Source organism: Poecilia mexicana, unplaced genomic scaffold (genome assembly GCF_051168715.1).
Source record: "Poecilia mexicana isolate PSO_F unplaced genomic scaffold, ASM5116871v1 scaffold_22, whole genome shotgun sequence".
Taxonomy (NCBI): domain Eukaryota; kingdom Metazoa; phylum Chordata; class Actinopteri; order Cyprinodontiformes; family Poeciliidae; genus Poecilia; species Poecilia mexicana.
In genome coordinates this window covers 4,604,538-4,842,681 of record NW_028263391.1, presented here as the reverse complement: position 1 = coordinate 4,842,681, position 238,144 = coordinate 4,604,538, and the positions used below count along the sequence as shown (strand labels likewise).

The 238,144-nt window shown below is 39.4% G+C and overlaps 15 protein-coding genes, 1 long non-coding RNA gene and 1 pseudogene across 32 annotated transcripts; 11 read left to right on the top strand and 6 right to left on the bottom strand.

Annotated features, from left to right (window-relative positions):
• Positions 1-723: 723 nt before the first annotated feature.
• LOC106919155 (RING finger protein 145) lies at positions 724-13,335 on the top strand. Of its 2 annotated transcripts, none has more exons than XM_088002780.1 (11): positions 724-973; positions 1,176-1,459; positions 2,247-2,355; positions 2,783-2,874; positions 3,694-3,935; positions 4,584-4,759; positions 4,858-4,998; positions 6,332-6,514; positions 6,626-6,770; positions 7,920-8,276; positions 11,965-13,335. In XM_088002780.1, exons 2-11 carry the CDS (start codon positions 1,291-1,293, stop codon positions 12,739-12,741), a joined length of 2,391 nt encoding a protein of 796 aa, XP_087858906.1. In that variant the 5' UTR covers positions 724-973; positions 1,176-1,290; the 3' UTR covers positions 12,742-13,335. The 2 variants fall into 2 exon arrangements, with proteins under 2 accessions (XP_087858906.1, XP_014844822.2); XM_014989336.2 differs by having other exon boundaries at positions 6,623-6,770.
• Positions 13,336-13,620: 285 nt separating this feature from the next.
• LOC106919162 (ubiquitin-conjugating enzyme E2 D2-like) lies at positions 13,621-19,694 on the top strand. The gene is made up of 7 exons (XM_014989356.2): positions 13,621-14,024; positions 15,033-15,096; positions 15,639-15,670; positions 15,851-15,928; positions 16,210-16,315; positions 16,702-16,795; positions 18,507-19,694. Exons 1-7 carry the CDS (start codon positions 14,001-14,003, stop codon positions 18,550-18,552), a joined length of 444 nt encoding a protein of 147 aa, XP_014844842.1. The 5' UTR covers positions 13,621-14,000; the 3' UTR covers positions 18,553-19,694.
• A 612-nt stretch (positions 19,695-20,306) lies between these two features.
• manba (mannosidase, beta A, lysosomal) lies at positions 20,307-33,605 on the top strand. The gene is made up of 17 exons (XM_014989372.2): positions 20,307-20,595; positions 22,425-22,519; positions 22,590-22,695; positions 22,783-22,956; positions 23,917-24,040; positions 24,195-24,364; positions 24,477-24,587; positions 25,214-25,365; positions 25,465-25,582; positions 26,018-26,104; positions 26,244-26,411; positions 27,568-27,786; positions 28,781-28,945; positions 29,643-29,787; positions 29,945-30,090; positions 31,268-31,528; positions 32,539-33,605. Exons 1-17 carry the CDS (start codon positions 20,389-20,391, stop codon positions 32,761-32,763), a joined length of 2,673 nt encoding a protein of 890 aa, XP_014844858.2. The 5' UTR covers positions 20,307-20,388; the 3' UTR covers positions 32,764-33,605.
• A 1,669-nt stretch (positions 33,606-35,274) lies between these two features.
• On the top strand, positions 35,275-46,952 carry slc39a8 (solute carrier family 39 member 8). The gene is made up of 8 exons (XM_014989381.2): positions 35,275-35,753; positions 36,875-37,037; positions 38,494-38,663; positions 38,822-38,944; positions 41,201-41,350; positions 42,889-43,096; positions 44,687-44,871; positions 46,155-46,952. Exons 1-8 carry the CDS (start codon positions 35,529-35,531, stop codon positions 46,299-46,301), a joined length of 1,371 nt encoding a protein of 456 aa, XP_014844867.2. The 5' UTR covers positions 35,275-35,528; the 3' UTR covers positions 46,302-46,952.
• Positions 46,953-47,406: 454 nt separating this feature from the next.
• Positions 47,407-50,212, top strand: LOC106919301 (putative N-acetyltransferase camello). 3 transcript variants are annotated; one of them, XM_014989547.2, is made up of 2 exons: positions 47,407-47,558; positions 49,155-50,212. In XM_014989547.2, the coding sequence occupies exon 2, from the start codon at positions 49,162-49,164 to the stop codon at positions 49,825-49,827; it is 666 nt and encodes a 221-aa protein (XP_014845033.1). In that variant the 5' UTR covers positions 47,407-47,558; positions 49,155-49,161; the 3' UTR covers positions 49,828-50,212. The 3 variants fall into 3 exon arrangements, with proteins under 3 accessions (XP_014845033.1, XP_087858698.1, XP_087858697.1); XM_088002572.1 differs by lacking the exon at positions 47,407-47,558 and adding an exon at positions 47,579-47,855; XM_088002571.1 differs by lacking the exon at positions 47,407-47,558 and adding an exon at positions 47,884-48,518.
• Positions 50,213-50,403: 191 nt separating this feature from the next.
• On the top strand, positions 50,404-54,354 carry LOC106919286 (putative N-acetyltransferase camello). 2 transcript variants are annotated; one of them, XM_014989528.2, is made up of 2 exons: positions 50,404-50,876; positions 52,705-54,354. In XM_014989528.2, exon 2 carries the CDS (start codon positions 52,709-52,711, stop codon positions 53,381-53,383), a length of 675 nt encoding a protein of 224 aa, XP_014845014.1. In that variant the 5' UTR covers positions 50,404-50,876; positions 52,705-52,708; the 3' UTR covers positions 53,384-54,354. The 2 variants fall into 2 exon arrangements, with proteins under 2 accessions (XP_014845014.1, XP_014845023.1); XM_014989537.2 differs by having other exon boundaries at positions 52,702-54,354.
• A 5,028-nt stretch (positions 54,355-59,382) lies between these two features.
• dctn1b (dynactin 1b) lies at positions 59,383-95,926 on the top strand. Of its 2 annotated transcripts, XM_088002355.1 has the most exons (28): positions 59,383-60,408; positions 65,081-65,332; positions 66,741-66,816; positions 68,146-68,177; positions 78,587-78,607; positions 80,295-80,471; positions 82,052-82,249; positions 82,736-82,940; positions 83,607-83,685; positions 83,800-83,959; positions 84,042-84,146; positions 84,878-85,069; positions 85,178-85,294; positions 85,379-85,531; positions 86,332-86,492; positions 86,664-86,832; positions 86,971-87,039; positions 87,207-87,419; positions 87,692-87,853; positions 89,063-89,194; positions 89,346-89,474; positions 89,936-90,078; positions 90,167-90,333; positions 91,821-91,948; positions 92,033-92,216; positions 93,225-93,298; positions 93,389-93,478; positions 93,949-95,926. In XM_088002355.1, exons 1-28 carry the CDS (start codon positions 60,376-60,378, stop codon positions 94,084-94,086), a joined length of 3,759 nt encoding a protein of 1,252 aa, XP_087858481.1. In that variant the 5' UTR covers positions 59,383-60,375; the 3' UTR covers positions 94,087-95,926. The 2 variants fall into 2 exon arrangements, with proteins under 2 accessions (XP_087858481.1, XP_087858482.1); XM_088002356.1 differs by lacking the exon at positions 78,587-78,607 and having other exon boundaries at positions 59,384-60,408.
• Positions 95,927-95,964: 38 nt separating this feature from the next.
• Positions 95,965-109,709, bottom strand: alms1 (ALMS1 centrosome and basal body associated protein). 3 transcript variants are annotated; one of them, XM_014989391.2, is made up of 18 exons: positions 109,625-109,709; positions 108,750-108,921; positions 108,415-108,535; positions 105,771-107,385; positions 105,477-105,636; positions 103,800-104,819; positions 103,334-103,449; positions 101,874-102,735; positions 101,619-101,738; positions 100,931-101,086; positions 99,604-100,385; positions 99,349-99,466; positions 98,283-98,495; positions 97,466-97,665; positions 97,187-97,340; positions 97,036-97,093; positions 96,360-96,459; positions 95,965-96,224 (listed from the first exon to the last, which is right to left on the bottom strand). In XM_014989391.2, exons 1-18 carry the CDS (start codon positions 109,637-109,639, stop codon positions 96,180-96,182), a joined length of 6,027 nt encoding a protein of 2,008 aa, XP_014844877.2. In that variant the 5' UTR covers positions 109,640-109,709; the 3' UTR covers positions 95,965-96,179. The 3 variants fall into 3 exon arrangements, with proteins under 3 accessions (XP_014844877.2, XP_014844891.2, XP_014844884.2); XM_014989405.2 differs by having other exon boundaries at positions 99,604-100,382; XM_014989398.2 differs by having other exon boundaries at positions 101,619-101,735.
• A 651-nt stretch (positions 109,710-110,360) lies between these two features.
• On the top strand, positions 110,361-121,838 carry LOC106919264 (uncharacterized). Of its 7 annotated transcripts, none has more exons than XM_088002520.1 (18): positions 110,361-110,578; positions 110,846-110,898; positions 113,111-113,180; positions 114,121-114,272; positions 114,481-114,564; positions 114,651-114,707; positions 115,962-116,159; positions 116,254-116,454; positions 116,577-116,631; positions 116,742-116,832; positions 116,929-117,070; positions 117,486-117,590; positions 117,965-118,073; positions 118,150-118,357; positions 118,479-118,553; positions 119,176-119,278; positions 120,980-121,065; positions 121,159-121,838. In XM_088002520.1, the coding sequence occupies exons 1-18, from the start codon at positions 110,551-110,553 to the stop codon at positions 121,301-121,303; spliced, it is 1,962 nt and encodes a 653-aa protein (XP_087858646.1). In that variant the 5' UTR covers positions 110,361-110,550; the 3' UTR covers positions 121,304-121,838. The 7 variants fall into 7 exon arrangements, with proteins under 7 accessions (XP_087858646.1, XP_014845002.1, XP_014844995.1 ...); XM_014989516.2 differs by having other exon boundaries at positions 116,574-116,631; XM_014989509.2 differs by having other exon boundaries at positions 114,118-114,272.
• A 27,974-nt stretch (positions 121,839-149,812) lies between these two features.
• LOC106919320 (nanos homolog 1 pseudogene) lies at positions 149,813-151,415 on the top strand (annotated as a pseudogene).
• Positions 151,416-155,455: 4,040 nt separating this feature from the next.
• Positions 155,456-158,285, top strand: neff2 (neuronal intermediate filament family member 2). The gene is made up of 3 exons (XM_014989660.2): positions 155,456-156,945; positions 157,037-157,161; positions 157,255-158,285. Exons 1-3 carry the CDS (start codon positions 155,938-155,940, stop codon positions 157,313-157,315), a joined length of 1,194 nt encoding a protein of 397 aa, XP_014845146.2. The 5' UTR covers positions 155,456-155,937; the 3' UTR covers positions 157,316-158,285.
• Positions 158,286-159,404: 1,119 nt separating this feature from the next.
• Positions 159,405-161,289, top strand: mrps26 (mitochondrial ribosomal protein S26). Its single transcript, XM_014989673.2, has 4 exons — positions 159,405-159,769; positions 160,492-160,638; positions 160,723-160,846; positions 160,981-161,289. The coding sequence occupies exons 1-4, from the start codon at positions 159,549-159,551 to the stop codon at positions 161,110-161,112; spliced, it is 624 nt and encodes a 207-aa protein (XP_014845159.1). The 5' UTR covers positions 159,405-159,548; the 3' UTR covers positions 161,113-161,289.
• Positions 161,290-162,175: 886 nt separating this feature from the next.
• On the bottom strand, positions 162,176-189,762 carry loxl3b (lysyl oxidase-like 3b). Of its 3 annotated transcripts, XM_014989590.2 has the most exons (16): positions 189,383-189,762; positions 183,887-184,219; positions 183,113-183,276; positions 180,632-180,849; positions 177,117-177,176; positions 175,009-175,065; positions 174,589-174,796; positions 173,513-173,693; positions 170,614-170,768; positions 169,337-169,507; positions 166,215-166,374; positions 165,385-165,628; positions 164,774-164,889; positions 164,101-164,237; positions 163,309-163,420; positions 162,176-163,219 (listed from the first exon to the last, which is right to left on the bottom strand). In XM_014989590.2, exons 2-16 carry the CDS (start codon positions 184,212-184,214, stop codon positions 163,146-163,148), a joined length of 2,385 nt encoding a protein of 794 aa, XP_014845076.2. In that variant the 5' UTR covers positions 184,215-184,219; positions 189,383-189,762; the 3' UTR covers positions 162,176-163,145. The 3 variants fall into 3 exon arrangements, with proteins under 3 accessions (XP_014845076.2, XP_087858556.1, XP_014845092.2); XM_088002430.1 differs by lacking the exons at positions 169,337-169,507; positions 175,009-175,065; positions 177,117-177,176 and adding an exon at positions 167,745-167,900 and having other exon boundaries at positions 189,383-189,761; XM_014989606.2 differs by lacking the exons at positions 175,009-175,065; positions 177,117-177,176 and having other exon boundaries at positions 189,383-189,756.
• A 1,762-nt stretch (positions 189,763-191,524) lies between these two features.
• Positions 191,525-199,445, bottom strand: pank2 (pantothenate kinase 2). Of its 2 annotated transcripts, none has more exons than XM_014989642.2 (7): positions 199,052-199,445; positions 198,237-198,589; positions 197,375-197,628; positions 194,506-194,682; positions 194,211-194,334; positions 193,065-193,190; positions 191,525-192,961 (listed from the first exon to the last, which is right to left on the bottom strand). In XM_014989642.2, the coding sequence occupies exons 1-7, from the start codon at positions 199,260-199,262 to the stop codon at positions 192,911-192,913; spliced, it is 1,296 nt and encodes a 431-aa protein (XP_014845128.1). In that variant the 5' UTR covers positions 199,263-199,445; the 3' UTR covers positions 191,525-192,910. The 2 variants fall into 2 exon arrangements, with proteins under 2 accessions (XP_014845128.1, XP_014845135.1); XM_014989649.2 differs by having other exon boundaries at positions 194,539-194,682.
• A 1,059-nt stretch (positions 199,446-200,504) lies between these two features.
• Positions 200,505-208,991, bottom strand: mavs (mitochondrial antiviral signaling protein). The gene is made up of 5 exons (XM_014989628.2): positions 208,853-208,991; positions 206,381-206,503; positions 205,164-205,344; positions 203,836-204,515; positions 200,505-203,557 (listed from the first exon to the last, which is right to left on the bottom strand). The coding sequence occupies exons 2-5, from the start codon at positions 206,501-206,503 to the stop codon at positions 202,865-202,867; spliced, it is 1,677 nt and encodes a 558-aa protein (XP_014845114.2). The 5' UTR covers positions 208,853-208,991; the 3' UTR covers positions 200,505-202,864.
• A 9,033-nt stretch (positions 208,992-218,024) lies between these two features.
• Positions 218,025-219,779, bottom strand: LOC106918957 (G protein-coupled receptor 151). Its single transcript, XM_014989064.2, has one exon. It carries the CDS (start codon positions 219,649-219,651, stop codon positions 218,515-218,517), a length of 1,137 nt encoding a protein of 378 aa, XP_014844550.2. The 5' UTR covers positions 219,652-219,779; the 3' UTR covers positions 218,025-218,514.
• A 10,740-nt stretch (positions 219,780-230,519) lies between these two features.
• On the bottom strand, positions 230,520-235,794 carry LOC106918965 (uncharacterized). The gene is made up of 2 exons (XR_001418508.2): positions 235,262-235,794; positions 230,520-231,609 (listed from the first exon to the last, which is right to left on the bottom strand). It is a non-coding gene; the product is annotated as an uncharacterized LOC106918965 (long non-coding RNA).
• Positions 235,795-238,144: the final 2,350 nt, after the last annotated feature.

The window sequence follows — 238,144 nt, the reverse complement described above, 5'->3', positions numbered from 1 at the left end:
AAGTAAAGAACCATGATTTAATTCATTTTTCCAGGTTTTAAAACAAAGGAAAACATAAAACTTTTGGAAAAAGAGAATAGATATGTTTTCTTCTTTAAAATATCGACAAGAAAAATGGTAATAAAATAAAAAAATATATAAAAGCGTAAGCATATGTTTCCTTGTACTTTTACTGACGTTTTGTTGTGGAAATTCAATGCAATTTTCGGTCCATTGTCTAGACCACCATGACAAAGATGGACTCCATAATGAGTTTTGGTCCTCATGAGGGAGGACCAAAACTGACATAATTAAAAATACAAAGCAGAAATGTTTTGTTTTGCCTTTTCCTTATACATACATTTCGTCAATAAATGCACATACAGTGATACCAACAACCACATTTAAAGAAATACTTCTAAAACTTGCATGTTACTACATCTATATTTTAATAATATTGGTCATTACGTATAACGTGAAAAATAAGAATAAGTTCAAAGACTATACATTCTTCTTCAGCAAAGTACAATATTAGTTTCTTTCTTTTCTTTTCTTTTTTTACAACGTCAGACATTATACAACCATTTTACACATTAAAACTGAACAAAAACGACTGTAATAAGTGAGTATTCATGTCATTCCTCTTGACACAGCTCGTGGCCCAAGACACTCAGTTTTACTTTGAAACGTAAAATACCTCAACCTGATTGGCTCTTGTTTTCTTCTGACGTGTACACGTCAAATTTGCCACGCAGGCGCACTAAATCATAACACTGCATATGAAGTCACTTTACTCATCCTCATGTCGCGCGGGTCTTACCGCCTTATTTATCGGTTCCAGTGACAGGTGTAACTATAGTTCGCTAGAGGCCGAAGTTAGGGGATGAACAGCTGGGCACGGCTGTGAAAATATGGTCGCTGCGAGGGCTGACCAGCTGGAGTTAGCTTTGGCTAGCAAATGGCTGCTCGGCTGGGATGTCTGCCACTGTGAGAAGTAAGTGAACCAGCGCTACTTTTAGCTGCTTTACCACAAACATCCGCTTTATCACCTACCTCAGCCTCTCATACTGTACAACTTCAAACAATAAAGCAAGACTTTGCCTTTGTTTTAGGGGGTTAAAACGCAGAGTTGTAGGCTCTGGGTCCTTCCTCTTCTAGCTTAAATTCTGTTTGTTTGGTTGTTGATTATTTTTTAGATGATAAGACACGGAAAAGTGTATTGAAGCACAGGGAAACCTGAGCCTCCCCCCTCCCCAAACAAGCATGTGACAAACGGACTCCAGTGTGACCAAAGACTTGGTTGCAGCCAAAATGCCTCGTCTGGATGAAGTGGCCAACATTGCCCTCAGGGTGCCCAGCATTCTGGTTCTGGACCTGCTGTATAAATGTGACATTGAGGGTCTGACTGAAAACCTCAAGGCTAAAAACGAGGACATGCTCTTCAAATACAAATATGTCATCTGGAACATGTTCTATCTTGGTAAGTATGGCTTTATAAATCACTTTTAACAAATTGTGCTGTCCGTACTGAACGAAAGCATCCCTGTGGCATCATGCCGCCACCACCGTGTTTCACCGTGGAAGCGGTACGCTCTCATGAATGCACGTTGAACAGAAAGTTTGATTCTGAGCTCATCTCTAGAGCATCTTTTTCAACATGTGTGCTGGAAGTCAGTCATTTAAACCCAGCCATAATTAGGGCTGAAGTGATTAATCGTGATTAATCGATTGTTGAAATAATTGTCAACTAATTTAGTAATGGATTAATGGTTAACTGGAGTATGCAGATTCGAAAAGAGACCGTTTGCTGAAAGAATAACATATTCAGAACAGCAATTAAGCCAAAACTGTACAAAAAATATATAAATATTTTGCTTTTAAGACAAATAAAAAAAAATTAAAGTCAATTAGATCAAATACTCTGGAAATACATGAAAACTAAACAGAAAACGATTTTAAAAGTTGTCTATCTCGTTACCGTAGCACTTAGCAGATGGAAATAATTTTAGTAATCTTAGCTCACCTACCACAGGAAAGGTTTATCCTGATAAAATGTCACAATAAAAGGGCCTGAATCAAATTTAACTGTGAAAATAAAATGGCAAACCACATATTTCCTTCTGTTTCAGATTTATGGGTTACGTGTGATATGACTTTTTTTTATTTGTTTTGGAGGCGCTGTACCTGAAGGTTTCAGCCTCTCTGTCCTCGGTTTTAGTGAATCTATTGAAACTTGACTTCTGTGCCCGTCTCTGTCCTCCATCCAGCTCACCTGACAAACCTGGTTGTGTTGATCATGCCGCTGAGGCACATTGTTACGCTCTACCTTCATGTCCTCGTTGCCCTCCTTCTGTACATGGGGCATCAGATTTCCAAGTGAGTCTTTACATCCTGTTTTCTCTAAAATGTCAGGATATCAGGAACCACTCTCATTACCAAAAAAAAGAGTTTATTTGTACAGTTTTTCACTATGAACCTCTTCAGACTGTAGATAAAGTATTTTCCCTAAACTGAATAAGGTCATACTCTGAATTAGCCAAAACTTTGTTCAGCTAATTGTGGCTATGCTACATTATGTATTATCTTAATTGCTCTGCTTCACGTTTTTACTTTAATACGAATACAGATTCAGTCCAGAAGTGGAAAAATAAAATTGTTTTATGAAGATTTAAAGCAGACGTTGATGTAGCATTAGATTGGCCATCACTCATTTGTTAGCTAAGCTTTTAGTTAACACCAGTGAGATATCCTGTAATACGATCATGCTATTTCTTCATCTCTTTGTTTCCCATTTCTTTTCCAGGGATTATGTTCGAGAGGAGGTGCAGCTGGGATATGAAGGGGCGGTCTATCTCAGTTCTTTGGCCTTTAATAGATTCGTCTCTGCCATGACCAGTGAGTATCTGAGCCAAGTTGACTCTAAATGTGAACTTTGAAAGAAAGTATTTTCTCACACAGACTCCTGTTGCTTTTTACTGCGGCAGGAAAAGTTCTGTTCTTTAATTCTTCTTTGTCAACTGGGACTGAAGCGATTAATCGGATTAATCATGAAGAATTGATTATTGAAATCGTCAACAAATTTAGTAACTGATTAATTGTTGGTGAAAGAATATCATCATCAGACAATAGTCAGCAGATTAGCAATACACTATACTGATGCGTCCAGCAGAAAGATTTGAGGTTTTCACATGTTGATGTTAGACGTACTTTCTTTAGCTGCAGATGCATTCTTCACTACAAATGATCAAGAAAATGCTACAGGAAGGCTGTGTTATTTATTTTTTTATTTATTTTTTATTGAATCTCTAATATTATATTAAAATAAGTCTTAGGCAGTTAAATGAAATATCTGCAGAATGTAACAATTTGTTCTCGATTAATCGTCCGAATGATCGATTCATAAAATAATCGTTAGGTGCAGCCCTGCTTTCAACTTTTTCTTGTTTTTGTGCATAATGAGCCTAGGAAAACTTTTTTTTATGTCCTTCAGGTCTTATGATAAACTTAATTTTGTTTTTAGTTTTATTTCTTTAACAAGGAGTTGATGTGTTTGTCTGAAAAAGGCGATTGGAGCAGATTTCTCTCAGTAGTTAAAATGTTAAGACGGAAGAACCGAGGGGGAAACGATTTTACTACAGCTACTTAAAAAAAACAAAAACAAGAACAACATAAACCAAAATAAGTAGTCTGATCTTTCTGTTTCTCCAACGACAGGTCAGATCATCCTCAGCACGCTCTGTGCCTTCCTGATGAAGACCAGAAAGGTGTGGCTGTTCTCCACTCACATGCTCCCCCTGCTGGCCCGACTCTTGACCGTCCCTAATGCCACGCTGCTGACCGTCAACACTTTCTCCATGGGCCTGACGGTGGCAGGGATTGGCCTGTTTCTCCTCGCCAACCTGTTCGTGCCATATCGCCTGGCGAGGGCCGCCTACTCAGAGCTGCTTCACCTGGAGGTATTCACGCCCCGAAGCCGTGGAGACGCAAAAACCTCGGCCCGAATGGTTATTTCGCATCTTTCTATATGCAATACCTTGCTAAACTAAAACACCGGTTGTTTTTGCAGACCTTTTCTTTTGTTTTATAACATTTTTTATGTATTAATTCACCAATTAGCGTGTGCAAGACAAGCATTACAGACCGACAAACAAGAGGTATGAGCTTCCATTGACTAAATAATTACACAATTTAACAAGTCGAAAATAAATTAGCGCCATGGAAACATTTTTTTTTGTTTGTTTGTTTGTTTGATTTTTGGCTGTATCAAAATTGGTTTATTTTGCGAAACACTTTTTTCACATCATGCTAGTCACGTGATCCACAACCAGATGCTGCAGCTGGCGGAAACTACGAGCAAAAAGAAAACAGGAACTAGCTGAAGTATCATATTTTTTAACTTATGACATGACACGTGATTTTTATCCATTTCTTATTTAATGGAAACACCACAACTGTAAATTTAATTACATTCTTTTTTTTTACATAAGAGGAATATCAACAACGTTTTGCGCACGTTTCCAATGGAAACACAGCTACTTGAAAGCATTTCAGGTGTCTTTTCATGCTCCGCCCCCCGTCATCACCTGGGGCCTCCCGTCTCCTAGGTGATGGAGCTGTACAGACTCCTGGCGTTGGGGATCTCTCTGTGGAACCAGTTCGCTGTTCCAGCCCTCTTCAGTGTCTTCTGGTTCGTTCTGTTCGCCGTCCAGCTGTGCTCGAACGTCATGTCCTCCAGCGTCTCTGCGACTTTTCAGGGAATCATGTTCTTTTTGCTCACTAGGTGCGTTTATTCCTTGATTTTTTTGCACTCTTTTTTGTGTGTGTGTATTTTCTCCTGAATTTATAGTCTTGTTGTTGTGTGTTTGCTGAACCGCGCAGCGTGTCAGAATGTTGCGCTACGCCGTACTCTCTGCTGGGTCTCACCTTCGTGGTGTCCTATCTGGCTCTGGGACTTCTCAACCTGTGCAAGTTTTACCTGGGAGGTTTCGCTGCGGTGCAGAACGAGAACGTCATGCACAGGTGAGACGCTGTCCACCGACTTCCTGATTGTTTCTGCTTTCAGTTCGCATCAAACAGCTTGAATTGTTTGAAACGTCGTGGGCGCTGGACCGTGTGTCAAACGTTAGCGTTTATTTCACCAGGTGTTTTTTGACCTGACTCAGTTGCAGTCAGACACAAGAATTTGTGATTGTTTTTGTAATTTTTTTTTGTAGTAAAAATCACTAACTTTGTTGCTATTTTAGAAACATTCGCAAGGAATTTTGCTATGTTCTCCTTATTAAACCCCTTTGAAAAAATCTACATATTAAAGAAAAAAGTAAGGCTGAGGCAGCAGTACAGTAGAATTAAGAAATACTGCCACCTGCAGGTGGGAGCTAGCAGTCAGTAAACCCAATGTTTTTAATAATTTTTGCTGGTAAATTTGCAATAAACTCGCAGTTTTGTGATGCTGTGATAAAATCCACAGATTTCTTGAATTTGGGTGAAAATTTTTTCATTCGTGGGACTGATTAGGCTGTTATTAAAATCCATGCAGAGTCATCAGGCCAAATTCTTTAGCTCAATATGGAAATAAACGTAAAACAAAAATCACATTGAGAAACAAATTTTGTCCTTTGAAAGTAGAATGCAACGTTGAGCAGTCAGACAGCAGGGAAAACATCCCAACATGTTGGCTTTGTTGCCTGCAGCTGAATCACGTGTTTTTTTCTCACTGTCTAAAGTTGAAACTAAACAAAGTTTTCTTGTTTTAGTTTAGTTAGAATTACTAAAGTTATTTGTATTTGTTAGATGTCAGAAAACCTGGTGAAAACGTTTTTTTGTTTGTTTTTGTTTTTTGTAACTTTCCTCGAATTTAAAAGTTTACATATATTGGTCAATATTAGGGATAATTGTGTTTTACAATGTATGACTTGTGTCAAACCTTTTGGGTGTCCATCCCGGATACTCACCAAATGTATGTAAACTTTTGAATTTGAGGAAATGTGCAAAAAAATTCTTAGAAAAAAATAAAAAAATGTTCTTGCCAAGTTATTTGGCATTTAACAAGCAGAAATAATTTTGGTATGTCCAACAAGGCGAAAACCAGAAATGTTTGATCTAATTTATCTTGAAACAGTGAGGAGAAAATACTTGTTGACTTTCTTTTTGTGTCCTCGCATCAACTATCAATCACTTACAAAACGCCCCGCGACCTCATTTGATTTTGACCTTTGTTCCATAACATCTTGTGCAAAACTCTGTTCACCTAAGAAGATTTCTTCACAAAATTTGTTTCTCAATTAAAAAAACAAAAAAAAACAAATTAAACCAAAAATATGTCCTTAACTTCTCCTTGTGCTGGTTTTGTCAGGGGCGTGACAGAGGGAGTCACTCTGCTGCTGCTCGCCCTGCAGACGGGTCTGCTAGACATGCAGGCGCTGCAGCGCACCTTCCTCCTCAGCATCATCCTCTTCATTGTGCTGACTTCAACCTTGCAGTCCATGATAGAAATAACAGATCCCATCATTCTAGCCCTGGGCGCGTCACGCAACAGGTACCAATCACTCAGCGAATTTCACGTCTCCTCAAGCGAGTCAGAGCTGAGAAAAAGTTGTAAAAATATATATATATTTTTTTTCTTTCTGCTGTTCTTTGGTTTTAGAAGTTTGTGGAAGCACTTCCGTGGCCTCAGCATGTGTCTGCTTCTGCTGGTTTTCCCGGTGTTCATGGCTTATAAAATCTCCCAGTTTTTCCACATGGACTTCTGGCTCCTCATACTGGTTTCCAGCTGCATGCTAACCTCCCTCCAGGTCTGTTTGTCGTCATGTCGTATAAAAATAATTGAGACGCATTTCTTTAAATCATGTCTAGGATGGAATTTCTTGAAACATGGTCCCTCCGTAGTACGTAGGATAATAACATCTTCCTTTCAGTTTGCACCCTGTATTTTCTTTTAAAGTTACAAAATTTGACATTCCTGCACAAATATTACTCACTAAGATACAGCTGGCATGGAGGCTGGATACAAACTGTTAATCCATGGATAGGTTCATGTTTCCCTCTTTCCTCGTTTGTTTTTGCTTTCTTTGGCAGCAGCCCAACATCAGTAACCTGAACCCCTGCTGGATGAATCTCCATATTTTTTCCTTTTTCTGTTTTTGGGTTCAGGTTTACAGCTCACATTAGTTATATTCAGTTCCATGTACTTGATGAAATGATCAAAGTGTTATTTTATAGACACCTGCTGTTACGCCACGAGTCACTTCAAGCTAATAGGATGGCAGCTGCCCTCAAATACTCTCACCTTCATTTGGCTCAGACAGTGGGAGAAAAATGTGCTGTTTATTATCATGGCTAAGCGTAGTAACCACTGATTTAATAATGAATCTGACTCTCAGATACCAGCGTCTGATTAAACTGACAGAAAGCACAACAGTGAAAAAAGGAACTTGGTTAAAGAACACATGTTCTTCCTTGAGAAAACTTAGGTTCACGAACAACAGCACTGACTTTCTGCTAGAGCTTGTTTTGGTTTTCTGGCTAAGTCAGACTCCTCAACGTGTCAAAACCCAGAAAATAAACAACTCTACCACTTTGAGTTAACAGTAATATTTAATTTTTAAAAATGCTTGAAATGCCAGACTTTGACTCTTCTTAAACCCTTGTGAACCTTGAATAAACAAAGTGGAATGGGATTTGGATAGACGTAGTACTAAAAGCCTGTCCTAGATTGGGTCGCGGTACCAATATTTATAAGCGCATTCTTGTTTGACTGCCGTCAGTTGCTAATGAGAAAATACACACACAAACATTCACACATCCAATGCATGCTTCTCATTCCTGCAGAATTTGAAAGCACAACAAATATTTAAAATGAAAAAAAGAAAGGAGTAAAAAACGCCAAGTCTCCCGTGTATTAATAGTTCCTAGAAACAATGACGATGACGATTCTTGTCCAGGTCACAGGCACCATGCTGATCTACTGCCTCTTCATGGTGGAGCTATTCCGCAGTGACCCGATCGAGAGCCTGGACGAGGTCATCTACTGGGTGAATGCCATCAGCAGGGTGCTGGAGTTCCTGGTGGCGCTGTGCGTGGTGGCCTACGGCACCTGGGAGTCGCTGTTTGGCGAGTGGAGCTGGATGGGCGCCTCTGTCATCATCATCCACTCATACTTCAACGTGTGGCTCCGAGCCCAGTCCGGCTGGAAGAGCTTCCTGCTCCGGCGGGAAGCGGCGAAAAAGATCAACTCCCTGCCCAGAGCCACGGCGGAGCAGCTGGACCAGCACAACGACGTCTGCTCCATCTGCTTTCAGGTGCGTCACTCGTTCCACAAGGGGTGATCTCTGCAGAGCCGGTAAAATGGGATTTTAAACAATAATATGTACTGTAATAAGCTGTGACCTCAGTTAGCCGTGGATCCTTATTTTAAAGATCATAGCTTGCGTTAGTGGAGCGATAAAAAGTAAATTGGAGGCATCAGTAGTTGGTGCAGCGAAACATGTTCTTTCTTGTGAATTTAATTTGTTTTTGGCTTTGAAAGAAAAACCTTCAAAGGTCTTAAATTCGTCGATGTAAAGTTAAGGTCTTAAAATGTCTTAAATCCGTTAAAAAAACTGTAAGTTGGCCTTTGAATACATTAATCTCGAGTCTTAAATTTTGTTGCGGCCATGTAGGTTTTGTTCTTAATCGGGTCTCAAAGTTTGAGTTTCATCATCACTCACAGCATTCTGTGTCTCGAGGCAGTTAAAGCTATTGGTTACAAGTTGCTAATAATTGCTACCCAGCTAGCGTTTTATGAGTATAAACTTATATGCAGTTGGCTGGACAACATTCACAAAAAAATTTAAAAAAAAATCTCAAAACAGCGAGCTAACAAAAAGACCACAGAAAATTCACACTGTTGGTCCCCTGAAAAAAAAAAGAAAAGTGCATTTCTTTTGTACATTTCTGTCATAATATAGGTCTTAAATGGTCTTAAAAAGTCTTAAATTTGGTTAAACCTGCAGAAACCCTACCAATGGTATGATTTTATGGCCATTCTAAAGATCGTAAAACCATCATAAGATGCCAACAAATACAAGAAACACAGTTTTCTCTGAATCTCCCTGCAGTGATTTCTCGCATAGCAAACAGGCTTACACTGTCGTCTTTAAAAGACTGAAATTTTCACTGGGAAAATAAGAACACATGTAATGTATGTAATGCAATATAGTTGCTTCCCAGAAGTTGTGTTATCTACAGAAAAGTCTGTTTCTCACCTGATAAGGGACTTTTGTAGAAACATATGAAATATTGTGCTTGTGAAAACATTCATCCAATGAAAAAATAGAAATGAGTACAATTCTGATGCATACACATGTTTTGGACCTTTCTAAATTCTGGCCCAGACAGAGATTTCCAAAGTACAGATAATGCTTTTAAAACCACAGTGTTATCCCAAAGTGCTTTACAAATAATAATTGAAACATTACAAGCAATATACAACAATGACATATTTATAGTTTCCCACAATGTATTATAAGCCTGGCGGGCCTCCATAACCAGTTAAGTCAGCAGTGAATTTCTTAGTTTACCTCTAAAAACTAATATACTCGTTCATTTCTGATTATTTTTTATTTACCAGTTTAATGCAATTTTGGAGATTTTAAACTGAGTAAATAATTCAGAGATTAAAATTGGTCACTTATGTTTTCACAAAACAGCTGCACTGATTGAACTGGATGAAAACGATGTTTAATAAAAAAAATCCCAAGCAGACAAAGGATTTAAAACGTCAATAAATTGTGTTTGCAGGAGCGTAGTGTAGAACTGGAGTCTGGAGCCGTTCTGGTCCGTTCTGGCTTCAGGTCCACTCTGTAAACAAACAACAGTAGTACAAAATGCTTCACGCCGAGTGGGGCTTTTGAGACGTGTTCTTCCTGTTTTTCCAGCTTGACACCTTCTTTAGTTCACGCTTTTGTTTTGTTTGAAACACTGTAAATGCAGATGGAAATCTCATAATATTAATTAGGGAAAAGATGACAAAACAAAGCTAATTTAAAATTGGAGGCGATTCTCTATAGAGAACCGCAATTCTGAACCAATTTAACAAAAATACTCAATCAGTTTTAAAATGAGTTGAAGTTGTACGTTTTTGACGCTCATATTTGCGATTGTACTGCATGTCCCACTGTATATATTTTGAATAATTCTTTGATATTTAAGAAAAAAACAGGCAGCTAAGCTAGCATAACAACTGTTAGGTTAGCAAAAACAGGTTTTTGTTGAAATATAAATTGATGAAACGTTAGAGAATTGCTTTAAATAATAAATGTTTTATTTGTTTACAGCGTCTTTTCCTCTGGTCATATAATTTAAACAACATTTCTAGACCGTTTGAATAGAAAAACTGGTTGCTGAATTAAAAATCGCTTTTGAATGAAATAGTTTCTGAATTAAATCGTGACCCTAAAAATCTGAGTCAAATCGCCACACACTGAAAGATTTGCATCTTTATTCAAAATATAAAAGAGAGCATGAGTTTACTCTAGGGCTGAAACGATTCCTCGAATGATTCGAGTACCTCGATTACTAAAATTCCTCGAGGAAAATTTACCTGCCTCGAAGCTTCGTTAATTTATGTTTTATTAGTTAGCGCACCTTGTTCCGGCCGGGACTTCATTTGCGTTGCGCGGAGCTCTCACTTCCGCCTCTGAGTTGTTGACAAAAGCTAAGTCTCAGCGGCATAAAGTCCAATCTTCAAGACTGGCCCGTGGGGATTTTATTGATTGATGATAATGCCCGACTTTTTATCGTTTTTGGGGAACCAATAAGCATCCTTAAAATGACTGGGGGATGCCTGGAGTACGGCAGCATTTCTCCTCCGGGGCTGCTGGTTGAAAGCGAACGGCGGGAAGAGCGCTGAGGTGAGCGGATAGCCTGAACAGGGCGGGCGGCTGAGTAGCTGATGCTTACCGTGTAAATGTAGCTTTACCGACGAACCGCACAATAAATTTCATATCCCGGTCTGAAGAAACGGGTGGCGGAGCGCATCGTACATGGGTGGTAGATGAGTTTCTGAGTGTGACCAGTGAAGGTGTCGTAAATATCCCGTATTGCTTCCCCCCGTGTTCGTCCCCCGGTCTAACGGTTCGTCAGTCCGCTGGTCTATTTCCTCCCCTCCACCCCATCTTACTTCCGTTCATTCGCCCTCTCCTCCCACTCCAGGCGGCATTTCCCGTATTTTCAAACCCAAAGTGTGACAGGTTAGGTGGCAAGGTGAGTTTAATTAATCTATTAAACTCACTGAAGATGAATACATAAACTAAAAGCTGGATTGTAGACATTTTTTATAAGCATATTTGTGAGCCTGCCTCTTTGTTATTAAATTCAATATAATTTCAGATTTTTCTATAACTTTTCTTCTGGTTAACTTAGAAAGTGAGCTATTATTGTTACAGGTTAGTTTTCTAAACTACAAAAAAGCAACTGTTAGGGATGCTCAAATATGAAAAATTGGACTGATATTGATATCTGATAGTAACACCGGTATTATGCCAGATTTACCAATATTTCATTTTATAATTTTTTTAAATCCGATTACTCGATTAATCGTAAGAATAATCGATAGATTACTCGATTACTAAAATATTCGTTTACAACAGCCCTAGTTTACTCTACTGCAAATTAGCAGAGGCAATGGATTTGATTACTTAAACCGTGTTCAATGATGGCAACAAAATTATCAGAAAAACTTTATTGACAGTGGATGAGAGCGAGCTGGCTCACATGTTGTAAAATAAAAAAATAAATAAAAATACAATTATGGAACACCCCATCTTGGAAAAACGGTGTCTTTAGTCAGAAGCTACTTCAAATTGCAGACTGCTACAGGTGTCGGCATGTATCACCTTCCACACCAACTCTGAAGAATTAATATAGGTTACAACATTTAATTTCCCTTTGGGAATCAATAAAGTATTTTTGAATTTGTTTTAAAACTAGATTCGTCTTTATCTACAGGAAATGAGCTCTGCCGTCATCACGTACTGCGGCCATTTCTTCCATGGCAACTGTCTCCGCAAGTGGCTGTATGTGCAGGAAACGTGTCCCATGTGCCACCAGACGGTCCGACCGACACCGGCCAGTCAGAGCCCAGCTCCGGGCAACGAAGCCCCAGCCTCCCAGGAGGACCCGGGGCCAGATCCAGCCCCACAAGAAGGAGAGCAGGACCTGGAAACACCAAGCGACGAGGGAAACCCAGATCTCGCCCAGCAACAGTTGGAGGAGAGTGAGAGTGAAGATCGGCTGTCTGAACCTGAAAGCGTAGTCGTCCGAGATCTCGCGTTCGGATCCGATGGCGAACTGGACATTAGGTTTAGTTCCCAGAACCAACTGGGAAGAACTTCTGAGAAGTGTCGCAGCCAGTTTGAGGTGAACGGCACAGACTCATCTTCGCAGATAGATCTTGGAGCCGTGAGCGAGAACCAAACGGCCTCCGAGTTAACGGGACTCCGCGGTTTTGCGTTCCATCCCAACCATGACAGGACGTCTAAATCGAGCCACAGCCTTCATTCACACGAGGGAAACGTTGGTGATGATAATCAGAAGCTGGTCTCGGGTGATGCGAGTTCTGTCGGCGCCCAAACATCTCTCGAATCATATAATCAAAACTCTGCCGACTCCTTGAACAGTCGTCACGGTTTCAGCACGCATTCAGATGTGATCCTCAAGGCGCCGTCCTCGGGTGCCGCAGATTCCCAAACGACGGTGGCTGACTGTGCTCCATCTGTGCCTTGATGGGTTTGAAATCCAATTTTCCTTATTGGGTTTGATCATCAAACACATCTGCCTTCTGTATGTGAATCAATTATATAAAGAGACTCAAATATCTCTTGTATGGAATGTTCTTCACACTAGCAAAAAAATACGAGTATTGGACCTATTTGTGTAGACTTACCGTGCAATTGTAAAGCAGGAAATCGTTAGAATAACTATCATGGGCTATAAAAAAAATCATCTTGAAATTATATTTTGTCTTTACTATTCATTCCACTTTTATCACCCATTGTCAATTGATCTATTTTTCAGTTGGTCTAAACATTGCATCATGCAGTTTACAAACTCACTTTGACCAACTTTTTTTTTTCCTAAAATGTGAACTATTTAGAACACGTATGTCTCAATACATTAAAATGTGATTTAAAAATTATAACAGTAATTAATACAAAAGGTAAAACTCAACAGATTCATGAAACAGTTATTAGTTTTATGTCTCAACCTCGAGGAGCAATGAATTTTAATGAGGGGTTTTATGTGATAGTTACTAAATAGTGGTTGGAAGGAAAATGTGACATTGAGATTTTTTCCTTAAATAAAAAATGTGTTATTTAAGGAGCATTATTAACTGCAACTGACTAAAACTTTGCTCTGCTATTGTCAAACACCTTTATTACAACGTTTATGCTTTTCTTTTTCTTACAAATAGCGACTCAGAAAACCCAAACACGAAGCATCACATGTCAATTGATATTTTTGGTGTGTTTATAAAGGATTAGATTTCACGACTGGCCTGACTAGTTTAGTTTTACTGTGGGCTTGCACCCAATTTGCCATCATATCCGCTGCGTCACCCGCGGTTAGGACCGCCTCCCATCGTCATAAAGCTTCACATATATGTAGACAGCCGCTAGTTACCTAACAGCGTCGACCGAAACCAAAACGAGAGGAGCGCAGTCGACTAACGACTTTTTTTTTATCGATACAGGCACTTATTTAGTTTCAAACGTGGATACCAAGAGTCTTGTATAAGTAACTACCGCTGTGCGAAAAAGAGCAGTTTATCAGAAGAGAGCGTAACATCTGGTGCTTGAACTCCGCGCATACGTAGTTTTAGCACGCTAGCTAGCCAGCTAACTGCGCTAGCTAAAGAAGAAAGGCCGCCGAGTTGACCCAGCGTCAGTTATTCCAACTGAACGAATCGCCCTGGCAGATTACAGCTGACATTCAGTAGCTGGATCGAAAAACCTTCACCGTAAAGACGAGAACACCGAAAAAGGATGGCTCTGAAAAGGATTCACAAGGTAAGACACCGTCGTTAAAATGTTAGCTAGTCGCGTTAGCCGGGCTAGCCACCCACAATGCAGCCGTATTCTGTGAAAGCAGGCGGTGATGCGTGTTCGAGGAAGCGTCAAGTTCACAGTTCTTTCACGTACGCCACTTTGATGAATTTTGAGTTTAGTTGGTCACCGGTTTGTGTGTTTCTTATAAACTTCGTTCTTACCGGCTAGGGCTGACATACGTCGGTTAAGGTTTATTCGCTAAACACCAGGCGGCTCGTTGGCTATTGTTAGCAGTTCCAGTTACAGGCTAACTTTGTTCATCGAGACGGGTTGACAACAAGATGTCGCATAGTTGTCACAGTTCTTCATACCTTCACACACAACGCGCGGTTTCGGGCCTTCTGGTCGCCCAGAGCTCGTGCTGAATACGGCAGTTGCGAACATTTCCAGTCGCAATACTCGGACTCCATGACTCATTTTCTTTTTTCTTTTTTTTTTTTTTTACTTTCTGAATCCGTCTTTGTACTCCAGGCCGGGTGAAATGATACATTTCCTGGGAAATTGCTCGTACTCATTTACCTATATTTACATTTACGTCGAGCTGTGAAATGGACACTAACACTAAAAGTGTTGACAGGTCAGCTTTATTTCTTCACTCTAGAATATTCCTTCACGGAAATCCCTTAACTTGTTTGTGAAATGGTGTCTGAAGGCCGGGGTGGGGCAATTCTTCCACCTCACTCCAAAATAGCTGTATACCCATAAATAACAGGGTGGCTTTTTACGGCGCGTACATGGGGTGAATTTTCCAGTTTACAGTGTAAAATGATGGTAGGTGGTCCACAGATGCAACTGGAGAATAGAAAGGGGGTCAACAGGGTCAGTGGATATTGGGGAAAGGAAATTATTTTGACACTTAAACTCAGGGTTTTAAAAGCTCAGTTCCTTACACCACTTTTAAATAGTAACATTGACCTTTTATTGTCAGCTAATTGGTTGTTTTATCTATTTTTTAAATTATTATTATAGGAACTTAATGACCTGGCTCGTGACCCTCCAGCACAGTGCTCAGCTGGCCCAGTGGGTGATGACAGTAAGTTTTTACCTTTCATTTCAGCCACATTATTTTTCAAAAATAACCTGTTAATTTACTAATGTAATATAATTTGTAAAGATGTACAGCTCTGGCTTATCCTGACATACCAGTTTAAGTTTTGATCTTTGTTGTTGTTGCTCCTCTGCTGTATTAATTGTTTTAATAAAAAAAAAATGCGGTAGTGATTTTTGTTTTGAATTTGAAAGAAACTGGAGGGGGGGGGGAACTCAAAATCAAAAGAAAGTGGATCAGAAAACATGGCTATTGGATTTAATAATTGACTAAAATGCCCAAACTGTCTTCTCATGTCAAATTTAAAAACTGGGGGGAATCACCGTTTTGATTGGTTGACGAAAGCAGAATGTGCAGATTCTAGTCTTCTGTCTATAAAATCTATTTTACATAGTTGCACAGCCAGAGGGAACACAAACATTTACTGTCGAGAAGCTATTAGAAATCTCCGGCTGAATACTTCCCGTCAGATCACATACCTGTGACCTTTCACCATTTTCTAACGCTTTGCTTTCTGTTCTCTGCAGTGTTTCACTGGCAGGCCACAATCATGGGACCAGTAAGTATTTTATGACATAATAGTTGTGCACCTACATAAACCGGAATGGCGTTCTTGGCTGCCTTTGAATGCGTCCGTAAGATAAAAGGTCAAAATTTGACTTGATAATGTTGGAGAGTTGCGTTCAGGAAGTGTTCATGAATCTTTTCTAAAGCAAAAACTGTGTCCATGTTGTTTCAGAGCGACAGTCCATATCAGGGAGGAGTTTTCTTCTTGACAATTCATTTTCCAACAGACTACCCCTTCAAACCACCCAAGGTAAGCTGACACACCACATGGTTGTGGTGAAAACAATTTTTGTGGAAAGTTACTGTCCTTTTTTTTTTTTTTTTTTTTTTTTATTAAATCTTTTCATCAAATGCAGCTCTTGTAAATCAAACTGGTTTTTGGAACCCATTTGTTGTTTCGGAAACCTGTCATTCCAGAAGCAGACTGTCACCGCTCTGGAAAAAGGAATTTGAAATATGTAATAAACGTGTGCAGCTTTGCTTTATCTAACGTTGTATATGCTTTTGTTCTTTTTTCCTCTTTCCCTTCAGGTTGCATTCACAACAAGAATTTACCACCCAAATATTAACAGTAACGGCAGTATCTGTCTGGATATTCTCAGATCACAGTGGTCTCCAGCACTTACTATTTCTAAAGGTACTAGTATTCATGTGACTCAAGTGGTGAGATTTAGATTTTTTTTCATCATTTTATTTTTTATATACACATGTATGAAGTCTTAAGTTTATGTTTTGAGATGATTGTCTTATGTGGTCAGGTTAAATGACAATGCTAGATACAAAAGACACTGACAGAAATGCTAAATGGTTTTGTACTTTATCAACACCAGAGGACCCAAAACGTTTCACATTAGTCAGTCACTCACACACTGATGGTGGCTAGCTACTGGACAGTAGCCACAGCTGCCCTGGGGCAGTCTGACAAGAGCAAGGCCGTGATGACAACATTTAAGTCAAAAATACAGAAAATGACATTGAATATCTAGAATGGCTTATTTGTAAAGTTTTTTATTTTTCTTTCAGTTCTTCTCTCCATTTGCTCACTCCTATGTGACCCAAACCCCGACGACCCACTAGTGCCAGAGATTGCACGAATCTACAAAACAGATAGTCAGAAGTAAGTACACATTTCGAATAAACTTGAAAATGAGCCAGTTGTGTATCTGGGTAACAGTCATTTAAACTATATATATATATTTATGGTGTGTTAGAAACGATATTTGACTTTTTTGTATATATAGTTGTAACTTTAAAATGGTTGGGATCTGTTATGTAATCTGGTTTCACTTTGTTAGGTACAATAAACTAGCTCAGGAGTGGACAACAAAATATGCCATGCTTTAGGGTAAGGTGAAGGGCTGGAGCTGCATCTTGGCTGCTGCTATGAGACTGGATGTGCTGCCATGCTCTGACCTCACTGGCCTAACCAGAGGCTTGTGTCTGTGTTTATAAAAGGGGAAAAAACTTATTAGTCAAATTGTTCCATAAGATATACAGGAACCTATTTGTTGTTCTTTTGATTTATGCTTACAAATTTTACCCATTTTTATTTTGACACTTAGACACAAGATCATTCTGTGCAAAATGAAATTCAGATTTTTTTTTTGTATTTTTTTTTTTTTGGTAGAGACGCACTAGTGCTGGACAATAAAACAATTAATATATTGCTACGGATACATGGTCAATCTCAATACCTAAAGCATCTGATAGAATATCCAATCATTTCACCAAACTCTGATCCGGAACGGCAGATCCAGATCAGAGGAAAGACTTTAGCCATTGGTGAATGATGTCAACTAACTCACTCTTTTGTTACCTAGCAACAATGTGCTGGGTAATTTGCCCAGCAGCAGTAGTTTAAGTTTCCTCTCAGAAGCACTTAAAAAATAAAAAAAGCATGGAGTGAAAACTGTGGCTAAAAGAAGAAATGTTATACCACCATTTCATACATTTAGAACAAAAAACCTAATCAATAAACTGATATGAAATGCTTGTATCATGATATGTTTTTCAGCCATATTGTTCACCTCAAATATGCACCAATTAAAATGTTTTTGGGCCAATTTTTGCTGACACTAATATTGGCTGATTTTTTTTTTTATTATTGATCTTATCTGTAATATAAGAAAGGCATTCAAACTTGTTTATAGCAGTTGGTATAAAACTCATTTTGAAGCAAAGACAAGAGATTAACATCTGTAAACAGTCTTTGATATCTTCTAATAATGATTGACAAAGCCAGTAGCAGTGTATATATATTTTTTCTTTAAGATTTCCAAAAGGCATCCAGCATGTTGTAACTCGGACATGTTGGACATTAAAAAGGATAAATCTGATAGTAGAAAGCTGTCTTCTTTATTTAATGTCACCCAAACTAAAGTGTCTTGTGTATCAGTGTTGCCTGGTAGCAATTGCTAGGGTGCATTCAATGATCAGGAAAAAAGATCCAATTTTTGAGTTTCCAAACAGGTGGCAGCTGAATCGTTGGTGCATCTCTATTTATCTGTGAAACGTACAAAAAATACCAACATCTTCTTCCATATATGGATGAAAAGTGTTCTAAAATGGTCTTCCATCATAAGGATTTGTATTTTAACAAATCAGAACAGGGTATGTGTGCATGTGAAAGATTACTAACTTCAGCATGAAGATAATTTCTCAAGTCTCCATTTATGGAAATGGAGACAATCCCTGACATGCGAGTGAATAATGTAGGACATGTTTTTGACCTGAAGGTGCATGTGTTTTAAAGAAGTCTAAAGCTAGACAACCTCCCCGCTGAATCTGAAATATTGGTATTAACAATTAACGACTCTTTCTCCCCACAGATACGTCAAAATGGCAAAAGAATGGACACAGAAGTATGCAATGTGATGACATCGTTTGAAGAGCAGGTGGAAATTGTTGCTGGTTCAAACTTAAAATTACGGGATTCAGTTTTGTTTTTTTGTTTTTTTCACTGTATTTTTGGTTAATCAATGCATTTTACCTCTTTTTTTTCCCCCACCTGCACGCTCATAAGAAGATAGTGTTTTCTCTGTAGGTTACATGCCAGTTTCTGTCAAATTGTGACTCCTTTTTGAGTTGAACAGAAGGTTAAAAAAAATCATAGATCTCAACACCCATGTGAGTGCGCTCGACACATTGTAATAATTTCCACACTTCAAAACTCTTGACGCAGCTGTTCTCCTGAAACTGCTGAAAAATCAATCCCACAATGCTCTCTCCAAATTGTCATCCGGCTGGATTTTTGTCTTGGATCGCTGCATTTCTCTTCTGGAAGCCAGGTTTCCAAAAAAAAAATTATTATTTTTTCCCCTGCTTTTTTTGAGCTTGCAGTATCTTGAAAATTTCAAGTTTTTCCCCTAATTGGTATAATTCTGCATTTTATCAGATAGCAGAATTTGAGCTTGAGGAAACTGGTTGCTGGTTGCATCTCATGAACTGAGGTGACATCAGTTCGTTTCTCTGATCAGTAGTGTAGGAATCTGTTATCTGATAAGTGTATCTTATTCCACTGTCAAAGTGTGTACAGAGAAGCAGAGCAGCATATATCAATGTTAAGGAAACAAATATAAGAACTTCAATGTTGTATTTTATGCATGTTAATAAAGGTAGGCTATTATATCTGATGTTTCTGCAAATTAAGTGAATTGTAAGGTTGAACAGTTGGGGAGAAAAAAATTGGTTCTTCACAAATGCTTTCCATTTCTTTTTTTCTGTTATTTAGAAGCCAGTAGATGAGCATTTTTCTTTACTTTTCATTTTTATGCCCACTCAAACACTGTCTTCTTGTAGCCCTGAAATATTGATGCAAAGCTGAAGGGTTGATAATCAACTCATGGCTCTGTTTCTTTTTAGTTTTCCCTTCAATAAAGTTTCTCCAAACTATATTCTTTTGATGCCGTTTTTCATCAATGAGAAATGACAAAAAAATGTAATCTTTGCTCAGTTTGATGCTGTGGGTAAAAATCTGTGGAACTAACTGCAATAAAGTGGTTTGATTACAAATGGGATTGAATACATTGTGATCAGTCTCTGAACGATTCCATAGAAAACACTCAAGTTCTGAATAAAAGCATATATTTGCACCTGCATCTAGTGCTGAAAGTACCAATTTCATTGGGTTGGAAAAATGATTTAATATATTCATAAACTGAAAAAATGTAGACTTAGACAGCTGTCTTTTAAATGGCCACAATGACTTGTCTGAAAATACTGGCTTCTTATTGGTTGATTTGTCTACCAAGCCTTTAGCCCCGCCCATTCCCATTTAAGGCTGAGAAAAATGTCCTTCGCAAACGAAATTTAACTGAAATGGCTAATTTTTCAAGTCCTTGCATACAATTTTTTGGAACTCCTGTTTCTAATTTTAAATGAAAAATGTAATTGTTGCTGTGGAATTATAAAATTTGGTTTTGCACCAGTTTCACTCAACCTACCTAATGCTTTAAATACTGGCAAAATGCTACTTTAAAAAATGTGCGACATTAGTATTTTTATATATATATATATATATATATATATATATATATATATTTTAACAGAATACCAGTGTGACGGCCTTTTTTGTGTGTGCTTAAAAGAAAACTCGTTTTCGCGCTACTAATATTCATCCGCCGTCAGCTGACCGTCACAGGTTTTGTCACGTGACCAACACGGAAGTGCTCTTCATATATCAAACCAGTCATGGGCATGTAAACTACCTCCATGGCGCAGGTTTGGACTCCTTTAAACTGGGGTTTGCTGTGGCTAGTTGTCGGAGTTCTTCCGGCCTTCTCTTCAGGAGAGGAGCAGCGACTGCAGCTGAGTCTGAACGGAAAATGGAGGCTGTCAAACTCCAACGGGTCGCTGCATCTGCCTGCGGAGGTACCTGGCTGCGTTCACTCCGCCCTGCAACGGCAGCAGTACATCCAGGTAGGAAGGAAAATTTTATTTTTATGTACCATGAACTCAAGAGTTAACAGAAAAGCTGTCAGGTCTCCGGCGGAGCGACATCCGTAAACATTTTTGCTAATTTACTAAGCATACGGCTTGTATAGAAAGTTCCGCAGGAATAAAAATCGTTGCTGGTGTTTCCTGATGCAATGCAGAATAGTCCCTAAGCTTTAGAGGCAGTATTTACAGTACTTTCCCATATTAGTAATTTAAATTTTTTAAATTATGTTGAGTTATTGGGATCTCGTTGACCATCATTTTAAATAAATGTGAAAAAGGGGTTTTCATTTAAGTCGATTTAAATTCAATTCATTAAAAAATACTTTACCAATCCCAGAGGGAAGTTAAGTATAACTTGTATCTTCAAAGAGCCATTTTGAAATATTGATACAGGAAGGATTCATGTAGCAGTCAGCCTTGGCAGCAATCTGTGGAGGCCTCAGACTGAAGAATTATAATCTCTTCAATGTCATGACATGCTAGCAACTCATTATCTGGGCAGCAAAGATGATAACATGTTCTGGGTGCTGGTGAGGTGGCAAAGCACTACTAATCCATGTTGTTTGCTTTTGCTGCCCCTCTTTAAACCTCTGTCTGACCGTATTGTTAGAAAGCCAAACAGAGATACAAACATCATTAGACTTAATAGTAATTTCTAATTAGTAATCCATGACTTTTTGTTGCCTTGATGAGACACGGATACCAAATTATCCCTTGAGAGTTTATACAAAAAAATGTAGCAACCTCTGGTAGAAAACTGAAAATGGATTATTGGTGGTTCTTTTGATTGACTTTCTACACCCAGTTCAATCCCCAGACTATAGAAAATCAGTGAGTTGAGCTGAAGAGAAGAGAGCATGAGATAGAGCACAGGACTCTGGACGATACAGAGGGAAGAGGAACGCTAAAACAAAGAAATCTTGACATGACCTTTGATTAAAAGTTCATCCATAGTCTATACCTGCTAAACCTTGGAGAATCACAAGGGGCCATTTTATGGTGTCAAATTTACACCAGAAGTTGTGGTTTTAATTCACCACAAGCCTGTATTGACTGTCCCCATGCATACATGCACAATTCAGTGACCAGGAGCGCATTGGACACTCAATGCACGTGTGGAGTGTATTAGTTCACCAGGTAGTCTTACAAAATGTGAATGGATTTTTGCTGTATTTTATGGCATTCTAAGCCATAAACAACTGGTGGGGGGTTTTACGTGACATGCTGTAAATATACCGATTTATGGCCCATGTGGCTTTCCATACAATGCCCTTGTGGTCACTGAGTTACACCCTCATTGCACATTCAATATGTTACACACACTTTATGATTTAAAAGCAGTGCTCCCTTTGGTGTAAATTTTACGCCATATAGTTTAGACAAACTAATGAACTTAATACTCATGTTTTTGGACTTTGGGAGAGAACCGCAGTACCAGGCCGGGAATTCAACCAGGGTCCGTCCTTCTATTTTTTTTTTCTGTGTAATTGTGAGAATATGATGTTGCTTTATAAGCTGAAAATAATTTATTCAGTTCTAGACATAAATACCATTAAACTTAATGTACTAAAGCAGGCATGTGCAATTATTACATCCAAAAAAGCCATTTTTGCTCTCAGTTGGACTAAACAAAACTTATTTAGAGCTCCAAATGTTAAATTACCTTTTAGAAAAATGGCATTGTATAATTTGTCTTACACATATTCTAATTTTGTGCGTGAGTTGCCGAGAAAAATGTTGTTTAAGTTGTAAAATAGTTTTTTGATTGGTGATGTCCAATTAATTCATGTTTTGCTTTTTAATTCTAGGACCCATATTTCAGGTTTAACGATGTTATGTACCGATGGATCGCCCTTGACAACTGGACATATACGACCACATTCACTGCGTCTCCTCAGATACGGTCAGTGTTCTCGTTTGTAATATTGTTGGTTGATTTTTATGACCCGTTTATTTATTCTCCGCTACATCAGGGTCAAGCAGAAGGCGCTCCTTATCTTCGATGGCGTGGACACAGTCGCGTCCGTCTCTCTTAACGGGATCGTCCTGGGGAAGACAGACAACATGTTTCGCAGATATGTGAGTTCGGCTCGAAAGCGGGTCCGGTGTTGATCTGTACCAGTGTACCGTCTCTTTAAAACTCTCTCTCGTTTGTTTGGAGAGCAGGACTTCTCCGTCAGAGATCTGCTGAAAGACGGCGAGAACGTTTTGGAAGTGGCTTTCCTTTCTCCGGTCCTGTACGCCGCGGAGCGGAGGAACGCTCACTCTTCCTACGCCGTCCCTCCTGAATGTCCGCCAGACGTCCAGAAAGGCGAATGTCACGTCAATTTCATTCGAAAAGTAAGAAGGAAATATGGTTTTGCCTTGAATACAAAACGACAAAATTTTGTTTGTAGACAAAAAATTTCAGCCCGTACTTTGTTTTCCTTTCTGTCTGATTGTCTTGAGATTCTCCGTCCGATGTGGGTCTGGACTTCTGACCGGATCATTCTCACACATGCATCTTTGATGTCGGGCTGCAACTAATGGTTATTTAAGTAATCAGCTATTCTGACGATTAATCAGATAAAAAGTTAGTGATACAAGATAAGAATACATTAGAAAAAAATCAAATGAAAAAATAATTCCATTCCTTTTTAAAATAAGAGAATAAAAAGATGAAGCTAAAGCTACAAAAAAAGTACTTCAAACATTAGCACGGTGTAGCTGTACTGTGTAGTTGGTTGGTAAATTTTTTGTACCAGGTGAACCTAAAACTGTGCGTCTTCACTGATAAGTTACGTTTTTTTTCTATCAAGTCCAAAATATATCTTTTGCACAGTTTTAGCTTAGTTATTGTCTTGTTTTGTTATTTCAGAAAAATGTCAATTTTTTTCCTGTCTGAAAACTCAAGTTGATTAAGCGATTACTAAATTGCTCGACGAATATCTCAATCATCAATTGATCACGATTAATCGTTTAAGCCCTGCTTTGTTGTTTTAATCGTTCCGTTGTATGTTTTCGCTCGTCGTGCGAAACCAGTTTCAAGTCAACTTTTACCAGCTTTCCTGTTCCTGTGAATAAACATCCCAACAGCATGATGCTGCCACCACCGTATTTCACCGTATTCATGCTCTGTTCAAACTGTGTTTATTTCTTTTATCTAAACTTCTTCAATCCACAAGTCGATGCATCGCTGCCTGTTGGTTTATCACCAAAAAAAAAGGATCCTAAGAATTTCCCTTAAAGTTTGTAGCTCTCACGTGAAAACGTCTCTATTTTCTTTAAAGCTGATCTTCATCTCTGTCTTTTTTAACGCAGGAGCAGAGCTCCTTCAGCTGGGACTGGGGCCCTTCCTTTCCCACCATGGGCCTTTGGAAAGGAGTCCGACTGGAGGCGTTCGACATCCTGCAGCTTGTCCAGCTTTCCTCTCTTCCTCTGTACAGTAAGTTCCATCTGATATCCATCACCGACTCATTTTCTTGCTCAGAACTACAAATAAAAAAAGAGGAAACACGCTTTCAGACATGGGCTGAATCTTAAAGGAATCTCAGAGGACATTAAATGGTCCTGTTTGTTTCTGTGTTCTGCTGGTCCAGATCGCAGCTCGTCTCAGTGGAGGCTGCAGGTGGAGCTTCTGGTTGACGCAGTTCAGTCGTTCCACGGCAAAGTAGAAATCTCCGTATCTGAGCTGAACTCAAAACGAGTTGCCCCGACAACGTTCCTCCAGGGAAAGTTCAACTACAGCTTCACCTTAAACATCAACCAGGTGCCCCCTCTACAGCGCTGTTGAAGTTTTTAGATTTAAATAATCCCTTTTCCTATCTTTTTTTTTTTTTTTTAATCCTCTTTTGGGGTTTTTTGTTTCTTGTTTTGTCCAGATCAGAGAGGTGAAGCTCTGGTGGCCCAGTGGACTCGGCGATCAGCCTGCTTACCTGCTCACTGTCAGGGCTTTTCAGGGGACGTTTCTGGTCCTGCACAAAGAATCCAGGGTCAGGCTCTTCCTCTGGTTTTCAGTTTTGCTTGCAGTGCAGCAGGCTGGCATTTACGATCAAACTACCGTCGTGAAAATTTTAGTATGATTACAGGAATTTGGATTTATTGTTACAGTGATAAATTACAATTAATGATGTTTGAAAATGGTTATTATTCCATTTTCTCCTCTGTTTCCTGAAAGCATCAATAAATCCATAAATCTTATTAAATACGTTTACTATGTGCAGTTTAGTCATAAAAAACATTTCTTTGTGTAACTAGTGTCCCAGCGAAGCCTATTTAGTGTTTTTATGAGCAGTGTTTGTGCTTTAGGGACTATTTTTTATTAACAAGCAGTCTCATCCATACATTTGCCGAAAAAAAGACTGTAAAGAAGTTTTAAATCCTTTTTTATGTCACTTTTATTATCATCACAATAAATATCACAAAATATAAACTTTTAAGTCTGTACCGCCCACCCTTACCTCACACACCCTTCAGGCTTCAAAATCTTAAGTAAATTTCTCACCACAGGTTTATGTTAGAATCAAAGGAAACTTGGCTGCTGGAAGTTATTAGACTTGCAGAATTAAACTTAAAATAATAAAAAATGTAATGTCTTCAATTACGATCTCTGTTGCAGGTGTTTTTTCGCACTGTGGAACTCATCCAGGAGCCGGTCGCCGGTTCTCTGGGCTTGAGCTTCTATTTCCGCATCAACGGCCGACCCGTTTTCCTTAAAGGATCCAATTGGATCCCAGCTCACTCCTTCCAGGACCAAGTGACACCGGCGAGGTCAGCCGCTCCTTTTCAGAGTTCTACTTAAATAAACTCCTTTTTTTTTTTTTTTTTACATCACATTCTTCCTAAGATCTCGCTCCGTTCGCCCTGCAGCTTGAGAAACCTGCTGCAGTCGGCTGTCGACGCTAACATGAACGCGCTGCGGGTCTGGGGAGGAGGCGTGTATGAACAGGACCTGTTCTATGACATCTGCGATGAGCTGGGAGTCATGGTAACGTCTACCGACTGCACAGATTCATCACATCCAGTTAGTAATGAGAAGATGACGTTCAGAAACTGCAGTGTTCAACATCAGAAACAAGAAGCGCAAAACTGAAGCTCAGAAATGAGCTTCAGTTTTGCTATAATTATATAGCAAAACTTATTTTATAATTATAAAAATTATGTCTATAATTATGTAACTGTTTTAAAAACACATCTTAAGTTTTAAATGTACGTAAAATAGCGTGTTAATATTACATAATGTGGGTTTAACCATGACCTAAAAGTTCCCAAAAAACTTCTTAAAGGGGCAGTACTGTGTGTTTTCCACTCACAAAGTGTCATTTTATTGCTCAATCAAGAAACCCGTTTACTATAAAAATGGGTTTATATATAAACTACACAAATTTCTAAATATTTATAGCATTAAACCATGTGTGTTTAGGTCTGGCAGGACTTCATGTTCGCCTGTGCCATGTATCCCACCGAGGACGACTTCATTCAGACGGTGAGAGAAGAGGTGGTCCAGCAGGTGAGGCAACACGGCGACACGATCCACTTTCCGTTTGTTTCCCGTCTGTAAACGGGAACGTTTGCACGTGGAAATGCAAAGCTGATCAGAGAAACATCCACGCTGTGGACTGGTGGCGCTCACTGTTTTTGCTTTTCAGGTGCAGCGCCTGAAGTCGCACCCTTCCATTATTATTTGGAGCGGGAACAATGAAAATGAAGCTGCCTTGGCGACGAACTGGTTCAACATCCCGGCTTCCCTAAAGCCGACATACGTGAAGGATTATGTGACTCTTTATGTGAACAACATCCGGCGGATCGTCCAGCAGGTCAGAGTTTGAGGGGTTTTATTTAAGGCCAAATCAAGATAATGAATATTCTTAAAGGGACGGCCGTGCCAGAACATATTGATAAAACCCAGTAACAGACTGTTAAAATAAAAATAAAAAAGGAGCTCTGTCTTCTTAAAATTAAATCATTTTGAATAACTTACTACACTGATCCGTCCCTCAAATATTTCACAATGATTTTTATGATGCTGTGCTGTTAATTTAGAAATATTTTAGCAATATTTGAGCTTGTGTATGGTGGTAGATTTATGGAGCCGAATTGGGGCCATAAAGTTTGTTCACAAGAAAAAAAAAAGATAGAAAAAGATTTGAAAGTGGAAAAAAAACTTTAAACTGAAACAAAAATCTACTTTGAATCTTAAGTGTAGTTTATTTTTTAGTTTAAAAACTTTTTTCAGTTTCAAATATTTATTTTTATTTCATTTTTTTTTTTTTTTTTTAATTTATGACCTCAATTTAGCTCTATATAATGTGACTTTTTGCTATGCTATCGATCACAGACTATAACTTAACATCAATTAGTAGATATAAGAAACACTGCCACCTGCAGGTGGGAGTTGACATCAAATAAACCCGATGTTTTTGAAAAATTTTGCTGAAAATTTGCAATAAACACAATTATGAATTGGCACAAAATATGTGGAGATTTGTTGATTTTGCATGAATTTTCCACGATCACAGAATTATGAAAAACTTGGACTGTGGATTTCCTTCATAAAACCTGCTAAGCGTTAACTACGAACCTAGCTTAATCTGTCTTTACTGTGACTGTTAGTTGTGTATACAAAACCCTATTTAAAAAAAAAAAGATGTTTAGCCTGGTGGCCCACCAGGCTTATAATACACTAGGAGAAACGTTCGACTGATTGATGTGATTTGGTAGCAAACTTATCAAAATTGTTGAACATCAATGTGACTTGATTGATATTATTTAAGCACACAACTCTTTTCTTGAAGGATTAATTTATGGGTCCCACTGAAATGTAGAGGGCCAGATAAAAAGCTAAGGCGACCTGGTTTTGGTCCCTGAACCTTGAGTTTGACACATGGTTGAGATTTGAAAGTGTTAATAGGGGGATTTTTTTTTTTTTTAAACTTTGAGAAAATCATATTTAACAACATATATCCACTCCAGGAGGACCCAAGTCGTCCGTTTCTCGTCTCCAGTCCAACCAACGGGGCTGAATCGGAGCAGGAGGGCTGGGTGGCCGCGAACCCGTATGACCCCCACTACGGAGACGTTCACTTCTACAGCTACTTCCTGGACTGCTGGGACTGGAAAACGTTCCCACGTACGCGCTTTGCCTCCGAGTACGGCTTCCAGTCCTGGCCGTCTTTCTCCACGCTGCAGCCGGTAATTCAACAGAAGTGTTTTGTTCAACGTTTTCAGAAAATTTAATGGGTTTTTTGAGGATTTTTTGCTAGACCAATTCAAACCAGCACATAATTGTGGATTGGAAAGAAACTGTATGCACTATTTTCAAAAATCTGTCAGGCTTGTTGTTTCTTTTGTGCATTCCATAAATTTAGCCTTTAATGGAAATAAAGTCATCGTTGATAGTTAACCATAAAAATTCCTATTTTATTTAGAGATAAAAGGGTATACGAGGCTAAATACAAATACAGGCCACACTTTTCATATCATTTGTAAAAAGATTTGAAATGTATGTATCAGTGTTTGTCCTCTGCAACATTGTGTGCTATTTTGTCGTGGTTTTCCACATCGTATCTAACTAAAATATGTTGGAGTGGTTGTAACGGGGCGAAATGTTTTCTAATTCCACCTGAATATAAGATACAAAGTTAAAGATATAAATCTGACCACAGGGAGAGGAAGGAGGCGTAGAAATGATCAGATCTGAACTTGTAAATCTCATTTATTGGTGCGTAAAAAGTTTGAAAAAACAAAATCTTACCAAATATTTTTGATCTAGGTTGTAACACACTTGAAATCAAACAAAAGTAAATTACAAGTAACTTTTCAACAAAATCTAAGAGCTTGTTTTAACTCAATAATTATTTGATATTGATTTCAAAATGTACATTTTAGTATTTTATAAGTAAAATAATCTGCCAGTGAAACTAGAACTTTTTAAAAGTAAATGTTAAGTAATTATTGACTTAAAACAAGTTTCTGTGTCTTACAGAAAAATTACTTGTAAATTTGTTTTGTTTTATTTGAACTATTAAGATATTTGCACTAAAAACTAGACCAAAAACACTTGGTAAGATTTTGCGTCTTTGCAGTTCGCCCTCTGAATTTTTAGATTATGAGAAATAAGAACCGACCTGGTCTTCCATATTCATTTTTCACAGTTTGAATCTTTTTCCTGTTGCCGTGTTTTCAGGTTTCTGTGCAAGACGACTGGAGCTACAGCAGCAATTTCTCTTCCCACCGTCAGCATCACGAAGACGGGAACCACCTGATGTTGCAGCAGGCCGCTCTTCACTTTATCCTGCCGAACTCCACGTTTCCCCTGAAGAGATTTACAGACACTCTGTACGTCACTCAGGTAAACCTCTCAACACACCTGGTGTCCTACGCATTCAAAGATGTACGGAAATTATAGTTTAAATTCATATTTTCATCTCTTTTACAATTTTTTTCTTGTTTTTTTATAGCTTCATGGGGGTTTTGCTGTAGTGGATATACAAGGGAAATGTCCATATAAAATATCAATCTGTCATTAATCCCTTTAACGCCTAATGTCTCATTTTTGATACGATTATTTCTTTAACAAAATATTTTCCTAAAACAATCTGCTGCATCGCGTAAACATGTTATGTATAGAAATATATAAATATGTAATATGCTTCTTAAATTGTTAAAAGTTGTGAATGCTTTTTAAGTATCATTTAATATTAGTTTTATTGTGATTATGGAAGTTATTTTTGGTTATGACAATGAAACGAACGCAGAACCCTGACGTATCAATTATGCTACAAAAAAATTTAGAAAACAAGCCGATGAGTCAAAAACTGTTTAATGAAACACAATGAAAACATAATTTAAAAAACATCAGAATTTATGATAAATGTTTAACAGACTTTAAAGGGTAAACATATAACAAAATGAAAGTTATTAAAAACAACCTTGAATATGTTTAAACCTTATGTTTAATTGAAATATGTTGTGATTTATTTCAATAATAAAAATGTGATTTCAGTAATCTGTCTTGTCATCTCCGTTGTGTCTTGATTGTTGCGCAGGTCATGCAGGCCGAGTGCGTGAAGACGCAGACAGAGTTTTACCGGAGGAGTCGAAGTGAAATCATTGAGGGCAAAGGTCACACAATGGGCGCCCTCTACTGGCAACTCAATGACATCTGGCAGGCGCCGTCCTGGTCATCAATCGGTGCGTGAACCTCTATTTGGAATACCTTGTTTTTACTCTTTTGCAACTCTGTTTACATTTTTCGACCAACATTTTTCTGACTGTTATCTTAATGGTTTCAAGGAGACCAGTTGAACTTGCGAGGCAACACTGCGGGTTTTGCTTTCTCTTTGTGCAGAGTTCGGTGGGAAGTGGAAAATGTTGCACCACTTTGCTCAGAACTTCTTCGCCGCCGTCCTTCCTGTGGGTTTCGAAGATGACGACGACACGCTGTTGGTCTACGCCGTCTCTGATCTGAGTCATGACCTGGAGCTCAGAGCTGTGGTTAGCTTCGACTCGTACACCTTTGAAATGAGTTAAACATAAAAACTAACACATTTTTAGGTGATACTTTCCAAAAAGTATCAGTGACACATAACTGTGAAGAGGAGAGAGACAAGTAGGCAGAGACTGTTTTATGATATTTTCTCATTAAGAAGAAAAGCAAAAATCCCTCCAGTTGAATTAAACCTTTGATTTCAGTTAAAGGAAATGAAATGTCCAGTTTATCTACAAATTAAAGAGAGCTTGAATCTTATTTATCATTTGATTAAATACATTTTTGAACCTTAATGTAAAAACAAAGATATAACACAAAATTTCAGTTTTGGACATTTCATACCGGACTTTTTCGTAGCTCCTTAAAGTTCATATGTCAGTTTCTTCTCACCATGGCGACAGTTTGTAATCGCTTTCGCAGCCTGTGGTTTTAACTCATAGCTAATAGCCTGCTCATTTTCTGATGTAAGGAAATTTAGTGTTTGACTTGAGCAAACATCATCTATAAGGTATAGTTTGGTTTGATCAGGAGTTTATTATCTCTGTTTTCTGATGATTTTGTGGCTCAGTTAGGGTTGAGAATCTCTAGGTGATTCAGAAGGATACGACGCCATTTTGAATTTAGTTCAACAATAAAACTGAGGATACCTCAAATTAAAAACAATCCATTTAAAAATCATGACCATCATAGAGCTAGAGCAGTAGCATTTCATCAAACTTCCCTTTATAAAGACTTTAAACCATTGGAGTGATGAGGTGTAAAGTTTTACAAGGTTTGAAATCATAATGAGAAATTTTAAACAAAATATACTTTGTGTAGTTTATGCCATGAGGAATAAACTAAACATTTATAGATTTTTTTGTAAAAAAGGTACAAAAGTACAAAAAAAAACTCTTTATGTATTTATAGGGCATCTAATAGGACCATAATGCCTAGTAATTTTTTTAAGATGTGTATTTTTCAGAATATTTGCACATTTATTTTATTTTATTTGTATCTTTTTATGGATTTAATCTATTACTGCTTTCAGAGTCTTGATTGTTTTTTTTTCTTAATGTAAACCACTGTCAACATGTGTTGATTTTTTTCTTTATCAGTCACAAATCAGTAGAAACTGTTTTTTCTTTGTGTGTGTGTGTGTGTGTGTGTGTGTGTGTGTGTGTGTGTGTGTGTGTGTGTCAGGTCACAGTGTACTCCTGGGCTGACCTGGACTCTGTTTGCACGTTGACATCAAGCCCACTGCTGGTATCTGGAGGCAGCGCTGCCGTCATTTACAAACAGTCTGTTGCCGCCCTGCTGGCCGGGTGCGGTCACTGCACCCGCCTCACCTGCCTGCTCACCTTCCACCTACAAGATGAAGACGGGGTGCAGCACGGCCCAACCAACCGCCACTTCCTCTGCTCACCCAAAGACGCCGTGGGGCTTCAGAGACCCAACATTACTGTAACTAGATATCCTAAATTCATTTTAGACACATAATAGATGATATAATCCACAAAGTTTTGTGATATTATTTTTAAATTGTTTTGTAAACTTCTTATCTGCCAGTTCCTATTTTAGCCGTTTCCTTTTTCTCTTTAACATCTTTAAGTAGCAAAGAAATGTTTTTTTTTCCCCCTCTGGCAAAGGTGAAAACTTAACAGACCTAACTACATTTTTATTGTAAAGTAAACACAGACTTCCTCAGAAACAACCCAAGGTTTCAAAACTTCACCTCTGCATCATTGAAATTTTGATAATCCAGACAAATCCCTCAGACCGTGTCTGTACTAACAATCGAAACATCACGATAGTTATTATGACATGAATAAACACTGTGGCGAGAAAATAGCTGTGACTTATGGTTACTTGTTAGACAGATAAATCATTCATTCAGTGACCGTAACATTAAAGTATATCATAGCTGACATAATGCAGAGATGCATCAATGCTACACAGCTCCGCAGTTAAACTCCTTTTTAACATTTTAAATGAAAAAATAAAGTAATTAGCATTTTAAAATTTTTAAATGGAATGGTTAGCACTATTAGCATGATTGGCATTGCTAATAGCATTTACCTGTATGTTTTCCTGTACAGTGAGTTGACTCTTCAGTTGACTGAGATTTCTGAACGTTTCCCAACACTTCCTACTTCACCACATTCCTCGACCTACGTTTGGTCTCCTCAAAATGATGAAACGCAGCAACTTAACAGTAGAAGTTCACCTTCCTGTTAGCTGCGACGTCGAACTCTCCTGAATAAACAGCCGCCCAGATCTGTGGAAGTTGGTTTCCTTTCTAGAAGATTCTAAACTGTTTGTGTTTGGTTTTGAAAGCCAAAAGTACCTAAAAGGAAAACAACTGAGACTTCTCTATTCATGGTTATATCTACCACACAGATGAGCGACTGCTTATCTTTAACTTTTCAAGTGTTAGTTGATTTATTTTTGTTTTGTTTTTCTTCCTCTGCCAGGCGAAGGTTCAGGAGGACGAGTCGGGCTTCACGGTTAGCCTCCACTCCGCCGCCGTGGCTCCTTTCGTCTGGCTCGACGTGGGAAACATCCCCGGTCGCTTCAGCTCCAACGGCTTCCTGATGGTTACAAGAAACACAACCGTCAAGTTTGTTGCCTGGCGCCCCACCAGTGTGGGAGAACTGTCCGGATCGCTCACAGTCACAACGTTAACGGACATTTACTGATCCGAGACCTGCCGGTTGAAGTGGATGTTTTAGATCCTTTGTTGCAGCCTTCTGTTTTAAGATGTTTCACACTTGTGGGAATTTTGATTCTTCCCATCAGGAATTTTTTTGTTTCCTAAGCCTACTGAAACAACAAAGATAGGATTATTAGTATTTGCTGCTTTTGAAACAGGGTGAGGTCCTGCATGTGCTGAGCAGCTGAGTATCTCAGGGATGTGAAATTTTTACAGTACATGAAGCATTCATACTCCCAGAATTTGTCAGGAGTGCCACAATGCAGAATAACTTGCTTTTTTTTTTTTTTTGCTTGATTTTGCACATTTTTTGTCATATCAGACTCTGATGCTTCCCACCAGGATTGTTTTGTACCACAGACATTTGACAATTAAATGTAAAGATCATAAAAGTAGCTGCGTTACAAATGTGCCCAAAACTTTGTCGATATTTCCACCAATGTAAAAACAACACAATTTCGCAATTATGCAAGACATGCAATGAAAATCACGTGAGTAAGTTTGTTCTCGTAAGAAGCCGCTGCACCATCATGGCCTTACTACTTCCTGTTATTTTCTTCTTACGGGATTTGCGGCAACATCCGGTTGTCAATCATGTGCCTCGTATTTTCATTGCGGTTTTGCGACATAAACCAATTTCGCCTAAAACCACCTCATCCTAGATTTAAACTTTTTTTTAAACTATTTTTTTCGAAATTGTGTCCATTAAGCAAACTTATTGTTGATACGTCAAATTATATTTCAATATGTAAATTATACAGTCAATGGAAGCACAGCTAGCGTTGTTACTTTTTCCTGATGTTTTCACAATAAAAATCTATCCAGTCATTCTTTGCCTATAACATTAATATTCTATCGGTCAGTTTTAAAGTGAATTTGACTTTTTGAACTCGTCCTCAGTTGCTGCTTTAGCAACTGCAGCAAAATACTTTAAAATGTAGTTGAGGCCTCGTGTTGACATTGTGTTGCTCAAACAGAGTGACCTGGTAGAAGGGCATCGCTGGGACACGGTGATTCACACATGATGCACTCATTCTCTTCAAGCTGCTAGTAACCAGTTAATTATAGATGTTATTAAGGTAGAGGACACTTTTAATCAGTTCCTGACGATTTATTTATTTTTAAATTTTTACACACCCATTCCCAGCTTGACGCCAGAGTGGCTTCAGTCGGTCAGGAAGGTAAACATGTCACAGATAGCGGTGAGGGAGTGACAACCACGTGACTAACTGATCTCTAACTCAGAATGCGGTAACATTTTCAGCTTTTTTTTTTTTTACATTTTATCTTGGTAAAACCACAAACCTCAATTTATTTAGTCTGGAACAAACTTCCAGAAAACAGTCAAAACACTGAGTTTGTTTATATTAAGGCTAAAACTCCAGTTGCTTAGAGCTGCCTTTGATTCATAATTCAGTATATTTTCTTGATGATGGCATTTGTAACATTTATTGCATTTTTAATTGGTAACTGAATTATGTTTTTATGGTGCAAAAGCATCGATGCTGGATTGGACATCTAGTGACGCACACCTGCAAGGTTCCATTACGATGCATTAAGTCATAGCCACAAAACCAAATAGTCAAAGCAACTTGATATGTTATCTGACTTCTATAAAATAAGGCTTAATTTGATTCTGAGAAAATTGCAAATGTTTTAATAGAGCACTTAATAAAGCTCACTTCAGCCTCGGTGCTGAAAATGCTATACAAATAAGGTTGACTAAATGCACAACTGGACGTTTTGCATCTTTTTGGGTTCTGCACAAAAAGAGAAAGATATGTAGTTTAATTATTTTTGACTCTGTTGGGGAAAAAAAAACCCCAGAAGAATTTACTCTATTCTCAACCATAAGAACAGATTTAGCCAAATTTGCCTAACCTGGTTTTAACTCTAAGTAATTGGACGGATGTGACCCTATTTACTATGAAAGAAAACAACAAATACTTTCTTGCATTTTCCATTGTAAAAAGATTTTAATTGGTAATAATTTTTCCCTTAATTACAAAAAAAAAGTTTCTGTTTGTATCAATGTTCTGCGCTGGCAGGGCCAAGTTTGAATGACTCTTCATATCCAATCCCGGGACGCAGAAATTCTGTCAGGAGGCCACAAATGGCCCCTGAGCCTCACTTTTGAACACCCCTTATATATCTAGTTAGTTAGTTAGTTAACCATGTGTTGCCACAAGGGGGCGACACCACTTAGTGTTATTTACGTTTACTATGTTTATATGTCACTGTCTACATGAAGATATAATCAACTAAAGACGTACAGCGAGTCTTACATCCTGCGCGCGCTCCCTCAGTTTTGCCACGTCACACATTTTCCGACATAACCTGTTGAATGTCATACTCTACTTTCCTCACTGTTTGATGGTGTGAGCGCGTTGTTGTTGATTGAATCGGGATTAAAATGAAGCGTGGAAAAGAGCGTGCGCGCGCGCGGCCTCGTTCGCTCGGTCACCACCTCACCCCCCCCCCCCTTATTTCTGGTTTGATCTTTAAACCTCACCCACCTCAGGGAGCAGGGACTCATCCTACCGAGCTGCTCAAACCGCACGAGGAGCCCGTCGAAATAAAGTCATCACGAGAGAGAGAGGAGGGGGGGAAATCTCTGCAAAACTTTATGGCTCAAACTCCACGGACGTCGTGATTTTTACGGGGCTGATTTAAATGCTCTCGCGGCGGTTATTGTAGTGGGTTTTATTCTCGGGAGAAATTGCACTCCGGAAAAACAAACAAAAAGTCGAGATGTTTGATGTGAAATGGCTCGCCGCGTGCGCTCTGGCGTTGAGTGCGGTCACCCACGGCGTTGAGGTGGCTGGGCGGAATGGACAGGAATTTCTGGAGAACATTTTACACTTTTATGGTGAGAATAAATCAATTACGACAGCGAAGCTCGAAGATATGCTGCTGTTGATCTCAGCCAGAAGGTCTGAATCAATAAGTGAAGGAAATCCGCTGGAAAGCAAAGAGGTGTGTATTCCTTCACTTTTGTGAACAGTTTTGAGCCTTTTTCATTCATTTTCTTTTTTAATTTTATTTGTAGAAATACATTTATTTATGGTTGTCGGGGAACATTTCACATATGTTCCCATTTTTATTTTCCTTGTGAATATGATTAATTAATCTCCTGTGGCAGCTTTGGCTGCGCAAAATACCTGGATGGACTTAGCTCCACCCTCGAGACGCAGCTCCCCTGCAGTTTCAAAGCTTTTCCCTCACATAGCAGCCTGACTCCCTCACTCAGCTCCTTCAGACTAGCCAGCAGCAATTAGCAAACATCTGGTGGAACTTTGCATCTGCTGAGCTCATTATAGAAGCTACTTCTCAGTGCATCGCTGGTAAAAAAAATATTGCTAAAGGGTTAATAGAGAGAGGAGACATGTTGTGATGACTTCCTGAAGGTGCAGTTTCAGAAAGAGCAGGAGTTTCTTAAAAAGACACAGGCCCAATTTCAAGGCATTAATTACAAAGTAAAATTTGTTTTATGTCATATTTGATAAATAGTTTTATACCAACTGAAGGTAGCAGTTATTTGATTGTGCTATAAAATGGTGCTACGTGCCTGGAAAACACATACTGCCCCTTTATTATTTGTGTTATTATTATTAAGGAGCTGGATGAATTGCTGAGCTTAAACAAATAGAGAGCACAATAAGGAAAGAACATTATGTTGAAATATTGACCATCACAAACCACTGATCTCAGTTCCATAGTAAAGTTATGGGCAGAGCTTAAACAGTGTCTGTGAGTGAGGTATTCTACTAAATACTAAAGAAATATATGCAAACTTATGATTTTGAAGATAGTAAAAAATGAAAACAGCCCAAAATACACAACTTATCTTTTTTAATATGTTTTTTTATTTTTTAATCAACACAGCCAAAGTTGTAAAAGAAAAATGTTTATGAAACCTACGCATCTTCACAAAGACTATTTTTAAACTCTGTCCATGACTGTGTGTAATAACAATAAAACTTTATGGTGCAATATAATGTCAATCAGAGCATCCAGGTGGAAAGAGAAACTCTCCAAACAGCAAAAAACCAGAAGCATGGAAGAAATAAATCTAATATCCTCTGTGTGCCCCTCAGTGTCCCTCAGCGGAGCAGATTTTGTCCCACTTTGGCTTCGGTAACATCACTGAGCTGACCGTGGGACACCTGGGGCGAATCTGTCCCGCCGTGTTGACCCAGGTGCTGCTGCCCTCCTGCCCCTACGTCGACCCGATAACGGTGCCCTCCGTCGACTACTCTGGTGAGCTGCTGCGTTTCAACACCTGTTGAACTTCTTAATAAGGCGAGATTAGATAGGTGGTTTATTGCCTTAAATTAGAAATGTGTCAACACTTTCAGCCACAGTGACTCAGAAGGTAGATCCCTTTTTAAAGGTTACTGAGGTTTTTCTTTGTGTAAATGAAAATGGGAGGATCAGGCAGAATGCATCACAAGTAGCATTTTTCCTACATGATCTCAACTCTGGTTCTATAAAAAGGTCAGAGTCAGAAATTATATAAGTCATAGTTACATATTTGTTCATATTTGTTGGTTAAAAACATCTAGCAGACGGCTCCATGTTGGTCCAGAAAGATGTGATGCAACTTTATAATGTTGATATTTGATTGTTGTTTAGATAAGAAAAAACGAGTTTAATATGTAGCACAAAAAACAAAAAACAAAAATTGGGGGCGCCCCTCAAAACTTGACACCCTGGGTTACCACCCTTGTAAGCCCTTTCTAAAGTTTGGCCAAATTGCCGGCAGACTGTAATTATTAGTGTTTGTATTATTTTGTCCTTCCTGGTGAAACAGATGCATTTATACCACCTTGAACTTTTCAACATTTTATCATTAAACAACCAACAAACTTCAAGTAAAAATATGACCTGGATTTGTATTCAGCCACCTTTTGGGGAGAGAGTTACCAGTTTATTCAGAGCTACATTATCTAACTTAAATTTATATCACTTAAAAAATAATAATAATTTATCTTCGAGTCTTCTTCTTATTAGTTTTGACGTCTCATGATGGCGTCCGTCATCCCACTGCGTTCTGTCTCCATTAGCATTGATCATTGATTGTGGCGTGATTCCAGCAGTGAGTGCTGACTCATGGAGCCACTGACCCGCCGAGCCAGTTCCCCCTCTGAGCTGCTGACACAAATACGGCTTGCCCCCGATTTTCCTCCACTGGCTTGAAAAGAATTTACCCTCTCCAAATAAAACTGCGTTCATTAAATCAAAACCTTTTCAGATTTCCTTTCAAATAATAGAGCCAACTGTGACGAGTTCAGTCTACAAATTTATCCTCGATGTCTGAAAACTGTTGTCTCTGTAGGAGTGGAGTTGTAAATAACTCTTCCAGCTGCGAGTCGAGTCATTTCTGAAGGAACTACTGGGGGTTTTCTCCAGCTTCCTGTTTGCTTGATGAAGGCTTTGTGGTTGCAGTCTTGCTAAGCTTGTCCTTTTTCTCACATGACATGGTGTCAAGATTTTTAAGCCACCTTTTGCATCTGATATTAGCAGTTAGTGCTTCGCTATCCACAGACTATCAACATTTCGAAACAGAAAGAAAATAACCAATGTCAATTGCTCAAAAAGATAAAATAGAGCAACTTTACTGGCCCTCATTAAAACTCCCTGTTAGCTGCTGTTTTATCAAATAAATTCAATAATTGTTTGCCAAATTCCAATGTTTTGTTCACCTTTGTGACAGTGTGGGGTTATGGATTTCTGGCTGTTACCATTATCAACCTGGCGTCCCTTCTTGGTCTGCTGCTGATCCCCTTCACCAAGAAGCCTTATTTCCCCCAAGTGTTGACTTACTTTATAGGCCTGGCCATCGGGACTCTCTTTTCCAATGCTGTGCTTCAGCTCATACCAGAGGTCAGTAAAGATTTGTAGGTGCCATTTTGTTTTTTCTATTTTTTACATTTTTATCGGGTCAAGAAATTCAAAATCTAAGTTGATTTTTGTTGCTTTTGTAATAGAGAACACCTGGTTTCTCATCCACTAAAAACCTCAGTTTTGTTTTTCCTTCACAGGCTCTGGGTTTTGATCCTAAAGCGGATAACTACGTGGCAAAGGCAGTTGGCATATTTGGAGGATTTTACCTTTTATTTTTTGTGGAAAAAATACTGAAAATATTCCTCGGGATTGGCCATGAGGTGAGCTGTGTAGAAAGTGAATTTGTTCACTCTCTCTTTTTATAAGTGATACTCTGTTCCTAAACAAGCCCACAGTTTATAGTGTGTCGCGTCATTTCTATAGTTATTTAGTACTACTATATAGAAATAATAGCATATTTTGTTTAAGATTTAAATTTGTATAAAACTTTGCATGTTTCGATCAGTTTTCTATCTCTAGTGGTAATGAGCAAATGTTAGCATGTAAACAAAACTAATATTAAGCAAGCTAAAAGCTATACATGGTTACATTTAAGCCACTGATAATAATACATTTATCTCCACATTCTATACACTTCTATTCAAAGTTAATTAATTTGAAGCAAATTTTCCCCAAACCCTTTTTTTAAACTGTGTGTTTAGCATTAGCATGTTAGCATATGACTCATGCTAGTATTCCTCACTTAGTAGAGTAGCTTCCTTTCAGTCAACAGTTTTCAGTAATATAAATTCCCATTGGAGTGTCCACTTTATGGTGTATAAAGGACATAAACATAGCAAATGCTGCATCATGCTAACTAGCTTATAACTGCTCGTTGCATTTGTTAAATCATCTTAGCTTTTGGATTTTTTGGGGGGGAGCTAGCTAGATTAGAAAGATTTGGCTTAAATATCAGACGCATTTTTCCTTATGCAAACTGATAATTGACAAAATTAGTAACTTTTAAGGTTTGAGTTTAGTATCTAAAGGAGAAAGGTGGGAAAAAAATATTGTTTGAGGAGAAAAAACTGAATTTGGCTGGAACTGAAAATCACAGTTGGAAAGTTTTACTTTACGCACAAAAACAGAAAAGGTAAATTGAGATGAGAGCAACTCCATTAAACACTGAACTATAGTGGCATTTTGTGAGCATAAAGGGGAAAATTTGATAGCATCCTGCAACATTTAGCAACTGCTTTAGGGTAACCAAGCAACAAGTAGGGGAAAAGGTGTGCTGCGTAATTACCTTATGCTTCGTAGGGCCTAGAACTTTCTCTGGCATCTCATTAAAATTACTGTAAACTTCAGGAGTTATACATCGGTAAATGTTAGTTGTTTTGAAATTGCAGCTTTCCTCCCAACTTCTTTAGATGTAGTTGAGGCCAGTTACTGCATCTCCATGCCTTTGAAAGCACTTAATCCTGTTTACTACCCAGGGTGAATTGTGAAAAATAGAGTTAGTATTTCAAGAGAGAAATTTTATAAACTTTAGTGTTTCAATCCAGTAAAGCCAATGATGTTAATCTTTTATAGCTCTAACCAAGCCTGGATTATTGAACTTCAATATAATTTTTTCACGTTTTTATGGTCTTGCTATCAATCAAATCAATCACATTTTATTTGTATAGCACATTTCAGCATCAAGGCATTTCAAAGTGCTTTACATAATTAAAATGCAAACAGCATGTGACATAGAATGAACAGTGTGAAAGAGATTTTGAAAAAGATTAAAACAGATAAAAACATTAAAACCCACATTAGGACTTCAGTTAAACGTCGTTTAACTGGGACTCAAACCCTATGACTGCTATGACTGTTTTCCTGATACTAACTTTTTTTGTTGGTTGCCATGTAAAAAGCATAATGTCAATTTACATTAGTAATTTTTTTTACTGTTAAAATGTGTTTTTTTGTTGTTGTTGTTTTGGACGTTTTTGTAACTTTCCTTCTCCAGAAAAATCCTCACCGATTAATTAGTTTTAAAGGATCAGTGAACTCTGTCAGATGGACCTACATTAACTGGCTTGTCCTCAGCCTTGTAATCCATTTTTTTATTATTATTCCTTTGATGCCAGTGTGAACCTGAGATGTGAAGTTGTCTGTACTTTTACCCCTGACGAAGTCTTTCTGCTCATGTCAGATTGACCTGGAGAACAACAGCCTCGTGCTCAGTTCCACATTATCTTATGAGTAGCTCCCTCCGGAGATAGATTATAAAAACAGTTAGCTTTGCTGAACTGTTATCTGCAGGTGCCATGTGCATGATAGGAAACTGCTGCCGAAGACGTTCCACTATCTCACCTGACAGGATTTAATCACTGGGATTAGGCTGTTTGTGTGACCCAAATAAAAAGTGAAGATCCAGCAGGAGGAACCGCAGTGACACTTTCACCCCTTGCTTTTCAAAACACAGGACTTTTTTTTTTTCTTACTTTTATTTTAGTTTCCCTATTCAAACATCAATGTTCCGCTTTCTCTTTGTTTTCAGTACCGACCCCTTAATTAACTCATCTGATGCTTTTCGTCTGTGTTTTCAGCACAGCCACAGCCACTTCACTCCCGCAGACACGCCTCAGGAAAACAGCGTCCAGAACGGAGACGCTTGGGTGAAAGGCGACTCTGTGGTTTTGACCAACGTCGCCACCATTTCCACGGATAAGAACAGTCTGGCCGTCGAGCCCCAACAGGTTCTGTCTGAAACGCGTGTCGTTTTTAATGAAAAGCAGTGATAAAACTGTTCTGTAGGTGAACAGGATTGATAAAAGTTTAGGGATTGAATGGGGAATATTATTACTTAGTCTGCAGTAAGATGCTCAAATAACATCCAATTTGTGGCTTGTTACTAGGGCAACAGCTAGCGATTATAGTAGAAATCAATGAATCTATCAATTTGTTCTGACAATTAATCAGTTATTCTGACGATTAATCAGATTAAAAATGTGCCACATTCTGCATATTTTTCATCTAACTGCTTCAGCCTTTTTATACAAATACATAAAAGATGCAAAAAACCAGTACATCTGCAGCTAAAACGATGCTTAAAACCATGTGAAAAGCTCAGTTCTTTCTGCTTGACTTTGCATCAATACAGTGTAGAGCTAATTTGTTGATCTTTTTTTCCCCAACTAATAATTGGATGACAGAAGGTGTCTAATCGGGATTGTTTGAACTGATAATTTTTCACTCTGAGTATGTTGCTTTTTCAGCATTTCTCTCTCTTTTTTTGAGTCTGCACCAGCTGGTGATTAATCCATTACTAAATTACTTTACAATTATTCCAATAATCTGATTCATAGTTTCAGCCCAACTTGTTACCTTTAAAAAGACTGGTTGATGGGACTCCTTTGTTTCCTCATCTTGGCTGATGACTTGAGTGTTTCTGGAAGGCTTTCTAGAAGATTTAGTGGTGTGTTTATGGGACCAGCAAGTTCAAAAACAAGTGGGGTAGGGGCACCGCCACGCTACTCTCATCTCCAATGGCCAGGGACTTTAAGCAGTCGGATTGACAGGATGGAAACCTTTAGCGGGTTTGAAACGTACACTTTGAAAACTTGTTTTTCCTCGTATCAGGAACCGGCCCACGTCTAAGAGGGAGAAATTTATGAAGCTTTTACCACTGATAAGTGCAGGTCGTAGATTAATAAGGTTAATAAATTACAGTGATTTGTCTGTTAACACATTGCTTCTGGTTTGAAAGGTATGTGAAAGCTAAACAAACACGAGAGAAAATGATCAAGGAGGAAAAACTAAGCTGTGAGGAATCCGATCCCCCATCATGGTAAAGGGGACCCATTGTCTGACTTTTACACAAAGAGCCCTTGTTGGTCCATGGCCAGTATAAGCTTCTTTTTGTCTCTTCAGAGGGACTCCAAGCAAATGCCAAGAAATCTGTTTGTGTCTGTGCATTCTCCGACTTCCTGCTAGCAACACTCGAGCCATTATTTTTCTAATTAAAGAGATCTGCTGCAAATTGTTAAGTGCAGAATAATCAGTAAGGACAATTCAAGTAATCAATCTTCCTTTTTTCCCCCCTCTCTAACAAGTTAGAGGAACAGCAGTAGGCAGTGATCCGGGACTCCTGGAAATCATTCTTTGACTTTCTTTATTTTCTGGTTGAAGCGGACTTTGGCGTTTGAGCTTTGTCATTGATTCCATATGTTTGCTTTGACATGACCAAACACAAGCGTTGACTGCATGTCTTTTAACCCACGTGTCGCCGCTTCAGGACGCCCAGGTGTCTGAAGTGATGTGTCACTGGCTGCGCGGGAAGCGCATCACCAGCATCAAGACGGTGGCCTGGATGATATCTCTGAGCGACGCTGTGCACAACTTCATCGACGGTCTGGTCATTGGCGCGTCGTTCACTGTATCCGTTCTGGCGGGGTTCAGCACGTCCACCGCCATCGTTTGCGAGGAGTTTCCCCATGAGCTGGGTGAGTGACACTGATCCCCTGTGACACTGTGGTCAGTCATGTGGCAAAGTGTGCGATGCCTTTGGTTTCACCACTCGTTACTCTATTCCGCCCAAACAGAATCCAGTGCGCCCACATTCAAACCCAACTGGTGACTCTTCAGTCTGTCATCTGAAAACGCATGTCGTATTTGCTCAGTCGACCTGACGGGCTCTGCAAGAGAGGCGGCTAAGAGATCCATGCAACATGTCAATGAGAGAAAGATGATGTAGTCAAATAATCCTGTAGACTCTGTTCGATTGGGGACCAAAATTAAAGCATTTTACATTTTCAGCTGCTGCAGTTCGCTTTTCATGTAACAAACAAACCAAACCCTCTAAAAACATGTTTACCCTCCTCGTTCTGGTGATGCACCAAGAACCACTGAAGGAAACGACACAAAATCCTGTGAAGAAGACACTGAGTGCAACTTCTTTCTTTACAAAATCTAAACAACAATAGAGTGTTGTCAAGTCTTTAACGTTTGTAAGATTTCTGTTTTGTCGTCAGTAAAATGCCATGAGCCATTTTTCCCGCTTTTTTGTCTTCATATTTACCCAGAGTGCCCTGTGCTGTAGTCCGCTTCCTGCTTTTGGAGCGGTCTCCGGTCCGCTTGGTGTTGACATATGCATTCGAACTGTGCCAGAGTTCACTTCAACCAAACAGGAACCTAGTAGGTTTGTAGGCAGGCCAGAGTTTGCTTTTCTGGTCCGCATCAGATTTCGATTGTGCATCTACAATCGAAGAAGTAAATATCTCTGCAAACGACCCAGACTTTCTAGGCATACGGACTAGAGTTTGATTAAAGCAGAATAAGCAGTTCTGGTGTGAATGCACCCTAAAACTGAACTTTCTGGACTGCACTCAGTGTGGTGGAAGTCCGAAACCAGACATCACCCACTGCATCCCATGTTCAAGGTGCAGTGTGGTGGCACCATCAGGCTGTAGGGGTGCTTTCTTCAGTAAGGATAGGAAAACTGGTCACAGGGGATCAGAAAACACGTATTGTTAAACCCCATTCACCTCTTTCGACCCTTGTTGTAAGACAACAAGGATCGTTGTCTTACTAGGACGATGACCCAGAACTACAATGGATCAATTTGGATAAAAGTAAGGTTTCTGTGCTAGAATTTCCCAGTTAAAATCCAGAACAGACTCAGAAAAACAGTGTTCACAGATGCTCTCCATCCAATTTGACTTTACTTGAGTTGGAAAAATGTTCTCTCCTTATATGTGTAAGGCTAGAACAGACATACCAAAGAGCTGTAGATCTAGGTGTGACAAAAAGTGACTCTGCGAAGTATTAACTCGGAAAGGAGGAATGCAGTCACCTGATTTCAGATTTGTGTCATTTGTCACTGCTTTGTGTAAATCGAGATCACTGGTGACAAAATGTCAGAGTTCACGGGTTGTGAATACATTTGCAGGGTAGAACACCATCCTCAGTTCTTTACAGTAGAATTTAGCCAATGGCTTGATAGAGTTCAGAAGAAGCAGAGTTGTTCCTTTAGCTTTTTTCTTTTTTCTTTTTTTGATGCAGCTGGTTTTAAGTCAGTGTTTCCTTCTCTGCAGGCGACTTTGTTATCCTGCTGAATGCTGGAATGAGCGTCCCGCAGGCCGTTTTCTTCAACCTGCTGTCTGCAATGTCCTGTTATGTCGGCCTCGTGTTCGGCATCCTGCTTGGAAACAGCTTTGCCCCGAATCCTATCTTTGCCATCGCGGGAGGAATGTTCCTGTATATTGCACTAGCAGACATGGTGAGCTCTTCATCTGACCCTGTGATTTTAAACATGTTTGTTTTACGTTGTCTGGCACTTCAACCGACTGACTCCAACTTACGAGACTGAAACTTGTCGTTTTGAGCGTCTTGTTTTAACTGATTGCTTTCTTTAGCATTACTCTGCTAGCTGTTTCAGCCGGGAAAGCTCTTGCAACACACCCTGCTCATTAGTTCAGCCCAGATGCACTTGCTGGGGTCACCAGTGCAGCATATGCAAGCTAGAGATATAGCTGTTTCACCTCTGGTGGTCAGTGGAGACCGGTGTCGTATTAAGTAGAAAATATAGTCAACATTAGACAGAAAAATAATTAACCAGAGACTTGGTATTCCGTAGAAATAAATATCTCTTGAAGTTAAATTAAGCTAAACACATCAAACCTAGTGGTTAAAGCTTGTAATGTCGCCCCCAAGTGGCTAAATTCTAGAACTACAATGACCACCAAAGCAAAATATGTTTAATTTTGACAGGAAAAGCTGAATTATAAAACAAAAAGAAGGTAAAAAGATATCTCTGGAAATTTTTTTTGCAAGATGAGACACATTTGGTTTGATTTCAAATTCATAAATATTAATCACTCACATGTTGTGGAAAAGAGGCCTAAGAAAGACATTTTGACTTGAGGTAAAAAGTTGAAGGAGCTGCTCTTTACATTGCACACCGTATCTTTTCAGGAAGCTCGTTGATAAAGAAAAACATGTGATAAGGCTGAAACTTTGACTCCTATCAGGTTGTTCTACAGCTGAACCATTAGTTTACATACACCTAATAAAAAGACAAACACTTTTTTTTTCTCAGTCTGAGGTAAAATCAGACCAAACTTCTTTTGGTTTGGCTCAATCAGAATTACCAACATTATTTCTATTTGCTCAATACCACAGTACTGAGAGAACATGTCAAATTTTTCTTTTTTTAAATGAATGTCTTCTAAATCAGAAATTTACACAATTTTTTTTTTCAGTATTTGTTGCCGTTGTCTTTGATCTCTATGACTTGGATTAAATCTTTTAGGTTTCCTTCCACAAGCTTCTTGCAATAGTTTTCTGGAGATTCTCTCTCATTATTGTGTCATTTAACAAATAGAAATAACCTTGGTGATTTTAACTGACCCAAAACAAGAGAAGTTTGAGTTGCCATAACTTCAGACAAGAAGGATTTATCATTTTTGTTTTCTATTTTTCCCTTTCTTTTTGGTTTCAGCCAGCTGTTTTGTCTAGTATCATTTGGTTATAAATAAAATTCACGTTTCTCCTCCATTGCAGTTTCCAGAAATGGACAGTATAGCAAAGGAACAACGAAAAACTTCCGGCAAGATCGTCTTCTTTCTGATCCAGAATGCCGGGCTGCTCACCGGCTTCGCCATCATTCTGCTGATCACCATGTTTGCTGGGAACATAAACCTGGGATAGGAGAGGAAAACAAACATCCTCACACTGTGCCTTTTTTTGTTTGTTTCTGCTCACACATAGGTTGGACTGAGTGTGAACGTAAAATGAATGTCTGTACAGACTAAACCAAGTGTTGAATGGTTCAAACGTGAGCTTTTATACCTTTTTTTTTTTTTTGGACTATCAATCTAGTGAAATGTTTTCTCCAAAAGAAGGGAATTTTTATACAATCAACATGTAAAAAAAAAAAATCAAGAACATTTATTTTAAAGAAACAATAAATTATTTTTAGTCTTCGAATGTGAAATGGTTTCCATTTACCTAAAGTGTGTTGTGTACAATTTAATAAAAACTGATGATTTCTAGCTTTGCTACATACAGTTTTTTAAACTCTATTCTGAAACAACTTCTGCACTACTGTTTGAGTTTTGTTTTCTTGCTCCCACAAACTTTCAAAGGCATATTTTGTTTATTCCTATGCACATTTTTGAATATATTGATTTTTTTTTGGGACTCTTGAAAATGATCAAAGTGTACATAAACATAGACTTTTCTATATAAAATAAATAGTTTGTTATGGTTGATGAATTGTTTATGCACACAGTATATGCTCTCTTCAGTACTAAAAATCATGGAACTGAAATTAAAAATATTTTCTAATCAAAGTAAGAACAGCCTCTACAAAATTATTAAGCTTTTTTATATATATATATATATATATATATATATATATATATATATATATATATATATATATATATATATATATATATATATGTGTGTGTGTATGTTTCTAACCCTGGAATTCCAAAATGTCTGCTTAAATTTGGTTGTAGTGTACAAAACTTAAAATGTATTTAGTTAATTTTGTCAAAAGGAAATAGAAGGAATGGGTGTAAAAAAATGTTTATTACTATTTTAAGGCGTAAACAGCAATACCTGTTTACTTAAAGTTATAATTTAGGGATTATTTGTACTTTTCTTTATGTAGAATACAGTTTTTGAACGACGTGTATATATTTTTTTAATTTACTATAATGATAAAACACGGAGCATTAGAAACACCAGATAGTCACACAGCTTGACCTAAACTCCGGAACAAAACTAGTTTGTACCGCTTTTTGTGTTTTTACAACAAAACTGCCACTCACAACATGGCTCCCCGTTGACGTAAGATCCGGAAAGTCCACTTCTCTGTCTATGGAAGCGCGCAGTTCACTTGGAGTAGACTTTGGCTGCAAGAGACCTTAAACACCATACTTGGGCATCACCATAAAAGCAAGTATCTTGTGTTATCTTCCTTTGTTGCTTTTATCGTTCCTCTAAATCTCACTACGACGTTGCAGCTGCTGGATTAGCAATGATGCTAGCTACTGTGAGCTAATCTAACTGTTGTCATTTCTTAAAGGAAAACCGTTTGCATAATCTGACTCGTGGTTTGATGAGGATTACGCGAATTTACGTGGAAAGTTAACATTACTTATTTTTGACTAGGTTTTTAAAAATCTGGTTAAAAACCATCATGACCTCTTCTCATGTGATCAGCATGAAGGATGTTGCTGGAGGTCATCATGGGTAAATGCAATTTCATTTTATATGTTTAAATAATTTTACTCTTATCACTAGTCACATAGTGACGTCGTGGTAAATTCTGGCGCTATGAGAGCAACAAAGTACATTTTTTCAATTCTCTACATTTGAGATGATGATGACACTATATCTAATTGCAAGGAAAAAGTTATGATTTCTGTTGAACTCTGTCACTGTAGCAACACACCATGTTAATGTTATGCTAAGCAATGTACAAACTGTACAAACCTAAAGCCTTGACCAATTTGAATCCCATGTTGCAAGAAATGAAATAGCTAAGCTGTCACTCAGTTTAACCAGCAGTTTTTTTCCCCAACTGCTGGTTGGGGGAAAAAAAATTTTTTTTGATACCTTGAGAGACAGCAGCCATATTCTCATCACAAATGTGTTTACAGTAAACATATTTTCAGGCAAGTAGTTTGTGGTCTGTCAGGTTATTGCTGCTCCTTCAAGTTTTTTATGGTATGATGCATAGGTGATTCACAGCAACAAGTGGGGAGGGGCTGCTGGTTAAAAGAAAGCCATGGAGTTTTCCCCTCGCTACGAACTGAATGCTGCTTCTCTGCGTTTGGTTCTGGTTTTGGGGAGGCAGAGCAGACGAGAACCAGAAGACCTGAGTGGTCTGGAAGGTTGATACGACAACAACAGGTCTTGAATGTGTTGTGGTGCTAAGCCATTCAGTGATTTATAAGCCAAAGTATTTAAAAGTTTATTTTCTGAGCTACAGGGAGCCAATGGAAGGACTATAGAACTGAGTTGACGTGTGCTAGCTTTCTAGTTTTAGTGAAAACGCGAGCAGCAACTTTACCCCTTTAGCCTTACAAAGGCCGACTTTGTAACTGTCTTTATGTGCCTCTGAAGGTTCAGGTCAGGGTCCATCACTACACCCAGATTTCGGGTCTGATCGCTGCTTTTTAGTTGTAATAACTGAAGTTGTGTGCTGACTCTAGATCGTTCCTCTTTAGGTCCAAAGATAATATCTTCAGTTTTGTTAATGTTCAGCTAAAGGGAGTTATGGCACATCCATGCATTGATTTGTTCTGCGCCTCCACTCTGTGTTTGAATGGATTCATGGTCACCTGGTATCGTAATGCAGAGCTGTGTACAGGTGTAGTTATGGTAGCTAGTTTTATTACTTGCTATTTTATGAGCTAGCAGGAGCATGTAGATATTAAATAGGAGGGGGCCCAGGATGAAACCGTGGGGTACCCCACATGCAATTACAATTCATATAATTTGCCACTTTAAAAAAATTTTTTTTGTCTTTCTCTTTTTCTGGACCAGCTGAGCCATGGCCAACTTTCAGATCCGAAAGTACCAGGATGAGGACTCTGAAACCGTAAAGGAGCTCTTCACCTCAGGGATGAATGAGCACCTGCCTTCGTCCTTCATGCACGTCCTGAAAGAGCCGCTGACTCAGATGCTGCTCATGTGCACCTTCTGCTCGCTCATGGCCACCTCCCAGTCCTTCCTGCTTCCCGTCCTGGCCGTCACTCTCATCCTGGCCGGAATCCGGCAGATGATCGTCTACATGTTCAACGGCTACATAGACGCGTCTTTGAAGAATGATCTCAACGACATCAGCGAGACCTACCTGCGGAAGAATAATTCGTGTTTCTGGGTGGCAGAAAGCGATGGTCGGGTGGTTGGGACAGTGGCGTGTCTCCCCGCCGAGACAGCACCCGGGTTTTTGGAGCTGAAGCGCATGTCGGTGCGCCGCAGTCACCGGGGAAAGGGAATCGCTAAGGCGCTGTGTCGGACAGTAGCGGATTTCACTAGGGAGAGAGGTTTCTCTGCCGTCATCCTTTACACATCTATGGTCGCTACCGATGCTCAAAAACTGTATGAACACATGGGTTATAAGAAGATGAGTCAGTTTCCTGTACCAGAGTTTTTTGCGAAAATCATCAACTTCACTCTGATTGAGTACAGACTCGATTTAGAGGAAGAGAAATAAAGCTAGTGACACCGACAAACTCTTTAAAACGTCTTTGTAGTTAATTTAATCTTTTTTTGTGACAAGTTCAGCTCCCGCTGTTACTGTCTAAACAACATCCATTATGCAACATGTTTTCTCCTACAGTTTTTGAGTTGTTTATCTACGCATTTAAAAATGTCTGTAAACAATAATCACAGTAAGGAAGCCATATTTCTCTTTTTCTGATAATCTGCTGTTGTGCTGCCATATATGGACGTGGTGGCTTCTGGTTGTTGATGTGAGTGTGTGTAGGTGCATGGGGAGGATCTGGGCCATGTGTGGGGTGAGCAGTTTTTCATTGAAAATAATGTATAAATATTCTGCATATTTCAGCTCCAATAAACATAATGGTAATTACTTGTTACCAAGTTCTGCAAGAACCTGCAAATAAACTGGTTTAAATCAAATAAGGAAAACCACAGGGCCTCTGGCATTCATTAACGAACCAATCTTTGGTGTTTGGTGCGGTTTAAGGTAGTTTAATGTAAAAGTGTCATTTACAGATGTACAATTTATTATATTTAGAACCCGTTTGTTTTCAGAAGTCACCGGCGCACTTTCAGGGTCGAAAGTTCACCAAGGTGAAACAACTGGAAAGCTGCTTGACCCATTTGAACATCGAATATTCCGACTTTGATAACTGCATCAACGATCATGAGCATAGAAGGAAGTTCCACGTGCTGCGTTCAAAGCGCCTCGGGCATGCATCAGTGTTTACAGACAGAAGGGCGAAAACACTTTCTGAATTATTGTGTTTTTGTTGTAACGCCATGAAACTTTCAAAATCCTCCAGGCAACAATCATATAGACAGCAGAATAACAGTCTATATAAAAATAAATAAATAAATAAATGAAAAGCAACTTAAAACACCTTTCCTGTATTCGTTTTTCTTAGCACCGTTGAATGAACCATTATTGAACTGAAGTGGGATTGGAAGAAGAGGAAGCAGGTATGCAGCGGAAGCCTTGAGGAGGTTTTAACAGCAGAAAGAAACCGTCTCTGTTTTCATCTCATATATTAATATAAGGTAAGGAATTTGTGTTTATTTGTTTGTTCTTTTTCCGCTGCAGAATCCCATAGAGCCTTAGTGTCAAATCCTCCTTAGCTCTGTGAGGCTAGGAAGAATGCTAGCAGCTCTTAGCCAGTCTGTTATCAGTCGTTAACGGCGCTCAGATTTATCACCGTTTTAATAACGGGCTCAGTGCTGACTTGTTTAGCTGCACATTAAATGGCCTGCCAGGATTTTTACCAGCTAGCTACTGTCACTGTTATGAAGCATTCCAGTCAGAAGCCCTTCAGTCGTGTAGTTTATTTGAGGTCAGTGTGGTTTATAATCCACCAGCGACCAGTTGTATGTTTTGTCAACTGGATAATTGATTTAGCAATTAAATAGAGTATCATAGTCTTAAATCTATTAATATTTTGCCACCCCGCAGCCACAAACTTTAATCTATTTTGTGGGGATTTTATGTAACAGACAAGGTATAGTTGTGACGTAGAAGGAAAAGGATACGTGTACAAATCTTTTATGCAAAGTGACACAAATAAAATAATGTTTATGAAGTAATATTTTAATAGGTTACAAACTGTGACCTTTGAACATTTTTACATCATCTGTAAAAATTTTATGTCCCATTGAAGATGAACCTAAAAAATAAAATGATCATTTTAAAATCCTAACCAGCTTTAAAATAATAGGTCTTATAAAAGCAAGCTATTTCTAAAAGAGTCGTGTTGCTGTTGTGGCTATAAACTGTTGATTACCGGACATAGTTGTAAAGGTTCCTGACCATTTATCAGAATTGACAGGCAGACTGAAGCTTTCAGTTTAGACTCATTTGAGGTTTGCCAAAAGGACAAACTTGGAATAAAGTGTTCAAGGGGGACTAAATACAAATGCCAAATTTTTCATTGTTTTATTTGTTAAAAGGTTTGAAAACTTTGTAATTTTCCTTCCAGTTCAGTTATGCTTTATTTTATATTAGTTTTTCAAACGACATCTCCCCCGTAAGCTGTTTCCATTACAATTGTTCGCAAATTTCTATATTCTGCTCTTCTCAAAACAAAACAAAAAAAAAACACTCACAATTTCGCAAATTAGAAACACACATGAACAAGCTTGTTCATGAAATAACTCATTAAAAGTAATGTCAGACGGATGCTACATGAAATATATTTATACTTCCATCAGAGGAGACGTCAGCATTTTATTCAGGCATTGAACGCCAAGCCCCGCCTACTTGGGAACAGCTACTCCGCTGCGTTTTGGGGAAATTGTGGTCGACGATACAGATGGATGGATTCAACAAGTTCGAATGACACACAACTTTTTATGAATATGGGATGATGTGAAGGCTCTGCACAAAAACAACAAACGAACAACCAACCTCCTACTGCTACTTTCTGTTGTCTTTTTTTGTTGTTTTTGCCAGGAGAAACATCCGGCTGTTGATTGCCTGACTCCTGTGACACGAAATAAGTGTTTTCATGGCAGTTTTGCGAAATGCGTCCATTTCGACATATTCAAAAAACTTTTATAAAAATATAAATTTTTCCATTAAATTATTATTATTATTATTATTATTATTATTATTATTATTATTATTATTATTATTATTATTATTTTATTTTGTAATTTCAATTTATACAGCTTTATGGTTAATGAAAATGCAGCTTAATTAGATACATTGCAGTATGACCCAGAGATCTGAACTCAACTTTAAAAGAAGGCGTAGACATTATCTTGAGAAAATGTTTGTGTTTTTAATCAAATAGTTTGCAGCATAAAGGTTATTCACAATCTCTTCACATTTTCACCTTTTTTTTCCCATTTCATTAATTTCACTGACCAGCAGAGCCATGGCCAACATTCAAATTAGAAAGTACGAGGATGAGGACGCTGAGGTCGTCAAGGAGCTCTTCACCTTGGGGATGAGCGAACACGTGCCTTCGTCCTTCACCCACGTCCTGAAACAGCCGCTGACCCAGATGCTCCTCATGGTCACGTTCTGTGCCCTCATTACCAGCTCCAAGTCCTTCCTGCTGCCCGTTCTGGCCGTCACGCTCGTCCTGGCCGCGGTCCGACAGATGGTCGTCTACATGTTCAACAAATACATAGAGACCACCCTCAGGAAGGACCTCGACAACATCGGCAGGACCTACCTGCGGAAGAATAATTCGTGCTTCTGGGTGGCCGAAAGCGACGGTCGGGTGGTCGGGACTGTGGCGTGTCTCCCTGCTGAGACAGCACCCGGGTTCTTGGAGCTGAAGCGCATGTCGGTGCGCCGCAGTCACCGGGGGATGGGCATCGCCAAGGCTCTGTGTCAGACGGTGGCGGATTTCACTCGAGAGAGAGGTTTCCCCGCCGTCATCCTTTACACGTCCGTTGTGCAGACTGATGCTCAGAAACTGTACGAACACATGGGTTACACGAAGATAAGAGAGTTTGTCGTTCCAGAACTTATGGCTAAAATCCTGAACTTCACACTGTTTGAGTACAGACTTGATTTACAGACAGATCAAGAAAGGGACTGAAACAGCAACATTTTTGGGTTGATGGTACCGTTCAGTTATTCTCCAGCTATCAAGGGACGTCACATGCAAAGCAAACTGTTTGCATACCACTACTGTAAAACAAACACACTACAGGGATCAGTAAATCACTATTGGTCTTTATTAGAACAGTATACTATTGTTTAAACGGTGTTTCAATCTGATTTTGGTATTGGTCCGATATCAGCCAAAAAAGTATCGTATTATATCTGCTGATAGAAGCTCTGCGCTCCAGGATTTAATCTGGCCCAGGATTTCTGTTCAGCAGCGCTTCCACCCCGCAGCAGATTATTGGGTAATAATAAACTGGTCATTTGTTGACTATTGTTCTTTTGAATACTATCACTTGATCAAGCATTTTCTACCATTCCACACTACAAAATAAGTAATAAAAGTATGGCTGAAACGTTCTGATATCATATCTGGTCAATATCGGTATCGGCCAGTTCTCAAATCAATATCGATATCATAAGTGAAAAAGCTTTATTGGGACACCTATGCCATTGTATGATAATATCTAAGAGGAAGTTAATGGGTGTATGCTGACTGACTTTTATAATTATATTATTATTTATTTCCTAACCGCTTAGTTTCTTTACAACCATTTCAGACATTTTTAGGTAATCTCGTTAATCTTTCATTAAATCTCTGTTGTGCCCAGATATAAAAACTTCTTATGTACTTTGTTCTTTATGTAAATGTAAGGGGTTTGTTTTCTTCTCTTGAGCAGGTGTATTTTACACATCAGCAAACCTAGTTCTGATTTTGCTACTTCTAATCTTGATATTACCTATTAATGAAGTAGTTAAGGATGAAAATGGACAAATGTAGATTGAGTTGGATGCCTAAATCCATGTTAAAATAAAAATAATCAGGATTATGGTTTGATTAATGTTTGAGCGATGATTAAAAGTAATTTTCAGTAAAATGAATGGTGTAGATTTGCAGAAGAAGCTTTGTCACAGTGTTTTATTTTTGATAAATTTGACTTCACCTTTCAGAAGGTGAAGGTATGAGTGGACTTTACAATAGTTAACCAGAAATATTCAATTTAATTCAAATTACTGATACTGATAACAAATGTCAAAACCAAGAAGTTAATTTAGTCCAGTAATACCGATAGATTCTGAGTCAGTTACAAACATTCAAATTGATCCTAGTTGTCAAGCAATACAGTCAAGTTAAGTTTATTGTTAAAAAAATTATCTAAGGAAACGAGAAGAAAAATGCAGCAGAACCAGAACCTGGCTCAGTGTGAACAGCCATCTGCCAAGACCGACTGGGCGTTTTATTTCAGAGAAAGGACGTCATATCAACGGTGGTATTGTTATGGCCTGGGGCTGACCTGGAAGTCATGCTGTCACTGATGAAACTCATTTAGGGGACGTACTGTTCATTTGCTCATAAAAGCAAAATAATTGATTTGAAATGACCTAGTCAAAGTTCAGACTTGAATTTTTTTTTTTACCTTTTTTATTCATTTCATTCAATATAAAAAGAAAAAAAGAGAGAAAAAAAACATCCTAACAGTTTTTAGTATACAAACATTAAAAAGAAAATACACCTCCATCCATACATACCTACATATCCATCTGTATACATTTCACAAATATATACACTTACAAACATACTACATATGTATTTGAAGAAAAAAATTAGATTGAAATGTGGTGTAATAACCCACTTGTGCTTGGAAAATTTTCATGTGGCTAAATTAAAATAATTCTGCATAGAAACGAAAATACAATTCCTCCACTGCAACTTACTGCCAGAAATAGAAAAAAAAAACAATTAAACCTAGTAACTAAAACTAGTTTAATAACTAAACGCAGGTTTAGTCTCCAGGTGACCAGGTTGCTTTGGATAGCTTTTGTTCCATGAGAAAATATTTAATGTGAAAAATGACTTTTTGTTCACTTTTATTTATTTATTTTTTGTCTAGTATTAAAATCTCTGATAATCTGAAAGATTTAAGTGGGATAAAAGTAGCAGAGAGAATAATAAGACAACTTGAAATACTGAAAGTAAGTACCATATCATCGCCTTAAAATAAGTCATTTTCGAAGTGATTTATTTATTTTTCTTTGTTTTTCAAAATTACCTTTGGCCAAAAAAATTAAATAAAAAACTTTAGGAAGGTGACAATATGTCAAAATATTACATAAAATATTGTTTGTGTTTATATTTTTTGCTTAAATGGCCAACATCGAGTTTTGGTGTTGAACATGTCACCGGGCTCCTCTGCTCCTCTGAGGCCGGCCGAGTCAGGCATCAACTCGGACGCCGCAGGACGGATCCGTCCGGTCAGACAACCACGGATGGATGTAGCTCTTCAGGGACGCGGAGCTGAAGCGAAGCCGGATTTTTGACACAAGTGGGTAAGACTCAGCGAGCAGCTGTCACTCTGAGTGTTGACGCGTCGGTGTAAAATATCTAAACAAAACAATAATTTATACATGATAATAAAATAATGTTACAAGTGAAGTTAAACAGGTTTTATTTCAGCGAGTCAGCCGGTGCATGCTAACAGCTTCAGCTGCTAGCAGCTGCTCAGGGAGTGCCTCACTGACAGCTGACAGCAGCGATGAACGCTGATAAAGCTACGCGGTTTTATGTCCATTTTAATATGCAAATATGCAAATATTTTAATTGTAGTTGCTAGTTAAAAAGGTAAACACACGTAACGACTCAATAGGTTTTTGAATTTAACGCGTCTGTAAACAGGCATCTGAATAATTCAGCGTAATTGCCCTTTAATTTCATTTATTCGATTTGATATCAAATCTAACAAGTTTCCTGGTTCAGTACTGTTAATATTGAGTTTGAACATGTTGTCAATATGCTGCCACACCCATGGTTGGATTTAATCAGAAATAACATCGACTATTGAATCTACTTAACATTATTTATTTACATTTAGCTGTTTAACTCCTCACTTGTATGGAGCCACTCAAAAATCACCAGTTTGATGTAAGGTTTCACCGAAATACACTAGACGGCATTAAGTCACAGCTTTAATTACAGCAATTAAAGACTGTGCGGCTACTAAAAGGTTTTTATATGGCGCTGCACTCCAAATCAGAAAAAACTAAAGTATATACTCTGGCAGTATTACCAACAGATGACCTACTTTTCTTGTTTAAGTTGTATTCTAATGAATACAATATAAACAACGTGTAACACAAATTCAAATTTAATAAATCAAGCACTTGGACAAAATACTTGTGAGATAACCTTGATAAATTACCTGTAAAAGGAGATAAAAAAGCAAAATGAATGATTGAAAATGAATGAAATTGTAAAAAGAGAGAAAAAAAATCAGCCTTTTTTGAGATTACATTTCTAACATTAGCTGTTTTTAAAGAAATTACTTTTTTTTCTGTTTAAATTCTAGTCCAAAATGACTGCAGTAAAACTGTTGAATTATCCTCAAAATAAATCAAAATGAACATCTTTGTTTGGAAGAAGAAGTAAGTCCCACTTACGGGTTTCAATAGAGAATGTAAATATGTAGGACTCAGATCAGTCTAATATTTTTGTCCTCCATGCAAAAAATACTAACCCAAAACATGATACCCCAAAACATGGTGGCGGCAACGTCATCCTGTGGGGATGCTTCTCTTCACCACAAACAGAAACTGTGGTGAGTCGGTTCATCATCCAGCAGCACAGAGACCCTAAACGCATCGCACCGGCTACAAGAGAGTGCATGAGATGAGCATTGCACTATACCAGAAAAACATGCAATGGTCAAATTCTTATTACAATATAGCAATATTTGCTGTAGATCCATATTTTACTCACTTCTTTACTTCTGACACTCTCTTGTAACTTTTCACATTTTGGTCATTTTGGCATCTACATCAGCTTGAAAAAGTATTCACACCCCACGAACATTTCCATATTTTATCACATTACAACCACAAACATTTTATTGTGAAAGACTAACACAAAGTGGTAAAAAAAATTGTGAAGTAGAAAGAAAATTTTACGCCACACTTTTCAGTTTATTTGTTAAAAAAAATCATGCATAATTTTCTTCCTACTTCGCAATTGTATGCCACTCTGTGTTGGTCTTTCATTAAAATTCCAGTGATTTATATATTTATGTTTGTGGTTATATTGTGACAAAATGTGGAAAATTTCAAGGGGTGTGGATACTTTAACAGGCCACTGTATTCACTCAAAAACAGTCTGAAAATATTACATGTAAAGTGCACATTTCTGACACTTTGATCGCAATGACAAACAAACATTACATTACATCCTTTGCACACATCAATAAGGCAGTAACATTACTTTTTACAATAATGTAGTTTAGGTTAGACATGTTAGAATGGCCCAGTCAAAGTTCAAGCCGAAATCCAATTGAGAATCATCGGTAAGGTTTGAACGTTTGTCACTGATGTTCAGATATTTTGGAAAACAAATCCCTTTTTCAAAGTGAAGTCCATCGTTGCCATCAGTCTTGAGCGCAGACACGTTGTCATAGCGACGAAATCAGCCAGCAGTCTGTTTAAAGCTGCTGCTGCTGTTCTTTTTTTTTTTTTTTTTTTTTTGTGTGTAAAATAATAGGACATACAAATATCCTATTATTCAGATAAGGCTCATTATTCTAGTTTTCTTCATTTTTACCTTGACGGTTGCCGCTCATGTGTTCCCGGCCGGCCAGCAGACGGACTGGTCATAATGTTTCTCCTTAAAGTCACCTCTGTTCCTCCTCGTCAGGCTTGGTGGAGGTGAGACGTGGGGTTTTGCAGAGCTGTCTTTTTTTTTCTCTTTCTCTGCCCTCATCTCCCGTAAGGAGGCAGATCTTTGCCTTAAGCTGTCCACCGACCGTCTCCCACTGTGGGAGATGAGGACACGTCCTCCTCCCCGCTTCCTGCAGAGCCGGAGTGCTCTCCCCCCCCTATGTTTTGGTTCTGCCTTTTGCCATTTTGCATAAAAGGGGTGCAAAGAGACTGCAGGGGTTTGCTTGGTGTCCCTGAATGCCCCGTTGACGTAGAATCCAACACTAAGCCTTTTTTAGTCAGTATGCACTTTTTTTCCCCTTTCCTAATGGTTCTCAGTGGCTAACACTTAGCGGTTAGCTTACAGCATTCGCTTCCACAGCAAAAAAAGATGACAACAAAGCACACAGTTGAGTTAAAAAAAAAAAAAGCTCCAGCCTTTGGGTTTGCTTATAAAAGGGAGTTAATCCTGGCTCTGTGATGGGCCACAATATCACCAGGCTTGGTCTGAATGAAATCTGCTTGCAGTGAGCAACGATACAAAGCATCACCTGGGTGCTCAGTGCACACTGAAACAGAATCAGACCAAGATAAACTGGTTTACAAGCTCAGAAATGTCTGCTGCCAGTTTTTAAACTCTGTATTTTCAGGCTAGTTATTGATTTTCTTATTTTATTTTGTTTTGTTGCTTACGCTAGCAAAGAAAGGAAATAGAATTTTAGCAGTGGTTTGTTTAAGACTGCAATGCAGGGAGAACAGAGATATGATGCATTTTTCCCCCCTGCATTGAGGATTTACTTTTGTTGGACAGCCATAACTTTGCTAAATGTCCTAGTAGTAAGTGCTTAATTGATCTGTTTTATGCTAGCATGAATGTAATGTCTCTATTTTTTAGTACTATTGTGATTACTCTAAAAACGATTTAAAAAAAAAAAACTACCGTATATATTACTTATCTTTTAGGTAACTATGACACATAATTAATTCATAGCTCCACAAACAAATGTTGCTCTAAAAATCGCTCCTATTTGAAATAAGCTTCTTCAGTTCGCCACGTATTGAAATAACTATGATTTATATAACAAACAGCATAAAGAGACTTCATTGAATCATATTTTGAAATAACTGATATTTATTGATGCAGTGGAGAAAAAAGTAAAAAATACACTATGCTCTGTTCTTTACCTTAACTGGAATTAACTGAGAAAATGAGCTCGGCGTTTGCTAATTGCTGCTACTGCTAGTCTGCAGGAGCAGAGTCATTTTTATTTTCATTTTCTTATATTAGGAGGTGTTTATTCACCTTTGAATGGTTGCCATGGGAGATTCAAGGATTTCTCAACATACTTGACTGAATCAAAGCAACATTCCCAGTGTGTTTTTTGGTTAGGGAATAACATTATTACACAATGTAAAGTAAAAAAAAAAAAGTCAATTTTGGATATGACTCAATATTTAAGTTTTTTTGTTTTTTTTTTGCAATTGTGTAGTTTAATTCTGCTGAGATTAAATACTCTGTTTACTAATCCGGTTGCTCCTAAATAGTTACACTGGATTTTATTTAGGATAATAAGATTAGAGGGGGCTGAAAATAAATACACACCACACTTTTCAGATTTTGTTTACAAATCCCCCCAAAAACAGGCAATTTTTTAAAAACTATTTTCTTGTAAGAACAAAACAAAAAACACACATGGTTTAAGGTCGTAATCTGACAAAATTATGAATATAAATCATTTTATTTTTAGTTTTTTTAAACGTCAAACGTGCAGGCTTTAGGACCCAGCGACGGTGTCGGGGCCTATGCCGCCCTCCCTCCTGCAGAAGCCAGTGCAGACACTGACACAGTGCAGTGCAAGCCGCTCAGCTGATGCATTCACAGCCGAACCAAGCGTGGCTGCTTTGAGTTCTTCTTCTTTTCTTTTTTTTTTTTTTTTTCTGTCCCCGTTTTCTTGGCTCAGCCATTTAAATCATCTGAGGGCTGGATCGGCTCGGAAACTTCCTGCTTCCTGGGATGCGGTGAGAGAAGGTGGGATCCTTGCGAGAAGACAGAACAGAAAAGAGAGAGAGAGGGAGAGATGCTCCAGCAGCATCTCTGAATCTGAATCTGAATCCCCCTCCTCTCTCTCTCCCCACTACTACCACCACCTCCCGTCTAGCCGATGCTCTCCTTAATTTAATATCCCACTCCTTCAGTGAAGACAGGCAGTTTTTTGGGGGGGTGACGGTCAGCGACCGGTAAACATGTCACAGACCAGAAGGAGCACATACACCCGGGTGAGTGCGTGCCTGAATATTGAAGTTGTCTGTTTTCACTGTGTCATCTCCTGCTTTCAGCAGATCGGGGGGCTTCTAATCCGTTTCAGCCGTGCCGCTCTCCTCTCCAGCATCAGTTGTCGCCTCTTTGTTTGGCTCAGACGCCCCTCCGGGGTTCAACATTGTTGCTTTTGTTATGACTCACCTCTCTGTCTGTATATGATATAGGCATTTATTTGGGTTAAAAGATTTAAAAAAATTTTTTATCAGTTCAGATTTAAAAAAAATAAAAAAAACAACAAACCACAAAATCCAAGATTCCTGGGAGACTTCCTGTCGGTCATCCGTCTCTGAGTCAGGCTGGCTTCCCTGTCACAAGGAGGGATGACATCAGTGCTTCAACTCAGAAATTTCTTAAAAAAAAAGAAAAAAGTAAGCTATCTTTACATCTTCAGATCGGAAAGCAGAGTAGATATCAGGGGTGGCCTGATACAACTTTTTCACTTCCGATATGATACAGATATCGGACTGATGCGATATCATCGCAAATCAAACAAACCTTTGTTACTTATTTTGTAGTGTGGAGTGTTAGAAAATGTTGAGTCCAGTGATATTACTCAAACCACAATATGTATGAGAACAACTGACCCATTATAGGGCAGTATTATGTAAAATCAACTTTTTTGAGCTTTTCATCCCTAATCAAAAACATACCTGGAGTGTTGCCTTGATTCTTTCATGCATGTTTGAGAAATTCTTGAATCTCCATGGCAACCAGTCAGCTGGCAAAACGCCTGGGTGGACCTTGCTCCGCCTCTGAGATGCAGCTCCTCCTCAGAGCTTCCACCTCACAGAGCAGCCCTGTCCCTGGACTCCGCCTCTCAGCTCCTTCAGACTAGCCAGCAACAATTAGCAAACACCTGGTGGAGCTGAGCATCTGCTGAGCTCATTATAGGAGCTACTTCTCAGTCCAGCGCTGGTAAAAACATTTTTAAAGGGTTAATAGAGGAGCGATGCTGTGATGACTTTTTGAAGGCGGAGTTCCAGAAAGAGGAGGCATTTCTTAAAGAGACAGAGGTGCAATTTCAAGGCATTAACTTAGGAAGTAGAATTTTTTAAACATCATGTTTGATGTATACAGCATTTTTTATAACAACTCAAAGTGACAGAGTTAGTTGATTATGCTATAAATCGATACTTTGAGCCTGGAAAACATGTAATGCTGCCTCTCTAACTAGTGGGTGTGGATGCGGGATGCTAGCGACAGAAATGCAGGGTAAGATTAAATCCTGGAGCAGACTAAATCCTGGATCGGAGTGCTTCCATCTAAGATATTTAGTGGAGGCCAATATAATCCAGTACTCGTTTTTTGGCTGATATCGGAACGATTTCCGATACACATATGGGATAAGGACAAGCCCCAGTAGAAATTAGGTTTTTCTTTTGTTTTAAATACAGTTTTTTCTAAAATGAATAAATTCTGTGTATTGTAATAAAATGGACATTGCAGACAATTCATGTAGAAGTTTTGTTTTTCTAATTTTATTTGAGGCTTGCTCTCAGTGTGAGGTTGCATTGTAAGAGTATAGTGGCACTAAATAATTCAACAGTGCCTGTTCAGGTGCTCTTCCTCCAACACGTGGCTGTCAGGCCAAAACTATAGAACTACTTATTACTGACTGTCGACTTAAATTAACACTTTTTAAGCACAAATATCCTCAAGGTATTCCATATGAACCTTTAAAAATGGCGCCTTGTGTTGTGTATCATTTTTCATTCTTTATTGTTAAGAACCGAAACTTTCTGATGTAGTTTCACTGCAACTATTAGTCAGATCTCCAAGTTCTTAACTGTGATCTGGAGGCTTTTTTATGGGATATAACCAGTTCAAATATGCATTTGTATGCTGATTTTAAATTATTTACTAGCTTATGGTTTAGTAATGCTTGCTTTTATGTAAGCAGTTGATGTAGTGCATATCTGAGATTATAGGGCTGCACCACATCGGTAAAAATGGAATTGCAGTGCTGACTCTAAACTTGCTTTTTCTTCATCCCTACAGCTACCCCAAACTTAAGCTCGACAAATTTTTTCCCTTTTTTTAGCCTTTCGATGGGTTAAAATAGTTTGACAAATACTTTTCTAACTACTTCCTCTTTGTGGTTCTAGTTACAGTGAATAGGCCTATTGCAATAAACAGTAAATCAATCGATCGCATTATTAAAAGGAGCTCGATAATTTCCACTTGCATGATTTATCGTTTTTCTCTTTCCTCTCTGTTTCTACCAAAAACTGGACGATAAAAGTCTTCAGTCTGGTGCTTTGATCCCAACTGGCCTTAGGTTTTGAAGGACAATTTTATTTACAGAGACTTCATAATTAATTGTATTTGTTGTTTCTGTTGTTTTGTTTATTTAGTTTGGATATTTGAAAATGTCTTCCAGTTTCAGTGTTAAATCGTCATGAGAAGTTTATTGATATTTGAGAATGTGTTCTTGCATTATTTTGCCATTACCGCAGTATTACCTAATACGCTCTTAATATTGTTGTTTTAAGAGCGTATGTATTGTTTACTGCAATAATTTCTGAGACCATTTATCATCCAGAAGTTTGTTTCCATCTGAGGCCTTAAAGTGATTTTACTAGACTAATTTCTATCATTAAAATGTATTCTTTCTCTTTTCAATTTACCATTTTGAGATGGCAATGTCAAGTTTTCAATTTTATTTCCCTCTTCATTTCCAGGTGATTAGAGCACTACATGACCATATCAGCCATTTGCTAGCTTTATCGGCCATTAGCAGCAACAGCAGCTAGCTACATCAGCCATTAGCCACAGCTGTTAATGGACAATAAGGCTAGGTGCTGACATGCTAGCTATATCGGCTAGCATGTTGTTGCTGCTGTTGGTATTAGCAAGAACAGTGTGTTGCTGCTAATGGCCAATGTAGCTTGGAAATATAGTTAACATATCACTGCTAACTATTAGCATGTTACTGCTCTGAATGTTAGCTTGATTTTTCAGCCTGTGTAAGTTTTGGAAAGGCCCCTTTTGATCAGAAAGAGGCTTTATCTAAACGGCATATAGTTTTACGATACTTGAGAATGAGTGACTTGATAAATGATGTATAAGATGTGATCAAACACTAAAAGAAGTTTCAGGAGGGTATAGAATCTCGACATGGATTGGACAAATTAGTCTTGTTTTTTTGACTGACCTTTATGCTGCTGCTGTTTGTTATGAGTTGCTTCATATGTAGGTTTTCTAGCTGTTTAACCTTTAAATCAAACGGGCTACACGGACAGTGTGTGTTTACAGTAAGCTCAAGGAGAGACCGGTCATGTTCCTTTAGAGAGTAATAAAATCTTCTCCTGTGTGTGCCGTTCTGCTGACTCACCATCAGTTCTTGGACATTGCACTGTTAATTGGGTTTTGCAGCATTATTACGTTATAAAATTAGTGAAAGCAAAGATAGGTTTGGTTCAATATGTGTTTTTCTCTCCATGTACAAGCTCTGCATTAAGAAGTGCCAGCAGGATTTTTCCTTTCCTTAAAAAAAGCAGGATCAGGACGAGGATGTTGTTTGACTTTTTTTTTTCCAGGGGGTTAAAGTAAAAGTATAACATTTTGCTATTGATGCACGATATATCGGCATCAGCATATCGGTATTGATCTGATATTTATTTGCTTGTGTAACAGTGATGGTAGTTAAGCACCGGATTGTGACGTGTTTAACTGAAACAGAGAAGAAGTGGTCAATTTTTCACTTTGTCAACATTGTAGGGGAATATACGTATATTTGTAAATATTGGCTATAACAGCAATATTAATTTCGGCCCAAATTTTCACATCAGTTTTGTTTATTTATTTTTTTCTGTCTCTCCTCTTAGATTTGACCAAGCCTAACCATATACCGCATGTATCAACAGTGGTCATTTATTGTACAGAAATGTGTAAACATATTTAAAATTTTAAGATATCTTTAAAAAATTGCTGCTGTATTTTCTTGCTGGATCCTTGCTCAAATCTCAAGCAGCATAGTTTTAGCTTCACTTGGTTCAAATTCACTAGAGGAATGCTACGATATAACAATTTAGGCAAAACATTTTTTTAAAAAAGGAATAAAATGTCTGTTTATTAGCATCTTTTATTGCATTTCTAATATATAAAACATTTTTTAAAGTTGCAAAATGAAAAGTCTGTAGAATGTGCCAAGTCTTTTTTTTTTTTACAATAATCTGAGAAATAGATGAATTGATAGCTCGTTAGTTGCAGCCCTGGTTTACTTTATATTTGAATGAACTATAAGTGTATTTCTTCTTATTGTATTTTTAATACCAGCTTTTATCTGCTGTCTTTGCTGCAGCACATGATCTATTTTTAGTGTTCTAAAAAAAAATCAAAGCAGAATCACTCCATTTTCAAAAGCTTTATTAAATTTTTTTTTACGCTTATTCATAATCAGGGATGTAAATTTGACAGCACAGCCTAAAAGGACAAGAGAAAACAGCTGAAAGTAACAGAAATAGATTATATTCATAACCAATGTGAGCAGAAAGCTGAAAAGTCAGGAAAAAAACCTGAATTTGTGAACATTTTGGAGCATAAAAGGACGTCGTAAGTTGTTTTCAGTCACCATCCGTGTTGCGCTTAGGTGAGCTAACCATAGTTCTTGTCCCCTGTCCCACCCAGACCACCAGCAGCGGCAGCAGCAGGATGAGCTCGGACGGGGGCGGGCGGCCCGTCAAGGTGGGCTCCCTGGTGGAGGTGATTGGCAAGGGGCAGCGCGGCACAGTGGCCTACATCGGGAACACGCTGTTCGCCTCCGGGAAGTGGGTGGGCGTCATCCTGGACGAACCCAAGGGCAAGAACGACGGCACGGTGCAGGGCAAGCGCTACTTCACCTGCCAGGAGAACTACGGCATTTTCGTCAGGCAGTCACAGGTAATCCAGAAAAACAAAACCACTCTTCGAAGCATTTTTGTGTGGAGTTGAAAATATATGGAAGATGTGCCGCAGAAATTCACCGGTGACCCGGAGCGGGGCTGTTCCTTCCCACCTACAGCTCCTATGTTTGGATGGTTTAGGTTTAGTTTCAGGCTCTTACTGTGGGTGGGAACATTTCCCTCTGCAGTAAGACCCTGTTCTCCATTGCTGCAGGTTTGTTTTTATGACATATTTTATATCTAAAGTTTATGTAAAAGGCTCAAATATATACATACACCTCCACTGATACGTGGGGTATTTCAGTAGAGGTATTTTCTGCAATGTAGCAGAAAAAACACACACATTAATAAAGTCCTGTCATAACCCTTGCTCTATGTTCAACCACTCTACTTGTCAAAATTGCTAAATAATATTTAAATAAGCCATTTTTTGCATTTTGACCCCATGTTTAAGCACCGCTGATATTTTTAATAGGTTTAAAGCTAAAGCCACTCCAGAATGTGAATGTTAGTCTCTTTTTTCCATTTTAAAACTTGTCTGTATCAATAATTATTGATTAGTAATTTGTTTTAAATATCTGAAATACAGCCAGACTGGTGGCATGACTGCTCCTCCTTTTTCCACAGTTTTCACTCAGTGCCGTTGCTTTTTATTTTTGAGGAAAGCTGGCAAAATCTGAAACTGCTGCTGCTGCGCAAGTTACTCAATAAGTTGTTGCTAGGCAACCAAAGAGCGAGTGAGTTAGTTGACGCTCCCAACCTTACTTAGCTGGCTGTGAGACGTTGAGCGGCTAAAGCCTTTCCTCTGCCTATATCTCCCAGAATGTCGTGCTGTTCTGGATCAGAGTTCATCGAAATTTTCAACATTCAATTTATTGACGTTGATCACATCTCCATCGCCAACATCTGTATCTTCTGCTTTCTTTCAAAGCTAAAGCAGCTGAAACTTCAATGCCTGAAATGTAAACGAACAATACAAAGTGGTTTAAATGTAACGCCACAGTCCAGGCAGCTCAGCTGTTTGACACATTCAGGTCTTCTTCGCCTTGAACACAAGTTTATCGGTATGCGTAGCTCAGCGTGTTTTACATGTGTCTTCCTGTCATCACACAATAATGCAAGGCTCCGATTAAAAAATCAGATGTGTTTGGTTTGTCTTCATCTCTGTATGACTGCCAATTTCCAACGTGTTTTCAGAGCCCATCCTGTAGTTAACAGTTGAGCTAAATATTTTAAAGCCTTTTCATTAATTATAAAAAGTCTTCTGTTGTTTTGTATCGGTGAAACATGAGGTTGATGAGGGTGCTGGATCCGTCCGCCTCGTTGTAAAGCAGGCTGATGGTGGAAGTCTGTGACGTGTTTTTTTTTACAGACATGACTGACTGCTTCCTGTCTCTCTGTTTCAGATCCAGCTGGTTGATGACGGCGCCGACACCTCTCCGGAGACCCCCGAGCCAACCTCCGGCAGGGTCCCCAAACGAGGTGAGCGCTCCATGTGTGAAGCAAGTCAAACACATACGCAGAATTTGCTTTTAGTGTTTCCAGAGACTGGTTGGTAAGGTGGCCGACGGATGCAAATGGTAAATATGCGCTTAAATTTGACACTGCTTGAAACTCTAAAAACACTCGAAAAGAAAAAAACATGCAAACTAAAAAACATGCAAAGGAAAAATGCTACAATAACAGAAAATAGAAAACCCCACGCCCAACAATCAACAGAAAAAAAAAAAATCAAAAGAAAGATGCTGCAACTGCAGGCAAAATTCTGCAACAACAGGAAATGGAAGCAAAAGAGAAAAAATTACTAATAGTAAACATAACTAAAATGTTATTGTTGTTTCATCTTTCACACACACATAGATTAGAAAGTGGTTCACAAAGTCAAAACAATTAAAGCTAAAAAAAAAAAAACATTAAGCAAAATAGCAAAAACAGCAACAAGCATAAAACGCTGCAAACTCATGCCGCCACTCAGGTGTCCTCCGGGCCACTAGGGGTAGTCTGGAGTAGGCAATATTACCTACGTCAGTAAGCTGCTGTTCTGTAATATTGTAAAAGAATGCGCATTGGAAACAGACGTGAACAATAATGCACCTTTTCATCCTCTAATGACATCCCGTCTTCACAGAGGGTCTGGTCAGTTATTTTGGTGGCCGACTCCCCCTAGTGGTCTGGAGCTTTTTGTGGGTTGAGTTTGAAGCATTGTTGCTGTTGTTTTCACTGTTTGCGCCATTTTGCCTTTTACTTTCATTTCCTTTTGATGCAACATTTTTTTCTGTGATTGCATCATTTTTTGTTTGCAGCATTTTTCTGTTGCATTTGATCTTTTTTGTGCGTTTGTGCTTTTTTGTTTCGTTTACACTTGCAGGCCACCGTGGGTTAGGTATGAAGAAAAAAACACCACATCACACAGTACTTGTCCTTCTTGAGTGTTTCATATCTTCAAAATGATCAGAAAAAACTAATTATGGCTTTCTAATAAATATTTTATAAAACTAATCTTAATAAATATAAGTATGAAAACAGCTTTCTGGGATATAAAAACAATGTTTCTAAAGTGTTCCTTAACAGATCCATTGCTAAAGCTTAAAAAAAGGGAAAACCTCAGAATACGGGAAGTTTAATAGAAGTGTTATATCTGAAGATGACAGTGCAGTGTAATGTGGTCACAATCTGTTTAAAAGATAACATTTTGTATTGACTTTATAGTCTTTATGACAGGATGTCTCTAAACTTTACAACTTGTAAAGCAGAGTTGCATAATAACGATAGTTGAGTATGTGTCTTTGTTTCTTTGTTTTATCTCTGCAGAGATCCTGGAGTCGTCCAAGTCTGCCAAACTGGTAGGTCAAATGTCATCCACACTGGTTTAAGTTGTGTCCAGTAGAAAAAACACTAAAAGTGACTTTGTGTTTCTGTTTACTATAAAAGAAATTCATTTTCAGCAGCATTGATCTGATAACTGCCAGTTTAACCTGTTAAATGATGCTTCCCATTCATGCAGAAACTTAAAAACTTAAAAAATATATCTGAAACCAGTAATGTAGTTTAGCTTCTTTGGTCCAGAACCCAGAGTCTGATGTTTGGTCCAGCAGGGGGCGGTATTTCCTTTCAATTAAATCACATCTGATGCTGAATGGGATGTAGATTAGTGTGTTTTTAGTGTATGATTTATTCGCATGTAGTTTATGTGAGATTTTCAGCTCAAACTGTTTTACTGCTTACCTTAATCTATCAGAAATCTGATGAAATTTCCCTGAAAAGAGGTGAAACTTTCACAGCTTTGAGCTCTCATCTTTAAGTAGCAGCTGAAGTAACGCTACAAAAACATTTGTGGTATCTACCACACTTTGTTTTTTGTTTTTACTCTGCCTTGCAAAAACTTTTATACTCCATTTTGTCATTTTAAAACCTCAAACTGTGGCGTCTTTTATCAGGATTTCAAATGACAGGCCGACACAAAGCAGCACATGACTGTGAAGGAGAAGAAAAGTTAGGCAGAGTTTTTCAATTTTCAGTTTCCTATTGTTAACTACCATTGAGTGGAAGCAATGGCCTTCAGCAGTCACATCATATATGTGCAAATGGAGCAGAAAGAGTTTAAATGCTCAAGCAAAGCAATAAAAAGTTCCTTTTGTCACAAGAAATGCAGTGGGCATGGTAAACATGAGGCACAGGGTGGTCTGGTCTATGGAAGCCCATCTCTGCCATGAAAGATAAACAACAGTCCAATTACAGGTTTTACATTCATAATTTTGAGTTTTAAAGTCATAAATTATGACTTGAATTTAAAGTCGTAACTTTGAGTTTTTGAATCATAATTATGAGATTTAGTCATAATTGAGTTTTAAAGTAATAATTATGACTTGCAAAGTCATAATTACGGGTTTTAAAGTAATAATTTTGATAAAAGTCTAGTTCCACTGGAAGATTATTTTGCTGAAAACAAGACATTTTCCACATGTTATAAGTAAAACAATACTTTTTTTTTAAACTAATATTAAGGAATTATTGACTCAAAACAAGCTTCTATATCTTGCTTAAAAGTAACTTCTAAGTTCGTTTGTCTTATTTCATGTGAAATAAGATATTTGCACTAGAAACTATTCCAAAAATACTTGGTAACATTTAGTTTATTTTTTAGTGTAGAAAGTTTTGTTGTTCCACTTTGCTTCCATCCTCTACTCTGTGTTGGTCTGTCACATAAAATCCAAATAAAACACATCAAAATTTGTGATTATGATGAAACGTGATAAAGTTTAATAAATGTTAATACTTTTGTAGGACGCTACATGTGCAACTAATGAGAAAATAAACCAACTAAACGACTTGTAAATCTGTCTACGGTTCTCTGAAGATGACCAAAAATCACCCGAGTTCCCGTCAACCCCTGCATGCCGTTGTCTTTCTCTTGACCTTTAACCTTCAACCCCCCCAACCCCCACTCCTTCCTCTCCCTCCTTGGACCATGCAGCGAGGACTGAAGCCCAAAAAGGTGCAGCATGTTTCCCTAAACTCGGTACTGTTGCAGTGTTCTGGTGATGATAATGGCCACTGTCGCCGTGGTAGCCGTGGCTCTGAATGGCCTTGCCGCTGCATCATTCCCATGATTCCTCGCAGCTCACCGCTCCGCCGCCCCTGCTGTTCGTAGCGAGGCGCTCTGTGTTTGTATGAGAGAGTCTGTCTTCACCTGAACTGTTCACTCCACCTCATTGGCTCAGTCTGCATTCGTTCTGCTCCGTCCGCCATGTTTGCTCCGACTCTGCGCTCTGTGCCTGTCTGCTTCTTGTGCATATTTACGTGTGATGAAAGAAAAATAAAGGATACCGTATTTTTGATAGACACTTTTAATATTTTCAGACCTTGTAGTATAGGTTTGATTTTAAATTTGTACAGTTTTCATATACTATTTTTGCGTATTTTCATTCATAGTGAATAGAAAACGTTTTGCAAAGCTCAGTTTTTGTGTATGATCTGTAAACTGGAAGACATTACTAGACTAGAAAATCTGTTTTCTTTTTAAAAAACAAAAAACTTAAGATAATAATAATTAATAAAATTATTATTATCAAGTTAAGTTTAATGTACCGTATTCATATCCTTTAATCTTCCTCACATTTTGTCACATTACAACCACAAGCAAATTTCTTGGCTCAAATTTCTGATTAAATTTAGGTCTGAAGTTTGACTGGACTTTGACTAGGCCATTCTCGTGAACCTTATTCAGGTTACTTTATCTTTGTGTTGTGCCTTCTAAAAGAAAAGCACCCCCACAGCAAGATGCTGCCATCACCATGTTTCACAGCGGGGATGTTGTGTTCGGGATTTCATTTCATAGAGGGCTGAAAAAATTTTCTTTGGAGAGAAATCAGTTTGATTTGATTGGATGTTTATGATGTGGAATGTTTATGAATTTAATCATGACATGTACAAAATGTCATTTAAAAAAATAAGGCCAAAGCTTTTTTCTATTAATTGTTAAAGGAGCGTAAAATCAACTTTTTTGAGCTTTACATCATGTCATGATGTTAATCCCTCATGAAAACACACCTGGAGTGTTGCTTTGATTCTTTCATGTATGTTTGAGAAAACCTTAAATCTCCATGGCAACCATTCAGCTGTGCAAAACGCCTGGTTGAACCTAGCTCCACCTTTGAGGACGAAGTTCCTCCTCAGGGCTCCAGTTTACAAGCATCTGCTTCACAGAGCAGCGTTCTCCCTCGAATCCCCCACACTGCTAATTGGTCCTGGCTAGTTTGAAGGAGCAAACACTTGGTGGAGCTGTGCATCTTCTGAGCTCATGATACCAGTGTAATGCTGGTAAAAACATACTTAAAGGATTAATAGACGGGCCATGTTGTGATGACTTCCTGAAGGCGGAGTTTCAGGAAGTTAAATTAATTCAAGGTGTTAAATTATGAAGTATAATTTATGTCATTTTTTATATATGCAATATTTTTACAACAACTAAAGTTAACATATTTACTTAATAAAGCTATAAAGTGTTATTAAATGCCTAGAAGACACATAACTCTCCCCCTTTAAAAACACATCTGACTACATAGTGGGATTTTTATTATTTCATTATTTTGTTTCATTTGTGCAGTCCACTGATTTTTTTTTAAAATGAGGATTTCCGTAGCATCGGGAGCTGGAGGTAGTTTCAGAATCCTCTCCAAGTTCTTCAGTGTATCAGTGGTATTATTTGTTTCTTTGTAGAAAAAGAAACGGACTTAAAATCAATGGTAGCAAATTTCCTGAACCAGAAACAATTCAGTTCTGCATCGTTGCTCAGTCTTTTAGAAAGTGAATAGTTCAGTGGATGTTGGTGCTGCAAGAGGCTAATTAGAGACGTTTGCTGCATATGTGAACAAATTGTCCTGTAGGAGGCGGAAAGTGGAAAGTCACCAATCAGGTTTTTTTTTGTCCTCCATCAGGATATGTATATCTTCAATAAAATGACGGATCCAGGAATAACGGGCTGGAAATATTTACTTTAACATACTTTGCAGTTTTAAAAATCTGATTACATCCTTTATTTGTATTTTTTTCTGGACTCACTGTGAGATCCACTGTGGCTCGTTAACCGTCGTCCTCTGACTCCTACGCGCAGACGCGCCTCCGTCATAGCGAACGGAAAATGTCAGAGTGTGACCGAGGTGAAATGAGACGCCCTCCTGCCTGCAGAGACCTGCGGAGCATAGATTTTCTGCCGGCCTGCTGAATTCGATCATTTCCAGCATCCAGCAGGCTGAACTTTACCATCGCCCAACGACGAACCTCCACTGTTCAATCTGAGGAAAGCTGACATTTCAGAAACATACAAGGCAGTGCTGGATGTATGCATCCTTTTTGCAGATGAGGGAAGGAGACGTGTATCTTGTGGACATACACACCCCATACCAGCTGAGGGTGTTTGGTAAAGTGTTGCTAATGCTTCCATGGTGGTAATTTTATCCTCAACTCGCTTTTGCACCAAGTGACCTTAGGGCAATATGGCTTTTCTTTCCTGGGGATGCAGGAACCTGATACATCTGCAGCTGAGCTCACCGCTCCTTTCTGCCCTCCAGCCTCTCACTCCATCACTCTGAGAGCATCTCTTGAATCGCAGAGTGGAGAGAAAGCAAATGGCTTACAGAGAAAGATGTTAAATATTTAAACCGAACAGACTTCCCTCGACTGCTCTGTTATGATACACATAAACAGAGTTGTTGTTTTTTTTCTACGACAGTGCTTTAGGTTCAAAGCTTGCAGCTAATCAGGGTATCGGCCCCAAATTAATCCTCTTACTGCTCTCCAACTTCCTGCTGAGATGTTGGCAGAGAGGAGGAGATTAGTGGAGCTGAGGGAGATATCATGGTAGGTACTCAACTCGCTTTTGGCTGTTAAGGACTCAAATGACCATTTAGATTGTTTTGCCACAATCGTTGCACGTTCTGGGATGAAAGTAGGGGTAATAGGTACAGGTGACCTGCCCTTTACACCTCAACCACATAACTCAATATACCTTATTGGGAGTTTATGGAATAGAGCAACACAAATCAAATATGTTACACATAGTGTCAGAAACTCTTAGGCTGCTTAACCTTAACAGAGATAAAAACAAAAAGCTGGTCATATACAATGTACAGTTGCATGGTGCTAAATAAAGGGCAATGCTGGAAGAAAACCTGAGACTGAGAAAGACTTGAGACTGTCGCACTGGTTCCGCTTCCAGTTGGATAAAAAACCAAAACCTACTGACAAAGCTACAAAGAAACAGCTTAGATCAAACTAGGGATGCACAATGTCAGAAAAATATACAAATTCAATAATATGCAATACTACCACGAAAATGTACATCAGTTGTAGCCTTTAGGACAGTTTTGCCTCATTTCAACTGAGCGGTACAGTATTTAGTCTATGTGCTGTAGTCCCTTCTCCATGGGGGGAGCATTAACCAGATTTTCCCCAGACAACCTCAGCCAGATTAGCCTCCATTTGCTGGTTCTTCATGGCTCCAACCCAGTTTTCAGAAACGGAGGTGGTACAAACCAGACATGAATGTAAGTGATTTGAGACCAGACTGGATTCATTAATTGGCCCATGGAATACGCAACAAGACTGTAGTATCTGGGGAGCTGAAAATTGATAATTCTATAATCTAACCTTGAGGTCAAAACCTTTTAGCAATTGCAGATGGGGCAACCTGCAACAAACATTAACACAGAGATATTGTGGAGAAACTGGCTCCTCACGGGTACACGTACAAAGTGACATCATCAGAGTGTCAACCGCAGCTCCTGTGTGCTCACGGCCCGTTTACGTTCCTACCCATACTCACACCCACAAAAGGAGGAACTCACCACCCAACGGAGATGCACCCAACTTGGCTAGAACCAAACCAAACATTAACCGGCTAGAGTGAGACAATGGAGAAGATGCTTACTTTATAATCTGGTGTATTCATGAAAGTGTTTCCACTATCAGTTGGACTCTTACTGGCCAGGCGGAGTAAAACCCAAATGTCTAATAACATACTAGTTCAACAACAAATGTGACATACTAATATATGTCGTGCTTGTCCCTAGCATTGCATTTTTTCTATGCCCCCATCCAGGGATTGTGTTTTGACACCAATAACTCCGTACCGATGTCCTGTGGAGCTACAGCTGAAGGAGGGCCAGGAACGGTATGGGGCGGGTTGGTTGCATGATCCGCTTTTACAGTAGAAGCTGACAAAATAACATACCTAACCACATTGGCCCATGCTGTACCACTCAATGGAAACAAGGCTTTACGGTCCATCCAACTGGTCAAACGTGTTATGCAGATCATCACTGTACAACACTTGACATACAGTATCCTTCCAAATCTTGTCCTTTGTAGTTGCAATTCGGCACACACTGATGCTGTGATGAAAACTGCAATTGAACATGTTGTCCAAGTCTAGATCAAAGCATATTCATGTGGGGGATTGGCCCAAAGTCCAGACTTGAATCTGATCCTGAATACAGCTACACACCACCCTGTCCATTACTCCAATTAGAATAAAGCTCGTAATGTTTTAGGTAAATTATTTTTAAAAATCAACAATGACGACATTGTGTGGAAACCAACAGGCTTCTAACTGCCTGTAACGAGCTAAATGTCACCAAACCGTTTGAAGGTAAAAGTAAGGAAGGTTTTTATTTATTTTGTTTTACTTTTAAAGGTTAGAGAAAAGTCCTGTCTGGATTTAGAGGCAGACAGAAGTGAAAAGATGGTGCTCACGTTCGAGGCTTCTCATTGCAACACCCAGTTAGTGCGGAAAGTAAACACCTTTAGGTGGACAGACCTTTTTTCCTTTTTCATTTTACCACCTGTCAAGACACTGTTACCAGCAACAGGTTGATTTTTTTGCCCTTTTTAAAAATATGATGTTCAAATATATAATCTAAGGAAGATTCAGAAATGTCTTGTGAATAATAATCAGGAGTGACTCCATGCAGCCCATCAGGTGTAACCCCCCCCAACAATCCCCTGTGGTTTTTGTGAACCTTATTTTAATAATCCCATTGGAGGGCCTACCAGTGTTGCTAGGAGACGAGAGGTTTGCATCAGCATTGCTGCTCATTTTTACCACCCCTTACCCCCCCACCTCCACACTTCCATTCACGGTGCCGCCCTCCTCTGTCTCTCAGCCTCTGTCTGTCCTCAGTTGCTGCCTCACCCATCCCTCCCTCCCTGTCTGTCTGTCTCTGGCCGGGGTGGTGATGAGTGGGTGAGCAGCGAGGAGGCAGGGAGGGCACACAGTGATGTAATGCAGGCGCGCGGCATCGGTCCGGGCTGACAAATCACAATCCGGGAGGGGTGAGGAAGGGGGAGGGAGAGGAGACGGGGCAGGTTAAGGGAGGCAGAAGCATCTCTTGTGTAGCCGGGGCGACAGTGGCGGTGAGAGCACGGAGGAGGCATCAACCGAGGGCTCCGGCTAACGGATTATGAGAGAAACCAAGAAAGAGGACATAAAGGAGGACGACAGCGGGGAGGAAGGGACGAACTGAGGCGGGGAGTGGGGGGGAGCCTGGGAATAAAATCGTCACGGCCGTTTGCTCCACTGCAGCTTCCCAGCCTGAGCCGCTGCCTGTCCTGATTGTTCGGCTTCCAGCCTGTCTGTCCTGAACTCTTTTTCTCCGTAGATCTTTACCTGTTTTATCTCCTTCCTCTGTGCGTGTTTCTTGGTGACTGTCTCGTGTGTGTGTGTGTGTGTGTTTTCTCCTCCTACAAATATGATGAGACAGACTCCTGCAACCCGGAAGGTACAGAACTTCCTATAATCCTCTTTTTTATTTTTTTTGTAGGGATGTTGCTGTCGTTGTTGCCGTCATGCTATTATTTTATGGAGATCATGCTTTGAAGTTTTTTCCCTTTTTTTCAGTGACATTGGAGAGTCTTCCTGCTGTGTTCTTATTGTTTAGTACATGGTAGAGTTTTTTTGTGTTCAAGCATGTGTCTACATCTTTCATTTAGCCTGCAATGAAAACTTTTTATTTTATTTTTTTTCCATCTTATTCAGCAGCTCCGCTTTGTACGACGTGTTTTTAAATCATATTTCTGTGCTTGTCCTGATAATGTAGTGGTGGCTTTGGATTGGTAGCTCTCACTGGGTATTGGCTGCAGCTGTTTACATTACTCAGGCTCAGTTCATCTGAACGATCCCGGTCTAATCCAATAAGGAGCGATAAAGAGCCAAAGCGATAATGATGCCGAAAGCTATAAACAGAGTTGGGGGTGGGTTTGTAGAAGGCAAAAAAAAGGAAAAAAAAGACGGAAAGTAAAAAGAAGATGAAAGCGGAGGAACTTCATAATGTCTGTGCATGTGCTTTTGTTATATTTAAAGAGGAGAAATGTGCATGGCTGGATGAATGACCCTGGCACCGGTGGTTAGGTGCCAGGGTCATTCATCCAGCGGCCCATCGTATGTTTGAGTTAAAAATTTTTTAAAGTTGACAGGAAATTTGAAAATATCACTTGATAATGAAGTGTTATTGAAATATTGGAAGACTAATACCTGAACACAAACTATTAAGCCTTAAAACATAAAATAAAGACTTAAATAAATAAGTAATGCTTAGCCTGGTGGGGGCACAAGTAAAGCCTGGTGGCCCGCCAGGCTTAAAAAGCATTCTGTGGGAAACCCTTTGTACATAAGAAAAACGTAGATTGAAATGATCATTTTAGACTTACAGTATCATAAAAGTATTTGCAACCTTTTTTCTGCACATTAGGCAGATAATTTGAGCAAATATAAGAGGCAGTTTTTAAATGTTAATTTCATGTATTATTAGTAGAAGGAAAAGACTGTACAAACCAACATATGTAATAGGACTGGGAAATAAATCAATATTAGTATATATATATATATATATATATATATATATATATATATATATATATATATATATATATATATATATATATATATATATATATATATATATATATATATATATATATTGCAAAAGACACATGATCAGTATCAATAGATAATATGTCTGATAGAATATATATTCCAAATATTCCTTGAACTCCGATCCAGAACTGCACAGCATTCTGGGAGATGTAGGCAGAGGAAAGGCTTTAGCTGCTCAACCTCTCACACCAAGCTAAGCAAGGTCGGTGGCATCAGCTATTCACTCACTCTTTGGTTACCTAGCAACAACCTGTTGAGTAACTTGCGCAGCAGCAGTTCCAGCTTTCGCCACCGTGCTTCATAACTTGTTGAAAATAAATAAAACAATCAACGGCATGGAGTGAAAACTGTGGATAAAACATTTTGGCAGTATTTCAGATATTAAAACGAATCAATAATTATTTATATCGGCAATTATTGATATGAAACACTTATATTGTAAAAAGTTTTTCAGCCATATTGACTTAGACTTAGACTTAGACTGACTTTATTATCATTTTGCATGCACAAGGTGTATACAGAACGAAATTTCGTTGCATACGGCTCAGGACAGTGTTTTGAGCTTTCAATGTTGTGAGGTTACTCCAGACCTACTATTAACAATGCACTATGTAATAAAAATTGTCTTCTGTTGTTAAATCATGAGTTAACGGTGATTTCCCAAAATCAAGAAAAAAAAAGTTATTTAGTACCGGTCTGACAACATGAAGTAGGCTGAGAGATCTCAAGACATAAGTTGAAAACAGGTGAAAAACAGACTTTTGTCACCCATTATTAGTCTGGTAAGGTTACAAAAAGCCTTGTAATGGGTTTGGGAGCCTAGCAAGCCATAGCCATTATCCACAAACAGTAGAGAAAAATGCCGGCCTATCAAATTACTCCAAAAATACATCAATGACTCATCTGGAGGTCAGAAAGCGCTCATGAATCCACCGTAAGAAATCTACTGGTCAATCATATATGATAGCTTTTCAAGACTTAAGAACTAAAATTCTAGGAAAAGATTTTTTAGACTGATCAGCAAACATCTCTGAAAGATGAACATTTTGTTAGATCTGGCGGTAGACGTAGTGGTCGCTAACTTGCTGTAACTGATGGAACCAGAATTTCCTGATCAGCTCAATGTCTTAGGATCAAACATACTCCAAAGCGGCTAGATCACAGCAATTCAGCAGAGAAGAGCAGGCTAAAATTCCCCTGCAGTGATTTAAGACCCATTGCTGGAAAAATCACTATTGTTTGCTGGACGTTCTGGGTTTCAGGAAGTGTTTTTGGTTGAAAAGTTTGCTGCGGGCATTCTTCAGATTTCTCTGCGTTCCCCTTCCGCCCGTCTCATGTGGTGTCTCAGTCTTGACAAGTGATGTATCGGGATAACAAGCTATTATCTTAGGACGTCTGCATTGTGTACGCAGCACAAAAGATCCAGGCTCAGATGAGATGGATGGAGACACAAAGTGGGCATTGATGTCGACGTGGCCGTACCAGTCACAGTGCGTTGTTGTTCCCGTGGTTTTGGTCATGTGGGTGGAAGACATGAGGTACAACAGACCAGCTAAGAGCTGTTATTAAAAAAATTGTTGATAAGATGCATGGGATTAGATTTTACTATCAGAGAAGTAGAAAATATTCATCTACAGATCGGTCATATCGCTATTGTCCACCCATTTTTCCTTTTTTTTTTCTGTGATTTCCCAATTACAATGAATTTTGCCTTAAATCTCTAACCCTGGCTGTTTGTTTCCTCCCTTCTTCCCTTCCCTTCTTCTCCTGCCCTTTGACCTTCCGCTACTTCCTTTACTTTCTCCTCCCTGTGCTTCTCAGACCACGGCCAGAAGGCCCAAGGTGAGCTCAAGTCTTCAACACCATCAGGCCTCCAGATCCTCTCAGACACCATTAATTATGTGGCTGATTGTGGGTTTTACTTCATGCAGCACTGTGTACTTTATGGACATTATTTCTAACCCATTTTACAGATTCAAATAAAAGTAGTTTATTTACATTTTTACACTATAATAACATACAGAAAGAAGAACGCAATTTAAAATTGTAACGTAATTAGTTTTCAGTTGCAGAAATAAATTTAAGGCATTAGATTTGTGTTAAACTTAGTAGATATACATATAGGCTCTTTGGAAACAGCCTTTAACAGTTGCTGTGGTTAGCACAGTTAGCATAGCTATGAAAACAGTCTCCATCCGTGTTCCCTAGAAAACAGACACGTTTGTTTCTAGGATTTTTCTTTTGAATTAAAACGGCAACTGTCACGAAACAAAGTTGAAATGATTATAGCGTTCACATTTTAAACAGAAAGTAGCATGGTATATTAGCAGTTAGCATGGTTAGCACAGATAGCTTTACTAAAACAGTAGTCACTGTATGTATTCCCTGGAAATATAGAAATTTGTTTCTCATATTTTTGCCTTGAATTGTTTGGTTAGCTGCTGTAAAACAGTCAAAATGAATACCACGCTCACGCTTACATTTTAAACTGAGTTAGTGTCATTTATTAGCAGTTAGCATGGCTAGTATTACTAAAACAGCAGTTTCTGTTTGTGTTACTTGAAAATAAATTTGTTTCTAGCATTTTTGTCTTGAATTATCAGTGTGGTTGCTGCGAAACAGTCAAAATTTTTACAGTGTTCACATTTAAAACTGAAATTAGCACCGTTATTAGCAGTTAGCATGGTTAGCACAGTTAGCATTACTAAAACAGCAGTCTCCGTCTGAGAACATTTGAGTTCTGAGTTTTCCAAGAGGTTTCCAACGGATAAAAATATAAGATTGAAAGCTCAAAAAGAAAAAACAGAGCAATTTTACTTCAGCCCTTTCAGCCTTCCTGTTATCTGGTGAAAATCTCACTCTCTCTTTTTTTCTCGTGTACTGTTACAATTACAAGAAGCAATTGTACAGTTTCTTGCTTCTTACATTTCTCTGCTTCTTCTGACTTCATTTTAACACCTCAACAACACCGAGTCAACATCCGTACCAAAGAGTGATGGTACCATGACCTGAGTGTGTGTAGCATGCATTCACTGATCAGTCAAGCTAAAAACATATCGGCTGATTCCAATCACAAACTTGGTGCATCTTTAGTTTAATAAGCATGTTGATGCTAACAACTGCTAATAAAGATAAATCAGTGTTCAGTAATGTGTTTATGCTTCAGTTGTTTCCTGGTTCTGATCATATTTTGTGTCAGTAACCAATGAAATGAATCTACGTGCAACAATGCTCTCCACAATTTTAAAGATATATTTTAAATAGACATTTTTTTCTGCCCAAAATCAAAGAAATCACATTTTAATATGTTTCTCTTGTACTAAAATATGCATGAATACTGACCAGGTATCCTAAAGCCAACATAAATGATTAAAACCAGGATGATAAAAGCAGTCAAGCCTTCAGAGACCTACAACACTAGAATCCTTTGTAGCAGGTTCATCTAGATGTGCTGATGTTTTTTTTTTTCAGTCATCTCTGTTTTATTTATTCATGTGTGTTGTTTACGTATCGTCCTCTGTTCCCCCAGCAGCCCAGCCGACCTGCAGGCAGCGGAGGGAAGGGGGCCGCGTCCGGCTCGGCGTCGGCGTCGGCCGGCGAGATGAGCAGCAGCGAGCCCAGCACGCCGGCTCAGACCCCGCTGGCTGCACCGGTCATCCCGACCCTCCACTCTCCTGGAAACCCGCCGGCCCCTGGCCCCAGCAAGGTCAGGACCAACATCCTGAAACATTGCTTACAAAGTAGCAAAACATGCAGAGATTTAAAAAGTCATTGTTAAAAGCCTCCCTGCTGAGAGAGAGGAAAAACGACGACCAGGACATGTGACATCTTTTTGCCTTTGGACCTTTAACTTCCATGTTTTTTAACTCAGCTGTCAGTTTGTGTTTGTAATCCTGCAGAAACGCTTTACGATGAAGTTACTTAGATTAGAAGACTCTCGTTTCTGGGAATACTTTCTTAATGCTACCAAAATATCTTTAGGGATTCATGCATGAACGAATGAAAAGGTGGACAAACTAGAGAGGCCTGTTCTCTACATAAAAACACAAGATTTAATTTAATTAATTGCACATTAACATGTTGGTTCAGGTTTTTTTTTCATGGAAATAACATGAAAAAAATAGTTCATAAGAACTATTTTGTGTTGCACTTAAATGTTTCATATCGTTAAACTAAATGGTATCACAAAAAAGGTTGCTTGAGCAAATACACAATGCAACTTCAAGAAATTATTTTCCACTTTACCTCTTCACAAAGAGCGGCAGGGAAAAAAAAGAGAACATCTGTTAAAAAAAATCACACAAAAAAGAAAACAGGAGGGTTTTATGATAAAAACAAAAGTGAGAATAAAAAAATAATGAAATGAATACAGAAAATTAAAAGAAATAGACAAAATGAATAATGAAATAAAATGTGACAAAAATATTAAATAAACACAGAAAGAGAAAAATCAAAAATTAGTCAAACAATGAGATTGTAAATACTGTGGAGAATTAAATAACAATTGAAAATAATAAAAACACTAATTTATATCACACTTTGTGATCAAATAAGTTGGAAATTGTGTTGATCCAATATTTGGCACCTTTTTCTCTATTAAACCATTTATTAATTTCTACATTTATTGTCAACTTTGGCAGGATCAAAATAATAACGGTGGACATAAAAGAAAAATCCTCCACTGGTTTGTAAGAGGCTCATTTTTCATTTATCGTAAATGACTGATGGCAATTGTTACTGCCATTTTTTTTTTTTGCAAATGAAATCTCCAATTGAAATCTACTTTTTGTATTTTTTTAATCTAAAATAAATGTAGTTTAATAATTTTTAGTAATCACTGATTAACTTCCAACGGTAGAGGTGAATCATACAATTAATTTTCTGCACAGTTAAGAAAAAAATATCCATTAAGATCATGAAACAACCCCACCATGAGGGGTAACCTGTGTTATTTGTGTCTCACCCCCTCAGGAGGAAGTCGTCATGGAAACAGAGGTGCAGATATCTGTGTCGTTTCTGCACTTGACACCGAACTGTTGTTTTTCTGTCACTAACATTTTAACAAGCTGTCAAAGGTGTGATGGCTTCATATTGAGTGTGCGGCCTTCACAGGGGTGTGTGTCTCTGCATCCTGTGTATCCTCCAAGCGCACATTAAATGATTAATAAGGCATGTGTGCATGCCCTGTGTCTCCAGAGATATTTTTTGTGCTTCTAACAGAGGCTCAATCAAAGAAAGATCACAAAAGCAGCTCGTGTTTCTAATCTGTCCACGTCCGTGCTACAGGAGGAGGAGGCCCTGCGGGCTCAGGTGAAGGACCTGGACGAGAAGCTGGAGACGCTGAAGATGAAGCGAACGGAGGACAAGGCCAAGCTGAAGGAGCTGGAGAAGCACAAGATCCAGCTGGAGCAGCTGCAGGAGTGGAAGACCAAGATGCAGGAGCAGCAGGCAGAGCTGCAGAAACAACTCAAAGAGGCAAAAAGGGTAAGGAGGCGCATGTGGAGGACGTGGCAGCTGCTGCCGGAGGCCGACTGCAGGGTTCCTTCTACATGCAGCGCCACGGTGAAATGCAGCTCTGGAAAAAATTAAGAGAGAGAGGTTGTTCCACCAAATATTAAACATTTAGTATTGTTTCTAAATTAATAGATTAGAAGAATCTCATTTCACATTATTTGAGGTCTGAAAGCACTGCATCTTTTCATTATTTTGACTATTTCTCATTTTCTGCAAATAAGTACTAAATTTTTGTTTGGCATTTCAGACATGTTGACAGTAATTTATAGAATAAAAGAACAATGTTCATTTTACTCATGACCAGAGTTATTTGCCATTTTTTGTCACCGCCCCCTCACCGCCTAAAGAAAATCACCACCTCTTGAGAAAACCCAGGACTGAATATCTAAGCCAATAAAAAGTCTAAATACACAGTTCTATGTATTTATGTACATATTGTATTATTTCCATTTGTAGGAGGCTAAGGAAGCCATGGAGGCGAAGGAGCGCTACATGGAGGAGATGTCAGACACGGCCGACGCCATCGAGATGGCCACTCTGGACAAGGAGATGGCTGAGGAGCGAGCAGAGTCCTTACAGCTGGAGGTCGACTCTTTGAAGGAGAGAGTGGAGGAGCTTACCATGGACCTGGAGATCCTGAAGCACGAGATTGAGGAAAAAGGTACGGATCACGTCGTCATGGTGACACAAGACGTTTCTTTAAGTTGTGTTTAAGCTGAACGGAGACATCTGGCCCAAATTCATGAAGTCGTACTTGTCTTTAAAGTGACTGGGATTTATTTTTCTTGTTTTCTTGTCTTTGTAAGCAAATTAAATAAGAGTTAAAGCAATGAAGGTGGTGAGAAAAGGACAGTGGAAAATTGCCAAACATTTATAAAGCAGAACAAACTTTATTAGAATTGCTTCTAAACAGCACAAACTTTAGTGACTATTAATGAGATTTCATGTGATAAGCCAACTTAAATTACTGCATAGTTAATAAGTGACACTTTTCAGATTTATAAGAATCTGAAAAGTGTGGTGTGCATTTGTATTCAGCGCCCCTGAGTCAGTGCCACCTGTGGCTGCAGTAACAGCTTGAAGCCTCTGGAGGTCTCTCTACTTTGCTGCTCTTAAAAAATTATCACATCTTAAGAGTTTTGACCTTTTGTTGGTAAAGACAGATTAGTATGGCTGAATACTAATACATGGCACAATTTCCAGATTTTTATTTGTAATCTTTTTGAAACCCATTAATCTTTTTTATTTCACTTCTCAGTAATGTGCTACTTTTGTTTTTTTTTTTTAGCCACAGTCATTGCTAGCTTTGTTTTGGTGTCTGCCTCAGGTTCGGACGGCGCCGCCTCCAGCTATCACGTGAAGCAGCTGGAAGAACAGAACAGCAGGTTAAAGGAAGCTCTGGTCAGGTGAGCGTCTCTCCACCGGAAAACAAAACCAAGGGTTTTAATTATTCACAAAAACAAAGTTTATTCTTCCCATTTTACTCTGCAAAATCCTTCCGTGTCCCTGCTCTGCGTCAGGATGCGTGACCTGTCCGCGTCGGAGAAGCAAGAACATGTAAAGCTGCAGAAGCAGATGGAGAAGAAAAACACGGAACTCGACTCTCACAGAGGCCAGAAGGAAAAGCTGCAGGAGGAGATGACGGCGGCGGAAAAGACAATAGATGAGCTGAAAGAACAGGTTCGAGAAACTCATTAGGTGCCGAAGGTGGGCGCTGTGTGATTGGTCCAGTTAATAAAAACTAATATGTGCTGTCCTTCAGGTGGATGCAGCTTTGGGGGCGGAGGAAATGGTGGAGACTCTGACAGAGAGAAACTTGGATCTGGAGGAGAAAGTCCGGGAGCTGAGAGAGACGGTCACAGACCTGGTGAGGAAACAGCAGCAGCTCAGAGGAAGCAGTTCACTTTCAGGAACAAACGCTGTACTGTTCACCCGGCTTTTGTGTCAGATTTACGGCATGGAGTTCAAAGCAAATTGAAGTGCTGCTGTTTCCTGATATATTTAATCTTTTATATGAAATGAGTCAGCAGAAAAACTCATCGATATGCAGAAAGGGTCCCACAGAGTTTAAGTAGCACTCCAGTTGTCCTAGCAGCTATCGCCCGGTGGGCATCAGTGGAGAAGTGAAAGAAACACTCTGGTCCTGACAACTATGATCATCGGGGGGTTTTATTATTATTGATCCCGATGTCTTGTGTAAAAAAACGTTTTATCTTCTGTTGAGAAAAACTTTATGATGCATGATGTTAAGCAACATCCTTCCAGATATTACAGTATTTAGAAGGGTTGTTGCTCGTAAGTCGCACAATAAAGTTTGCTTATTTTTTTTTACGTTTGAAGTTAAATAAATAAAAGCATTGTAGTTTATGAAATCTTAAGATAATTATTCAAGTATGCCCATGAATGTAAATGACAGGATTTTTTTTCTTGTATAAATGCACCGATCAGAATTTGTGGCCAGTATTTTTTTGATTTTATCTCTATGCTTCCTCAGACTTCATATTTGAAAATAGCTAGCTAAGTCTCCTCTCTATCGTACCAACTTCCACAACAAGAGCGTTTTTCTTAGCTATCCTGGTCATCGTCTTTGCACCGCAGGAAGCTATAAATGAGATGAACGATGAGCTGCAGGAGAACGCCAGAGAAACGGAGCTGGAGCTCAGGGAGATGTTGGACCTGGGAGCGGCCAGAGTCCGTGAGGCTGAGAAACGAGTCGAGGCGGCACAGGAGACCGTGGCAGATTACCAGCAGACCATCAAGAAGTACCGAGAGCTGACCGCTCACCTGCAGGTGCACATACACATCTGGTCGTTGCTTTATTGGTGTTTTCTGAAGCTTATCCGGCTCACTCTTTTGTCACACTCCTTGTGTGCGCTGAGTATCTGGGATTTGTTGCAGGAGGTGAACAGAGAGCTGACCAGCCAGCAGGAGGCCTCAGCGGAGCTGCAGCAGCAGCCGCCAGCAGAGATGTTTGACTTCAAGATTAAGTTTGCGGAGACAAAAGCTTACGCCAAGGTTAGTTCATTTGATACGAGCAAGAGAAGGCTGCCGGCGACTCCACTTCATACCCGTCCATGTAAAGTCTGGTTGTTCTTTCAGGCCATCGAGATGGAGCTGAGGAAGATGGAGGTGGCTCAGGCCAACAGACACGTGTCTCTGCTGACCTCCTTTATGCCTGAATCCTTCCTTCGTCATGGGGGAGACCATGACTGCATCCTGGTCCTGCTGCTCATCCCCAGACTCATTCACAAGGTAGACTGCTCACTGTCAGAGTGCAGCTGAGGCACTTTAGGTAGAGACACATCAAGAACACAGTAGGGACCTCATCACAAACGCTGGAGTGCAAGAGTTCTCCAACGGTTTTAAAGGTGTATGAAACGTCTGTTGTGAGATTGTGGTGTTTCTTTGCATGAGTGGCAAAGTACGAGCTTTCAGCATGTGGAATAGAGAGCCGCCGTAGGGGCCGTTACGTATTCAACCCTACACTTATACACGAGAATATAGGCTACAACTTCCTCAGAAGGATCTTTGGAGACCCTCTGAGGAAAGTCTGATTTCCTTAGAAAATGGGACAAAGCTTCCTGCCAAAGCTACATCCTGATATTTCCCACATCATGGTCTCTCTGCTCCAAGTTGCCTAACTTATTGCAATGTTTTTGGCTCCATGGCAGCTACAGTATATGCCTGCAACCAGTATGTCTCAAAGCAGCTGAGACAAACGCCGTGTTCTGACTCCTTGGGCATAGAAATTGGTCTGTGTTGAATTTGCCAGGTGACAGGGCTCCCACCTGGAGAGTGTGCTCACAACTCCAAATTGCACATAAACAATTGCATTCTGGAAGCTGAGGGAAGTTGCTGCTTAGTCAGTTTGGAGCTCAAATGTAAAATATATTTGCCACGCCGTCTGAAGAGAGTTGAAACAAGTCCTGTCCATCAAAGTCTTGGACATCCAGGAGAGGGATCTCTGAGCCTGTCAATCTTAATCCAGTGTGTAGGAAGGAGGAACCATATCTGTGTGTGAGCTGAAACCATCTCTGTTTGTGCGTCTTCAGGCTGAGCTGATCAGCAAACAAGCGCAGGAGAAGTTTGACCTGAATGAAAACTGTGTGGAGCGAGTCGGCCTGAAGGGCGGCGTCGGTGAGCAGCTGAGCTTCGCAGGCGGTCTCGTCTACTCCCTCAGCCTGCTGCAAGCCACTCTCCACAAATACGAGCAGTAAGTTTCACTGCAGAGACGCAGATAAGAGTTCAAAATGGGGCTCACAGTCGGTCCCACCATCAAACACAGTGAACACCTTTACATTCTTGTTCCATCATGCTTTTTATGTAACCCTTTGAAATACTGTACACCTGCTGCAACAACCTTCTCCGTGGGTCTGTTTGCCAGAGCTTTGTCTCAGTGCAGCGTAGAGATCTACAAGAAGGTGGGCTCTTTGTACCCAGAGATGAGTGTTCATGAGCGCTCTCTGGATTTCCTCATTGACCTGCTGCACAAAGACCAGCTGGACGAGACGGTCAACGTGGAGCCGCTCACCAAGGCCATAAAATACTATCAGGTGTGCAGCATTATGTTCCACATTGCTAAAAAAAGCGTCTCCTTTAGTCAATAAGACATTGCAATGCGTCTTTTTCTCATTTTTTTTATATTACTATGTTGACATGAATCTTTATGTTTAATATTTTTCATTCATTAGCACTTGTACAGCATCCATCTGGCCGATCAGAGTGAGGACTGCACTATGCAGCTGGCTGATCACATCAGAGTGAGTAAAAACACGACTAGTCTGTCAACAGAAACAATTAAAACCACATCCATCCATCCTCAATGTTTTATTATTGATACACATGTCCTTTATTTCCTGGAACAGCACCAGAAGTGTGTTAATGTTTAGGTTAGGATGTTTATCCAATGGCTTGCTTTCATGTTCAGTTCACCCAGAGTGCCTTGGACTGCATGGCAGTGGAGGTGGGCCGCCTGCGGGCGTTCCTGCATGCGGGTCAGGAGAAGGCTGACCTGGCCGTGCTGCTGAAGGATTTGGAGACTTCCTGTAGCGACATCAGGCAGTTCTGTAAGAAGATTCGCCGCAGAATGCCAGGAACAGATGCACCCGGCATCCCTGCCGCACTTAACTTCGGACCACAGGTAACCATGGGAACCACGCGTTTTAAACTGCTATTCTGGTCGCCGTCACTTTGTCGGGCAAATCAACTCCAACCTTATCAACTTCTTCCATAGTGCAGCGATATTGAGACGTCATGTTAAGAATGATCAAAAGGCACTAAAATATAAACATCCCACAGCTGTAATCCAGGATTTCAGAGGCTCCTGGTTCTATTTAGATAGAGGCAAGCAGATCGGATAAGAATCAGAGGATTTCAGATTGCTGTTCTCTTTTGACCGATTCTGCACTGCAGGTGTCCGACACGCTCTCCGACTGCAGAAAACACCTGACCTGGGTGGTGGCGGTGCTGCAGGAAGTGGCCGCTGCTGGAGCTCAGATGATGTCTCCTCTTGGCGAACAGGACGGGCTGGCGGCAGTCAAACTGGAGGATGTGGCGTTCAAGGCTGCAGAACAGGTGACACACCAATTCCTTTGTTTTTTTTTCGGGGAGCAAATTGAGAAAACCCACTCAAAGGAAATAACTAGAAGTTGAGCTCCAAGCTGTTACAAAAGGACTCCAATCACTTCTTGGCAAGTCCAACCCAATTTCACACATCCTATGAAATCCTGGCTCTCCCCCAGAGCGAGAAAGACACATACGCAATTGGGCTGCAAGATTTTTAGCCTCACATCACCATCAAGGTTTCCCCTAGAAAACTTGCTAAGCCCGCTGGTTGGGTACGAGGGCAGTCATTCATCCAGCGGCCCGCTGTGTTTTTGAGTTAAAAAATATTTAAAGTTGACAGGAAATTTAAAAATATCACTTGATAATTATGTGTTATTTAAAGATTGGAAGATTAATATCTGAACAATAACTATATAGTCTTAAAAAACGCAAACATTTTAAAACAGACTTTAAAAAATAAGCAATGTTTAGCCTGGTGGGGCACAAGTAAAGCCTGGTGGCCCGCCAGGCTTAAAATACACTGGAAGAAACCCTGACCATAATTATTAGGAAATGCCAAAGGCCAATAAGGGTAGATAAAAAGAAAGTACTTGAGAATGTTGTTTTAGACTTAGAGGCGTCACATTGCTTTGTAAAGCCTTTTATAAAGAATTATGAACTTATTTCATTCTAAAATTGTAATGATTGTCCTGAACTTTGTGTCAAAATGTGATTTAATTCAAACTTTTCTTGTGGATTTGTGTCTAATTAGTCCAAAAAGATCCGAAATCTCAGCGTAAATTCAGAACTTCTGAAAAAGTTGAGTGAAAGTCTATCATCTACAGTGTATCAGATATGTTGGTTCATTTTACTTCTTATTTGAAAGCCAGGTTATGTTTTTCATTGATTCATCCAAAAGGCATCCCAAATTCAGCCATTCATCCCAGAGCTTAAATGGCACATAAAGAGTGTGTGAATCAATAGGGCCCCATTAGTATCACGTTCCTAGCTTATCATGTCAAATTGATCCATTTATGTTTTAAGATGTCAGAGCTGTCATAAAACAAGAAGACTCTTATTGGTAAAGCTCTTCAGATCTGGTTTTATTATAAGTTCCTACATGCCTTCATTCCTTATAAAGGTTAGTTGTTCCCTGTATAAATATTGATGTTGCCGGGTTTAATGGCCGACTTGTTGGAAGGAGTATTCTCATGGTGGGTTTAAACCTTATCTTTGCAGATCTATGGATCTCAGGGCGCCAACCCCTACGAGTGTCTGCGACAGTCCTGTAGCATTGTCATAGCAACCATGAATAAAATGGCTACTGCCATGCAGGAGGGGGAGTATGACTCAGACAAGCCCCAAAGCAAGGTAACTGTGAAGGATTTTCTTGTGAAGCTACTGTGCAGATGTGTCTCCATTGTGAAAATGCCTCAAAGCAGATTGGAAGGGTTTTTATCCGGTGCATGTTTTCTGAACGCAGAATACTAGTTTTATTTCTGTCTGCCCCGTCATCCCACAGAACCCTCCACCGGTGGATCTGCGAGCTGGAGCTCTTCGAGCCGAAATCACAGACGCCGAAGGTCTGGGCCTGAAGCTGGAGGACAGAGAAACGGTCATCAAAGAGCTGAAGAAGTCTCTAAAGATCAAGGTGGAGAAAAGTGGCTAAATGTGTTCAACGTCTAATGAAAACGTTTATCGTGAGCACAAATGGTTCATTGATCGGGAAGATCACTCAACTTATGACTGCATTGGGTTGAAATGTAAGAAAAATTGGCTTCATTTATCATCTGATATAGATTTTCTCATAGTGGCTCAAAAATGAACAAACATGAACTTAAACCAATTAAAATTTCTTCCAAATACAAGTATGCATATAATTGAGTCAGTATGTATAATTTTCACCCTGTGTGCTTCAGAGAAAATCCGACAAAATCAAACTTAGGCACTAAATTCTTCTTTTTAAACTTTCACTGAAGTTGCGTTTTAGATATTAACTCAATCGTGAGGGAAAGAAGACATGAAAGGCATCAACACATCACCAATTTCACTGAAACTGTGTTGGTCACCATGCAGTGACCCGCACCGTCATGACGCTGTGTGACGTTTCAGGGAGAAGAGCTGAGCGAGGCGAACATCCGTCTCAGTCTGCTGGAAAAGAAGCTGGACAGCTCGTCCAAAGACGCCGACGAGCGCGTCGAGAAGATCCAGACCCGGCTGGACGAGGCCCAGACCCTGCTGAAGAAGAAGGAGAAGTAATTATGGTTTCACACGTGAGATAAACCCCGAGAGCGAGGCGGTGCAAGCAGGTCTACAGCTTTGCCACGGTGTCCCCCTCCGCAGGGAGTTCGAGGAGACCATGGACGCCCTGCAGGCGGACATCGACCAGCTGGAGTCCGAGAAGACGGAGCTGAAGCAGCGAATCAACAGCCAGTCGAAGATGACCGCGGACGGACTGAGAGGCAGCAGCCCGTCAGGAATCGCTTCCATGGTCTCAGGAATAGCTGGAGGTGAGTGAGATCAGAAAAAAACAACAAAAAAATCCCAAATTTGTCCTCGTTACTGTAACAGCCATCTGTCACAATCTTACACTGTTACTGTTAATCTGTGAAGTATTTTGAGTTCAAACAAGAAATAACATGTTTCTCCTTTCTGATCTTGTTCTTTTACTTTCTGATTGATGTACTTTATTCCTCAGAGGAACAAAAAGGTATCCGTCTGCTTGCATCTGATGTGATTCTGCATGATGTTGACTTTGTTGTTGTCACAGGGCTGAGTTTCATCAAATGTAAAATGCATGTTTTATGTCATCGGGGCTTTAAAGAGCTGTAAGTATTTAAACTTAAAGTAGATGAAGATTATATATCTACTCTGTGTGTGTATTCCAGCGTTTCTTATTTACCATTTGCTCTTGGCTAATATAGTTAGATGACATAAACCGATATTTTTTTGTACCTGTACGTTCTTCATTGGTGAATAAATTGGTTATGTAGCAAAAGTTAATCAGGATTAACGTAATTACAAAAACCTCATGCCTGCTGTGTTTTAGTCTTAAAACAGACTGATAGCATCATTTGCATGTTGCTGTTAGCATTAATGACAACATGGCAGCAGATATCACTCTGGATCAGGACTGAATGGTTGGTTTAAAAGGTGGAGATGCTGGAAATTATTTTTTCATTATGTCAACCTTAGTTAGAGGCAAAGCAACATGATTTTCCGCAGAAGTCCAAACCATGTTAAGAGTCCAGTAAGACTGCAACTAAATCATAGATGTATTGAATGTAGACTGCTTGTCCTGCCTTTAGCCTGTTTGGGACGTCTTTAAGAAAGACTGTCCAGAGAAAAATGGTGTACACCATCCTGAGGCCAACCAAGGGATTCACTCATAATTTGATTTAAAACACAGACTGGAATAGAGAAGTCTGTACTGTAAATACTAAAGCTTTGCATTTACTCAAAGTGTTTTTGATTAAAAGCCTTTGAGATGTTTGTGAGGTCCAGTATACAGTGGAAACCTCCAACAAAAAGATGTTACGACCCCGACTGAGCTGTACACAAAACCACGTATTCATCCAATCAGAGCGATAGGATAAATTGTTGTTACCATGGAGGTGTGTCATCATTTTTATTTCCAAGTTTGAGCTTTAGTTTTTGGAACTAAATGAAGATCTGTGTTTGCATTGCAGTGAAGTATCTCTTTCAGTTTAGTGTTGGTTGGATATTATATCCAGTAGTATCCCATAAAACATCAGCACAAAGACCTTCATACATTCAATGTTAGAGTAGCAGCTTGACCTAATTGGCCCATAAGAACCAACAACCAGGATGCATTCAATGTTAAAACTGTGAGATAAAGAAATCCTCCGTTAACCAGTAACTTAGCACAGTGGCTTGGTTGAACGATCAGGTAGAAATAAGCATCCTAAAGGTGGAGTGAAGCTACCATCCATACCCTCTTCCATGTCACAGCCAGTCTTCCTCTTGTCCTCCTCAGGCAACATGATGGCCGGAGTCGGCCTGGGCTCCGGCGTCCAGGTGATTGACTCCCCCCTGCTGAGTCAGCAGATTGAAGCCCAGCGGCTCTGCATCAAACACCTGAAGAACGAGAACAACCGGCTGAAGGTGAGGATGGAACTCTGAGCCGCCCAAACCGATGGCGCACGGCGGCATCTTTAACCTTCGTGTGTGCGCTCCTCCTCCCGGCAGGCGGAGAAGATGCGCAGCCAGCTCGCCTCTCTGCCACCGCTCAATGTGACCAAGCTGCCTTCCAAGGAGGGACGACCCGAAGTGCTCTCCAGCGCCCTCTACCGCAAAACTGACCAGCTCCTGGAGACTTTGCTGCAGATGAGCGCCAACGTCAAGGTGGTGGACGTCACTGGAAAATCCCCGGGTCAGTAGAGTGAGTGGAGGAAGTTAGGTGACTGGTTTCCTCCTCTTCCTCTTATCAATACTGCAGATATTTTCTTCCACCCAGTAGCTGCGTTTCAATTGACCTTAAAATTGCGCAAATTGGAATTACGAAAATAAATTAGCTAACTTCAAAAAGCTTGTGTTGTGGCACTAGGATGAGGCTGTTTATCGTCTCTGTCGAAATTCGTATATTTCGCAAAACTGCGATGGACACGCTTTCTTCGCAACATGAGTCATGTGATCAACAGACAGATGTTACTACTGGCGGAAAAGACGAAGAAGATGGCAGGAAGTGGCCAGAGGATGATGGCGCAGCATATTTTTTCAATAACTTATCGCCTGAATAAACTTATTTATGTGTGATATTTAGCTGCATTCCTTATTTAATGGAAACACCACAATTGCGAAATTATGTTTTTTCAGCAATATTGACAAAGTTTTGAGTACATTTTTAATGGGAACGCAGCTACATTGTTGCAACAATCGCAAGTTTACAGAGGTGGGTAGTGACTAGCTGCATTTGCATGAGTATATTTTGAAAAAAAACTTTAAGAATAATAATTTTACTGCGCCATACTTTTTACTTTTACTTGAATAAAATGTTTGGCTCCTCTGCACGCCTTTTTTAAGTTTCAGTGTGTTTTATTGAGATGTTTTGTGACAGGCCACTCATTCTTGAAAAAACAGACACATGAGCTTACCAAAGGTATTTGTTGTTTATAATCTTTTAATGCTGTTATTCAACCATCAGATTGGTGCAGGGTTCAATTACATCCAATCAGCTTTCAAGTGTTTCAGGAACTTCTGATTATGAATCCATGTAATTATCATGTTATTGCACCTTCAACCAATACGCCGCCGGTCAGAGTCTGTCACTTTAAATAGACCCATGTGTCGTTATCACCTGAAATCATTGGCTCTGCTGAACTGACTGACGTACACAGTTCTTTGTGTGCAAGGAGGTCGCTAACATTGCGTTGTCCTACAGTGACACCTGGTGCTCAGCTGCTGGAACAGACGGCACGTCTTCAGTCCCTGAGAGAGACTCTGGACAGACTGAAGGTAAAAAACACTCTAAATAGTTTTAGGATTAAAAAGAAAACAATCATCAGTAGTTTCAACCAGCATATCTTGTTCTCTGCTTCTGAACAGGGTGAGGTAGCAGAGCATGTCGTCAATCTGCAGCCTGGAGCTCGAGTCTCGTCAGACTTTGCAACGTTCCCTTCAACCTCCTTTGTTAAGGTAGTCAACAAAAACATCAAACCTCTTCAGCTGTATTGGAACGCTTTAGCTAAAACTATGTTTCCATTACTAATGTGTGCAAAACTTCTGCCAATGTTACAAAAACAAAAACAACACAATTTTCCAATTGTGGCAATTCCATTAAATAAACGCAATTAAAATCACAAGTGGATAGGTTTATTCACGCAGTAAGTCATTAAAAGTTTACCACTCTTACCAATTACTGGTAAGAATCTTTTTTGCAAAATATACAAATTTCGATGCGACAGAAAAACCACCTCATCCTAGCAGCACAACTTTATGTTGAAAAATACTCAAAATGTGGTGATAAAATAAGCCATATTTTGAGAAAAATATTTCTTTTCCACTGAGCAAAATTATTTTCGGAATTCTAATTTTGCGATTTTTAGATCAACTGAAGCGCAGCTAGAGAACCTGCGGATCTGACCTCTGTATTTTTCCGTTTCCAGGCAACCGAAGAGAAGCACTCCGACACGGTGCTGGTGGGTCGAGTCCTGGTGCCGTGTCCCCGCGGTCAGGAGCAGGTCCACCGCCTCGTTCTGTCCCAGTCCCAGCTGCAGAGAGTCCACAGTCTCCTGCAGACCTAAATGTTGCTTGACCCCTGTGATCCTGCCCTCCTCCACCTGCTGCGGCACCACAAACACGCCACCATCAGTTTCTGCTCCCTCCTCCACCTCCAAACCGAGAGGAATCTACAGCCTTAAGTGGAAGGTTGAATGCTGAAAACGGGGAGGTACCTTCATGTTTGAGATGTTAGCAGCTCTGTTGTTACAAGTGACATTTTTAATCTCAGCTTACTTGGATTTTATTTATGTAACACCAGGCTCGGTTCTGATGCCGCCCCGTTTTGGTCTCGGCTGTTTTAAACGAGGATGACAGAAAAGAAATTTTACAATTTGACAACTGGAACAGTTTCAGGCCATTAGCAGTATATTTATTTTAATGTTTTGTTTTCTTTCCTTTGGAGATATCATCAGCTTGTTCAGTGACTTCCTGGTAGGAAAATGAAAAATCCTAGCCTCTTCTGATCCACAAACGCACCAATTTTAAGCGCTAAATCATGTTGCAGACAACAATCTCCAGTGTGGAAGCTGCAAGTTGGCAAAATATTCAGCAGAGCCAAGTTTAGCTTTGAATCCGTCTGTTGTTGACTGGTGTTTTAGTAGTTCCATGCTAACAGCTAACATACGATGCTATGATAAGCTAATTATTTTGTTTTTATTTTGAATATCACTACAATCTTCTGCGTTCAGACAGCCGTCAGTTCAGCTTTTGATATAAATTATTAATGATCACTCATGTCAACAAAGCTAGAAAAAAATACTTGTTTTGTATCTACGGAAGGAGATTAGGACCATCTAAACAAAAGAAAAGGGATTTTGACTTTTTTTTCTTTGAATTCTGACTTCAAACTAAAGTCAGAATCCTCTTCTGCATGTATCTGAGCATAGAGGTTCTCTCTCGTTGTCGGGTCGTAGCGTTACCAGAGATCAGAAATAGGCCTCAGCCTGATGGCAAACGACGTCACGTTTGCTCAGAGGTCCGCCTCCATTAAGTTTCAGGTTGATTCCATCCTGATGTGACGGAAAGCCGTGCTTCAGACTGCGGCGGTAAACCAGAGTGGATAATCTGATGCATGCTGCCCAGACTCACAAACACCTCATTTACCAAGCTCTTCTCCGCTCCTGTGTGAATCCCGTGAAGCCGTGCAGAATATTAGGAAGCATTCTAATCTTTGTGCTCAGTTCTTAGCTTGACTGTGAGAAGGGAAATTATGAGTTGTAAATGTCATTTTGCGTGTGTGTGTGTGTCTGTGTGAACATTAGAATTTGCACAACAGAACAAAGTCCTGCACATGTTTCAGTTACAAACAGATGGAGGATTTTAGCTATTAATCAAACATAGGAGGAAAACCTTTGAGACTAAAGGAACTAAATAACTTCAGTGCACACAGCCTGGCTTCAGTCAGGTTGGGCTACGCTTCAGCCTCTGTGAGCGACACCGGTTTCATCAATGAGAGCCCAGAAATGTTCACGTTCTAAAGACTGGAACTTTGTCCGAGCCTTAAACCTGCAGCAGTCAGTCACCTGCCTTCGTTTTTTTAATTTAATTTAACCTTCTTGTAGGAAAACTATGATAATGTCTGCCAAAGACCGTTTCTTTTTTACCACCACGTCTGCCAAGGCTGAATCCTCACTGACATTTTTGCTCATTTATTTTCTGTCTGTCTCTGTTTACACACAACTGTCATTATTAACTTGAACGTTTATGAATTCGTCTAACGGGCATAGTGCATTTGTATGAAAGTACATTGCGATGCTGTGTGGTGTAGTGAATCTGCAGCTTGTCCAGCTCGTCTCTTTGTCCCCTGTGTGGTTTCCTGCTGCTGCACAACCGATAACTGATCAATAAATCCTTCAAAGCCAATGTCGGCCTCTGTTGTTTTCATATTCCCAAAACACAAAGAATGTAAAATCACTTTAATTTTAACAGCAACAACAACAAAAAAAAAACAATACCCAAGTTTCTGTTACACATGATAAAAAAAATAGGCAGATATTATCTGGAGCACCTTTTTTCTGGTAAAAAAAAATGTGTCTGCTTTGTTCTGTACTGAATGGCTCAAAATAATTTCACATGACTTATGAAATAAATAACATTTTGGAGCTGTTCCGTTTAATCACTGCCAGGCTGTTCGCCTGCTCAGGACTCGGTTCCTCACTCTCTGGAAAAGAAAACGAGAAAAGAAGCAGCAGCATGTTAGTCATTTCCAACATGGAGTCAAAGTGGAACCAATGGTCACAGAAAAGCTGCAGGAAGTCAGATCAGGACGTTTTTGTTCCTGACTGACAGACTGCACCTTGTTGTAGAGCTTGGCGTTCAGCCTGTACGTCTGATACTCGGCCTTCCGCCTTTCCTCCTCTCTCCTGCGACGCACCTCAGGAAGATTCTCATAAATTCTGTTACAATAAAATTTACATTGTCAGTGTTACAAATTAAAGATGTTAGATTCGTACTCTAAAATATGACAGCATATTAGGGCTGTTGTCGATGGAGGAGGGAGGAATACATTTCTGCCAAAAAATTCAGAAATTTTGAGATTAATCTCAAAAAAGGTGGAAATTTCAGTTTCAAAAGTCAAAATTTTTGGACCGTCGAAATGCCACGTTTCCATGTTTTTTTATTTTCCTCTTTTGAAGATTAATCTTGGTTAATACAAAAGTTTCGGTTATCTCTAGCAAATTTTAAAGTTTTACAACCCAAAAATTTCTTTTTTTTTTGGAAAATGTCTGAGATTAATCTCTGAGTATTATGTTTTCTCTATTTACAATTACATTTATACAGCTTTGTACTAAACAAACATCATTCCTTTGAGGTAAATATCTGCACACCAAGGACATGGTTTCTAAGTGTTTACGTGCTGAATTTCCACTTATTTTGTGGGAAGTTTTCATGTTGTGCCATAATAGACTGATGAGTTGTAAGCTGAGTAAAGCTTCTAATGTGAAATGCAGATATTAACATTAAATGCTTACTGTTTGGACCTCTGGATCATCTCTTTCCTCGGTACTGCTCTCCTCAACAGTGCTGTGCCTTTGCAGAGGAAAAAAAACTTTTAGCTGCTACAGTTACTGTAACTCCTGCAGAGTGACGGTGTGGAGCAGCGGTTTTCCAGGTTCTGGATACCTGCGGGTCTCAGGAGCCTCTGAGGTTCTTCTAGCTGGTCGAACAGCAGGTTTCTCGCAGCCTGGATCCTCCTGTCCTCGGCCTGCAGAGCCAGACATCTCACCCTCTGCTTGGACTGAGAGATGAAATCCGGCCGCCGCATCTCCAGAGCCTCCTGCAGGGACGGACCAATACAATGAAATCTCCCACAATGCTTATGTGTTAAACACTGAAGATTTTAACTATATATTTTTTTAAAATCCATGTTTCTGAAGATAAAAAAAAAAAACATAAACTCACTTGCAGGGAGACCCGTGCCAGACCAGAGGACAATACTTTGGTTTTAGGATTCAGATCTCGGACTTGTCTCTGTCTGAGCAGCTCTCTCCAGGGACGGGTTCTGCTGTACGGCTCAAACCACACCGTGTTCAGCTTCTCCGGCTGGTTCTCCTTCCTCATCTCAGACCTCAGGTTGTCAACCGGGATGAACCACGAAACACCTTAAAATAATTGATTTAAAACAATTAAACATGACACAAAATTACTCCCACTTTCCTGAATATTTCTATTCTCACATGAAACAACTACAATCTTAAGAGCATTTTAATCTTCAAAATGGAAGAAACTTTTGTTGGTCTGTCTGTCACATGAGGTCGAGTTAGTCGCGTTTTTCAAAGTTTGCGTTAAGCGCGCGCGAGTCGAGAAAGCGCGAGACATCGTGTTAATGGCTGGACACGCGAGGCGACGTCACTCTCTACTCATTTTCTATCGAGCTGTGCGGTGAGGCGACAACCGCTAGTCTTTCTTCGTCACCAGTGAAATTCGCACACGTGAAATTTGAAGCTCGTACACGTAGACGTCCACACGCGGGTAAGCTATGCGACACAAGAATTTAAAAGCTGTTCAACTTTATCGCGTCCCGTGTGTTGGATTCACCCCGAATGGCGGAAAACTGTCGCTTTCGCTGTCGTTTGTCGCTCACCATGTGTCGAGCTAATTAAAAAACAAAAAAAATTCAGAGGTCCATGACAGACGTGGCGACAGCGCGCGAAGCTAACGCGCTGCCTGTTCAGTGAATTAACGAAAAACCAGCCAGGAGCTTTAAGAGCAGACCTACTTTTAGGGTAAGGCTTGGAGGGGCTCCTCTTGCTCTTCTTCTGCTTCTGGTTGTTTGATTTAGGAAGAACTCTCCTTCCTCCTCTTCCTCCCACTGTGCCTGACGAAGAAGAGGAGGTCTGCCCACAAGTCCTGGCTTCTGCAGGAGACGGGAACGTAGTCCCAACATCTCTGGTGTTCCGCCGAGTCCCGTTACGAACAATCTCCAGCTCACCTGATGAAGAAGGTAAAATATTACCGACTTTACAAAACATTTGATTATTTTTTTAGGGCGGAAATTAATCGACTATTGAAATAATTGTCAACTAATTTAGTAATGTATTAACTGGAGGATACAAGCAAAAAAAATAAATAAATAAAAGGCTATTTGATGAAAGAAAAAGAAAAAGATCCTGACTAAGCCAAAACTGCTAAAAAAACAACAACTATACATTTAGCATCTGAGATAAAAAACAACTTTTTTTCTGTAAATGTGTTATTTGCTAAATACATCGAGACAAATAATGTACAGAATATTGAAGAACCAAGATGAATATATTTTATGCAGTTTTATTTATCTCCCAAAGAAATTCATTCCTATACCTTCCTACTCAGCCTGTCATGAAAACGAATTTTGGTGGGTAATAAATCGGCCCAGTAATAATTGTGATAAACAATAACATTGTTGCTTTGAGACCATCTTAAAGTAATATATCGATAATGGCATAATAATGTAAATTCATCCGGTCAAAGACCAATAAACCTAAATTTTGTCAAGAGTACTTAACGATGGAACTGGAAGACATTTTAAATACCCAAAATAAAACACGATAACCAAAAAATATATGTAAAATGGAAATAATAAAAAAACACAATTGAAAAGAAAATTAAAAGTGATTATAATCTGTTTGTAAACAAAATTAGCCTTCAAAACATTATTAATCATCATATTGGAAATTATTGAGCTAATTTTAATTTCCTTATTCTGACAGCCTTAATTCCTACATCAAAAAGATGTACATAGAAAAAATAAGAAGTTTTCATTTTTCCTCACAGGTAAAAGTTGATCATGGTTGATGACGACTGACCTGCCTGGATGCTTTTGTTGACTGCTCTTACAGCCCTCTTGGCTGTCAGAGTCCTGGAAGGTCTGCGCTGTGGTGAGAACGTGTGTGAGCTGGACATTTGTGCTGAATCAGCAACAACCTGAGGGCAGGTTTGGAAACACTTTTACATTCAGACAAGTGGAATAATAAATGTTAGCATAAACACGGCCAGATAACTCGTAGAGCAGGGATGGAGACACGGTGTCTCCAGCTTCCTGTCCTCTCAGAGACACGTACCGATTCCTCGGATGGTGTGAGGGTAACCGAGGAGTCGGCCTCCTTTCCTCTCCAGTCTTCCCTCTGTTTGTTGATGGTGCTGTACAGTTTACCAAGTCGAGAACTGCTGTTCACGTTTCTGACTCTGTCAGCGCCGAAGGCCCTGACGAGTCGGGCCGTATCCACGGTGGAAGTGGACGACAGGCTATCTGGTTGATCCCTGTCTCCTGAGGAGGACGGGTGGTTCAGTTGGGTTGGATGTTCTGCCTCTCCTCCCCCTACTTCCCATCCCCTTTCAGTCACTCCGCCGTGTTCGCTCCATTTAATCTCCTTTCGTTCTTTCCTCGGCGTCCTTCCAGGAAAGTAACTACTCTGGTCTTCCTGGCTCTCAGCTTCCTGAGCAGCCTGCGTGCGGTGAATCACGCGAGACAGACGCTCCAGTCGCTCCAACAGGGAAATGTCTTTATCGCCGGTGGGTCGCGCCTCGTCCTTGGTCCGCTGATCACAGAATTTCTGCCACAGGTGGTCCAGGGTGCTAGCGCCCTGTCGGGGGGCCGGCGGAGGATGTTCTCGCTCTCTGGTCTCGGTGTGGGCTGTTTCTAAGCGTGCTGGATGAAACCTGTCATGAGCCAGCTCCGTTGGTTTGCACTGGGGGAAGTGGATCGGGCTGGTGCCCTGATCCCTACTGGAGGGTTTGAGGTTGATTGAAGGCGCTCTGGTAAAGGTGGATGATTCCTGGGAAGACGGCTTCACACCCTGAATCAGAGCTGGAGACCCTCGGTCTGCTGCTGCAGGAGCATCTACTGTTCATAAAGAAGATATAGAGAGATTATTATTAGTACAGGGTGAGTGGATGGATGGGAGGAAGGAGGAAAAGGGGGAAAGAAGGAAGAAGAAACAAGGAAGGGAGTGATGGAACATGAAGGAAGGATGAAACAAGTGACAGAGAAAGGAAGGAAGGAACAAAAGAAGGGAGGTAGAAAGAGACAAGGGAGGAAGAAAGCAATGCGAGAGTGAGGGGGTAAAGTACCAAGGAAGGAAGGAAGACACTGACGGAGGGAGTGAGGAAGGATGAAACTAGGGAGGGAGGGAAGGAGAAAGGAAAGTTGAAATAAGGAAGGGAGGGATGGAGGATTTGAACAAGGAAGGGAATGAGGAAGAAAAGACAGATGAAGCAATGATGGATGAATGAGAGGGAGCAATGACAAAACAGGGAAGGGAGTGATGATGGTTAGTATTTACTAACTACTTACAAAGTGACTACATTAACATGTCTTTCCATGAGAGCAGTAACCATCATGTCTCCTGGCCAGCATCACATCTCATGTCCTTGGTGTGTTCAGCTCACCTGTGTGTGCGCGGTCTGCCATTGTGACGGCAGCTGTTCTCAGCCTCTTGCTGTAGATGCCCTCCTGGTGTCTGAACGCGATTCCGCGGTCCAGCCTGGGGTCCTGATCCCCAAGGACTTCGCTGCTGAAGGTGGGAGGCACAGCGTCGTCTGACCCTGGAGGGAAATTTACCAGTGGTTGCTTACATCACAACGAGAGCCGATCGAATTGGACAAAGACAAAAAGCTGCTGGGGAAGCAACTGAATATTCCCAGCCAGCATTCAAGAGGCTCCAGTCTGCCCCACCTCCACCTCTCTACTCAGGCTGCAGCTATGCCTTTGTCTAACTCAGCCCCTGAACATGAATAATGGACGTGCTGAGCGGTGTGTGTTACAGCGGACCAGCTGCTCTCCTTTAATGGACAATTAGAACATGAGAGGAGCCGATACGATATCAATACAAGTCATACATACCGTTCAAACTTATTTTGTAGTGTGGAATGTTAGAAAAGACTTGATCAAGTGATAATACTCAGACAGAGAACAATAATCAACATCAAGAGGTATGAGAACAACTGACCCATTTATTATTATCCAACGAGTCAGAGGGATACAAGCATTGCTGGATAGAAACCCTGGATCAGACTAAATGCTGGATCGGGACATGGCAGCAAAGTTCTAGGCAGTATGAATATTCCTGCGCCGTACCTGTGTGAGAGCTCTCCATGGTGGTGTTGGTCCGGTTGGTGGAGCAAACATCAGCTTCCATCTGAGGGACGTAGAAGAGCTCCTCACTGCCGCGAGGTTTGTAAGGCAGCAGCACAGCTACTGGTGGAAGGAAGACGAGTGACGGCACGTGAATTGTTATTGCCACAGTTAAAAAAAAAAAAAAAAAAAAAAAAGTGGTAATAAAGTATGAAATTCAACGAAAACCCTCTTTAAAACACTTCACTATGAGCCTACCAGGTGTTTCAGCAGGATAAGAACTCGTTGGTGTGATGCCCTTTCCCTGAGGATCAATGGTGGAAACGTCTGTCCTGTCAGCCACCAGCTTCCTGCCATCGTACCATTCTGCTGGACTTGATGACCCGACGCCTTCATCTGGACTGCTGGCGGTCAAAGAGGAGTCCCTCAGGGCGGCGGTGGCGGCACCAGAACCAGGACAGTGGGCAGTGGAGGCCAAAATATTTTTAGGCAACAGAGTGAAATGACTTGTCCTGAATCCCTGCCCAACGGCCAGAAAAGAACTAGACTGGACGTTTGTCCCCACATTCTGTTTATCTACAGCCTGCGTGGCGGTGTGGGGAGGTTCCTCACCCTGGCCTCCCACTGTGTCTCGCCTCTTTCTGGTACTTTCATCATGCGCAGATGGTGGTTCTCTTGTAATCTGGACTAAAGGAACCGTCTCAGATTCATCCAGACTGGTTGAAAGATGCTTGCTGGATGATGACGTTCCGGTGGAAAGCTCTGCCAGGTGGAGGGGGTCTGAGGCTGGGCTGAGAGCAGAAGTGGAAGTGGGGGTCAAAATGGAAGGTGAGGAGGTCACAGAGATCCTTTGGGTGGGTATGCTGATGGATAGAAGGGTCTGGGGTCTTTTTGTAGAGAGTGTTATTCCTTCCCTGGCAGCAATCGCGCAAACTCTGGCTTCTAGATCGAGGTGAAGGTTGCTCTGTAGCGTCATGTGAGGGTCTGGGTGGACAGCTAGCTGCTTGTTAGCAATGCTGAGGGTAGGAAACATTTCGGTTGGTTTAGGGGGATTGGTCTCTTTGTGGACCTGAACACTGGAGGCCATGCTGCTGCTCTCTGTATCTGTGCTCCCTTGGCTCTGGAAGAAAGGGGGAAAAAAACAAGGAAGTTTTTAAAGACCTGCAAAGAACAAGAAGAGCCCACAAAAACATTTTTCCACAGCAAACATGGGCAAACTTCGGCTTAGAAAAAAAGCATTCACACTCTGAAATATTTTCACATTACGTCACTTTGCAATAGGGCGGGGCAAATTTTTTCAATTAATCAAATTTTCTGTTTGTCTTGGGTTTCCAGATTGTCATGAGTGGCGATATGGACTTAAAAGTGTTATGATATTTTAAGGTACTGCTGTGATGACGACAAAAGTGACGATAATATGATGGAATTTAAAAAGTTGAAGAAATACAAACATTTTAGCCAGTCGCTTTGCATTAATTAAACTTAAAGAACCTCAGAAAAATCTGTACATAGCAACTCTAGAACATGGAAACTGTTTATCTTTCAATTTCTGGCACACTTTGCAAGAAGTTGCAAACACGTGGGTTACCTTGAGCACCTACACTCTTCAGAGATGAAAGGCTGACATAAAAATGACAAATATAAAAACAACTATTTGTTACATTTTGTAATACAACTACAAATTTCTGATTCTTTTAAAGTGTATCAACGATTATTACTTTGAGAGGGTTTCTCAGCAGGAGCTGTTTCTTGATTTCTTCAATGTGCCGTCTATCTTCTACGTCCAACAGCAGCAGGTCACGCTGCTGTCCCAAAACCTTTGACTTCATCCACTCTGAAATATGGGAAAATAAATACATGTGAGCTTAACATAGTCTGAAAAGAAAGCAGCCAGTGAAATGAGCAGTTCCAAATAAAGAGTGAATGTAAAAGAGCAAGAAAGTTTTACACTTTAATTTGGTTAGAGATGTACCAATCAGAACTTGGTAGTGATTTGTATCACTACTTGTTGTATTGGCAACAGTCAACGTCTCTCTGTCCCTTTACGTTTTGGAGACTAAACGTTTAACTAAATGCAAGCATCTCCAACAGCAACTGCCCTACAGGGAAGAGTTTTTTGACCCTTCTCCTTGGTTTGGTTTAATTTAACAAAAACAAAAAGACAACAGGATGTGAATCTTTTACCTCTGGCCTTGCCCTCTTCCTGATCTGTGACGCTGGGCGTGCTCGACGTCATGGTGGCTGAAGATTCATTCTGCAGTAGTTTGGCCACTCTGATTGCCAGTGAGCTCTCACTGCTGCTGTCGCTCATCACTCCCTGGTCAGCGTCCTCGCAAACGGGAAAGGAAGAGCGACTCTCTGCACCAGGATCACTAGGTATAGTCTTTTCTTCTTCTACTTTTTCTTCTTCTTCTTCTTCATTATCTTCTTCAAGAGCAGCGTTGAACTGAGTTGTACTTGCGGCTGCTGACGGCTGTGTCTGTATTTTATCTGGAGGTGCCGCGCTGCATCCTTCCGGCTCTGTCCGCCGGGCTTGTGTGGATGGACTATCAGGTTGCTCGGATGACATCAAGCTCTCTAGCCCAGTGGAGCTTTGGTTTGGTTTCTCTGATGTAAGTATGGAGTCTGAGGAAGACCTGGCCCATGGTGGAGAGGAATGAGACTTTAGGTCTCCGCCAGTGAAGGTGGAGATAGAGGAAGAGAACGAGGAGTTCTGCAACTGGCTGGTTGATGTGTTTGGTGGCCTGAAAATGTCTTTATCAGAGAAGAGAAGGGTTGCATTAGGTCCCGATGAAGACGTGGAAGACGCAGTAGATATCATGTCCTCTGCTTGAGAGAGTAGCTTACGGATCTCTGACAATGCCTTTGTGCTAACAAAGGAATTCTCCGCATCTTGATCCATATTATCGCACCTCCGAACAGATGACTTTGTATCTGTATCAGAAACGTTCATAGCGACGGACTTGAAATCCTGCTTGCTGTTTTGGATCAGAACAGAGGAGCGTTCACCGGGCCCGGAGCAGGAGGCCAGTCTGCTCTCCCTCTGAGCGGCTTCTGTGTCGGACGGAGGAGAGGTCTTTACTCTGACCTGCTCTGATGGCGAGGAAACCAGACCAAGACTGTCCATGCTGAGAGGGATGGATACACTGGAGTCCATCGACAGAATGCTGGACATGGAGAACTCGCCTTTATGGGGACTGCTACCTGAATACGAGACAAAAATTATTAGTCATTAATAACTGATGTATTATTTAACATTTTTGTGCCTATTTTGAACTTACAAAAAAAAAAATGAACCACAAACACAGCTTTAGACTTGTTTCATAAAGAAAGATGACACATGGTTCCCACACAGTTTTTATGCGAACATTACATCATTTTCCATAATTCTCTTTCCTTTTAGCTCAGTTTTTACGGTTTAAATTCAAAGTTTCTTTATGAATTTAGGCTTTAAATGTGACAGCTAAAGACATGAGAAGTTGGAATGATGGATGGATCTGAATGGAAGTTTGCCAAGTAAAAGGAAAAATGAATGAATACTATAGATGAACAGATGGATTGATTGATGGACTGATTATTGAAGCCAAATACCAATTATCCCTTTTTCATATTTTTCCAGGCTTGAAAAATGCCTAAACCAAATGTCATACTCTTCCGTGTTGCTTCATGGCTGGGCATTCCTTAATGCTTGCAGAACTAAAAACAGACCAGGACTTTAAAATTTCAATGAAGTCTCACGTTTAAAATGTGGATCTTATTTGATCATTCTATTAGCTGCAGCTGTTAAAACATAAAATTTGCTGACAAGTATTTCCACCAAGTTGCCTGTTATACAGAGAAGGTCATTATAAGGTTTGTTACCCTCTGAGGGTTGGGTGCTCTTTGAAGGAGTTCCAGAAGATCCTTTAATAGTACAGAGATCAGTGGGAGAGAACTCCGGTTCTCTGATGGGCCCTCTAGGTGCAAACGGAGTCAGGATCTTTGACGGAGTTTGGTCGATACCAAGGTTTTGAAGATACAACTAATAGAAAAAACGAGAGAGAACTTATCAGATAACTATGTTCACATAAATATTAAACTGAACAATCTGATATCTAAAATACATCGACTTCAAACAAACAAACAAAAAAAATAAATCCGAGCAACTTTGTTTACCGGAATTCGTTCGTCAATGTTGAGCTCTTTAGACCCTGGAGGAGGTGGTGACGTTGCTGAATGTTTAAAAGTCCAGTAGGGAGCATAATTATCAAGCTCAAGGCTAACAACAGAAGAGGTTCCGACAGAAGGTTCTACTTTAATTTCTGTGTAGCTGTCTTGGGAACTTGAGAGTTCGGAGACGTCACTGAAGCGACCAAGGCTTTCGAAACGTGAGGGTTGAGTGGCGGTACTGGGTGGAGGAAGAGTGTCCTTCAGGCCCTGAGTTGTCTTATTTTCTGGAGCAGTGTTGGTCAGCTGGTGCTTGTCAGCGACCACGACAACTGTACCAAGGGACGAGGGGGACTGTGATCTGCCGAAGGGAGAGGCAGAAGGTGGAGTAGCAGATCCCTTATTCTCTAAGTCACCGTGAGCTCCACCTACAACCTCTCCTCGTCTGGGAGAGGAACTTCCTGAAGGTGTAGAGGAAGAGATCTGTGTAGCATCCTGGTTGGTGGAAGGCTGCCGGATAAGGGTGTTGGATCCTGCCTCGTCACCTTTCTTAGGAGGAACTCCCGAAAGTCTGTGCAATGCTAGGCCTTCTAATGACGGGGTCCTCTCTGAGCTTTCTTTTGTCTTCCAGGCATCAACTTTCTGCAGATAGTTGAGACTCGGGAGGGAATGGACTTTGTGAGAGGCCTCCTGAGGATCTTCTGTGTCTGGAAGACGGCCATCAGCTGAGTGTGCACCCAAGGTATCTATGTTAGATTTTATAGCTGAAAGATGTGCAAGTTTAGTCTTAACATCAAATTTCGGTGGCACAAAGAAAACGCCTGGTGTAGATTGAGACTGTGGAAGGAAACCAAGATAGGAGCCTTCACTTCCTGTTTGGTTCTGTAAAGACCATAGGTCTCTGTCTCTGTGAACCCATTCTGAACCCGCTGAAAATGGCTTCTCACTACGTTTGCCTTGTGATTCTTTGAGATAAGCTGTGATCAGCTCACGAGTTGGTGTCGGACCCTTTGGATGCTGGCGTGCCTCAAAGTTGCTGAGTTTCTGTACCTCAGACAGCAGCTCTTTGTGCAACTCTTCGCTGCTATCATCGGGCTGAGTTGAGCGGGAACCAGTAGTGATGTTACTGATTTCTTTGTGATTTTTCTGCTGTTGGGAGGGACTGGCTTCACCTGGTGGACCTTGTCTTTCAGACATGTTGTCTTCTGTTTGTCTCGGCTGATCTGGACAAAAGCCAGTGCTTTTAATAGATGTCAGGGATTCAGAGAAAACAGAGCTGCTACTGCTGCTTTGCATGCCAACCTGTCTCTGGTTGGCTTGAGGATCCTGCATAGAAATGTCTTTATGTAGAAAGATAGTTTCATCTTCATGAATTCCAACTTTATTACTGTCTGTCAAGTTGTATTCTGTTTCCAACTTAGTCTCTTTGTTATCTCCGCTTGATAGTTTTCTTTGTGTGTCATGCTGAGATGGGGAGAAGTTGCTGCTTGCTCCTTCATCAGAAAGGAGGGTTGCCTGAGACAAAGGATGCTGGGAAAGTGAGCTCTGCTCAGAGGAATTGGTGGTGCTGTCATGGATAAGAAAACGGAGCCTCTCTGATACCATAGAAACATCAGGAAAAGCCCTGGCGAGAAGAATGCATATGATTATTATCATGCCTTGTTAAAGTATCTAAGCCACCTTGAACCTTTTTCTACTTTTTGTGTCATGTTACAACTAAGGATGCACTGATACATTAACCAGCCAATAAATCGGCCCGATATCCTTAATTTTGGGAAATCTGCGATTGGCCAGTACATGAAACTGATTATATCCACCAATCTTTTCGTCCTCAGCAAAGATCAGAAAATCATCCACTGTCCCATTTTGCTCTGGTGTGATAGAGGACTGACTGACAGACCCACCCACCAGGTCACGTCTGCAGTTAACAAAAGTTATTCTGCTGTTGTCAACTTGGCATCTTTATCTCCATACTTATCAACTTTTCAGACAAAAACTAAATAAATAGAAACTCGACACTAACTAATATAGTAGTCGTCAGGCTTTTTAAAGATCGGTAATCATCCAGAAACCTGCAATTGGTGCCCCCATAGTTACAACCACACCTTTCAGTTATGATAACAAATTTTGCTGAACGACAAATTGTTCCATAAATCATTGCGATAAACGATAATATTGCCGCTTTTCTTTCAATAATCTTGACACTACCTACTAGTGTTATTACTACTTAATTACTAGTTAGGGGAGCTCTGGAATGCCTTTTGCTGAAGTTGAATTTATTTAGGGGTGTTAAATTTAAAGAGGACTTGACAATGATGTGACACGGTGTTGGTCTATTACATTAAAGACCAATAAAATGCATTGAGTTTTGTGATTTCCTGTAACAAAATGTGAAAAATGCATGTTTCAAATTACTTTTTTTTTGTAGAAAAGTATATCTACAGAACAGTCATGACCTAATAACTGAACATTTTCTGTAATAGTTTTGTATAGTATATTATTGTTATTATTACTATTTGTCATTTTGTTAATCTCTTTTTATATATTATTTTTATTTCTTTTGTGAGAACTTTTATATCTGATGCTGCTGTTGCACCTGACTTTCCCCTTTGCTGAATAATAAAGGCTATTCTATTAACTCGGTGTGTCTTACCTTAGGGGAGCAAATTCTGGACCACCTTGCTGGAAGAAGGAGTATTCAGTGACGCTGTGCTCAAGTCCTGGGATTAGAGGCAGCAGTGACAGAGCAGGAGACAGATGACTGTCCTGGAATTCTGATGAAATACAAGTTTCTGAATGTTACACATTTGAACCAGAAGCAGGAATATCTAAACGCTTATACATAAATATAAAGCACTACTGTCAGAACAAAGTCCTTCTTGGCTAGAGAATATTGTTTCTTACACCAGTTTATTTTTTAAAAAAATCAATCCTTTAGCTGTTTTATTTCCTCGTTTATGTTATTTTGTTATATGTAGGGAGATATACCTAGCTGAAAAACTTTTTGCTGTGACAGTTGAAGTTCTTGAACATCTGTTTTTATTTTAAGCTGACTATGATCCTGTTGGACAATACTTTGACTTCGGGCTTCCGGTGGGCCTGTTTGTCCATCTGGACCAATTGCATCTTCATCTCCTAGTCGATGAGGAGTCGTCACCGTCTAAAACAGACACACGAAGCAAGATAAGTTTTATTTCACTGGTCATGAAATGATCTTCAAACAGTTAAACAGTTAAAGGTTGAACTCCTTCAAACTCAATTGCAACTGGTGTGCTTTACAACCTTTAGTGGAATCTATCAAAAGCTGCAACATATTTACTGTTCCTGTTGATCTGCTCAACTTCTGTGCCTCTTGTGACGTAATGAACCCAAATACACAGGAATGAGTTTGCAGTTGTTTTATTTTAGTCCACTTAAAAAATAAAAAAATCCAGAAGTTGTGCTTTACAGTCTGTGTACATTTGTTATGAAAATGTTAGTAAGAAAAATCACCACTGGATAAATCGACTTGAGTCTGAGTTAACGTAACCACTGAAAGATGTGTTATACTACAGCCAGTGTATCTGGAATCGTTGAAGCAAAGCGATAAACAAATGAGCCAGACTAATGGCTAGTTAAGCTTCAGTAAATATAAATTAACACGCAACGGTTTTTCCAAGTTTCTTCATATTAAAATAGAGTGAGCTGAGTAAACAGGTCAGCTACGTTAACATTAGTATGCCAGTTAGCTCAATGCCTAGCAGCAGTTAGCTATGTAACCGTTAACTGGCACTTCCGGGTTGCTGGTAACACAAAGACGCAACAAAGAAAAGTACAGTAATTATTTTATCTAGCGTGGTTAAGGCAAACGTTACATAAATTACCTGTTGCGGTTCCATGTTGTTTTGATTGTTGATGATGACAGTCCGCCACGCTGAGCGCGCTTCCTCTACGTCGTTACCTAGGAGCGTTGCTAGGAACGGTCAAAAAACACCCCGGAAATAGAAAATTTGAATGGCAGACAGGAAAAGAGCGACATCACCATATTGCTCTCGAAAACAGGTAGATTTACCTTTAACAGTGTAAAACAGGGCAACTTATGGAGGATAAATGCCCCAAATTTAATAATTATATTGTTAATATTACAAAGTTATTAATAGACAAATGCCTCTTTATCCAAACTGATGCTATTAAAAATAGACTTCACTTCTCATTCTCAAAGAAAAATTTATATGTCATTGTGTAATTATTTAGTCTGACTCAGTATAATGCAAATTATTTATTTATTAATTTAACCGTATGTATTTTGTTGTAACTTTCATATACCATTGAAAAAGCATAATACTCACTCATCAAACAGAACTTTAAACCGTGGGCAGATTATTATTATTTTTTTAATCTTTAAGAAATGTTGAATAAAAGGGGTTAAATATGTGTCGACATAAGGATAAAAATAGGCTGTTTTTCTGTTACAGCTACTGTTTTATTTGAACCATAACATATCACTAATGTAGCTGTAAAAGCATTTATTTAACATTCTCAGGAGATTTTATTGAATAATATTTGTTCTCTACAGGGCAAATTTCTTTCCAGATGATGGCAGTGTCGTTTTTCAATAATAGTAGTTGAGCACGTTTTCGTCGAAGAAGAAGACGAAAAACAGGACGCCGTGGACGCTGAAGGCTTCTCCACTGTACACGAGCCAGAACTTCCAACAGGGTTAACAGCAACTCAGCAGCACTAAACCTGGCGACAACTAGTGCGTCATAGAGAAATACTGGATCAGAGATACTGGAAATAAACGGAAGCCATGCCAAGAAAGAAAGAGCTAGTTCGAAGTGAGAATGGAGCAGTTTATTTCATCATATCTTGAGTTTCATTTACCAGGAATTGGAACTGGGTCAGCTTGTTAGCTTACCAGCTACTGTAGTTTTACCAGAGACTTTTAAGTTTAGCAAACGGGTCCGCTTCCGTTCTATCGGTGCGAGCCGCGAGTGTAATCGAAGCTGTTATATGCATATATGTGTGAACATGTGTGTTGGTCAAGTGTTTAATTTTTTCCATCTTATGTGAACTTTGACGTCATCATTTTCCTTACCTGCCAGGTGGGCCTTCAGTACCCAGAATTCGCCAAGACTCGAGACTAATGCGCACCCACGTGAGTATGACTCGAGAATTTTAATAAAATGTTGGTGTTTTTCCAAACCTTCAGCTCAACTCTTTTTAAACAAGCTGACATGTTGGCATCACATGAAATTAAACTTCATAAAAACTTTATAAGAGGTAGATAGGCTCTTACCTGAACAGATTTAAATAAACTCCTGGGTTTATATGTCAGCTCAGCATAATAAATGTCATTATTGATCACAGATTATTTTGTGAACTGATATTAAGTGAAAAGATTTTTTAGAATTCGACACCTCAAAATTTAGTCATAAACTTTTGTGAGATTCTCACAGTTTGATTTAAGATGCTCCAGCTAGACAACCAGAGATTAAAAATTAGTTTGTTTTCGTGTAATCAACAGGAAAAACACATAATTGTTGTGAAACTATAGCATAGCTGTAAGACTTCTTTTTTTCTTTGTATTTAAAATTTTAGGTAATGGTCAGTAGGTCAGACCTCAGAAAAATAGAAATGGGTATCGTTCAGGATAAGGTGGATTGTTGCATCGCTTTGTGTGAAGACCTATTCTTAAATTACATTTTTTCTTTTAAGTAAACAGTGATTGATTAAAATATTTGTTTATACATTGTTGAGAAAAAAATAATTTTCTTAGTGTTTAATACAGTTAATCTTACCACATGTAAAAATAGTGGATTGTGCAGGATTAGTTTGAATAACATCTTATTCAAAGGAGAGGAGAGACTGTCTGTTATCAGGGAGGGACCACGCCATAAATTAACTCTGGCACAAAGTCCGTGTCTCAAATGAGCAGGCAGCAAGGAGACGTCTCAAGTCATCTCCCACAGAGAAACACTAAAACTTAAGGAAAAACAAACTAACGACACATAATACTTTTAATAATTGCAATTTAATTAGTAGAATACCATTTAGTTCAAATTAACATGACTTGAGCTAGCCTAATTCGTAGTTGTATATTAACAGCACTGGTAGTGTCTAAATCGGGCTAAATTTGTAGCTCTAAGTGAGCCAAACGTATAATCAAAACTAGTATAACATTAATAAGAAAATGTCTAGAATTAATGTGTTTCTATTGAAAATGCTCAGGTATATTCTATAAGTGTTTTAATTCTTAAAATCTGTGCTTTGATCCAAGAGGATGGAGAAGTTCTGAACCACTTTGTTTACCAGGCTTCATGTCAATTTAAAATTACTGCACAGATCTGTATTTGTAGGAATTGACCGACAGGGAAATAAAATGGGTCTAAGACAGGTTAGCTTTTGGTTGAACCCTGGTTTAAAAAAAATAGAGACTTTATTCCAACCAGGAATTAGGAATAGCATCACATTTCAAACTGGCATGAGAAGAGCTTGCTCTAAATGACCTTTGGTCTTCCTTGTCTAGATAGAGAAGCCCTGAAATTAAACAGGTCTCAGAAGGTAGTTAAATTGCTTCGAACTTCTCAACTTTGTCATTTGAAACTGGCCACAGCCATACAAGGAGAAAAACACGCCTTAATTGCATAAATTAAAAACAAGGAAGCACTTTTGAGACAAAACTCTACATCCCAGAGGAAGGAATCAGATTTGCTATTTGCAGCCGCATGGCAATCTCCAAAAAACGCGTTTTTTGCCTTTCTTCTGTTTTTCTATTGTTCTACTTCCATCAGGTAATTAATGTCTGTGCTGTGCATGTGAATTTATACTTTTAACTTTTGGAATAAACTTTGAAAACGTATGACGTGGAGCGCTGATTGTTATCTCTGTGTGGCTTTTATTTCTACGCATGGCGTCACTGAATCCAGGAGGACAAGAGAATACAACGAGCCAGACGTTAACGGTTTTATTCTCTACAACATGCATCTGTGCAAGAAATGTAAAATAAAAATGAACTAAATTTAGTAGTTTTCATGTAAACTTGTTTCTTGTAGCTGACTGGCAGTGTGCAGCAACGCGTGGGGGTAAAATCTAAACTACTGACGAATTGAACTGGATTGTTTTACCTAGACTGAACAAAGTAAAGAGTTTGAGTCATTTCTTAGCTCTGCAGTGAATGCAGCAGGATATTCAGCTGTGTCATCATTTATCTTGTGTCCTGCACTTATTGAAGTCTTACTTGTTTCCAAAGTATCAATATTTCTTTTTTCTAAGATGTTTATTCTATTTCTTCCCCATGTCTTGTTATTTATCCTTTAACCATTGTGGCTGTAAATGGTCCTAATTTGCTGATCTTGTCTTCTTTTAAGGAATCAATAGTGGATTTCATGAGTGGGCGCAGGACTTCCTTACTAGAGGCATTGGCTCAACCCTTTATTTGTAAGGCTTTTTCTGATTTGGACATTTCACACAAGTCTTCTTTATTCACTCATTTACATCAGCTTCAACATTCATGCTCATTCTGACTGAAAGGAGCATGTTGTTGTTGTTGTTGTTGTTGTTGTTCCAAGCCGACTACTGTGGAGATCATTTTGTGTTTAGACTTCAAAGGAAGTTTAGAGTTTTAAGTGAAAAATATGCAGGGAATTCTCACATTAGCTGCATTTCCATTGGCCGTACATTTACACAATTTGACATTTACACAATTTGACATTTTGAAAATAAATTTGCTTATTGAAAACACGTTTGTGTTGGGGGGTGGGGGGACTCTTATCTTTTGCTAAAAAGTTTTGTCACCAGGATAAGGTGTTTTTTTTTGTTGTTGTTTTTTTGGGCCATATCAAAATTTGCCAAAATGATCCTTTGGAAAAACTTTTTTCGCATCACACAAATCACATGATCAACAACAGGATGTTGCCACTGGTGCAAACCAAGAGGAAGACGACAGGAAGTGGTTGGAGGATGATGGTGCGGCGTGTTTTTTTTATTGTAGCGTGAACAGACATATTCACGTGTGATTTTAATTGCGCTTCTTATTAAACACCACAATGGCGGAATTGTGTTTTTCATATTGGCGCAAGATCAACAAAGTTTTGAGCACATTTGTTATGGAAATGCAGCTACTGAACTAGGACACTCCAAAGAATTGCATTCTGGGAAAACATTCTACATGGTAATGAAAGACAATTGTTCCCACTTTGTTTTTGTTAAAAAAAACAAAACAAAACTTCAGAATTCTTCAAATCTTAAAAAAAAAAAATTTCTTTTCCATGAAATGTAAATGTAATGGACTTTTAAGACATTTCCATGAAACGGATGGAAACGTTATTGATCTTGTGGTCTTTATTTAAATCTGTTTGTTCCATCTAACTTTCAGCAGCCTTACAGTATGCTCAGGTCTTAGAGGATGATCTCATATATTCAGACGACGACGACGATGATTATTATGATGACGATGATGATTATCATCCACGTTATGCTGCGAGCAAACCTTTGGAACCACATCCACAGATAAAACAGCTCACAGACGAGGTAACATGCCCAGTTTCACTTATTGGGAAATGAAATCAATACTTATCTGAATGATGTCCCTTCTGTTGGTGATGGAATGGGAAATATGACTTGCGCAGTTGAACTTTGATATTTTTAATACTGTATTCTGGTATAAATTTCTTTAGATATGTCAAGTTTTTTTCATGAGAATTGAATTTGTAGCGTCTGCTCTACATGCTCTCCCCAGGAGGCAGATAAAATTGCTAAGGAACTGATAGAAGAGGAAGATCGGCGTAAAGAGAAAACTGAAAGAAACAAACGTAAAAAAAAGGTGAGCTTGTGTAATAACCACCGAGACTATACTGTCTTATTGTCATCTAAAGGCTGCTCATCGCACACACCTGTATTTTGTTACAGCGCAAAAAAGAAAAGAAACGACTTGAAAAGGAGAGCGCGCTTAAGGAAAATTTACCTGTGAGTAAAAATGGTACTCGTCTCACTAAATTGGAGTAGAATTGAAAAGTTAATTTATTTCAGCAATTTAAAATTCAGATTTTTTTAATTAATTAATTTTTTATTATACATGAGCAGTTGTGTGCAAATTCTTGTTTTTCAGGACTAATACAGATGGTATCATTACAACCTGACTAACTTATCCAGAGGAAGCGTTTTGATATGATTCATAACTTATGGCAGGTTATGTGTCCATGTCAGAACAGTCCAAAGTGGCTCCAAATGCAATATCTACAGATTACTGTATGTTTACATGACATCAACAGATAGAAAATAACATTAAAACGATGAAGCTTGTGTATGAAGAAGAGGTCTCACTTTGACACAAATTGTGTCTGGTGTGTTTTTGACCAAAATCATCCTTATTCTTCATGCAGTTAACCAGCCAAAGTAGTCAGAAATTGTGCTCAAGTCAATCCTATAAATGTGTATTTTTCAAAATGTAGCTTTGTAAATATAGCTAGTTAATGCCCAGCTTGGCATAAAATCAGTAAAGTACTTTTAGTACAGAATGGCTCCTTTTGCCTGAATGAAGATGCTTTAAACCATCCAATAGCTTGTTTTTTATTGATGACTGTCTATCATGTTCCATAGACAGACTGATAGATACTGGTTAGCTACTGCTAACTCACTGCTAATTTGGGTTTTGCTAAATTTGCAGAATCCCTGTTAAGCACCGGCTCCATGCCTCCTCAATCTCTTGAATTGGCTTCTTTTTTCACAATCCTCTCAAGGTTGCAATTATCCCTGCAATCGGTGCACTTTTTGCTACCGCATCTCTTCCTTTCACTAAACTTTCCAATATGTTTGAATGCATCGTTTTGTGAACTCCCAGTTTCTTGTAAATGGTCTTTGGCAGCTTATCCTCATCGTAGGAAGTGTCGGTGACAGTTTGCTCCAAAACCATCTACCATCTGTTTTCCCTAGGATTATTTAAGCCATTTTATTATTACTCTCAACTAATATTTATATTTTCTAAGTGATTGAATTTAAGGTTCTCATCAGTTGGAAACCAAGTCAATTAAAATGAACTGAAGCAACTGCACACAGAGTGGAAATATGTCTCTCTGTGTATAATGAGTTTCTTTTTGAACCAAATTACTGAAATAAGTAAAGTTTTTGATGAAGGTCTTATTTATCGAGCTGTATCCTGCATGTTCTGAAAAAATGCAATTCCAACCAGAAACGGCTCGCTGATTTGCAATTTAATTTCAGGAGAACAACGAGGAAAAGTTAGAGAAGTTGGAGTCTTTAGAGAATGAGGAACAAACTCGTATAATTGATGATAATTCGGAGGAAAACAAGCCTCCTGAGTCCGATGAATCGCAAACGGCAACCAAGGACCCCGGATGTGTTGAGCTCGCTGGAAAAGATATTGAGAACATAAATACTACAGAAGATAAGCAACAAAATGTTTGTAAAAGCTTCTTTCTTTTTAAGGCAAACATTTGTGATAATAAATTCTGACAGTCTGTAAAATATGACTACACTGTGCTACTCTTTACAGGACTTGAATTTAAATAATTTAAATGCTAAACCTACTAAATTGGTCCCTGAGGAGGAGGAGAAGAGTAACCTGAAGTCTAAAAAAGAGAAAAAGAAAGTAAAAAGCAAAGTCGCTGAGGTTCAGCAGCAGGAGGACAAAAACGTCCATGTTTGTGAGAAACCTGAAGTTCAGATGAAAAGCCAACCTGAAACCAATAACGAGGTATAATACACAAAATAAAATCAAATTTTTTCTGAACAGAACTTCACCTTTAAATGATCTGTTTATTTGATGGGATCCATTGCAATGAGGCCTGTGGATAATTTCTGCTCCTGTTTCAGCAGAAACCGTTTGGACCCATGACCGAGGAGCTAGCGAAAAGAAGCGTAGAGCTGGCCAGTAAGTGAATTTTCCTTGTTTTAAATCTCTTCATTCAAATTTTCCCATGAAACTATATATATATATATAAAAAAAACAGAACTCTCGACCTGACCTCTGCTTCGCCGCAGGTATGGGGAACCGCTTGGCCGCGTCCGGACAGTACGACATGGCAGTGTCGTGTTTTACGGACGCCATTAAATACAACCCAAAGGAATTCAAGTAGGAACATGAGCTTGAATTTGACTTTTGTTTTCAAGAGAACCACAGGATCACCGGACGTAAGATGAGCTTTAAACTACCCTCTGTGTGTTTCAGGTTGTTTGGAAATCGCTCTCTGTGTTATGAAAGGCTTGAGCAGTACGAAAACGCCCTGAGGGACGCCGACCTGGCGCTCTCCATGCAGCCCAAATGGATAAAGGGTTTGTTCCGGAAAGGAAAAGCCCTCTGTGGCCTCAAGGTAAAACAAGGCGCATCTGCTAGCATTTGGTAGCATCTCTTGTTTTATTCTATTACAATATATGTTTCTTATAAGTCAAGTTACTTGACATTAACTCCCATCTCTTGTTTTCGTTGATTGAAATGATTGTGATCAATATATTTATACATTTTGCATTTCAGAGGAAAGTATCTTTGTAAATATGTTTTACTTAAAATTCTTCAAGTTGCAGCTTTAGCTCCTTCTGGTTCAGATTCAGTAAAGGAACGCTGTCCTGGAATTTAATTCTTGTTTATTTGCATCTTTTAGTATATTTTCTATGAATAATCTGTAGGACGTGCCAATTTTGTTTTTCTTTAATTAATCATCAGGATAATCAGTTACTACAATATTAGTCAGTTGATGCTTTATTTATTTTTTGTTGTGGCTCCTTCAGAGATACTATGAAGCCTCCCTGATCTACAAGGACGTGTTGACGCTGGAGAGCTCGAGTGTTGAAGCTGCGCAGGAGCTGAAACGAGCGCAGACGCTGCACCTTATGGTGGGTGCTAATATCTGTATGCTGTATTCAAACCAGTTAAGCTTTTTTTTTCTTACAAGTCTGAGAATAATAAAGAAATGACTGTACTACAGGTAAAACAAAACAAAAAAACAACTTCTTGTCGTCGCCTGTTTTGTGCTAGGTTGTTGATCATGTAACTTGAGTGAAGTGAAAAAGTGTTTGCATCACAGTTTTGTGAAATACCTCAATTTTGATATGGACGGGAAAAAAAGCCACCTCATTCTAGCACTGAAGCTTCTTCAAAATGTATTTTCGAGCCCAAAAGTTGTGCTGTTATTTGGCCAGTGGAAACGCAGCTGGTGTGTCCACAGTGAGTCGCATTTAGGAAGCTGTGTGTGCTTTTGTTACCTCAGGAAATGGGTTTCTCCTGGGCGCAAAGCACCGAGGCCCTCAAAGCTCACCCGACCCTCGAGGAAGCCGTGGAAGCTCTGTTTGCCGGGAACAGAAGCAAAGATCATGGAGGTAACGTTTCCAAAAAAATAAAATTAAAAAAACACCGAGCAGGTTGCAGCTGCTCCGCACTGTTCTCCTCCTCCAGGGGCTCGAGTCATCTGGGACAAATTCAAGCAGCCGTCGCATCAGGACGACAACAATGAGGACGAAGAGGAGGACAACGATGATGGAGAGTGGACCGTCCTGCAAACAGCCCGTCCACGAACGCAGCAAGTCAAAGATATCGACTGTCTGGGCCAAATCAGATCCAAATCCCAGTCGCCGACTCCTCGCTCCAGGAGTTCAGCCAAACCGTAAGCAATCGATCACGTTTGAGACGTTGTTTTCTTTTTGTCCTTTTTTGTTTGTTTTCAGTTCTGTGTTTCAGAAATGAGCTTTTGATTTAATATGAATAAGCGTGTGTTTCTCTCTCAGAGAGCTGTTTTCAGTTTGGGTGGGAACCCTGGGTCCTGCCATAACTTATCCAAAACTCCATGAGCTTTTCAGCAGGTGAGTTCTGACTTACAGGCCTGTGACCGTAACATGTTGCTCGTCCCAGAAGTTATTGCGATGAAATGTAATGTTGTTTGGAGACAGTTTTCAAATAATATAACGGTAACGACATAATCATGCAAGAACACATTCTCAAAGATCAACTTTAAATTCTAATGAAGATTTAACAGTGGAACTGGAAGATATTTTAAATATCTAAAAACAAAACAAACATTACATAAATGAATTATGAAGTCTCTGAAGTTGAGACCAAAGCTTTTGTCATCCAGTTTTTGGTAGAAAGAGAGAAAATATAAACTGATAAATCATACAAATGAAAATTACTGAGCTCGTTGATTGATTTATTTCTTATTGTGATGAATAGTGACTCATTCATCACTCTGAATCCCCGACCGTTTACTCTGTTGATGCAGAATAAACTTCTGTAAAATAATGCATGAAATCCTGAGTTTACTTAAACCAAACTTTAAATGCAAAAATCTGAAATCTTCTTTTTGAAATGAAACAAAATGGAGGTTAAAATATTTATTTTCTTTTTTTTTTTCCTTGTATTGTCCTAGAAAAATGATTTGCACCAATTTTAAACTTGCATGTCGTCGTCTGTGTTTGTTTCTCTCAGAGTGGGAACGGTGTACAGCATCAAGATGCTGCTGGAGCTGCAGTGTGCGTTTGTCAACTACACCAGGAAGGAAGAGTGCGAGAGAGCCATCCAGTGTATCGACGTACGTATTTGTTTACTCCATGTCGTCATGGTGAAATGTGGAGCTGATGTTTCAAAACTTGAAGCCTCTCGGCAACAAAAGGAGCCAGGATTTGGAGACTTTCAGCTGATTTTTATGCTTTGATGACTTTGTTTTTTGACTATGTATTATAAATACCTGCAGCATGAAACATAATGTCAATTTTTTTTTTTTTCATAATCTTCCATCTATTATGTGTAATCATTACATATAACAACTAAACCCATATTTAAAGGTTCAGCCATCAGTATATTATTATCTATTTAATTTTAATGACAGTGGATGAACAATCATTATTTCACTGAAATACAGAACAAGCATCAATACCAAAAACACCATCAATAATTGACTAATAAATGTTATAACCAGCAGTAATCATTATATTTATGATCATTTGAACAGTTTTATGTAATAATTAAAGTTCAACGGTCAAATTGAACTTTAAAAATAAAAGTGAAAAAAGTTTTTCTTAGTTCTGAATAAGAAACAAAATGGTTTTCCCCTTTAACTTACACATTTTCTCATTGGTGTTAAACAATTTTTGAATGTTTGCTGTTGATTTATTTTTTCTTTTTAAAGGATTGGAGCTGTCTGTAGGTTCACTACTTCAATGAATTTTTATAACATTTGGTGTTTTCATTTTATTTTCTGAATATCCCACCTTATGGATTATTCTTATTGCTTTTTTTTTTCTCTTTCTGCAGAGCTGGTGCTTTTACCCTGCAGCTGAGATAATAATAATACACAGAGGCACTGATTACATTTGTCTTTGTTAGATGAGGCGGTTTCTGTTCGTTTCTGCTCCTGTGGGAAGAGCTGCCTTTGATTCTGAAGTTGGTTTAAAAAATGTGCCAGAAAAGTCAGTGATTTGCCACAAGTCATAAGATTCCCATATCTTGTCTGCTGGGTTCAGCCAGGAAGTAAACGTCCCAAAACACAACATATTTTATAAGTCTTGTAAAATGACTCTCCATATTTTCTAGGTGATGGAAAAGCGTATATACGTTTGTACTTATATATGCAGTTATATACATACAAACACGTATATAACTGGGTAACATTTACTGTATTGTCAAATGAACGTGCCTCTGAACATTTGGTCATGTTAAAACCTCATTCTATAATATAACTTCCTGTAAATCAGTCATAATATGTACACTTCAGTCTCTGACCATATTTATTTATAAGGCATCACACCAGCCCTGCTTTAATCCAACTCCAGTTTGTTTGTCTAGAAGGTCCAGTTCATTTGGGGATGTGTGAATGCGATTTCTGATATGGTCTGTCTATAAACCTCAGTTCAGTTGAAGTGAATTCTGGCGCGGTTCAAACAGCTGACTATAGCGCAGGGCATTCTGGGTAAATACAACTAAAACAAACACACGTGTCCGGCATTAGCAGGAGTCTTTTACCAAAGACAAAAGTGAAATCCTACAACTGCTAAAACTTGATGGCACTCCACTTTTGAGGTTTTCGTGTTGTTTCCTTCACTGGTTCTTGGTGCAGCGCCGCCACAGGCGAGGAGGGGAACAGCCTTGTCAAAGGGTTTGGTTCGTTAGTGTAGTGTGAAAGCTGACGGTCTAACGGGCTCTCAGGTGTTGAAGCGTCCTTACATGTGGGTAAAAACTCGACCCAAGATACAGATGACCTTCGAGATGAGATCCGTTTTTGTTTCCTTTTCAGGGAATGGTTGTGGAAGGCGCTCCGTTGACTGTTCGATATCCGTTTAAGGGCCACACCGGAGAGACGGAGTCCTACCAACGTCTTAGGTAAGAACACTGCTCTCTTTCTTCAAGCGGCAATAAAAGCTCTACCTTTATTGATGTATAGATTGAAGTTGGGAGAATTTTTTTTTTAAACAGTACGTACAAGAAGGAGTGCTTTTTCTGGCGGACGACGGGCTGCACGAGGGATGACTGCACCTTCAGACACATCCCAGAGCACAAGAACATCGACAGAGACAAGTTCACCAGCAGACTGGGTCTCGGATCACACGCAGGGAATTAAAAATCAGTAAAAAGCAACATGTAGAGCTTTCGCGCAGGGTCTTTGATTCAAGTGGATAAAAACACACTAAAAAGAGCTTAAGAAAAGTGTTCTTGTCCTTTGCATGCGTACAAACACGTATATAACTGCGTAACATTTACTGTATTGTCAAATGAACGTGCCTTTTTTTAACTGTACTTTAAACGTGCCTCTAGCTCGGATGCTTACCTGGCGGTCGGAAAATGTGTGGGAGACTTTTAAGTTTTGCAGTTTTAAAAATGCTCCTGAAGAGATTTCTCTGGTTGAGTTCTAAGCCACCACTAGGTGGCAGTGTTATATTTTAACCCTTGTAGGGGGGTTGGACCTATTTGCTTTAATTTTTAAGGCTGGGATTCTGCATAGTTGTTTCATGTTATGCCTATTGTTTTTCTTAACTTATGTTTCTGGGACTTTGGGTCGGTCTGTGATGTGTGTGCCTGTGTGTGTGTCGGTGTGTGTGCGCGCGCCCAGACCATCAATGGTTTGGTTTATGACGATTAAAGTTTTCCTGTTCCCAGAGTGTTGGAGCGTCTGTTTTGATAAAACAATGGCTGCTGCTGATTCTATGTTTGTGTTAGGCTCAGAGTATTGATGCCAAACAGGAAAATGGAAGGTTTATTTAATTTTGAATTATTTTGTGTCACAGAGACCCAGCTCTTGATTCTTCATTTCTTACATTCCAGTCCCTGTGGCTGTGTGACACATTTGCTGATTTGGGGTCATATTTTAGAAGGTTACTTCTTGCAGAAGCCCCATTTGTTCATCATTTGACTCACACAGGTTAAAGTTCTCTTTGGGATCAATGGATAAAAACAAATGTTTGATGTGGGAACAAATAAGCAAGTCTAGTTTATGATTAAAAACAAGGCGGTGGGGAGGGAGGGTACAAAGTGTTGCAAAAAGTATTCAAGTCCCCCATTTATAAATGTTTGAATTCTTTGTTAGATCAGTATTGCAAAAAGGAAAGAGATGATGGCTTAAAACCTGAAAGAAAATCTGAAAAGTGTGGCTTGCATTTAAATTCAGCCCTCCTTAATTGCCATAAATTGATACTTTGTGGAAACACCGTAAGCTCCAACTACAGCTCAATACTTTAAATCAAAATCATGTTTTAAATGTTTCTCAATCTCTTTAGCTCTGAACTTTGACTGGGCTATGCTAACAGGTGAAAATGGTAAACCTCATGTCTTTTGCAACATCTAGCAGGATTTTTTTTTTTCATATTTCTTTCCAATTTTAATATTGTCACCTTTCTAAAATAATGGCCTAAGATTTTTTTTTTTTTTTTTTTTTTTTTTTTTTTAGGGAAAAAGATTTTTTTTTTTTTTGCCAGAATCACTTTTGGCAACAACTGACACAACTTGTCAGTTCTGACCAATTGCAGATTTTGGCCGATCACCAATTTAGATTTTGTCAGATACTTTTTTTTTCCTTGACTGTAAAAATTGCCGATTTTCAGATCTTGTGAAAGTTAACTGAGATCAGTGGGGAAGATCGACTTCATATATAAGTATCGGCCTGTCTCCCGAAATCTGGGCGGATTGATCAGCCAGACGATTTATCGGTGCACCCACAATGTTTCGCAACGTCTTTTTTTTTTGGGTGTCTTTATGGGACCCGAAACTGTCCGAAAAATATCTATTTATTGCTTAAACTAGGGTTGTATAGGTTAAAAGAACAAGGTTTGAGTAGCTTAGGTGTGAAAAATGCTTCTCCTTGACCTTTCATGCAGACCAGCTGTTTTCATGCACATTAATTGGCATACCTTACAAAGCCCTTTTGATCTGAGCCCGTGAAAGGCCTGCGATACTAATACCTTGAACTCCCGTTGAACCCGTAGGCACCACCTTCATGTTGGATTGATGCGGTCAAAATGTTTCAAAATCTATCGCCGTTTACTCCTGTCCGCGCTCACTGCCTTGCCCCCCCGCGAGGGAGCCGTTTGAATGCAAGCGAGAGGTCAGGGTTCACCAAGCGGCTGGAATCAACATGCCAGCTCCCTGGACGAAGCCCAACCCTCTGAACTAAAAGCAAACAGAGAAAATGAAGTGCATCTTGTTAAAAGACTGTTTGGTTTGGAGGACTTTTAACTGATTTCCCCCTCCCGACGAGAGCAAAGGGGAACGTCGTAACGGAGCTGAACCAGCACACATGACAGCCTCCTCTCCCACTCTTTGCTTTGTGATATATGGCTTTGCAGCAAAATCCTCCACACTCCCCCTCAGGAGAACATTTCAGATGCAGTAATTCAATGCGCAGCTTTTAGTTCAGGGATAGCTGATCTGATTATTATTGTAATTTTCTACTCTCTTCTGTTGGTAAATAAAGTCGCTGTGTTTCTTAAGGAAGGTATAGAAGAAACGTTCTGCTCTCGCAGGCCTCTCGAACCTCACGACCTTCCCAACAGGCCTGCTGCTGTTTGCTTGTCCTCTTTGAAGGAATGATAATACAAACACCAGTCTATGGATTTTGGAGAAACGCACCAAGACCTGAAAAATTATTCTCCATGCATTTTTCAATAAGCTCTTGCAAAAAATCTGGTTTTCACAAGTGACGCAGAGAAAGCCAAGGTTATTTCACAGTAGTTGATTCTCTCTTATTGTTTAGTGTGTAGCTTCAACTGTTTAATATTGCAAGAAGGTGGATTGTAATTAAAATCTGATGATATGGACTAAGTTATGTTTAAAACACCCAACTGTGGTATTAATCCCTAAAACAATGTCCAAGAGTATTGCTAGTCAATTGCTCAAATTTGAATTCGTAAAATGATTTGTCCAGTAAAGATTAAGTGAGAAGAAACATTGTGACCAGTAACTTTGAGACTTAACAAACCAGCATCCATGACAGGGATTTAGAAGTGCTTTGTCATAACTCCAGTCTGCCTCTAATTCACCTCTTGCGACTAAAGTTTTCTCAACGCGGTAAAATTTTGGCTGCATCCTAATTTAATTTCTTCTTGCGTAGCAGCAGCTAATGCATTCCGCGCAACAACAACCATGTCATTTAAAACCTTAAGGATGTTTTCACACCTGATCATTTGGTAGATTGCAACATTGGTTATATTTCGCTTTAAACGTTTTGAAAAACCTGTTTACCTCCTCGCCTGTGGTGGCGCTGCAGCAAGAACTACTGAAGGAAACACTGAGAGCAACTTCCTTCTTAACAAAATGTAAACAAAAATACAGTAGCGTCATATTTTAGCAGTTGTAGGATTTCTCTTTTGGCTTTGTCAAAAGGCAACGAGCCATTTCTCCCGCTAAGTGCTAGACACTTGGAGTTTGTTTTAGTTGTATTTACCCAGAATGCCCTGCGCTATAGGCTACTTCCTGCTTTTGGAGCGGTGTCTCCGGTCGCTTCGCGTTCACTTCAGCAGAAGTGCTAGGTTTGTAGGCGGACAAGAGTTCACTGTACTGCTGGGTAAGAACTGTTTGAATCCCTTTCTTTCCAGTTTGTTGTTCTCTTAATACATAATTTCATCATGTTCCTGGGGCAATTTTTTTTCCCAATGTAATGAATGTTTTTGGAAAAATCGCATTGAGTTCACCTGCATTTGTGCTTCGACAATAATTACAGCAGCAACAACAAATGTTCGCTCCATTTCACTGCCAACACGCGCGTTTTTCAGCTTATTCCTGCTCAAAATGTCTGATTTTTTATTTTTGTAAAGGAAATTCATATCACTACTGTCCGCATTTAAATGAAACACACATTCACGGAACACAATTTGAAGCTCCACTCCTCTAATTCTCTCGGTGATTAACACAAAGGCGCATTCTTTTCTTGAAGAGTCGGATTTCCAAGAACTCTTTGAAACCGATGCTTGATGCACCAATTTACCAGGAGGAGATCAGAGCGCAGCAGCGATTGGCACCAGCTGGATGAAAATGTCTTAACTTTTATTTGAAGGATCTGAATGTGATTTACACGACTTAAGAAAGCATGTAAATTTGGAGCCAACCGTGTGATCTTTTAGATGTCTGTTTTTTTTTGTTTTTTTGTGGCCTATTTTTGTTGCTCTCATCAGCTTGATTACTTGCAACTCTTGTCTGATTCCTTTTGTTGCACTGTGAAATGAATACAGTATGTCACAATGAGAAATTGACCTGCCGTTTAATCTGGAGCCCTTAACAAGTTGCAATAGCCCGAACCCAATTAGGGAATTGATTGCTTGCTTTCATTCCCCTCATTTGCATTAGGATCATATGGAGAAGATAAATTAGCATCTTAGCCTTTTGTCCATGCTGCCATTTAAGCTTGTGGAGTATTTATTACTATGAAATAGGCAGAGGGGGTAAAAAAAAAAAGTCTTTGTCCCTCCATGACAAAACCTTTGCTGATAATGTGATGTTAAACAGCCACACAAAGAAAAGCCCTCACTCTGCCGTGGTCACTTGATGAATCATTTAAAAGACAATGTGGGTATTGAAGCCTGGTTTCTAAGCTGCTCCATACTTAACAGCCATGGCAAAAAAGAAAAAAAATGTATATGAATGTTTAAACATCATGTTTGGTTTCCTTTCTTTGCATCATACTGAAAAATTTAACTAATGATGATTTATGAATCCAAAACCAACAACACCCCCCCCCCCCACTCTTTCTCACTTAAGCAGCAACGCTACTTGAGAGAGTTTTGGGTGTCTTTTGTCTCTGCTGTGCTAATGTTGGCTAATGGAGCTTTAAGAGTCTGGTGAATTGAAACTTCCAGCTCAAGGGATATTTTCATTTAATGCTCCAATTCTTTTAATTTGACATTTCATCTGTTCATCTTGAGTCTAATTTAGTCTGAATGATGTCTGAACAGTTCACGCTTCCTGGTCTTTTTCACCTTTTTATCTGGTTACAAGCAGAACTTCCAGGTGTTTTACCAGGATTTTCTCTGACGGTCCAGCACAAAGTAGCAAATGAATGTGAAATGGAAATAATAATAAAAATGCATGATTTAATAAAATCTATATTAAAAATGTGGTATGCATTTTTCTCCATTCTCCCTGACTCAATATTTTTGAACCATTTTTCCTCCACGTCTTTTTAGGATATACATTTATCAGTTTTTCACAGATGCTGGTATTTTGTATCTTTTTTGTTTTGGTGAAAAATTGGCATAAATTCAGTCAGATTGAATGGTCTGAACTTTAACTGGACCGTTCCACTGTTCCCCTCACTGCATGTTTAACAGTGAGGGGAACACTTCTTAATTATTGATTATTAATTATTTAATTATTGATCACCTTATTGAAAGGTGATCAGTAATTTAAAAAAGAAAAATAAAATGAAAATCTACTGTTCCCTGTCCCTCCTGAAGAAAAATGTCTTCTGCTAACAAACATGGCGATGGTGCGTTCAGAAAAGTTAGTTTTTGTCTCATTTGACCAAAAGCGTTTGACTTGTTCTCACAGAGAAAAGTTTAAGCAGTGTGAATACTTTAGTACACTTATGTAATGCAAATCAGAGTCATGATAGGAAAGTAAAACGTGTTTTATTCCTGTGTTAGCCTGGAAGCCAAGGTCACGATACGAGATATAAATCCTAAACTACGGTTAACGTTGACGTAGAGAACGGTTTTCGGTAATGGCTTAGCTAGCATAACACTTGTTTATTTTATACGCTCACTGCTTCTTTCATAGCAGAGCATCCATAATGCCCTTTCGTTCTTTATTTCTCTGAATAAATTATTCAAGTGTTAATGCTTAAAGTCTTCGGTTATTGATGTGGCATAACGACCGTCATTTTCATCTCCCTCAGACTTTCAGAGGGACAAATCCTGACTGTTATCACTTTATATTGGGTCTTTGTCAGCGACTGAGAAATGTCCTGTATGTGGGGGGAAAAGCTACCTATCATAAATATCGGCTCGTAAACGAAGCAGGTCGTCAAGTTTTTACAGATAGCCGCTGCTCTGTGTGTCGGGAACCTGGACATGCCTTGACGTGCGTTTCCTTCAAGTATTTACACATCTCAGCGCGGCGGGAAAATACCTGGCTTGTGTGTAATCATTTAAAGCTCAGGTCAGGCTGTATTTCACCCAGCTATCGACCCCGGTACGTGAAGGTAGCATGCTCGAGGGCATGAAAAATGTCACAGCCTGTAAATCCTCTCATTGTTGCCTCAAGGAGCCTGACTTCCAATAATTGATGCCCACTTCCATTCATCACCTGCTCTCATTCTTCGCTAGTGCCACTTCCCACACTGACCTCCTTCACACAGCGGCCAGAGCCTGTTTTGTCGTTTTGTGTCGTTCATCATTTCTCAGAAAAGCCTCGGTTTAACCCGCGCAACGCCGAGCAAAAATGGTGATTTACAACAGGAGACACTTGAAATAAAACTTTAGCTTCCAGGCTTCACCAGACTGCTCACATCCTGCGTAATAGAAAACCTGCTTCCTTTAATGGAGATAATGCAGAGTCTCAGCTTTTATATATATATGTGTGTGTGTGTGTATATATATATATATATATATATATATATGTTAATTTCTGCTTATTTCAATTTTTTTATTTTTCATTTTTACTATAGTTGTTGCTACTTGCACAGAGCAGACACAAAGTATGTGCCTCCTTGCAGTTTATTTCTGTTAGTAGAGGAAATACAAAAGAATAATTTTCAAAATATAAAATTTATTAAGTGAAATAAAGCTGAGCCAATCTGGCGCTGTGTGAAAACAATTGCCTCTAAACCTAATAACTGGCTGTTCCATACATACGTCTGCTAATGACTTTTTCAGGAGTAGTGCACCGATTGCAGTTTTCTGGCCAATCACCGATCTTTAAGGGCGTTTTCACACCTCATAATTCAAACATCTCGGTTCGTTTGGGGACCAAAATCACAAAATGTGTTACATTTTCAGCTTCACTTTCTCACTGCTTCGTGTCAAATGAACCAGCTACTTGTTTACCACTCTTTTGCGAAAATATTCAGTTTAGTTATTCAGTGTTTGAGCATGAATCACCTGCTTGTGGTCATGCGCTAACATCTCAATTGGATTTAAGTCCAAGCTTTGACTAGACCACTCCAAAACCCTCTTTTTTTGCCATTCAGAAAGGAACTTCATGGTGTGCTTTGGTTCGTTATCCTGAAGCAAAACCCAAATAAACATCAGGTTAATATCACAAAGTCGAGTAGTAATGTGTTCCAAGACCATCACCTCCACTGTGTTTTTCTGAAACGCTGTGTTACTTTTTAGATATACATACAAGGTGCACATACTCGCAAAACGGTCCACTTTTTTTCTCAGTCCAGAAAACATTATCTAAAAAGTCTTGGGAGATCATCCGGATGTTTTTTTTTGACAAATGACCAACTATCGTTTGTGTTTGGGGTTATCTTTCCATCTTTTCCGGAGTTTTCACTTCAGAAACTCTTCCTTGGAGGCCATCCTGGAAGAGTCAACGCTACGCTCTGAGTAATTTTGGTAAACTGGTCTCTCATGGGAAAGTTCATCACACTTAAATGTTTTCTCCATTTGTAGTCAGTGGCTTAGAAATAGAACTGTAACACTTTCCAGACTGACGAATGTAAATGACTTTTAATAGTTTTAGTATAAAAGTGTTTGGCCTTTTAAGATCCTAATTCATGTTGCCAGACAGTTTCTTTTTAATTGATTTCTTGATTCAACACATCTGCTTGTAATCAAGCTTTGCTTTGACCAGCAAAACTGGACTCATCTAAAAAAAAAAAAAAGTTTTATCACAGCTGATTCACTATTTAAAGACGGGGAAGATACCGCAATACCGAAAAGATGAGGTAAAGCAGAAAATGGGAAATCTGAAAAAAAAAAAAAAGTCATTACGTTTGTAGGTCCGACGTTTTGATCTAATCAAATCAGCGTTTATTGCTCAGACGATTTGAATTGAGCAAGTTTCCTCCTTGTATGAACAAGACAAGACAAACAAGATGGTTTGACGTGCGGTATTTACAGCCCATTTAAAAAGCACTGAGGAGCCTGTTTATCTCCCTCCTGGTTATGAGGTCTGCGAGGTAACCAGGATGTCTGGGACGATTTAAGACTTCCTCATGGCTTGCCTGCTTGTTCTGCCCATTCAGGAGTGCTGCAGTGAATCCATCCACTCCTCCCGCTGTAATGAACCTCCCTCAGGGGGCCAGGGGGGGTTTCAGTCCACGGTGAAGACGCCTTAGTACCAGAGCGATTCATTACCTCGGAAATGTGAGCTTTTGTTCCGTTTTCAGCAGAGCCCCATTAATCTTGAGCTGCCTCCTGGCATGCAGACCAGGTAGTGCTAAGGTAATTACAGTTAATCATCATTCAGACGTGCACACGGACCGCCGGCTCCTCGGTGGCTTCCACGCAGGGCCAACTCGACCCACTTTATGTTGTTTCCCCACTTTTTTAAAAACTTATTTTTTGTAATGAAAATCCACCTACACATTGCATAATGAAGAAGCTTCATTTCAGTAACCAAATTACAAGTGTTCTGGCAGGTGCGTCCACCAAAACTACAGGCTGCAGTTGTCCAGCCGCTTCTCTTCAGGAAACTAATAAACAGCCCAGCTGCTTCTTACCTGCTCCTTCCACACATTTAGCCTATCCAGCTGTCACTGCTGCCTGGTTCCTGGAGTCGGCTGTTCACCTGCCATTTATGATTGTGATTAATGGAGAGATTATAGGAAGGGTGTTTTTTTTTTTTTAAGCAGCAACAAGCCATCTGTTTCTACACTCAGAGATAAGCAGGTACGGATGGCATTGTCTTCATCAAACCCACAAAAACTGCAAATAAATGATCAGCTCTGATCAATTATATCATGTTGGTGTATAGTTTTATGGAAGAGATAAATAAAAACTGCTATAATTCTGAATAAAATGAAAAGGTCCACATTTTATAATATTTTCTTGCAGATACCAAAGGCTTAAGTTGACATTTTGCAAGTTTAATTGCAAAAAGTAGTTCAAACTCCTAAAAGAAATGAGATTCTATTAAACAAATATAATCAGTTACATAATATATTACCTAAACTTGTTTGGTAGATTCACCTAGCTAAGATCCAGATTAGCTGTCAGAAGCTAACGGCTACACTGAGAGAACTAGCCAATCACTGAACAAAGTTGTCAATGTTAGCACAAGTTGAGTCTGAAAATTGTCATGTACGAACATTATTGTATGACCCTTTAAAGGGATTAGTCAGAGAGAAGCATCTGGGGGGTTTTTTTTTAACAAAGAACATTGACACAAGAGACGGTACGCCAACAATAATCTTCCTGTGTGAAACACTTATTGGGAAAGGAACATTTAAAGGGTTTCAAATTTGAGTAACTGATATAAACCAGAGCGTGTAAAAAGTGAAAATATCCTAGTTGTAAAAATGAAGACTGTATTAATGGGTTTAACACCGCGAAAAAACCTTTACGCACAAACTCCTACTGCTATTTTCTAATAGTCAGTTTCACTATATAAAACAGTCAAATGAAAACATGACTGTTACAGTTCAATAAAATAATGTGGGATTCACCTTAACTACTGTGACGTTTCTATAAGTGTGAGCTATTTTGAAAAAGCTGAGGTTAGCTTCGGTCTTCTCTCAGGCTAGCCGTTAGCTTCAGCCTCCGAATTGACTCATCTGGATTCATGCTAAAAATGTATCTTTTAAGGTGACTACTGAAAAGCTACGGTTCTACTTTGTCACCCTAAGAAGAAAAGAGTCTATAGTGGTTGAATTTGTTCAGCCCCAGACTGAAAAGAGAAACTTGTACAAACGCGGTGGAGCTGTAGTGAAGGATTTGTTAGAAACAGCCTGACAAAAACATAAAACTGTGTTTCTAAATTAAATGTTTGTCTTTGAGTTCTCTCTTCGGGTTTTCTCTCTCTCTCTCTCTCTCTCTCTCTCTCTCTCTCTCTCTCTGTCCTGGTGTGATGTGTTCAGCGCAAATCACAGCATCGGTTTGTTTGACACAGAATACTATCTGATAGGCCACAGCTAATCCTCTGGCATCGCCTCTATTTTGAGCCCTGTTCAGTATTGAAACGGTAAATCTCCTCCTCTGTTTGTAATACACTCATTATTTGATGGCAAGCTTGATAGCAGAGAAAGTATATTATTTGCGCTCAGGCACTGTTGACCTGTTATTTTCTTTCTGCTATTTTTAAAGCTGCATCTCTGTTTCTCGAAGGAGCCTTAGAGTTGCTACCAGTAACAACGTGTCGTCTGCTTTTCTGTTAGTTGAGATATGTTCTCTTTATTTTTATTCCCTACAGAAATTGCTCCTGGTCCACTGCTTCTGTAGCCGCTTTTACAAAATACTTCAAGGTGGGATTAATGGACCGTCTTGCCATTGATGCGTTGAAGAGGGTTGGTGTCAAGTCTGAGCGCAGAAACAGCTGAATTGCATAAGCTGAGGACAAATCAGCTTTGCAGGTTGAGGGAAAATGATTCAACATGTAAACGACATGAGAAGGTGTGATATATGCATACATAAATTGAATGTAACCCTTTTAGTTACCCAACAATAGAGTTGCCATACTGAGCTAATCTGTCCTTAGTGTTTTGAAGACAATGGTATGAAGAGACTTCTAATGTAGGTTTTCTGCTAGCCTAGCTGTTGTGTTCATGCACTCTTCCACTCAATTCAAATCTCACTTAAAAGACAGTCGGGGCTTTCTCCCGTTTACTTGGATTTTCTCCAGTAGAATTTCAACTGGGCCAATCAGCAACCAGAAGAAGTTGTGAACGATGATGTTGATTTTCTGGGTGTTTAGAAAATTGTAGTCAGCCTGTAGTTTTAGCTACGACAGTGGAGGAGATGAACAAAGCCGTTCAGTCGGTGTTGCCCACACTTCCACATGTTGAATTAACATTAACATTCCCCTTGTTCGGCTCGGCACTTCTCACTGTTTACAGTGCAAGCAATTTCTGGTGAGCTTCATAGCATAGAACTAGCACATTACATGCGTCCCATGTTAGTGATTGGGTAAAATTTAAAACCTCAACAGATTCTACGCCTCCAAGAAACAATCGTTTCTCAATAGCCAAGTTGGCAAACTTGGTTAATTAGTTTTTACCAAGCTAGTTTTTACTAGCCTGGTTCTTACCAGGTTTTGCTAGCTTTTATTAGCCTTGTTTTTAGCGGGCTGGTTTTTTTTTTCATGGTATTGACGCCAAACCACTTGTCCTGTACTTTTGGCATCATGTCTTAAAGCTCACAGCTGCGAGTATTACTCTCTAAGATACTGTAGAAAGCACTCCAGATCCTCTGATTCAGTGAATCTTATTTGGAGCCACTACTGAAGCTTTTGGTGTCATTAGCTTGAGTTTTTATTTGTTTTAACCCACAGGAATCACTTGTGACCCAGTGCTTCTGTGTTTAGTTGTGTCACTTTCCCAAATGGAGCCTTTGAGGAATTATTTTTGCAATTAATTGTTTTTCCTTATAGAAAATATTGTTTAGCTGTGTGAGTTTGTTGAACTAGAGTTTTATAGAGCTATTGCCAGTCTTGGCTCTGTGTACGCTTTGCTTTTCTTTTGTTATAGACACTATCCCTGGACCAGAACCTCATCTCTTTCCTGTTCCCTTAATCTCCAGATATTATGTAGCCGACTACCCGGGTTTTTATAAAAATAAATGTATCCAACACATTGTTTAAAAAAATGTATATAGTACGCATTGGATCAGTTTCAGAAAACTTTTCATCCATGTGAACCCACACAAAACCGACATTGAGCGCTGATTTAAACATGCCAAACCCATAGGGGGCAGTGTAGTGCAAAGCTAAAACCTGTCAAAACACAAACATGAAATTTTCTCAGATATCCACTTCATTTGGAGTTTTATCTAAATATAATTTTTAATGATATTAAACTGAGTATCTTTGTGGATGAAAGTACAAAATGCATAAAAATATATTTGTTTTCCCAGACGTTTGAACCAGACTTTTAATACATAACCTTGACCAACCAGATTCATATCACAAACTGGATTTCATTGCACTGTAACATACTTACATCTGACTTTCTGATTAAATTGTAGTGACCTGAATTGAGTTGATTTGAGTCTGGACCAAACAGCACATTTTAAACAACTGAATATGAACTGGAACGTCTCTGTGAATCAGCTCGACATAAATCAACCAAACCGAATTGGATTATTGATCACAGTAAACCCAGTTACGCTGGTGGAACAGCAGCTTATCCCTCTGCATTGTGATTCTAACTGAGGAAAGACATTATCATATCACAGCCAAATGCTCTTTTTCCTCCCGTTAGACTCGGGAGTAGCTGTCAGGTTTTAGAAGAGGCTTGTGTTTTTCCTCAATTTTACAGCTAAACTCTCTCAACTGTGCACTCTCCCCCAAAGAACAACCAGTCAGCCATCCGTAAAAAAAAATCTGTGAAGATGTCCTGATCAGCTCACTGTTGCATATTTCCCTACAGAGCAGCCGACGGGTTCCCAGGGTATCGATTACCATTTTATTGTCGAACCCAGAGTGGAATCGGTTTGTGGCTGTTTGAAATTTAAATGGAGGTAAACACGACGCTTATGAGGCTGCAGCAGCAAATCTGACTGGCCTCCTTCACATTTACACCTAATCCAGGCTTGTTGTTGATGAAGAATCAAATCCGGTGAGACGTGACATTTTGAGTGAAGTGGTCGGACATCCCACGATAAATGGGGGTTAAAAGCTTTTCTCGGGTTTGTTTCGCACCTCTTGGCCAGCAGTACATCGCATTTACAGGAGCAGGAAGCAGATAATCTACCTCTGTTGTTCCTTAATGTCACAAATATGAAGAAAGAAGCAAAAAAAAAAAATCATGAACACACTGGAACACGGAAACATACGGGCAACACAGAGACTAGTTAACTTACCAGACGTGTTTTTGGACTGTGGGAACAGATTGGAGTACACGGACACTTTATGCAGAAAAATATCTTTTTTTTTTTGACAACAAATTGCGCTTCATGTGAAATTATTGTTTTATTTTAAATGATTTGTGTTTCTGAAGTGTGTGCTGTTGACCTCTTGGCTGGTTCACCTTGGTGAAAGAGACGTGGGTCTCAGTGTTTCTTTGTTTTTTCTTCTTTTTTTTTAACCTGGTTAAATAAAGATTACTACAACTAATGGGAAAACAAATTACAAATAGAGAGAGTAATTTGGAAAAAAAACATTTCAGTGGGCAAGATCCTGAAGACACAGTGGCTTTTCAAAAGTATTTCTTCCCCTTGAACTTTTCTGCATTTAGCTGTATTATAACCATGTATTTTATTCAGATTTTAATACCAATACCAAATTGTGAAATTGAAGTAAAATGATATACAGCTGAAAGACAGTTATCTCTGATAATGAGCAAATGTAAGTGAACGTTAATTCAAGGAAAATTACAAAATAAAAATATCTAAAAAATGTTCTCGCCATGTTTTCTGGCATTTTAGCAAATAGAAATAATTTCTGTAATTCTAACTAAGCTAAAACAAGAGAAGTTTGGTCAAATTTAACTTCAGACAGTCAACAAAAAAAAAACGTGTTTGTGTCTTTTTATTCGGTGTATGTGAATATCTGGTTTCAACTGTATTCTGAGTCTTTAAACTGTGAGTTTTGTAACGTCATAAAAGCAAACGATGTTTCCAAGGTTCAGATGTACTAATTTCTGTCCGTTTCAATTGATAATGTTTTTCAGATAAGGTTAAAAAAAAAAAAAGAAACGAGCAGCAGCTTTATTTGTTATGGTGGTAAAATGTCATTTTGATTGATGATTACGTAACACTGCTCTTAGAAGGAAACCTGAGACGGGGTCGTACCTTTGTGGTCCCCTTCCCCCGTAAGTACAACACACCTGTGCCTTTGTGTAACACTTTGGCCACACATACACACGCACAGACACACGCGCGCGCACACACGCACACACACACACACACACACACACACACACACGCACACACACACACACACACACACAGAAACTGGACAAAAAAAAACCTCCCCCCAGAGGTTTCTGCCCAGTCATTTGGCACATTTTTGATGTTGAATCAAAAAAGACAAAATGAGAGAACTTGGGGGGGGGGGGGAAGCAAAGGGAGCAATCTGGGCTTCCAATCCTGTGAAAGGCTCTCTTTGTTGAACACTCCTCTCTGAACACACACACACACACACACACACACACACACACACATACACATGCCTCTCTGTATGCACCCTTCCCACCCCCTTCTCTCTCTGCCTCCCAAAGCCTGGGTGGATTTTTCATTAAACGCTATCAGAAATGTGACTGCTCCTATTCATGGCTTGATGGAGGGTCTGGCTGTGCGGCTGCAGGATGACAGGAATCCAGGTTGTAGTGAAGCTCTGGGACCTGACAGAGAGGAATAAACAAATAAAAGCTGCATTTGCTTTTGTGTTTCCTCCTTATATTACTATTTCCAAATGAAGAAAGAGCTGCTGCAACATCATAATTATTTTCTGGCCAATGCTTTTCTTTCTTTTTTTAAAAAAAAAAGTGTATCCTTGAAATGAGATTATGCTAAGAGGCTTTGAGCAGTTATTATCTTACCAGTAGTAGGTGGCTCTTTTGGCATCTTCATTTATCACTTATATATCATTAACTGTCTGATATACAAGTGGTATAAAAATTTTAAAGTACGCTGCTATTGATTGATTGCATTTTGATTTCTACACCAGTAAATGTGAAGGGAAATATGTGTTCCTTCCTCAGTTCATGTTTCTCACAGGAAGATCATTTGTGACGCACTGCCCTCTACATCCATTTCCAGTGAAAATAATCCTGGACTGAAATTTTACGCTTTGCAATTGACATCTGTCTCTTTAAGAAAAGAAGCTCCTACTCTTTCCGACACGTTATCACAACAGTGTTCCTCCATGATGCGTTGTAAGTCCACAGCCTACAGGAGCATTGGTTCATATGATGAGCTCAGCAGATCCTCAGCTCCACCAGGTGTTTGCTAATTGCTGCTGGCTAGTCTGAAGGAGCTGAGTTGGGGAAACAGGGGAGAGCTCCTCTCACATTGGAGGAGGTGCTTTGGGTGAACAGGCGGTGCTTTGTATGAGGAACCATTCAGGCATCCTGAAGAGGAGATTCATTATTTCATAAAACATGCATGAAAGAATCAAAGTTCTCATGTTATTTTGATGTGGGAACAACATTATAATAAGATATGAAGCTCAAAAAAGTTGATTTGACATAACACCCCCAACTTTAACAGAACCTCACTTTGAAAATGTTGAACTGTCTCTTTAAGGCCTTTGCAGTGAAGGGAGAAAACGAGGTCACATTGTTGCATCCAACAGCAGCTCAGTGGTTTCCTCAAAGTAAGGCCTCCTTGTCCTCATTTTTCTAAAGTGCTTGAAAGGTCAACAGCGCTCTGCCTACACCAAGCATGTTGTATCGTCGTCTCCCCCCAATAAACCTGGAGACTACACACCTTTCTGCTTTTAATTTCTCTTAAAAGAGAAAAGATGAACCTCTGCCATTGTTACAGGCTAGTCAATTCCGTCACGGGACAAAAGGACGACAGCAGGGTCGGGAGGGAAAACACAAACAATGATTTCCGCAACAGCACTTTAATCCCCCCGGTGTTAAGAACTGACAAAAGGCCAGGAGGTTTTTCCACCAATGGACCCAGAATCTGAAGATTCAGGTTGAAGAAAAGCGGAGAGGGGAGGGAATCTTTTGTGTTTAAGAAGAAGAAAAAAAAAAAGGTCCTTTATCTGCTTTTGAAGTCAGCGAGACCTGCCAGCCCGTCTTTGTAAGCAGCCCCCATGTCCCACAGCAAACCACCACCTCACTTTCATCTGCCCGTCATCTTAGGGGGCAATTAATGCCATTCAGGTCTGCCCACTACACACACACACACACACACACACACACACACACACACACACACACACACACACACACACACACACACACACACACACACACAGAGAGAGAGAGAAAGAGGGAGGGACATGGTGGGAAGACTTGTCTGCTCGTTGGAGCCGGTGCTTGATGGCAGTTTAGTGTAGCCTCATTTGGAGAGCAAGGGGAAGCAGCACTACTATAACTAACAAGAACTAAACTAGAACAAAACTACTAATAGAAACTAGCAAACACATCCTGAAAACTACCTGAATTAGACAAAAACAAAAAGTCACAACAAAATAAAACCATAATAAAAAGCATTAAGCTGCGAAAGCCCTGCCCACGGCCCTAGAAAATTGCCCGACCGGCCCTGTTGATTTGGCTTCTGTTTACAGTGGAGCGCTGCGGAAAGCAGCCAGGCTGGTTCTTTATGAATATTTCACTGCTTGGAATGACGAAGGTGTGTGATTGTGGTGCTTACTGATAACCCTAACTCATGACCGGGTGAGGAGCAGCTCAGGTTTTTGCGCTTGACCTTTTCGCTCTTGGCTGTGGTTCCTTTTTTACCCCCAGGGGACTCCCCGCTGTTCCTCCTCTAATACAGTGGCTCAGGCGCTGGCGTCTGGGAAAAAAAGGCAGGGGAAATAAGGCCTCCATTTGCATTACGTAATTTCATGCATTATTCAGCGCTTCGGAGAATCATTTCACCTAGACAACTCCTCAGAGGGCGGCGGGGAGATAACTGTTAGTGACAGGACCGGCTCATGAAATGCAGAGCGACTTGAACCGTGCAATCTGCAGATATTACCCCGAGTATGAGTAGGAAATAGACACCGTCGCTTCTACACACACACACACACACACTGGAGAACAGGATCTGGTCAAAGCTTTTATGTATTTGTTTTTTTTTGTCCCCCCTGGAATACGAGGATGCACGGCTTTACAGCAGAAGCGTTTTATGGTACAACTGATTGGTCGTGTTATTTCAGAGCATAAAAGCATAAATACAGAAGATTGAAAAAAAAAATCTGAGTTGATCTGCATCTTTCCACTGTAGATACGAAACCACGGAGAGGCTTCTTTCACACACAATTCATGTCAACATTTCATACATGAACTGAATTCTCATTCCTTTTAAAGTCTGGTTTTAGAATGAATGAATGAATGAATGGATTAATGAATGACTGAATGAGCAGACTGATGAACGTATGGATGGATGAATGAGCAGGAGGGGCAAATGGATGGATGGAAAAGCAATAAATCAATAAATCACAGGATACATTAAAATGAGCTCAATAATTTCCATTTGCATGACTTATTGTTTTTCTCTTTTTTCTCTTTCTGCCAAAAATTAGATGATGAAAGTTTTCAGTCTGGTGTTTTGGTCTCAACTGGCCCCTTTTTCTGAAGGACAACTTTTTTTTACAGACTTCATAATTCAGTTCATTTGTTGTTTCTGTTGTTTTTGTTTAGTTATTTTGGGTATTTAAAATGTCTTCCAGTCCCACTTTTGTTTACCAGAATGTAAAGTTTAAAGATCTTTGACGGTGTGTTCTTGGATTAGTTTGCCGTTACCATTATTTGAAAACGATCTCAAAACAACAATATTATCATTTGTCGCACGATAACTTCTGGGACAATTTATTGTCCAGCAAAAATGTGTCATTGTGACAGCCTAAAAAAATATTTTCTGCACACCGTTTCTCCATATCCAGACCATTAATGAAATATTTCTAGAAGCCATGGGAGAGGGGATGATGTCGCGTTCAGACGCGGTCGGATAATGAAGGTCTCTTCCGCTCTCCCGCTTGCCGTAGCCTTGTCAAGCCGGAGAGCGGCGAAGGATTTTGTGTCATAATCCATCTCTTTTAATGAGCCACTTTCGTTTGAAAGCAAAGGAAAAAAAATTCTCAGAAGCTGCAAGTCTATCACAAGGCAAAGGGAAAGCTGACAGCCCAATTAGTTCAATCAAACAGCCCCGGCAGCACAAACACTGCGATCCGTCGCAGTGTGCAACCGGACATTGTTTCCATATAGTTGTGCTTTGGGAGCCACGGAGCTCCGCAGCACACAGAGCCCTCATCTTCTAATCAGAGACAATGGAGTGTGTTTCATTAAGCCAGATAATGGTGTGTGCATTTCATTACCATAGATAACTAGGAATATTTAGATGAGGGATGAGGTGCTCATACAGCCCCTCTTGGTAGCCATGGTAACCTTGATCTTGGCAAACAAAAGATTCAGGAAGAATTGTTTGCTAGCAGACTGAGAGGAAGCGCAGAGCCGAACGCGGTCCCAGGCCAGAGCAGTCAGGTTGAAACGTGTCTGCTGCATCCTCCAAAAAAAAAATTTAAATTAGAGACTCAGGTGACCGACGCGATCCTCCTTTGTTCTAAGAGCATAAATATTCCCATCTCTCTCTCTCTGTAGGACTCCCTGGGTAATCACATGCTAATGCAACCGTGGGCCAAATAATAAACTTAATCACCCGAATGTGGAAATGAGTGCGCATTAAGAAAGCCTATCCATCCATCTTGGCCCGCTTCTGTGAATATTACAATCCCCCAGTGCCCCTCACCCGCTCACGCTGCCAGTCACAACCTGAATTATTCTCTCTGAATTTTAAATGAAGATGCTCTCCGATGATAAGGCGAGCCTCCTGGCCCAAATCAGCCCCTAATGCTGACCTTGACCCCAGGAGATGGTTTTCATTCATCCCGCTCCGGAGCTGTCAGTCTGAGGGTGAGACGCCCGGGATTACCGCGGCTGGTTCTGGCTCCGTTTCCATTGACCATGTAATCGTGCAGTTTGCCATTTTGGAAAATAAATTTGTGTGTAATAGGAACACAAAAGTTTCAGAAAAAAAATCAATTTTTTTGATGAAATGTTTTGGTGCTAGGACGAGGTGAGGTTTCGAAACAGATTTATTTTTGCAAAACTACAATGGAAACACTTTTTCACAGTCACATGACCAACAAACAAAGAAGAAGATGACAGGAAGTGGTGAGAGGATGAAGGTGCAGCATATTTTTTAATGACTTATCGCGTCAAACTAAATTAAATCTCATGGTTTTCATTGCGTTTCTTATTTAATAGAAATACTGCAATTTGTAATGTAAACAGCTTTTACTCTAGCCAACTAGGTAGTAGCTGATACTAGCTGGCACCCTCTTCTAGCTATTAACTCTGTTTCACCTAGTAACTGTAACAAAAATACATTTGATTGATAGAAACAGGTTAATTTTGAAACAACGTTTTTGTCCTCATGTAACGTTAATCTCCCCCCAATAGATTCAAGTCTATCAGAATTAGTTGTTCTAGATGACCTTTCTCTACTAGCATTGCTAAAAAACATACAACAGATGAAGCAAAAGAAGGAGAAAATACCTCTTCATGACCGACACATGGACTTCAGCCATTATGTGAAAGCAGATAGGACTCCATATGGGCCGTCGAGTTATTTTCACCCAAATTCTTCACAATGACAGGAATGCAGCACTGCTGTCAGACATCCGACTGTCTTCCAAAAAGCGCTTTTAAACATTTATCCACCGTGGGCTCAGATTAGTAGAGAGCATGGAGTTTGCACTCACTAACTCGCTGCTTCATTTTCAGCTTCACTCAGCAATAATTCAGGAATCTCAAAACTACAACATTTTTTTTTTTTTAGAAAATTTAACATTTTGGCTTGTGCTCAGACAGATACCAATCTACCTCAAACAAAGCTTGCTTTGTGTGAGCAGTGCACACGTCCATCCTTTAATAAGGCTCCTCTGCAAGGTGTTCGATAACAAAATACTCAGGGCTTTCCTTCAACATGCAGCTGAAAATTCAGAACTCCTCTTATACTGTTAGGTTTTAAAAAAACAAGAAAACTTTACATTATGTTAATTTATTTGCAGTTTGAACAACAATGAGAGCTGAGAAAAGACCAACCACACTGCAAAAACAGAAAATCCTACCATTTTTGCCAATGAAAAATGTTTTGCCAGTTTTTAATTGGTGTGTTTCATTTAAAAATCTAACAACTAAAAAAAATTTTTTTTAGACCAAAAATTTCACACTAGAAATTTCTAGTGCAAAGATCTTATGATACTTGAAATAAGACAAAATTAACAGGCTGTCTGGTAGCAGAGTCTGTCCTGAATGCTAAGGTTAGTTAGCATAGCCACCACTGACAGCAGACAAGTGGTTTTCCTGTAACAGTAAATTGTTTCTCCTCCATTAGCACATTGAGCAGGAGTACACAAGGTTGATTGACAGCACTAAACCCCTCCTCCTGGCTCTGATTGGTTGTTTTTGTTCAGAAGCGGTGCATTTCTTCAGATGGTAGGAGTTGGAGAAGATCAGCCTGTCACAGATTATCTGTCTCATATTGTACTGTCGCTACATGGTGACAGTTTTGACAAGTATGTTAAAAAACTGTTTTTATAATAATTACACACTGCAGCTTTAGAAAGGATGAAAAAAACACCAGCTCCACTGGCAAATTGTTTTACTTATGGGAAATAATCTACCAGTGGAACTAGTGCTTTCTTAAAAAAAATACAAGCTTCTATATCTTGATGAAAAAATACATGTACGTTAGTTTTGTCTTATTTAAAGTGTACTGAGATGTTTGGACTGAAAACTAGACCCAAAGCACTTGGTGAGATGTTGTGTTTTTGCAGTGCAGTGACAAACGGGCACAACGGCGTCGACGCCCCTGAAAATCTGAGCTTGTGAGTTTTCTAGGAAGCAGACTCCGGTCTTGGCCTGGAGTAACTGGATCAGGCTGTTTTGGCTCGACAGGCTGCACCTCTCTCAGGGTGGCCCATCTGGCCAGCGCCCAGGTTGCGGCGCCAGCCACCAGCTCCTCTGTGCAGGGACCCATCTGCAGTCCTGTGTGGGTATCGACCATTTCACCGCCAGGGCTGTCCCAATCTGCACATGGGTCCACTGCTCTGCGTGTGCGCTGCAGATGGGATGGTGGGTCAACTAAGAGCAGCAAAACCATCTCTGGTTTGAACTTGCCTGCAGTACAGATGGGCAGAATTTACAGTAACTTAATGACTGACTTAATCACGTTTCAGCTTTGCTATTTTCAAGGTTTAAAGTTCAATTTTGGTGTAAATTAAGCTGAGATAAAACTTGGTTTGGACAGAAAAAACAAATCAAATATTCATTAATTTTTCTGTATTTTTCAATTAGCTAAACTAAAAGTCCTGGTTCACAATTAAACATAAACATTTAATTTCTTTTACAGTTATTGGCAGCAAGTTTGTCTTTTTTTAATGTATTTTTTTTAAGTCTTCAATTCAATTCAAAAATACATTAGCGACCCCAAAGTGAAATTAAATGTTGCTCATATTAATTCAAGATTCACGAATAACCCCAAACTAAAACTTACTAAGTTTTACAGTATATCTCATTGAATGTTCACAAATATTTTTGTTGCTTAAAACCTTTAATTGTCCATATTTTTTTACAGTATATCTCCTGGTATATCCACAAACATTGACACGGAGTAGAAAATATAGGAAAATCACCTGGAAAAAGTCTTAAAGTTTCTGTTAAGACACAATATTTACCCACTTTTCTTTCTTTTTGGTTTTTACAATACATTTAGGATTTGATCTAACCCTACGAAGATAAGTTGGAAATATTATTTATGGCAGCAGGGTTGGAATATATCTGGATATGGAACATCGGGTGAGAGATTTTTATGTTCAAAATGTCAAATTCCACAATTTTATGGTGAACGGAAATGCTAATTTAAAAAAACTCTTGTATGTTGATAAAAAGGTTGTGGCGCTGGGTGAGGTGTTTTTTTTGTTTTTATTATTTGTTTATTTCACAAAACTGCCACAGAAAAACTTTTTCTGCATCACACAAGTCACATGATCAACAGCCGGACGTCGCCTCTGGCACAAACCATGAAGAATAAGATGACAAGAAGCAGTAGGGAGCATCCTGGTGCCACATGTTATTTTTAATAACTTATCACATGAACAAACTTATTCGTGTGATTTCAGTTTTCTCTTTTAATGGAAACACTGCACTTATGAATTTGCGTTTTTTTTCCTATGCTTTGACAAAGTTTTGCTCACATTTGTAATGTATGCACAGCTTTTGTTGACATTCTATAAACTGAACTTAATTTGATCTCTACACAGCTGCACATGGTGTATATTAACGAGCCGGAGCTGCAACAATATGCCAGAATCATAAAATGTATGCAAAAAGCAGCATTGTTTTAGTCAGCGTCGTTTCCACTGGGCCAAAACCCCACAAGTGGACTTCAAACGACTCCCCGTCCACTCGCCTGGCTGCACAGTTTAAAAGCTCGACATGGTGTGTGGGGACAATGGCGGCTCTCGAAAGCAATGCGGTAATCGGGGCCGATGGAATTTTCCCTGCATCATTAAAAAGGGATTGGTGTGTTCGCTGGTTCATGGGAAGCGCCGTTAGTTAACCCAACAAAGGTGCTCCGGCTGTGGACCCCCTGAGATGAAGGGCATCCCGGGAGTTCAGCGAATCCACCTCTAATCCTCCATGCTCCATTGTACAGATATACTCTAAGCCCTTTGACTACTTCCAGCTCTAATCTGGGCAGATTTAGGTGAGTTAAACAAGTTTCTGATCCCAGGGCCCCACCGGTTCCCCTCCTCTGTTCTGGTGACAAGTTCAGTTACAGGAGCTGCCAGCAGCCCAGGTTTCAGCCCAATGTTTGCAAAAGACGTTTTCCTACGAGTTACAATGCAAGCCGCAAACCTGGTGGGTTTTTGAGTCAAAAGAAAATTTGGGGGAGATTGTGACATTTGAAGGAAACTCAGTAAAACTGTCACAGTCAGTCAACTCTTTATTTACAGCTTAGGGTGTTTATCATACACAACAAGGGAAGGATAAAGTTGAAAACAGGAGGCAATACAAATCATAAAAACAGAAAAACAAGGCTAAACATTGAACCCCCAACCCCTAGAACTATAAGAAAGGCTATCATGTTGATGGAGAGACATTAGACGTATGTTTACAGTTCTAAAAAATAAAATAAAATAAAAAATTTGGGGGTGAAAATTGGTGTAAAAGTTCTTTAATCACATAGTTAACTATGTTAACTATTAACATAGTTTATAGTTAATAAAACTATTAACTTTCCATTATGACAAATTAATTGAATTGAATGTCGAGAAAAAAAAATTTAACTAGTACTTTCATATTACCTACCAGACATGAACAATTAGATGCAAACATACCACTTATTAAAAGTGCAACATAAGCATTAACTTAACATTAAGTCAAGTTAAAAAACTTGACTTAAAAAACAATCTGAACTTTAATTTATTAAAGTGAAACAAAAAGCCCGTCTTGACTCTCAGTCAGTTTTTCTGAGGTCATTTTTTCCCCTTCTGCGTTTACGCTGCATTGACCTGTGGAGATTTGCCCCCCTGCGGTGGGGGTAGTTATTTTTTCATTCAACAGTACTCTGCAAAAAAACCCCAAACATTCCACCTCTTCCGCCTCACTCAGCTCCTCCAGACTAGCGGTAGCAGCAACCTGGAGGAACAGCGAGGAAGTACTTCTCTGTGCAACACTTGAAAGAACGGGTTGTAAACGGCGTAATGGAGAAGCGTTGTTGTGATGAAGGTTGAGTGTCGGAAAGAGCAGGAGCTTCCTCTTACACCCTCAGGGGGTATAAATAAATTTAAACTTAACATTTTGGGCAAAACCTTTATGCGGAATAGTTTTTGAAAGATCAAAGCCTCTTTTAGCGGATAATAAAAAATAAAAAAAATTTAAAGGCACGTGGAGCCTTTGTTTACAGAGCGAGCCAAGGTCGTGGCAGCTGGACCCACCGGTGGGTCCGTTGGGTTCTAGGGGTTAAAGAGATGTGACCCATTTTCCAGGCATCAAGTTGCGAAGTCAATTGTTTTTACGTCATATTTGAGTTATACAGAATTTTTATAACAATATATTAAGAAGCACCTTAAAACCAAATCAAAGCACACAAGAGAAGGCTAAAGAACCCAAACATGTTTCTTTTTGTTCTTTGTCTCCAGTTGCAATTGGTTAATCATAACTGGATCTGTGTTTTGGGGCGATGGTGGTGACGGTTGTAAGAATTTGTCCCGCAGTCGATGGGTTCAATCCCAGCTTCGTCTGCTTCTGTCGTTGTGTCCTTGGGGAAGACACTCGACCCATCTCATGTGCTGTGACCCCACTATCAGCGTGTGAAGCGCTTTGGAGTCCTCTGGACTTGATAAACAAAGATAGACCATTTAATCCTAAGGAACCATCCTGATTTGCTAAACGGCTCTTTGTTAGTCTATTTTCACAAATAGTAGCAAAACACATTCAAAAAGACTATCCAGCTGGAAGAAAACAGGATTACTGACACGTTGCCTCAACCTCTATTGACTGAGTTTATACGTGTAAAAGAGAAATTCTCGGCTCTGGGCTCCGATTCTATTCAATCGCACTTCAACCATGTCAAGAGGTTATTAAGTATATGTGGGTGAATACATGAATGTCTGGCTGTTTTGTGTGGTGGGGGGTGAGTGGGTGGAGCTTCAGCCTAAGTAATAGCAGGCTGCATTCAGCGAGCCGGTGGTCATGACAAAGCACTTGACAGGCCTGAAAAACACCCCCTAATTTGGAGCTGACCTCGGCTTGTTTAGCATTCCGGTGACGACGACACGCGTCAGGCGTTCGGTTGACTCTGAGAGTGAGTGTGTGTGCGTGTGTGTGTGTGCAGATGGACAACCGTTGGGGATGCCCTCTGATATTCTCAAGAGAGGGAGCCGGAGGTCAGGGATCAAAGCCCCAGCCGCTCCATCGCCCCAGCGATATGTCTGGAGACGTCCGGAGGTCCGGGATGAACTTGAAGTCGGCGTTATGCAGTGGTTGTTACATTTAATGCGGTGTTTATTAGAGTACCAAGCCATTGTTGCTTGCACCATGAAGCAGTGCAGCTGGCACGTGCTCCTAGCACACACACACACACACACACATGAATGTGGACAGGTCTTTTAATTAAGGGATTGGTTAATTTCCTATTCAACTTGACAGTGATGAATGAGGAAGCTGAGCCGGCCCATCTTGCCCACAGCTTGCCGGGCCAGACAGTGCTGCCGCCTGGGAGGCCTCTGGGTACCATCGCCAAATTTACACACGGAGACTTTGATTTTTAACCCTTCGGATGCTAGCATCTCTGCATTTACTGGACGAAGTGTGCTAGATGCGAGCTTGGCACTCTGCAGCAGCCTGTGTGGAGGCCAGATGGTGCCGACGAGTAAACACAGAGAGACAATGGCCACTTTTTAACGTGAACAAAGCAAGGATTGTTTCTGCTGTTTGACTACAGTTGAGATTAGCTCTTATCTTGGCTCTGCTTATCATGCCTTCTCTTGGTCTTCTTAAGTCACTCAAAAACTCCTAAAATGAATTTCTTAAGATTATGAGTTAATTTATAAATGTGTTAATGCTTTGCTATATTTAAAAAGCACAAAAGTACTAAGATGTAACACACGATATGCCTGGCTCTGCTGTCTCTGTGGTTATGCTAGGCTTATGGCAGCTGGAGGAAAAACTCACTTTTCCTCTCTTTCTTCTCCTACTACTCTACAATTTAATGAATTAAGATGTAATAGTGCTGCTCACAGATAACTTGCCTGCCGTCCTAGAACACCTTGAAAATCTAGGCTTATTTCTTGGATTTACAATTCATTTTAATATGTTTTTAAATTAATTTCATCCAAAAGACCAAGCCCATATTTAAAGATTTCACAAATGAAAATCAAAAAAGTGTGCCTTGCAGATAGTCCAGCAAAAATTTTTAGGTGTGTTTCTAGGTGTGTGAACAGAATTTATAAGTTTGTGGTTGTAAACATTGTTTAAAAACTTGCTCCTATTGTTGCTACTTTAAAAATAAAAACTGTGTTCTTTCACTGCGTCTGGAATTAATTTTCTCTACTCCGCTTTATTTTCCTTTATTAACCTTTAGGGGTAATTTATCAAGTTCCCCAAAACTGCAAACACACTCTGTTCTCTTTATCAGCAGAGGTAGTCACCTTTTAGACTGTTTTTTGTTTGCGCCAATGCGGCTAGTTTATTGCCTCGACCCTGGTGGCAGAAAAAAACCATTCAGCTGCTTCTGTCCCGTTTTCAGCTTGTTGACACTTTCCATTCAACTCCTCGGCGTACAGCTAAATACTTTCCATTTTCGTTATCCGTACCTTCTTTGTTGTCGCTGAACAATTATTTATTTATTTATTTTTCTGTATTTCCAGTCATGACGGCCTCCCTGAAGCAGCAGAGCTGCGGCCGCCCCCACTATGCAATTTATCCATTGTGATATGGCAGCCATTCATCTTTTAAATGCTCTCTCATGATTTCCTCTGTGAGCGCAGAGCCGGCGGTGACCTTGAAAACGGCCCATGTGGCATATTCTGAGGAAAATGTATTCTACACAGCCGCCAGCATGATTTCCTTCAAGACTCTTCTAGACTGGCTGTGAGCTTGAATGTAAGGAAACTCGTTTGCAGGTATGCTAATTTTAGATGCTAATTTTAGACGACGCTCGTCTTTGCTAACATTTCAGCAAGAATTTCGGTGAAATATTCCTACTTTGTGAAATTTGTGCCAACAACCACAAATAAAATGTCTTTTTAAAATTTTGAATCTACATTTTATAAATGTAAACGTTTCAGCACTTTTTCCTAATATAAGTCTCTATCCCGTAGCCTTCAGGTCAATTATCAAACTCCTTTTTTTCCCTCTTAATTTTTCCTTTTTTTGTTATGTTTTGTGAGCCTGTCTAACCGAGCCTTGTCTGACTGACAAACACAGATGTGGCCCGCTCCGTTTCAATGCATATTAATGAAGTTAAACGGCCCGCTGTAGAGATGAGACAATGGGGCCAGAGGAGGGCTGGCTGTACGCACAAAGCCATGTACTCTGATGCTTTACGTGGAATGACTCATCCATAGTGAAAGAGGAATAGTTGAAAAGATTATATATATTTAACATTTCTGTGTGCTACATTTTTCAAAGTGTTCCCTTGTGATGCTGTGTGGGCACTTCTTTTAATTCAGTATTTTTCTTGAATTATCCAAATCATCTTTCATTGGTGTTAGGTGGCACTGTTAGTCTTATTTTGACACTGATATTATAATATTTTGTTCAAAATCAAATACTTCTTAGAAACTGCAAAACAGACAACCGGAGTTACAAGTGAATTCTCCTGCTGCCTCTCCTGCCCTCTGTACAGGTTTCACACAGGAGGATAATTGATGCTGCGCTGCCTCCAACTTCAATTTCTTGTGTAAATAATCATCAGCTTTTTGTGTAAATAACAGTTTAATAGAAATTTCATGACCTTTGAAAGGTTAATGAAACAGCGTTTGCATAATACTGTTGAGATTAGAGTTGTGTAAAGCAGAGATGGGTAGAAACCACTTTACATTTAAACAGTTACATTTACTTGAGTAACTTTTCAGACACACAAAAAAAAATTATCTTAGTTTTGTTATGTTGTACTCTTACTTTGCTTAATTAGTATTCTCAGCATGTATTTTACTTGAGTAACATTTTTTTTTACTTGAGTAACATTTCTGGATGCTCTGATTACGGCAAGTAACTTCACTGAATGAAAATAAATGTATTTCATTTAAATTACAGTCCACCATATGCAGACAGTTTATGGTAAAGTGAGACATCTTGCTTGTACACACAAGCTTTGTGTTCTATCTGCTGAGCCTGCTGTGCTATTTGGAGGGTAAGTGGATTTACAGTAAACACCACATTTTGCCATTGAAAGTACTTTATCCTGTTCACTCTCTCAAGAAACAGAATTTGTTCATAATTTTATATTTTTCTCCATCTGACATTTTATGATCAGCTGCTCAGTATTTAAGTATCTTTTTTAATACGAAAGCTGGGCAGATCAATCCAAGACATTGATAATATTGATACCCCATTGATATCAGTATTGGATCAATATAATGTGATAAGATTGAAATTTTAGTTTCAAATTTCCTCTTGAAATGCTGTTTTTTTATTATTGTAGTTTCTCAACTCTACCTCAGAAAAGATTTTGTTTTGATTTTCTCTCAAATTATAACTTTTTGCACTTTGTTTACTTAGAGAAGAAATTTACATGTTTGTTTCATTTCTCTATTATCACATTAATGTGTTTGTTAAAATATTTTGTTGACATAAACTTTGTCCAAATTCTGTCCTAGATCTTAAAGCAATTCAAAAACACCTAAAGGTCAAAAGTGTGATGATATATCAAAATCAAAAATAATAAGAAGTATTGGTATGGGTATTGGTATCAGTATCGGCGGTACTGGCATTGTATTAACTTAGTATCAAATCGATAACAAAATATGGAGCATCAAATACTTTTTAACTATTGAGTACTTTCTACTTTTTACTTTCACTTGAGTATAAATGTGTTCAGGCAGAAATGCTTTTCTTGAACTGTCCCTTTAAGCTAAATTCAGTTAATAAAAAAATAGCAGATTTTCACTGCTTACAGGGGAGATAACACATAGAGGGAAATTTTCAGTAGTTGTGGTGTTGTGGACCCTCCTATAGGGGCCACAGAGTAAATCAGCTTGATCTAAGCCACGCCTCCATGCTTTATTCCGGGGAGTTTATCAGCGCCTTCACGCTCAAAGCTCAGCAATCCAGACTCAACAAGAGAGCAGAGAGGAGGAGGAAGAAGAAGAAGAAACGCCTTGCAGGCTCCTCATGCTCACAAACGCAGCATCCCAACTGTTTCTTCTCTCCTGTGGACATTATTAAAACCCCGCAGCTACGACAGGATGGACTTCTTGGACATGCGCTCACCTTATGACTACACGTTTAATTTCTGGAATGACTACCTCGGGTTGTCTACTCTTGTCGCCAAAAACAAGATGAACAGCCCGATCTGCAACCCAAACTCCATCACCGAGTCTCTGAAAGCGACTCTGGGTTTGGAGGACGACTCCCCGGTTTGCTCCTGCCTGGTCGGTCAGGCCAGAGACGCGGAGGGAGCCCTGGACAGCTGCTGCTGCAGCTGCTGCGGGGCGCCCGCGGGCTCCCCGCCGATCTCCATCTACGACCTGAAGGAGCGCATCTCTCTCCTTAGACCATACGAGCAACTGGGGGGCGGCGAGTCGCCCTCACACGGTGGGGGCTTCGCCGCCTTCGACCTGTTCTCCGCCGAGCGTCGGCGGAAACAGACTCAGAGGGGCAAACCTGAGCCGAAGGTGTGCGTCTTCTGCCGGAATAACGGCGCCCCGGAGGAGGTCTACGGCACCCACATCCTGAAGACGGCGGACGGGCGGGTCTTGTGCCCGATCCTCCGGGCGTACACCTGCCCTCTCTGCAGCGCCAACGGCGACAACGCGCACACCATCAAGTACTGCCCGCTTTCCAAGGACCAGGCGGGCCAGAGGGTCCCCAAGGGGGCCAGAGCGTTCGGCAAAAGACTGAAGATATTTTAAGCAAGAGCAGGAAACAAAAAAGAAGAAGAAGCTGAAGTTGCACTGGAGTTGACAGACAACGACTTGAAGAGAATATCTTTTCTATGTTTGCTCTGAAATGCTTTGGTCTATATATTGTAACTGTATGAGCACATAGTTTACACCCGGACGCATTGTGCGTCATTGTCCCCCCCCCCTCCTCCCCCAGCACTCTAAAGATAAGAACCAAAGTACTGTCCAGCTCGACCTGTGAATGACCACTTCCATGCTGCCATGTGAAGTCGAAACAGACGGCCCTGTGCATGCGTCCAGCTCAAACGGAAGTGAATATGCAGCTCTCTCTCTTTTTTAGGTGAATGTCTGTCGTCCTCCGGTCTGTGGACGCAAGGAGTCTGATGCAAACACTTCCTTACATTCAGCACATATTTTCCTGAGATAAACTCGGTTTTTTTCTACCAAAGGAATACACTTTTATATCGAAACTTATACCGCGAAGTGATTTTTCTGGACAGTTTATATTGTTGGATGTCTTATATTCTATGTGGGTTGCAGTGATTACAAATTTAAGCTAATTGTACAATAGAGGGGGGAAAAATTAACATGACATAAAATTTTTTGCCCCCTTTACGTCCAAGAATAATGAAAGAAAAAATGTTTTTTTAATGTGGGAAAAAATGTGGATTCTTGTAAATGTATAAATAATTTTAGAGATGAAAAGCTTGACATTCCAAAGTCTTTAAGTGTCAATAGAAACGTTTTATGTACTTATTTTTACCTGATGTATCACTGGGGATTATATTCACTGTTAAAACCTTCTGAATAAACACGTGATTTGCAGATAAGTTTGACTACATGACACTTTGACTGTAACCAACCGAGCACTTTTTACAGAGGTCAAACATAAAGAGAGCGTCTACAATGAGCTCACTTTATAAACACAAGTCTGCCCCCTAGTGCTCAAAGCTTTCAACAGCATCATTGCTACAGATTAAGATGTTTGAAAAGCCTTAAAATAGATTCATCTTTTAATGCAATAATATGATCTCACACACAAAAACTTTGAAAAATCCAACCTTTAATTTGAGTATGTTTGTTTACTGGATAACAAATCACATGTTCATAAACAACTGGTTTTATCCAATTATTTATTACCACATAGTCCAAAACCCATATAGCCCAACGATTTGCCATCCAAATATTAAAATAGTAAATAATGTTAATGTAACCAAATCAATTTTTTTCATTTAGAATATTTGTTCCTGCTTTTTTTTTTTAAACTTTTGGGTGCAAATTTGATTCAACTCATAGCCATGTTTATTTCAGCAATTAGGCTCAACAGTGACTCATGTTTATTTTGTAAATGGTGGAATATAAACTTCGCGGGAAAAGATATTCAAGTTCAAAGCAACTTGACATTTTATTTTCATTAACAAAAATAATTATTTCTTGTGGAGTTTTTTTTTTTTTTTTTTTTTAAAGTAGCTGCTCAATAATAATCTAAAAATACAATATAGTCAGATTTTTGTGAAACATGGATCTGGATAGAATTTTTTGTTCTTTTTTGGTTGATGATTTTTCAGGCTAGAAAACTTTTTAATCTAAACTCAGCAACAAGAAGGGTCATAGGTAAAGAGTTCTTATAAAGGGGTAATACTCATTACTTTTACTGGAAAGCTGCAGGCATCCTGTTGAACATGAGACTTTATTTGTGTTTTAGTAGTTTTATTAGGTTTTACCCATTTTAGTTCACATTAAACTACCTTTGTTTATGGTTCTATAAAGTACATAGATAAAAGAAAGTTCATCACTTAGGTTATTTGTTACATAAATTGTGCAAAGATAATCAGTAAGCTCCTTTTATCAACTTAAAAATTGTGCAAAACTTGTAAAAAAAAAAAAAAAGAGTAAACTAAATCCTCGGCATCAAAGTTAACCTCAGAATCTTAAATGAAAAAAAAAATAGACAAATTTACATAACCTATCAGTAACCTGCTTCCAAATTTGTCATGCAACATCATATGATGAACTAATTAAATACAACTCAGTTTATTATTTGTATGCATAATCCAACAAACAATATCAAACTTTCACATATTATTTATTTACTTTACTTTGCACACAAAGTTTTCCTGAGTAGCTTATCAACTAATAAACAACTGGAAAGTCTTTACTGTACTCTCACGATCCACCTGCACTCAGTCTCTACACTGTGCTGTTTCTGGAAAGTGCCAGAATATTTAGGATTTAATCAGTTCCTGTTAATTGTAATAGTCAATTGGGCCAGCTAATAATGGCACAGAGCAGATTTTCATGTACATTTCTAGTTTTTTTGAGAGTCCTCTTCCTCAGAAGTTGCTGGAAGTTTGTGGTTCTGTCTAGTACAAAATTTAGATGCGTGCAGAAACCTGAATAATAAATGGGAAAAAAATCTGTTCCACCTGACATTTTTTATTTTAGGGAGATTTTAATTGTAAAAAAACAAACAAAAAAAGACATTGTCAATCTATGTCAACTGCCTGTGCTGGCAGGCAATTTTTAAAGGAGTCTGTCCAGTTCAGCCAGTAAAGTAGGGGTAGTATCATGCTGTGGGGTTGGTGGGTCTACAAATTATCAACTAAAAGTGGCTGAAATGCATTATGAGTTCTTTAGATTTTGATGTGTTTTTCTCCACAGTTACACACCACTTTGTGTTAATCTATCAACTAAAATCATACAAAAACATTTGTAGTTTTAATGAAATCTAAAAAAAAATTCAAGGGGTGTCTAAAAGTTTGTAAATCACTGAGGTTCTGCTACATTACATCGCCACGTTTCCTTTTAAATACACAACTCATAAGTTGTTGAAATTTTTTTTTTTTGAGTTCAACAAGATGACAAAAAGTCAAAAAGAGGTTTTATTGAACATTTCTGAACTTTATACAACAATACCCTTTTTCCTGAACCACAAGACTGAATTGTTGCCACAGTACCGCAGCACTAGTCGTGAACAACGGCGCCACCTGCTGGCTCATTAGTTATTCAAACATTAATACTTGTCAGGCTTAGAAAATTTACAATACAAAGTTCTGAAAATTACACTTTGTGGCTTTTCTCTAATATATTAAGTTTCAAGTTTTTACTCAAATGATTTTTGGTGACCTTAGCGATGCGCACAAACTCCTCTGTATTGATTAAAACTTGCACTAACAAATTATTTTCCCGTTCAACATCAAGAGGTCAACGCTTTGCTGAGCAACACGACAAAGACAGAGCGGCTTTGACAACATGTTGAGGCAACATTCATCAGTCTGGACATGTCCACTGATAAACCTGCGAGCTCCTATAGAGGATCCTAGCTGTTCACTGCTTCTCCGTCAACAAGCAATGATTTATGCGTTCACTTTGACTCTTTGGTAAATGAATAAACAGCAGGGGAGAGGGGGAGTTCTGTGTGTCAGCAGGTACAGCTTGCACTTTCTTCATCAGTCGTGCTTCCCACGCGCTGCCGGAGTCAGGACAGCTGAAGAGCATCAATGACTCATCAGTTTGCAACCTAATTAGATCAAATGGATATATCTGGACACCCGGGAAACAGACGACATAAAAGCAACATGAAAGGGTATTCACAGCAACGTAGACACCAACAAAGTTAGAGACCATGTAAAGAGAAAAGAAGTTACCTGAGGCTTAAAAACTGGGTTCTCTCTTCTAACAACACATTTAAAGACGAGGCAGAATATGTATTAGAAAGTCTAAAGTCAACTTTTGTAAGAAAACAATTACATGTAAGTAATTTTCCAGAAGCGTTCCTGCTTTGCTGTCTCGTTTCATCTTCCATACTGTCTGAGATATTCATCAAACCCTGTTGTAAGGAAATAAAACTAAACAAAGTCCTCTTAAAGACTGAATAAATGTGGATCTGCCTAACAATATCGACTTGAACTTTCTGACTTACATGCAAAATGCTATGCGTGATGGAATCTCCCTCAACACACACTTAAATTCCAGCGGTGCGCCGTTTGCTGTTTTCTGGCCGATCACCAATCTTTAAAAAACATGACCCGACAATTGTGATTTGTTTCAATAACAATTTTTTTGTCCAAAAATTCCATAAATATGAATGAGTTGGCAACAGTGGTGTGACTATTGTTAATGACATGACCTGGTGGGTGGGTCTGTCTGTCAGGCCACTGTCATGGCAGGACAGTGGCTGGTTTACAGACATTTGTGAAATTAGATAAGATTGGGAGAAAATATGGGTGAATAAGATCAGTGGATAAGATCGGTTTCACGTATAAGCATCTGGAAATTGGGGCCAATTCATCAGTGTTTATTTTCTGTACCAATTTATAGGTGTACCAGTGTTAAAATCTGACCGTAATATAAAGTTGAATGGAAGATTGATTGAGATAATTACAGAACTAACTGGAAGAAAACCTGACTGGGTTGAAAACCTTTCAGACCGCACAATCCTTGAAACATGGTGGTGGGAGTATTATCTTGTGAGGTTATTTTGGCTAAGTTCAGATAGCTGCTGGGCAGAGTTGATGGGAAGATGAACACAACTTAATAGAGGGCAACACAGAAGGAAATCCTGCAAAAGACTTGAGATTGAGCCAGACAATAACCCTAAACATACAGTCAGAGATACAGCAGATCATGGGTATTTAACCATGCTAGTTCCATCTAGCATGCCAGCCATTTGATTAAGGTGTGTTGAAACCTAGAATAACCAAGTCAATTGCACAGACCTATCCAATTGATAAACTGTAAAAAAAGTCTTGGAAAAGAGGCTCTCCATCCAATTTGACTTCAGCTTGAGCTGTTTTTGTACATTAGAAAATGTCTGCCTCTTAATGATGGTCCAAATGACTTGCGGATGTCATTGCAGTAAAAGGTGGTCAATTCTTTCACATTTGCTGTTGCTTGATTTATTTTCTCATAAGCCTGCAGTGATAGAAGGAAACAGAGAAAAAATAAAAGATAACCATGAAAAAAACCTACAGTAAATGAGAGCTAAATGTTTTCAAAATCCTCTTAAAGGCAGAATAAAGTATCATCGGCTCTGGCAAGCTGGCTCTCACTGCCTTGCAGAGAGAGAGTGAGAAAGTCTGAAAACCTCCTCTCTTCTTCACTGCAGAGGCTTGCTATTGGTCTAGCAAATGCTGACACCAGTGATGTTTCTCTGTGGAGGAGGAGGGGGGAGCAGGCTCACTCTATAAAGGCTCCGGATCTGCAGCATCACTGAACTGGTGCAGTGCAAAACGCACACTCATCCTCACCGATGGTGTGCAGAACAAGGGGGACATAAAAAAAACCTTCCGAAACTAAAACATACATCTTTTTCTTAAAACCCTAAAAAAAAAACCCACAACAAAAATCATCATGAGCTACGAGTCCTTCTTCTCCCACAGACGTCCTTGGGACAGCTACAAAGGCTCCCGACCTACAACCAAGTCTTCCATGTCGTCCTCTCTGTACTCATCTCCCCGAGCTCCTCCATCCGGAAAGAGGATCCTGAAGATGACATCCTCTTCGCTGCCGGACGGCTCGCAGAGGATGGATCTGGTTCAGGTGAGCTCCATCAACACCGAGCTGCTGGAAATGCGGTCCCAGGAGAGGGAGCAGCTTGTGGACCTGAACGACCGCTTCGCCACCTACATCGAGAAGGTGAGACACCTTGAGCTACAGAACCGAGCCCTGCTGGCCGAGTTGGACGCATTGAGGAGGAGGCAGAACGACCCGTCCCGGCTGCAGGGGTTCTATGAGGGGGAAGCTCGGAGTTTGAGAGCCATGATCGACTCAGAGAACAACGAGAAGATGCAGATGGAGGCAGAGAGGGACTACCTGCGGGACGTGTACGAGCAGATGAAGGAACGCTATGAAGACGAGGCAAGGCGCCGTCTGGATGCCGAGGAGGGCCTGCAGAGGGCCAGAGAGGAGGCAAGCCGGGCCGTCCTCTACAACTGTGACACGGAGGCCAACGTGGTCTCTCTGTGTGACGAGATAGTCTTCCTGAAGAAAGTCTTTGCAGAAGAGCAAGCGGAGCTCCAGGCCCAGCTGCAGGTGGCAAACATCAGCGTTGACGTAGAGTTGTCTAGGCCTGACCTCTCCACCGCCCTGCGGGACATCCGGGCGCAGTACGAGCGGCTCGCCAACAAGAACATGCAGGCCGCCGAGGACTGGTACAAGAGCAAGTTTGTGAGTGTGGCGGAGATGGCCAGCAAGAACAACGAAGCTGTCCACGCCATCCGGGAAGAGACTATGGAGTACCGGAGGCTGCTTCAGTCTCGTTCATCTGAGATTGAAGCTCTCCGGAATGTCATCAACTCCCTAAACAAACAACTGGAGGATTTGGAGGACACACAGGCCAAGGAGGTTGAGAAATACCAGGTAAGAATGAATCTGAATCAGAATGCTATATTATGTTTGTAACTTTCCTATCATTTGTGATGATGAGGAGCTGTGTTTTTTCTATTTGTAGGTGAGGATAAGTGAACTGGAGCAGGACATTACTGAGGCGAAGCAAGAGATGGCGCGCTACCTGAGAGATTACCAAGACCTTCTCAACGTCAAGATGGCCCTTGACATTGAAATTGCCGCGTACCGGTGAGACACTGTTTTGTTTGCTCTAAGTAAGCAAACTCACTTGCCATGTTCTATCTGATGCATATCCTCTGTTTGTCTTTTTTTCTCTTTCAGGAAACTCTTGGAGGGGGAGGAGATTCGGCTGACCTACCCTTCCCTTCCAGCTCTAAATTAAAACCTACTGATATCTTCAGAAACCCAGCCCCCCTTTTCTCTTCCTTAAATGTTCTTCCCCAACATTCTTTATCCCCCTCTCACCTTTCTTCTAACTTCAATCTCTCCAGAACAACCATTCATCAACTCTTCCAAGAAACATACCAAAAACAGAAACTCATCTCTCTCAAGACGGCAGCGCCCTTGTGCTAAACAAGAGGTCCATAAGAAGTCCCCCTTCTTCTACACACGTCCTGACACCACACATCATGAAGATGGCGACCTGTCCAACACAGAGTGGCTGGACTGCATTAGTTACGTAACAATAGCAGGTGGCAGTTTTGCTTTGGCTGAGTTCCTCTCCTTTAAGGCAGGCTAAGGTCCAAGCAGCAGAGTTAGCCACTGGACTTTCTTGATCCCTCTGTATCCGAACATTTGACCAACTGTTTGTGAAGGAAGCGGAAAGAAATCCAGTCACCTCTCAATGCTTTGATCTTATCTGCTGCATATTTTTTCCACCTGGAACTCAACCAATTAGTGAAGCAGTGCCCTGCATCCGGTTTTCCGGTAATAACTTAGAGGCAGTAACTTTAAACATCTCTTTTAAACTGATGACCACACGACCTACTCTGTTCTATGATATGGTAGTACAAAAATTGAGTGAATCTGCTCTTTATGACTGAATAATTGGCTCTTTGGATGTATAATAAAACACCCAACTTCCAGACACGTAAATGCTATGAAATTTAGAAAGTTTTGTCTTGAGGAATTGTTTGTCTCATAGACGATTTGTGCCAAATTTGCTCTTCTAAGTCATTAAAAACTAGAAAAATCTCAACATGACAGCTCTATCTAAGGGAGCCCCTTGTTCTTTGTCGGTTGATTTCAGATCTACACCTGTGAAAACCGTACAAAGTCAGCACCATAACGATCGGTGTCCTTGTTCTTGTAACAACCAACAACAAGCTGAATAAACACATAACTGACCTGCATCTGTGTATTTGTGTTTTAATTTATATCTCAAACATCCTTACAAGGTATTCAAGTCTAAAGTTTAATTTTAAGTTTAGCCCTACTCCTAACCATAAAGATAAAAGAAGACATGTGCATCTTCTGTTAGTCACCTGACTGGATTATCTGGCACGAGAAACATGAGATTTCTGATTCATATGTTTTATGTAACATACGGCACCAGAAACAAACATTGTGCTTAGCAAGAGAAATTTAGCAAACTACAACAATAAAGCATCCTACTTGCTTCTCTTCCCACTTATAGTGTCTGTACTGAAGGACTGACACTCCAAAGCACTTATTGATTTGTACTGAGTTGACAGACGGCCTGCAGCATTATGAATAACTTCTAACAATAACTCTAAATCCCGAAGAAAGAAACAGAATGCACAGTTGACTGCAGATGCAGCAATATGACTACACGAGTAAGCAACTTTTTGATGTACTTCACTTCGCTTAGGGAATTGAATCATCAGCACAGTCCTTCAGCTGTCACAAGGCACAGACAGAGTAACAGTGGAGGAGATGTTTCCCTGAAAGAAGAAGAAAGCCTGATTTTTTTTCCTGTGAGTAATAATAAAAATAACACTAAACAACACAGATGTCAAGATGAGTCAAGAACAATTTGTTATTATTAAGGATATGCACCCCATCTGGATCTTTATAAGCAAATTTGGACTAAAATGTATTCTCTGTCATACATCTTCCTTTCACTTGACGGTTATCAATTTGTCAGTTTGATACAATGCCATACAATGCATTACTGTTTGTGGTTGCAACATGAAACCCCCTCCTCAAAAATACTTTACTGAGATATTTTCTCAAATATTTACACAAAATACTTACACTGTTGGTGGCAAAGTAAAAATAACTGTTTCCTATTTTGTTATTTTTCCTTAATAAAAAAAATGTATGCTTAAATATATTAAACTAAAATGGTGAATAAAAATAAAAGTTCATATTTGCCGACAAAATTTGACAAATAAAATATATTCAACATAAATATCTAGCTCGAGTTTTAAACAATACGAAGCGCTATACATCAGCATCACCGACAGATGGCAGTAAAAGAACCAGCAAACATCCGTCTTTTGATTACTTCCGCTTGTCATAGGACACAAACATGGCTGCCATGTTGTGTCTCTAACGCTTGCGTCTCAATGTTAAATTTTGTTGCTAGTTCAATACTGCAATACTTTAAATTATCAGGAACAGTTACTAAATAGGTCTTTACAGCTACCGACATGTTCCAGGTCATCGGCGGACGGAGCGTCCAGGCGGCCCGGCTCCTCGCGCCCAGGAGCACCGTGCTCGTGGAGGCTGTCCGGGGCCGAAAGTCCCGCAGCGACCCGGTGGCCAAGTCCAAAGAAGGACGGATTAAAGTGCCTGTATCCGTTGACCCTGTGGAGATGGTGGTGCTCAAGGAGAGATACTCGGAGTACAAGCTCATCATGAGGGCGCTTCGGTACGTTTACCTGGAGGTCAGGGGTGACATTTCGGTCAGAAACACTGTTGAATTATTCCAAGTTAATTACTGTTACACTGAACCGAAAATTAATGCAGTATGACCAGATTTAACAGTTATTTTGTGCCTATATTTTGCATATTGGATTAAAAACACATGCACCACTCATTATTAAATTTGGAAAAAAATCTTTACATATTCATACCCACATTTGGAAATTATTGTTTAATTGGGTACATTTCGGTGGCTCAATTGGTGTAGCGCGCAGAAGCTGTTGTCCTCGGTCCGGTTGTTCCGGGTTTGATTCCCGGTTTCTGCTACTGTACTGTACATGTCTTTCCCTTCTCTCTCATATTTCCTGTCAATTTACTGATTAGTAAAGGCCAATAGTATTTTTTTAAAAGGGTCAGTTTCTCTTTCATGTTCATTCGGAGTGCACCAATCAGGTTTTTGTCAATACTATTTACGTTTTTAGACCTGGCCAAACGATTTCGGATTCAGATCGCCCTCCCCTTTAATATCCATTGCACGTGCAACAGAAATAATGTCCTGCATGTTATTTGACCGAGTCAGTAGTTTTAAACCTAACAAGAAATGAAGGAATTACAAGATTGTCACTATATAAATCTGTCAGATTTAAAAAAAAAAAAACTAAAACAAAAAAAAAAACTGATCTAAAAAGTACATGAGGCTTGACACTTAAAATGGTGTTCATTTGTCAGGATGGAGTTCAAGGAGGGGGTGCTGCGCAAAAAGTATGAGGAGGAGATGGGCTCCCAGGCTGAACTGAGGGCGAGGCAGGAAGAGGAGGAGCATCGCGCCCTGATGGACTGGAATAATCAGGAAAACCTGCGGATACTGAAGGCCAGGTAGGGAAGACCGATAAGAAACAATTCAAGATTAGGATGTTGTCTGTTTCAATTAAACAACTCGGTTCAATCCTCTCATGTTAGAGTAATAAGGATCCAACAGGAAGAGGAGGAAGCTGAGAGGAAGAAAATGGAAGCCGCCATTCAGCGGGAACAGGAGCAACAGGAGTTCATCAGGCAAAAAGAGGAAGAGATTTTGAAGCTGCAGGTAAAAACACCTCACACACACACAAGCCTCAGTTATAGTCAGTAAAATAAACAATAAGCCAGGAGAAAAAATAAACAAAGCAAATATTAAACTCCAGTTAATCTCACAGTGATCTCTGTTTGGAATGCTAACAGGAGGAGGCTAAGAACTTTGTCACCTTGGAGAACCTGGATCAGCGAATCGAGGAGGCGCTGGACAATCCAAAGAATTACAACTTTGCCATCGACAAAGAGGGGAAAGTGGTCAAAAGGACAGTGCTGCAGTGAAACACCTGAGTTCACGTCTGTGTGTGTGTTTCTCCCCCCCCCCATCAAGACTCTGATCAGACTTTTGTTGTCCATTTCAAGTTTTCTGAAAGCCACTTCATGCCTGCACCCGGAAGTGTATATTATTGTAAAAATGTTTTCTTTTTCAACATAAAAGTTTTAAAACGTGATATGTAACATGTGCATCAGACTTTGTTTATTGATTTCTAAACGTTAGGCATATTCTGTCAGAATATGTCAAAAAGATATTTGCAAAATAATTCTGACATATTCTTATAGCTGTATTAGGAAACAGAACTGCACAAAATGCAAAGTTTTTTCTTTTTTTTCTAGCTTTGTCAGTTTTTTTGTCCTATTTTATAACTCAGAGAAAATTAGTGAACATCTTCAAGACAAAGAAAGAGCAGACATAGAGGAGCTTACAGACTGAACACTTTCTGAATAATCATGAAAAACAGCTTAAGTTCTTATATTAAAAAAAACAAGTTTTCTTGAACTTTAGTTTGGCAACGCAACCCAAACACTTCCTGCAGTTCTGCTGTTTGGACGCCAAGAGGCGCTCTACGACCTCAAACCAACACGGACTCACATGCTAATCTTCCATCTGGCTAGGTTAGCATGTTTATGGGATGAGGATGATCTGAGGTAACCCTCCAGAAACCTGCCTCAGCCTCTGAGCAAATAACACCTTTAAACCCAAGTAGTCAATGAGAACAGGACTAGAAACTCTTTCATTTTGTATTGTAGAAGACGAATCTGAACTGGATTAGAATTACTTCTGTTACAACTGGTAGATAAGACCGCTGCTTGATATATACTGGAGTTAGTAATCTGGTGTGAAGCTGTGCACACGGTTAATGTGATTGGTAAGAGAGGTTAATTGGATTGCCCCTCCATGGTCACTGAAGACTAGGATTATCAGTGGATTGGGATGAACCCATAAACACCAGAGGAAGACACAGAGTCAGAACATCACTCATGTTTAATCACATTCCGAGATCTGAAGATGAGGTTAAAACGGGAAACTGATTATATTAAAAAAAATAAATAAATAAATGCAGAATTATCATTCAATTGAGCTTTATTTGATGCAACAGGTGCGGTTATATCAGCAATACATACACACATCTTCAGGTTTTTTTTCTGCTAATGCAGAGGAACGTCCGTGACTACGAGGCTGAGCTAAACCCAGCCTGGAACGACGTACAGCTTTGAACTGGAGAGAAAACTTGCTGATAAACGCATACTGGAAATAAATACATTCACAAAATATTGCAGCAGTTCTAACATACAAGAAGCTCAAATTTGCAAAGCCAAAACTGGGATGGGAGACAGAAAGCCTGGATGTTGCATTTTGCATTTAAATCACCATTTACTGATCAAATTGTAGCAAAAATGCTTATTGGAGTAAAACAACAATAGTTGTACAGTAGATACAGTTTGGTGATAAAACTGCATCTTGGTAAATTTGTTCCCTTCCTGGGGTTACAGTGCCTTGAAAAATAAGTTCTACCATTTAATTTTTTTTTGTTGAAACCACAAACAACCAGTTTGTTGAGTTTGGAAGGAGCTAAAATACCTCTGTATCTTAGCTCCTTCCATCTTTCCAGAAAGTGTACCTATGAAGTTTTGCATCATGTTTTGGTTGCTTAAGACAAACTAAATATGAGTTTATTGGGTTCCATGTTTGGACTCTGCATACTAAAGGCAAATAAATCTGGTTATACGTTTAAAACCAAAACATTAAAGCTTCATTCAGGCCTTGCAACTAAAACATTCAATAGAGGACTGCACATTGTGTCAAACATCGACTGTAAAACTATAAAATCTGAATTTGTAAAAAAAAAAAAAAAAAAAAAAGGAAGTACAAACTCACATTAAACTAGAGGACATAATCATAACCACTTGAATTTTCAAGTATAAAAACAACTATGAAGGAATAATATAGGGATTCATGTAAGCACCTGAAAACAAAAAGAAATACAGAGGCGTATTTTTATTCATCCATCCCACAATGGAGGCGGCGTCTACAGTTAGGAGATCTTGTTGTTTATCTGTCCGGGGTATTTCTCAAATCTTTTCTCTGCCTCCTCACTGAACGCGTCGCCTGGAAGACATTAGAAAGGTGGCAGCTTTAGTGAATTTCAACAAGTTTTACGCCAAGTTTGGACAGTTTGGCCGCTCCTGAGTGGTTACCGATGTGACAGTTGTGGAGCCAAATCCTGTGTCCGTCGTATTTGCAGTTGCATTTCATGCCATTGTTTGTGAAGTCGCTCTCAGCCACTTCGTAATTCGGATTGATCACGACCTGAGCGGGTGAGAAAAGCAGAGATAGATGATGACGACTGGCTACTCTGAGGTAATCAATCAAAGGTTTCAACTTTTAAAATTCATCTCAACGTCATTGAGAGATTGTTGTAGAAAGATCCTGAACTATGACAACCATGTCATGTTGAATGAGACAACAGCTTAGACTTCAAGCACCGTCTATAGTAGGGGTGCAACAATTGCATTTTTCTGGCCGAATACCTGATCTTTAAAAAAGATCCTTACTGATGTCAATTTTTTGATTTTCAGACCTTTGCAGAGGTAGATAAGATCACTGGATAAGATCGGTTTCACATGAAAGTATCGGCTGACTGTCGATCACCCAAAATTAAAGAGCCAATTTATCAACCGGTTGATTTATAGGTGCATAGTGACCCTTCACCCTGTATTGACACCACTTTCAATATCACGCAAAATCTGGAGGTTCCCAAAGGTTTAATACTCTGTCCTCTATTTTTAACCCCTATTTCAAATAGCCTGGCAGGAACTGGCCTGGTAGCAGCAGCTGATGAGTTGATGGTTTGTGACCAGTGTGCAACTCTGTCTCTTAGTTATCAGAGAATTTGAAGGAAGAAAGATCTGGCTACAAGCCAGCGATACAACATGGTCACGCCGGCGCCTGGCCGGCTGCGTGCTCCAAATGAAACCCCACACACTCACCTGCATGATGTAGTTTCCAGGTTTGACGTCTGTGATGTCAAGCCACTGACAGTCAATGTCGTGGCGGTACAAGTCCCAGCAACCGACCGTGATGCCCTGATCGCCGAAGTTGGCGCACTCGTATCGTTTCGAAACACCTGATCGACACGGATAAAGCGTGGGAGGAAAGATATCAACTGAACGCTCGCGGCTCACCCAAACTATTCACACCGTTGGCAGATTTAGGTTTAATCAGGATGTTTCTTCAGACTGGAAGTGATATCAATGTTGTGGATCCAAAGAGTTAATTGAAAATCTTTGGATGGAAGATTGTGGCTCAGTGGGTAGGTAGAGTTATTGTCTTCCAATCGGAACGTTGTGGGTCTGATTTCATTTCCTCTTGTCACATGTTGGTACCAATCAGTTAATAAAGTGCTTTGGGTTGTCAAAAGGACTGGAAAAGCTCCATTCACCACTGATGGAGCTGAACCAGCTTTAACACTTAGAGCTCATCACAGAACACAAGCAAAGGAACTGAGAAGGACATAAATAATTGTTCACATGAATGGAATACAAATAAATAAGTATCTGCATCATTTCCAGTCATAAGCAAAGTTCTTCGCTGGGTGACAATGATAATTTATTTATTTATTTTTCAGATTGTAACCTCGTCTAGTCAAAGCATGAGACTGACCTTCTTGACATTCTGTGTCCTCCAAGCAGAAGCTGGCTTTGTGGCCCTCTGCCACTTTGCTGCCGTTGGCGTTCAGCAGGTCATAGTGGGTGAAGACGTCCATGCTGTGATAGTGGCTGAGTGAAAAGTCGGAGCGGCACGAATTAGACCAAATCATCCACTTCAGGGTCAAGATAATGTTGAAAGTTGTGGTATTTTGTTGCTACGTTGCTCTATTCTTTTCTGAAACTTGCAGCAATTAATGAACTAGTTGAAGCTCTGACAAAAATATTCACTTTTTTACATTATCTGTCATGTTACAACCACAAATGTCAAGGTAGAAAAGAGATGAAAGGTTTTCCAATCACTTCACAAGCAAAGAAACAGAAAAATCTGTCACATTATTGAGCCCACGGGTAGAAACTTTGATTAGGCCATTCTAACACATGAGTAAGCGCAGATCCAGTTCATCCCACTAAAACTGGCTGTTTTTGTTTCTTTTCTTCCTTCAAAAGATATTTTAACCGACCACAAAAACACAAAGTAATAATAATATGTTTGCTCTGTCACACACATTTTTCATTGTTTCCTGCTCGTTTTGTCTTCATATCCAACTTTACGTTGTACGTTACCCGTGACAGGCGTGCCACACCCATGAGTGGCGCCCGGCTTTGGGCTTGAAGTCGGCCCGGCCGATATTGTGGATCTGGGAGGAGAAGCGGAGCAGCCGCCGGTGTCCGTATGGCCAGTTGGCTTTGGCCGCAGACTTGGACAGGCAGTCCTCCTCGGCGGCGCAGTAGAGCATGTGCAGAGGACGGTCCTCGATGTAGACTGTCTGCTCCACCAGGGAGGCGTTCAGGACGAGGTCCGAGGCGGCTGGACGCACAGGGGGCAACAGAGACTGGGCTGAGGGGTTGTCTCATCTCAACATTTCATACTAAAGCATATATATGTGGATAAATGAGAAATACTTTTAAAAAGAAATGTGCGTGAATTGTTGTGGAAGATACTTCCTGTTGTATTTTTACTGAAGCAAAGTAAAAAGGTATTTAGAAAAAAGGCTAATCAAGTACTGACTAACTGATCAAAACATGAACAATTTAATATCTAAAAATTACATCAGACGGACCAAAACCTAAAGTTATGTGGAACTTTTCATATTTTAAGGACCAAAATGAAAATAATTCATTGAATAATTACAAGATAACAAAATGAGGCAAAAGAAAAAAAAAATCAAAATGAAACTTATGAAACTTTGACAAAAACTACAAGTTTGTGGTGAATTAATGGTTAAAATAAGTTTGTTCTTTATTTAATAATGTTACCAACATCATAAAATTAATCAAGTCAAAGTAAAAAGTACCGCGTTAGTAAAAAATACTCCTGAAAGTGATTAAAAGTTACTCCAGTAAATGTAACTCGTTACTGCCCCCTTCTGGCTGATTCTGGGGCTTTAACTCACTTTCTGAGCAGATGACTCCTGCTGAAAACTTTGCGGCTGCTTTCTGGCAGTTGACGGTTTTGTGATGTTGGCACTGGCTCAGAGCCATCTCACTTCCTGTGCACTTCACGCCGCTCATCACCATCTCTGTGACGTTGCTGCTGTCCCAGTACCAGGTTTCCTTACCGGCGGTTCAACAAAAACCATAACACAGAAACGAACAAACAAAAGAAAGAGAGAGAAACGGTGCATGGTGATCAGGACAGATTCACATGCGGCGCCTCAGAGTTCAGGTTTTATGTGGCTGCTCTGTAAACCAGATGTGCAGGACTTGGCTGCTGACTGGAGACAAAATGTTCAAGACAACCTTCAGCTGGAAAAAATGCTTCAATTTAAAATAACGCTAAAGACGCTAATAAATACCCAATAAACCAAATATTGATTCAATATTTACTCAAATACAAAAGCCACATCGCTTCATTTAATTAAGTTGTTTATGTACGACACAACCACATGCATTAAGGTATTACACTGGGATTTCCGTTGATATTATGTCTATTATGTTGAATTTACGTTTATATCTAATATTCTTCTGTCCGTTCTATTTTGTTCTAGATCAAGTGATTGGGGAAAACAAAATGAGAAAGTGAGGAGGGAAAACCAAACTTCACCCACTTCCACAGTAAAGAGCGTGAGCATAAACGGCTAGCTACGTGACGACAGTCGATAACCAAAACGTCAACACAGAAGTCAAACTTTATCCAACTGGAAGTTTACAAAACAGTCAGAATTAGCACTTCAAAATTTATCTGGAAAAATTCATTTATTGGAAGCTAATTGCACTAAACGTCTTCAAAGTTAGCAAAAACGCTAAAGCGCTAAGCTAAAACTGAGCTCTGCTGTTAGCACATCAGATGGCGCCCCCCACTGTCACTCGTTAGTCTTTGCATGAACTAAAACTAAAGTGGTACAAAGACATGGCCGCACAAAGACCTGCTTTCTTATGTTGGTTTGTCATAAGAGTTTTTTTTTTTATATTGACATTCGTATTGTAAAAGTTTGGAAGTGGTCTGAATATATATTTGTTGAGGTGATGTATCATATACTTCTGTGCTTTGGATTTATTTTGGGGATTAAGAAAGTCAAATGATTTTAACTTAAGAATCAGAAGATTCAAGTATTTTTTTTCACAATGCCCAGAATTATGCTTTTTAATTGTTATTGTGACTGACCTTATATCTCAATTAAACAACTAAAACATTCATTTTTAACTTACTAGCTTCTGTTTTTTGTGAAAGACTCTCATAACCTCTACTGTAATCATCCTTCATAAAAAATAACTTCCAAATATTTGAGTTGTTTACTCCAATCCTCATCAACTCATTGGTGCAAATTTTTACCTTTCAATCAATTTAGCATAATCAGATGTGAAAAATAATGAGCTATCATTGCTAAGTGTTTTAGCTTGCTTGCTTATCTCATCTAGTAGGGGGTGAAACGGCTTCAAACATTTTTTTCTAGCTGTGGCACACTTTTTCAGCTCCTACTCACGGTGACGGCGTGCATGGCGTAGCCGAGCCCTAGCTGCCTGCAGGCCACCAAGGCCTCCTTCGTCGTCCAGCCTGTGCTGCACACTGTGCCCCACTTGGACCCAACCTGAACCTCCACCCGGCCTTCGTAGCTGCTTCGGCCGCCTGCTATCCGGATCTGCGGAAGCGTCCTGCTGGGAGTCAGACGGGGGACACGCTTCCTGTCCTGTCTGCGACCCGTCTAAACTACAGACTACCCGGTGTTTATATGGAGTCAATGGAAAATGTGCTGGTTAGTCTTCCGAGGCCGAGAGGATCGGCGTGGTTTCCACATGAGGTCACAGTGGTGAGCAGCTCTGACTTTGATTAGAAGCTCTGCATGGGGATATTTTTAGCTCTTCCACATGGAACAGGCCTGTGGCGACTATGTAAATATTCCATGTCCAGAAAGATGTATATTGCATATGCATAATTATAATAATACTGTATAGAACCATAAACATATTTGCTAAAACTGGGACCATGTTGTGACAGTTTGTTGTGAGAAGCTCTTCTATGAGGTACTATTGCTGTTTAAAGAAATGCCCCAAAACAACCAATCAGAGCCAGGAGGAGGGTATTAGCGCTGTCAATCAACCTCATGTATGCCCTGCTAAATATGCTAATGATGGAGAAACTATTTACTGTCACAGAAAAACCATTTATCTGTTGTCATTGGTGGCTATGCTAACTAGCCTTAGCATTAGCGTAGCAGCGAGCTATGTGATTGACAGCACTAAGGCCCGCCTCCTTTCTCTGATTGGTTGTTTCTACTCAGGACTACGAAAAGGCAGAGGAACTCGAGTTTTTCACCGGTTTTCTGTCTCATGCCATATTGTCGCGACATGGTGACAATTTCAACAACTATGTAAAAAAATATTTCTTATAAAAGTCACATACTGAAGCTTTAATAATGAAAATATATATCTTTTAAAAACTACATTTATTTCTCATTTGAATTAAGCAAAACCTCTTGATGTAATTAAATGAGTCACAGTGTCGTATATTTGACTGTGCAGTAAATCCACAGACATCAGTAGCGGCTAACCCACAACATTAGATTCCCAGACATTGTTACGTGACGGTAAACAAACTGCAGTCTCTGCTGCCAAACAGGCTGCAGTCAGACCTCAGAGTCAGGCAGAAATTATGCTTTTTTTTTTTTCTTCGAACAGAAGCAGAAAGTTTACACACCCTCAACGTGGCCGTGGATGTCAGATACGTTTTAGCTCCTTAAGGATAGATTTGAACAGTTCTTTTTGCGTGGTGGAAGAATTCTGCAAGAAACTACCTCAATACATTTAAAAAAACAAGAAGAGAGTCCTAATGTTTCAAATTATTGTGCATAGTCTCAAAATTTTATACATACAGGTCCAATTATATTAGGTTAAATGTTATGTTCCTCAGTAAAATGTTGACTAACCACACTGTCACGGATATTCAGGAAGGAAGAACGCACCATAACATAAAAAAACCTGCCCACCTGACAGTACATTACATTTGCATATGCAATATAAACCAAAAGAAAGCAAACATTTGCTTTGCAGCAGCAAATTGTCTTTGTTAATAACCTACTTGCAGGCCCTGGTTAGCGTAGCCCAAACCCAGCTGCCTGCAGGCTACCATGGCCTCCCTGGTGGTCCAGGTCTCACCACAGATCAGACCCCAGCTCTCCGTTCCATTAGCGTCAGAGCTCAGCACCTCCACGCGGCCCTCAAAGCGGCTCCGTCCGCCTGTGATCCGGATCTGTGCGAGACCAAGGGGTTAGGCTACATGCTACAAAGCAGAGCGGAGACGGAGCCGATTCCTCAGAAATCCTCCTGAAACTAAAGGAAGCTCTGGGTTTGGTCAGAAATATTTCTGTATGTTTTGTGTAAAAGCTTAAAGTTACAACTGAAGATTAGATTTTTGTTCATTTCACCGACAAAAGGGGAAATTTTATGGAGTATTTACACAAAACATTTGTGTCACTATTTACTGGAGACCAGGTTAATAAGAAACATGAAGCTGTGCAAGTATAAATACTTCATGTTGAAAATTAAGTACTGTTAAAAATGCCTTCGCTAATACATTACCTTAAGATATGTTTTTCTAGGAGCATAATTTGGAAAAAGTTGAAAAATTAGTAAGTTACAGATGTGAGTTTTCTTAAAGTTAGCTAACAACAGTTATCTCCTGCAGCTAACTAACTAATTAACTAGCTCTTGCAGTTAGCTAACTAGCTAACTAGCTTCTGCAGTTAGCTAACTAGTTAACTAGCTCAGTAGCTGCTGCTGTTAGCTTTGCATCTCACATTTCTGTAACAACAGATGAATGTTAGAGTAACAAATCTATGTACAAGTACATCTAAAAAACATGGAATATTGTGAAAATTTATAATTTTTTTGACTTCAGAAGCTGAATTCATATATTACCAGAGTCATAGAGACACACCCCAATCAGCAAATTAGACATTTCTAATTGATCTAAAGTAACATTCAAATGTTCTGAGACACTGAATTTTGGGTTTTATCTGTTTTCCATGGTCAACAAGACAAAAAGGCTGTAAATATTTCTCTCTACATGTAATAAATCTATTTAGGTTTCACATTCTGAAAGGTGGCAATTATTGAACTTTTTCATAATATTAAAGTTTTCTTTAAGATGTACTTGGTAATAAACACAAATGAATGCACTAAAAGGAATGGGAAGAAGAGATATTTCAGATGTTTTTCCATTTCACTGTTCTATAAAAATCTAAAACAACTAAAAAAAAAACTCAGTAAGTCATTTTTTACTTGCTAATATAAAACCAAACAATGTGACGTGAAGCATCCAAACATGAACATGTGGGTGAGGCGGTTCGGTCTGACCGAGTTCTCCAGGCCCATGTACGGGATGTTGCAGCGAACGGCGGCATCCTCCATGTGCTGGCAATCCTCCGCCGTGATGTTTTTAAACGGGCAGTTCCAGATCGACTTCTCGTTCCCGACACACTTCACCTCGTTCATGTAGATCGGACCCATTCCTGGGAAAAGAGCTCTGAGGTCAGACCAGCTCAAGGAGCAAGGGGAAATTATACTTTGCTTTAAAACATGACAATATCAGATTTCAAGTATCTGTTTTTGTTTTGGGCGTTTGACCAGCATAATGTGTAATAATTGTGAAGCAGGGAAGAAAGGATGCGTAGTTTCAAAATAAAAGTCTGATTGGTTAGCATTTTTGCTAATACACTTTTACTTAAACATCTCTAAGCGTAAATGCAGTGCAACAAATAACCAGCATGCCACCTAATTATTACTCTTATATTTTTGATTAATTTACATTCAGACAATATAGAGAAAAAATACTTTAGAGCCATAAAGGATTTAAGCTAGACAATAGACTTTAAACCAGCTGAGAAAGAATGAATTATATTAAAGCACAATAATACCCTAAAGCAGTGGTCCCCAACCTTTTTATTACCACGGACCGGTCAAGACTTGGAAAATTTTGCTGCGGACCGGGCGCTGGGGGGGGGTCATCGTGAACCGTCAGATAAGGTTCTGCATGTTGGTGTTCCCGCTAAATACTGCATATACCCAATTTGGGTTGTCTTGGCCTTTTTATCGCAGCCTGTGGGGTTTACCCTGACTGGGAACGAGAATACAACCTGTTGAATGTGACAGGTAGCCAATCAGAAAGCGTGGTGACGTAAGAACAGAGGGGAATCCCAAACAGCTGACATATCGCGCAACTGAGAGTCCGGTGGATATCGGAGATATGTGAAAATGTTTATTATTATATGTAAAGGTCATTATTATATATGTTTATGTTTATTCAGTTAAAAATGTTAACTATGAAAAAACAGTCACCTCCAAATCATAGTGCGGCAAATAGAGCGGCTGCTCCCGCTGTCTTTTATCCACCGCCTTTTCTTTTTATTACGTCTTTTATCTCTTAAAATGACTCCACAAACTGTCACTATTGCTTCTACATCGTCATCCGTGTTTGGTTATTCTAAATTCCCGTATGCTCTGTTGGGGGTTTTGTGGATTTTCTTCTGGAATCGCGATGTTTGACTGGAATCGGTTCGTGTGGTTTGTTGCTTCTGCCTTGTGGCTGAACACGAACCGATCGAACCTGTTGTACTTTTATCAGCTCTGTGATCACAGAGGTTTGGAAAATCGGCCGACAATCCTTAAATCTTGCCGTATAAACCAGACTTAAGACTCACAAGCTCTACTCATCTCCTCTCGACCACTGCCCAAACACTCTCTGACTCTGGTCGCTATGGTAACGTTTACATATCCCTTCAAAATAAGATACAGATGCGCCACAAAAATGAACATTTTACTTTCGTGAAAATTTTAACTCACGATAATAACTAACGGGAGCCCTGAGCTTGTTTCTCTGCAACGAGATGGTCCCATCTGGGGGTGATGGGAGACAATAACACCCGAAGTGTTGCTTATATCCACAGCCTGCTTTTCTCTACGTGGCGAAGCAGTTGGAAGCTTCATTGCCTCATTAGCAGCCGGTCGCCGCATGTTACACAGAGCGGCTTGATGTGGGACTCACCTACCGGTCCGGGATAAATCCATTCTCCTGTCTCTTCTCTGGGCATTTTCCCCTTTGCAAAGAAACTTTCCAAAGACATCTGATCCGTTTCTTACTCATTTTGCTGCTTGTGGGCTAAATGTTGGCGCGCAAGTAACTGAGAGAATCCGGTTAAAGAATTTTCAAAATAAAAGATCCTCCAGACTCAAATAATACATAAAACGGAAATATTTAATTATTTCTTTCGCGGCCCGGTACCAATTGGTCCACGGACCGGTACCGGTCCACGGACCGGGGGTTGGGGACCACTGCCCTAAAGCCCTAAATTTAACTGAGGATCTATGATGAGACTTCAAAATTCATGTTCACACAATCTGTATGAGATTAAGCTATTTTATAAAGATTAAAAAGAAAAGCTTAATTTTTTTATGTTGTTTCGAAAATGGTAATCAAAAAACAACTTTTTGGTGTAAAATAAATAAAAACAGAAACAAAATACCTGCAGCTGTTATTGCTAGTTAAAGTGGATCTGCAAACCCTGGACTCACTCACTTCTCAAGAACATTTAGAAAATGATGTATTATTTTTCATCCACTTCATAACTTGTGTTTTTTGTGTTGGTCTGTAAAGGAAAAATCCCTGCAAGATACAATGAATATTGCAATAAAATAAAAAGTCTCAGGTGTTAGAATTGTTCCGCAGGGCATTGTCCATCAGCCATAAATGGAGGGATTCACTGGATGTACCAAGAAGGAATTCTGGACTTTTAGCATGTTTGCGTCACTAGCATCCATGAATGGCCGTCCTTCAGCGGCTCGAGCTTCTGACCTCCATTAAAAATATCTCGGACACGTCCAGGCAGCGTTTGGTCAGACGTTAGTCCGACCACAGCACTTCCCCTAACAGATCCAACTTTCTCTGAGAAGGGAGCTACTTCCTGGTGTTTCCGAGAACTGCTGCTGAAAAGACGGCCTGTTTTCTTCCATAGCAGAGTTTCTGGCCTGTTCGCCCAAAACACCTTATTGAGGAAAGACCTAGATTATAATTACACACATTTCCACATGTAGAGCTCAATGTTTTCCTGTGCAGCATCACTAGATGTTTTTGTTTGCGAATGTTTCCACCGAGAAATGATGTGAGATAGTTCTTAAAGGGCCGGTATCATGTGTTTTTCAGGCACTTAATTATAACACAAACAAATAATGTTACCTTCAGTTGCTCATCGGTGCTCACCTTGTCCCATGCGGGCTCCCGTCAGAGCTTCCTTGGCGCTGCCGAACCCCAGCTCCCGGCACACGACGCTGGCGGACAGCAGGCTCCAGCGGTCGTCGCACACCGTCCCCCACTCGTTGTCTTTGAGCACTTCCACCCGGCCTTCCCCCAGCCTGGCGCCGCCCTTCAGCCTCACGTTGCTCTGACAACGACATGGAAACGCGTTTCTGTGAACATGGAGCCATTTGGCACATCCTGACCGTTTAGTTTAGACGACATTACTGTCGCTGAGGTACAACACTTTACAAAAACATTCATATTCCTGAACATTTCTGCATTTTGTCATGAAATACCTGCAAACTTTAATTGACCACATCGCTTAATAGTGAAACAAAAGGAAGATGATACATTTAATAAATAAAAATCTAAAAAATATAGTATGGTGTGTATTTGTACTCATCCTTCCTGAATCAGAACTTTTAGGAGACTTTTTCTCTACCAGCTTTATAAATCTGAAAAATGAATTCAGGTGACAGGATGAAGAGGAACTGACTGTAGGTTTAGTTCAGTTTAATTCGATTCAGTTCAAATCATTTCAGCTTCATTTAATTTAGTTTGATTCAGTTCCATTCAGTTCAATTCTGCTCTATTGAAAATTACTTTATCTCAAAGGGAAATTAAATGTAACTCATTTCATTCAAGTTTCCTCAGAAAGTTCTTGAGGTGTTGATGCTGTAGCAGTCCATCTAACCACAAATCAAAAGAAGCCTCTGACTGAAGACACCGTTGCTGTCATGAAATGCTAACAGCTCAACATCTGGGCAGCAGAGACGATAACCCACAGCAACATGTTCTGGACGACATCATCAGTTGTTGGAAAGTTTTGCTAATCCACCTCATTTGCTTTTACTGCTCCTCATTAAATCTCTAGCTTATATAATTTCTGACATACTGCCAAAACTTTTTGGTCTCATCTGTTCAGAGAACTGTCCACACAAAATACAAGATAAATATATTGAAGTTGTAGCGAAACAAAATGTGAAGAAAAAAAAAACATCCTTCATTTAGCCGGCTTCTGTTCCTGAGGATTCTCTTACCGAGACTTTAACTTTCTTTTTCAGAGAGCTGTTCTGCATGAACAGCGGGCCGGGCATGCAGCTCACGACGACGGGCATGCCGCCGGCGCAGGTCGCAGTGGCGTTGGGCCTGTTGAACTCTAGGGGGCAGGCCGCCAGGTGGACCTCTGACCCCAAACATGCCACAGAGCGGAGCAGGTACAGGTTCTTCTGCCGCTCCAGGTACAACCTGAGGGAGGCAGACGGAATATGGACAAAAAAATGTTTTTAAATATGTTGGCAAAAACAAACCAAGATGAAGTGAGATAGAAAACGCTCAAACATATAAAGAGGATAGTAGTAGTCTTTCCAAAAAGTCATTTTTATACATTCATCTTTTTTTGCAAGGTGATATATTTTGTTTTAGACACCATCTATCTACCAAATGTTTCCTCAGATTACCTTTTCCTGTGGTTGCTCTGTTTAGACATAGAGCTAGCTTTAGCTTTGGATGGCTGCCTGCAAGGTAAAAATGGGTGAGTCTGCACAGAAATCATGACAACAACCAATCAGGAAGCAGAACTAGAATCAAAAACATGAACATGACCAAAGGAAAGTATATGGACATCTTTCTATTATTGTGGTTGGCAGTGAAGTGGAGGCACTGACTGTATGGTTGGTGAGTCCATATACTACTAGGGCTTTGGTTCTAAACATGCAATAAGGAAAAAGTGAAATATTCTGAATGCAGCTCTACTTTGTCAATGTGAACATAAAGTTCCAGCGTTTGACTTGTATAGATTTGCTTTCTACAGAGTGTTGATGGGTTCTTCAGCCATGTTAGTACAGAGCATTAGTGAGAGGCTCATAATAAATCCTAGATTATCGATTTTAATCTTGTCAAGAGTCAGATCAGGTAGAATCTGCACAACGCAAAACCATGTCAAAGGAAAACGTCTGATTCTGTGTTAATATGCAGAACCAAAACAAAAACACAATGAAACAATAAAAAAAAATCAAATAGAGTCAATAATTTAGTTTTATAAACTAATTAATCACTTTTGTCTGAACTTAAAAATGATTCATCTTGAAAAAAACTAATTAAGATTAAAATGTACCAAACAAACTGAATTCAAACATAAAGTTCAAATTTTTAATACTTCTGAAAATGTTATTTAACATAGGGTGGCGTCTGCTTTCATGACTTCAACTCAGACATTTAGTAAAAAAAAAAATAAAAAATTATTAGAAATTCATGTTTTTTCTTGTTTTTCTCCGTTTTGTGCTCTGGTAACTTGTTCCTACTTTCCCAGTAGAAAATGGAAATGGATGGATGAATAAATTGGGTTGAGTGAACAGCCTTTATCCTCTTTTGAAAGCCGTGGAAAAAAATATGTACAGTTAATTCTGATAAACATCAGATTAAAATTCAAAAATAAAAAAATAATAATTTAAGAAAATCTTAATTTTCATCCAATTTTCCTACATGAAGATGTGGCTCTAAAAAAAATCTAATATAAATAAAAAGGACAAATTATTTCAGTTTATCCTTAATAGCTTAAAATGTCACATTTCCTTTTTTCAGCTTCAGGTTTTATATTTCTAGGTTACCTTTAGATTTTCCAAGTTCAAGTCTCTTTTTTTCCAACTTTAAAGCAACAAACAATTATCAAAGTGAGCAAACATTATGGCTTTTATTAATCTCCATATTGGTCTCATATCCTGAGGCTCAGCTAATCAAAAACAAACTCTAGAAATTATTTGCAGATTCTACCAAATGGAGCTCTTGTTATCCTGACCCAAAGACCTGCAAGTCATTTAGCTGAAGAACCCAGCAGCTCCTCATTACAGCCAGTCATACGGATGAAAGGCATCTCCAGCTCCTGTTTAATAAAAAGCTCTATTGAGTGAAAGAATATGACAATATATTTGCAGGCAGAACACAGACAGGCACAGTCATGGACGAAACCTTGCAGAAATTGGGTGATGAAAAAAAAAAAAATCACCCAACTATTTTGGTTGCATTTAACATCATAAAATGTGTTTAGAGGGGCAGTATTATGAAATTGGGGTTCTGTCTCTTTAAGAAGCTCCTACTCTTTCTGAAGCTTTGTCTTCCGAAAGAGTAGGATAGCTTGGAAACTGAAGCTAAGAGGAGGAGCTTTGTCCTCAAAGGCGGAGCTAGGTCCACCAAGGTGTTTTGCACAGCTGAGTGGTTGCCATGGAAATTAAAGCATGAAAGAATCAAAGCAACACTCCAGCTATGCTTCTGATGAGGGAATAACATTATTAGATGGAATAAAACTCAAAAAACATAATACTGCCCCTTTAAAGCAGGAATAGTTGAGGTCAGAAATGTAAATAATATATTTTTGGAAGTTGACTGATCCCCATCTGTGTGACCAAAAAAAAACATGTAAGGAAACAAAAAAAAAAAAGTTTCCCTGAATGGGAAGATTCAGAAAGCAAGAAGGAGGAACAGATGACTATTATCTAGAACTAAATGACTGTTTTCTAAGCCAACAGGAAACCCATTGGCAACAGCGACAGGCATTCCTGCTACAGTGTACCTTCCAGCAGCTGAGACCTTTGGACTGGAGGCCTTCTCAGCAGCTCGCTTTGTCAGACGTCTGCAACAGCGAGACAGTCGGATTCCATCACACACAGCAGAGAAACTACACGCAAACACTCACTTTAACTGTCAGGGTTCGTTCTTCTTACACACACCGTCTGTGTCCTACAACGCCGAGCGGCGAGGAGCATTTCTGACATTCCACAGGTCTCCGGTAGATCGCGTTACAGCACGCGCAGAGGGCTAATAAGTTTGTTTAAAAGAAAAAAATTGTGAAACTGAAAAAAAATAATAAATTGTTTTGGGACTGGATAAAAACCTGATTTGGAACTGTAAAATGTTCAAAACTACTTTTCAGATTTAAGGGTATTTTGTTCAGCTTCAATTTTCTTTTTTCTGAACAAAGTTTATGGCCAAATTTAGTTCCATATCAACTCTTACTCAGAATTACAGAGCTGCTCCTCTTACAGTTTTTATTTCGGTTGCTTTTCTCATTTGGAGCATCTGACCCCCTCCAGACCCCTGGCTGCTCCCCAGAGCCTCACACAGGGCTGGGAGAAAACGTGAGCCCCCCTCTGCACGCCCCTCCTGCTGCTCTTTGTGAAGGCCTGAACTCTAGAGCAGCCAGGAATGTGTGTCCTAGATCAGGACGGACCGGATGGAAAAAGAAACTAACTAAAACAAATGAAAACTGAAATTGAGAAAACACTTTCCTTAACTGAAATAAATTAAAACGTTAATGAGGAAAACTAACTAAAACATACCTAAAATGTAGATGTAATATCCTTTGTTTTCATGTTTATGAATCTATTTATTAGTGTTTTGAATTGCTGTGAAGTTTCCGCCCCACACAAGCCGTTTACGTCAGCTGTTGATATAAGCTAGTCTGTAAAACGACGACTGAAAAAGTTGGGAGAAAACTCCAGAGTCTGTTGGTTGTTCAACATTTTTTGAAAACGGAAACTTCTGTTGAGTATTTATTACCATACAATACGATACTTTGACCTTTTTTAATTCTGCACCTAAAAATGTACCAAAGTATGAACAAATTAAAACTACTACTAATAAAACCTAAACGAAAAAATATTTCACAAATAACAACTAATGAAAACAAGCAAACTCACTGTAAAACCTAACTAAGACTAACTGAATTAGCAAAAGTCAGCAAAATAAAACTAAACTAAAATGATAACCCAAAACTATGATAACCCTGGTATGGACTTTGAAAACATTTCTCTTTTTTTGGGGTTACCATGACAATCACTGAAACTGAAAACACAGAGAGAAAAAAGAAAGTTAAAGCCAAGCTGTTATTAATCTTTTTGACATTTTTTTAGAAAGATTCACCAAAGTGTCACAGTTCTGATGGGCCCACATATAATGTACAATTATAAAATTAATATGAATGTTTTAGTCAAATGTTAGAATACAAATCATTCATCTCACTTTACACCATGCAGGCACACTATCTGCTCTGGTGAAGATTCAACCAACTCCACATGCCGAGTACCCAAAGTGGCTCCAACTGCAGGCAGCCTGGCCTACTTTCTGATTAATTTAGCAAATATTTATATGTACCATCAATTCCAGTGTTGAGCCGATCCTTTAACGTGGAAGAACATTTTTAAAAAGAGATAAAGTTCCCCATTTTGATAAAGCAAAACACTGAAATTCTACAAACTTCATTTCAGCGCCTGCAATTTATAAAAACTAAAAACATCACACATACTTCAAAGATGTTCAGGCTCACATAATAAACTCTTCAATACAAAAATAAAAATAGCAAAACAGGAAGCAGGTTAGTAATTATTCTCCAGCGACAATAGAGGCCGAGAAGATGTATTAAAGCATCATCTCTTTCAAAAAGAAAAACGTAAACATACAGAAAGTGTACAACACAGAAAGCTCAGGAAAACTAACTTCTGCCATGAGAGCCGTCGTCACTTGAGACTTTTGGCCGACACATCCGCCTCCACATTCTCCACTTGCTGATAAACAAAGGAGATCCAGATTGTGGCTTAGTCAAAGGAAAGAAACAGTGTTTCTGGATGTCTGACTCTGAGAGGAATGATAGTGTCACACAAACGTCCCAAACATCATTACGACTAAAAGGCTCTTTCTGTCTATTCTGTTTTGATAAGTCAGCGGAAATGGCTGACAAATTCAATGGGTAACTATGATAATCAAATATGATGTCAGTATTGACCACAAATAGCTTTCAATACAACGGTTTTATTTATTTATTTTTTATTTAATCTCAACTGTCAAAAACATTCAGAAGAATCCGACCATGTGATTATTTGCTATTAATTAAAGATTAAGCCAAAATCAATGCTGTGTGTGGAAAAACATTTAGCATCATTTCATGTTTCTCTATGGTTTCTGAAGCAGCAGCGACTGATTATGAGAAACAGTGACCACTTCCAAAAAAATACCCTTCAACATCCTCAGAGAAGAAATCACTGCTGCCCACCAAGCTTCCATGTGCTTCCAAGACATTTACAAACTAATTAAAGCCTATTATTCTTGGAGGTTTTTCCATGTGGGGAAAAGTTTTTTGACAGTCACTAATGTTGCCAGGAGCAAATGTCCCAGAAAATTCTCTCCAACGTGTGTAAAGTGAGCAAAGAGGTTCTACATGTCCAAATGAGAGTGCTAAATGTAAAACCTCATGATAGAAGATTTAGAAAAAGACTCAACGTTCGTCTTGATTTTTTTAGAAGGGGTGTCATAGGTTGTCTATGATAACAAAGAGAATTTAAGACTGAAAAGTTGAATATTAAACTACGAGATTTCAAACAGATGTAACAAATAAACAAATAATAATAATAATGATGCTTAAAACATTCCAGAGAGAAATGCACAGACTTTAATGTCAGAAATGTGAATTCTGAGTTAAAAGTAAGAATTTTGAAATTAAAGTTAGAATTCTAAGAAAAAGTAGAAATTCTGAGATTAAAGTTTGAATTCTTGTTTTCCCCCCAGTGGTCCCATCCTCACCTGTAGAAATGTGAGATAATCTGTTATGATAAAGAACCAAAGTGTTGCAATGTCCTAGTCAAAGTCCAGACCAAATGCTCTGGTGAAACCTGAATTCAGTTGTTTACACAACAAACGTCTGCAAAGTTCACTGAACCGAAGCAACATGGCTCAGAAGAGAAGGCCGACATTCCTTCACACTGATGAAATGCTGGAGTTTATTTGGCTTTTCCACTCACAGCTTTTCAATTTTAACCAACATGATGCCTCAAAAACTGTGGAATCTGTAGGTTCACATAATTTTAGATTACAAACGTTTATTACCCAACAAGGCCAGATTATTGTCAATATGTCTTGATGCATGAAAACAAACATATGGGAGGGTGTACTTTCTTTTTCCCGTGACTTTGTCTATTTATCTAAGGTGTGACATCTTCGTAAAAAAGAACAAAACAAAAACACAATTTCAGTGTAAACCTTCCTACCTCACCACAGAGTGGAGCTCCAAAGGTTCTACTTGGGCCCGTTTCTTACTTGTAGAAGTTCTTGTTGACCTTCCGTTCATGCGGGAATCCCAGCATGCCGCAGACCACGCGGGTGTTCTTGACGGTCCATCCCACGTCACAGATCTGAGCCCAGCCGTCCTTGTGCTTGACCTCCACTACGCCCTCGGTGATGGGCAGCTTCCTCCTGGCTGTGCCGACAACGGGCCGGAGCCGCACCTCCTCCACCTTCTTCTCGTCAACTTGAGCCTGGAAAGAACAAAAGATAAAAGATAAAAAAAATAAATAAAAAAAACAGAAGAAGATTCAAGTCTAATTCAAAAATACTTTATTGAGCAGCAACGGGAAGTTGAATATTAAAGATTCAAAAATGACCGTCTGAATTAGAGATGCACCGATCCAATATTTATATCTGTACCGGCCCCGATATTTACAAAAATTCTACTTTGTGATCGAGACAATGTGGTCAATCAATAAGGACAGATCTATTAAATCTAATTCTACACTTTGTGCTCTGAGCGACATCATGTTTTACTATTTATTTTACACTACAAATATAATTTCTAATTGCACTTTCTGAGCCATTTGACAGAAGATTTGTTGCAGTTTATTTTTACATGTTTGACCAACGTAGTCGTTTGTCAGCTTCAGTTTCTTTATTTATTTTACATTGGCTGCTCTATTCCTAATTATGGCCAACTGAACAAATTAAAGTTTTGTTGTTTTTCCATGTTTGATCAAGCTTGTGAAGCTATTGGCATATTTAAGTGTGCTGCACTGATGCAAAGCTATAAAATTTATAATTCAGTGCATTTACCTCTTTGTTTAAGAAAAAGAAATGTTTTAAGTCAAGTCAGCGCAGTGCTTCTGCATCGGATTGGTATCGGCCAATACTATACCTCAGATATTGGTATCCGAAGTGAAAAAAAATAGATTGGTGCGTCCCTAGTCTGAATGATTAGATAACACAGGAAAGAAAATATACGTTTAAAGCATTTGAACAATTCGTTGTTCCATATGTTCATATTGCAACATCTACCAGATGTTCTCTGCCACGGCAAATAAAGAAACTGAATAAAACAGTTCAGCTCACTGTACATGTGAAAGCCAGCTTTGCAGTGAGTCACTTCCACTGGGGCTTTGTTTGGAAAAGAAATTGGCAGCAGTCAGAGATTAAAATCTGGTCACCATGTTTGACTGAAACACACTACAGGACAAAGTTTATGAAGATTAAAATGATAGTCCTTTAATGTTATGAACATTTTTTTCTAATAATGCACAACAAAGAGGCATCTTGGAAGGATTAAGTGTGATTCTAGGATCCAGTCCAGATGTGTAACCAGACTGAACTGGTTCCAGCTGGACCACATGTGGCGTCCTGCCGGACTGGGATTCTCAGGCCGTACCAAACGGGGTAAGTTTTAACGTTTTCTTAAAAGCTGCTGAACTCCTTCAAAGCGAGCGCCTCACAAAAGTATCGCCAAGTGTCCAAAATGTATTAAACTTGATTCTATTTTTTTTCTTCATACCATTAGAATGTTTATGTGGTAAACCCAAACAAAAAGCATGCGTAAAACCAAAGGCAACTAGCTGCAGTGGATTTTATTTAGAGAAATCAGAGTAAAGGGGGGAATCAATACAAATATAAACCACCATTTAAAATTTTCACAGGTTAGTATTTTTTTAAAACAATGAATCGCTTTCCTTCCAATTCAGAATTAAATCAAATATGACTTAAAAGAAATTTTACTTCCCAGTTTAACGACTTATAATTGGGCCTCTGTCTCTAAAAACTGCTACTCTTTCTGAAACAGGAAGTCAAATGGCTCCTCTATTAACCCTTTAACGTTTTTACCAGCACTTCACTGAGATATAGCTCTTTAACGAACTGAGCAGATGCTCAGTTCCACCAGGTGTTTGCTAATTGCTGGTGGCTAGTCTAAAGGAGCTGAGTGGGGATGGGCTGCTCTGTGATGAGGAAGCTTGGTAGCTTGGAAACTGAAGCTAAGCGGAGGAGCTACGCCCTCGAAGGCGGAGCTAGGTTCACCCAGGCATTTTGCACAGATGAATGGTTACCATGGAGATTAAAGGATTTCTCAAACATGCATGAAAGAATCAAAGCGACACTCCAGGTCACTTTGATTTTTGATGAGGGAATAATAATAAAACATGATGTAAAGCTCAAAAAATGTCGATTGCACTTAATTCTGCCCCTTTAAAAAAACACAGATAACAGAATTTGTGTTCAACATCTGAGAAAAAGTGAATAATGTAATAAGTCAAAACAAGTAAAGTAAGACACTGACGCATGTTATAACAATGTATTAGTAATACAAAACTGTACAGTAAAGGCATGTGGTAACCAGAGGACATACAGCCACAGAAGTAATGAATAAACAAATTTTTTCATGAACCATGGCAATATTTTTTTAAAAGCCTTTATGTGAAGTCACAACAGATCTCAATTACTCAAAGGAATAAGAGTTTTAGTTTTTTTTCTTAAGCAACTTACATCAATAATGTTTGAGTCCACAAAGCCAGGAATCCTCTCATCTTTGCAAACCACTCCAGCGTCTTCATCGTGAGTGCAGTCGCTGTTTCCCCATCCTCGAGACTTGCACAAGTCGATGCTCTTCTCTCCTCCGTTGCACAACACGTTGTCCAACCAGATCTTTCCTGTAAAGGAAGACGCTTACTTAGGCTCCAGGAAATTCTCAGTCCGGAGGATAAAAACAAATCCATACCTAGGTTGTTAATACATTTTGGATTCTATCTTTACTTTCTAACAAAAAAATCCTAAAATTGAAATGATTTCATAGCACAGTAAGTTTTTTTCACATTAGATAATACTTTTTAATGTTTTTTTTTGTCTTTTATATATTTTCCATAGTGCCATTTTATAGCACAAACTAGTAACAGCTCCTTCAGACTAGCCAGCAGAAATTAGTAAACACCTGCTGGAACTGTTCACCTGCTGAGCTCATTATAGGAGCTGCTTCTCAGTGAAACGCTGGTAAACACTTTGTTAAAGAGTTAATAGAGGAGCCATGTTGTGATGACTTCCTGAAGGCAGAGTTTCAGAAAGAGTCAGTGATTCTTAAAAAGCAGAGGCCCAATTTCAAAACCTTAAATTAACCATATTTGACATATATAGCATTTTTATAACAACTGAAGGAAACAGATTTACCTTGTTGTGCTATAAAATGGCGCTGTGTGGCTGAAAACACATAACACTCTATATTTACTAACGATGAAGCCCCATGTGACTGAGTGAAGGGGCTCTGACCTTGTCCGTTGCCGTATTTGGCGCTGTGAGTCCACCCAGTGGCTGAGACGAAGCCCAGCTGTCGACAGAGGACGTTGGCGTTGGTTATAGAGAAGTCGTCGTCGCAGATGGTTCCCCACTCTCCCTTGTAGAAGAGCTCTATCCGGCCTTCGTTGTGTTTGCGGGGGTATCCGGCCAGGCGGACCTTCAGCTGCTGCGGGGCCGCGGACGGAGTCAGGGCCACACTGGCCCTGCTGGGCGCTGTGGTCTGGCTTAAACAACAAGGAAACCACAACCCAAACAGAAGGCTGACCGCTAACTGCCGCGTGTGCCTCGACTTCTCCATCATTTCAGCTGCAAACAAAGAGAAAAAAAAACAACAAGGGTAGGGACAGATGTTTAACTCCAGGAAAATGTAAGAAGTAATTAACTCAGCCACAATTTACCTGTTTTTACCTACTCCTAAATTAAGAGTCTCTGTGGACATTTTTCAACAAATGCAAGGAGCTTAAGGTCAATTCCAAAAAGCCACAGCACTGCTGCTTAAACAAACAAAAAAAATCATTAATAAATTATATAAAGAAACGCAATAAGAAATCATTTTAAAAAGAAGGTTACAGAAGAAGCAGGAACCTGGTCAGCACATGTGAGGGAGTTAATGTGAGTTGAGCTACTTTGGCATTTTAATTCGTACCATCTGGTCAGGCTTAACGTCAACAAATTGGGGGGCTAATCGCTACAAAAATGAATGCCTGTTTGCCTCATTTCATAACAATTATCAGATAAGACTTTTTTTTATTTTTATCCTTCGAAAATAGTCCTCCCCTTTAAACTTTACCACATTCTGTCATGTTACAAACAACAAATACCAGTGTATTTCATTATTTTTTAATTATTTTATTGGAATGTTCTGTTATTGACCAACATGAAGAAAATTGATATCTGGTTCTCAGAGATTTCTGGTGCATTTGTCGTCTCCTCCACATGAATCAAAACTATAGAGCCACTTTCAGTGGGAATCACAGAAATTAGTCTTTTAGAGTCCAGATGAACTTAAAATTATTCATACTTCATTGCAGATTTAGTTTTTATTCACTCAAAACATAAAACAAGGGATTTCTCACAAGATAAAAAGTCAATGTAGCAATTTAAAAAAGAAAGATAATGGTCAGTTTCTATTCACTTTAATAGAGGAGCCATGTTGTGATGACTTCCTGAAGGCGGAGTCACAGAAAGAGGAGGGGCTTCTTAAAGAGACAGAGGTCCAATTTCAAGCCACTAACCTATGAAGTTGAATTTATTTTAAGTTTTATTTGATATATTCAGCATTTCTTTGACAACTGAAGGTAACACAGTTACTTTATTGTGCTATGTGGTTGGAAAACACATAATACTGCCCCTTGAATTCACTTCAAAAATACTTTATTACTCCTAGAGGGAAATTAATTAATAATTAGGTGACTATTGAAGGCAGACGATTAAACTATGCTTTAGTTTGGGGCAGTGGTTCCCAAACTTTTTCTTCTGCGCCCCCCCCCAGTGGTTTCCAAACATTTTTGGAAACCACTGGGGGGGCATCGACTTTTTTGGGAGCAAAATTAATGTACGTAGCTGAAAATAGACACCAACATCGGTAGCCTACAAGGTACTTGTTAAGCTTAAGGTTCTGTATTGATATTAGCTAGTCATCTTTTAGCTAACATTACCTGCATCCAACAGCTGTACTCAACTCAGTCGGTTAGTTTGGAGGGAAAACTGTGAAAAGTTCTTTGCGTTTTGCTGGTTTGCTCCCGTGATCCTAACACACCTGTAGCTCCACACAGCAGCAGCAGGTCTCCTTCACAGGTGTAAACCCAGCGCGAGCATCGTAGCGCTCATGTTGCGTTTAAAGGCGGCTCGGAAAAACAGGTTACAACATGTTAACAACGGATTAAACAGCTGCTGATAAAAGTGACAGAGGACACAAATATGGGAAGTGTGGAAGCCTCTACTGTATCAAATTGACATAGGAATAACAGAGAGTTGGCCATTCTAAGGTAAAAACCCAGCGCATTCAGTGTTCATGTTTTGTTTTGTTTTTTTTTCATCCGGACTGCTTCCCGCGCCCCCCCTGCAATGACACGGTGCCCCCCCTAGGGGGCGCGCCCCACAGTTTGGGAACCTCTGGTTTGGGGTATCGGTAAAATTGGACTGAATTGAAATACACACCACAGTGTCTCAGATTTTAATTGTAAAAAAAAAAAAAAGAAAAAGAAAAGAAAATTGAAAACTATGAATTCTTCACAATTACAGATTACTTTTTGTCGGTTTATCATATAAAATCCTAACAGAAAACTGACAAGATTGAAATAGTAACATCACAAGATGGGAAACAGTTTGAACAGTACAAATAATTTTGAAAACGGTTTAATTTTCATAAAAATGCAACACATTTTTTCCATTGTGGTTCAAAATTCTTGAAATATTTCAAATTCAAAAGCACTTTATTGATCCCAAAGAGGAAATTAAATGTTGTAACTCATTAATTGAAATTCTTCAAAGAGTTATTGTAGATGTGATGTTGTCTGTATTGCAGTAAAATTAAAAATTCAAAGTTGAAGAAACTTTGGATTTTTAGTGATTTATTTATTTTTTGTAACCTTTGCTTATTTTTTCTGTTTATTTACTGTTTTTGTCATTTACTCATTCATCTTCATTCATCTTCATTATCATAATTACTGTTTAATGACATCAATGTAATTTCTTGCTGTTTGGGCATTGATTATTGTGTAGAAAATCTGAAATAAATCACACTTCATAAAAAAAAAATAAAAAAACATATTTTTCCACAAAATGTTCCTGAAAGTCTTTAATCTGCTTTTATCCATGTTTGTATCTGCAGCTGGTTGTTTACTGGTCAACACACACAGGCCTCCTATTGATAACTAAACAAATTTTCGTGGCAGGAGTGTTCTTCAGGGATACAAATACTGTAGTGTGACATGTTTGTACAGGAACCACAGCGTGGGACTGAATACATGTTCTGAGTCCGATACATGAGTGTTTTTTTGGACGCACGTGTTTGACAAGCTTTTAACGGCAGAACCACAGGGGGGTCAGAGCTGCATGTCTAGAAACATGTTCTGTAACCTGACCGACCGTCAAAGCAACAAAAAACAACAGTATGTTTTAGCCAGATCCTAGGCCCAAACAAACAAAGAATTTAATTGTTTCACTTTGCAGGCTGCGGTTTTGGCTTTCAAAAGCTTTCCTTGATCTATTTTTGCACATTATTTCTTTTATGTCTTGGCAAACTGGTCTGGACTCAGTTAGCACAAAAACACACCAGAATTATAAAGCTGACATATTATTGACATCTACTTTTGTACTAATAGAATCTCTTCATTTGTTTCCTATCAGCTCTGTGGAGGCTGAACACAGCATTCGGTGGGAACTCTCTCACACATTTGTTCCTTTTTCTGTCTTAACCAAAACCAAAGTAGGTTCATGGCTATACCGGGTTCTGAATCACTGGAGTCACCAGAGTCCAGCAGACAGAGCTCCGTGCTTCCACATGCAGCGCTGCATATTTACAGTTATTCCCATAATGATTTCCATCCCTCCTCGCAGCGAGCTGGGGGCCTCAGAGACACTCGATGGAGAATTTTAAACGGTATCGAAAAGGTTTGCAGTTTAAAAAAAGCCTCGCCTTGAACTTTTTCCACATTTGAAAAAGTTAAGTCAGGTACAAACTTCAGAGAGTTTTGTAAGGCTTTTAAGAGACTAATTAATGAAAAGTAGTGACTTATTGTGATTTTTGTTCTTTTACAATGAACAATCTTAAGTGTGCATTTGTAGTCCTTTATTCTAATAGCCTTAAATAAAGTCCAGTGCAGCCACTTTAGATGAGAAACACTGTGGGCAATAGAAATAACCTTAAACGGACCACCCCACTGTAAAACAAGGAAGTGGCAGCATAATGCTGTGGGAATGCATTCCTTCAGCAGGGACAGGGAAGCTGGTTGGACTGAGTGGAAAAGTAGGAGGAGCTAAACACAAAGCTATCTTGGGAAAAAAAACAAAAACACTTTAGCTCAAAGCAAAGCCATTTGTTTGAACAGTCCAGCCAAAGTCCACAACTAAATCAAAATTTAAAAACTGAGACAAAACTTGGAATCTGCTGCCTTCCGGGCGCTCTCCATCCAAATGGTTGAGCTGTAGTTATTTGTTAGTGGCATGCCCCCAAAGTCCTGCAGCTGGAATTGAAGCAAAAACTGGTATTAAACCAAGGTGCATGCCACACTCTTGAGATTTGTTTTGTTGTTTAGAAAAAGAAAACTCTGAAAACTTTCCCCTTCAACTCCAGAGTTATAAAAAACTAAGTAGTACATACGAACACTATGCTACACTGCATATTAAATATGAAAGTTGGACAAAGACAGAAAAGGTTTGAGGGGTGTAAATACTTTTGCAAGACATCATACAGATTAACAGAGATGTTGGCTGCAAATAGAAATTATCTTTCTGCAAGCTAAAAAACTTTTTATCTTAAAAAAAAAACAAACTCTTAAGACATAAAAAACTGAAACACTCATGTGTTTGCACCATGATGTTGACCATGAATGTTCTAAACTGCATATTATAGGGCTGCAATTAATGATTATCTAATAATCGATTAATCAATTGGTTACTCTGATGGTTAATCGATTATTCTGACAATTAATCTGATTTTAAAATGGCCACATTCTGCAGAATGTTTCACTTAATCACATAAGCCATTTTATGCATTAGAAATGCATTTAAATATGCAACAGGAAAATCTATTGTTTTGTTAAATAAGAAAATAAAAATTTTACTGCCCAATATGCAATAACGTAGCAATTTCTTTAGCATAGACTTGATCATTTGTAGCAAAGGATGCATCTGTAACTAACAACATAAAGTAGACTTTATGACATTGACCAAATATCAATACGGCTGATCTGTTGATTATTTTTTCAATTAACTGGTTAATAATTGGATAGCAAAAGGGGCCAAAGAGAGTACTTTGAGCCAAATGAAGCTAAAAGTAGCCACTCGAGGAGTTTGGCATATAACATATTTACAAACTATTTTTTTAATCTTAAATGGAAAATGTATATATTTTTTTGTACAGTTTTGACCACTCAGAGTATGTTATTTGAGCTATTGATCACTCTTTGTTGAGTCTGTAGATACTCCACTTAACAATTAATCGGTTACTAAATTAGTTGACGATTGTTTCAATAATCAATTCAACACAATTAACCCGATTAATCGTTTCAGCTCTAGCATATTTATTACCTAGCATTTTTAACCTCTAGTACTTAGCATTTATCTGAAAACGAACATAAAAAGACCAGAAGAGTAAAGCTTCACTTTGCAAAGTGAAGAAAAAAATGCAATTTTTACAATACAGACAAATTATATAAGAAGAAAATGTATCCCCATTCACTTCTCTTAACGTATCCAGGTAGCTAAATCACGTTCAGCCGTCCAATAAGACCGTGTCTGTCTTACCTTGTGGTGCCAGTATTAAGGAGGTTATAGCGGTTCCAGTGGAGCGAGGGGTGCTGGCTGCTCAGTGTGTAGATCCTGAGCCCCCCTCCGCCAGATAAGTGATAAATAACTCTGGATTTCTTTCTAACTCATGTCCATCATCACCTACGAGTCATAGTCAGCAGGGCAGCGACCTACTAGTTGCTCCGTGTGGCGACTCTTGTCGTTAATTTGCCAGCTGTGCTGCTTTCACCGAGGAGGAGGAGGAGAAGAAGAAGGAGGAAGAGGAGGAAGAGGAGGATGGGACTCCACGGCTGCAAGGGGCTGGATTTATTCCCTGGAAAGACACTGACTCTTTTCACGTCTGGTTCTGCAACAACCCCCCCTCTCTCTCTTCCTTACGAAACGGTAAAAAGCTGAATTTTACTCGTTGCTCGGGCAGATGTGTACGTGTCTGATGAAGTACACGTGTGCTGAGAAAAGTTTCCAGCCACACACTAAATGTTCTTTTTTTCTTCTTCTTCATTTTCTGACAGCTGCCACATGTGTGGAAACTCTCATAACTCTTTTCTGTCCTTATCGCTAGAAGCCTCTTCCTGCCAAAGTTATCAATTTAAAAAATGTATTTCAAGTTCTCCATTATAACAGCAATTATAGTCATGTTCAATAAATTAGAATATGCTTTCTGGTGAGGCTAATTTGACATATTAAAGGTGTTTAAGTTGGTACTTTTCATTAGACCCAAATTTCTGCATTATAAAGTGTTTTTTTATTATTATTATTTTATTGGTCTGACGTACTACTCAAATTTTAAATGTCATGTTTTTATGAACTGCAAGCTGGAAAATAATCACGATTAACAGAAATAAAAGCTGGAAAACATCAGTCTGTGTAATTAATCTATATAAATACGTTTCACTAAGTGATTGATAATCAGTCAGTCAATCAATCAATCAATCAATCAATCAATCAATCAATCAATCAATCAATCAAATGTATTTGTATATGGTAAATACTGATGCTGAGTAATGATACATATAGGCCCGATTACTTTTTTTCTTCTTTGAAACAGACTAATAACTGCTGGTTTCAGGTCTTTCTCAAGCTGTACACTGAAGTGTTGCAAGAATCCCTTTTACTGTGTAATTATGTTCTTCCCACTTCCGCATTAAAGCCACAGATGTGCCCAGTGGGTACTTTAAGTAATTTAGAAATTACTTTTGTCGTTTACAGCAATGTTTTATGAAGGTGTTTGTGAATGTTTCTTGTGTGACAATAGGGTAATGAAACATTGTAAAGGCCACCAGCTTGTACTTACCAATGAAAAATGGCTTTCTAGCTACTGATAGACTTCAGCTGTAGGATTTTCCGTTTGTTTCTGAACCTCCCGTTATGTGTTCAACCCTGCTTCCCTTGTGTTTTTATTATTATACGTAATTTCTTGATGTATTTATGTGTTTTCTTGTTCGTGTGAGGATTTAACCTTTTCAAGCTACTCCACTCGATTAAAATTTCGCTTCACAGGACTGTTTACTTGGATTGCCTACGGTAGATTTTTTCTTCACCTGGCCAATCAGCGAACAGGAGAAGTTGTGAACGATAACGTTGATTTTCTGCGCTGTTTTAGCATCGTAGCTTGTCTGTATTTATAGCAATGGCAGCTGAGGAACGGAGCGAAGCCGTCCCGTGTTGGCCACGCTTTCAAATACTGAATTAACATTACCGACTTGTTCAGCTCAGAACTTCTCTCTTTGCGATGGAGGGTTGTTATTTACAGAGCAGTAAGTTTCATGGCGTTGAGCCGACACACATAGCTCACGCCCAAACGTCAGTTATGTCGGAAATAGATGGGCTCCCACATCTGGTGAGAATTTTACGGCAATTGGACCTCTAGGAATATATTCTGAAAATTGGTGACATGCACTGTTGTATATTTAAAAATTCCAAAAGGAATGCCATTCCTGAAACTTTTATTAAAATTTAACGAGTTTGAATCAAATTTTCTTTTGTAGTAATGTGTAATATGTCTATCAGGGTATCAATTCGTTAGCAAATTAAATGTAGCAACGCGCATCCAACAAAGTTGTCATTGATACCAATGTACTTTAGTTTTGGACTTGATTTCTAATAATATATGCAGAGAAAGAAGCAATACAATTTAAATATGGTATGAAAAAACATTTTTAATAGATTCAACATAAAAAAAATAAAAAAAAAATCAGGAAAAATAATTTTCTATGCAAAATACAAGCAAATGTGAAACAAAGACGATCTTGTATTTTTGAGAATGACAACCATAATGCCAAACAGATTACAGAAATTATGACAGGCACTTAAAATCTAATTACTCTGTAGTTTCCAAACAATCACTGACAAAAAACAAAGAGACAAATTCTGGTCCTTGTAATCATGGATGGACATAAAAAATGATGATTTATCATTACAACAGGAAGAGGAGAAGAGTTTGTGTTTATAACTGAACCACACAGAACAGGAACAGGTGTGGAGAACACATTCTATACCTCCATTGGAGGGAAGCGCTGAGTTTCACCATAAAAAAAACAAACTAAACTCAGAATATTAAGAGATGATGTGCTTTTTGGACCTGTAGTTTCTGTGCACATTTCTCAATGTGCACCAATTTCTCCTCACAGACATGCACTGGCCTGAAGGCACTTCAGTAATGCAGATGACAGTAGGTGCATTTGTACAGCAAGTGGGCTGTATCATTCATAGCCAAAAAAAGTGTATAATATTACATTAGTGATATATAAGGGCTTAATATAATAATACATTTTGTATGCAACACCTTATAAAACCTTGGTTGCCCTATTATTAAAACCTCCAGATTAGTTGAACTCCATTGAAAAAGCTCATTATGCAAAACAGGAAATGGATGTTAATAATAGTGTTTCACCTTAACCATGTAGGCAAGAGTTCAAGTGACAACCCATTCCCTCTAATTACCTGTGATAAATACACCTGGAACTACCACTTTAAATGGCGGCACTAACTTTTTATCAAGTCTCTGTTCATCGTCTCTTTGGGAAACCAATTAAGAACATTGTTGTTACATAAATATGTTTATGTAACAAAAAGTGATTCTAAAAGGGGCAAAGTAACATTTATCATTCATTTTGGTACCTTTGGGTACAGCCTGGAATATTTTGGCCCAGAACCGATTACCCACAGATGGGTAGCGAGCGCCATTAAGACAAAACTACCAACCAACAGGTACTTCTAATTAAATTACTTCAGGCAACACTGCTGGATTTCCTTGAAATCGCCAAATATGACAAAAAGGTGCAAAAATACTAAGCTTGCCAGATTTTCTGCATCCAACTTAAGCCACGGAGTATTCAGAAAACCTCCAACATTCAACCGGCATACGAGAACTGAAAACGTGTGCCGGCCCACATGCAATAATGTACCAGTAGGTGGTGCAGGTAACGCTGCTTTTAAGAAAAAAACTGATTCCTAACAATCTAAAGTGCTTCTGATTGCTGCAGCAGATTGACTTTTATTTATTTTTCTTCCTCCAAAGAGGGATCAGGACGGATGCAGAAGTCCCAGCAAGGCTCCGACAGCACCAAAGTAACCCTGGGAAACGAGAGTTAGACACCACTGTTAGTCCAGACCAGACACTGAACAGGCGAGTTATTTGGAATGACAATTGACTCTTTTCTGTTCAAAATAAACCAACCTCATGACGAAGAAAGAGAGCCTTGAGCTGGCCGTTGGACCAGTAGTCCATAGCGTAGGCCAGCAGCTTCATAGAGAGGATGTTCACTCTTAGGAAGTTCCCGACAAACACCACTCTCTCAATGTTCTGAGCAAAAAACAACAAGAGGTCAGAAATAACAGCGATCAAACAGATTTTGTTTAATGAGCTGTAATGGAAGCGTATAACGTTGCCCATGACAATGGCGTCGTGTGAGCTCCTCTACGCCGTCATAGCCCTGTACAATGCTGCTTGATCAAGACGCCACAAGGCAGCACCATAAAGAGGCTGAAGGCAAAAAAGGAATAAGACTTGAAAGGTCTTCTCCAGCAGTTTTACACCAACACCAGTCTGAACACAACGGGATTTTATATAAAACCACGTCAGCTTAGACCAGAGATGCACCAAGAACTCGGCTGGAGAGCCCAAGAAGCTGGTTCTCTGTATTTTTCCAATCGTTTAGAATTCAGAATTTTTTTTTTACCATAAAATCTAATTGTTTTTCATTTGTAATAACATTTAAGTTGAAACAATCGAAATGTTATTGGCTCATCTTTGATTGGCTGATTGTCAAATTTATCAAGCTTCTCAAGCTAGCGTAGCAGCCGCGAAACAGATGAGTTTCTGACCAGAAAGAGACCAAAGGAACCGTCTGAATCCCTGAGAACATTTGGCCCACTAAAATCAGAAAACATGAAGCAGGATTTATGCCAAACAAATGTGTTCCTGGAATCTCTACCCCACCAGATCATTGTCCCTCTTCACGCAGAAGGGTAACTTTAAGATCGCTTTCTTACAAAAGGCTAAACCACTGTTTCACAGTGGCCCCTGTCCCAACACAAACAGTGCAACATCACTTCAGCTTCCAACATAAAGGACTGATTGCTGCCTTTCTGATACCTTCTAATAATATTGCTCTCAAATGAACTGGAATTGACTAAAATGGTTAACTTTCAGAAAACCACTTGGTCAGAAATTGGTGACACAAATTCTGATTGGTGCCTCTCTAGTGCCAAACATCACCGCTGCACTGCAAAAAACAAAATCGCAGCAAGCATTTTTTGTCTAGTTTCTAGTGCAAATATCTTCCACACACTTAACCATTATTACCCCATGATTGTTACTAACCTCATTGAGAGCGCACATTCTGGTAATGGAGCCGATGTTATTGGTTATCGTGACCAGCGTTGCCCGAGCCAGATCCTCCTTAGACACCGACTCCCTTTTTTCTTTGAACATCATGCTGCCAAAACTAGAAAACGAAGAGAAACTGAGTTGTCAGATGGCGTGGAGACCGCTCAAGTCCAGCCAGCAAACCCAACGGTGCTCAGGTTCTCTGCTGAAGCTCTGACGATGCTGGAAGCCATCACAAAACAGGCTGGAGACCAACAATAAGAACAGTAGAAGGAGCTGTAAACCGCACCTTGAGGCCACAGTCCAGCCCGGCAGTCCAAACCTCTCATAGTCTCCTCCGTAGATGTCCCGGACCAACTTGTCTACGTGGGTGCTCTCCCCCTGAGAAGCCATTTCTAGGGCTTCCTCGAAAGTCGAGCAGCCAGTGAGAAGGCAGCACAGGCCAAGGAAGGTCCCGCCCCCGAGGCTGTCAACGCAAACGGAGGAATCAGACATCAGTGAAATTCTACAGGATTTGACTAAATAGTCAACTTTATTTAGTAAGATTTTACAAACTGATAACAAAAGCTATAAGAAACAATGTCAATATCAGCGTTAGCATCAACGATAGCATGTAGAGATGTTCCAAAGTGACATCACGCACGCAAGAACCTGCTCCCCAGCTCCCTGCTGGGAAAACACTCATCAATGATGACTACCATGGATTTTAACAACTTGTCAACATAATGCATTAAATCTTAAATGTACCCGTTTTATAAAATAAAAACAGAGAGGGAAGTAGCTTTGCTATGCTAGCTTGACTTTGACAACCAACATGTAGATGAGCTGTGGAATTCGGCGTGATTCGGTTCAGTTAAAAAATAAAAATAAGGCGACCCACTCACCAAGTCTGACACATATCAGTAGAGCAGGTGTTGATTAGCTAATCAACCACCGCTGTGTTCAGATCATCACTTAATAGTAATTGCAAAATAAACTTCAAGTCTGAAAAAAATAATACTGTAATGGAATGAATGTGCTGATCTTTGTGTGGAAAATGTTTGGATGTTTTTTGGTGCTTAACCACGATGCACTGGAACGTAAGCTTATCTGTCCGCAAGTGGAGTTGTTGTCAGTCGGTTGCTATAGCAACAGACCTGTGTGTAGAGCAGTGTTTTTCAACTTTTTGAGCCAAGGTACACTGTTTTAACTGAAAAAATCTCGAGGCACACCACCAACCAGAAATGTAAAAGATACTCTGTAGTCGCCTATATTACATATATAGTCATTCTTATCAAAGTGTCTTGAATAGGAATCAAATAAACACAAAAATGTATTTTTATCACATTTTACATTTCTTATTTCAAATTGCACGTAACATGTCCACTTCAAAAATACACCTGAACACCTGAACTGTGCCTCAACACTGTGGTCTTAAATTTAAAGAAGTTGTAGAAAACTTCAAAGTGTTTTACAAACTAATCCACGAGCATTATTTAAGCTGGAATACAGAAAATAATTCTTACTCTGAAAGAAGCAATAATATTTGGGAAAGATTTCACTGTTACAATATGAAGATTTGCATGTACAAAATGTCAATATCTGTATATTTTACCCATCTAGTGTGAAACCTGTGCATGTTTGGATGAAAACAGCTGATTTCCTGACAGAAATTGAAGAAAGACAAAGCTCTTCCTCAACAGCTCTCAGTCTCTCTCTGGTTTCAGTTTTTATAGTAACCAGGCTCAAGAAGCTCACTTCACACAGATAAGTTGTGGGAAATGGACCCATGTTCTTTCTAACTACTGCTGAGCTTCACTGTCTTTTCCATCACTGTCGTCACAGTCTTGCTAGATACGATGCTCTCACCGCTACCTGTAACATTCATGCATCACTAATTCTCTTGTTTTAATGTAAAATGCTCTGTACCTACTGCCATCTAGTGGTATGAAAATTACATGATTACGCCGCTGGCCACTACTAACCATGGTTTCGTTCACACCGAGCTTAAGTGCAGCGGCTTTATTTCCCTCCTCCTGTAGTGCCAGATCGACAGCCCTCAACTCAAAAGCTGCATCATACGAGTTTGAAAACATTTCTCCATTGTGCCTGCTGCTAGCATGTGGCTGTTCTAAATGAAAATTAACACATTCTTTGATCTACAATTTTGACTTCTGATGATTCTCTTCCTGCTAGAGAGCCCCCTGGTGGTTGAAGAAAAATACACAGAAAAGCCGCATCGGGATACAATCTGCATGGTTCAAAGTTTAGGAAAAAAGTAGCAGCTTATAGTCCGGAAAATACGGTACCATAGGTGAAATTGAATAATTTTCACGGCACACCTGACGATCACTCATGGCACACTAGTGTGCCGTAGAACAGTGGTTGAAAAACACTGGTGTAGAGTACAGCAGACGTAGAGAGATAAAATTTTTTTTAAAAAAAACGAAATACGAGTCATTTTGAATCGTTTTCCACAGTTTTTCTGTGATATTTCCCTATATCTGCAGTACTACAATAAGTGCCTTGTAAAAAAATATTCAAACCCAGAGAACGTTTGTACATGTTATGTTACAATCAGAAATTCCAGTGTAGGCCACTGGGGGGAAAGGTAAACATTATTCCTTACAGAAGGAAAAGGGAACTCGCAGCATGATGCTGCCACCACCATGTTTCCACAGTGGGCTCAATATGCATGTACATCAATAGATTGCACTAAATTACAGTCAGGATAGCCCCCATCAACCAGTTAGAAGGCAGCTGGGTTTGCAGTAGATTTCATTAAGACAAATCAGCAAAGACATCCGCCATTTGTAAATGTATTTACATCAAAGCTGCACAAATTGATCAAACCGCAAACATGCAGAACAGGTGACAGATGAAGATTGTGAAGTAATGCTAGAGTCTGATATTATGTTTACTTGTTACTGTAATGTTAGGCTTATTGATGTAACAAGTAAATTTCCCCACGGTGGGACTAATAAAGAATTATTCTATTCAATTGCAGCTACATAGTAATGGCATTTTAAATTGTCAATATTTGTATCCAACCCAGCATCTTTAAAAACACCCCAGAGGCCCAGAGGTCATAACAACAATAATAATAATAATAATAACAACTTTACATCTAAAGTTACAAAGCAGCAGAAAGCGCAAATAATTTCGCTGCTGAGCATCACCTGGTCCCAGTGACCCGTTTGTAGTTGTTCTCGGAGTAGACGGCCAGGATGCTGACTCCGGAGCCGATGTTGACCAGCAGCAGAGGATAGTCGTTCTCCAGTGTGTAGGGCTTCTGAGCGCAGTGATCCAGGTCACTGGGGTTTTCAAAGTAGTAGCACTCCGAGGGGCCGCTGGTGATCACAGAGTCGATGTACAGCACCCCCCGAACCAAACAGTCTAGCTCGTCCAGCTTGTGGAGCTCCAGGTCGGCCATCTTTGTTTTTGTTTTTTTTTTCAGAAAGAGAGACAGACACAGCAGGATAAACATAATTTGATGCTGCTGAGAAGTTTACATACCCTTAATTATGCCCATAATTTCTTTTGCAAGCTAATTTTGGCTACACCTGTATTAATTTATTGGGAATTCTCTCCAGTTAGCTTACAGGAGCAGTATGATATGTTTTCCAGGGATATAAAGAGGAGCAGAAGAAGCAAATGAAGTAGATTAGCGGTGCTTGCGAACAACTGATGGTGTCGTCCAGGACATGCTACTATGAAATATCATCTCTGTTGCCTGGATATTGAACTGTTGGCATGTCATGACATGCTAAACTGCTACGACAACATTCTTCCGTCAGAGGCCTCCTCAGATTTGTTGCAAAACTGACTGCTACTGGAGACCCAGCCATTCCCATTTTTAAAAACGTGCGAATCATTTTATTTCATAGGTTTTGTGTTTGTCACTGTAAAAAGAAGATGTTAGTGTAAGAAATCAAAATGGTTCATCTACTCAACCAACAGTCGGTGTATTTTTAATTACCCTTTTGCAGGTGCTATATTCTGAGCTGCAAAAATAAAGCAGACAAAAGACTGCACACCCACCGTACGGAAATCAGACTCGAATTTGTAGGCGCCACCTCCCGTGGCACAGAGCGTGGTGTGGAGGCTGGAGAAGTGCTTGTTGCGGCCCATCTGCATGAAGACAGGCAGGTCATGAGTGGGGAAGCGGATGAAGTGCAGGTTCCCCGTCCTGCCGCACAGTGACAGGTCCTTCATCTCCAAGTGCACATCCCTGATGCCGGTGGTGCCGTAGGCGGTGTTGGAGGTCAGGTAGTGCCGGATGCTCCGCAGGTTCTCCACCTCCTCCTGCTCTTCTTCTGTAGTGATGTCTTTGGGCTCAAAATACACGAGTTTCACCAGGGTGCCTCCGATGTCCATCCCAAACCAAGGAAATGCTGAAATGTGTGAAGCATATGCAGAGACATTTTTTATTAAAATTTTTTTGTTGTTGTTAATAATGTAGAAATTATAGAAAATTATGAATGACATTTTGTTTGAGTGGGGATTAATTTTATGTGACAACTAGCCTAGAAAATGGTAAGCAGCTTCTTTCCTACAAGGAGTACAGTGTGTACCGCGAACGCCATCTTGTGCAAAATAAATTCAGGCTTTTTACTGCCTCTATGGCTCATTTATATCATGGCAAATGCCAAAGCCTAACGGATACTAAGTTTCACACTCACAACAACTTATCAACCTTCAGGCTGTAAGAAAATACGCGACACCATAATATTTCATTATTAAAACAATTTCAGTGCCCAAGGTTTCTTGTATGTACCGCCTTGTGTTTTGTGTAGATGCAGCAACCCCCTTTCCTCTCTCAGTATATATCCGAAGCTAGCTTTGTTAACACCTACGCGGCCTGGTCTTCTTAAACGAATCTCTCCGATGCCACGCGGTCGAGTTGGACGTTCGCCGCTCGGATGTAGCTCTCCCGGCGGACTCGGCAGCCTCATTTTGGGGCTCGTTGCTAAAGTAACCGGGCATCTCCTTGTTGCACCGCGGCAGCTTCGAGGGCGTTTCGTCTTCTCCGTCGACGATATCATCGTCGCGTTGATTAAACGCCATTGAATGGCTAATTAGCTACATATATGATATAAGTTGCGAGTAGGTGAATAAATGCCTATAATTTGTGGGGTAAATACAAACAAAAAACTCGCAGCCGAGATAATTAGCTGGATATCTGGAGTCGTAAATGGCTGAGCTACACGTCCTTTTTATGTTCGCTGTCAAGAGAGATGTAGGCGGGGCTAAGAGTTGATGGAAGGAAGTGAGAACCAATCAGAGCGCGATTCCACCAGTTTATAAACTTATGTCACTTTTCCTAGATTTTACCACATTAAATAACCCAATTAGAAAGGACATTTAAATACTTATATGTAACTCAATAATTGCTTATTGTATTTATTTTCTAATGATTAAATTGCTTTACAATCAAAACATAGCAAACTGTGATTCTGATAATTAAACACTCATAAATTCACGGTTGAATTCCCTCCTAGCTAATGACAATTGTAAATGTTTCATGTGCTTTTGTGGTCAGTCACATCAGTTCAATATTTAGTTGAACCATCCTTCCGCAATTTCACCTGCAAGTCTTTTGGGGTATGTGATGTCTGTGTCAGCTTTGAGGCTTTTTTTTAATTAAATATTTGGCTTTTCTTTTTTTAATTGAAAAATAGCTCAAAATTAGTCAGATTCGATGGAGAGAATTTGTGAAGTAGCAATTTTAAGGGTCTTCCACAGAATTCTCAATTAAACATGCGTATGGACTTTAAATAGGCCTTTGTAACACATCAATATACTGCTATAGATTCTATCTTTTCCTCTATGTCTTTTAACCTCCTTTTTAATCTGCTGATACGAGGAGACAAATCAGAGACAAAATCAACAATACGTTCATCTGAACTACTGTAAAATGTCAATATTAAAACGTTTTACAGAATGTTTTGACTTTCTGGTTAACTTCTTTTGAAAAAGATGAAAGTATTCTTTTTTTCCTTTTTTTTTTTTTAAAAAAAAAGCACAGTGGTATCAGCCTAATTATATGAACCAAATAGAAAAGAAAAATCTGTACAATAAGAACATTTCCTTTGGCATTGTTGTCATTTTTTGGTGAAAATTCTTTGTAAAGTTTCTTGTTCCCTTTAAACAACAAAACACTTTCAGTTCTATAACACCACTGCTAAAAGTTATTAGGAGCCACTTGAGGGCCTAAAGAGCCAAATGTGGCTCTGGAGCCGACCCAAGCACCAGATAGACACCAAGTTATGTTTCCTCACACGCAAAATATGTAAAATATACATAAAATTCAAATTGTATCAATGTATTTTATTGATGTGACTGTCGGAGTGCGTAGATACAAACAGTGCATACAAGTTCAGACAGAACCTAAGATCAAAACCCGAAGAAAAACAATGAAGACACTCCGGTCTATCTCCAGTTATGCAATTTACATGTGCAAAACATAATGAATTAACTCTTTAAAAAGTGTGCTTTGTTTATCGACAAACTATTTACAATAAAATTTTTCACCTTTACATCATGATTCAGGAGACATTTCTACCTGAAGGAAAGCAACCTGTAAAACCAAATATGTCCACTAGATGGCAGAAAGAACGATTTAGCAAATCACTGATTAACAAACTGCTGAGGATCCTCCAAGTCAGCCAGGATGCTCATTTACACACCTTAAAGAATGTCTATATATATTTTTTTATTTAATGCAATAACATTAACTACATTTTCTGTTACACGTTAAAACATTTCAACTGATAAAATCATGTAAGAATCAGCAAGTTCTAGTTAAAAATCCATCTTATTACATAAACCCACAATCTACTTGTCATAAAAATGCTTTGTTAAAAGAAAATTGAGCTAAAATTCGAAATAGATTGTTTTTATCCTTGAGAAGAAGAACAAATAAACCTGATTCCTTACATAATATATGGGCTTTTTAAAAATGTTTTTAATTTTTCTTAATAGGTACACACCTACGTAGAGTAAATGTGTCAAATATGTACAAATAAATATGGAAAACAGTGGGCTTTTGCAGCCCAGCTTCCAAATACCGACAGAAAGTAAAGAATTAAATATGAAAAGCTCCTGCCTCCCACTTCCTCCACCTCCAAGATAACTCAAACATACAGTGGCTTGTGAAAAGTATTCCCACCCCTTGAATGTTTTCCTCATCTGATAAAGTTAAAAAGTATTTTTTAGAGATTTTACAGTGTGTGTATGCATGTGTTTCTCTGGTATCCTTCAATGAAATTCATTGCAACAACTTGGCAACAGAGGTCTTTGCTAGGTCTAAGTACCTATCTCCAGTGATCATTAAAGGTGAGGCATGGTTCACTACAGACATGTTCACTCTTAGAGGCACTTGGAACGAACCAATGAACCTAACATGAAACTGTTTGGACTATGTGAGGTAGCCAGAATACCCAGAGAGAACCCATGGTGGACATGGAGAACATGCATACCTCAAGACTACCTGCCAGGATTTGAACCCAAGGACTTTTTTGCTTCAAGGTACTGCAAACTACCGCCATACTGTGGAGCATCATGTTTCATTTAGGATGCATCACTCCAGCCCTGTTTAGTCCGTTTTAATCGAACCCTAGTCTGTTTGCCTTGAAGGTCTGGTTTGTTTGGGGAGGTGTGAATGTGTAATCGAACTCTGGTCTCAGTTCGGTTGAAGTGAACTCTGGTGCGGTTCGAATGCATATGTGGATGCAAACAGACCGGAGAAAGATCAAAAAGCAGGAACTGGACTATAAGTCAGGGCATTCTGGGTAAATACAAACAAGCATGCGTATGTAGCACTAGTGGGAGAAACGGCTTGTGATCTTTTGCTAAAGACAAAAGAGAAATCTTGCAACCGCTAAAATCTGATGCCACTCCATTTTTGTTTAGATGTTGTGAAGAAGGAAGTGTCTTATTCAGTGTATTATTAAGTGCTCAGTGTCTTATTCAGAGGTTTTGGTGTCATTTCCTTCAGTGGTTCTTGGTGCAGTGCCCCCACAGGTGAGGGAAGGAACAGGTTTTTCAATTAGTTGAGATCATTTGACAACGCAGTACAAAAGCAAACCGCTCCAGCAGATAAAATATAACAAATATCGCAAGTTTGGTCCCCAATTGAACAGAGTCTACCAGACTATCAGGTATGAAAACACTCTTAGTCTCAAATCCAGCTGGTTTGTGTAGACCTCAGTGGTTTGCTATAGAACACTGGTGAACAAATGCCACAATTTTCTTTCCATCATTTTTTAACTTCAAATTCAGTTATGCATTCCTAGTATAGATGTATCACATAAAATCTCAATAAAATGCATTGAAGTTAAAGTGTGTGAATACTTTTGTGAGGCACCATTATTTCCCATCAGGTACCTTTATAAAAACCCACATTTGAAATAACCTGAGATGCCACCTCACCTCACTGAAGTGTCACAGCTGATGTCAAGAGTTTGGATTTGTTTTTTTTATTATTCCAAAGTCAAAGTCATTCATTGCTGAACACCAACAACAGATATGAATTAATGACATAATCAAAGGTCTGGCATGGTAGCTTTCGTTACTATGGGTAATTATTAAACGTCTGTCCTGTGCCCTCTCGGTGCAAGGATTACAATATGACACCATGACGATTCTCAGTCACTATCCTTACCCCCTTAACGCTTAAACTTCAACGCCATCAATAGAGCGCAGGCCCCCACTCCAGCTCCAATTAGAATGTACTTTCTTGTCGTGGATTGGCCGTCGCTGGGGTTGGGAGGAGTGGCTTTCTCTGAATTGGGCAGAGGCTTTGACTCGATGGGGGTGTAGCTCTCGCTGTGGAGGCTGTTAAAACTCGACGCAGTGTCATCTGCAGTGTTGACGCTTGCAGAAAAGCTTCCTTTGACCGGTTCTCCATTGACGATTTGAAGTTGTGGCTCTGGAGCTTGGCCGTCACGATTGAGGATGGATGGCATCTCTGCTACGTGAACCACATTCTCCGCCACGTCGAAGCTCTGGTTTGGAGACTCGTAGTGGTTCTCCTCTGGTTCACTGTGGTCTGGAACAATCACGTTCTCCTGACGCGGTTCTGCTGAATCGGGCTTCTCAACTTGAGCAGTGCAGGAAGGAAGGTCTGACGAAGGGTCACTTAGTTCCAGTCGGGCACTGTCGCCGGAGTAAGGCTGCAGCAAGGAGCTCTGTGGCTGGACTGGAGGACTGGGGTGATTAACTGGCTGGATGCTGACGAGTTGACTAGGTTTGCTCAGGCACACCGAGTTATCATTGGCGTCTTGATGAAAGACGTCTCTCTTGTTGGCAAACGGCTCAGGAGAAGAAGAAGAGTCAGTCTGTGGTCTACTTTTAACAGCCTGCAGGGAAAGAACAACTTAATGTTAAAAAGCATCCAATATCATCACCTAATATGTAATATGAGATGTTTATATGGTGGATTGTAGAAGCTGCAGAGAAATGTTTTATCATTTCTCTGGCATTAATTTGAGCAAACAGCATTTATATCTACATCGAAACATTGCATTGAGGAGCTGATTAAGGCCTTTGAAAACCAAAGGCACCACAAAACCAACAGCATGTAGCACAATGTTTTTTCTTCTAGATGAGATGGAGTATCAAAGGTCTCGTTACTGACCTGAGCAGCTGTATGTTCAGCGCTCATCTGGGGCTGCAGAGGAATCTTGTGTGCTGGTGGGGTCGTGTCCTGGACTGGATGTTTCTCTGGAGTCAGAGTTAGCACAGATGACCCATCAGACACATCAGAGCTGACCGATGTTAAAGACGGACTCGGCTTTGTGGCGGCTGCTGTTTGGAGATGATCAGCTCCACTTTGAGGGACCGGATGTTGCTGCTGTTGCTGATCCTGAGAGGAGGTCACCATGGCAACAGCAGCGGCCACGACGACAGCGGTGCCAGCTTCTTTCCTCCCTACGCTGGTATCACCAGAAGGATCCTGGATATCAGACTCTGAGTTTTCCTCTGGCTCCTGGTGGGGAGCATGTTTTCCCTCGGCTGCATGCTGGATCTCAGGAGATGGGGGTGGAGTAGACGGAAGACGTGGAAGCTCATCCTGAGCGGGCGGCTCAGAGATGGGTTCAGGTAGGGAATCGGCTGCCATCTGAGGGACAAGATTTTGTTTATCGGGCAGGAGATTTTGTGCAGCAGCGTGGACAGGAGCCGGGGCCTGAGAGGCTGGCTCGGGGGGAGCCGGCTGAACATCTGCAACGCTCTCAGAGACGGGCAGCTGGCTGGCGGCTGGAGTCGGGTGGACATGAGCCCTGACCACGGTAGCTGCAGCCGAGCCTGAACTGGGATCTAAGATGAAGCAAACAGTGGCTAGGTTAAGATGAGAGCTCTGTGGAGGGTAGACATCAGAAATTATACACATCTATTTATCATTTACTTTTTTACTCAGGTTGTTAACATCACTCACAGGGTCACAAAGCTTACAACTTTATCCTTTCAAAAGATAAAATACATTCTGATCAATTTTGATCTATTTCTACCATCAATAGCTGTTTCCACTGAGCAAACAGAAATTATGACAATAACTTCACGTCATTAACTGGAATTTATCGTGACAACAATAGATCGGAATTATTATCAATAAATGATAAACGATACGATAAATATCCACTCCTAGCAGAGATGTTCTTTCCTTCAGATCTACATATGACCCTCAATACATCCTCCCAGCAGCATTCATGGAAACATTACTAAACATGGTGTTAGAAGCACCTTGGGCACTCCTACATTAGCTTTTAGCCAATAAGAGTGATGCTGCTTCAGCTTCAAGTACTGTACAGTTAATAAAAACAATAAAGTCATGTGGCAGTAACATAAAAGAGAAGCTTAAGCTGTCATTTATATCAATACGTGTCATAATACAAAGGCATAAAAATCACATAAATCAAGGTTTTAAGCTCCAGATTACAGATGTCAACAGATGATAAAGTGACTTACTGCTACCCCGTAGCAGGGAGTCGTATTCTGTTTGGATCTCAGCTGCGAGGTTTGGGTGCTCACAAGCCTCCAGCGCCTGGATGAACTGCTCCGGCCAGTTCTCCCTCCTCTTCAGACAGTCCAGGAGAAGCACCATGGCATTGAAATTCCCAGATGTTTCCCGTTTGGCTTCTATGTTTTCCTACAATCAGTTTAGAAAAGAAATGTTTTCTGGGGTAGTTATGACACATCTAGCTCAGTGTATTCTGCAAAAAGCTCTCATCAACTGAACAGCTTCCATGTCTCTGATTAAGAGACATCACAGCATGATGCTGCCACCACCATGTTGGATATTTTAGACTTTTATGGCTTTTACAAATCTGTCACTATCAACAAAATATGACTTTTCTGCAAAAAAAAAAGTGAAAGCTAAATATTTATGCATTTTATGTTACATGTTTTATCTCAACTTTATTGTAGTTTTTGAGATTTTTTTAAATGAAAAAGCCACATTTGGATGATCATAAAAATGACTAATGGGGTGAATATTTTTAATAATCACTCTATATTTAGAAAATAAAATATGTAAGTCTGCCACACTTTTCATATGTTTATTGTGAAATATTTTAAAAACTATATGTAACTTTCCTTTCACTTCACTAATGTGAGATACTCACTCTGGTCTATCACAGAGAAATATGTTGATGTTTGTAACGTCACAAAGTGCAATCAAGTTCAATAGCTGTCAATACTAAGAATGTAATAATTTCCATTCTGATTGATATATTTTGAAGGCTAATTTTGTTTACAGAGACATCATAATACATTGTATTTATGGTTTTGGTTGTGTCTGGTCTTTTCATTTTCATTTTATTTATCGATTTTTGTTGCTGTGTTTAATTTTGGATATTTAAAATATCTTCCAGTTCCAGTTTAAAGTGTTCTTTGTTGGTCTTTCAGAGGACAAACTTGCATTATTACGCCATTATCAATATATTGCTTGAAAAAAATCATCTCAAAAACAACATTAGCGTTTGTCACAGTAATTTCTGGAACTATTTAACGTCCAGCAAACTTTGTTATTGTGACAGGCCTATTGAATACTTTGACAACGTTCTGTGTTTCTATAGCAAAACATTGGCAACTTGCTATAAAAAAGGGAATAAACCTCATGTGTGCTATTTTTATAACAGATAAAAAAAGCAACTCCACTTAAAGTAATTAATGATTAAACTTACCCTGTCATGACTCGTCAGGCAGGGGAGGTACGGTACTATTTCTCTCACTTTCACCCTGCTAACAATGACCGACATATTCTGTCGCAAATAACCATTATAAAGTCGATCACTGGCAAAAGACATCTGGAAAGTTACAGAAAAGAGAAAGAGAGTTAAAAAGGTAATTCATGCATTTTTTACATTCATTAAAAAAAAACCTAGACACAAACTGCAGCTGTGGCAAAATTTGCTTGTCTCCACTTAACATGAAAAAGATCTTAGAAAAAAAAAAGACAGTGAAGGGATTTTCCATCAAAAGAAAGTGAAAGTGAAAGAGAAAATCACAAGGCCTTTCTCTCCCCAACAGCAATGAAAAGCAAAATTAAGGGCCGTCTCTTTGGGCCTGACCACACCAGGCTTTTAGTTTCAGATTTAAAAACCTCCTCCAGTTTTCAAGGTTGGTTGAGAGCAAGCAGAGGCCTCTGCTGGTAACTCAGACATCTGTCTGTCTACGGTTTAATATCTTCCGAGCTTCAACACTCATTCCCAGACACTCCCACGCATTTTTCCAGACGAGAGTTTGACCACAGGTTTTGTGTTGGGTACATTTTAAATCCCCTCTATTTGTTTTTACCTAAACAGACTATTTACGTAGTCCACTGAAAGGTTGGGTCAAACGGTGGCAATTTCGAAGGAAGCGGTGAGAGGCAGAGCTGAACAGGAGAGCTGTGTGAAGTTTCTGAGTTATTTGGGCAACATTTCCTGGATCAAATTTTAAAAAAAAACCTGCCTCACATTTTGTGTTTTCCTGCATGTGATCTCATCCCAAAAATAATAATAATAAAAAAAGAGAATCAGGCAAAATCAAAAATGTTCAAATGAGATGTGAAGGAAAACAGAAATCAGGAAAGGTCTGATGGGTGCATTATTATCATTTGTGTTTATTTTCAATCTATTCATTATTCATTGTAATATGTTAATTATTCAAATTTTTGGTACGTTGAAAAAAATCAAAGACAGAGTGGGTCTCCAACTTTAAAAAAATTAAGTTAACTTGTGACATGAAATCAAATTAAGTTTGTCAAAATAAATTTACTTAACATGACATACTTAATAAACTTAACATATTTACTTGGCTAAACTTAATTTGATTACTTGTGACAAATTAATTTTTAAAGTTGGATCACCTGTTTTCTTTTTTCAGTTTGGGCTAATTACTACAAAGTAAAATCTTCACAAAAAATGACCATGCTTTTTGCACATTCTTGGAAAACTACATATGTGTGACCTTTACTCAAAATGCACATTTTGATTAGTTTGATAAGTTATAAATATTGGATTTACTAAACTTGGCTAAATACAGCAAGCATTTTCAAAGAAACAGGGATGTCAATCCTGATCTTATTGGAAAAAACAAATTCTAGTCTACTGGCAAATCTGCAACAAACAACAAAACTTTAAAGTTTGGATGTAGAATTATTTACACATCCCTTTCCAGCAACAAATCATTTACTGATGAGTTGGTAAAAGAGCATTTCTTTGTTTCTCAAGTCCTTTTTGGTCCTATAGGTTAAGATTGTTTTAATAGCAGCAACTATTGCAGTTGCAAGAACTTAAGAGCAAAGTCTCTGTAATGTTATTAGCCAACACAGGACATGGTTTACCCGACACGGTTACAGTGTCTCACAGTCATAATACTCAGAATCCAGGCAAGGAAACAAAAAGGAGAAAAATCTTCAGAGTGTGCATTATTTCCAAGGAGGCATTTAAGTGTAAAGCGCTGAGAGATTGCAGATTAACAGGACAGGGAAGGTGTTGTCAGAAGGGACAAAAGTGCACCTTGAGACAAGGGCAAATTATTTGAATGACCTCTAACTGCCAGGTTAATGCCATTTTCTTGGCAGTCTCCTTGGCTGTCCACTGGTGTGGGTCAGATTTCAAGCAGAGCAGATCTGCACAACTACAGCTACATAAACTGGTTATGACCGCATGAAGTTCGAAGGAGGCGAATCAGGAAATCACTTATCCAGCTCGTTGAGACATAAAACAGCTGACTCGGTAACTTATTTGGTTATAATGGGCAGCAGACATTTGCTTAACAAGTTTTGAGGTCACTTAGTAAGGCCAGCAAAATAGACACATTTTGGTCAAAACAAAATGTAAGTTAGTACCGTTATTATTAGTCTACTAAAACTTGGGTTTGGTGATTAAAAAAAATAGCTACAAAAGTTGGTACTGGTTTACAAGAGGTTGTAACACATAGAAAACAGACACAAGAGTCGAATAAACCCTAACAAAATACAGAAATGTGACGCTATAAATAACCACGAGGACTAGCTAAAGAAACTAGCTCACAAAAGTTGTGCTCGAGCAAATTAATAAATACGACACAACCTAACTCCAACCAGGAAGTACGATAATGACAATAAGCATTCCTCCTGCGCAGAGTTTACAGGTGAAACGGCGAAAAAAAACCCATCAAATAAAGCTCACCTTGCTTGCTCAACACACTCTAATTTGTCACCAGTTCACAGTAGCTGTTCCTGCTGTCACTGACTCTTCCTGCGCTGCGACCTGCTCACACATCTGCTCGGCTGTATGCCCAGGATTCGGTACGCGCCCTCCTATTGGACGAGAGGAACGTCAATTAAAACACGCTCCAATGGGAACGTTGAGTAGTCGACGTGAAGGCGGGGCTTGATTTATCCGCGCCCTAACTGTGACCTTACAGTGCTGTGCGCCTGTATGGTGGCAGAATTATATTGAGTTGCGATTTCTGGTAAAAAATCTGTCTAATCCCACTTCTTCATTCAGACTAAAATTAAATTGAGAACGAGAGAGAAAGCGAGAGAGAGAAACACACATACACAGAGAGAGAGCGAGAGAGAGCGAGAGAAAGAGAGAGAGATAGAGAGAGGCAGAGAGAGAGAGAGAGAGAGAGAGAGAGAGAGAAATTATTTATCTAATATTTAAATTACAATATGAAGCACATCCTTAATTCTGTCAGTCCAAAATTATTGTTGTTGTTGTTGTTGTTGTTGTTGTTTTCATGCAAAACAACATGTCCCGTTAATTAAACAAATTGAGTTGTGCTTTGTCAGCAAGTTACATGCTATTAAGTTGACTAGTAATTGTAATGAGTTTTTCCAACTTCTTATAAGTGAGTGTGTGTGAACTGCACATTACAGATTATGCTGTAGTTCCAAAGCAGGCCACTAGGAGTCAGGATGACACAAGGTTAAAAAAAAATTATAATTAGAGAAAGAGAAAACTTAGTCTTAAGATTATGGTAATTTGTTTAATGTATATGTACATACAAAACAATAATAAAAAAAGTCTACAAAACATGTAAAAAAAAATGCATTCCCGTGTGTACATAATTGTTTTATAAAAACACACATTAAGCCTTTTAATGTTGAAAACTTATTTCTACAAAATGATGACAATTAAATAAAAATCAAATAAGTGATTCAAAAATATTCACTCCCTTCAAGTCAGTATTACTCCATTTATTTGTTGAAAATGAAAGCAGGAACCATGTTTGAATGAGGAATGAATGAGGGAATAAGCATGGGTAAATCATAGAGCGAGGTGAATATGTATCTAACCAACAGGTGGCGCCACTTGCAAATAAATCCTCATCCGAATCGGCTTTAACCAAGGATTTCTTCTGAACTAAAATGAGTGAAATGCATTAAGTGGAGCCTCTGCCACCCCGCTGCGTGTTAAAAACATGACGGAGATTAGAGGACGGATTAGCGTCATACCAGGATGTTGCTCATTATCGTGTTATCTTTGGATTAAATATGTCTAAGCCAAAAAGTGTTTGTTGCCCGATAGATTTTCTGCTACATCCATTGATCGTTTCCCTAAAGCAGATTCAGCAAACGAGGATAAACAAACTACGTTGTCCTCGCTTGTTATTGTTGCAGTCAAAGCATCACCAGTTTCACACATTGGAATCGGTTTTTCTCCTCCTGGGGAATCCCCACGGCCTGTGAAGCGCTTTCATTTCGTCCCGTATGGCTCTTAGAATGGCTTTGTGAAGTCTAGCAATCATAAATGTAATTTTCCCAGCGTGTCAGTGGAAGCTGCCCCCCTCCCCTCCCTTTAAATTAGGAGTTACTGAAATAAGTGATAATAAGCTGTGAACAAAACATGAAATAAACAAGTAAATGGGCAGACTGACCTTGCAAACAGTGTTGCCTTAATTCTTCACTATTTAGAGAAGCAAATATCTTAAATTTGAAGCTCTATTTTTGCTTATATATATATATATATATATATATATATATATATATATATATATATATATATATATATATATATATATATATATATATATATGGAAACAATTGCTTCTGTTGCTTCTGCCCAAATAGTATTAGAACATTACATCCCAAATAGTATTAGAACATTACAACATAACACAAAATATTGGTTTTTTTGTTTTAAACGCTAGCAGTTAGATCTTGTTGAACATTTTTGTTGTTTTTTTTCAGAGAAACCATGAAACTGCGGTGGGTTTAGTGAGTATTATTGCACAGGAGAACGCACGTATAAGTTGTCACGAGGTTTGATCAAATTGCAGAGTGGAGTTGGGAATGAACATGATGAAAGTTTTTTGAAACAAATCCTCAGTTCAACAGAAGAATTGACGAGACAAGTTGGAAACATTGAAGAAGAAAAAGAAATGGCGGAGTTTATATGTTGTAAGGAGGGAGTGGAAATGACAAAAGAGCCAGAAGAGCTAATTACAGGTAAGTGGATGCAGTTGGAAAAGGAGCAGGTATGAGCAAACGAGGAAATGATTAACAGCTGGGACAGGGAGCGGGATGGTAGGTTAAGGAGAGGTGCAAAACCAAACCAAAAACCAAAGAGGGGCAAAAAAAGAAAACAAAAATCTGAACCGCAAACAGAAATAGATATTAATCTAGTGAAACTAATCCAAAACACAAGAAATAAACTAAAATGGCAATATAGAACAAAACGAACATAAATAACTGATCAAAAGAGAAAACTATTGAAGCTAAACGTCCAAACACCAAATTATCACACTGGGAGAAACTCCTACTGGTCAACTCCAATCTTTACAAGCAAAAGTGCTTCTTAAAATTATCACAGTTTCTTAAAAGTCAAAATTGCAGACATTACATTTTGTCAAATGCAATAATCAAAATCATCAGGCAGACACACATCGAATATGTTGGTCAGTGTTCCAGTTGTTATAAATCAAAAGCAGCTCTAAGCAGGTGGGTTTTCAGCCTTGATTTACAGGAAGTCGACGTTTCAGCAGTTTTGCAGTTTTCTGGAATTTTGTTCCAGATTAGCAGAGCTTGAAAACTGAATGCTGCTTCTTCATGTTTGGCTCTGGTTCTGGAAAAGTTGGCAACAGCATGGACGTGTCTTCCAAAAGCAATTTTTAAAGATGTATTTTGTTCCTATAAATAAAACTTTGCAGCCAAAATCTTAAGAGTTGTGCATAAGACTAAAACAAACAAACAAAAAAAATAAAACAAAAACCAAAAAAAAGTCATCATCCACAGATGCACGTCGGACAAGGGTCCCTGTCCTCTCCCCGTGTATTTCTACACGCTGGACGTAGGTGGCGCTGTTCGCCTGCTCAGCCACAGGGTCCATCGCTGTCTGGCAGCATTCATTCTGAACAAGTGAAGTGTAAATAGAAAAACAGGTCAGAGCCGACAGATTTGGCTTCCCATGAGAAACAGGTAACAAGAGGAAGAGAATGTAACACAGCTGCAGTGAATTCGGCTGCAGAGGGAAACACTTGTGTGTATTTTTAGTAAGGTTTGATCAAAATTCAAGCGGAAAACTGTTTGTGGTTCTTATTTCTTATTCGATACAGTCTAAAAATAATAATAATGAAACGTGCTTTTCATGAAAGCCGACTTCCTTTTGTGCAGCAGCTCCACATGCAACCCAGATCTGGACGTCTTTTAAGTCCTTTTTTTTTTTTTTTTTTTTTTTTTGACTTGGACCTTTTTTAAGTTGTTGCAGGACAGAGGACACACAGAGCCCAACAAAGCAACGGCGAGAGCCTGAGGCAGCATCACCAATGCACCATGGTTGAGTGACGAGGGAAAAAAATAAAAGAAAGAAAAAACACACCAAGTGCTGCTTTACAGAAAGAGAAGGATCCCATTCTTTTCAATGGCTTCAACCTTAAAACTCCAGCTTCTTTGGCATGACATGGAACATTTAAAACAGTTTTTAATCCCTGCTTTTAACAGTGACTAATCTCTCTGAGGTTACCGGCTCTCTTAGAAGCTGGTAGTTATTGATTTTTGAGGGGGGTCGGATTCAGGGATGCGTAAATATACAAGACAGACTGGGGACTGCAACATACATAACCCGAAGGAGTGGAACATCACTCTGTGTTGCAAAGAATCAGCCCCCCGAAGCACAAATCTTTGTGACAGTATGTTTTCTTTTTTGGTTTTTCTTGCACCAGTAGATATTGTTTTGCTTTCAGATGAAACAGGGCTGGTTTCCATCACTGGAAAACTTAAAGAAGATTCATCTGAAGTCTGAAATCTGAATAAATGAGTTGGATTAAACCAATACAGGAAACGTGGGAGCATCTCAAATTGTTAAGCAGTTATTCGTTTAAAAATAATAATAATAATAACCAGTTTTCTACAACAACTTACATAAGTATTCAAAATGCTTTCCAAAGTTGTTTTTGCCAGTTTATTCATGGCTTTTAGTTGTTCCAATCAAGCTTATATGTCTGTCAATGTAACACACCTGGTTGGACAAAGCTAAAGTTGGTTTCCGATTCCACCAGGTACAATTACAAGGAGTAATTGTACCTGGTGATGGCTGTTGGAAGGAAAGATCTTCTGCAGCGGTCTGTACTGCACTGAATCCAGTACCGAAGAAAGAAAACTCACCATAAGTCATCAGCAACTTTAAACCTGTAGCCCCGACATTCCACAACTTGAAGGTCCTGGAGGGACTCCTGTTTTCCCACCTGAATTAGCATTCAAGGATCTAGCAAGTCTATCTGCAGTTTGCTTATTGCCGTGGAACTGGAGTTGATGGTGGCATCATACACCTGCTTCAGCAAACCCTCTGTCACAAGACTGTCTTGGGAAGGCAGAGTGTCTTCAGTCAGAGGTTTCTTCAGATTCAGTGCAACATTCAGGAAAATGTAAAATCCACTAAAAATACTAGCCCTGCAGCGATGCCCAGGATTCTAAACTTGTGAGTTTACTGAAAATAAATCTTAACCTGTCGTTCACAACTTTCAATTTAACATGATCTGGAAAGCAGAAAAAGATAAATACTTTTTGATCGTAGGGTCTCTTATTGGTTTTAGAGTGAACTTACGCTCTGCTTACAAAGCTATTTAAGGCTTGTTTTTTTTATGGATTAAGTCAGAAGCTGCTGAATGTGCTTTTATCCTGGAAGCTGTTGGAATCAGCTGCCAGATGTGCCTTGCTTCCTTTTAAGGTTGTCAGAGAAACATTTAGGTCAGCATTTATACATGTGTTTCTGCCTCCCAGACATGATTTATTATTCTACACTCTCATTACCATGCAGTTTATTTGATTTATTTAATTTTAGTATGTTTTTATTTTAGCATTTTAATGATTTTGATACAAACCAAAAACAAATTAAAAAGAAAAAGAAAATGTGGGCGGGGCCAGTCTGGGGTGAACAGGTTTTTCAAAGGTTTTGGTTGGTTTGACAAAATGCAACTGAAAATGTAACAAATGATGCAATTTTGGTCCCCAATCAAATCGAGTTTACTGGACTATCAAGTGTGAAACACACAAAGTCTCATCTCAACAATGAACATATTTAAAGGCACAGAGGAGCTCAGATGTCCACTGATGTAATTTAATAGGAAAGACTTTTTCTTATGACTCTTAACCAGTTAACATATTAATAGCATCTACTGGTTTCCGCTCTGAGCTGCTGTAAGATTTGGAGATCTTTTTGCCACCCAGAAGGAGCCCGTTTCCTTCCATCGGAGTGTTTACCAGCGAAGCAGCGGCTGCCTGTGACTCCCACTCCCCTGCAGATTTGACATTTTAGTCCACCCTGGTGAAAAGAAAGGTTACCGGTTCAAGAGAGGGGGGGAGAAAAAAAAAAGCTCTGCAGCATGATTTCACTTCTGCACATATAATTAATTCATTGAGAATGGACCCTTTCTCCAAATGTCTGCCCTGCGGTCACTCATTTCTTTTACACTATTATCCGCTCTATTTTTAGAGTTTTCATCAAAGAGGAGGATATTGCATTGCATAACAGACTTTTCCTCACACAGTAAATGTGTTCATAGGAGACATATTAAATTAATACCTGTGATTCTGGCTGTAACTATCACAGGTGCTGCACATAATTAGCAGTTTTAATATTGGATCTTTTTCTCCATATTGTGTCATTGAGGTTAATTGGTTAGCTTTTTATTTTTTAACAAAAACAAAATTTCACACTCCTGCTGATGCTCTGAGTTCACCTTGAAGACTGCCGAGTCTGAACACAAATGAAAAGATAAGAGCGGACCTATCCAGTCTAATTCTATGCTTTGTGCTCTTAGCGACGTTATCATTTATTATTTATTTTATAGTTAGAATACCAAATTGCACTTTGATTTGTTAAGGTTTATTTTACATATTTGACCAAGGTAGTCATTCTGTTATTTTTGTCAGTTTCACTTTCGTTATTATTTATTTTGCACTCACTAAACAAATTAAAGTTGTGTTGTTTTGTTTGACCAATCTTGTGAGGCTATTGGTGTGTTGTAGTGTGCTGTTCTGATGCAGAGGTAGTAAAGGAATTTGTAATTCAGTACATTTATGTCTGTGTTTTAAAACAATAAACATTTTAAATCAATTCAGAACCGTTTTTCTGTGTTGGGTCGGTATCAGCCGATACTAAACCTCATATCAATATCAGTATCGGTATCAGAAGTGGGGGAAAAAAAGTGAATCGGTGCACAATGTAGAAATATTCAAAGCAAATTGATACTTTTTGCACAGTACTTTATCTCAAGCTAAAAAAAGCATCTGTAGTAACACATATGCACAAATTCATAATTTCCATTCAACAGAAAAAAGCAAGCCCAAAATTTTGTCAAAAATGTTACCTAAACTACAGTGTCAAAAATCCTTCCTTGCATCACTAACATGCCTGAACCCTGTTAGAATACCCAGTGACATTCACTGCTGGACCTAATTATAGCCAGGAGTCCAGGAAAATCCTGACGTGTGTTTGGATGCTCATATGTTTGTGTGTCAGAGGAGCCAGAAGAGATCGCCTCTAATTGGATCCTGGAGGTGGATTGTGAACTGGAGCAGGGAGGCCCGGTCGCTTTGAGACGACCTCCCGCCGCTGCACGGCGTGGCGTGGAGACGACCTTTCACCCTGACAGTCCGTCTTTGACCAAGGAAACAAGCAAATGAGGAAATGAAGTATTCTTGATATGAAAAGTCTGTTTAAGATCATATTAACCCCAGAATATTTATAGCTATATTTGGTCAGCTTATTTTTTTTACCTATATATATTTATTTCACATTCGCACAGAGTGATGAAATGATTTAGGAAGTTAACACAAAACACCATATCAGCTGTACTGAGGAGATTTTTCAAAAGATGCGTATGCATCTACAAGATTTCCCTTAAAGGAGTGAAGCTCATCCATTTTGTTTGCCACAGATCTCAAGTTTTCCATCATGATTGATGGTACATGGTTTAATCTTCATCTTCTTTCTCTCCGCTTTGCTTTTGGTCTAAATTCACATACAAGCTCTCTAAAGCATATATTTGGGGTTGTATTTATGTTTTTTTTTTGTTTTTTTTTTGAAATACTCACTACCTGCTTCCATTTGGAAAGAGCCGTCTTGGTTATACGTCAACAAATGTTCAGAAACAACAAAAAATAAATAAATAAAACTCAAAGATTTTTCCAGCTCCACAGCATCTAAAACCAGAATGGAAAATGTTTCCAAAAAGCATTGTTTCAACAAAAGAAAAACAAAACAAAAAAAAGTAATAAATTGTAAGAGTTGTAGTGGAGCTACAAGCTAACTCCAGCAAACTATTCTGTTGTGAAATTTTAGACTGTCATAATATATGTCAAATTATTTGGTTGCTCTCATATAGTAGCCAAAGAATAATGTTAACATAGCTTGTTAGCAATGGATTCTACAAAGACACATTTACTGTTTCAGTTGCTTTAAAATGCTAAAGTTAGCTAAAACAAGTAGCATATGTCTCATTAGCTGTTAGCTTCCACCTCAGAAAATGTAACGGTTCCAAAAAAACCTGAAGTAAAAAGACATTTTGCTACAAAAGGCAAGCAAAGTATTGCTGATAATACCTAGACAGGTTTTTTATTTCAAAGAAATCTTGACCTTTTATTGAGATATATAAATTCATAAAGCTAAATGCTATAAATATCCACACTGCTTAAAAGTTAGAAATTTAGAGTTTAAACCCCACCCTAAAAATTTTTAAAATGGTAATAAAAATTGAAGCAAACAATATTCACAATCTACAAAACAAACAAGTAAATATAACTTATTAGTAGTAAAATTTGTTTTATGATTAAAATTATAGTAACCAAATAAGAATAAGGAAAACGTCTGTGAAAAAATGAATTTTTCATCGATTCAAACTGGGCCAAAAAAAAAAAATGCATCAACAATAATAAAGAGACAACGGGAAACTTACACATGTTCAGTGAATCTAGGTAAATGATGGTTTCACTAAAACAACATTTATGACATGACCCAAATTGCCCCGGTGGATTAGCTGTGAATCTAATATGGGAAAAGGGATCTCTGTCTGAACTGTGCATGTAATCGCTGAGCATTCTTCATTAAACTGAGAGATTTGATCCATGTCCAACTGCATTTTATCTCTGATTAAAGTCATGTTCAATAGCCATTAAAAAGAAAAACAACGACCGTCCTGATAAGTAAGAGTGTTTTAATGCTCACGTGTCACACAAAGAGAATCACAACTTGATTGCCGGAGTTTCCATATATACAGTTGTATTTTTACAAAAAATAAAAAATAACAATAAACAAATGTCCTATAGACAGTGCATCAAAGTTGTAAACAAGAAGATATATTCAAAATAAAAGTAAGTAGCAACAGAGCCGGTCCAAGACTTCATTGGGAGTTAGACATAATTTGATCCATATATTATATAATTGAAATATTTATAGTTATTATTTACAACTAGACAGTCAGATCATTCACGCAATGTATTATATTGATTGACATTGACAAAGGACTGCATGACGCTTGAATTACATTCACTTCACATAAAGTGAAAAAACGAAAATATGTTAAGCAGAAAAGTAAAGTCAAACTTTAGAGTTACATCCTAAAATGTACATTGTAATAATAAAAAAAGATTTAGATTATTAATCTCTCCTGATTGATATTTAACATTATGATTTACATGTAAAATTTAGAATTTTACAATTTATTAATTCAAATTGTGCTACAAAAATTATTATATTAACAATTGTCAAGTTATTAGAAAGTAAATAAATAAATAAATAAATAAATAGGTAACGCATATAAATAAGCATATGCACAGTAAATAACTTTTATATATATTCAACATTTGTGTACTTACAGTTTTTCATGTACCAAAATTCTAATGTAAAAGATTTTGCTTAAAAGTTTGATTTGTATTTTCAACTAAAATTATCAGTTATTTTGATCCATTAGTATTAATCAAGACATAAGACTTTTTTTTTAAAGAAATCCAATGTTAAAAAATGTAATAATAAAAACAAATGAACAGAAAGTTTTGCTATGCATTTTTGAAGACTACACTAATTAACAAACAACATTTTAAACATTGTCCCAAATGTAAACGTGCAAAACAAAACCTTACTCTAAAACTTTTGTGACAATTCTACTGCTTTCTAGTTCCCCTGCTGGCGTGGAGGCCCATAACCAGCTGCTTAGTTTGCGATGCCTTGGGCCGGCTCTGTATAACACCAAACCATGATAGTGTACAAGTTTATATTACATCTAATCATGCTCACGATACCGAACAGGCCACCTTTAGCAAAGGTCTGAGTGGGTGGACGTACTATAAAGCAGCCAACAACAAACTGAAAATCTCCTGCTAAAAAGCAAACAAACAATAAAAAGTTCATTACAGCATCTTCTCCTCTTTCTCCCACGGAACTGGATCGTGTTCGTCCTCCACGTGCGTGTTCCGGCGCCCCGTCCAGAAGTGCTCCACGTCGGGGAACGTCGCCTCCTTCGTCTGTGAAACGGCGTTGCCCACCGCGTTCGCCGCGACCTCCGCCCCGTTCCCCTCGGTCTGCGGGCACTTCACCTCGGGTGCGCGCTTGTCGCTCCTGCACGTCGCGACGAACCAGATCGCGACCAGTCCTTGGCGCACGTCGTCGTACATGGTCATCAGGACGACCGGGGACAGGGCGCTGCACGCGTAAAGGAGGACCTGCGCGAACATCATCAGCCCCGCCGGGGGTCTGTTGTAGCCCAGTCTGATCCACGTGAACGTCCCCCACTCGGGCAGCAGCATGAGCCCCACGGCGCCGCTCAGGCACAGCAGAACCAGCACCACCTTGCTCTGATGTCGCGGGCTCGGCGCGTGGTTCACGGCGGTGTACAGAGTTTTGGTGTAGTACGCGATCGTGAAGATGACTGGCGCCACGAACGCCACGCTCGGGTAGATCTTGTAGAACAAACTCATGAAGTCAGACGCGCACACAGGCATCTCGGAGACGCAGACGAAGTCATCGCCGCGCGGCAACAAGGCGGCGAAGAGCATCTGCGGGATGGGGAACATCATGGACACCGTCCAGATGAACGCCAGCGCTCCGTGGATCCACGTGGGGCTGTAGAGGGACTGCGACGCGGCGGCGCGCGGCAGCAGCGTGTGCTTGGCTTTGGTGGTGGCGACCAGGATGAAAGTTTTCGCGACCACGCACGAATGCTGGAACCAGTCTGTGGTGCGGCACGCGAAGCTCCCCAAGGTCCAGGTCTGTCTGTAGTAGGTGACCGCGCGCACGGGCGCGCACAGCAACAGGATGGCCAGGTCCGTGGAGGCCAGCGAGGCGAGGAGGGCTTTCACCTCAGAGCCCCTGCCGCTCCTGAAGTCGCGGATGAAGATCAGCAACACCAGCAGGTTGCACACCGCGCCGGACACGCAGATCCCGATCAGGAGGACGGGCATGGCGGTCCGGGTGTCCTCTCCCCGGAGGAGCTGGACTCCTCCGACGAAATCGAAAAAGGAGACATTAGTCGGTCGATCAATATCCATCTCCTCCTGCTTCGAATTTCTCGAAAAAGTTATCCACCCCAAAAAAAGATTCAAATTAATAATTTTTTTTTTTTTAAGTTCAAAATTCTTTCCAAAAGCAAAGCGGAGGAGCTGCAGTAGTGCTGACACGCAGCAAGTGGGAGGGAAGACTGGTAGGTATGGGCTATTTCAAGTCCTGCCATTTAGCATCGTCAAGCGCTCACGTCACTTTATCAGTGGGACTCCAGGCTACAGCACGCGTAAAGGCGAGCGCAGCGTGCCGCGGTTTACACTCCAGCCTCAGAGGAATCGCTGCTCTATCTCTCTCTCTCACACACACACACACACACACACACACACACCTTCCGCATTCATCACGTTGCAAACCGCAACGTTCAATAAATATCACTGGGATTTGACGGGACAAACCGAGAAGAAGTATTAAGTGATTGTGAAGCAGAATAAAAATAACATCTTTTATTTTTTCCTTCCATTCTTTGTAAATACACATTTGAAAAATGAAACAAATTGCCTTCAGAAATCAGCAGGGGGAGTCATTTTGAGTGGAAATTAATCTCAAGTAATAGAATCTGAATTTTCACAGGGATGGTCTGAAGTTGTATAGGGCCTTGAGCAAAATTTGATGTGGAGCCCCTCTCCCTATTTAGAACATCATCACCACTAACAGCCTTTCAATACAGATTTAAAATCATGTTATTTTTATGGGTCTAAATAAAAATAAGAAAAATCCATAGAGAGGTAAATTAATAAATGATGTGATTCTGCCTCTCACACTGATGCCTAATAAAAAGCTACATCTCGCAGTATGTCGTGGTGGATGGATTGATCCAAAATATCGATAATATCGATACCAAGTGTATATCAGTATCACATCAACAGTAGTGTGGTAAAAGAGATACTTTACTTTCAGATTCTCTTTTGAATTTTATTTTTGTATTGTAGTTTCTCAACTCTACCTCAGGAAAAAAAAACATTTTGATTTGCTCTCAAATTATCTTTTTTTTTTTTTTTTTGCAATTTTCCTAAGAAAAATAGCACTCAAAATTGTTTTATTTTTATATTATGTTTATTATGTTAACATGTTATTAAAGTATTTTAGAGGCACCCTATGGACTTTGTACAAATTCTGTCCTATGTTATAACAAAATAATTCAAAGGAAAAATCACAAATACACATAAAAAGATCAAAAGTTTAATGATATATCATTAAACTTTTATACATTGATATATATTTAAACTTAAATATAAAAAAATTGTCAATATTGATAATGGTATTGACGATACTAACCTAGTATTAATTTGGTATCAGATCGATACCAAAGCATAAACTGTCGCAAACCTTTAGTTGTCCTGTTGGTTAAGTTAAATGTTTTTTGTAAAGTTTGCGACAGTACAGGGTCAGTGCTCTCATATTTGATTTGGAAATTTCCCCCAAGAAAACGTACTGTGGGCGAGTCAGGACAGCAGGCCGTGCTCTTCCCCAGGCCATGCCTTTGTAGTGTGAGCACAATGGGGCTTTGCTTTGACTTATTAAAAATGTATGAATGTCCCTGGGAAAAAAGTATGTCTTGGAGACAGCATATGCTGCTCCAAAATCTTGTTATTCTTTCTGTATGAACGCTGCCACGTATAGTTATGAACCAGTTCCACCAAGAACGCTGGTCCTGTAACGGCACATCTGTTTGATGGATCAGACATCACAGGTGTAAAGTTTAGGCTAAACATGCCTAAAACTTAGTTTTGAAATAGTTTTCCTCATTTTGTCACATTTTAACAACAAACTTTAATGTATTTTATTGTTGTTGTTGTGACAGACCCACAACAAATGGTGCATAATTGCAAAGCAGAAGAAAGTTCCAAAAAACTAGCAGAGCAGATACCATCACATTCCAAGTAAACAGTATAAACTAATTGAAAACCCAGTGGCCATGTCATTATTTAACCATTATGTACACATGTCTGAAATATTAATATAACAGTGGCTCATTACTACAGACCCAGTCAAAGTCCAAAACTAAATCTAACTTGGATTTTGTGGCTAGTCTTCAAAAATTACTGTTCACAAATGGCTTTTATCTAATATGATTTAGGAAAAATGAAATGGGTAAAAATTTCAGGCTATGGAAAAAAAAAGCCAAACAGGAAGTCATAATTATGAGTTATAAAATCATAATTAGGACAATAAAAGTCGTAATTTCAAGAATAAAGTCAGGATTTCAACTCGCAAAGTCATAATGATGAGACTCAAGTCAATTTTAACTTTCAAAGTCAAGAATAAAAAGATAAAAAGACACGTTCTTTTCAGGAAAAATGCTTGCCCTACCGTCTTGTAAATATGAGTTTGAAAGTCAAAGTCATGACTTTGTCTCTAAAAATTACAACTTTGTAACTCATAATTATGACTTTGAATCTCATCATTATGACTGTAAAAGTAAAAAAACATGACTATCTCAAAATGATGACTTTATATCTCATAATTACGACTTTAAAATGTCAAAAAATTACTGTGAAAAGTTGGTAAAAAGAAAAAAAAAAGTCAGGCAAGCAGCTAGAGACATACCCTCAAAGACTTTACAGCAGTAGTACAAACTGGTCAAAACTAGATCAAAAACTTTTGAACTTGATCACTTCAATGGTCTCTAAATTCAGCCCAATTATCGGTCTGGCGGTGGGCCTGAGGTTCACGACACCAGAATGCACCACAGCGAGGTGTTTACTGGGCCCGAAGTGGCTCCGGATGGTGAGGGTGGTCGTGGTTGCGGGGGGTGAGGAGAGGGAAGAGGAGGGGATGAATGTGGAGAGGTGTGGGTGCCCACTCAAATGCTGTCACCTCCTCTAAGAGGGCTGGTTGCTAGGAGACCGTCACTACCATCGCAGCACGGGGCAAGAAAGATGTGTGAGGTGTCATGAAGTAGTGTGGGATATGGATGGATGGAAGGATGAACGGATGGAGAGGCTTTAAAGGGAAATCTGGAGCTTTAGAGATCTGTTCAGTGAGCGGCTTCAGCAGCGTGGTTGAACCCACTATGTGTCTTAAAAACATCCATCAAACTGTTTATTTTTTAAATCAAGAATAACTTCAGAAGCGAAGGAACGTATGAGAACAGCTTGAGTTGTTAAATGGATGCAGTAACACTTTTCAGTTGGATTAACTGTCTAAAAACAAAATAATCAAAGGAAGGTTGTCACAAAAACATTTTATATTGTGGACATCAGAAAAATTTCAGTTTGCATGACAAAAAAAGTTGAATGTGTTCCATTAAACTGGGCACAGGTGTTCCTCAAGGACATGTGCTCAGTCCTCGGTCTTTTACTTTTCTGATATACAAGTCCACTGCCAAATTCAGAATAAACCAGCTTTTCTAAAGAATGTTGATACATACAAGAGTTATGGAGAACTTAAGAGCCAGGGGTCCATCAAGTTACAAACAGAAAAGGCTATCTTGAAATCTCTTAACTACTCATAACCATTTAATATACAGCTCTGGTAAGAATTAAGAATAAACTTTTCATCAGCATGTATGTCATACAAATCTAAGGTTTTAGCTGAATGTCAGCTGATTTGTCATTCTTTGTGAAAATGCTTAAATTGACATATAATACAGGCTGCATTTGCAGTCCCGTTAACATTTGATTGTCCTATAACAAGCTGCTGAAAAACTACAACTTTGTCTTTTGGGGTGTTTTTTTTTTGGGAGGAGGGTTTGCTATCAACAAGTCTCTGGTCAGATTGTGAATGGAGTTTATTTAAATTGGTTGGGTTTATGACTTCTTATTACATAATGTTTTTAATTCTCTAAAGGGGAAGAAATTGGGTTGTTTGGGAAGTTTAATATCAACTTGGTGCTTAATCCATTCCAGAACTGACATCTGTACGTCTGTAGAGACGTACCTTTCATGATTCTTGGGAATCCCCATCCTCGTTTCTCACAGACCTGCATCTTCCCCAATTTTTGCTTGTGCAGAGTTTCAAATCACTGCAACATTCAATCCTCATTTTAGCTTGGACTGTTTATCATTCGTGTTTTAATGTGGCCTGAATGATTCCTGGAGGAATATCAATCTCTCTGAGGTTTGACATAATCAAGGTTTGATTCCTTCGACAATTTTCCATGCTTTCTGGAGCCACTGGTTATTCCTCTCAGCAATCTTCTGTCTTCCATAGACAGAAGATTCCTTTCTGAATTGCGTGCGCACCCACACCTCTTTCTTTCAAAGTAGAGCTTCTTCTTGGGAGACGACCATAACCAACTGAGAGGAACAAATGTCCATGAGTGTCATTACCTATTTTAGATCCCTGGATTCGCCACTCAAACCTCGACTGGGTCGGTATTGTGTGGGAGTTGGATCCCTCGCATCTCCCTGAGGCTAGCACCGAGTCGCAGAGGAACAGAATAACAGTAAAAGGGAATGACAGCGAGAAGGGGGAGCGCATACACAAAAACGCCGGTGTGGGTAAGAGTAAGTAATGTTCCCTTTGGAGAAATTCCAGAAGATACTCAAAAGAGGAAGTACTTTTTCATCCACAGGGACGTCTGTCCTAAAAAGCAGGCCTGGCCGTTGCAAATGCTTGTCCCACATCCCTGGGTGCAGAAAAGCTTTCACAGTGCTAAAGAAAAGCGGCGCGTTTCATTCAGAGAGATCAAGGGTCGCCTCGGTAACTGTTATTGATGTCATTGCTCAGATGTGTAAAATCGATTAGCAGTCAGTTGCTTGTGTTGTTATTGTTAGCCTGTTTTACATGAACACTGACTCCTTTCAACCCACCAAGGGAGAACCGCCTTCAGACTGAACTGTCGGCTCCTCAGTAATATTCATACCAGGGCCATTTCTGGTTTTGTGGGCAACCTACACAAGATGCTGTTTGGGAGCTTAGAAACATTTTTGGATCAAATTTTTCTGTATCTCTTTGGTTTAGGAAATTATTTTAGTCTTTTACCAGCAACAAAAATGAGAACTTTTGTCAAAAACCCTTTCTGTGTTTTTTCCTTCATGATGACACTGGTGTTCTCATGAAACAATGACTTACATGTGACAGTGACAGTTAAGGTATTAAAAATTTTAATTAATTAAGCGTGTTTCGTAAAGTTAGAAAAATGCTGGACATTGTTTGGTTTGTCTCACCGCATTACAACAAAAGCAAAAAAAACTAACTACTAAAAGGAACATACTTTGTGTTGTACCTAACCTGTATTTTATTTAGGGAGACATAAGTGTGAAAATCTCCTAAAAATGTACAAAAAGTCTTCATTCGTATCTCCTCTATTTGCTGTGTGGCCAAATTTGCATCACTATTGAACTGCTAATGGAGGTAACAAATAATTATTCCAAGGGCCACCAATGGGTCCAATGGGCCCCAGGTTCCACAGTTTGGACACCCTTGTTCTAAGAACATATTCATAACTTGAATTCTGCATCTCTGCCAAGTTCTCCCAGAGCTTCCTGACTATTCTTCATGGTGCCGTATGTTCGCTAATGTCTTCTAGCAAAACTCTGAGAACTGTAGAATCTTCTCTGAGAAACCCCCCCCCCCACACACACACACACAAACTAGTTTTGAAAAAAAAAGTGACTTCTGAAGGCAGTCGATTGGACTAGCTTATATTTTAGCAGTATCAGAGTAGAAATGGCTGAGTACACACTCTACATTTCATCAATCTGTTTGAAAAAAAAAAACAAACAAACAAACTGTGAAAACCATGTTTCGTTTGCATTCCATGTTACAATTAACCCCTAGCTTTTTTTTTTGTCTATCACATAATATTCCACTAAAACACATTTCGGTTTGGGGTTGTAACATCACAAAATGTGGGAAAAGTTCAAAAGGTTTTCAAGTCTTGAAACAGTGTAACTACCAGTTTTAATTTCCCTTTATTAGCTTCGCAAGCGACTGCAGGAAACATAATTATCGTCATCACAGTTTTGTTCATTTGAAATCAGGCATCACGCGAAGAGATAAATGAGTCTCTTTAGCAAAAGGGCAGACTCCCCTCCTGCAAAACAGCAAATAATTAATGGCGGGCTTTTTTATAATGTGTAAGTGGGTAGGGAGGGGGGGAGTAGCGGGGTGGCGGATGTAGGCTTTAATCATAAATACATAAAAAGCTGAGACATACCCTAATGACTGCTCAGGAATATGACATTAGCAGGTACTGTGTATGTTATGACATTCAGAATTTTTCACTTCCTGCCTTTAAAAGTTTGCTTCTTGTGTTGAAGGTTAGCTTGGTGCTGCCACCTGCTGTGCTCCTGCTGGTTGTTGTCGTGGCCTGTCAAGTCCCAACGGCGATGCCGCAACTTCTTAAGAGCATCTGTCAGATCGGTAGTGTGTCTGATAGATTTCAGTGAGTTCGGGAAAAATAAAGACTGTAGCTTAATATTTAACCACCTTAGATCTTATTAACACCGTCCGGCAGAAGCTGAACACTCAATTTGTGGGTTTTTCCAGGCCTTTTAACATGAACTGGGGCTGAGGGAAGCAAACTTGTGTCAGAGAACTTTAATAAGAGGCTGCCATCTTGTGACGGAAGAGGGTAAATGCATTCTTTGTGTCAGAAATGGTAATTACATCAGCCAGTTATTTTAGGGGCACATTATCTCTTAAAGTTAAAGGATATTCGCTTTTTTTATTGTATGTTAGAAATTTTTTTTTTTAAGAAATAGCCATCAGTTGGAAAGAACAGCTTTTGTTCAAACAATCAGAAAGCAATAACAGCCATTCACCGCTAGATGGAAACATTAATGCATTTTTTTAGTGAAGTACACAGTGAATTGTTTTAGTTTGGGGCCATTCTTTAGATATAGCTGTGTTTTGGGGGATGATTACGTGCTTGTCAGATTTGTTATTGACAAGGTACTATTTTTTGTTTTTGTTTTTGCATTTTGTAGTGTTACACACACACAAACCTCATATCAGGACTTTGTGTAGGAGATAAACAGAATGTAGTATAAAGTTATGAGATTGGAGGGAAATTATAAATCTTTTTTCATTTTAAAGTTTATTTCAAAGAAGTTAAAAATATTTCTTTCAGAATTACTGATATGCACATCCAGAGACTGAAAGTGAGGCCCATTCTTCTTTGAATGGGGTAGTATGTGAACAAACGTTTGTGGGTTTTGTTCCAAATTCTTCATTTAAATCTGGACTGGAACAGAAGCATTTAATACAGATTTGTTTTTTTTCACAAATAAGAAATTGTTCCTGAATTAAGTGAAAAAAATATGTCAGTGGACCTAGTAGTTTTTGTAGACATATATGTTGAAGAATTACTGACTTAGAACAAGCTGATTTATATAGCTGAAAACTTGTTTTTCAGTTATTCTTGTCTTAATTTAAGTTACTGAGATATTTGCACTAGAAACTAGACAGAAATTCCTGGTAAGATCTTGTGTTTTTGCAGTGTGGAAAGCCGTACTACATGTGTTTTTTCTCATTCCTCCCCTTGGAAGGACTATTTTATCAACAAATGCTACGTTGTGAGGATCCACTGCTCCTTATTGGGGCCAAAGCCCAGGCCCCATAAGAAGAAGTGCTGTTTTGGGTTAGGTGTTAAGTTTAGGACGAAGGTGTGAATTGAGTTTAGGATCAGGCGTGTACTGGTAATGGTTAGGTGGAGGGTTAGACTATAGAACCACATAAAGACAGTTAGAAAGTTGGCCTTCTATCACCTGAAGAAGATTTCCAGGATCAAGAGAAACTCATCCAAGCATTTATCTTTAGACGGACTGATTACTGCAACAGTATCTTTACAGGTCTGGCTAAAAAAATTAATCAGACAGCTGCAGTGATCCATAAACTTGATTGATTAATTGATATAAATGAATGAAAAAATGATTGGAAGTAAATCAAAGTCCTTGTGAAGACAGAAACACACACACACACACACACACACACACACACACACACACACACACACACACACACACACACACACACACACACACACACACAGCTGAATTGCTTCAAGTTAAAGTTTAATACACGCAATAAGAGACCAAATGTGTTTTGCTTATGGACCCCGCACCATAAAAAAAGACTCTCTTTGTCTAATCTAGATGACTTCTACGTTCTCGACTTGATGCGCGTGAGGCCCCGCTAATCTTGTTCTCCATCGGCCCCCGGTGTGTGCATAATGAAAACGGGCTTATCGTGATGTTGGCCTCAGGGTGACGTCGACTTTCTCCGTCGCTGCAGAGGACAAGGTGAAAGCCGGTGAAACCATGTGACCCGTGGTGGGTAAGGTAGGAGGGAGGGAATCTCCCAGCAGCCATAGGTGCCATCAGGGGCTGGAGTGCGAACAATAACCGAGAGAGAATAAAAACGAAGAGTTCAATTGGAAAGCGATTAAAATGAATAGAAGCTCGGTCCAGATAAGGCACATCCCATTTCCTCATCTATTTAACATTCATTGAATTGAATAATCCGGCCTTATTATCGTAAATAGTCTGCATATTTACCCTGAATATGCTAATTTATGTTTGCTGCGAGCGCTCGGCGACTTAATAATTTTTTCATCAATATATACATATCTCCGGCTTCCTACTATAGCTATCTCTAGAGAGGAAATGGAGAGAGAGTGAGAGAGAGAAACCTGGAGACACAGTCATATGGTGCTCTTTGAGTCTGTAACTTTTTTATTCTCCCCTCCTTTTATTATTATTATTTTTTTTTTATGTTTTGCACTTTGCCCAGGGCCAACCCAGTTACATTTCAATCAAAAGATTCATTGTAAACTCATTATCCCAAACTAGGCTCTGATAATTGGCTGTCGTTTTGCATAGTGGCGGCGGGCTGCCTCCGGGCCAAATGACTGTGGCCTTATCTTTCACTTTTAAGGAAAAATAATAGACAATTTATCATTAATCTTTTCCAGGAAATAATAACAAGTTAAATGTCATTCCCCGTGTCATGCCTTACAAATCAAATTGTGTTGCTCTGGGCCCGAGCCGATCGCTGGCTGACCTATCCTCTTCATTGTGAAGGTAACAGAGCACAGAGAAACTATTACCATAAGTCTTCTGCGCTGCATAAATATACATGTAATGCTGGATATAAGGATGTTTTCCCTTTGTGAGCCTGTTAGGGCTTTAGCTCCTAGTGATTGAGTAGTTCCTTTTTCCCCTTACAATTGCTTGTCTCCATGTTCTCCAGTTACAGTTTTCAATTAGGTTATTGTTCCTCAAAACTCTCCCTAATGCTAAGCAACGCATATGAATTACATTTTGGGCCTATAGAGAACATTGATTGCTTTATTTGCATCAATATTAAATTTTTTCTCCATTAAAGTGTAATTGGTCTCCAGGTGATCATGTCTGTCTTTGATTCTCATAGTCATTTCTATAGTCTGCTGTGCTACTTTAGGCTTAACTATATCAGATCAGTGCTAAGTGGTGTATAGTAGTGAAATAAATGATATCTAAACCCGTCTCTCTCAAACTTTGGCACAACTGCCGCTGGTGATATTTGGGTTGCCTTGAGGTAAAATGTTTTGGCATTAATTATGTGGGAGATAAATATGACTAACAGTGAAATCGAGGCTAAAAACACGCCAGTTTAGAAACAGTTGGTCAATATAATTGTTTAGAGTTGACCAACAAAAATTGGGCAATGTTCCAGTTGGTCATTGGATGTTTCTGGATATTGATTTTCATGATGCCACTTGACAAAATGTAACGTCTGCTACTGGTTTCTGTTTGGTGTTTTTTTTAATTATTTTTTATTGTTGTATTTTTTCAATATAAAGCACTTTGAATTGCCTTGTTGCTGGAATGCGCTATACAAATCAACTTGCCTTGATTTAACTGGTATGACCGGCAGCAGCCGAAACCATCTGACTTGTAGAAATGCAATTTTTGTTTGCTTTGTCTTCTATGCAGTTCTCTTATCAATGAGGCAACTATTTTGGATTTGGAGGTTGGGATTGGTGGGAAACATCCCATTTTGCTCTTTGGGGTTGACAAGTAGAAATCTCAATTTGTAAAAATGAGATTTCTCATCGAAACCTCAAACCTTCGGCTCTCTGTCAAGTGCCAAATGGTAGGACTGAACAATTCCAGAATCTGGTGTGCTACTAATTGACAATAGGAATATTTAAAGTATGTACCTCAAATATTGGAAAATATGAACCAAAGAATAATAAAAGAATCTAAAAAGCAATTTAAAAAGTAATTTTTATCCAAAACGTAGTTAAGATAAAAAATAGATTCTCGAATCAGATTTAAGTACAATAAACACATTTTTTAAACTGAATGGTTTTCCAGTTCCCGGTTGGGTTTATTGAGTTTCTTACTTTTGTCCTAGCAAAAGTTGTAATTCTTGTTCTTAATAAAAGGCTGTGAGGCTCAGTGAGTGAGTGACCCTTATTGTGCTGAGGTTCCTCATCAGCAAACACTGCCAGATAAACGGCAGAGTGGCCGCTCTCATTCCCATTCGTTCATTGGATTAGGCCACGGAGGCAAGATGAGGCGAAACGACTCGCTCGGCATTCAAAGGCAACTGTGGCCCAATGAGAGCCTGTTTGAACAGGGATCAATTATCAATCAGTCTATAGACGGGAAGGAGGGATTACCGAAGCCTTTCGAGTCATATCGACAAATAAACCTGAGAGATCCTGTCAATGAATGCAAACGGACAGCCGCCTTTGGCTTTGACACTGGCCACTGCTGAAATTCAGATTAGAGTCCATCTTAGAGGCAGATTGAAGCTGTTTATGTCTGTTCAGGTCATTTCAGAGATAATCCCCTGACTGGACCCCGGTCAGGCCACCACGTCTTCACAGCCTCACGTGGAACTGAGGGTACATTTTCTCTGTGACTTTACATATTTTCTGTTAATGATCTAAGTTTAAAAAAATTGGAATAACACTGACTTTGTTTCAAGTTCAATTTAATTCAAACGCTCAATTAAAAGAAATTAAAAAATCATCTAAGTATATTCAAAGATTCACAGGCTGCGTTTCCATCAACCACAGAATTGCGCAAATCGAAATCACGAAAATAAATTCACTTAACGAAAACACAGCAATTTTGAAAAAACTCGTGTATTTTGATGAAATATTTCTGCACTCGGGTGAGATGATTTTTCAGCCAATTTGACTGTGGAAACCCACAAGTCACACATTATTAACAACCAGATGTTACTACTGGCAAAAACCACGACAAAGACAACAGGAAGTAGTCGGACGATGGTTTGTTTTTGATTTTTTCAGACAATGTGCAGCTGGCTCCACCAAAGCTCTCACAGCATCACACTGTTGATAAAACGTCATCTGTCATTCAGACGTATTGAATCCATAACTCTTCTGTAAAATCACTAACTACATTTTCTCCAAAGCTTGTTGCTCCAACGCCTGAGTAAGTCTCCTCTGACGGCTGATGAATGCTAGCACCATGTCTGAAATATTAATATATCTCATGGAAGTGTTTACAACCGTCACTGCCATAATTTTTAATTACATATCACATGAACAAACTTATTCATGTGTGATTCTAATTTCTTATTTAATGGAAACACATGTCCTTCTCAGCAACAGTATCTTTTTGCAACTAGTGCTTCATATCGTCTTTGCATTGACAAACTGACTGTCTTATCACGCACCGTCAGCCTGGACATAGTAGTTCATAAAATGTATGCCTTGGTGAAGAATTCTGTAATGTGGAATCATACATTTCTCTGACCAGCATTCCTGTGACCAAATGTTTTCTGATGCTAGCTTTGCAAAGTTCAAGAACAAGCTCCTATCCTTAAAAAAAGACGGATTAGACATGTTGTCTTTATTCTTTTGTGCATCAATAGTGGCAGTCAGTGTGTCAGTTTGGAGGGCAGGTTGAAGGTTACGGAGCGCCTCAAAGAGCAAACAGTCCTGATGTAATCCTGACCTTCCCTTTCTCCTGGCTCAGGCAGCAGTTGACCGTGATCGGTTAAGACACACAGCGGCTCCCAGGACACGTCTGGGGGCCCTGAAGACACAGATGGACAGAGGAGATGTCTGTGCAGGAGATGAGATACATTTGTGCAGATTGGGCAGAATAACTAAAGGTTTACTAAGAATGGCTACACTGACATTTGATACAAGCAGCCTAGAGATTGAAAATTACAGTTTTAGAGTCATAGCTAGCCTGGTAAAACCTAGTCCCTTGTTTCGACAGAGTGTGGACCATCAGCAGTTGAAAAGCGATTGCTTTGTAGAGGCCTGGACTCTGTTGAAGTTTAAGACTTCACCCAATTGCTAGCGTTTGCCCATGACATATGTAATATGCCAGTTCCAGTTCAACGCTATGAAGCTTACCGGAAATTGCCTGCGCTATAAACAAACGTCCTCTGTTCCATTCTCCTGTTAGCTGATTGGCTCGGTTAAAATTGTACTGTAGAAATTCATTTCAATGGGAGAAGTCCCATTGAAATTGAGCAGAATTGCGTAGGAAGGCAGTGGCCAGACTAGGTCGATGCAAAAAATCTCATTAAAAAAATCCAACTAATTTTGTTTGTCATTTACATTACCATGTAAATGGTTTATGGAAACAATGAAGTTTCCATAAACTTCATTGTGTTCAGCAAATACTTTTAAAGTCAACAAGCATTGTACCATTTTTTATCCAATTGTAAGTTTCTATTCTGTTGTAACATAATATCAAGGAGTCACTTTTAAATTAAACTTTGTAAAGATCACCCAAACACAGACAGACAATTTGTGTGTGGGGAACTTTTACTCATCTCATATTGAGACCTGAGATCAGGGTGTGCGTGTGGGTGGGAGGCCCCTGGGGGGTCATGTCACTTTTCTGCCCTCGTGACCTCCAGGGGGTCAACAAGAGCAGCTTTACAAATCCCGACCTTATAAAAACACTGGTGGAAGGTCCTCATGGGAGTCAAGTGTGCCCAGGCAACTCCGAACAGTAAATTACAGGGGGGGCTTCCATGATTTCTGCGTTCCTCTGGGACATAAAACACAGAAACAGAGCAGCCCGTTCCAATTTCTGTTTTTTGTTTCGTCCCACTTTTTTAGTTGAGTGAAGGGAAAAGCTGCTCTGTCTCTGCCTACTCGATGTCTCATTGTGTCAGTCTTGTTTAGGTTTGTTGGGATTCACAAACTCAGATGACAATGAACTTGTTGGTTGTAAATTTGTAAAAAAAATATTAAAAGAATCATCTGGGCCATTTTCTAAAGTTAAAAATGGACAATACAACGAGCAACTTTGTCACTTTTTAAATAAAAACACAGTATAAATTAAATGCTTGAAAAGACAGACAGAAACATATTAGGGTTGTCACGATACAACTTCTTCACTTCTGATATGATACCAATATTGCAACTTTGAGTATCAGCCGATATCTATATTGAATCCAGTGATATTACTCAAACAGAGAACGATAGTCAACAATAATAGGTATAGGAACAACTGACCCATTTATTAATCAGTGGGTCTGCAATATACATACAGCATGCAATTTTACAACACATTCAGCCAAATTGGTTACCGTGCAGACTGGGGAGACATGTTGTGGAGCATTCATTTCTCCTCCACCACTTTTCTTTTTTAGAAGTGAGGACTGTGGAAGTCATTAGCAACATGCTAATGACATTTTTTAGGGGCTAGAAAGATGTCTTCTCATGGTTTGTTTATAAAAAATGGACAAAATGTTCAGATTAGTGATTCATTAACAGTTATTTGCTTTTGTTTTGATGGCTTGCTGTAGCTATATCTGAACGCATCTTCAAAAATACACTTTTTTTGTATATTTGAATTACACAGGATGGCTGTCCAGCATCGACTCAGGGACAAAATCTCCTGTATGTGTCTTTTTTTTCAGTACTTCATTGGGGTGGAGGAACCCCCACTGGGATCAGATTAGCCTCTTCATGGGAGGGCGTGACGGATGGAGAGGAAGTATCAGAGGAGGATAAACACAAGGACAAATCATCAGGCTGACTCTTAATATTCACTACAGACATACAGGCAGCAGGAGGGGAGCTTCCTACAACCTGCAGTGTCATCGCTTGTTTTCCTCTCATTTTCAACTTTGGTTTTTCAAGAAGTAACAGACAAAAACTAAAGAAAATTAAAAATAATAATAGTAAGAAAAATTGAGGGGGAAAAAAACCCTACTAAGCCAACTGCTAACATGAAGGCTCCAACGTTAGAAATTAGATTTTTTTTATTAAGTACATTTACAAACATGGTAAAAGCAGTCATCTTAACCGAATTGATAATTTACATTTATAGAAAAAAACTGATGACATGTGCATAAAAATATACTAATTTAAATCTGAAAAATAGTCGGTGACAAAATAAATTGATTTTTTTTGCTTAATATATTTAGCTTCAAAATAAACTACATAATAAATCAATTTTACCAAAAGTTTTTTTCTTCCCCTAAATATTTTTTTGGCAAAATATAACTTTGGCTATTACCTTAGGAAGGTGACGATATTGAAAGGAAAAAAATTAACAATATATTTTTTTAAAAACTTGTGAATTTGGTTTAAAAGACTTAATTTCTCTACCAACAGATGGCGCCAGAGTACAAACCTGCTTGCACTGGCGTCCACATAAACACAGCTTAAAAAATAATTTCTACAAAGTGCGTCGTTTGTGTCCTCCTATTTTAGCACAAAACTCCCCTCATCGAACCTTGCTGGCTTTACCTATCTGTTGAACGGCACTTCAACCACAAATAATAGAGCAGCGTTGGTGTTTCTGTCTGCAACCTTTGACCTCTCCTTACTGAGTGACTGACAGCTGCCGAGGTCAGCCGGAGGCTCTTTCCCACACGGCCCTCAGCCGCAGTTTAGCAGATAATTAAAATATAAATCTGACAAAGACCACTAAGCCTCCCGGTTGAGCGCTACAAAGGCCGAGCTGGTAAACCAACACCTTCATATGGACGGCGCAAAGAAAAACACCGAGCACCATGCCAGCTGTTCAAAATGGCCGACTGGTGTGTTCACGGTCTACGCTCAACAAAGGCATCGGGAGTTACTTTGCGTTCAGGTGAAGTGGGAAATTCGAAGTTTGCCATTTTACCCGTTTTATGTCCGTCTACAAATATTCTCCAACTATAAGCGAGCAGATGTGCTAATGCTAACCCGTTGAGTTTCAGTTTTAAACTTTTTACTGTGTTTTCCATTGAGGTCTAATACAAATGACATAACATACACATTCAGAAGTGTACTGTTATTATTCCTGGATTAAATTTTACAAACAAATATAAGATAAGAAAAGCGGTTGAACCAAATCATGAAATATTAGTGAAAGTGCCTATATAATTTTGAACTAGTGTAAATTAAATACAATTCTGGAACAAATTCAACTTTATTCACCCTGGAAAAAAGTGAAAGTCCACAGTTACTTTCATGTTGATGATTTATGTAATAACCTTCCATTTTTCTGCTACATGTATTTAAAGTGGACATATGGAAATAATAATGTCTCTCCACACATGATAGAAAAGAAACTGTCCAAGGTCCACACCATTTCAAACCAACATGTTTCAAGATTCTTGTTTTCATTTTTGATCAGTCTTCAAGTGTTTTTTCCCAGCAGAATCCACATTTATTTATGTTTGGTTACCATGGAGACTAAATGCAGGTTGGCGAGAGACATTGCTTACCAAGGAACCCCGTTTAGCTTGGACTAGTTCGTCTGGGTCTTCGGTGATGTGTGGTTACAGCTGTTCTGGTGTCCATCAGACTGGGCCGGTCCCGGTGCCACTCACCACGGGAGCACGCGGCATTTCATTACGTTCATCAGAGGGGAAGAAATGAGCCCCGCTTAGGTTTCTAATTACTCACTTTAAACTCTAAGTAGGCCATTTGCACTCTTGTGCTTGAACTGGATCCACCTCGGGCCTTGTCTGTGTGTGTTTCTCTTGCGTCCGTGCGTGTGTGTGTGTGTGTGTGTGTGTGGCAGCTGCTGACCTTTACGTTGTTTATATGCGAGCGCCCGCATTCAATCGCAGTATCTCGCGCCCGGATTAGTTATGTAACAGCTGTTAGTGTCGGGATCTGATGTGAATGCGCGAGCCTCATCAGCGCGTGATTGGCAGCTCCGCGTCTAGAATAGCTGAAGCGTCTCAGTTTGATGAAGCCCAGAGATCAGGCCTGATCTCCTTCCAGTCCCTGTCTTTAGAACCTCTCTGGTGCCTTTACGACCGCTGGAGATAAAATCTTAACTAGATTAGATTACTTTCTGAAAAAGAACCGCTAAATATTTAAAGCCTTCGTTTAAGGTTATGGAATTTGGTGATTATGAGGATCCAAACAGCCACAAGATCTCCAAACCCGGGACGGTATTTAAAAAAAAAACCTTAGTAATCTTAATAAATTAGAATATACATTCTAATGAGTTTTGTTTGTCAAATTACTTTTGAACAACCTTTACGCCCCTTTCATTAAGCCCACGTTTCTGTTTTTGAAAAGTTTTTATTTATTTATGTGATGTAATATTCTAACTTTAAATGTCGTTTTCATCAGCTGTTAGCAGAAAAGCATCATGAGAAATAAAGGTCTTTAAAAAACGTCAGTCTTTTTTTTTATTAAACTGTCTGATTTTTAGTCATGTCCCAGAGGGAGTTTATTTGTACAGCAAGTCATATTATATAAGTTTTTTTTCTTTATGTTTTTTGTTTTATTGGACTATGGATAGAAATTAGCATTTTTGCTAAATCTGGTGAATTGACGGAAGCACTGGATGTTCATTTAGATGGACTTTCCCATTTAAATAAAATCAACCTGTCAATCAACAAAACAACAACAATACACCAACAATTCATATTTAACTTTTCAAAGTTTTCAAATAGCTTTTCTGCTCTATATGCATTTGAGAATAGAAGTATTCTCAAATCTATACAGAAATGTTTATGACTCCAAATTAATTGACAACAATCCATATTTATGTATTATATAGTCGCCTTTTGGATTTTTAGTTTCTGAAAAGTATTTTGCAGCTTTCATTCTGTTTCACATGCTTATTTGCATCACGATTGAATGTTTCAATGTGTTAGCAATGTGTTGTCACACATGTATTAGTTTCAAGGAATTGAAAAGATGCAAAAAAAATATATATATACTATTTCAGTGCAAGTGTCTGAAAGTTTTCTCTTCTTGCCATCACTCTGCGTGGAAAACATCAGTCACTCTGTAAATAATTATTTCAATTTTAATTTGCTGGACAAATCCACCAGTACTTCAGAATACCATTGTGTTCCTTTGATGCAGTCCTTTAGTGGAAAATGCTTTCTCTATTTTCAGAAGTGTTCTAATTACTTATTTAATAGTGAAATACAAAATTAAGCAAGGTTGCATTTTCATGTAAAATATGTTTGCATTGAATTTATTTAACAAAAAAAACATATTGCATAACATAAAGAATAAAAAAATACGAACCTGCAAATAACTGAGTACAAATAATTAACAAATTTAATTTTGCCTGCAACAAAACGCTGCAGATTGTTTAAACTTGCATAAATACTGACCCTCCGGTTTGTTGCCCCGGAGGGTTTGTTTTTTAAATTTGCCCGAAAGAGGGCGCTATAGGCTGCAACTCCAAACCGGTATATCCCCGCTCATCATTTGTGCAAAATATTCGACCTAGTAGTTTTACTTCGCGTCATTTATAGACTACTCTACTGACTTAAAGCGCTGCAAGTAACGGGAATGCATCAATAATTCTGATTTAATATAAAGCAAACAATCTAAAGGTTTTTCTGAGTGTGCAGTAGGAGAAGAAAAAAGAAGTAAAAACAAACAAAAAAAACTTCGTAAAACCCAAAAGGCATTGTGAGTTTTTTCAACTTTCCCATCGAGCCTCTTTGATCCGATTCCTCATGCAAAGCAGCAGATTTTCGCCGTTTTGATTTGCATGAATAGCAGAACTGATGCAGCTGAGGTCACAGATGAGTCAAAGCTTTAGCATCGTAGCCTATGATCCACAGATATAACATCAACTCACATTCACATGAAACTTGCGCAATATTTGAACTGTTTCATTTCAAATATGAAACCTTTTTGACATTTAATGCTCTTTAAGGAAACTCTCACTAAAGTTCTACTTCCTGATTTCAACGGCTTGCAGGATGAAACGTTCAGACTCGTTCTATCCCGATCTGCTTTGCTGCTCTGCCAGAATCCCATCTTTTCATCTTGGCAATGCTATATTTTTTTTTCTCAATTGCATCTTCCAAAAAGTAATTATCTCCAGATTTTCCCAATTTTTAATCCATAATTATGTTCAGTCAACTAGGAGGAAAAAAAAAAAACGATTAAGGTTATTTTTGTTCCCCAATTTAAACCGGCATTTCTAACAAACCCCAAACTTATTTATTCCCAAACCTAATTACTGCCAGGACTATTAACTTCAGTCCCATGTCTGGTATCTAAAATGATTTGACCAGTGGACAAATTGTTTTTTCCCCCCTTTCTCTGCAGCAGTAATAAGTTAAATGTCTAACAGTGAAAAGGTCATTTATTATCTTCCCCTGTGTTCTACAATCACT

Coding starts and splice junctions, on each gene's coding strand:
- LOC106919155 (XM_014989336.2), top strand. CDS start 1,291: ATGCCTCGTCTGGATGAAGTGGCCAACATTGCCCTCAGGGTGCCCAGC. Junction 2,875..3,693: donor ATTCGTCTCTGCCATGACCA/GTGAGTATCTGA, acceptor CTCCAACGACAG/GTCAGATCATCCTCAGCACG. Junction 3,936..4,583: donor CAGAGCTGCTTCACCTGGAG/GTATTCACGCCC, acceptor CCCGTCTCCTAG/GTGATGGAGCTGTACAGACT.
- LOC106919162 (XM_014989356.2), top strand. CDS start 14,001: ATGGCTCTGAAAAGGATTCACAAG. Junction 14,025..15,032: donor CTCTGAAAAGGATTCACAAG/GTAAGACACCGT, acceptor TTATTATTATAG/GAACTTAATGACCTGGCTCG. Junction 16,316..16,701: donor AGCACTTACTATTTCTAAAG/GTACTAGTATTC, acceptor TTTTTCTTTCAG/TTCTTCTCTCCATTTGCTCA.
- manba (XM_014989372.2), top strand. CDS start 20,389: ATGGCGCAGGTTTGGACTCCTTTAAACTGGGGTTTGCTGTGGCTAGTT. Junction 22,957..23,916: donor ACGTCAATTTCATTCGAAAA/GTAAGAAGGAAA, acceptor TTTTTAACGCAG/GAGCAGAGCTCCTTCAGCTG. Junction 30,091..31,267: donor ACCTGGAGCTCAGAGCTGTG/GTTAGCTTCGAC, acceptor TGTGTGTGTCAG/GTCACAGTGTACTCCTGGGC.
- slc39a8 (XM_014989381.2), top strand. CDS start 35,529: ATGTTTGATGTGAAATGGCTCGCCGCGTGCGCTCTGGCGTTGAGTGCG. Junction 37,038..38,493: donor GCCCTCCGTCGACTACTCTG/GTGAGCTGCTGC, acceptor CCTTTGTGACAG/TGTGGGGTTATGGATTTCTG. Junction 44,872..46,154: donor ATATTGCACTAGCAGACATG/GTGAGCTCTTCA, acceptor CCTCCATTGCAG/TTTCCAGAAATGGACAGTAT.
- LOC106919301 (XM_014989547.2), top strand. CDS start 49,162: ATGGCCAACTTTCAGATCCGAAAGTACCAGGATGAGGACTCTGAAACC.
- LOC106919286 (XM_014989528.2), top strand. CDS start 52,709: ATGGCCAACATTCAAATTAGAAAGTACGAGGATGAGGACGCTGAGGTC.
- dctn1b (XM_088002355.1), top strand. CDS start 60,376: ATGTCACAGACCAGAAGGAGCACATACACCCGG. Junction 65,333..66,740: donor TTTTCGTCAGGCAGTCACAG/GTAATCCAGAAA, acceptor TCTCTGTTTCAG/ATCCAGCTGGTTGATGACGG. Junction 85,532..86,331: donor TCCCCAGACTCATTCACAAG/GTAGACTGCTCA, acceptor GTGCGTCTTCAG/GCTGAGCTGATCAGCAAACA.
- alms1 (XM_014989391.2), bottom strand. Junction 103,450..103,799: donor GGAAGAGGGCAAGGCCAGAG/GTAAAAGATTCA, acceptor CCCATATTTCAG/AGTGGATGAAGTCAAAGGTT. Junction 96,225..96,359: donor ACGCCAAGCTCTACAACAAG/GTGCAGTCTGTC, acceptor TTTCTTTTCCAG/AGAGTGAGGAACCGAGTCCT.
- LOC106919264 (XM_088002516.1), top strand. CDS start 112,651: ATGGCGTCACTGAATCCAGGAGGACAAGAGAATACAACGAGCCAGACG. Junction 118,554..119,175: donor CTCCATGAGCTTTTCAGCAG/GTGAGTTCTGAC, acceptor TGTTTCTCTCAG/AGTGGGAACGGTGTACAGCA. Junction 121,066..121,158: donor GAGTCCTACCAACGTCTTAG/GTAAGAACACTG, acceptor TTTTTTAAACAG/TACGTACAAGAAGGAGTGCT.
- neff2 (XM_014989660.2), top strand. CDS start 155,938: ATGAGCTACGAGTCCTTCTTCTCCCACAGACGTCCTTGGGACAGCTAC. Junction 156,946..157,036: donor AGGAGGTTGAGAAATACCAG/GTAAGAATGAAT, acceptor TTCTATTTGTAG/GTGAGGATAAGTGAACTGGA. Junction 157,162..157,254: donor ATTGAAATTGCCGCGTACCG/GTGAGACACTGT, acceptor TTTCTCTTTCAG/GAAACTCTTGGAGGGGGAGG.
- mrps26 (XM_014989673.2), top strand. CDS start 159,549: ATGTTCCAGGTCATCGGCGGACGGAGCGTCCAGGCGGCCCGGCTCCTC. Junction 160,639..160,722: donor CTGCGGATACTGAAGGCCAG/GTAGGGAAGACC, acceptor CTCTCATGTTAG/AGTAATAAGGATCCAACAGG. Junction 160,847..160,980: donor AAGAGATTTTGAAGCTGCAG/GTAAAAACACCT, acceptor GAATGCTAACAG/GAGGAGGCTAAGAACTTTGT.
- loxl3b (XM_014989590.2), bottom strand. CDS start 184,214: ATGATGGAGAAGTCGAGGCACACGCGGCAGTTAGCGGTCAGCCTTCTG. Junction 163,421..164,100: donor CTGGAAACTACATCATGCAG/GTGAGTGTGTGG, acceptor TCACCCGCTCAG/GTCGTGATCAATCCGAATTA. Junction 163,220..163,308: donor GCTCCACAACTGTCACATCG/GTAACCACTCAG, acceptor AATGTCTTCCAG/GCGACGCGTTCAGTGAGGAG.
- pank2 (XM_014989642.2), bottom strand. CDS start 199,262: ATGGCGTTTAATCAACGCGACGATGATATCGTCGACGGAGAAGACGAA. Junction 194,683..197,374: donor AAACGGGTCACTGGGACCAG/GTGATGCTCAGC, acceptor TTGCGTTGACAG/CCTCGGGGGCGGGACCTTCC. Junction 193,191..194,210: donor GAATGTGCGCTCTCAATGAG/GTTAGTAACAAT, acceptor TTTTTTGCTCAG/AACATTGAGAGAGTGGTGTT.
- mavs (XM_014989628.2), bottom strand. CDS start 206,503: ATGTCTTTTGCCAGTGATCGACTTTATAATGGTTATTTGCGACAGAAT. Junction 205,345..206,380: donor GCCTGACGAGTCATGACAGG/GTAAGTTTAATC, acceptor AACTGATTGTAG/GAAAACATAGAAGCCAAACG. Junction 204,516..205,163: donor CTCCCTGCTACGGGGTAGCA/GTAAGTCACTTT, acceptor GCTTCATCTTAG/ATCCCAGTTCAGGCTCGGCT.
- LOC106918957 (XM_014989064.2), bottom strand. CDS start 219,651: ATGGATATTGATCGACCGACTAATGTCTCCTTTTTCGATTTCGTCGGA.